The 288358-nt window shown below is 42.2% G+C and overlaps 1 long non-coding RNA gene across 1 annotated transcript; it reads right to left on the bottom strand.

The window, feature by feature from the left end:
- Positions 1-106365: 106365 nt before the first annotated feature.
- On the bottom strand, positions 106366-244996 carry LOC137448386 (uncharacterized). The gene is made up of 4 exons (XR_010989064.1): positions 244744-244996; positions 213608-213728; positions 210978-211022; positions 106366-106436 (listed from the first exon to the last, which is right to left on the bottom strand). It is a non-coding gene; the product is annotated as an uncharacterized lncRNA (long non-coding RNA).
- Between the last annotated feature and the right edge of the window lie 43362 nt (positions 244997-288358).

Here is a 288358-nt window from a genome sequence, read left to right as displayed (position 1 = left end):
ACTCAGTGTGCTGTGGGCCACCTGCAGTGCAAGGTAATTGGAGGCATCTGAAGTGCAACTCTCCTGAGACTCTGGGCATTCAAGCAGTTGTGAAGATAAATGTGTGGCTAAGTAGAGGTTAACATTTTGAAAATTTGAATTACAACAAAATCTCATACAGAACATTACTGCTATATGGGATTTGGTGGGTTTATGTTGGGGGGGGAGGTTTCTTGCTTGTTTGTTGTTTTTTTGTTATGGTGGGTTTTTTTGGTTGGTTTGATTGGTTTGTGGGGTATTTTTGCTGTTGTGTTTTTGGTTTTGTTGTTTTTGTTTTGTTTGCTTGTTTGCTTGTTTTCTGATTCTTGATGAAAATACATGTGGAGCTGTTGCAAAACCAGAGAGGACAGGAAGTCCTGTCTTCTGTCAGTTCTCTTTGAAGATTGTCTAAAGGTTGGACTGTCTTGTCTGGCACCAGGCTCTTAGTAAACAACAAGCATCACCAGTTTCTTTCACTTATCAAAGAAAAGCTCTTATAATTACAAAGTTCAAGTCACTTAAGATATTGCTTTAAGAAAGAAAGGATGTATCAGCTAAATTTAAATCAGTCCCCCTAAGTTTGAGTTGGATAAAATCATAGGAAATAAACAGCTGTGGAGGCAGAAGGCCAAAATAAAATTTAAAAGGCTTTTGAACTCTATCCAGACAAGATCAGGGGAAATTAAAGTGATTTTCTAAGAGCTGGCTTCTGACAGGTATATTTTAAAGCAGTCTCTCCTGAAACCTTCCCTTCTGTGCCACCATCACTAGCAGCCTAACTGTGAATATGGTTAATTAGAGTCTGGAAAAAAACTTAAGGAATATAACCTACCTTCTTTCCTTATATAATATTCCTATCATCTTGTACCTGAGCTCTTCACAGACACTGATAAGTTTATCCTGTCTGACTCCCTTCCTTTGCTCTCTGAGCTGAGGAAGTTGGCTTTCCCACTTTTCTAGCAGGAGCTGTGAAATCTCACTCTGGCAAAGATTATGTGTCTGTCTATTGACTGCCACTGCCTTTCACTTACAGAGGATTCTCATTCTCTCTCTTTCCCTTCCCGGCTTTTGCTGTGGTAGAAAAGTTGGGCTTCCCTTCAAAGCCCATTCTCCTTCCCTCTCCTATTCTTTATCCTCCATGCAACACTGTAGGAGATACTTCCTTTTCCCCCTATCAATGTTGCCATCTGTAATGGTTTAGCACAAGGGCTAAACTATCTGCACCCCTAAAATAAAAGTGAGGGGAAGAGTATCACGCAACTCAGGGCTCAGATAAAGAGGTAAGAGTTTAATGTAGCATAAGATATCATAAGCACAATGTGTAATTACCTTAGCTAATAATCTAGTTAATCTAATAGTGCAATACATGATTACATTATTTGCCTGTTCTGCCTATTTGCAGAAGCAGCACAGTGAAATACAGGGCAGGGGAAAAGCCAGCGTAAAAAAGAAAACAAAAAACAGCAGCTACCTGAATCCCACTCTTTCCACCACCATGTCTGCAGAAAAGAGCCAACAACCAAGAATTAAGAATCTGGACACAGCAACCAGAACAGGAAGCCTCCATGTTTCAATCTGAACTTCAAGCCCCATAATACTTTGCTTCAGTTAGCACTTTAATTTTTGAAGCTAGCATGACTGTGGCATGGTATGAATAACAGCAGCAGGATCAATTCAATCCATGACACCATCTCTTATCCTTCTCACTTTCCTTCAACAGCATTCCTCTCTAATTTTAGCTCTGGATTCTCTTGGTTCTTTTCATCTAATTTTTCATCCAAGACTACAGCTTCAATATTAATGACCTTCCTACATTGTTCCCTTCTGTTTTCACTGCACTTGTTCCTTCATGACTTCTCCTGCCCATTAAAGGATCACATATTGTGGTAAACGGCATACTGCAACCACAAGAAACAAGAGACAGAGGGGATTCTGGCCATTTTTCTTCCTTTACTTTCCCAGACTTCATTTCTACCTGCAACCATAACCTTGCCAATTCCTCTCTTGAGAAAATTATCAATGTATGTGTTGAATTTTTAATTCCTTTTATTTGATCTGTCTTCCATCTTCCTCATCCAAAATCTTTTATCTCATTTAATCTGCAAACTTCTCTTGTCTGCTCTTTTGTCTGAGCACACCACCTGCCCCAGATGCTTCATTTCATGAGACGAACTCTTGGATGATTTCCTTACAGCACTTTAGTCTCTTCTGTTTCTTCTCTCACAGTAAGTCTTATCTTAGAGTCAAGATTGGTTTTTTTTTTTTTATTTTATTTTCCTATTTCTCCAACCCTCCTAACCTCCCATTCTCCTTTTCAGTTCAGCCTTACTGAATATGCTTATTGTCAGTCAACACCTGAAGTCCTTTCCCCCATTTTTCTCAACAGAAAAAATATGGAGTATCTTAGTGATCTCATCATTGTCGAATATTTCACCCTTCTCAATCTCATCATAGCTGTGACTTTAACATAGCTATAATCTTCTTCTCATAGCTATAATCTTCTTCTCCCTTGACTTGTAGGTTTCTTGTTTCCTCATTCTTCCCTTTTTCCTCTAGCAACTTCGCACTTTTGAGAGACTACAAATCTCTGAGATTTTGCCTTAAATCACCTTCTTTCCTGCCTCTTCAAAGCATAGTTGGATAATCCCAGACACATTTATTTTTATGACATTTTATGCTGTTTCTCAAAAACAACCCAAGATGCAGATTTTTCAGTGTTACCACCATTGATGTTGCTGTGTTGTTGCTTAACTGTGAGTTGATCTCTTTTGATAATTCAGATTGCTTCTCGGTGGTCATGCAAGAATGATAGAACTATGATTGCACTAATATTTCTGATTTCTCTTTATCTCTTCTTGTTCTTCCTCTTCTGGTTCCTTCATTAACTTAAAAATCTAGTTTATGGCTCTCTGCTTTCAGTATGTCTATTTAACTTTGTATATGTCTTGCTCTCTGGAAACACCTTACTCCATGTACAAATATATCACTACCAGGTTAAAGTCTTGTTCCTCTTTGATCTTTCCATGGCAGCCCTGAAACGCTTGGCAGCTAATATCAGATCATTGATTTAAGTGGGAAGTGAGAAACCTGAATATTTTATCGGATCTGGGCCATGGTCCCCCCTTAGGGAGCTTTTATCCACATAAACTCAGAGCATCTGCCTAGCATGCTAAAGGTATCTGGGTCTGCTTGAGAGATCTACAATGCTAGTACTGACAAACACTATGTAGTTTCATATTATATGAATAGACAGGGAGAAGTCAGCTCAATTCTTGTATTTCAAAAGTTTATCTTTGGAGTAGAGCAAACACCAGACTTCCTCCCTTTCCCCAGTGTATCACAGAGAGATGCAGCAGTCGGCACTGTTACTCCATGTAGCAGTCTCCCACAGCCCCTACTTTGGAGGTCCCACTCATGTCCAGCACAGGGTGTGCAGACAGGAGCAACTAGGGACCTACTTCTCAAGTGCACTGAACCTGGGTAATAAGATGTTTCCACTGTGTCTTTTAGGAACCCTGGCAATACTAAATTCATCTGGAAATGCAACATCTCCAGCAGCAAAACCTACAAATTTTCACCTTGTGTGAGAGGCTGGAAGATACAATTTCACTCTACACTTGCTGGACAATGCCCTGACCACCAGGCTTTAGCCTAGCTTCAATTGTATGGGTAAAAGAGGATCACTACTCATCTTTGCCCGATCTCAAATTCTGCCACTGTGCAGAAAGTAACTTAAGTTACTGAAAACTTAAAGCCTTATCACAAATAAAAATCATAGAATCAGCTAATTATATGGGTTGGAAAAGATCTCTAAGATTATGGAGTCCAACCATCAACCACCATGGCTATTAAAGCATTTCCTGAAGTGCTGTGTCCACATGTTTCTTGTACACCTCAGGCATGGTGACTCCACCACTTCCCTGGGAAACCTATTCCAATCCCTGACCACTCTTTCCGTAAACAAATTTTTCCTAATATCCCACCCAAACTTCCCCTGGCACAATTTTGGGGCATTTCCTCTCCTTCTATTACCTGATACTAGAGAGAAGAGACAGACACCCCCCCTCATTACAACCTCCTTTCAGGCAGCTGTAGAAATCAATGAGGTCTCCCTTCAGCCCCCTCTTCTCCAGACTAAACAAGCCCAGTTCTGTCATCTACTCCTAACAAGACATGTTCTCTAGGTCCCTCATCAGCATCATTGCCTTTCTCTGGACATGCTCCAGTATCCCAGTGTCTTTCTTTCAGTGAAGGCCCCAAAACTGAACACCATATTCAAGGTGCAGCCTCAATTGAGAGTGCCAAGTACAGAGGCACGATCACTTTTGTACTCCTGCTGATCACACTATTCCTGATACAGGCCAGGATGCTATTGGACTTTAGGGCCACATGAGCACACTGCAGGCTCATTTTCAGATGGTTGTTAATCAACACCCCTAGTTTCTTTTCTGCTGGGCAACTTTCCAGCCACTCTGCCCCAAGCCTGTATCATTGCATGGGGTTGATGTGACCAAAGTGCAGGATCCAGCACTTGGCTCTGTTAAATCTGACTTCAAGACGTTGATCCAGCCTGTTCAGATCCCTTTGCAGAACTTTCCTACCCTCAAGCAGATCAACATTCCCATTCATTTTAGTGTCATTTGCAAATTTACTGAGGATGCACTCAGTTCCCCTGTCTAGATGGGAAAGAAGGATCTTGATAATCCACCACAAATGTGGGTATTAAGGGAAAGGAAATTCATGTTTATCATCTCATGGTCTAAGGAAAAAAAGTGCAAGCTGGACCACAGCAGGTTTTCCAGTCCTTCATGAAGGTATGGAAACCTCAAAGTATGTGTCCAACAGCTACTTTCAGTTGGGAGAGTCAGGTTTCAAGGGCTTTTCTGCCTGCAGAAGCTGTATTCAGAAGGCAATTTACAGCACCCAGAGGATCCAGTGCTCACTTTCCTTGTCAGCACTCATCCTAAGCTAAAAAAAAAATTGAGAAGGGCACCTTACTCTAATTTGATGTTCAAGCAAGCTACCAAGCATTTGGTGCAGTCTCTATGCAGGTCTGTGCTATACAATGGAATGCAGGTGGAAGGACACACAAGACAGTAACAGGACTGGATTGATCAATATGAAGCCATTAAAAAAAAAAACAACACAAACTTTCAGTATACAGACTCTAAAGGTGGAAACCACATGGACAAAATCTCATGAAGAACAAGTTAATTTAAGGTAATTTGAGTCAAGCCACAGTATTCAGCTGCTGGCAGCTTCTGTTATTTCTCTGGGTTTGTTTTTACTTCACATCTTTCCCAAAATCCAGACTTCTATCCTCCTCTGTTCTGGCAGGATGTCAACAGGATTCTAAAGGTAATAATTTCACATAAAAACATAAAGAGTGATCCCATGTGTTAAGTTAACATTTGTGCTACTCTTTGAGATTAGCATAACATTTCACAAAATCTAGTTTTATATTTGTCATGGTTTCTCTTTTTTTTTTTTTTTAAAAAAAAAAAATCTTTTATATTGGATAGTTATTTTGACAGTTTTATCACTGCTTTATTGTATAATAGAAATGGTCTATATTTCAATTTGTACCAGCATTCAACATTATTTATTTGTCATATTCCTTTGTGGTGTTTTTGGTTTTTTTGTTTTTTTTTTTATGACAGTAATAAAAAGTTTACATATGGAAGAATATCAGGCAAACCCTTTTGTAACAGATTCACACAAGGGCTAACCTACCTGCTCCCCCAACACAAAAGTGAGGGGGAAAGTAACACACAGAACTCAGGGTTAAGATAAAGAGATAAGAGTTTATTATAACATAAGATATCATAATCACAATGCACCTTAGATAATAATCTAAAAATACAATGCATGATTACCTTAGCTTAGCCTATTTGCAGAAGCAATACAGTTGAAACACAGGGTAGAAACCAGCGTAAACCAGAAAACCAAACCCAGGAACTACCGGACTGCCACCCATCTCGCTGCCACACCTGCAGAAAAAAACAAGACCCAAACCCCAAAAGTAGCAACTGGAACAGGAGCCCTCTCATGTTACAATCTGAACTTCAAGCTCCAAAACACTTTGCTCCAGTTTGCGCTTTCATTTCTGAAGCTGGCATGACAGCAGCATGGTATGAATAACAGCAGATTCACCTTCACCCATGACACATGTCTACATGTCTTTTGAACACCTCTGTGGATGGTGACTCCACCACTTCACTGGGCAATGTTCTTGTTCCAATGGCTGACCACTTTTTTTCTTAATATCCAATCTAAGCCTCCCTTGGTGCAATTTGATGTCATTTCCTCTTGTCCTATCACTAGAAGAGAAGAGACTGATGCCCACTTCACTACCTCCTTTCAGGTAGTTGTAGAGTGCCATAAGGTCTCTCCTCTGCCTTCTCTTCTCCAGACTACATAATCTCAGTTCCGTAAAGTTAGTCTCCAGACCTCTCACCAGCTTTGTTGCTTGGAACAACTCCAGCACTTCAATCTCTCTGTTATACTGAAGTGCCCAAAACTGAGCACCGTGTTCAAGATGCAGCCTCACCAGTGCCAATTACAGAGGCACAATCACTTTCCTGCTTCTGCTGGACATACTATTTTTTATACAGGCCAAGATGTTGTTGGTCTTTTGGGCCACCTGAGCTCACTACTGGCTCCTGTTCAGATGGTTCGTGTTCAGCACCCCCATGTCTTTTCTTGATGGGCAGCTTTCCAGCCACTCTGCCCCCAGCCACTCTGCCCCAAGCCAAGTAGAGTTGCGTGGGGTTGGTGCAGCCCAAATGCAGGACCCTGTACTTGGCCTTGTTAAATCTCATACAACAGACATCAGCCCATACATCCAGCCTGTCCAGATCCCTCTGTAGAGCTTTCCTACCATTGAAAAGATTAACATTCCTGCTTAATTTAATGTCATCTGCAAATTTACTGAGGGTACACTTGATCCCCTCATCCTGATCACTGAAGACATTAAACAAGACTGGCCCCAAAACTTAAGCCCTGAGGAACACTATTTGTGACCAGCCTTCAACTGGCTTTAATTCCATTCCCTACAACTCTCTGGGCTCAGACATCCAGCCATTTTTTTATCCAGAGAAGACTACACCTCTCTAAGCCGTAAATCACCAACTTCTCTATCAGAATGCTGTGGGAGACAATGTCAAAGACACTACTGAAATCCAGGTAGACAATGTCCACAGCCTTTCCCTCATCCACTAGGAGGATCATCTGATGAAAGAAGTTCAGGTTGGTCAAACAGGATCTGCTGTTCATGAACCCATGCTGGTTGTGCCCCATCCCCTGGTTGCCCTGCCATGCGCATACACTCAAGATGAACCATTCCATTCTCTAGCACAAAGGTCAGGCTGACAGGCCTGTAGTTCCCTGGATCCTCCTTCTGGTTCTACTTGTAGATGGGTGTCACACCAGCAATCCTCCAGTTGTCCAGGACCCCCCCTGTTAACCAGGACTACTGATCGGTCATGCAAAGTGGCTAAGCAAACTCCTCAGCCATCTCAGCACTCTTGGATAGATCCCGTGTGGTCCATAGACTTGTGTGTGTTCAGGAGGCATAGCAGGTTGCTAGTTTCTTCCTTCTGGATTATAGGGGGTTTATTCTGCTCTCTGTCTTCCAGCTCAGAGAACTGAATACCTTGAGGATAACTGGTCTGACTATTAAAGACTGAGACAAAGAAGACATAAAGTACATCAGCCTTCTAATCATCCTTGGTGGCAATGTTCACCACTTCATCCAATAAAGAGTCATGATTCTCCTTGGTTCTCTCTTTGTTGTTAATGTGTTACTAAAAACTTTTAAAATTATCTCTTACAGCAGTGGTCATTTCTAAATCAAAAAAAGGGACATAAGGACTATTACAGTGTCATTTTTTAAAATCACTGCTCCATCATTCCAGAATAACTTTGCTGTATTTAGCTGCAATTACCCCCATATAAAATGAAAGTAATCTGGTGGTAAATCAAGTCTTTCAGGAATAAAACCCAAAACCAAGGATGTAGGAGACACGGCACATGCAGTTTACATGAATTGACCAGGGAGGGTAATAAACACAGCCCTTGCAGTTTTTTAGGTGAAAGCACTGTGATAACCATTAGATTGTTTGTCCTGATATGTTCCTAGAATTTTTGGAAGTAAGTTCTATTTATAACCCTTATTAGACATCAGACTTCTTAAGGTGTTTCAAACAAGGTTTGAAGTAGGTAGACTGGTTTTGGTCCTTTCCCTTCTCAGGCCTCAGCACTTCCTTTTTTTTTGCAGCATCTTTTTATTTTCTTGCAGCATTCAAGTAATGCTACTTACAAAAACATACCAGAAATTACCATGCCTATGTATATTTCAAAGAAACTAAACTTATTGTATAGTGTTTTCCTTACCCTAGGGCTGTCTTTCTTTGTCACCTGAGTTGTGCCCTGGGTACCTACAAGTAGTCAGAGGTACATTTCTCCTGCAGTCCTACACTGCATTCAAAATAATTTTGTCTCTCCCATTCCCTGGATTTCTTTATGATGTTTTAAGTCAATCTTAACACTGTAGCCATGAGGTCTCAATGAGAAGGTGTGTAATGCAATAGAAATGAGTTACGACCATGGCAGTGAGATCTGCAGCTTCGGCACATCAGCAGTACTTCAGTAGCCAAATGCAGGCTGCAGGGAAAGAAAATTTAGAAAGGCTATCATGTAAGAGCTTCACTTTTAATATGATCAGCCATGTAGCACAGCCATGGTGAGTGGGCTTCTCCTAAGGGTCCTAAGAGCTGGTTTACAAACCCAGATCCTGTCTCTAGCAGGGTCATTTTTGCCTCTCTTCACTAAAAGGGTTTCCTTCAGCTTCCTTTACACAAGCTGAGCATTACCACTGAATATCTTGAGTCAAGGGAAAATTAAAGCTCATGGCCTGCATCAGTTCCTTAGCTCAAAGTTTAACCAAATCTTGATGCCTTTCTACCCCTCAGCAACTACTACTTCCCCTATTCCCACTCTTTCTTTGCAACCATTTGGCATATTAATGAAATAGACTAGCAACATTGAAGACAGAAGTTATTCAGGCAAAGATAAACTTGCTTTAAACCAGACAGCTCATATACTCATAATGGGTGAAGCTAATGCTGCACAGATTGGACTGTACTTCAGCACCTCCAGACCAAAGTGCAATCCATGCCTTGCTGTGTCTTGCTGCAGGTGCACTGAGTGGCACCTGAGCTTGGTTGTATAAATCAAGTTTATCTATATTACTGAGGAATGCTCTGTACACTAAACCACGGTTTAGTAGTAGACTTGGCAGTGTTAGGTTTACATTTGGACTTCATGATCTCAAGGGTGTCTTCCAAACTAAATGATTCTATTCAGTGATTCTATGTCGCACAGAAGTCACTGAGGCATAAAACAATATTCACATTTCTCTAGACGTCCTTTTTCACCACCCTGAACAAACCTATTACTCACTGTCTTCTGGTACTGAAGTAACCTAGCTACCCCAGATGGTGTAACATTTGAATGCAATGGCAAGCAGACTCCAAGTAGAGACTAATGGTCTGGGTTCAGCAACACGATCTTCAAAATGAAGAAAGCAGGTACTGAAATAATGGCTTGGGATTTTGAGGGAGGCCCCAAGCAACTCATGATGGCTAAATTTCATTGTATCCTGTTAGAAAAGCACCAGAAGAGAAAGAATTTGGCAAAATGTCAAGCTTGAGTAGAGAGACCTGATAAGATTCCTTCTATAAAATCAATGTGAAATAACTTTGAGTTTCATTTCAGTGCTTAGAGAAGGTTAAGGTCATTTTTTTTCTTCCTCCAAAGTGACGCCCCAATTCCTTCTTACATTTCTATAATGAGCTTCTATGAACTCAGATAAAATAATCACCTACAGGATTTAGTTTTATTGCCCTAGAAAAATGCATCTTTACTCCACTTTAGAAAAACTGTAACACTCATTTAATTTTACAGCAAGGATTTTCTCCAGTCAAAAGACTAGAGAAATCACCATTACCCAGGTTTTTCTTAATTACAGCATGTGGCAGGGAAAAATTATATAAATAATCATGCTTGAACTGTAGTTTGAAAATTGCCATCTCCTACTGGTTGTGAGTGCCTCAACCAAAGAATCTATTACAAACTCTGGAAAAGGCATTAAAATATTTTTCCGACTCAGGCATACTTCCTTCCTATCATCTTAGGATGGTTACCCAGGAAACAGGATCCAGTATGAAATACTCTCCACCTAAAAGAGTTCAACCTTATAGCTCCCATTTAGAAAAGCAAATTAGCCATGTTATCTAATACTAAGTTTATGAGAAGTCTTGTGTTATGAAGGCCACCAGGTTGTCACTCAGTCATAAAGGACATTTGGAGCAGAAACTAGTCATGGACTCCAACATTAACACTGTCATGGCCATAATATGTATCCTCCTCATGAAGTGAGTACAGAAAACACCAGGGAGGTTTAATTTTTATCCATGCTGAACAGCATTTCTCTGGATCATGAGTCACACACATCAAGAAGGTTTTCAAGAAAGAAACACAAGGTAATGTTTTGCATTGCCATGGAAAGATAAAAGTCTGTAAGTGATAGTTTGAGGAGTTTGCATCAGCATGAAGTCACCTTGCTTCTGTTTCTCAGCCTCAAGTCCACAGTGGCAAATATTTGCCATCTTGTGACATGCTCAGTATGAAGGTCCCAAATACCTATAAGTCCAACTGACAAGGCCAGTGTCTGCAGTGCCACTTTTTGCATACCAGAAAATCATACTGCAACATCTATGCATTGATCAAGTGGCTTCTTCACTCTGGTACACAGAAATAATTATTCTGTGAGAATGTCAGCATAGACCCCATATATATTTAGCTGCACCAGATCATATAAACCAAACAGCTGATCCCCTTCAGCTCTATTCTGCTTGAAATGTGGTTGTTTATGCCCTCTAATACAATAAAGTGTGTTTAGACCATGATCATTCACTCGATTCACACATCTCATGTGATAGCCTAATGCACTGAGAACAGAGAAGTCTGATCCAGCAACCTCCTTTTCATGTTGTAGAATAAGAAACTTAGTACTTTCATATACTGAAATCTGAACTGCTTCTGGAGCACTGAGGACAAAGCATCAGATGTCATCAAGAGGAACATAGGATGCTGTACTTTATAGCGTTCCATGACTTTACTAAATCTGCCAGTAAAGATGCCAGCTCCTGTATTTCTAGGACCTGAGATATGGGCATCACCAGTGTATATATCATTCAGTTCAAACCTTCATGAGACTGTTCTTTTCATACTGCTCCCATTCAGAATGAGTTTGATGCTTTCAAAGGTATGCATTAATTGTTCCTTAATAAGATATCATCATAAAACATGTAATTCAGTGCTTCATTTCTTCCTATTTCCATATAGGAACATGACTGTGCTGAATTAGAGCTTTAATCCCCCTGGCCCTTTTTGTAACTGGGGCTATAGACTATGAAGGGTTACCGATCCATAACAAATAAATTAATAAGCTTGTGTAATTATATTTCAGTCATTTTATCTCAAGCTATGAAATCAAAGCTCTGTTCACATTAGTGCAGGAATTGCTGTAACTGGCCATTGGGACTCCCTTGATACACCATCTGTGAATGCAGCAAACTGGAACATGTTGGACGCAGAGAATCCATGCTCGTAGCTAGTGTGCATGATTTCTTCCATTACCTTTGCTGAACATAGGCCTCAAATCCTATTTCTGTCCATTCTCTGTCTCAAAAGTATAGTTCTGCCTTACACCATTATCTTTGTCTTTTTCAGTCAACAGTTACTGAAAAGTCCTCACATCACTACCAATTGGTAGATCAGATTATCTGCTCTTTAGATGTCTGGGGTGGAGTGTAGAAAATATGGGCACAGGCACAAAGGGAACTTCTGGCATACCTAGAAAGCAGGGCTGTGTTTTCTGTATTGTAGAGGTGTTGCTTATCCCATTCTTCTTGGCCTCTTATACATATGGTAGAAGGACATGCTATTTCTGAACAGCTTCAGTGGTTGGGGGTTCTTACTTAGCTCATATCACTATGCACAACTCCTCTTCTTACTTGCATGCGTCTCTCATCCTCGTTGTTTTGTCTTTGGACTTTTTGCTTTTGGCTCCACTTTACAGTAGGGCTACATATGAATATGAATTAGTACCACAGAAACTTTTAGATAATGAGTAAGTCCATCTCTGGCGATAAATGTGACAACCCTTGTGCAATCTCTGTAGAAGTCATCTCAAGAATGGTGGATCCTGGGTGGTAAGAAGATGCACCAAAGGAGAGATCATGCTGTAATGTACCCCATGATTATATATATTTCCCTAAGCATCTGCTGGTAGCCCTGTTAGCCTAGTATATTGAGCTAGATGGCCTTCTAGTCTAGAAGAGTTCTTACGTCCTCCTAAGACGGATCTATGGGGAGACAAGTTACAATGGCAGAAAAAAATCATATCTTTACAAGCTGCTTTATAGAAGAAATGCCTCAATTCTGCCCTCAGTAAGCTACTTGGAGTTCCCTCCTGATATTGTGAAACTTTTACTTGAATAACTGAGGGCAGGCCACCTGGCATTCATACCTCCCTGTGCTTAACCTAAAATGAGAGTAGTTTACCTACCTGCTTCTTACAAGGGTGTTTTTCAGAAATGTATCCATTTTATGTGTACAAAGTTAAAAAACATTTTTGTGCAGGATGTTTTGTGTACCAGAAAGCCACTGAAAGAAAATATGAACCCGAAACAAAAGTAAATTGAAACAGAAATAAAAGTAGCTACCATATTCCAGCACAGCATCCCAGAAGCTCTACTATGTTGCCATCATCCTTGTAAACTTAAATCATACAGAGTTTGAAAACAAACAAGAAACCCCAACACTTTGTGTCACATTAAGGAAGACACAAAAGGATGATTTTGTCATTTAGTGGTGACTTTTTCCATTGTGTCCAGCCTTTGTAAGTAGTTATACATGGGGGATGCCAGGTCCATCACAAACTTGGTGGATCAGCCAACAGGGGGCAGCCAGAGGACAGGAATTAGCATCAGAGACCGACAGCCCTCACTTCAAAGAAGAGGAAAACAACATTGAATCAGCCTACCAAGAGCCTGATAGCTGGTCTAGACTGATTCATTAGACAGACACCTCCCTCCTTGGCTCATCATTTCATTATGACACAGGAAGATGTCAGCCTTTCATGGGACAAAAGGACATTCTTAGGAATGCAAAGGACTGAAATATCATCTATATCCTGGCATGCGTCCAGGGCACCAAGGATGTGCAGTCTCCTTAATCACAAGTCCTTTTTTGGTCCTGCTGCATTTTAAGAGACTAGTCTGACTCAAATACGATATCAAGTTCATCTAAAATAGTCTAGAGGATTTGCATTTGAAAATCATCCAGCCCGGCTTAACCAAACCATGGTTCCTTAATTTAAAAACAAAAAGAAGGTTCTTGCTTTACAGTATTCTCTTTTGCTTCCCAGCTTTGCCCTTGGGAGAGCACACTGCTGTCTGCCTCCAAAATAATATTTTTGGAAAGTACATTCCTTTCTTTTGGGGACACTAAGCAGACCACCAAAAGGACATACACAAGCTGTTTTGGAAAGCTGTGTTTTTGCTCTATGGATGTAGTCACACAAGTGTGCCTCTGCTTCATAGCACTGTGCCTACACTGAAAGCTGGTGTTTGGGAAAAACCAAATTAAACTGGGCAGCTTAGCATTGCAAGTGGGCCAGTCACTGGGTCCCAGGGGAGATTAGATAGCCACAAAATAATGTTGTCAGAGTATAATATTAGAGACCTGACAAGCAAAAGATTTTTCATAAGACCCTATATCTCTCATGGATGCTGGAGTCAAACATGACCAGCTCTTATTTTCATAGTTACATTTTAAATATAAAGAAATGATAGATTATGCTCCTCCCTATGAAACAAAAAGAGAGAGAAAAGGAATATTACCTAATGAAATCACTGGAGCCTAATCTTTTCAAAACAGTGATGCTGAGCTTATTCTAGGGTCGTTTCTTCCTAGCTACCACAACTTTCTAGAACCCTTTTTCAATTATTTCCTATCCTTGAATTTTAAACTCAAGTCTTCTACATCTGTTTATGAGGTGTAAAACATTTTTTCTGCGATCCTTTCCTCAGCTGTTGCATCTACCTCCACTGCTCCTTCCAATGGACTTTATCTATTTGCCTATTCTCATTGTCTTCTCTAGTCACCCACAATTTTCATATTCTTTTCTATTCTTAGGTAAAAAGATACTTTAATTTCTCTCCTACCATTACTTTTCTCAGACTCAATGTCTTGTCCTACCCCGTAACACTCTTCAATGCTGAACTCCATGTTTCTTGGTGTCTTCTAGCTCTGTTATTTGCCAACGGACAAGTCAAAGAGTGGGAGACAAGTACATTCAGAAATGCAGTAAGTGAAAATGAAAATTTTAAGACAGTGCCACATCAGCATGGACATCACTTTAGTTCTGTCCCAATCATCAACTCTAAACCAGTCTTTCATCTCTGCATTGTTGTGTTCAAACTCTATAAAGGAAGTTTCTCAAAATGCTGAAGGGGATTCAGAGCACATATCCTAGTAACAAAGCAATTGTTTATCTTAAAAATATGCTAATGGACAAAGAATATTTGGAGGGTAGTTTCCTCTATTCACTGCTCAAACTGCTAGATGCTAGCTGAGCCATGAAGAGATGTCAACTTCTTAGAAAGCCACTTTATAAACAAGTCCAGTTGCCTGCCTGAAAGCTGTTCAGTCAGCCAAAAGCATTTATTCTACTTCCGTTCTATTCTCTAAGGGACACATGTTCCTATGCTCCCTTAAACACCTCAGATTTGTGTCTAGTTAGAAAGAGACATGCTCACTAGATTCTAGAGGCATTTCTTAACAATGTTTAAAAGAGTGATTCTCAAGATCTATCAACATATGTAAATGACTGAGATGCCTCTATCCCTTGAAGAGTGAATTACATGTTTCTTTACAACTTACTGCTTCAAGTAGGTCCCATCAAAGTCCATCAAAGTAAATGGTTGTCCATCCACCTCAGTAGGCACTACACTGGGCCCCATATCAAAAACATATTTCAGAAACTCTCCTGAGAAGGGACAGGAGCATTAATGAAGCAGCACATGAATCAAAGAAGGCTTGATAAGCTTTAATGTGCACTTTGAGCCTAGGGCCCACTAAGAACCTTCTGATCACATAATCTGCCTATCTGGAGGATCTGTATATATACAATGAGATAATCCTGGTAATCAAGAGTGTAGATAATAGCATTATTATTTTATTCCCATAAATATTTGAAAATTTATGTTTTCCAGCGCAATATGATATATAAAATTCCCACACTAATTGAAAAAAGAAAGACCTTCCAGAAAACTGCAGAAATGTAATAGGAATAAAAGCAAGGACAAAAGTCTCAGAAAGCAAAACACACAAAAGTAAAAACATTTTGGCTGCATGCATGTTTTTAAGTCTGCAGGTGTAATTGAAAATTACTGAGAAACAACATACAACTGATACTGTCTCATGAGAAGCACCAGAAAAGGATAATCATATTCTCACACTGCAGTTGTGTATCAGGAAACCTTGGACCATGGCAGGTAGAGGCAAAAGGCAAAACTAAGGCATAGCCATAACAGAAGCTGACAACTCCTTTTGTCCAAGAGGAGGGGAGCTGGGAATAGTGGTGCAGCAGGATACAGGAGCGAAAGCATGTAGACAGAGAAGGGCAGTCCAGGTCTGGCATGCTGGTGAGTGATCACAACAGTTGCAAACCTATTTTGGTGTCCCTGTAGAAATGCGGTATCTGCTTGAGCCCTACTTAGCCCATTATGTCACTACTAAAGCCAAAGAAAAATGTTGACAACTCAAAGACAGGACTGAAGGATGGACTGTTAGCAATATAGTTCAGCTGGTAAGAGCTGAAAGTCTAATCCTCTCACAGGGCAGTAGCAACGCCAGAGCAGGAGCTCTGTTAATTAACTTATGTTAAGTGTTAAACTGTCTTTCCTAGGTGTTGCTCCTCTGAAGATATGAGCCTCCTTCCTAGGAGGAAGTAGGGAATTTCTTTCTGATCCTAAGGCAATTGCAGCAAGGACAAGAGGTCACTGGTACAACAAAACAACTGGAGTTTGGGAATAGTAGTTATTGACAAACATCTATCCAGTAAGCACCAGAATAATCACCTAAGCCATTGAGGGAAACTCAGGTCACCTTCCATTCCACACATCTCTAGCTGTGGCTTATTAATGACAGGAATATGCTTGTTATGCCTACATAAGGGTAGTATGTTCTAGTGAATTAATTTGGGTTTTTTTTTTGGTTGGTTGGATTTTTGTGGTTTGGGGATTTTTTTTGTTTGGTTGGTTGGTTTATTGTTTTGTTGTTGTTATATTTTGTTTGTTAGGTTTGGTTGGTTCATTTTGTTGTTGCTTTTATCATAAGATAAAATTGTACTTATTTTGTCAAAAAAACCAAAACTCTGCGGTGTAATCAGTTTCACAAACTCCTTTGACCTTGGCCCACAGAGTCTAGAAGGGGCTTGGAAGGGAAGAACTTCCTCTACAGTCAAGCACTCCTTTTCCTTGTTTTAAAATTGTAAATGAATAGTGAGAGAGATACCTATGAAGCAACTGGATTTATTTGAAAATTAACACTTGAAACTGTCCTGTCAGGGTTCCTGCCACCAGGCAACAGCAAAACAGTTTGTGATAACCCACAACACTACAGCTTGACACTGGACTTAAAGAATGAGCTACATCATATACCATCTGCAGAGCAGGAATTACTCACCAGGAGCTCATAAGCCACAACAAAATAAATGTATACATTTCTGCCAGAAGGATTGTGCCAAAAAGAGAAGACTGGCCAAGGAATACTTTTTGTTGCATTGTATTTACACAGCTCTTATTGCTATAGTCCCTCAGGTGACTCAGTTTTGCATATCTTGATTTCTTTATTTTGATTTCAGTAAAGCATTTGACACCATCTCCCACAGCATCCTTGCAGCTAAGCTGACACTGTGGTCTGGATGATGGGTAGTGAGGTGGATTTGGAACTAGATGAATGAAAGAAGTCAGAGAGTTGCAGTCAATGGGATGGAGTCTAGTTGGAGGCCTGTATCTAGCCGAGTCCCTCAGGGGTCAGCGCTGCGACCAGTAGTATTCAATATATTCATCAATGCCCTGGATGAGAGCAGAGAGTGCACTGTCAGCAAGTTTGCTGATGACGCAAAGCTGGGTGGAGGGGCTGACAACACCAGAGGGTTGTGCTGCCATTCAGTGAGACTTAGGCTGGAGAGCTGGGCAGGGAGAAATTCAATGAAATTCCACAAGGCCAAGTGTAGAGTCTTGCACCTGGGAAAGAACAAGCCCATATACCAGTATAGGTTGGGGACTGACCTGTTGGAGAGCAGTGAAGGGGAAAAGTACCTGGGGTCCTAGTGGATGGAAGTCTGACCATAAGCCAGCAATGTGCTCTTGTGGCCAAGAAAGCCAATGCCATTCTGAGGTGTATTAGAAGGGATATGGTTAGCAGGTCAAAAGAAGTTCTTCTCCCTCTCTACTCTGCCCTAGTGCGGCCTCATCTGGAATGTTGTGTCCAGTTCTGGGCCCCTCAGTTGAAGAAGGACAGGGAACTGCTTGAAATAGTCCAGCACAGAGCCACAAAAATGGTTAAGGGAGTGGAACTTCTCCCTTATGAGGAGAGACTGAGGGAGGTGGGGCTCTTTAGCTTGCAGAAGAGGAGACTGAGGGGTGACCTCATTGATGTTTATAAATATGTGAAGGATGAGTGCCAAGAGGTTGGAACCAGGCTCACTCTCGGCTATGCCCAATGACAGAACAAGAGCAATGGGTGGAAGCTGAGGCATAGGAAGTTCCATTTAAACACGAGGAAAACATTTTTTACTGGAACAGGCTGCTCTGGGGGGTTGTGGAGTCTTCCTCTCTAGAGAAATTCAAAACCTGCCTGGATGCATTCCTTTATGATCTGCTCTAGGTGATCCTGCTCTAGCAGGGGGTTTGGTCTAGACAATCTCTCAAGGTCTCTTCCAGTCCCTAAAATTCTGTGATATCTTCTGGGAAAGTATTCAGGACACACAATACAAATCCTTGTTATTTGATTCACTATAAAGGATTTTTGTATCTTTTTTGGTAATGGTTTTGGTATGACCCACAATAAAGACAAGGGATTGTTTACACAATCTGGATTCATTTTGCTTGTCAAATTCACATGACATTCAGTGAAAGCTTAATCCAGCTCTATTGAAGTCTGTGGAAATTTTGCCAATGACTTCAATGGAGGTAAGAGTTTAATAATGCACCGCTCAGTACTGTCAGCACTTGATTCTGGTACTTGTAATCATAGGATATGGGCCTAAACAGATTACAGTTGGTCCTCAAATGACAGTACCACAGGTTAAGCCCAATTTGAGGGTCTTCTATTCCAAAGAATATTTGTGTCTAGAATCCAAATCTCAGAAGACTTGCCTTCTGTTTCCAAAGTATTCTCTTGATCTGCAGGAGATTAATATCTCTGCTCCTTCCTCTGTAAGGGCATTTTTCAGCAATAAACTCTTTTATTCTGGGCCTAACTCACTGACATCACAGGTCAAATTGTTCTTCTTTTATCTGATTCCTCCAGTTTGGCTTCCCAAGACTGCAGTCCCCTCCCTTCCAGTATCGTAGGAAAGATTGCTTTTATGAGTCCTCTTTCTTCTCCAAGGAGTCCCCATATGTACTTTTCAGATACTTTAGGCTTCCTTTAGTATTTAATTTCATTAGGAGATCTTTCATAAATGTCAAGAGATTCTCTGTCTTTATGATTGTTGTTTTTGTTCAAGACAGGCTGGTTACATTCCCATCTTTCACCTAGTCTTCCAGGTTATCAAGGACTCTGTCACTATATTACTTTATTTTACTCTCTGCTCTCCACACAATTATCTGAAGTGCTTTGTGTTTTCCCACAATGGGCCCACTTCTGATCTCCTTCACACAGGTTTTAATATGCCTGCTCTAACAGAGTTACTTCTGATTTAGTTCACTTTGGCAAGAAAGCATGCCTTGAGCCTCTGCAGAGCTGTAATGGGCTTCAGCTCTTTAACTGGGCTGTGAAATAATTTTAACTTCCTTTAAGGTTGTCCCAGACCCAAATTCTTCATCTCAGTGCAAGTCCCATCATCAGTCTGTTCTCTTGCCATGGCCTGAAGGGAAGGAGCACCAGGATCATGGGAAGAGAATGCATCATGAGGTGTTAACTTCTACTACATTTTTTATTGGTTGTTTTCCCCTGCTGTGTGAATAAGAAGACACAAGAATTTTACCCCAGATCCATTTGTGCTGGTGCTTATGCTGAGTTGAGAGATTTACATCTTTCCTGTCCACATTTACTCTGCACGTCCTATCTGTATCTTTCATTGAAAGAATAATCTCATCTGGTCAATAGGTATTTGTTGGTTTGTTAGGGAAAAATCCAGTCTGGTAAAGATTGAAGAGGCAGTACCAGGAACAGATGAGATACATGAAACAGTTTCTTCTGGATGCATCAGTCTTGCATCTAATTACAGTCAATCAGCACCACAATGATCTCAGTCCGTTTCATGAAGACATGGACTGAGAGCGCATTTATAAAGCCAAGAGGGGTTTATTCCCAAAAGTTAACACTATGCAAAAGGTAAAGCAAATTAAAGATACTAGGCAGAAAGTCAAATGTGTGTATTCTGGTTTAAAGAAGTTTTCAATAATGTCATTTTGTAGGCCATAAATTAGAATAGTCCATCTGTCAGAGAAGGGAAAGGACATATTTGGTCAGAGGCTTGCCAAGGTGGTGAAGAAAGCTTTAAACTAAAGTTGTTGGGGGAGGGGAACCTCAATCCACCCCTCTGCTACCAGTTTGATGCCAGCGCCAGCATGAGATGCAGGGAGAGGGGATCACAGATTAGCAGGAAAGCACAGGAAGAACAGCTCAAAGGAATTTGTCAGTACGTCAGCTTCATTTGGGCTCAACTTAAATACACCTAAGCAAACTCACATTGTATGTGCAATAAAAAAGAGTTTGAGATACACGTTTCTGCAGGGCTCATGCCAATGATCTTATTGGCATCACAGACACGTGGTGGGATATCTCATGTCTGGAGTATTGGAATGAAAGGACACAAGGTGTTTAAGAAGGACAGGTAGAGGAGATGAAGGGAGTGTCAGCCTCTATGTTGATGACCAGCTAGAGTACATAGACCTCTGATTGGGGTCAGATGCAGATCCAGCTGAGAGTTTATAGGTCAGGATTAAAAAAAGGAAGATGGAGTGGGTGAGGCCCTCTACAAACAGATAGGAACAGCCTCATGTTCACAAGTGCTAGTCCTTACGGGGGACTTCAACCACCCTAATATTCATCTGTTGGAGAGACAACACAGCAGGACGTAAGAAATCCAGTAAGTTCCTGGAATGTATTGATGATAACTTTTTTCTGCAAGTGCCAGAGGAACTAGTGAGGAGAGGTGCTATGCTGGGCCTTGTTCTGACCAGTGCAACGGGACTGGTGGGGACTGTGAAGCTCAAGGGCAGTCTTGGCTGGAGTAACCATGAAATAGGGAAGTTCAAGACCCATAGAGCATTGAGAAGAGCACAAACAAGATCATTACCCTCAACTGCAGAAGAGCAGTCTTTGGCTATACTCAGCTCACCAAAAGTACAGCAGTCACTCTAAATGGCAAAGCAATCCTCACAATCAGGAGAAGGAAAAAAAAAAATCAAACTCACGTAAACTCCAGAAGGCTTCTACAAACTTCCCATTTTACTGAGTGTGACTTTTGTGTTATGGGATACACTTGTGAACCAACTTGAGTCAGTTGTCCTGGCTGACTCAATAGTGCTAGTTGCCTGCACCCTTCTCTATGATTCTGTCCCAGCAAAACCAGGACACATGAGATAAAGCCCTAGAGGGACGAGAGGCCCACGCAAGCTGGTAATATTCAAGGATCCCCTCCTTCAAGCTCAGGAGCGATGCTTCACAACAAAGAGGAGTCAGGCATAAATTCCAGGAAGCTTGCATTGAACTCCTGGACAAACTCAAACAGGAAAAAAAAAAAAAAAAAAAGCAGCCTACAGAAGGTGGAAGCAAGAGCAGGTATTTTATGAGAAATAAAAAGAAATTGTCCAAGCAACCAGGGATCAAGTTAGGAAGGCCAAAGCCTTGATAGAATTAAATCTGTCCAGGGACAGCCTCTATACATCATATTTGAGAAGCCATGGCAGTCCGGTGAAGTTCTTGTTGATTGTAAAAGGGAAAACATAATGCCCATTTTCAGAATGGGAGAAAAAGAAGACCTAGGGAAGTACATGCCAATCTGTCTTGCCTCTGTGCCTGACAAGATCGTGGAGCAGATACTCCAGGAAACTATGCTAGGACATATGGAAAATCAGGAGGTGATTGTTGACAGTCAACATGGCTTCATTAATGGCCAACTGGTTTGACAAATTTGGTATCCTTCTGTGATGGGGTTGGTGGATAAGGGAAGAAAACTGGTGTCATCTTCCTGGACTTGTGCAAATAATTCAACACTGTCCCACATAACACACTTGTCTAAATTGCAGAGGCCTGCATTTGATGGATGAAACACTCAGTGGATAAAAAAAATTGGCTGGATGGTAAGTCTCAAAGAGTTGCAGTCAATGGCTTAGTGTCTAAGAGGGTAGAAATAACAAGTGGCATTCCTCAGGGTTTGTATTGAGGAATGTATTGAGACCCATGGTGTTTAACATGTGACAGACAGACTGCGTGTGCCCTCAGCGATTTTGCCAACAACACTGAGCTGTATGGTGCTGTCAAGATGGCAGAGGGAAGGGATGGTATCCAGAGGGACCTTGACAGTCTTGAGAGGTGGACTTGTATGAACCTCATGAAGTTCAACAAGGCCAAGTGCAAGGTCCTGCACATAAGTCAGGGCAATCTCAAGCACTAATACAGGCTGGGCAGATAATTAATTGAGAGTTGGCCTGATGAGAAGGACTTGGGAGTGTTGGATGAAAAGCTTAACATGAGCCGAAATATGTTCTTGCCAGAAGGCTAGCTGTATCCTGAACTGTGTTAAGTCTGGCCAGCAGGTCAAGGAAGTTGATTCTCCCCCTCTACTTCGCTCTCCTGAGATGCCTTCTGGTGCATAGCATTCAGCTCTGAGGCCCTAAATATAAGGACATGGACCCATTGGAAAGAGTCCAGAAGAGGGCTGCAAAGATGATCAGAAGGCTGGAGCACCTCTCTTGTGAGGACAGGCTGAGACAGTTTGGGCTGTTCAGCCTGGAAAACAGAAGGCTCTGAGGAGATCTTGTATCAACCTTCCAGTACCTAAGTGGGGGCCTGCAGGATAGTTGGAGAGGGCCTTTTCACAAGGACATTGATAGGGAAAGGAGTAATGGCTTTAAACTGAAAAAGAGTAGATTTAGATTAGATGTAAGGAGGATGTTGTTCACTGTTAGAGTAGTGAGGCAGTGTAACAGGTTGTAAAGAGAGGTTGTGGATACCCCACCCCTGGAAAAGCTGAAGGCTAGGTTGGATGGGACTTTGAGCACCTTGGTGTACTGGAAGGTATCCCTGCTCATGGCAGTGGGGGTGGAACTAGAGTATTTTTAAGGTTCAATCCAGCCCAAACCATTCCATGATGTTGTGGTCATATAATTTAAAAAATAACTAACATGAACACCCTGTTATTAAAATCTGTATCTTAATATCTGGATCACCACTAAGGCTTCTCTCTGTTGATTTACAAGATATAATGGTTAGTTTTACAATCCAGGAACATTCTCTAAAACAATGCACAATTTTACTAGTAGCATAAAATGTTCCTGATATTAGTATAATAAAATATTTTACTTGCAAATAAGCTTATAAATGTTTTCTGAAATCAAGCAGTAAAATGTGGCTGCAAATGTATTTCAACTTCAACTAGAATTTCTCCACATAACCATTCCTAGTTCAATCTAGCACCCAATGATTATGTCTTACATATTTTGCAAAATAACAGTGGATGTTTCAAAGGAGGAATAACAGGATAATCTGCCTGAATACCCATTCAGATAATATATAAAAAATAATATTCCAGAGCTACCTTTAAAAATGTCTTGGCTAAGAAGTGTTGTTGAAACTTCTTAATGAGAAACTACTAATGAAGAGCACTACCAGGTAACTGAGAGAGCATTACTAGAAATGTTTTCTGGAGGCAGGGTGATTACCTTTGAAGCAAACTTCTGCTTTCTAAAAGAAAAAGTTAGAGCAGTATGCCTTTTTTTGGTTCATAGGCCCTCAATATCTGTCTCTGTATCCAACATAAACATCTTCATTCACTGTAGCCAGATGAAAATGCAAGTTAACTTTCCTACTCTGCCAAAACTGTATGATTCTTTTAGTGCAGTGGAGGTTTTGAATCAGTATCATACATTATTGACTTTGTAGTTAACTAATGGCTTTGCACATTATTAACATTATTACTATGAATACAGCTAGTGGATATTAATATGATATGAAAAAGTGCTCATTAAAACACTGTAAAATGCATTTGGGTAGTAATTAGCACTTTTGAAAGCCTAACTTCTTAACCAACACATTTATTTCACATATTTATAATTGCAAAATTATATGTACTCATTTTTGTAGATTAGAGTTTCAAAAGGAACGTGCTCAGTATAATTCCAATATCCTTTTTCATTCCTCCTTTCTTTCTCTTTTGCAAGTTTACTTTCTGTACAAAGGGAGAAAATTTCAGCAGTAACTCAGTGAGGGAAAGCTAGCAGTTGAAGGTTGTGCAAGAAAGGGCAGGATGAAACAGCATAAAATGCCATGTGGGAATGTAGTGCTCCTGAGTGGACTCCAAGGTATCTGGTCCTCTCTGTCCCAACTGCTCTTGCTTGGAGCAGCCACTTGATTCACTGTTACACTCAGGATCTGCTGGATAAGCACCATGCATCAATAATGAGCTTCACTCTAAGTATAGCTTAAAAACAAAGGCTTTTGCTTGAAAGGAAAAATGGTCCCCAATTCCCAAACACCTTCATGGTGAAGATCCAGTTTCCCAATACAGGGAATCTGCAAGGAAGTAGTTGAATTTATCATCTCCTGGAGGGGAAAAAAACCTCAACCAAACAAAAAGCACCAAACCCACAAACAAAACCAAAACCAACCAAAGAAACAACCAAAACTTCCAAGAAAAATCTAGTTGAGCTAGGCAGGAAATACACAGCTGAAGGAGTGTTGGAGGGGAGCTAAGAGATTACATCCCTTTATCAAAGCCTTTACTGGGGAAAAAGGAAGAAAATTACAACAAAAAGGTCCTACACCTTCATAAAGAATTTTGAATTTTAGTAAACTAGAAATAGAGTTAAATTGGTTTGTGAGACCAGTGAGATCACTCTGTTGTCTGCAGTGGCACTCCTGAGGGTGATGAGTAGCAGAGGTTTTGCAGCACCCTGTAGGGTCTCTGTTGAACTTATGTGAGCCCTTGGTAAGGGGTGGTCTGCTCAGGCAGAAGGAAGCCTTACAGTTGTGGCTCTTTAACTCAACCTATCTATGAGCAGAGGATTCAGCAGGAACACTTGACTCTTCTAATTGTCCATCTCTTAGATGCTGTGGTTTCTGAAACCACCTCTGCCTCCAGCAGAGAGGGATTGCTGCCATGCTGTCTGGGGTAGAGCAGGCTCCTAAGTTGCTTTGCTGCAGGCCAAAGCCACTTTTGTATATCATTAGCATAGGGCCACTTAGGCAAGAAGCTTTTCCTTGTTTTTCACAATATCCTTTAAACAATTTCAGAGGTTCATAGGGAAAAAAATCTCCTCAATGCCTGATTCAGTTAATTTGAAATTCCAAAACTAATGAGGCTTTTGTCTCCCTCTTAACCTAAGAACTATTGTTACCTCTAAGTATAAAAGAGAGAATCTGCTAAAGAGCTAAAAATACTAAAATGTGACAGCCATTTCAGACCTCTGAAGAGATGATTGACATACTTGCACCTTTAGTCTTCACAATGGAAATACTGACAGGAGCTTCTATGCTCACCTCACAGCAGCTCTTTCACCATCTGTTTGCTGATCTCCCACTGTTAGGAGATGTTGTTGGTCTGAGTTTAGCCAGCTGACAACAAAACACCACACAGCTTCTGGCTCACTCCTACCCCACTCTGGTGAGGAGAAAATACAACTAAAGACTTGAGGGACAAGACAAAGGACGGGAGGGGCTCACTCACCAGCTACAGTCATGGGCAAAAGGCAGACTCAACTTGGGAAAAAGAAATTAAAATCGATTCAAACAAAATACCCCCAACCCTCCCTTCTTCCTGGGCCCATCTCTGCCACCTTCTGCCTGCCAGCAGCACAATGGAGCAGGGAATGGGGGTTGCAGTCAGTCCCAGTCCATCCCATGTTTCTGCCACTATTTCCTTGGCATGACGTCTTCCATGGACTGCAGATGGGATTCTTCCCCACTATCGACTCCAATGGCTCAGCCTGCCATCTCATCATGGGTCAGAGGAGAATGGCTGCTCTGGCATGCATCCTCCCTTTCCTCCTCACTGATCTGAGTATCTGTATAACTGTCTTTTTCCTGTCCCATTCCTCCCAAGAGGAAGTACTGGAAAAAGGTATTTCACACCCTTTACAGACATAAACCCCCAGATGATTATGTAGAAAATACCAGTTCTAGCCTTTACTGGTTACTTGGATGAAGAGGAGGTGACATCACCCTCTCTGAAGCTCCTGTCTTTCTGTCTTCTAGATGGTAACTGGAGAATGGACCACTGAAGATTCTCCAAGAGTGACACCTTATGAAGGATCTTTTTAGTTCTAACAATGTCCTGTTATCCTGTTTACTACAAGTTGTGTTCTTTCCATGTAAGATGTAAACCTTTTTCCAAGTCTTGATTTAATTTCATTTCAGTTCACCTAGACATCTGAAAGTAGAGTTTCCTAGATCCAAATACAATAGTCCCTTCTTCAGAAGAGGAATCCTAAACCCTCTTTCTATGGCCAGCTGCATTGAGTTATTTTTAGTCTAAAATCTTTCAAATGTGAGCCTATCTGTTTCCTGAGTCCTGGGTCCTCTTATGACATATGATATGTTCTCCAAAGCTTGAAGTACACAGAGGGGTGTCCTTCACCCTCTCTCACCTCTTTGCCAATAACAAGCCTACAATGGGGAAGAGAAAGACTTCTTTGAGAAAGATTTCTTCAAGAAAGATCTCTTCAAGGAAGATCTTCAAGAAAGATTCCTTCCCTGAAATCCTAATTCTGAGGAGTGAGAAGAGCCTAAGAGAGAATGCTTCTCCTGTCCAGCAGATTACTCATGCTTCAGAACTATTCACCAGACCTGTACAAGGTGCCATGAAGTAATCTCTAAGTCTGTACCCATTCCATCTGTTTAGGTTATCAAGGGATTGATTTGATATGCTTCTAACATGTCATTAAAGCAGGGATGAAATATTTTAAAGGACTTTATCTGTTAAACTCTTCAAAGAACTTTAACTGTACAGTGTAAATTTATGGAGACCATATGAAAGATGTCAAGCTCATGATAGAAGTCAATAATAATCCAGAAAAAAAAAATCTGAGTACAAATTACTCTTCAATGTTCCCAGCTGTAGAAATATCTACAGCATGCCTCCAAGTCAAATCTCCTGACAGAAGTCAGGCAACCTACCTCAGACATCTGCATACATTGTATTATATTTGGCTGAGCTGGAGTTAACTCTCCTCAGAGCATATTTCTAGTGATGTGCTTTGCAGTCCTGTAGCTGCGTGTTACTAACACACCAGTGTTTTGACTACTGCTGAACAACTATCCAGGCTGTGTTCTTCCAATGTTTCCCCATGCCAAGAGTATACTGAGGGGTGGGCAAGACCTTGAGAGAGGACACAGCTGCGCCAGCTGACCCAAACTGGCCAAAGGGATGTATCATGTCAGCTCAGATATAAGAGCTTAGTGGAAGAAGGAAGTGGAGGGATATTCTTCCATGGCATCTGTCTTTCAGAGCAACCATTACACATAGAACCCTGCTTCCAGGGAGTTACCAAGCACCATGTGCTGATGGGAAGTAGAGAATAACACATCTCTTTGCTTTAGCTTCCATACACAACCTTTGCTCTTTGCCTGTGCTTTGCACTGGAACAGGCTGCCCAGGGAGGTTGAGGATACTCCTTCTCTGGAGATACTGAAAACTCACCTGGATGCATTCCTGTGTAATCTGGTGTAGGTGATCCTGTTCTGGCAGGAGGGTTGGACTAGATGATCTTTTGAGGTCCCTTCCAGCCCCTGAAATTTTGTGATTCTGTGATTATTAAATTGTTTCTACCTTATCACTGGCTTTTGTTATATTTTCCCCTCTCCCCTGTCCATCTAAGAAGGGGAGTGATAGAGTGGCTTTGGTGGGCATATGGCCCCCAGACAGGGCCAAACCACCACAGTCCTTTTTGGTGCATTGGCTGGGAAACATAACACACCTTTGCTTTAAACCTGCTTTAGTTAAGATACAAGCTCCTGTGCTGGTCACGGAGCTTGCTAGCAGCATTACTTTATTTTGGAGTATTTCCTTTGGGAACATGTTGAGAGAGATAATGACTATGTGTTTTTTCCTGCTGTTGGTAGCCCTGCTGTTTTGTGGGAACTATGTTGGGGGGATTATCATCTCCTGCTCCCTGCCTGAGTTGAATATGGAGTTGTATTATGTACGCTCCCAAGGTTCTGGTTCATCCCTATGTGAGCTCTTTAATAACACTGATCAATATCACTGCCATGTTATGGTCTTTGTGGAACCTGGTGCCATCATGGCAGGAAAGGAAACAGCCCTTGAGCAAGAAAATACTGAAATATGCCCTGAAGTGCCTGGTCCCTGGGTGGCAGGGAGTGTGGAAGGATTTAGGTAGATTCTTAGGATAGTCATCACTTCCCATAGCCTGGGACTTAACCCCAGAAGAGGTGAATAATCCTGGTAAACTGACTCCCCACCTGATAGAAGGGTGCCTCACATACCCCAGTGAAAGCCAGCAACTTCTAGCACTCTACTGGGGCCTTACCTGTGCTTTCCGAGCCACGGTTCAGTACTCCAAGAGGACTGTGGCTGAAGCAGGTACCCAAACATCACCTGAAGATACCATAGTTGAGATGGGGACTCAAACAGCAGCCAGAGTAATTGCCCCAGTAGTGAAAAACAAGGAATGGACAAGAAGGTCAACAGGTCCCTCTCACTGATTGGGAAGGGATGAGGAAGATTATGACAAAGAGCTTGGTCCCTCAGCTGGGAGATAGAGGGAGTGAGTGAAATCAAGCAGGAAGCAGATACTACCCGGTCCCTAACCTAGCAGAGCTAAGAGATATGTGCAATGATTACAGCCACTAGCCAGGAGAGTGGATTGCTGTTTGGCTGCTCCAGTGCTGGGATAACAGGCCTGACAGCCACCTGTTAGAAGGGAAAGAAGCCCAACAGTTAAGACCAAGGGATTGAGAAAGGAATTGGAAAAGAAACAGGCATAGGCAGTCTCTGGAGACAACTCCTTGTAAGTGTGAGGTCTTCCCATTCAAGGAAGACCTTGTGAGCTTTCCAGGGAAGTGGAACACTGCAGATGAAAGCATCCAGTGTCTGAGAGAATTAGCAGTATTGGAAGTTATCTACAGTGACCTAGATGATGAGAGTGTCTTTACAGATCCAGAGGACGTCCCATGCACGTGGGCCATGTGGAGAAAGGTGACACAAGGTGCGCCAGCATCATACTCAAGTAATTTAGCAATGATGTATTATATGGATGAGGATACATGGCTTGTGGAGAGAGTGTCAGTCTGGCTCCAGAATTTTGAGGATAACCTCTGTACCACCCCATTCCCAGGAGGCAGTGCCTCATCAACCAGGAATACCCCAAGAAATCAGTCCTCTCCTGCCCCAGTCAGTGAGAAGGGGAATGCCAGACCATGCCACATGGGCCACTCTGTTTTTTTTCCAGTGTGACCAGCGGAAGGACATGAAGAAGTGGGTTGATGAACTTTCTTCTATCCTGGACACTTACGTATGTGAACTGAGAGGGAAGACAGTGATTAGGAAGGGATCATCTAAGAAGGCAGTAAAGGTAGCTGCTGTAGAGACAAGAAGGTCTGATCTTCCAGGCAGAGAAGAACTTAGGTTATATCCCTTAATCCTGATGAGGGGACTTATGGTCAGGCAACACCAAGGTCAGACAGTGAATACTCTGATGAAGACCAGGAGCAGAGGGTCTGTGCCTTCAACCAGGAGGAGGAAACAGATGAGAGGGTATACTGGACTGTGTGGATTTGATGGCCTGGCACATCAAAGCCACAGAAGTTTAAGGCATTAGTAGACAAAGGTGCACAGTGTACATTGATGCCATTAGGGCATAAAGACACTGAATCCATCTGGATTTCTAGAGTGACAGGAGACTGCCAAGAGTTGTCTGTACTAGAAGCTTACATTAGCCTAACAGGCGACAAGTGGGAAAAGCATCCTATTGTGACTGCCCAGAGGCCCCTTGAGGTATAGAATACCTCAAGAAAGGGTATTTCAAGGACCTAGAAGGCTATCAATGGGCTTTTGGTGTGGCCACAGTGAATGTAGAGATGATCAGACAGCTCTCTACCCTGCCTGGCCTTTCAGAAGATCCCTTCATTGTGGAATTGCTGCAGGTTGAGGAACAACAGGTACCAGTTGCTACCAGGCTGGTGCTCCAGTGGCAATATCACACAAACTGAGACTCCCTGGCTCCCATCCATGAGCTGATTCATCAGCTAGAGATCCGGGGAGTCATCAGCACGACACAATCACCTTCTAATAGTCCAATCTGGCCAGTGCAGAAATCACAGAATCACAAAAAGAAATCACAGAGACATTCAGGTTGGAAAAGACCCTCAGGATCACCAAGTCCAATCAATAACCCTACTCTACAAAGTTCACCCCTAAACCATATTCCCAAGCACCACATCTAAACACATCCACGGTGGGTGACTCAACCACCTCCCTCCCATTCCAATACCTGACCAACCTTTCTGTGAAAATTTCTTTCCTAATGTCCAGTCCAGAGCACCTGGGCTCTGTTGGAGTCTCCTCCCACCCCAGGTGTGGCCACTTTGCCCTCCCCACCCACTCCCCTTTTTAATCCCCACCAGGAAGAGCAGAAGCCCCAAACTGAGCCCATCTGGGCTGGTGGATCCCCCTCTCATCACTGGTGAGTCCCCATGGTGCACACTGGATGATGGTGGTGGTGACAACAAAGGCCAGGGGGCCTAATGGCCCCCTGGTTAGGTAGGAAGAGCATTGATGACCAGTGCAATACCATCCATGGGTGGTGGCTGGGGCTGAGCTCCTCTGTGTGGTGTCTTGTCTGGTTGAGGGTCTTGTCCTAGACTCTGGGATGGGTGCAAAAATGGTGGTGGTGGAGCAGAAGCTCTTTGGGCATGGTGGAGGATGGTGAGAGAAGAGCAGGAGCTACTTGGGGTGGGTGAAGGGTGGTGGCAAAAATCCAGGCTGGGTGCAGAGTGGGCTGAGAGAAGCCCTGAAGAGAGAGACCTGGGAGCCAGCAGTACCCTCACACAGCCCAGAAGGTAGCTATGTGCTGGGCTGCATCCAGAGAAGTGTGGACAGCAGGGCAAGAGAGGGGAGTGAAATCCTGCCTCGGTGTTCCCGTCATAAGAAGGACACAGAGCTGTTGGAGCAAGTCCAGAGGAGGGCCTCAAAAATGATCCAAGGGCTACAGCACCTCTGCTGTGAGGACAGGTTGAGGGAGTAGGGTTTTTCAGTCTGAAGAAGAGAATACAGAATTAACCAGACTGGAAAAGACCTTTGAGATCAAGTCCAACCTATCACCCAACACCATCTAATCCACTAAGCCATGGCTCTAAGTGCCTCATCCAGTCTCTTTTTAAACACTTTCAGTGATGGTGACTCCACCACATCCCCAGGCAGTCCATTCCAATGGCCAATCACTTTCTGTGAAGAATTTCTTCCTAACCTCCAGCCTAAACCTCCCCTGGTGCAGTTTGAGACTGTGTCCTCTTGTTCTGTGTCACAGTTTTGCCTGGGAGAAGAGACTGACCCCCACCTGGCTACAGCCACCTTTCAAGCAGTTTTAGACAGCAGTAAGGTCTCCCCTGAGCCTCCTCTTCTCCAGGCCAAACAATGCCAGCTCCCTCAGCTGCTCCTCACAGGGCTTGTGCTCCAAACCCTTCACCAGCTTTACTGCTCTTCTCTGCTACACATAACAGATACTAAAAGTGTGTTCAGCAGGCCAAGGGAGGTTCTCCTCTCCCTTTACTCTGCCCTGGTGAGACCTCACCTGGAATATTGCATCCAGTTTTGGGCTACTCAGTTCAAGAGGGACAAGGATCTGCTGGAGACAGTCCAACAGAGAGCTACCAGATGATTAAAGGGCTGGAGCATGTGCCCTGTGAAGAGAAGCTGAGAGCCTTGGGGCTTTATAGTCTGGAGAAGAGAAGACAGAGGGGGGGACTAGAGTAATGAATGAAGTGATGCCACCATTGAGTGCTGCTGTACCATACATGCTGGAGCTCCAATATGAGCTACAGTTGAAGGCAGCCGAGTGATGTGCTGCGACCGACATTGCCAATGTCCTTGATTCCATTGACAGGTGGAATCATAGCTCCACCATTTGTCATGGACTAATCCAGACTGTACAGGAGAAAGGTGATGCCCTTGAACATCTACAGTGCATCAATGACATCATTGTCAATGGCAAATATTGTTTGAGCCCGGCCACCAGCTCTCTGTTTTTTTGCAAGAGAAGTTAAAATCATGTCTTTGTTTTTCACAGTTGACAGAGATGTCATGCATGAGTTGTTTCATATTGTATATGACCTGTTTAAATCATACTTCAGGTTGCTGTACTTTGGTCCTTTATACTCCTTACCATCTCAAATCAATAAAATCAAGAGTACCTCTGCAGCATGGGAATCCAAGAACATTTAATCTTGTGGCCACATTAAACAGAATGCAGTCTTTCAGGGCAGGAGTCTGTTCTCCAGTTGAATGGTTACTAATCCTTCCATGAGCCTGTCCTTTAATCCCAGGGCCATTCTACACGAATTGGCATGTATCCTGTAGTGTCATCCTTCACAGCTCTCTTGAGCCTTCTAGAACTTTCTCTGCTGGTCTTCAAGTTCTCTTTAGACCAATTTAAAGGCTGGCATCAGAAGAACGCTGTTCTTTCTCTCCTACTCTCCAACTAATGAGTTTTAAAGCCATCCATTTAATTTTGCATTTGATATGAAGGCAAGGAAATACATTTTTTAAATCAACTATTGGGTAAGTAATAAAAGCTTTGAGCCATTAAATTCATACATATTTTTCCTTAGCCATTGCCAAGTTGTGTAATAAAACAATTTGATTGTCCTTGGCCACACTTGATTGTTGACTATCAGAGTAGCGTAAGATATCCTTCAGACAGTCTGATTACATTATATATAGTGAGATTATATTAAATGTGTCCTACATTTTTGACTGGGACAGTGGCTAACTGTGAAGATAGTGAAACTTTTGTGAGATATTTACTTTCTCCATTGTATTTAAGCCTAAGAGCTCATGCGAGTTCTTCATAAAGTCTCCTGACAGTTCATATTGATTGTTTTCTTTAGCCTACATTTGTGTGCTGCATATGTAGGCAAGCCTGCCCCATGGTGACCCATGTTCTCACATGAACTCTTGTTTAAACATCACCCTGCTGGCTGTGTGAAACAGTGATTTTAATAAGCTTGCTCAGTGACAAAAATCCATTTCACATCTCTGGCCCAACCCTTTTTCATTTAATCACTCAATAGAGAGCAAAAGGACTTATATGATGCATATGTCAGAGAGGAATGCATACTTATACCCTGGTGCTGCGAGTTTTTTCCCTCAAATGCTTTTACAAAACTAAACTAACCCATCTATAACAAAAAGATCTTTCATTTGACATTCATAATTCACATTCATTTGTCATTAACTCACTGATATTGAGAACAATCACTGACTCACAAAATAGAACAAAATTCACTTAAATAACCTCTGTAGGAAAAATGTATCCTTGCTGTAATACCGAACTTTCTCTTCAACAATCAGACTCAAACCATACTCCTGATATTTAAAGACAGAAAAATTAAGTCATCTCCTTTGATTAAGTATTTTTTTTTTTTTTTTTAAGCTATAACCTTCAAGGAATCTTTGTTTGTAACCAGCAGAAGACAGATTATGGTAATACCGAAGATGCACAAAGAAATCTGTAAAGGCTGACCTAGGTTCACCCTGGGGTTTTCTGAAGTAGCCCTTGTCACACACACCTATCTCAAGTCCCTCAATATTAAAGACATATAAAAGGACTGGGACATTCTGGAAAGCGGGCAATATCTGCTGCAAAAAAAGAATGCCAAAGGAGGAACAGTCTATAGAGCATATCAATTCAGCAAATTCCTCAAGCAGCCTCTACCCATGAAAGCTGCAAAGTCATTGCTGCTTAGAAGACATGATAGAATAGAATAAACCAGGTTGGAAGAGACCTTCAAGATCATTGTGTCCAACCCATCATCCAACACCACCTAATCAACTAAACCATGCAACCAAGCACCCTGTCAAATCTCCTCCTGAACACCTCCAGTGATGGTGACTCCACCACCTCCCTGGGCAGTCCATTCCAATGGGCAATCACTCTCTCTGTGTAAAACTTCCTCCTAACCTCCAGCCTAAACCTCCCCTGGTGCAGCCTGAGACTGTGTCCTCTTGTTCTGGTACTGGTTGCCTGGGAGAAGAGACCAACCTCTGCCTGTCTACAACCTCCCTTCAGGTAGTTGTAGACAGCAATAAGGTCACCCCTGAGTCTCCTCTTCTCCAGGCTAAGCAACCCCAGCTCCCTCAGCTTCTCCTCATAGGGCTTGTCTTCCAAGCCCCTCACCTTTGTTGCCCTTCTCTGGACACGCTCCAGCAAGTCAACATCCTTCCTAAACTGAGGGGCCCAGAACTGGACACAGGACTCGAGGTGTGGCCTAACCAGTGCAGTGTACAGGGGCAGAATGACCTCCCTGCTCCTGCTGGCCATACTGTTCCTGATGCAGGCCAGGATGCCACTGGCCCTCCTGGCTGCTTGGGCACACTGCAGGCTCATGTTCAGCCTACCATCAACCAGCACCCCCAGGTCCCTCTCTGCCTGGCTGCTCTCCAGCCACTCTGACCCCAGCCTGTAGCACTGCATGGGGTTGTTGTGGCCAATGTGCAGAACCCGGCACTTGGATGCGTTCAATCTCATGCTGTTGGATTCTGCCTATCTGTCCAGCCTGTCAAGGTCCCTCTGCAGAGCCTCTCTACCCTCCAGCAGATCATAGCCCAGTCATCTCTTTGCCTTCCCACAAAATCTCCCATATAATCCGCCAGGCTGTTTTTGAAAAAGAAACTTATTTGATACCTTCCCACACAGAGTTGTGCCCTCTATTGAGGCACCAAAGTGTCTCCTCATTGAAACATCCCTGTTAATGAATTTTGTGTTATTTTTCATTTCACCAAAGAAATTAATGTTAAGTTGAAGGACCTTGGGCCAAGGTTTTGGAGAGTTTCCTTGCCTGAGCTGGATTTTAGAAGCTAGTAATTCTTCATCACATCCTCATGTAGCAAGCTGCAGCTGTTTTCTCATCAAACATTAAAAGCAAAAAGTAGCAGACAGTATCTGCATGGTGACAGCATCCACTTCAGCTATGGGTGTATTGCTAACTTCATTATTAAAAAAAAACAAAATATAAATCCTTCTAGATCCATTCATCTCTAAGTTGTCTTGCTTGCTTTCTTGCCTGTAACTCAACCACCATTGTAAGTTTCGTTGTACTGTCAAGTAATGTCGAGGGTTGGGGGAAAGGCCGGGCCTTCTCCCCCCCGTAAGTAAAGGGAAGAAAATTGAAAGGAAAAAAAAATGCACAGCCGGATTAGCAAAGGAATGTGCTGTATTCACAAAGCAGTTTAGGGAACGCAGGGAAATAGATACAGAATTTACAGTATTTACAATATATACAGAAATATACAACTAAGTGACACAGAAATGAGATTTCCCTGCTCTGCTGAGGAGGGTTCCCCACCCCTGTATCCCCCTTCCCCAGAGAGGGTTAGAAAGGGAGAAAGAGAGCAAATGTTAATTAAAAGCAGTTAGGCAGTTATGTGTTAGAAAAGGCCTTATCTCTTCGGTCAGTCTGGCCGAAAGCCCAGAAAGCTGCGAGCTGCTGCAAGGAAGAAAAGAAGTACAGGACTGCCCAGAGTACTCTGCTGTACTACAAGTTCAAAGGTGCTTTCTACCAATCTACCAATGAAAATAGTTTAGATCTGTCTTTCGTTTATAAACATTCAGCCACAATGTCCCCTTTCTTAAAGGGACAGCCTCAAATGGTCACAAGTAAGTTTAACAAATCCAGCACAAATTGTTGCTTGGCTATTCGCGTTGTTTGTCTGGATATCATTAGTCGTTTAATCTATAAAGACCTCATTCTGAGAATCACTTGCAAAGATGGGGAGGACTTTTTGCCCACCAGCATGTGATCTCAAAGTTTTGAGCTGCTGAGTAGGAGCTGAAATATGATTGTTCAGGTTTCAACCAACAAATTATATATTGGAGAGTGGAGTTCACAGTCAGATTTGAGTAGAGACAGGCAAATGTTAAGTGCAAGGCACTACACTGAAAGGGCATGCACCTTACAAAATAACAGTCTGTTGTCAGGCTGGCAGACAACATTTTGTGTGTTTGTTCTATTTTTAACTTGTGCATTTTAAATGAGACTGTACTAGTTTGGGTACTTTTTTTCTTTCTAAGACTCATTATTACCATAATTTGTTCCACAGTAAAATCAAATATTCACTAATGTTTTTTCCTGTAAGAATGACAGGTGGGAATACTGTTTTAGCACCACAGCAAATTCTATTAAATGCAAGAAGAGTTTAAAGTCATGTTGTGCCATCTCATGCTCCGGTTTTTAATTAGATCTCTCATATCCTTAGTTTCCACTGGGTTTGGGAATCCTTCAGAGCCAAACCCATCTGACAAAAGCACGAAATTTACTCACAGCCCATGGCTTTATTCAATTAATATGAAGTTGTTACATATCATTACAGACATAATGCAGCATCTGGATTGTTTTTCCCTCTCTTTTGCTGTTCTTTCTCCAATTAGCATTTAGAAATAGTGCTTTCCCTTTTACCTCTTCATCTAAAGTTTTGTTTACATCTGTACACCAGCTTCTCCCTCTCTCGAGCTCCCCAAAACAAGGCTGCTTTTAAACAGCAGGCCCAGCACACAGAAGACTGCAGAGATAATGTCTAATTTTATTTCTGTTCCACTGCTGATGGGGCTGCATTTATCAAAGCCAAAACATGCAAGAAACTCCTTTCAGAGATGATAGGATATCACTTCTAATTACAAAATAAAAATAGAGTATTATTTTGCCTTGAAGAATGAGAGCAATAAGGCAGGGTGTAGTAACTACTGAGAGATTGCAGTGCTGCAGAAACAGTGAAAGTTCTCGCTTTTATGTAGTGGTCTGAATCAGTAATGGCTTTTGTGGCAAAGGCCAAAGCACTTAGCATGTCTTTACATTTAACCAATACACTACCCAGCATGTCTGCTTTTGAAATGATGTTCTGAAGAGAGACTTGAGTTTAATTAATTGTGCACAGCAATTTAAAATGAAAAATAAACACAAAGTCTAACCAACAAATAATCTAAAAAAAAAAAAAAATCCAAACAAAAAAAAACCTAAATGAAAGAAGAAATTACTTTCACCTGATCTTTAATTCCAGTGGTCATGTGGAGAAGATAGTGTTAATAATAGAGTGGCTGGTTCTTGCACAGCACGGTGGTAATACTTCACTGACCTCTGTATCCAAGCTAGGACAACACAGCATCATGCTGTGTCAAGAGAAGGATTACAGTACCTCAGGAATCAATGCATCACTTTTAGTGCATGTAGCAGGTACAGTCCTTGACATGGAGAAGAACAGAAATTGTAGAGATGAGTCACAAGCTAAGCATGCAGTAGTACAGGTTAGCAGGCATCCAGAAACAGCAAAGTAGTCATGAGCCCTGCTTAATGTGAGTAGAAGGGAAGGCCAAAATATTTACAATGGCAACTACTACTGTGTTGGCTGGGCAAGAAGGATCAACACTTTTCTTCTGCTTCCCTCAGTAGCTGTAGCAGCATCACCAAAGCAGTTTCAGGAAGGCTCTCTGGCTCCCTGTCCTTCTTCAATGTCTCCTTAGAACAGAAGAAGCTGGCTGAGGCCACAGGCCACAGGCCACAGTCCCTATTAGAGAGAGACAATAGTTGAGGCTTCGCCAGTCAGGAAACCTTGAGTAGTACACAGCTAGCCAGCTCACTCTGTCACTTTTCAAGCAATAACTGCTTGGCTGAGGTCAACATTTGCTGCTTGACTAAAGCATTTATATTATTTCTTTCCCATTCAGGAAGACATACCCAGGGCTGATCTAGATTACAAGATGAGGTCTGTGGTGACAGGTTGGACTTGGTGATCTTTGAGATCTCTTCCAACCTTGGTGATTGTGTGATTCATATTTGGTGCAGTGGTTCATTAGTTATTATCACTGTTAAATAATAAAATTGCATCTGGTCCCTTATTTGATTTCCCCCTCCCCCCCACCCTGGATTGAAGCTTCTTGACTTTGTTCTGGAAAATAACCCTTTTTTTAAAAAAGTTGTCTAATGGTAACTTCTCAGTCTAAGAGGCAGTGATTTTTTTCCAGTTGGATTTTAGCCACATGATCACTTTTCCTCTGATCCACCTTATACTTCCTACACACAAATTGTGCTCACAGCCCTAGTGAATTCTGTGTCTGAAATGGTATCAGATGTTTTAAAGGCCTGATGGATTCAGAATTGTGCTGTGTAGTGGACAGTGCAGCACTGCTGTATCTGAACAAATTGGTCTTGACTCAATATGCTAGCTACAGGCTTGGGCTCACATTAAAAAAAAATAGCTTAGGTGCCAAACACAACAGCATGCACTCCAGGATTCTGGTTGGAGCTCAAGATGTACAGAACTGAAATACCAGACTGCTTTAGCTGGTCACAGTTCACCACACTTCACAGAAAGGACATGGTTCTGCTTCTACCACTGGAATTATTAGTTTTCAGGGCATCTGCGAACTTGCCTCAGACGTTGGTGAATTTGTGTCTGTGTGAACTGCAACATGATAGACATGTACTTTGTAGACATTAGCTTGATTGAAACAGAATGAGAAAAAATGTAGAGGAAGACATAAAATTTCATATTTATGAAACTTCCAAATAAGTAGGTTCAAGTCTAAGGGTGTAAAAGAAGCAGAATCATAACTGGAAGACTCCTAGCTGTAAGGGGCTGCAATCTAGACATCCTCTCTTGTCACTGGACACATAATCATAGAGTCATAGAATGCTAGGGGTTGAATGGGACCTTCAGAGATCATCAGGTCCAACATCCCTGCAAAGCAGGACCACTTAGGGCAGGTCACCCAGGAACACATCCAGACAGATTTTTAAGTTCTCTAGAAGAAGAGACTCTACAACCTCCCTGGGCAACCTGCTCCAGTGTTCCATCACCCTTGCAGTAAAAGAGTTTTTTATCATGTTGGGATAGAATTTTCTTTGAGTTTATATCCATTGCCCCTCGTCCTGTCTCTTTGTATCACTGAAAAGAGACTGGCTTCATCCTCCAAACAGCCACCCTTCATATATTTGTAGACATTGATAATATCTCTTCTCAGCCTTCTCTTCTCCAGGCTAAACAGCCTCAGGTCTCTCAGTCTGCCCTTGTGAGATATTCCAGCCCTTTAATCGTTTTTGTAGCCCTCCACTGAATTCTCTCCATTAGTTCTCTGTCCCTCTTGAACTGTACATTTAGATGTGATCTAATAAAGGATGAATAGATGGGGAGAAGAACCTCCCCTGACCTGCTGGGGACACTCTTTTTAATGCACCTAAGTTTAGCTTTGGCCTTCTTGGCTACCAGGGCATATTGCTGTCCTATGGATAACTTACTATCAACCAGGACTCCAAGGTCCTTCTCTGTGGAGCTACTCTCCAGCGGGTCAGCCCCTAACCTGTCCTGGTGCATGGTGTTATTCCTCCCCACGTGCAGGACTCATCCTTTTTGAACTTCATTAGTTTCATCTTTGCCCAGCTGTCCAGGTCTCACTGAATAGCATCATAGCCTCTGGTGCATCAGCCACTCCTCCCAGTTTTGTATCATCAGCAAGCTTGCTGAGGGTACACTCCACCTCTTCATCTAGGTTATTGATGAATGTGTTGAATAAGACTGGTCCCAGAACTGATCCCTAGGGAATACCATTAGCTACAGGTCTCCAACTGGACTCTGCACCACTTATCACAACCCCATGGGCTCTATCATTTAGCCGGTAATCAAACCATTTCGCCATCCACTCTTCTAAGCCATACTTCCTGAGCTTTCCCACAAGGATGTTATGGGAGAAGGTGTCAATAGCCTTACTAAACTCAAGGAAAACATTATCCACTGCTCTCCCTGCATCTACCCATTCAATCCCACCATCATGGAAGGCTATCAGGTCAGTCAAACATGACTTCCCTTTGATAAATGCATATTGGCTGCTTCTGATAACTTTATTTTCCCCCATGTGCTCAGAGATGATGTTGAGATTGTTGCAGTACTGCAACCACTTGACTCTGTCTGTGCTGTATCACCAAATCACAGAATTTCAGGGACTGGAAGGGACCTCAAAAGATCTTCTAATCCAACCCCCCTGTCAGAGCAGGATCACCTACACTGGATCAGACAGGAATGCATTCAGGTGAGTTTTGAATATCTCCAGAGAGGCAGACTCCACAACCCCCCTGGGCATCCTGTTCCAGTGTTCTGTCACCCTCACAGTGAAAAAATTTCTCCTCATATTTATGTGAAACTTCCTATGCCACAACTTCCACCCATTGCCCCTGTATATAGTTACACATCCATTTGATCTTTCCTTAGTTTATTATATAGATTGGCTAAGCACTACTGTGTATCATTCAGGGAACCAGTGATCAAACTCAGCCTATGCAGCCATTTGTACTTATGCTAAAAGCCTAATCACCTCAGTTCACCATATATGAACTTAAATTAAAAAAAAAAAAAAAAAAATCAGCCTTCAGCTCAAACTCCTCCAAATTACAATTTACTTTGCATTATCAAGAAACATGCTGGGGGTCATGTGGAAAGAATAATAACTACCTCGCTTTACGCAGTGATCTCAGAGTTCTCACTATGAGCTTATTTTGCCTTATTCAGTATATATCATTTTGATCTAACATAATTTCTAAAAATATAGCCATTGCCTTTGGCTTTCATTCTGCTCAAACTATCACACAATGGTGCACACACACTGTTTTCTTTCATTATCCCAGGCCACCCTGAGTTAGATGCATGCATTAACATTGCACCTCCTATAGCATAACACATCTAAGTCAGGGGCTATAACACAGGACCCAATGTGCCAGCATGGGAACCACATTTGCATTTATGTGCTTAGCCACAGTGATGCTAGAGGATGGAAAAGCAAAAGCTGTCACTTGACTCAATCTCTCTAAATAAGAGAGCAAAAAGTCTTGATAAATGTATGATAATCAGCATAACTGTACAGTGAAAGAATTGTGGCAAGGAAAGTGAAGAGGAAACAGACATATCAATTTGTAAAATGCCATCCTAACAAGGAGAGAGCAAGAGTTATAAGATCACTCACCTAAATACCTCCCAGGATGTCTTCTCTGATTAAGTATTTGTGAGAGTTATTGAGTTTTGAATTAGATGCACTTTAATAAAACAGTAGAATGTTCTTATCTGATTGCACCTGTATTGATTGTGTTAAAGAGGTCTATCCTCAGATCAAGGTCAATGATTTTACATAAACTGACTAGCTGGATGGAATTGCAAGAGGTATTTAGGACTCCCATAGTCTGTCCAGTGGGTGATTCTTAGCTGTGAAACCTAGAGTGAAGAACTCAGCGTTCATTCTGTATTTGCTCTGTCTCCTAGCAGTGCAGTATTTACTGTTGTTAAAGTATAATATTAATTTGGAAAGACTACACATGCTAATAAACTTTCTAACAACTCTCTTATCAGCTACAAAAGGAAATATTGCATCAAGTATACTTAAAGGGTAATGTTTCACAGACTTGAAAGAAACTTTGAGCATTTTGAAGTTCTGTCCTTTGTGTAAATATCCTTTACCTGAATTAAATGGGACATTTAATCTGACTTATTGTTCCATTGGCTTCAGTAGAGCTGATCCAGCTTTCTACTATGATATTGTAATTTGGATGGTCTCCGAGTGATGCACTCAGTTCTCCTCAGTAACTATACATATATATCAACTATTGTACATATAAGTTTGTATAAAACTTTGAATTGCGCATGCCAACCTACCCCCTTTTAGTCTATTAGCTTGCCCTGCTTGAGACTTTGGGTACAGATATTAGCAGTCCAAGAATTAAAGGCTGCCAGCCAACCCACAGCTTTATTTAGGAGTGGCTAACAAGCCCTTCAGAGCTTTGCTAGACCACAGGGCTACAAAGAACATAGGCCCTAGCAGGCTACTGAGACTAGCAGTAGTATACAAGTGTGTAGATGTACATTGTGGCATGACCTCAGCTCTACTATCAGCCATGAGAAGAGATCAATTTTGCACTTTCAGAGCTGGCTGACAAACCTCCTCCTAGCTATCCTTACTTCTCCTGACCCCATGGAGAATAAAGCAGAGGAGGAGGGGCTGTTCAACAGGCTCTTTGCTGTTGATGAAGAAACACAGGAAGACAAAGGTGACACTAAAGCTGTGGGTAAGAGAATTTTTCATGGGCACAGTAAGCCTGCTGAGAAGGGAAGGAGGCAACCCTAAACTGCTCCTTCAAACTCAGGCTGAAGTAGCACTTGGGTTGTGAGTTTTGCAGGTAAGTGATGACTGCAGGAGGGGGGGATGTCCAGCAAATCTATGCTTCCTCAAATGCTGCAGAAGCATTCTTCACTTCATGGAAAGTGATGGAAACTGATCTTTGACTACAAGTGGAGAAAGTTCCCATAACATTTACGTGCTGAGAAAAAGAGTTGCCCAGGATCCACTAGCTGGTTGCTTTTGCAGAAGCTGCTCACAGGCTCAGGAAGAGAGTCTAAAAGTGACAGCTGGAGGGGAAAAGATGGGATCACTGTTGAGAGGTGAAGGAGCATCACTGATGGAGGTATTTAACCTAATGGAGGTCCTGATGGCAAGAGATTTCCTAATTTTTCCAAATGTTACAAATGAGACATATAAAGGAAAGAGGGATCTCAATACCCATTAAAAGCAAGCTTCTTTCATGACAACATGAAGTCTCTCAGCAAGGCAAGGAAAACTTGCTATCACAACTCTAGATGGAAATGCATTCTGTCCATGTAAAATACAGTTCAAGAGCTTGATAGTCTTAGTGGGCAAAATTCAACCTCAGATGCAGCCACAGCAGGAAAGTAGGATTTAGAGGAAACAAAAGTTTGCCAAAGGCATCTGGAGCTTTCTCTGGAAAGTCTCACACTTCTGCACATCCCAAACTGTGAAGACCAGCTGGCTAAGATGACAAGCACCCGAAGGAGATAAAGTAGCAGAGCACTTGATAACTACCTTTGAGCCAAAAAAAGGCATTGCTCTTTATGGCAAGGGACACCAGTAAGAATCCTGTCCCCACTTCAGCTGGAACTTTTTCTCAAAGAGTGGAATTTCATTTGGATGATACATTGTCTACCATCTGTTTGCCTCATTTTCCTGGTGCTGCTAAGTGCTGGGGAGGAGTGAATGTGTTCAGCTGAGTTTCCCATTTGTTCTATCCTTTCTTTGGAGTGAGTGTAGAAGGCAATCAGAAGGTGGTGCTTCTCAGCCAGAAGTGAGTGGTTCAGACAGGACTATGACCTTAGGAAGGTCTGTGTTCTGAGGCTTGGAGAGAGGAAAACTAAACGAGCTTCATAGGGATGTAAGCCATCTGATCAATTCCCTAAATGAAACAGTAAGCACATTACTTCCAAGAGGTTTGTACCCTGGCAACTACAGATTTTTCAGGCTTGAGGCATGATGTTTGACATTTCTCCCAGCCTTATTTTCACTTCTAGGAGCAGTAGGAAGACCTTGCAGATGCTCAGGCAACTTGCAACAGCAAGGACAGGTAAAGTCCTGGGTTACAAACTTGTGCTGTGTCCTGCTATGAGATTGCTCTGCTGCACCCATATGAGCTGCCTTTATTTTCAGAGCAGTCAGATCTTGCAGTGCCTTAAAGTAAAGCAGCAGCCCAAGTATGTCAGACAAGAAAAAGCACTGCTGAAGAACTGAATCAGTCTTTGATTCAGTTTTGGTAATGACAAAGACAAGAATGTTGGTGTCAGCAGATAGATTTACCCTTTCCTCTTCATTACTTGCACAACGGAATGTGGTCAGGGCCATTCTCTGCTAGGAACAACATTTGGACTGCTAGCAAAACTCTCTGGGACTCTGGTGCTCTAGGGATGCAAATATAAACCAATCCTCCCATTCATTTCCTCTCTGGATAAGGCTCAAGGGAACTATCCCAAACCTGCTAAACCCAGGGCTCAGGTGGAGCTTATCTGGCTGAACACAAGCAAAAGAATGGAAGTTACAGGGGTGACAGACAATTTTGCTTTGGAACTGGCAAGGATTTGAATTCAGATTGGTTATCCCTCATGATTTCACTCCAGTCTCACTTTTCTCTCTAGTGTAACCCAAGCGATGTCAAGTGCTTATTTTTCACAGTCTTCCCAGCACAGCTCTGCATGCTGGTGCTGTGGGTTGCCAAGGGCACCTCAGAGAAGACAGGGTGAATAAATGATAACTTTTTAGAGCTCACAGTGACATACTCTCAATCTCACCAAAAAGTCTGCATTGCATATTCGTGTCTGTCTTCACAACCAGCAGGCCTGGAGATGTGCCTTTTTTTTGCTTTTTCTTTTTTTTTTTTTTAAATGAAAGGGAAGGCAGCGTTATCCCTCAGGATGTCTGTCTGCAATCAACAGAGATACAGCAGCAGGGATACTGTGGCTGCAATAAGCCAGAACTAGAAACAACAAGCCAACTGAAATCAAATATCTGTCAATTCTTTGTTTTCTCCTAACCTAGGAATGTAAATGTCTCCAGTTTCTACAAGCACAGCCTGGAAACAACCACTATATGGGTTAAAAAAAATCCCCCAAAGATCTGAAGCCAGGCAAAGAAAGATCAGCTTATGTGCATAAAAGGAAATATATCAGATCTCTCTGTTAAAAGCTTTCAGGTGTGAAAACATATGGCATGCTTTCACATCCAATGCACTAAATCCAAAGCATTCCAAAAACCAGCATTGTCCCTGACACACTCTCAGCCACCCAGCTGAAGGAGCAAATGAACATGGACACCAAAGAGACACTGCCTGCTCAAGTGATGTCTTGGCTGGCCTCCGACACTGCCATCCATTCTACACCTGCCATCTGCATCCACTGAGCACTTATCTCCAGGCAGCTGTTAAATAGGCTGGCACCTTTTGTCATCAGTGGCTTCAGTAGGAAAAAATCAAAACACACTAGTGTTTTGTAGAAGAAAGTGGAAAGCATGTTAAACCCCAACTGGAACAACACAACATAAAGGTGGGGTAGAGGAGGAAGAAAGAGAGATAAGGAGATTTATAGTAGCTGTTGCCAATGCTGCTCACTGCAAACAGCAAATGCTTCCAGGACCACGTGCTTTATGTTATGAGATGTCTGCTTCTGCTGTGGCAGGCTTGCTCGGGCTCAGTTAGCAAATCCAGCACAGGCTTATAGAGAGGTGTTATGCACAAAGATGCATAGCTCACTATGCCTCTTTATTGATAGTATGTTTAAACTTTCCCTCTTCTATTTTAGAAGCTTGTGTGTTCTTCCAGACAAAGAGAAACAGTCACAACTGGAGTTATCAAAGGCAGGCAGGGAGGAATCCTCCTGACCCAAGGGTTTGGGTAGACTGTGACACATTGTCCCAAGTGTTCTACATCTCCACAATACCTGAACATAACTTTATATATAATGAGCAACCTCTCCTTCCCTCCCACTTCATTCTCAGGTGAATTAGGAGAGAAGAAAGCGAAGTACTTCCAAAGGTTAACTTAAGCCGGGTAAAGATAATCTTACCAGGGCTTTCTATAGCTACAAGGGAGAGACAGTCATCATGTAAAGTAAGATTTGAAACAGGAGCCCAACTTGGCTGATTTAAATAACTTCTCCATGATTTAAACCTGACTCCTCTGCCTGATGCATAGGCTGTGAGGAGAACATGAAATGAGAATGAGACCCCAGCCAGGAGGGAAAGTTACAGACCTATCAGCGCTGGAAGCCTCCAGCTGCTTCTGAAGCTTTTTATACAGTTTTGACTGGGTTGTCAATCTGTGCTGGTGGGCTGCTTCCTTCATCCTCCTGCACGGTTTTCTTTTGAGCATACATCTTTCCCAGCTTCTCTTTCTCACTTCACTTTTTCTCCTTTTCCACCTCAGCTTCACTTCTCCTCAGGAAACCTCCCACGTTCAGCTCTCCCCAAGACTCAGTGCCAGCACATTGGCTGCTGTAATCATGCTGTCACCTCCCGCTGTGCACTTCATGTTGCCTTTCTGCCATGCCTGGCCAGGGCAGTTGCACAGCACCAGCTGCGATGCAGTGGGCAGGACCTGTCTGCTGCCTTGATTGCGTAGTCCATGGATGGTTGAGCCTATTCTTGGCAGCTTGTAAAGGATGACTCTAGCAAACAGAATCCTCTGAGAGCAGCATATGCACAAACCCAAGCAACTGTCCACTCTTAACCATGATTGTTCCAGGCATCAGTCTTAAGAAGATGCCGTGGGAGTCCAAGGAAGGAGACGTGAGCACTGAACTGAATACTTGTTCAGCTCTGCTTTATATGTGTTAACTTTATGAAGGTCCACATGAATACACACACCACACATCACCAATTGTTTATTTTTTTCATAAAACTCAGATAAACAGAAGGCAATGCTGCTTTGAGTCAGCAAGAGTGAGTAAAAGCGATAACAAAGGTGACAGGATAAGGAAGCCCACATCAATAAGATGAAAGCATCTTTTTTTTTTTTTTCCTATTTTCCAGAGATTTCCTACTTTAAATGTCTTGCTTTCTTTTTTCATGTGTATTAATAATGATAAACCAAGAAGTTCATGCCTAATACACCCAGTTTTGCACCAGCGTGCCTCTTTAAGGGTGCTTAGACAAACAAACAAAGTTATGGTATTGATACAGATAGGGAGATACTATGACCTCTTCTGCATTTGTGAGATCCAGCAAGATAGGCATAAACATTCTGATATAATAACAAAAACTGCATTTTACTAGGGTCTATATACTGCTTTCAATATACTAATTCCAAGCCTATATTTACAGCAGTACAAAAACTGCATGTAGGCAAACCCTTGGGAATGTGTTTCTACTCTTCAAACAATTGTAATCAAAGGAATAATACTGACCCCACAGCTGTCAGTGAGACTTTTACTGCACGTTGTTTTCAGAAGTTCTTTCAGCTCTGGGTGAAATTTCTGTTAAGTCAACAGGCTCTCATGGTGCAAACAACTTTTAGAGTTTTTTTTAAAAAGGGGGGGGAGAGAAAAAAATAAAAGGAAATAACACAGCTGATCAAAGGCAAATCTATTGCCTACATACACGTTAACACCTCATTAACACTACTTGTACCAACAGAAGAAATCAAGCTTGGGAACAGCTCTGGCACAAAGTAAACAAGTCCCACATAGAAATCCTCTTTTTTATTTCTGATAGTACCAGAAGTAGCAGGTCTTTGATTGCAATAGCTTTGTTCTTATGATTTATGAGGACAGAAATTAAAGATTTCAACATTCTGTTATAGGGTTCCCATAAGAGACCTCATAACAGTCACGACAAAACCCACAGCAGCAAATTGAAGATGACAAGATGTGGGGCTTTTTTAAACATAGTAGCAAATTTACAGTATGGTTAAAATATGAGAATAATCTTCTGGAGAGAAAAAGCATCAAAAGAATAATATAACCCTGTAAATGTTTCAGTCCTGAAGGTGAGACAGCACATCTCAAAATTCTCCATTGATAATTCTTAATTTTCTTGGCAATTAAATTTTCGCAATACGGTGCCTCACCTCTGCCAAGAAGAGGAGCTCCTGATTCCTCCTTCTACCTCCACCTGCTCCCAGCCAAACTACCCAGTTGCTTTCCTTGCCATACCTCCAGCCATATCTGCAAACATCTTTAAAACAGTAACCTGTCAGAAAACAAGTGCATTAAAAATGCATGAAGCAATACCAAGATGGCTGCCACAGTACCCTGAGGAGATGCAGTGTGGTCAGAGCAGAGCTAGCAGTCTCTTAGCTTGGACCTTGCTTGCTGCTCCTAAACCTCCTCCAATGACCACTGAAGTCAGGGAACATTTGTGCTTGTGCATACATGCACAAGTTGGGGAGAGTCTTTTATTCAAGTAATCCCTCATGATTCCCTTACTGTACATTTCATTTTGCCAGGGCTTAAGATTGGGATAGGATCTGCTGTGGCTGTGCAGGATCAGGGATGTTACTAAGACATCCTCTACCTGATCATTAGCAGGCAAAAAGAGAAAGCCTTCCTTGGGTCCATGCTGTATCTACACCCACTTCACTCCTCTAAAACAAATTTTGTTAAACCAGATCAGCTCTTCTTATACCAGCTTAGCGAAAATCAATTCCTAATTGATTAAAGCTAACTTGAAAAACAATGGCCTAGGCTATAATAAAGGGTGTCTGCAGCAATTTAACTGACTGGATTTAAAATAACCCCATCAATTAAGGAGCTACAACTGCCAAGCATTTCATGACTGGGTTTGCTTTCTCCTCTGTACTCAGGAAGCATTAAGTGCAATGGGGACCTAGTCCAAATTAAAGCAGAGTGCTGCTGTGGGAAAAGCGTAAGCAACCCAGAATGGAGATCATCACACAATGTACTGGGCTGGAGATAGGGTTTCTGCTCTCAGCTTTCTCATTGCTTTGCCTCGGGTACAATATCCTCCCTTTGTGCAGGTTATGAACAGAGAAGGCAAATTTCTGTGGGTAGGAGCTGTCTCAAGTCTTGTATTTGCAGGGCACATTGCACTAGGGGGATGCAGTCTTGTGTGGGTCTTTGCAATGCTGGCATTAGCCAAATACCTGCTGTTTTTAAACAGTGAACACTATGCTTTGCACTTCCTCAGTAACACAATAAATGGTATTTTTAAACTTTCATATGTCCACGGTAAGAGTGAAAATGAAGATGAAGATTGTTTTTCTCCATTTTAAAGGCTTATATCCTGCTCTAAAATCACATCCAGGTGAAAACAAAACCAAAAACCAGCAACAAAAAACACCCCAACCAAAACAAAAACCCAAACCAAAAACCTACAGCCACAAACCTGCTGCTGAAAGTCAGCTTGTGTGATTTGGGGCGTTAACTATACATTTGGCTACTCTCACAGGGAGAGTCTGAAGCGCAGCAGAGGTTTAGCAGAAGCTTACGGATGAGGGTTTGGGGAGGTATATAACACTTGGCTGCCTTCCTTGGTTTTCCTGCGTCAGCTGGAGCCCCCTCGCCAAGCTGGAGCCCGGCACCAATTTCAGAGCATCTGAGTTTTCAGGACACAGCTCTAATACGCTCCTGTGTTATTTAAAACCTTTGTAAATATGTGTTTGAAGCGCTTGTGTGCAGAGCTGAACATCTTCATTCTGTGAAAGCAGCACTTTCTACCTGGTACACTGGTCAGTACTGGGAATGAAGGTGGCTGAGCATTGCTACGTAACTTCAGGAAGGTGCATCCATACAGGCTAGCAGAAGTTAAACCAATCATCTCCTTCAGTTCTTTATGCTGCATGTCTTTTCCCTGCCAAACCACAGGGAACTGAAAAATACCCCGTCTGCTTAACTGCTTGTTGAGTACAGACATGAGCCAAAGTTGGAAGTGGTTATGCAAACAATCCTGAGTGCTGGATTTGCTGGTAAAACAGGATCCAAATCCAGGGTACCCTCTCTTTGTGTCTGCGTAACCACAAGTCAAACAGTGATTTTCTTCAAAACAACTGGAATGTTTCTACATTTCCTTCATTTCCACATTTAGATTCCCTGTTTTACCATCTATCCCATACAACATCATTTTTCTCCTTATGCCAAGCAATGTTGCATACTTCCGACATTTAAATTATTTACCTTGCACTAGCCACATCAAAAGGGTCCTTTTGTTTGTTTTTTTTTAATGATGATTCGATGATTCTTCTCAAACCAAAGTCTTATATTGGTATCACTACAGAACATGGAACTAATGAGCATTAGCTCATGGATAGTGAGAGCTATTTGAAAACAAAACAAAACAAATCAATTGATTCCTTTGATGTTTTTTTCTTTTCATCACTAACGTCTTTGGCCACTCAAGAAATTATTTTAAACCTTTTAAAACTACAGTTAGTTTTTAGAGAAATAGTCAACAAGGATGGAATTCCAAGGGAAGATAAACAAATCACTTCTTATTTCCAAGTTCAATATTGAAGCAATACACAGACATTTGTGTGGGTTTATATCATATCCATGTGTTGTATCTATGTGTGTACACACAGGCATGTGCTTGTGCATGTACACTACACATTGAATTATCTATATATTAGAAATTGATTTAAGTTAGCACTGCACAATTCAGTGTAGATCCAAGTTCAAACAGTTCCCAGGTTTTAGAGGTGTTTGAACCTTATCCTGGTTTTTAACCTGTGAAAAGAATTGGTCCTATTAAAAATTAAGAATCCATTTAAAGCTTGGAGTTTTCTCTCCAGTAACCTTTCCCAAAGTGGCAATGACATTTGAGCTTTGCAGCTGAGACAACGTCACATGAAAAACACAAGAACATTATGTTTTTACCAAGATAACATAGCAAGATGACATTCAAATAAGCAACTAGTACTTCTGCTAGTGTAAATCAACATATTCCCACTGAGATTCCTGCCATATGGAAACCAAAATACCATGCAAAGGAACACAATCTTAAAATCACATTTTATCCTTTGCTATGAAAGAGAACAAGGCTAAGTCAATAAAGATGACAGCTCTTTTGAGTCTATTTCTTTAATCATTTGACAGAATTTTCACTTCTTCCTCTGTGTAACCGATGAACCTCATTTGTGTAGGTTTTTCACACAGTAATGAATGACTGCATAAATTATCAGAAATAGAAGTGGAAAAGTCAGGAATAAGAAGAAGAGCACTTAGAAACAAGTGAATAAGAAACGTATTTTGAAACTGAACACATTCAAAGTTGTTATCAGCCTTAATATAGTTTTCTCCTAGGTGCAGTACTGACACTTAAACACAATAAATTGTTAGGGTAACATGCTAAAACACAAATGTATGAAATAGCCTGGTGAAGGCAATTAAATCACAGAATCACAGAATGTGTGAAGGCATGCAGAACAAGATTCCCAGAGAAAGCTATTAAAATGCAATCCTAATAAATAATTGTAATCAGCAAAAAGTTTGGAGCCCAAATTTTGAATGTGTGGCAACAAGAAGAATATGAATCTAAACCTTTTTGGGGGAACAATGACTTGTATTTCAATGAAAGAGCACGACTATGGTCACCATAGGCAGTATCCATCGTGCATCCGGCTTGGGGAGCCATGGTTTCCCTCCATGCCATTTAGTACAGGATGTATACCCTGTATACCCCTCAAGTCTTCCTCAGGTTGTCAAGTGCTGGGAACTGCTGCCTCTTGATCCCTCCTCAGCCACAGAGGGTCACCATCAAGGGATGCACCAGAAGACTTGTTTGTACCACTGCTGCTGGGGGGCAAGAAATGAATAAATGACACAGTGGCTCTGCCCTCACACACACCACCTTGCCTTTAACGACTAGATAAATGAACATCATATTTTGAGTATGTGAGGGAGTTAGCCATAAATATAGGACTATTTCTGTCAATTATACATTATCAACACTGAAGAAAGAAGGTAACACATGTACAGGCAACGGTGGAAACTCCTCCACCACCACAACTAGGCATTTATAGCAGAAAATTTGCTTAACTTAAGGATGATGACTTCATTTCTCTACCAACTCTATCTAACATGCTGGAGTGTGTCCAGAGAAGAGCCATGAGGATGATCACAGGGCTGGAGCACCTCTCCTATGAGGATAGACTGAGGGACTTGGGGCTGTTCAGTCTGGAGAAGAGAAGGCTTCAAGGAAACCTTATTGTGGCCTTCCAGTGTCTTAAAGTGGCCTACAAGAAAGCTGGGGAGGGACTATTTAGGGTGTCAGGTAATGATAGGTCTAGGAGGAATGGAAAAAAATAGAAATGGATTGGATGTTAAGAAGAAGTTCTTCACCATGAGAGAGGTAAGACACTAGCACAGGTTGCCTGGGGAGGTGGTGGAAGCCCCATCCCTGAAGGTTTCTAAGGCCAGGCTGGATATGGTTCTGAGCAAGCTGATCTAGTGTGAGGTGTCCCTGCCCATGGCAGGGGGCTTGGAACTAGATGATACTTGAGGTTCCCCCCAACCCTAACAATTTTAAGGCCTGAGTGGTCTTGAACATTAAGCAGACTGAATTGTTCCTCACACCCCCTCACTTAGAGGTAACAGCAGCCAAGATGACTGCATTTGGCTCTACAGCACTTGGTGTGACAGTCAGCCCTCTGCCTGTTATCAGTTTGATTTGCAGTTTACTACAAGGAACTTCAATAGTTGTCACTTGAATAATAAATACATAAATAAACTGCCATGAATAACACTCTTGGGAAATCAGCAGTGAATTGCCAGGTGTATTTCTTACTGGGGGAAAAAATTAAAAAAAGGAGAAAGGGCAAAGATGAATTACTGGACGAAAATTATGCTCCAAATCTCCCCTGGTCATGCAGTATTGACAGAATGAGAAGTGCTGAACTGTGGGCTATCTGGAGATGCATTTGTGAGTTGGTGCACAGCTTCCCCAAAGTATGGGTTTTATATTTGGTTAATGCTATTAGAGTTAGGAAAGACTATTAGGAAAATGAGACATGGAAATTATATCTGAAATTAGTATTTCTGACTGTTTTTTCCTTCCTCCTGGTTATTTCTAAAAATCAGATGCTGTGAATTCTTATCTTGTTCCCAAATCAAATAAATACAGTGAGCGGCAGCATTTGAAAAACAAATCTCCTGTGGTCTGTGCCTCAGAGCTGCAGTTTATTCTCTCCCTCCTCAACTTTGAGGCAGCTTCATTAACTTGGACTTTAATTCCAGCCTCAGGTCCTGTTATGGAAAAAAAAAAAAAAAAAAAAAAAAAACCCAACCAAAAAAAGGATGAAAGAAATCCTCAACATGATCCAGCCAGACCTTGAAAATGTAAACCCATGGAAGAAAAGAATACAATCATGACTTACAAAGACTTTTTTTTTTTTTTTATTATTGGCCTTGTAATTTCCTCACTAAATGTGCTTTTAGCAGCCTACCCATCTCAGAATCTTAATTATCTAGCAGCCCCTCATAATGGCCCCATTCATGGCTTTGCAGAGCTAAAGCACTCTGATATCGCAAACACAGGAACTCAGAAGATACAGCATGTTCCCGAGGAAGGGCTGCACACCCACGGATAGTTGGCAGAAGGAATTTGCTACTTGGACGACATAATATAATACATATATATGCAGGTTCTTCTTTCCTTTCTTTCTCTCTTTTACTTCTTTCTTTCTTTCTTTCTTTCTTTCTTTCTTTCTTTCTTTCTTTCTTTCTTTCTTTCTTTCTTTCTTTCTTTCTTTCTTTCTTTCTTTCTTTCTTTCTTTCTTTCTTTCTTTCTTTCTTTCTTTCTTTCTTTCTTTCTTTCTTTCTTTCTTTCTTTCTTTCTTTCTTTCTTTCTTTCTTTCTTTCTTTCTTTCTTTCTTTCTTTCTTTCTTTCTTTCTTTCTTTCTTTCTTTCTCTTTCTTTCTTTCTTTCTTTCTTTCTTTCTTTCTTTCTTTCTTTCTTTCTTTCTTTCTTTCTTTCTTTCTTTCTTTCTTTCTTTCTTTCTTTCTTTCTTTCTTTCTTTCTTTCTTTCTTTCTTTCTTTCTTTCTTTCTCTCCTTCTTTCTTTCTTTCTCTCCTTCTTTCTTTCTTTCTTCCTTCCTTTCCTTCTTTCTCTTTTTCATTTTTTTCCCTGACAAAAGGAAGAGGAGATGCTGTGCCTGAGTTGTTTGCAATTAAAAAAAGAAAACTATGCAGCCCTCTGATACACAGCTCTGAATAAAGCAGAATGTTATAGGCTCTCTATATCTCTCCTTCACTATTTCTGACTGTTCATTGACTAGAATAAATTAAAATGATGCAATACATTATACAGTCTGGAGACATTTTATGTGCTTTTAATTTTTTTTTTCCAAGAGGAAATGTGAGGCATCACTGTTTGTTTGGGAATGAACCACAGGCTGGAAATATTTCACCTGAATCAACAAAGAATAGTGAGTTGATCAGCATCCTTGAGAGATGGACATTTTTAATGACTCCAATACATAGTTCTACAGACCATTTGTATGATAAAATAAAAAAGGAAAGTACCATTATATCAGGAGGAATATAACTGCAAAGTCTTCACAGGCAATTAGCTCCAAGAATCTTTTACTTATCAAGCCCCCACTGATTTATGCTTTCAAGGTACTTTTTGCAATCAATTTTGGTTCTTAAGTTCACAGTCTGAAAAAACAAACAAACAAAAACCCCCAAACAAACAAAGCAAAAATAATCCCCACCAAACCACCAAATAACCAACCAACCAACCAACCAGCCAACCTAAAAAACCCCTTACCCAATAACCCAAAACACCAAAACCCCCACAGAAACTATATTGTATGCAAAATACAGCCCAGAAAATTATAATTAATAATTTATATTACATAAAAATCTTGACCCAAAAAAAAACCAAACCCATAACTACTGCAATAAGCAATATAAGAATTTAACCAAAGAAATCACTGTTCAGAGAACACATCGACTTTGTATGTCCATATTTGTCTTTGGATGACAGTTTAATATACTTTATATTCCAGAAGAAGTGATCTCATTAACCTCAGGATCTGTGGTCCCAGGCCTACTCATTAAATATTCACCTTTATAGACTTAGTAATTTTTATTTCAGCAAATGTGCTCCCTCCTGTGAGTGTCTAGCAAATGTACTCCTGTGGTGGGCTAGCCAAACACCATGAGCCCTAGTCCTACCAGCAGTGGCAAAGTAGAAGTGACCCTATAACAATGGTAAGAATTATGGAAAAATGGGAAACCCCCATTTATCTAGGACCCTTGGAAAGTCAAGGCAAAGTTTACTTCTGGTCCACTGGAAGGATTGAAGTTTCTCCCCCCAGCATTAACTTTGCCAGACCAACTCAATTAGAAGCAAATGAAGCTGTATTTACAAGCAAAATCTACACTCTACAATGGAATGCAATGAATATGTAGAAAATATACAGTATTTACAATATTATACAGATATTTACGATTAGCAAGCAACACAACCCCCCTGCCCCGGTCAGAGAGACCAGAGAAGCCATGCCACTGCCTCCCACTACCTCCTTGTCCCAAGAGAGAAAGGAGCAAAGAGAGAAGTAGTGGGTTAGACTTAGCCAAGGCCCGCCAAAGCACACAGATTATCTCTCTGGAACAAAGCAAAACCAGCTGAGATCAGAAGAGTAAAAAAAAAAGAATTGTTATGCTACAGCTCCTCTGATTCCAGATTTTTACCTAATGAATTTGTTTAGAATAATATTTTGTTTTCCTTTTTACACCCAATAGTGATTTATTTATATTTTTCTACTTTTCTGCTTGAAATCTGTAACTGAATTTTAAAGGCATAGCCTAAAACCACCACAAACTTCATCCAGCCTAAGAACTGTATTTTTAGTAGTAACCCTATTGTACCTGGAATGTGCAGGTGTGATCTAGGTCAATTTACATACTGGAACTGTCAATATTAAAATAAAATAAAACCCAAATAAATCTACTGAAAAAAAAACAAAACAAAAAACAAACCAACAACTACTGTATTGGTTATAGTGAGTCATTTGAACCTGGGAGGGTGAGGATTTCTGGATAACACCTCCTTGATGACTTACAGATGAATCCATTCTTCAAGAAGTGAGGCTAGTAAAAAACCTTACGAAGTTTTCTCTGGGGACAGCACTCCTTCCCAGAGTCCTGCTTTTAACCACAAGAGACAACCTCAGAGAGGACTAAAAGCTGAAAGCATCCCAGTAGCCTGTTCATGAGCTGCATGAGGCTCTTCACTTTCAGGCTGGTTGCACTCCAGGAACCTTATTGCAATTGCATGAGTTCATTCCAACCCACTGCTAGGTTGGCACCTTGTAAGAAAGACAAAGGAATATAAAAAAGAAACATCTTTCACTTGAAAAATATCTCCTCATGAAGAAGGTGAACAGAGGACTGTGTGCATGACAGACTACCCAACTGCACATGCCCTAGACTGATACAGTAGCATCAGTCTCCACATTTCATGAATAATAAATGACTATGTTAAAGGAAGAGATCACTAGAGAGGATAGGTTGAAGGAAAGCATAAGTTAAATAGCGAGAAATGCATCTAATACTTGCATTTGCCAACTGAATTCCAGAGTTTTGCATCTCTAGGCAGAAAGAACAAATTGACCTCTTCACAGAAGTGGTACACTCACTGAAGATATTTAATGAATTGCTTCAGAAGCAAAATCAGTTCTGAACTGAACACAGGTATCTCAGGGAGGAAAAAGACACATAAAAGCACTGCACAAACTGCTGACAGCACTAGCTGTGTGAGAGACAATCAAGGTACTTAACATTTTAAAACACATGCCCTGCATAATAACCAATATTGCAGAAGCTTCAGTTGCTTTTTCAAGCACTGAATAAAGAAGAGTGCTGCTGTACTAGGATCATAAAACATTTCCTTTAAACCTCTTGCATAAATGCATGTGTTCTGAGTTGGAGAAATGTTAACTTATATTCCTCATGTATCCAGGGTCATTATGAAGAGTGACTGAAGGGGGACTAAACAGGTCCTGGACTAAACAGACTGAAGGACTAAAGAGCTGGAGCTGTTTAGTTTGGAAAAGAGGCTGAGGGGAGACCTTATTGCTGTCTACAACTACCTGAAAGGATGTTGTGGAGAGGCTGGTGATGGTCTCTTGTCACAGGTAATTAGTGATAAAACAAGAGGGAATGACCTTAAGCTGCAACTGGATAGGTTTAGTTTGGACATCAGAAAAAAAAAAAAAAATTCACAAAAAGAGTGGTCAGGCATTGGAATGTGCTGCCCAGGGAGGTGGTTGAGTCACCAGCCCTGGATGTGTTTAAAGGTTGCTTGGATATGGTGCTTGGGGATATGGTTTAGGGGTGAGCCTTGTAGAGTATCATAGTATCATGGTATCATAGTATCAGTCAGGGTTGGAAGGGACCACAAGGATTATCTAGTTCCAACCCCCCTGCCATGGGCAGGGACACCCCACACTAGATCAGGCTGGCCAGAGCCTCATCCAGCCTGCTCTTAAACACCTCCAGGGATGGGGCAACAACCACCTCCCTGGACAACCCATTCCAGGGCTTCACCACTCTCATGGTGAAGAACCTCCTCCTCACATCCAGCATGAATCTCCCCACCTCCAGCTCCATTCCATTCCCCCTAGTCCTATCACTCCCTGAGATCCTGAGAAGTCCCTCCCCAGCCTTCCTGTAGGCCCCCTTCAGATACTGGAAGGCCACAATTAGGTCACCTCGGAGCCTTCTCTTCTCCAGACTGAACAGCCCCAACTCCTTCAGTCTGTCCTCATAGGAGAGGTGCTCCAGCCCTCTGATCATCCTCGTGGCCCTTCTCTGGACATGCTCCAGCACGTCCATATCCCTCTTGTAATAGGGGCTCCAGAACTGGATGCAGTACTCCAGGTGGGGTCTCACCAGAGCTGAGTAGAGGGGGGAGGATAACCTCCCTTGACCTGCTGGCCACACTTCTCCTGATGCAGCCCAGGATCTGATTGGCTTTGCGGGCTGCAAGTGCACATTGAGAGCTCATGTTGAGCTTTTTGTCCACCAGCACCCCCAAGTCTCTCTCCTCAGGGCTGCTTTCCAGCCAGTCACTGTCAAGCCTGTATTTGTGCCTGGGATTGCCTCGACCCAGATGCAGGACCCTGCACTTGCTCTTATTGAACTTCATGAGGTTGGCTTGTGCCCACCTCTCCAGTCTGTCAAGGTCCCTCTGGATGGCCTCCCTTCCCTCCAGCCTGTCTGCTGCACCACACAGTTTGGTGTCATCAGCAAACTTGCTGAGGGTGCACTCAATGCCACTGTCCATGTCACCCACAAAGATGTTGAACAAGACAGGTCCCAGGACTGATCCCTGAGAAGGGATATTGGTTGGACTTGGTGATGCTGAGGGTATTTTCCAACCTGAATGTTTCTATGATTCTGTGATTTTCCCCCTCAGAAGCCAAAGGGAGAGGGATAACAGGGCATCTTGCTATGGATTTTCTACAAACATGCTTATCCACTAGTAGCTGCTGTCAGCATTTCCAGTGTTCATACCAGGAGAGAACAAAGTAACTGAAGGAGTGCAGAGAGCTTGATTCAAATGCAAAACTTTGGAAATCAGTTTCCTCTCCCATCTCAGGCTTAACTGTTGTTATGACTGTACCCAAAAGGGTGTGAGCACAGGAAAGAAAGAGGGAGAGGAGTGTGTCTCCACAAGTTCAAGGCAGTGTTTCCTGCAAAAGTAACATGAAACCTTCCGTAACTCCCCTGAGCCATAGGATCTGAGTCACAGAATCACAGAATGTTAGAGGTTGGAAGTGACCTCAAAAGATCTTCTAGTGCAATCCCACTACCAGAGCAGGATCATATAGACTAGGTCACACAAGAACACATCCAGGCAGGTTTTGAAGGTCCCCAGAGAAGGACAATCCACAACCTGTCTGGGCAACCTGTTCCAGTGTTCTGTCACCCCCACAGTGAAAAACCATTTCCTTAGATTTATGTGGAACCTCCTACACTACAGCATGCACCCATTGCTCCTTGTACCATCCCTGGATGTCACTGAGAAGAGCCTGGTTCATCCTCCCAATACTCACCCTTAATTCATGTTCATAGAACATGAGAACATATTCATAGAACATGAATGAGGTCATCCTTCAGTCTCCTCTTTTCCAAGCTAAAGACTTCCTGTTCCTTCAGCCTTTCCTCATAAGGAAGATGTTCCACCCCCTTAATCATCTTTGTGGCTCTGTGATGGACTCTTTGAAGCAGTTCCCTGTCCTTCTTCAACTGAGGGGCCCAGAACTAGACACAATATTCCACATGCAGCCTCCCGAGTCAACTAATAATGCTCACCGCATAGAATGTAGACAGTTTTTCTAATGAACATATAATTTAATAAATGTATCACAGAAAAGGTGTTCAGGCAATAAGGGAGCAACTGCTGCCCAGCTTCCAGACCATGCAAAGGCTTTTGGAATGGGAATTATTTTGCAAGAGAAGATAGCTGAAAAGACCGGTAGTAAGTTGTGTAACCCTTTGTTTCTGGGTAACTTGGTCAAGTACAGGAGCATGTGAAAATCAGCTTCATCTTTCTAGCAGTCACCTGGTGCCTATATGAAGTGAGACAGTTGTTTTAGCTGAGCCTCTTCCAAGCAGCTATTTGCTCTCACCGCAAACCCAGGCTGGCTCCTTCTGGGACAGTCTCTGTGGAAAAGCATGACAACAAATCAACATATGGCTTGAACTGCTTCCCAGGACCTGCAAAGCCTGAGTTATGTCAGGCAGGTGATGTGTTCTCCTTACAGTAAATTACAGTTGTCTTGAACTTTTGGGGGTTTGAAGCACAAGCTCTATGAGGAGAGGCTGAGTGAGCTGGGGTTGCTTAGCCTGGAGAAGAGGAGGCTCAAGGGAGATCTTATTGCTCTCTAGAACTACCTGAAGGGAGGTTGTAGCCAGGTGGGGGTTGGTCTCTTCTCCTAGGCAACCAGCACCAGAACAAGAGGACATAGTCTCATGCTGCACCAGGGGAAGTTTAGGCTGGATGTTAGGAAGAAGAGAAAGAGTTATTGGCCATTGGAATGTGATGCCCAGGGAGGTGCTGGAGTCACCGTCACTGGAGGTGTTTAGGAAGAGACTTGATGGGGCACTTGGTGCCATGGTTTATTTGATTAGATAGTGTTAGATGATAGGTTGGACTTGATGATCTCAAAGGTCTCTTCCAACCTGGTTTATTCTATTCTATTTTGTCCAGCTTACCTACACTATGCCTACTAATTTATGTCCACTGAGCATACTTCACATGCCCTGCTGTTGCAGCTGCTATCTAAACAAAACCATGTGAGCAAAAGCACAAAGTTTCTCCTTGTCCCAAACATAAACAGATCCACACATGCACATTTCACAGCAAAGAAGATCAGTGTTTAGTCCTGAACGACCACAGGGCTCCACTGCCACAACTTACAGTTGAGCTCCTCCAGAAGTGCACAGGAGCTGGCATGTCACCCCACCGTGGAACTCACCTCCCATTTACTTGCCAGTAGGTATAAGCCTTGGTATTGTGGAGTTATGACTGAATTTTCTAAAATGTACTAGTTGCAATTTTTTGTTGTTATTGCCTCCTCCAACACAGTTTGGGCTTGCAATATTAAGTCAGCTTGGGTTTACATACAGAGGGAATACAAATAGCTTTCTTGCAAAATAAGTGGTGAAAACACACTATTTGACAGTGCTGCATGGCTGACAGGATTTATGGTCTCCCATTTGGGATGAACAGTGTAATTCTCTTGTGGTGTTGCCATTATGAATAATGCAGCCACGCTAAACTCACACTAATAAAACCTGAATGTATCACTGCATTGTTCGGCACTCTGTATAGAAGAAACCCATCCATTAGCGAAGCAGGCACTGAAAACTCTTTGTGACAGGAGCAGCGCAGAGACAGCTTCACAGCAGCTATTCAGAACCACTTTACAGCTTCCTGAGCACAGCCCAGGCTGGGCTACATGCCAGCCCTGTGGGAAACGGCTGGCAAAGGAGGCTCTGGCCACTGATTTGTAGATTACATGAATCCCCCAGGGAAAAAACAACAGGTACTCAGAGTACCTGTTAGAGGGTGCTTGTAACATGTCCACAGCTCATCTTTAACATTTATTTCAACCTACTTGTGTCTTTAATGAATCCTCTGACAAAATAAAATTGCTAGAACTCCATGCAAATTGGACAATCAGCCCACTGCTTTAGCTGCTACGTAGCTTTTGGTTCAAGCCAAAGCAAAGTAGGCTGCCATGCCAACGACAGAGACAATGTGGTCTCCTGAGGCAGCATGCTCAGAGGGCTGCTCCCCACTCCTGGGTAGGAGTGGAAGCACTGTAGGCTTCTCTTTGCTACCAACCCAGTTGCAGGGACAGAGCTGATGATCACAAAATGCATGACTACCTACTCAGAGGAAAGGCAACCCCAAAAGCAGTGAGAGCCTATACTGGCAACACCATCTGCTTCTTAGCCAAAATACTCCAGCTTTCTTTGATAACGGCTGACAGAAGCTGCTTTCTGCATGTCCCATGACTAAGCTGTCTGGTTTCCATTTGTCCTGCTCCAAATCAGTTCCATTTGATTAATGCTTTAACCCTGTAGAGGTAACCAAGAATATACTAACACCGGGCTTTACATATCTTCTGCATGAAACCCCTAACAAATATCTAAGTTGAACTGCTCTCTGTTAAAGCAACCCACGTATTTGCTTCTGGATTTGTCTTTCCTCCAAAAAGTGGTATTTAGCCATGCAAAACACCCCTGTAAATTCATCCAACTGCTGTGGCACAAAGAGAGCCCTCATGAGAAACTTTAAATTGAACATCTTCCAGTGGATGTCAAATCTTGGCCTGTCTGAAGCCTTTGAAAGCCCAAATGCAATGCAAATTAAAGTTCAAGGAGCCTAGAAGAAAACTATTTTAGCTTTGGGCTTTCAACCAAGCAAAAAAGAGTTAAAAATTGTATTTTAAACAGCAGTTTAATCATTTGCTTTCCCAGTATTAATGAACATCTTCTACATGCTTCCCCAGATAAAGTTGTGATTCACATAGCAAACATACCCCTGAAACTCAAAAGGTCAAAAAGATGGCATTATTTTGTTAATATTACCTAGAATCCACTCTGTTCCCTTGGCTATTTTAATATCAGAAAATAACTCTATGTTTTCTGACCTAAGCAGTTCCATTTGAGAAGCTTCCCAGCCTCGATGTTTCTAAAATGTTACCAAATGATTAAACACAAATCCTCAAATGAAGAGTGCAGGTTTTATTAAATATCCCAGAGCAGTGCTGTCTGCCCACATTTATGCCCATGTCTGGCTGCTGGCTGATAAATGCCTTGGCTTTAAGATATTACTTATTAGCATGCCTGTATATTTCTACCTCACACAGTCACCCAAGGGTGATTGCTATCTGTTAATTGAATTCCGTGCCAGCAACTGTGTCTTTGTGTGCCTGCCATTATAATTTTGAGGATTGTGACTTCATTTCCTATTTACAAGTTGCAGTGATAAAAAAGTGTGTTTATTTACACATAAATAAACACAACATTTTTGTAGTTATGTGGCTGGGGGTGGGATGAAGTCCTATATGAAATGCGCAAGTGAGTCTGTTCTTTTGCCTTCCTTTTTCTCTCTTCTTTAAATGTCATTTTTCTTCCCACCTCAAACCAAGCTTTTGTGATGGGAAAGGGGGTCAAGGGAACAGAATGAGAGTCTTAAATTTAGAGCGGACCAAGCTGAGGCTGTAGAAATACTTGGGTTGATGCCTTCCAAGTGCTAGACTCTGTGGTGCAGAGTTACCTGAATAATGATTTGCATGTCTACCACACTTCATTCGAGCATCTCAGATCTGCTTCCCTTCACTGCCTTCATAACAGTAGTTCATGGAATGCTTTCCACATTGTTTCAGATGATAAAATGTGATGTGTACATAGCTTGACTCTCCCAAGACCACAAGGTGAGACTGAGGTATGAGTAGGAAAAGAGCCCACATGCTGTAATGTAAGCACTCAGGAAGTTATAAAATGTTTGTGAACTGGAAATAGAAGCTTTGAGATCAGCTTCCTTTTAGCACCCTGGTAATGTTTTATGCAAAGTTATAACTGTATTCTACCTTGTCCTCAATTTAAGAGCACTTATCTTTAGTCTGTTTTTTATTAAAAGGTAGAAAGCATATTGCTGTAAACTTGCTTAATAAATTTTTTTTTTTTTTTTTTTGCCATTAGACAATTCTATACTTCATATTCATTACTTATTCTGCTAAAAATATTTTTAAACACCCCCCCGCCAAAAAAAAGTAAATATATTCTCTATGTTACAAAATCTCTATAAATCATATTATTAGAATTTAAATACAGTTAGTGTTTCCAGAGTAACTTCCAAGGACAAATTGTTTGCAACACAATAGATGGAATTAAGGATGCCATCTATTACTGAGGTTACTCAGTTTAACCTGTAAATTTATTTTGGCTGCTTATAACTTGGAAAACTTTATTCAGTTGAACTGATTTGGGTGGGTTTTTTTTGTTGTTGTTGTTGTTGGGTTTTGTTTTGTTTTTAAATCAGTTATAGCAGTTATAAATTTGGTTGAAATTAAGTTTCTGGAATTTACCTGTTTTTCTAAAGTACACATGCACAAAGGCCATTAAAGACCACTCTTGTTAAAAATCAAACCTATTGAAGTCTTCTAATAATCAAATTGGTTGGTGTCAGAACTAACAGTGTTGAAACATTCCATGGTCATTGTTCAGGTAATGTGATGATATTTAGCCCTTGAATAGTAAATATAAATAATAAATGCTCTGAAACTGAAGGAAAAGAAATCAGGTTTACAGTGAAGCAACTGGCAGTGAGAAATACCTTCTTCAGATTTTGCATTGCTCACATTATTTTCTGTCAAAAAATATCATCACAAAATGTTCCTAAAAACATTTCAGCCCTGACAAAGCAGAATTTCCTGGTGGAAGATATTCCGGTCAAAAACCCTTTCAACAAAATGTACTTCAGGCTCAGTCTTTGATTATACAAGAACACTGTTCTCTTTCAAATGTCTCAAATGCAAAATTAGTCCTGCTCGGTGTATAGCTGTAGTCTGAGAGGTGAATTAATGCAGCACATTCTCTTACTGCAGGCTCTTGCTGTTGGGGTGGGAAAATCAGAAACATGTTCACTGAGCCAGGTCAGTTGCTTAGGTGACCAAAGACAGGGACAAGTTCTTGCCTGGGAAACATTGCAAATTTGGCCTTGGTTTGATCCCAAGGCTTGGCTGGAGCCTGGATCATTGGCCTGCAATACAGTCACGCACCCATTACAGCCGAAGGCAGTGGGGGGCAATCAGAGTGTGGCTAGTAACAGCCATGATATAAAACACATAAATGACAGTTGAATTAGGATTTCACCTTACCTCTGAGTGCTTTGCTTTTCAACATTAATATTTTTTGAATCTGTATTTTTTTTTTGTTGTGTAATTTTATATAGTACATAATTACTCATAACTCATTACTGCACATGCAACTCTGCAGACAATGTTTAGACATTAAATCTCAGTTCAGTGATTGAATAGAGGGTACAGTAAAAATAAATATACATGTATTTTGTAAGTATTTGCATAATGAGCTATTTAAATGCAAAAGAATCTAACATATGTAAACAGTTGGAAATACTGTATATATGTAAGTCTAAAGTGAATGCAAAAATATACACAACCTCTTGTAAAATCGTATGATTTAGGAGTCAAGCATAGCATAGTTTTTAAAGTTTATGTATTCCAGTATTACAGACTGTAAATACACATTGTATTAAAAACACATTACCCAGTACAATTAGTCAGTAAACTGTTTGACTGAAAGCTTTGTGTGACAAAAGTGATATAATAAGTGGACATCAGTGACTGCCAAGTTACAGTGAAAAGTCTTTGCAGTCTGCAGGCTTAAGACACTAAAACAGTTATAGGATTCAGTTAGCATAATCAATCCCAGTTCAACAACAAGTATCAGCGGAAATAATGTTCCTGTTATTAGAAAGGTGCAATGATGGGGAGCTTCTCCTGCAAAACTTTTTCCCATCTTAATGTGCAGCCACACATGGAATGGGAACTGGGAGGCTAGCTCCACTAAAGCACTCCATTTACCTCTTCTGGTCTTAGTCCAGTCAGAATCTTCTGGACCAGTGCATCAAATGGCACCTAAAGAGAATCTGCAACTTCAGTCACAAAATAATGTTCTTCAGTCTGGTTTCTGCAAAGGAGATGTAGTAGTAGAGGATGAAGGGAACAAAAAGACTATCAAAGTGAAAGATTGTTGTTTTTTTTAAACATTAATAACCAGGCTGAGCTAGCTGCTGAGAAATAATGACCATTGCACTTAGTAGCATTAGTGATGCTCCCATTCATCAAGCGGCTCTGCATTTCTAAAACCTCAGTTTTGAACTACTATACTACATTTCAGCCATGTTGTGTCCAACTCATGGCAAGCCCTGCACCAAAACAGTATTTTCTGTATAGGTATTCCCCATGCTCAGAGGCATCAAAGAGGATTTTCTTACATATTACATGTAAGAAAACCATCTGGATTGTGGGTTAGAGTCACTCACCATGTAAACTACTGTCACAGTCATATTTCTTGCACTTTCCAACAACCAACCCAGAAAGTTAACACTCCTCAGAAATCTTTCTAAGAGATTTTCTTCTCACCTGGAATAAAAATAACAATTACACTGCTGTTCTTTGTTGAGCAGCTGTTCCTAAAGCCAGCATATGTTTTTGACTAATCTATTTCCAAAGTAATATTGAACAGGTAAAATCCTTGCCCTCTGGAGATCAAGGGGAAAAGCCATTCAATTAGTACTCCATCCATTTAAAATGTCTTATCATGTAAAATGCAATTATTTTTAAAATGGTTATTAAAATAATCTTTAATTATTACAGGGTAATTTTACACACACACACACAAACAACAAACAAACAAACAAACAAACAAAAACCCAACTAAACAAAAGCAAACCAAAACCAAACCCAACACCTTCCTTTTGTTTTCTCCACCTCAAAAAAAAACCCAAACCAAAACAAAAAAAGCTATGAAATTAAGTTATTGGGGTAGCAGAAAATATCTCCAAATCTTCACCACAGAAAAATAGATGGGAAGAAAGCACATTTGATAAAACTTATATAACAAAAAAAATTCTCCATTCCATATATCAGACTCTTCCAGACTTCTTTCATTGCCCTTACTTGAATGCATTGAATCCAGTTCAATGCTCTTTTAAGAGCAAAAATGTGTGCTCAGTGTATGCCTAAACATCTGGATATACTATAAAATGTACATGTCATGACAAAGAGTGGTTGGAGCCCAAGGGCTTTCAGATAGCTCTATCATCCATGTTGTTTTCCTGTATTTCACCAGAGTACAGCATTTACAGGACCTATATTCATGGTACGTTGCATAGGAGAGTTTAAAATTCTGAGCAAAGTCTCTCTCATCCCACAGGCTCCTTCCAAATTATAACTACCCAGAAATATATGTGAGAAATTAGGCACCAGACCATTACCTCCCAACACTCTCTTTAGAAGCAAACAGCAAAAGAACAAGGGAGGACACAGGGCCTGTGGGTGCATGGATGGTGCACATCCACAGACAGCATATGCATGGACAAAAATCTTCTATACAATTGAAAAGGTGCAAGCAACACAAGAAGATGCCTTACAGAAACCAGCTTCTTCATAACAAAGACACATCCACCCCTGCCTGCTGCTTTCTTCTCTCACTTCCTTTTCTCACCTCCTTAGGACCTAAGACCAGGCCATTGGCTCCTTCTCTGTACCAGGCTTTGCTTTTCAGCAGTGGCAAACAGCAGGTGGTGCAGGAAGCAGCAACTGTGTTGTCACCAGCTCACAGAGGTGATCTGGGTTTCTGTCAAAGGTCTCCCATTCATCTTCTTGCATTACATGCCTTTGGACAGCTGTGCATTGGGGCCAAAGTTACCTTTTAATTGTAAATTATTTTAAGCAGACATTTTGTTGGCAGTGCACCCAAAACCCCTTCCCTGCACCCCACCCCATGAAGATGGGATGGGGGAAAACAGAGGCAGAGATGAAGGGAGCCAGAGGAGAGAGACCACCCCCACCCAGGCCTGTGGATCGGTGGATTTCCCCAAGCCATGTCTCCCGCCAGGCACAGAGCCCGTGCAGGGTGATATCTGGGCACGTTTAAGCAGTCAGCTGACTGTTATCAGTTCTAGCCTTTGTCTGGTGAAAATTCTGACAAAAATTAGCTGCCTGGATAGAACAGGTGAGCTGCAGAGAGCACAGGCTCTTTTTCTTTGGGTTCTTGCCCACCACAGAAAAGTTCAAGAGGATTTTCCAATAAAAAGAGACCAAAGAGGAATTCCCACAGTCTGCAAGCAGCATTGTGAGTAATTGATATATTCCTAAAGTCTCCAGGAAATTCCTGCCTTTTGTTAGTGGGGTAATTTGCTGCATTTGGATCTATCTTTTCCAAATACTGTTTCTCAAAATATTTGCAACCATTCCTATATTGTGAAGATATTCTCAACCAAATACCCAACTTTTATAATGTTTAATAATTTTTGTACATGGTTATGTGGGAGGCAGAGCCAAATTAATAAATAATTTATATTTTTACTACTTTTTTTGCCTTATCACCTTTATTCATAACACATTTAAAAAGCAATCCACCTACCTTGGCCTCCTTTTGTTGTCTCTTTGCACCTTTCACCATTTCAAGTGGGACTTAAAATCATTCCACAGAAGTTGTCTCTAGGTGGACTGGCATTCATTTCCACAAGATGGGCATGGCAAAAAAAAAAACATCAGGTCTGAGTTTTGAGGATGCTAACTTCAAGCATGTATGTGTCCTTATATTTTTGAGAGCAAGAGTAAGACAAGCTGAAAGTACAGACAGGTTTTTGTTCAGCAGGTAGATACAGACAGCCTGCTTGTGAACAATAAAGAAGGAAAGGTAGTGCTTTACAGAGCCAAATGGTCTGGATCTGCACTAGAAAATCTTTATACTCCAGCAATGGAAGGCCTAACTGAGGCTGTATAATTATCTCTTCACTATATAAAATGAAATGTGCACTTCCTTGGCATCATTGATCATTATCATTGATAAAAAGCCAATGGCTGAAATGCACTGCAGGATCACTTTTATTTGTAATCTTTTTTAACATTTTATCTATACATTTAACTGGCTGAAGCAGGTGGAAATAAATATCATGTTAGCAACTGTGTCACACAATGAGGCTTTGCTTAAAACAAAAAAGGGAAAGCGACCACTTCCATTCTATGGTTATATTTTTCACATGCATTCTTTTCCATATTAAGGTGTATCAAGATATTTAATATGCAAATAAAAGAGGCTACAAACTTCTAGATAGATCTTCAGAGCACCTGGACAAAGTCTGAATAATGTGGGTTTGTTCTGTGTTAATTGTCTTGCAATACTCACCTGAGTCTATATAAAAAGACTGGTACATAGTGATCATGAGATGGTGGAGTTCAGGACTGTGTGCAGTATGAACAGAATATCAAGCAGGATCACGACTTTGGACTTCAACAGGGCCAATTTTGGCCTTTGCAAGTGTGGCAGTTTAGGCTGGGTGCCTCCTGTTGCAGCCACACAAGCTATACCTCCTGTGGCCTGAGGGTTCAGCCCAGCAGGTGGACACAGGAAACAGTGTATTTCATACCCATAATATCCTGCACCCTATAAATTCATCTGCAAAGTCTCTCACTTCCTCTTTATACCCTCACTGTTCCCATGGGAGATGCTCCTTATCTGGTAATGGAAGGGGAGTTATCTCAAGGCCACATGGGCCTGGCTAGGCTTAATGCCAAGAGGAGAAGGGGGAAGGACAACCTCAGATCTGGCCAGCTGAGATTAGCCTAACAGTGGAGGGGGGGAAGAAAGAGCCCTGGGGGTTTTGGGTATACACTCAGGTAGGGAGAAGGGAAGTGCTAGGAGGCTTCTGGGTATGCTATAAAGGTCTCTGTATGCTTCGGGTTTCCTTTGTCAATGTGCTTGTAGCTCTCTGTAAAACACTCACTGCTTTTCCATTTAAACTTTCCATCACTTCTGCAATCCATTTGTGTGAGTCTCATTTTTCTGCCCAGATGGGACGCAAGGGAGGATCTGCCTGGCCTCCAACTGTGGACAGCAAGTAATTGCTAGGAGAAATCTCATGGGACAGGGTACTAGAAGGCAAAGGAGTCCAAGATAGTTGGTTAATATGAAGGACCACTTCTTCCAAGCTCAAGATCGGAGTATTCCTACAAGTAGGAAACTGAGAAAGGTTGCAGGAAACCCACATGGTAAGAAGGGAACTGCTAAGCAAACTCAAGTGAAAGAAGAGAGTCTACAGATCATGAAGGAGGGAATGGCCACTTGGGAGGAGTGTAAGACTGTTGCCAGAGGATGTGTGGAGTCAGGGAGCAGTATAGTTCCCCTGTAATCCAGGAGGAGTAGTTAGAGGCCTGCTTAGCCACTTGGATTCCCACAAGTCCATGGGACCAGATGGGATCCATCCTAGGGTACTGAGAGAGCTGGCAGATGAGATGGCCAAGCTGCTCTCCATCATTTTTCAACAGTCCTGGCTCACTGGAGAGGTCCCAGAAGACTGGAAGCTGGCCAACATGATGCCCATCCACAAGAAGGGCTGGTTGGACTAGCCAGGGAATTACAGACCTGTCAGCCTGACCTCAGTGCCGGGCAAGATCATGGAACAGGTCATCTTGAGTGCAATCATACGGCAGCTACAGGATGGCCAAGGGATCAGGCCCAGCCAGCATGGATTTAGGAAGGGCAGGTCCTGCCTGGCCAACCTGATCTCCTTCTATGATCAGGTGACTGCCTGGTGGATGTGGGGAAGGCTGTGGATGTAGTCCACCTGGACTTCAGCAAGGCCTTTGACACACCACCCCTCACAGCAAACTCCTGGCCAAGCTGTCAGCCCATGGCTTGAACAGCAGCACTCTGAGCTGGGTTAGGAACTGGCTGGAGGGCCAAGTCCAGAGAGTGGTGGTGAATAGTGCCACATCCAGCTGGCAGCCAGTCACTAGTGCCCCCAGGGGATCAATGCTTGGGCCCATCCTGTTCAATATCTTTATTGATGATCTGAACAAGGGGATTGAGTCCATCATCAGTAAATTTGCAGATGATACCATTCTGGGGGCAGGACTTGATCTGTTAGAGGGTAGAAGGGCTCTGCAGAGGGACCTAGACAGGCTGGACAGATGGGCAGAGTTCAAGGGCATGAGATTTAACACATCTAAGTGCCGGGTTCTACACATTGGCCACAACAACCCCATGCAGTGCTACAGGCTGGGGTCAGAGTGGCTGGAGAGCAGCCAGGCAGAAAGGGTCCTGGGGGTACTGGTTGACAGAAGGCTGAACGTGAACCAGCAGTGTACCCAGGTGGCCAAGAGGGCAAATGGCATCCTGGCCTGCATCAGGAACAGTGTGGCAAACAGGAGCAGGGAAGTCATTGTGTCCCTGTACTCAGCACTGGTTAGGCCACATCTTGAGCACTGTGTCCAGTTCTGGGACCCTCAGATTAGGAAAGATGTTGAGTTTCTGGAATGTGTCCAGAGAAGGGCAACAAAGCTGGTGAGGGGTTTGGAACACAAGCCCTATGAGGAGAGGCTGAGGGAATTGGGGTTGCTTAGCCTGCAGAAGAGGAGGCTCAGGGGAGACTTTATTGCTCTCTACAACTACTTGAAGGGAGGTTGTAGCCAGGTGGGGGTTGGTCTCTTCTCCCAGGCAACCAGCACCAGAACAAGAGGACACAGTCTCAAGCTGCACCAGGGGAGGTTTAGGCTGGATGTTAGGAAGAAGTTCTTCATAGAAAGAGTTATTGGCCATTGGAATGTGCTGCTCAGGGAGGTGGTGGAATCACCATCACTGGAGATGTTCAGGAGGAGACTTGATGGGGTGCTTCATGCCCTGGTTTAGTTGATTAGATGGTGTTAGATGATAGGTTGGACACAATGATCTTGAAGGTCTCTTCCAACCTGGTTTATTCCATTCTATTCTATTCTATTCTATTCTATTCTATTCTATTCTATTCTATTCTATTCTATTCTATTCTATTCTATTCTAGTGGATGGAATGCTGACCATGAGCCAGTAATGTGTTCTTTTGGCCAAGAGGCCAATGCCATTCTGGGATGTATTACAAGGGGTGCAGTCAGTAGGTCAAAAGAGGTTCTCCTCCCCTCTACTCTGCACATCTGGAATATTCTGTCCAGTTCTGGGCCCCTCAGTTGAAGGACAGGGAACTACTTGAAAGACTCCAGCGCAGAGCCACAAAAAATGATTATGGGAGTGGAACATCTTCCTCATGAGGGAGCTGGGTCTCTTTAGCTTGCAAACCAAGGGGTGACCTCATTAATGTTTATAAATATGTAAAGAGTGAGTGCCAAGAAGATTTAGTGAAGCTCCTCTCAGTGATGCCCAATGACAGGACAAGGGGCAATGGGTGGAAATTGAAGCATAGGAAGTTCCATCTAAACATGAGGAAAATTTTTTACTGTGAGGTTGATGGAGCACTGGAACAGGCTGCTCAGGGTGGGTTGTGGAATCACCCTTTCTAGAGATATTCAAAACCCACCTGGATGTGTTCCTGTGTGATCTGCTCTAGGTGATCCTGCTCTACCTAGCAGGATGCCCTAGCATTCCAACCCCTAGCATTCTCTGATTCTGTGATACATAGAGTTATACATGCAACTATCTTTTTACCTATGCACCACTTCCAAATAGCAATAATGTACTGCAAGTATTGATCACAAACCTTATTATGCATTGCTCTGTTTCTTTTTTATTGATACTAACAATATATGCCTCTACATAGTCTGTTTTGCTGATATTATTGCCACATGGTGCAAATTGAAATTACAAATCAAGATATAAATTCAGGTTCCGACAGCAGTCCTAAATTGTCCCACTGCAGAGCAGTTCAGAGTTCATATCTAAAGCATAATTAATGGTTTGGGTTTTTCTGTTTGGTTGTTTGTTATTTTTACATTTTAATATATGGAATGTAAGCATCAAACTAGAGGCAAGAGAACATAATATTTTATATTGTATCATATAACTTGATTTATTAAATATCAGACATGCATCATGTCTATGAGCCTTGGTTTTATTTTGAACCCATAAAGCAGGGTTAGGATCAAGTTTTTTCCGCTGAAGTTTTTACCCAGTGGGTGTTTATTTTTCTGCAATGTAATTTGATGCTGCTGTTGGTTTCGACATTAATACGTTAAAAGTTAAATTTATGTCAGCACCAACGGATCAACTATCAGATGTGGCTATTAACTTTGGCATCAAAATCATTAAGAAATTGCCATTATGTAAATTAATTATCAGAATTGTATTGGCATGAATACTTAATGATATTACTCATGCAAATAATTAAAGAAAATGCACAGTGAAAAACACATTAGAATAATAACATAAAATGCCATTATTCTGGCTTCTTGACAATGAGATGCTATTAGTTTTCACCACAGTGAACTTTAAGGTTAACAGAAAGACAGGGAAGTCCAGCCCAGAGCTCAATCTACTCTTACTTCTGCCCTCCTTCATTCAGTGTATGAGACTGTAGGAATGAAAAACTAACATTTATAAACTTGGCAAAGAAAGCTTTCTTTACATCACTTGGGGGGAGATAAAAAACAAACAAACAAAACTAACCCCAACACCCTCAAAACCAACAAAATCCTAAAGCAGCAGAATTACTTATATCACTGTAGTCCAAAGAATTGCTCTTTTCTTGTTGCCAGTTTCAGGTCTCAAGAGACCTCAGGCACTGAAAGGTTTTTAACATTCTAGGATTTTCCTGAGCACAGGAGAGTAATAATTAACTTGAAAGTATTTGGGTTATCTCCTTCCACCCCCTACCCAAAAGGTAATTATTACTCATCAGTGCTCAGGGGGAGAGAGTTGTGATTACGTTGCATGTGTGTGTTCTCTTAATTTAATGTGTAATGGACCGAGTTAGCTTTTTCATCAACAGCAAAAGACTGTCCACTCTAATAGAATAAACATTGCTAACGACTCAGTGGTGCGTGCTAGCTTATTCACTAGCTGGACACATTTCTCTTAAATGTCTCTCTCCATTCTCTCCCAAGTCAGTAGAAGAGGTCTCTCTCAGTCATGGATTTATACTTAATCTACAAAACATGTTATAGAAATAATGAAAAAAGGCAGACATTTCTGGGCTCTGTGCCTTCTGGCTTTACTAGACTAAGGAAACTTCATGACCACCTCAAAACAGAAAGTTCACATCTCAAAAATAAAATTCAATATTTCAACCAGTTAAAGCATGGGGAGAAAAAGTCTTATTTATCTTCTTATATAAGGCTACTCCCAATGACACTTAGAAGAAAATCACAGAATCACAGACATATTCAAGTTGGAAAAGACCCTCAGGATCATCAAGTCCAACCAATAACCCTGCTCTACAAAGTTCATCCCTAAACCATATCTCCAAGCACCACATCTAAATGACCTTTAAACACATCCAGGGGTGGTGACTCAACCACCTCCCTGGGCAGCACATTCCTATGCCTTTTCTGTGAAATATTTTTTCCTAATGTCCAGTCTAAACATATTCAGTCACAGCCTGAGGCCATTTTCTCCTGTTCTATCATTAATTACCTGTGGGAAGAGACCAGCACCAACCTCTTCACAACATCCTTTCAGGTAGTTGTTGAGAGCAATGATGTTTCCCATGAGCCTCCTCTTTTTCAAACTGAACAGCCCCAGCTCCTTGAGTTGCTCTTGTTAAGATTTATTCTCCAGGCCCTTCACCAGCTTTGTTGCCCTCCTCTGCACTTGATGCAGCACCTCAACATCTCTCCTGTATTGAGGTGCCCAAAACTGAACACAATGCTTGAGGTGTGGCCTCACCAGAGCTGAGTACTAGGGGACAGTCACCTCCCTACTCCTACAGGACACATGATTTTTGATACAAGCCAGGATGCCATTGGCCTTCTTGGCCACACTGCTTTCTCACATTCAGTTGCTTGTTGATTAGACCTGCTGCAGAGCATCCCTATCCTTGAGCAGATCAACACTCTCACCTAACTTGGTGTCATCTGTAAACTTACTGATGACACACTCTATGGCTTCATCAAGGTCGGCAATACATTTGTTGTCCCAACATTGAATCCTGAGGAACACCACTTGTGACTAGCTACCAGATGGATTTAATTCCTTTGACTACCACTCTTTGGGCCTGTTTGCCCAGCCAGTGCTTCATCCAGCAGAGTGTGTGCTCATCCAAGTCACGAGCAGCCAGTTTGCCCATGAGAATTCAGTGGGAAACAGTGTCAAAGGCTTTTTGAAGTCCAGGTAGACAACATGCACAGCCTTTCCCTCATCCAACAGTTGGGTCATCCTGTCATAGAAGGAGATCAGGTTGGTCAGGCAGGACCTGCCCTTCATAAACCCATGCTGCCTGGGCCTGATTGTCTGAATATTTCCAGGATAAAATGGAGAACTACGAAGCAGGACATCTTTTGTGGGCTGTTCTTGGCCTTATTCTTGCTCTTTTGTATCACTTCAGGCAAGCCACTCAAATAACTTACTTTAAATTTTTCCCTTTTGCCAAAATGAGAACAGAAGTGACAAAGCAAAGAGAGCAGCACAAAGAAATGTGGCAAAGGATCCAAAAAAAAAAAAAAAAAAAAAAGAAGAAAAAAAAGGAAGCCACTCCATAAATTAAAAACAGTCAAGCTACCTAAACATTCACAGACATCCTAGAAATTTCTCAGATGATCTATAAAAGACTCATTTGTGACCTAACATCCAAATGCTGTGGCTTCATCTGCCAGCACAGACTCCTGCATGTCTTTGGAGTCACTTCTAAATCTCTGTTCAGACCCTTCTCATCCCTGCACTCCCTAGTCTCGATGTAATGAATCTCAGCTCTGAAATGGGATGCAACGAGCAGACAATCTACACATCACTGGTACCAAAGGATTGGTTGCTCTCTAGATCTGGCAATTTAGAGCTTATTTTCTCTGGTTTGCATTGGGGGATGGGGAGAGGCACAGAGCAAACTATTTTAGAGCAGTCAAGGTCTCTGGGAACAATTTTGTGATAATTAGTGTCAGGGCAATTATAAATCCAATAAAAAAATATATGGAAAAATAAAAAATACTTGAAAGCTCTTTATGATTTTCTTTCTTTTTTTTCAAGTTTCCTTGGGGACAGCTAACTTTTCTAGTATGTTGTGAGGTTTTATGGTGAAATACATTTTACTTGAAATGGTTTGTTGAATGATGATCCAAACCTTTTACTTCTGTTTAACAGTCTAAGTTTCGTTTCTAATCCATCAACAGCTAGGTCAAACTTGTACCCATAATTTAAAGTTGCGTTAAGAAGCTCTAGGGCATGTCTTGGAACATTTATTGGTAATATGTAATATATTGTAAGTATCATGAGCTTGCAGAGCTGCTGTCACTCAGGGATTTTGTGCATAAGGTATTACATCTCAAAAGCATGCTGCTGTAGTGAGAAAAGGACTTTAAATAAATAGGTTGGCACAACTCTGCCTTCAAAGGGACAGTCTATAAATTCACAGACAAGATTTACCGTGTAATTCAAGCTTGAATCAACACAGTACTTACACTGTGTAACTGAGAAGGGGCATACCACGTGGTAGGATGTTTATAGTGCAATACAGAGGTTGTTTTGCAGGCACATCTTTTCCTTTTCTAATTACACTGATTGCTACCTCCCATTTACAATCATATGCCTGCACTGAGTTTGACTGCAGTAACTGCTACGTGATAAATTTATATAAGGAAAACATTGAGCGTCTGTTTAGTGTGTTATAATGTAATTTACCAGCTGAGGGGGAAAAAAGATGGTGGCAACTGCATCTCGTGATTTCATCAATTCTCCACGTGACATAGCAAAGCAGCCTCTGTACTATATCTGTGAGACCTCCGAAGTACAGTAACAGCATCTGGATTAGAATGAACATCTGTAAATGCACTAGCTAACTTGTAGTTTATGGCTACATTTATTCATATGAGTTTGCCATGTACTGAAGATAATATTTTTCACTCTCCTGATGCTTGTTGTTCCTAGGAAAGGGCAGACTGCACATTACTTAGGGAGCAATAAAACTCTGAAGTCATGGGCCTTGTGATATCATCTAAAAGATGTAATTCATTCAAAGGAGTTGATGCTTCTCCACCAAAAAATTTAGCATTGCAACCTACTAACAATCAGATGCTTATTAACCTATTAAAACAAAAAAAAAAAAAAAAAAGGAAATTTAAAAATGCAGACAATACAGGACACCCTTATCCAGTTAATTGTAGCTTTACAAGGGTTAGGACCCCATGCAGTTTAGTATCAACTGGGAAAACACATCCCTCTTCGAGTTGTTAATCCATGTCTGTGTTATAGCACCAGCATAGGTGTTGTTACATGATCAGCAGAAGTCCTGGCTCAAGTCACTCACCCTCTGTCCCAGACATTCAGAGGTCAGGATCATGTTACTCTCATCTCCTACATGAGCAAAGGCAACATGTTCTCTCTGGCTACTTTCACCTTTGTCTATAGATCTGTTGCTTGACAAGAGTGTATTAAGGGTGTGATCTGCTAACACCTAGCAAGCTGAACTGGAGTTTCGACTCTTCAGTCCTGTTTAAAACCAGAACAGAAACACACACCCCAGTGTTTAGGTGAGAGAAAAAGATACATAGTGTGTTGGTCCTTCAGAAAATATTTTCTGGACTTTTAGCTAGTTTTAACTGGAAGATTTCACTCCTAGGTTGCTTTGGAGAGCAATACTGCACTCACTTTTCTAAGATGCAATGTTATAAATGACCATTTTCTGCTAACCGAAAAGGAGGGATTACGGACAAGTGCTTGAAGCAACATATTAAGAGCTGCAATGCCTCAGCTCTGCTGCCTGCTCAGCTCCACATGTTAAGTCTTTGGGCAAATGACTTTGACCTTTGCACACCTCAGACTACAAAGTCTGTGAAACAGTCACTCCCACATGAGTGCTGAGTTAAAATATATATTTTTATAAACCTTTCAGATTCACAGGCACACCTTGCTCCAAAATGTCAGATATCTTGACGAGGGATTCACAGGCTGTGAAATATCAAGGTGAAAAGTAAATGCTGAAGACCCAGAAAACAAGTATCTATAGCCTGAACATGCTGGGTACTCCTACAATTACAGTTTGTTCTTTCAATTAACCTCTTCAAATACACAGAAGGTGTCATGCATCCTTACAGCTGTTTCTGTACTCATGCTCTCCCAAAATGACCACTGATCTCAGGGAGAGCCTGACTGCCTCGGTGTGATCCAGACAGGCCCATGCTAAGGGCCAGAACCCTTAGGATTCCTTTTTTCAAGCTCTCATGCTTGCTACTTATTGTGAAATAGGACTGGATGCAGCCTATAGGCTCTTAGAAGAGGTTGTTTGGGACCTGGAGCTAATTTGGATTCTCACTTCTTTGCCAAGAATGGTCTTTTCCTACCCAAAACTATTCTTTTTTCTATCTTTTTGTGCTATCCTTTGCAGTATTCAAGCTGCTTTTGAAGAAGTGTGTTGAAGATGATGAGACTGTATTGCAAAGCAGGCAGGGCAGAGTGCTTCATCTGTTGACATCTTTCTGCTTGTACCACAGTACAAAAGTGGGTAACAGGTTCCCTAAAAATAATGGCATCACCCATCTCACAGCTCCTTATGCTGAAACCACAATGTTTGCCTTGCCCTTTGCCTCAGACATCCTCTGCATGTTTTCAGTGTTGGAATGACAATCCCCACGCAAATCTGGTCATGTTGGATGACTGGGATGGGATGGGATGTGCTGCAGGATGCCCAGGTCTCACTTGTTTTAGACAGAAGAATACTGTTTTAAACAAGCAGAGACAAAAGCATAGTCAACCCTGCTCTGATTAATAGCAGTGGAAATGTTAAGGAGCTATAAATGCAGCAGCCAAGAGAGGTTAACACTACATATAACCTGCAGGAAGGGAAAAGAGTATGAGTTTTTGAAAACTATTTTCTGGAAAGAAAGAGGAACCTAGGGAAAGTTTTCCTCTCCTCTCCCTACTCTCCCAGACTGTTCAGCGAAACAGGAGTTTCTGTCTTTCCTTTACAGATAAAACTGCCACTCACCTCCCTGGGATGAACAGCTGGGACCATCCTGCTATCACCTCCCTGATCTTCCTCACCACTTTAAAATTAGAATTGCTGTGATCAGGTGGCAGTGGAAGAAATGCTCACCCACCACTTGCCACGGTGTTTAGAGATGGTCACTAAAGCAGCACCTGCCTGTAGGAGCTAGGGAGCTTACAACACCCTGTATCCCCAGCAACCCAGGGCTGGGGCTTGCCATGAAAGGCAGAATGCTCTCAGCCACCCAGAAAGCACTCCCCACTGCTGGCATCACAGCATGTCTGCCCAGGCTGGCTCTGACTCTTGGTGTGAAGCAGCCAGGGAGGCAGAAGTGACTCTATAGACATAAATAGCAGAGGGAGCTGAGGAAGATGATTCAGTGAGATATTTTGGTACCATCTTTATGAAGGCAGCATGACTCCAGAGAAGGTATTTTTAGTGGGCTGAGACCCATGTTACTGATCAGTAGGCACAGAAATTGCCAGTGCAGGAAACTTGTAGAGTAAAACCACCCCGTGGGTGTATCCAGACAAGGTGGTAAGTGAAAGTCAAAGAAGACCTTCTTGTAAATTCGAAGCTCCAGCAACTTCCTGGAACAAGTTTCACAAAGAGTCCTCAGCAACATGAAATGTCCATTCAGCCCTTCCCAGCATACCTGATAAATACTTACTCTTCAGTTTAACAGCAAACTGAAATTGATTGAGCCAGCAACAGTATTGTCCTACAAGTTACAGAGAAACTAAATTAATTTTGGATAAATCCAAAAAAAGTGCAACACATGCACACATACACACGGAACATTTAAAGCAGGTTCATCTGGGATGCACAAAACCTGAAAAGTGTTCACTAGAACTGAAAAAGAAACCAATCAGCTCTAGGCTTCTTATTACTTGGTGGAAGAAAACTTCAGTCAGGTAATTATTTTAAGCACACATAACCCCCCAAAAATTCTCCTTGGAAGAAGTAGCCAGCTATGTTGTCATAAATATGAAGAAGGGAGGGTGGGGGCAGAAAGGGCAAATTAAAGGATTTGGGGGCAGGATTATTATTTTTTTTTTTTTTAATTTGTGTTCAACAGGAGAAAGATTTATGCATGAGATGCAAATTGCTATGCGTTATTTACACATCTGAAGAAAAACAAATCTTGAATGTAAATGCTTAGAGGGCATATTTTTAAATATGAAAGTGGTAAAATTATTATAATGTTTATAGCTCCCACACTGTTAAAGAAAGATTAAATTGGGGAAAAAAACGAGCCCTTTTATTTAAATTATAGAGTCCTCACCAAATATTAGGGCAGAAATCAAATACAAACATCTGTGTGTTTCCATTTTTGAGAGTCTTTTAGAGTAATTTGTTCACCTTGCAGTTTGGTCTACTGACAGCATCCCAGGGGGTTTGCAACTGCAGAGGGCAAACAGCCTGTTGCAGCATTTCTGTTTCCATCATGAAATACTACGTATGTCCTCAGATTATAAACAAAGAGAAATACCTTAATAAAAACAAGTTCACTCCATAAGCAGTCCAGCTTGAGTGCTAGAATATTTACAACTTGCAGCTGACCACTGCTGGGAACAAGGCGAATAGCACTGAAGCCTGCACAGAAGGTGGAAGCCATTATGCATCAGGGAAACTATGATATAGTGGCCGACCATCACAGAAATGTGGTGGGATGTGTCATGCGACTGGAGTAATGCATTTGATGGCTACAAACTCCTCAGAAGGAAAAGGAAAGGAAGGAGAGGCAGTAGGGTGGCCATGTATGTCAGGGAGCATTTTTATTGCCTTGAGCTTAATGATGGTGACAATAGGGTTGAGTGTTTTTGATGAGAATAAGAGGGAAGGCAAACATCATGGTGGGAGCCTGTTACAGACCATCCAGCCAGGACAAAGAGACAGATAAAATATTGTTTAAGCATCTGGGAGAAGTGTCACAATAACAATGTCCCTTGGGGGAATTCAACTTGCCTTATGTATGCTTGAAATAAAATACAGCAGAGAGGGAGCAGTCCCAGAGATTCCTAGAGTGTGTGGAGAATAGTTTCCTAACAGAGCTGGGGAGGAACTAAACTAGGGAAGGCACTCTGCTGGACCTGCTGTTCACAAAGAGAGAAAGACTTGTAGGTGATGTAAAGAGGCTCTCTTGGGTACAGCAATCATGAAATGGCAGATTTCTTGATTGTTGCAGAAGATGGGTGTCATTAGAACTGTCACCTTGGACATCCAGAGAGCATATTTTGGCCTGTTTCAGGCACTGGTCAACAGAGTCCCTTAGCCTAAGGAGTCCTGAAAGGATGGACTTTTTCAATAAAGAAGTCCTAAAGGTGCAGGAAGAGGCTGTCCCCATGTGCTGAAAGACACATGGTGGGGAAGACTGCTGGCTTGACTGAAAAGAGAGATTTTATTGCAACTCAGGGGAAAAAAGAGAATTTATGGTTGTCACAAGAAGGGGCAGGACACTCAGAAGGACTAGAAAGTTGTGAGGATATGAAGAGAGAAAATTAGAATGGCCAAACCCAATTGGAAATTAATTTAACTTCATCTGTTAAAGAGAACACTGAATGCTTCTACAAATATATTAGCAACAAAAGGAGGACTAAGGAAAGTCTCTGTCCTTTGTTGCATTCAGGGGGGGAACATATTGGTAAAGGATGAGGAAAAGTATGAGGTACTCAGTACCTTCTTTGCACCAGTCTTTAGTATTAGGACCAGTTGTTCTCTGAGCTGGAATATCTTCCAGCTCAGATGGGGATGGGGAGTGGAATAAAGCCTCCATTATCCAAGAGGAGATGGTTAGCCTGCTACGCCACATATACATACACAATGAGCCAGATGACATCCACCTAAGGGTACTGGGGGAGCTGGCAGAAGTGCCCACAAAGCCACTTCATCATTTATCATCAGTCCTGACTAAGTGAGGAGGTCCCAGCTGACTGGAGATTGGCAAATTTGATGCCTGTCTACCAGAGGTGCTGAAAAAAGGATCCAGGGAATTACAAACCTGTCAGATTCCCCTAGGTTCTGGGGAAGGCCATAGAGCAGATCATGTTGAATGACATTATGCAGCACATGCAAGGCAACCAGGTGATCAGGTACAGCAACCTGAAGATCAAGTGCTGCTTGACAAACCTGATCTCCTCCTACAGCAAGGTAGTCTGTTTACTGGATGAGAGAAAAGCTGTAGAGTTTGTTTACCTTGACTTCAGTAGAGCATTTGATGCTGTCTCCCACAGCATCCTCCTGAAGAAAGTGGCTGCTCATGGCTTTGATGGGTGGGTGCTTCACTGGGTGAAAAATAGATGAATGGCTGGGCCCAAAGAGTAGTGGTGAACAAAGTTAAATCCATTTGAAGGCCGGTCACAAGTGGTGTTACCCAGAGTTCAGTGTTCAGACCAGTTCTCTTGATCTGGCCAAGAGGATTGAGTGCCCTTTCAGTTAAGTCTGCAGATGACACTGAATTGGGTAGGAATGTTGACCTGCTTGAAGGTAGGCAAGCTCTACAGATTATCCTGGACAGGATGGATTGATAGTTCAAGGACAAGTGCTGGGTTCTGCACTTGGGTCACAACAACCCCACTCACTGCTACAGTCTTGGGGAAGAGTGGCTGGAAAGCTGCCCATCAGAGAAACACTTAGGGGTGTTGATTATTCTCAGATAGCTTTGTCTATAGCACCACATTTCCACAGTAAGAATTTAGTAGGAGTCCAGGCTATCTCCAGCATGGGAATGAGCTGTGCAAACAAATGTTTCACTAGCAGAAACTAAACTTTCACATAGAACATCAACATTTTGGCACAGGCCTTAGAGAGACAGTGAGAGATATTTCTTACCCATTCAGTCAGGCAAGAGAATTTCTAGTTTGATCAAGAGTGGTCAAAAGGAAAGAAAACCCAACAGTTAATCTCAACTTCTCACTTTTTGAATGTGGGCTCATAAACACGTGAAAACCAAGTGAGAAGGCATCCAGTTTTGCAGCCAAAACTTGGAGCAGTTTTTTGTGGTTGCGGTTTCTACGGCTGTCCACATAGCTAATTCACATTGGGGTTTTGTCGATCTTTTAATATTTATATCCAGATGCCACTGTAAGCCTCCAGATGTTTTTGCACAGACATCAAAAATATTTGCATAGCAATTACCAAAAGAAAGTTTTGTGGAAGTTTCAAAGAGCTGAGAATGAGAAAAGACAAAGCAGCTTTGGTTGCTGAAAGATTTCAATTTTTCCAATTTTTTTTTAAATGTCTTTGCAGACCATTTGTTAGCCTACTAGCCAAAAGTGGAACCCAGGCTTTCTACTCTGAAAGGGGAAAGGTGCTGCCCCCCCCAAAAAATATGTATCTGATGCCAAATGATGCCTAAATTTTTTTAGCAAGGGCAAATAAGTAGATACCTTTTGCAGATCTCCAGAAAGAGATCTATCCATTAAATTAATCACTGCTTCAGTCTCCACTGACCATATAAGACTTTATACATGCCTCAGGTTTAAGCCACAAATATCCCTCTGGGGCAGAGAAGAGACTGAAGGTGTAGACACTGTTATATGCCTGCTGTCCTTGGATCAATCCTGAAACGCAGTCCCTCAGGAAATTTCACAGACACCCCTGGGGAAGGAGGTGGACATAAGCAGCCTGTCCATCTCTGCTCGCACTTCATCAGAGCCCTGGCTCAGAGAAAAGCATCCATTGCACCAGTGCAGCTGCTTCCAAGCAAGGACCTGCAACTACAACACAGTCTTCAGAGTTCATTCAGGCTATTTAGGAAATTACATAATGCTTGCAAGTGTCTTCAGGGAAAGGACTCCTGGGAAGTCAATGGGCTGGACTGCAGACAAAGTTTCTAGGTAAGGTGGGGCCAGTCTGGTTGGAGTTAGGTGAATTTAAGCCCTTCACGAGTTACCTGTGTACTGGCAATTATAAGACAAATTCATGCTTCCCTGTGTTTCTGTACTTTTTTTGGGAAACCACACCTAAAAGCAAACATAATGTCAAGTGAGGAAAGAAAACCGTTCTTAGTGTTGATAATTATATTGTATGCTCAGAACAGCACAGTGTCAAAAGAGCTATGTTAGGCAAGAGTAAGATGATGACAGAAAGAGATAATTGTTTAGCACTAGCACTCAAAGTGACAGTGTGACTGCCAAGTCTAGCTGTTTCTGGGACAGAAGACATGCAGTGTCATTCTTTGTGCATTCTGAACATTTAATGCAATACATATTTTGGTCCCACAAATAATAAATAAGAGTTTTGTCAGTGAGTGCAATGGGGCTAAGTTTTCCTTTGGCTAGGAAAGGGTGGCTGGGACAGCAGCAGCATCTTCAGCTGACCACTCTGCTCTTGCAAACTGCAGTGCCCCTGGTTTCACCCATAGAGCTCTGCAGAAATAGAAGTGGATGGCAAACATGATTGCTTGAGTTATATTTGTATTTAGTCAGCTAGAAGTGAGATTACACCATAATGTTCTTAAGGAACAATTTTTCACTGAGAAACAAATATTTAAGTGTAAGAGTGTTTGCCAGTATTTTCTGTTAATTGACCATGGGTCAGAAACATATATCTGCATCCCAGACATCAGAGGGAACTAGAGATGGCCAACTGCTTTAAACTGACTGAGATACCAGAAGAAATATACCTGCAACAGTGTAATTTCAAACTACCACTCAGTTAAAACTAGCTCAGGCATCGCCTTCAGTTACCTTGCAGCCTGCTGTGTATTCTGATGCTATGACTCAAAGAGAAATCACAGAGGAAACAACTGACAAAATATTAAATTTTGAATTCTTTTTCAGAAAAAAATCAGAGCTTGTTAAAGAAAATATTTCCTAGGCTCAACTCTTTAATGTAAAACTTATGTAAAAAGGAAAAAAAAATCACCCCAAAATCATAAAATCCATGCAGTCATCATTCAGCACTGCTACTGTCAAATGTCTTCTTGAGTACATAAAACCAAACACAAAGTCCTCTAAATGCAATCTTCAGCCTTTAAAAGGCAAAACAAAACTCTAAAGAATGTCTGAAAACTCTGCATCAAGTCTTCAGCTTCTGAGAATCACTATGGTTTTCATGCCTCCAGTGGTGCAATGTTCATAACACAGCAGCTCAGGAAAAGCTGTACTGGGTTGCACCAGTCAGCATGTCAACTGAAATAACAGGAACTCCTCAGACCAGACAGCATGCCTTCCAGGCATGTCAGGGGTTTTACCTATATGATCTGGCCCCCAAATTTATGGGCTGCATCTTGCAAACACCTTGTGGAAGATGTAGTTACTGTAGTCACTGCCAGGACTGACCATGAAACTCTGTGTTACAGTTTCCAGCAGTAGCCACATAACTATGCTGTTCACATTTTGTTGTTTGGCATTTACAATGATTGGTCCATGCTCAAGATAAGTTTTTCCCATAACACTATAACAGGGCAAGGTGCAATTTTGTCTCTGTTTGTTAACATTTATTTTTATATCTTCCCTTGAAACATCAGACTTGATCACTGCCAGAGACCAGCTAATGAGCAAAATGGACTATTGATATCCTCTAGGAAGGCAATTCTTATGATTCTTTTTCAATGGTGGCATCTGTTTGAATCATACTTCAAAGGGTCTATTTCATCATACAGTAATGACCAAGAGACATGGTCCTGGAAATCTTTATTTGTCATACCGGAAGCAAGACAAAGCTTTACTTAGATATGACTGCTCTGCCTGCTTTGGTCTTGCCCAGTGCTTGTCATGGCAAGCAGTGTTCGACAAAGGCTTGAAATGAAGGCCATGTGCAACATGCAGGAAGCCTACAAAAGGATGAAATGGTTCATTTGGTAAAGTTCTCCTGTTTGTGAACAGGTTTTAGCAATGAAACCTAAGTTGCATTATAATACCAGCAACCACAGTATTAAAGTGACTGGAGATCCTTTAAATAAAGGACACTGAGGAGATATGGGCTCATCTGCACTTGTGCATCAGGATTACCTCAACTTTTCCTCACCTTTGCCACTTCTAATCAGGTAGGTGATGATAAGAGAGGCTGACTTGTACATGGTCTGGTATGATAAAGCTGCCTGGAGAGTCACATAAAAGAGGGGAGTCACTTCTTTAGGCTGCAGCCGAGAATCAGGTTTCCTTTGAACAGAAATATATTCTGGATGTGTCACAGCATTGGTGTCTCTCTTCTGTGTCATGACCTTCTGGAGTGATTCAGCTGTGTCTACTGTTTGGTGTCATGGTGCAGGTGAGGGACCACAGTGCTGTCCTGTGCAAGGGTCTGAGGTACAGCCCCAGGGCACAGTGGGTTGAAAGGAAACAGATGTATGGCTCTCTTTTACAGCCCAGTGTGGTCTCATTTACTTACAGGTCCATAAAAAAGGCATTTAAAAACTTTCAGACGGGGGGGGGGGGGGGAGATAAAAAATAACTTTAATTGCAAATAGTGGCATAAAACCTGTGGCATTCTTTGTACCAGGTAGTAACTTAAGTAACTGGCTGTTTTTAAAAAACTACTGCCTGCCTACTGTTAAACTCAATACCTGTCACATGATTAATGTGCTGGTATCTTATTAACTGCTGTGTTAGAGGAGATGCTGTACTCACACCTTCACTCGCCCCTTTTGTAAAAACCTCATTGCAATCCTGCTACTCTGACTGCAGGGTACTGCACCTTCCAACAAAACATCATAAAGAGCAAAGATTTACCATTTACCAGTAATCTAGCCCATAAATCATCCTTCATGTTATTTTCTGAGGACAGTGAGAAACTTGGCAAGTTCTCCCTGTGCTCACATTCATAAGACAGGCTGTGTCTTCAAAGAGAAGGGAGAAAAAAAGGAAGAAAAATATCAGGCATGGCTAAATCATTCCAAAGTCTGGTTGATCTTATCTGGACCTCCCCTGCTGCAACAATAATTGGAGACTCTTGAAATTTGCCACCTTATCTGATTGGTGGTCTTACCAGCTGCTATTTTATCAGGGCCCAGCTGGATGAGGAAATCAGGACATGGCATGACCTTGTTGTCTCAGTGCCTGACCTCAATATCTAATCAGTCAGATGTCTCACTGAGGCTGCTCTGCATGTCCCCTCTGGCATCAACTCATTCAAAAGACATTTGCTTCATGCTGGTGTTAGCTCACCAGTACACATGCCAGTGTCACCTTCCTTCCTGCTACTGCTGCAGCACCCAAGGCTTATGATGCTTTTCTGTAAAGCTTCAGCAGCCTTTCTCTTGAAAAGATTGGTTTGCAGGACTGCCACACAGGTGGCATTTCAGCATCCTGCTGGTTTTGCAGGCAAGGCAAGACTCGCTTCATTGGTTTTATGCAACCAATACCATGTACATCCATCAGCGCAATGAATGTTACCTAGGGTGCTGTATCACTGGCACAGCCTCATAGCCTGTACTAGGAAGAACTTGCGTTATTTTGCTTCAGACTTCAAATTGAAGGAGAAGGTTTTTACCTCAGCTTTAGTGGAAAGTAACTAAGTGGTTGAGGAAAATCATTCTACCTCTGTCTATTCAGATACACTTACAAGATTGCCATCATGTCAGGGTTACAGGAGACATTTGTTAGCTGCAGGGCTTTCACCCAGTGCTGAAGGGGAGAAAGCCTCCTTCTGATTCAATGGAAGAGACTTGTGCTTTTATAGCACCTTTGATCCTCTGCCCAAGGGCATGGTAAGTGGATCCATGTCCTGATCTTCACCAGCTTTGTTTTTCCTTTTTTCCATCATTCTGTGGCCAAAGGAGTGCCTCTACCCATTCAGGCATTCTCCTGCTAGGAAGCTTTTGGGGCAGGTCCCTGGGACACTGCTGTCCCCTCCTCTCCTGTCTGCTCGATCCACAGTGGTGGATGTTGCTTGAGGATCAATCTCAAAATACAAGTGTAATTTCTGTAGCTCAGGGCTGCCCTTTTGGAAAGGTAATGGTGCAAACAGCACACAGCAGACCAGCAAGAAAAAAGGCTGCAAGAAGTGAAACCCAAAGCACAGAGAAATTAGCCATTCAAGGAAGAACAGAGTTCTCTAGTGTGTCATTTGTGGAAAAGATTTAGCTGTCCAGAGAAGGGCCATGAGGATGGTCAGAAGGCTGGAACTCCTCTCCTATGGAGACAGACTGAGAGAGTTGGGGTTATTTAGTCTGGAGAAGAGAAGGCTGCAAGGAGACTTTATTGTGGCCTTCCAGTATCTTAAGGGGGCCTACAAGAAAGCTGGTGAGGGACTCTTTAGGGTGTTGGGTAGTGATAGGTCTAGGGGGAATGGAACAAAACAGGAAGTGGGTAGCTACAGATTGGATGCTAGGAAGAAATTTTTCACCACAGGGGTGGTGAGACACTGGAACAGGTTGCCCAGGGAGGTGGGAGAAGCCCCATTCCTGGAAGTTTTCAAGTCCAGGCTGGATGTGGCTCTGAGCAACCTGATCTGGTGTGAGGTGTTCCTGCCTGTGGCAGGGGGATTGGAACTAGATGGTCCTTCCAACTAGAAGTCCAACTAGATGATCCTTCCAACTAGAGTGTAGACGACGGAGATAGGAATCAATACGGCTGACCAATGGGATCGAGTATTGTTCCTTTATCGTTCCAGTGTTGCAGGCCGATGCTGCAGGCCTGAGGTGCAGGCCTATGGAGCAGGCCTGTAGTGCAAGTATAGCACAGTAAAGTGTAGAAGAAACAGGAGACAGGAAAGGCAGAAGAAGAAGTGCGTAGCAAGGCAACTGCTACAACTTATATAAGCTCGGAGAGCCTCGTTGGCATAGCTCCATTGGTTCCCTATGAGTGACCACACATTGCACTATTACAGATTATTGGTCCAACTACTAATGACACAACGAGGTTGTTGATGCAGGTGCATGTCCTGTTGTCCCAAGATAACTGTCCATGTTTATAGCTACCAGTGTCTTGTTTTAGTTACATGCTGCAGGCACAGCACTGTTTTGCTACACTGCTAGCTGATTCTGCATTTATGGCCTACCACCATATCATGCTCTAGGCCTGCACTGCCAGATTGCTCACACTGCTCGTCGCTGGCATTGCCACACTAGAGGTCCTTTCCAACCCTGACAATTCTATGGTTCTGTGACACTATGGCTTTTAATTCCTTTTTATGCCTTAATTTAGGGGCTGTTGCAGGGGAGTTCACTGGCTGGCAATTGTCAGGCAAAATGATCTAAAAGTACATTCTTTGTCCAAGTCTTGGTTTGCTGATGGTGTTCCAAAGTGCCAAAACATTGGTTTGCAAAATATCTGTGACACCTCTAGTATTAAATATTTGGAGACCTACATAAGTCTGGAGTTTTGGTCTTTGTATAAGTTGCAAAATTTGTTTCAATACTGATCTGGCTTGCCCCCCTACCCCTTAAGGAACAATAGTAATAATAATAATGATAAGAAGAAGAATTTCCTATTTTGCTCCATTTGGGCTTTGCTTCCATTAAACTGTGCCGGAGCAGAGTCCTAGGGTTTGCTGTCTCCAAAAACTAAATCTAAGCATGCAGATGCAAGAGAATCATTACTGTATTTATTTGACGAATAGAATAGAATAGAATAGAATAGAATAGACCAGACCAGGTTGGAAGAGACCTTCAAGATCATCGTGTCCAACCTATCATCCAACACCACCCAACCAACTAAACCATTCAACCAAGCACCCTGTCAAGTCTCCTCCTGAACACCTCCAGTGATGGTGACTCCACCACCTCCTTGGGCAGCCCATTCCAATGGGCAATCACTCTCTCTGTGTAAAAACTTCCTCCTAACCTCCAGCCTAAACCTCCCCTGGCGCAGCCTGAGACTGTGTCCTCTTGTTCTGGTACTGGCTGCCTGGGAGAAGAGACCAACCTCTGCCTGCCTACAACTTCCCTTCAGGTAATCCTAGACAGCAATATGGTCACCCCTGAGTCTCCTCTTCTCCTGGCTAAATAACCCCAGCTCCCTCAGCCTCTCCTCATAAGGCTTGTGTTCCAAGCCCCTCACCAACTTTGTTGCCCTTAATGTTTAATAGTTTGTAGCCTGCTTGTTTACCAAAGGGAAAAAAAAAAAAAAAAAAAAAAAAAAAAAGAAAAAGAAAATAAAATAAAAGAATGAAGTGTGACAATACTTGTGGCTTGGAATAGTGAACATATTGAAGAAGGTTTCCTACTGCCCACAGAGCACACCCCTGGACAGCATACTCGTAGTCCTGGGGACACTGCAGCAAATTCCATCCCAAATAAAGCCACAGAAGAGCAGATAAGCAATTGCACCTCCAACACACACAGATGTGCACACACAAAAATATCCTCTTATCAGGACATAGATAATAAACCTGAGAATGCAGCCAAGTGCATCTTAGTTGATTGACAATATGGAACAGATTGCCTTAGCATATTCTTTGGGAGAAGAAGAACATACAATTAAATAAAACTTGTTACTAAAAGCAAACACAGACAGAGAAAATAGATGTCAAACTCTGACTAGAAAAATGTGGCATTTCAGGTGGAAAATTGAATGGACTTAACAGGAGTAATATGAACAGTTGGTCATGGAAGAGCTTATAAACTATAAATATTGCTCACTGCCAATGCTAACACAATGATGAATGTATCAAAATATTAGTATTAGAAGAGGGCTGGAATGTATTTAACAAAGTTGTGGAAAGCGAGAAGGGAGGTAGCTGTCCTTTCCATGGCTTTATGTTAATCTCTGCATACTGGCTGATAGCAGGGGCCACAAGCACTATAATTAGATTTTGGAACTGTATATAGGGAGGAGGAAATGGAATAATTAAGGTAAGCTATCAGATGCCTCATCCTTTTTAAACACGCCAGAAATATACCCTGCACTCGTTCAGCATACAACCTTCAAGGGGAAAGGTGTCAGACACTGTAATTGGTAGAACTTGAATGCTGCTATACTGGTGTCCCTTTTTTAAGGAAACCTATTTTCCACACTAAAATTGATCTGACAAGGTTGTTATCTCATAATGCACACCTAGAATGTGTACCCTCATTCCAAGGCATGAAGGTAAGGAATAGCAGGGCATTTCATACCCTCAGCTGTGCAGCTTGCAACACTACCCTCTCTAGGAGAACTCACTGCTGAGGCACAGGCTACATGTTAATATGTATATGTATGTCAAGAGTCTGGGGTTTGTTTTAAAAAGCATGGGTGATGCAGTTAAAATGTACTAATATATGGCATCTGGCCAAGTCTGACAGCCAAACTGGGTGAGCATTTGCTTCTCCTTCTGGGGGTGTTTGTAGGTGGGAAAGCCTCTGCCTTCCTAATTATATGGCACCTCTGAAGGGTATAACAGCTTTTATTTAATTATCCTGCCCTCCTTAAACAACAAAGAGCCAGAGTCCCTCAACAAACATGAAAAAAAGCATATTTTTGGTGTGGAAAATTACTTCACATTATTCTTAAATATTTAAAGGACAGTGTCTGCTGGTTTGGAAATCCAGTGAATAATTTAATACTGTTTGACAGAATCTCTTTGGGTCAATTATTCAGTAAGTGGATTAATACATTCTGAGTAAAACAAAGCACATTGCATTTTGGCGGGCGTACCTTGTTACATCACATATTCCATGTCACATCGCATTGCAGAGGATGCCAGCATAATCAAATCAGGCAACTGGACTCAGACAATGCAATCAGAATAATTTCCAAACATTTTTCAAAAGCATCTTGTTCCTGACTGTTTCTCTACCTGGTCTGTCTATATATGCCTAAAAAGGAAATAACACATCAAGAAATCTGATCAGTTTAAAACAAAAAAAAATCTAGTTGCAAACTGCCAGTAACTCTTGACCTCACTGTAACCCGAAGCATCTTATCTGCACCAAACACTTTAATTTTAGAATAGCATCTTTAAAGCCCCAGGGGAAGAGAGAGAGCATCTCTTGGTGCTTGACAGCAATTCTCTAACACTGACACGGTTCAAAATAGATATTCTTATCAAATCCTTTTGAGGAAAGCAGCTGTGATATAGGATCTCAAGGGCAATGAGGTTACAATACAGGTTAAAATAAAGAAGGATCCTCAGGATTTAAAAAGAGATGTAGAAGGATTCAGAGGCAGAAACTGTCATGCTGTAGAAAGGGTTCTTTGTACAAAACTGGAATGGAGGGTCTTGCTTATGTTTCAAATCACCAGCAGACATACTTCCCTCTCCTGTCCTTCTAGCTTCCATTCTTCCCCAACATACTGTGAAGAAACAGGTGGGACTTCTTTTCCAAAATCTTTCGATGCAGGGTGGGGAAGATAGGTATTTGTGTAAAACTAATCAAAATTTGGAATTTCGCTTTTGTGGGGAATTCTCAGATTCTTCAATTTTCCTTCAAGTAGAACAGAGATAAAAAAGTGAATAATCTCATAACTTTAGTGTGAAGGAAAATATTCCAAAAGCAATTCTATGTTTATGCATTTTTTATAATTGTTGTATGAATACTGCAATACAGTGTAAAACCCAAAATCATGCTGAGGAGGACAAATACTCAATTTCATGGGACTGATCTGAGTATAACATGATATTTACCTCATTAAAGTGAGATATATCAGTGAAAAGTTTCCATTTCCTGACCACCTATATGCAAAAATGTGTCTTAAAGTCTGAGTAAAATCAGAATAAACATCATTAGTAAAATAAAAGGTAGTTGTACTTCCAGTCTCCTAGCATTGATGCTGAAGCCTTTCTCATATCATGTAAATGCAATTAAGAGAGCTGTGCCCTTGTATGCCCATGGCAAGCCAGAAAAGCCTCTTGCTCTCCCTTTGCATGTATCAAAACCCTTTCCATAGCTTCGCTAGGGTGACACTTGCCTTTGTCCAGCAGCTGCTTTAGCAGAGCCAAATGCACATCTAGGAATAAAATATTTTCTAAGAGTGATTCAACAGACATTTTTCTTACTATATGTGTGAATGGGATCTGGGTTAAAGTCAGGATGAAGTCCTAGAGGAGCTTATAAGATTAATTGTGAGGAGTCTTCAGAAATTTAGTTCAGATGAGCACTTAAAAGTTCCAGTGCTCTTGGGCATCTTTTCCAGATTTATCTGAACAATTTTCCCCCCAGATCCATATGAGACCCTGTCTTCTTCAGGTGTCCAGTGAAAGGCTAGCAGTTCTTCCTGTAGTCCCTTTGCTCAGAACAACAAAGACCACATGCAAATTGTCCTTCTCATACTCTTCAGGGATAGAAAAAGGAAGGTCAAAGATAACTGAAGAGAAAAAAAAAATAAATCTGCAAATCCCAAACAAGCTGTGATGTAGAAATGGGCAGGCTTTAAGTCTTAGCCATTTTTTTGGGTGGTTTATGTTAGAGATCTTAGTACAAACCATGGTCTTGCTTGGTGCTGGTCATTTTAGACACCATTTTAGACACACAAAGTGGTTTTCCCCATTCTATCAACTGGAAAATAGAGGCAAAGAAAAAGTCATTGACCTAAGAGCTTAGTGATTACTGGCATGAACCCACACAGATCCAGCAGTTTTAGCTGTTAACAAGGTTTGAGATTGGAGTAGCTGACATGGAGCGCTCAGATTTGCACTGACAGATTGCAGCATTTCCACAAACAAAATTCCACATCCCAGACCCTCCCAAAGAGCTCTTTTGCAGCAAGGCAAGAAGTAGCAACCACTGATGAAAAGTGCAGCTTTAGTTGTCCTTTAAACTGCTCTGTAATAAACATTAAAATTGAAGGCTCTGTAACCACCTAAAAATGCATAACATCAAGGCCTCCTATTCTTGACTTTTTATGCACATAACTTTACTCTGAGTCAGCTTCATTAAACCTAGCTGAATAATCTGAATTCTTAAGTGTTTGGAGGGCTGAGGATTGAATAAACATAGCAGAAACCTCACAAATCCCCCTTATATTTAAGCAATTTATTTCCAAAGAGATATTACAAGGCATAGATGACAAAATATATGCCACCAAAAACCTCCATTTTGTGTTGCCCAACCACCACCATTGGGAAGGCAGTGGAACCAATGAGCCTGAAATTTTACAAATTAGAACCTAAGAATTATAGAAAAATTTACATTGGAAAATACCTTCAAGATCATCAACTACAACCATTAACCCAGCACTGCCAACTCCACCACTAAACCACGTTCTTCAGCACCACATCTAAACACCAAATACCATCAGGGATAATGAGTCTACCACTTCCTTGGGCAGCCTATTCCAATGCTTGACAATCCTTCTGTTGAAGTAATTTTCCTAAATACCCAATCTAAACCTCTACTAGCACAACCTGAGGCCATGTCCTCTTGTCCTATTGCTGCTATGTGGGAGAAATGACTGACATTCACCTCACTACAACCTTCTTTCAGGTAGTTGTAGAGGGAGAGGAAGTCTTCCTTCAGCTTCCTTTTCTCCAAACTAAACAATTTCTCTTTACTCAGCTGCTCCTCACTGAATTTGTTCTTTGGACTCTTCACCAGCTTTGTTGCTCTTCTCTGGACATGTTCCAGAACCTCAATGTCTTTCTTGCAGTGAGGGGCTCAAGACTGAACCCAGTAACCAAGGTGAGACCTCACCAGTGCTGAGTACAAGGAGACAATTGTTTCTGTGGTCCTGCTGGTCATAGTTTCTGATGCAACACCTGATGTTATTTGCCTTCTTGGCTACCTGGGCACACTGGTGGCTCACATTCAGCCAGTTGAAATGTCATACTGAAAGGGTTTAGGAATTAATATCATAGAGGGTTAAAATACAGACATATATGTATACATGCACATATATATTTGTGTGTGTGTGTGTGTGTGTATATATATATATATATATACGCATATACCTTGGGAGGCTGTCCTCAGCAAAGGCTGGTGAAAGCTGCACAGGCCCCCACTGGTGGCTGCTGGGTCATGGACCTGTCACCTATCATGCCACATGTCACTGCTCCACAGCGCTGTGTTTTGCCTCAGCCCTGGCAGAAGGGAGGATTATAGGCTGGTGGAGTGGAGGGAAAATGGAGGCTGAGGGGAGCCCAGAGCATTTCTGCTGGGTCTGTGGTATGGTTTGGAGCATTTTCAGGAGGCCAGGGAGTGAAAGAAATTGCTGGCTGCAGCAAAATAAAGCAAAAAAAAAAAACAAACAATGGTCCAGGCCCTGCCCCAAAGTGAATGCATCAGCATAGAAATAAAGAGAAAGTGTTGCTAAGAAGAAAAAGAAAGGTACATACAGAAATGGTTTTATGGGTTTTGAAAACCTCACAGGTAGTGATTGATTTTGTAAACATAGACAGTCTCCTGTTGCAAGTACAGGAGAACCAGAGGCAGAAAGAAAGATCAGAATCAAAAAATGAAAGTGGTCAGGTTGAGGCCAAACTCAAGCTATGCAGAATGCCTGTCAGCTAATAGCACTAGTTTTTAAAGTGTGCTTTTAAGGATTTATTAGTAGTAAAGTGTCTGAAGGCAGGAACTCACAGGGATAAGCCCAACTGTTTGCATTGCAGTGATGCAGGGAGAGCTAGCAGCAACTATGATCAACCTCTTGAACAGCACTAGGAAATGACCTCTTCTATAATTTGTACTTCATTCTTTCATCTTGTGTTTCAGCTACAGAGCATCAGCTGGAAAGCAATCCAGTTCTTTCAAAGGCTATATCTCTTCCACAGAAAATAGGTAAGGATCTATTTTTCTTTTTCTATATCTGTTTGTTTTTTGTTCTTTTTAATCATGGAATTGTCCTGTTAAAAAAAATGTATTAATGATTCAGTAAAGTATTTGAGTGCTTTCTCAAGTAAGGGGTTGATTTGAAGCACACATTGAAGGGTTACTCACAAACAGGGATCTCATTTCTCAACAAGACGACAGGGAGACCAGAACACTTTGTGCAAATGAAGTTTAACACAGTGCGATCTGCTGACATCAGGAGAATCACTTCCATTTTTCACTGGTTCACATGCAGAATTGGGGCTCCAGGCTTACCAAAAGCAAAACAAATGCTGCTCTATTTGAAAGTAAATTTACACAGGAAAAACACTTAGGAAGAACCATTCCAACACAAAAATAGCTAGGAAAGATCAAAGAAACAGTCTTGGATTAAGTGACACCTGCAACTTTATCTCTTTCTCTAGTTTCAGGGGAAGATTTGCATGAACAGAGTCTAGCTCCCAGAGAGAGGAAATGTAGCATTTGACAGGTGCAAGAAGTCAATAAATTATGGGATATGTAGAACAGATGAACTATCTATTTCTCTACAAAATTGTCAAGGTTCAGTCAGCAGAAGACCAGAAAGAGATGCTTAAGATAGAAGTAAAATATGCAAATGCCCTTTTTCTTTTTTTCCCATTATTTTTATTCCTCCTCAGGAGAAGGGTAAAGGGAGGGGAAATATCAGTAAGAAAAGGAAATTAGTTGAAACTGCAAATCAAAATTTGCATTCCAATGCTATAAAAGTATGGTGGGACATTCTGACTTCATTTTAACCATGTAAATGAGTTCAGGGTTGAATTCTGATCTTACCAGCAGGAACTTCTGTAATACAGTATCATACATGTTCTGAATACTGTGGGCTGTCTAGTCTGCTGGAATTTGGCTAAAGAGACCAACTTTCTTATTTGTCCTTAAATTCTGTTATTTCTTCCACAGATGAGGAAGAAATAGCTATCAAGCCTGTAAATATGCAGAAGACTGATACTGATAAAAACATTTGAGGCTCTAACATGATGCCTAAGTGTCTAACAATATTTAGTGTTTCTGGGAGCAGTATTGAATTCTCTCCAGTCTGGAGACTGCACTCTGTTCACCTGTGCTCTTGGTTTGAATCTGTTCTCTACTTCTGGTGCTGCTGTGCAAGTGAGGACTTTTGACTCTATAAGCAGAAATACTTCATCACCTCTTCTGCGGTAGGCAAGTGCAGTTGAGTGCAAGTGTATTCCTATTGAGTCATGTGAATTAACTATGTGCTACTAGTAGAGAAATAGGAAAATACTACACAGCCTCCAAAGTGTTTTATCTTTCTTTCCAACCTCTTCTTACTAGGAATGGATTAAAAGTGCAATCTTTTTTTCTTTTTCCATGCTAAAAGGGTAATGAAGTGGCAGCTTGAAGCTGATATCCATATAACATATTAAACAACCTGTGTTAGTGCTGCATCAGGTATTCTAATGAAGCATACAGCTCTCCAGTGTGCACAATATTGTGGGCCTCTAGAAAAAAAAATAATTAAAAACCAATTGTAATGCCATTGTCTATCATTATGTGGCTCTAAGAATGAGGACAAAAGTAGTACAGTATCATTCATATCAGTGTCAACAGAATCAGAATATGGCCTGCAGAGAACATTTCATAATGTTACATCCTTTCATAACTCAAACAAAATTTCATTCCTGGATAAGAACCCTGGTTTATGATAGGAAATAAGTGCTCTGTCACACCCCAATAATTAGTACATCACAGTCAGAATGTAAAAATAGGCAGTAAAATGACACTAAGTTTCTGGCAGAACTTTGAGTCACATATAAACCATAAACAAGATGATACATACAAGACATGATTGTACTCCTTTTCAGAGAGGCTGATAATGGAAAGGTCAATGTCTCAGGATGAAACAAAACACTGAAGATAAGCTCACACTGGAAAGCAGTTACAATGCCACTGACCTCCTTAGTAAAACTCTCAGGACAAGCAGCTTTGGCCATATGCCTTTCTTAGTATATAAAAAACTTGTTAAAACACACTGGGAGTTAAATAGGTCCAGTGAGGCAACTATAACTGACCATAGGTGATGAAGAAGGAAAAGTCTGCTTTGAAATGTGGGGGTTAATTTTTCATTTTTAAGCAGAGATGAGCATTTCAGTTTTCTACCAAGATAAATGCAATTTCTTAAGCACTGTTCTAAGAAAGGGGAAGGAGGAAAAGGAGGAAACATATGATGAATGATCCTGCAGATACGAATGCAGACCCTAGGTAGCAATGGTTATCCAGGTTTCCATCCACTGCAACAGAAAATACATTTCTCACACATCCATACATCCATAAATCACTACACAGAAAAAAAAACCATTAAAAAAAACCAACCTTTAAAAAAATTTCAAAACCACTTTCAGGACTGCAGATACATAGGTTAAACTAAATTGACACTCATTTGGAGGAGGATTTTAAATATTTTTATTAATATTTTAATTGCTTTGGAAATTAATTAGTGACAAGCAATGAAATCCAATGCAAGCTGCTAATCTGAGTGCAGGTCCAAACTGATCAGAAGGCCAAGGAATATATGTGGTCTCCATCACTTCCTGGTGAGCAGAGACACACACCAAAAATAACCACTAGTGGGCAAGCTAAGAAGTAAAAAAGCTCTTACTCCCCACTGCTGAGGACATTGTTATGACCGTTCACCCACAAAGCAGCTGGAGAAAGATTTGTTTGCTGACAGAGTCCAGGAGAAAGTTTACAGTGAAAATACAATGGGAGCAACACATCAAACTCTGCTTTGGCATACACACGTTTGGTGCCACACTGCATTTCCCTCAGTGGTAGCACCAATCCAGGAGTTATTGCTAGTATTAACTTTTTTGTCTAGTTTCCTAAGGAAATGAGGCTTAGGCAATCATTTTGTCTGGCTGGTTTCCCTAATAATTTTGAGCCTACTGACTGATGTCAGCCAAGTGGAATAGCGGGAAAGAGCTCTCAAAGACTATTATGTACCTCCAAGTTTTGTAAAAACAGATGTCTGGAGAAAGGAAAGGCAGGCCACCAAAATTTATTCCCTGCTAAAGGAAAAGCTGCAGCATGAGATCATCATTTAGGTATCAGAGGATCCACATAGAAGAGATCTTCCTTTGAATGGAAAAGGTCTTCTATTTATGCTTGTTACACCGTAAGTTCAGCTGACACCAAAGTTACTTGGCCCCATAAGCAAGCCTTCAGGACACCTGACACATTAGTTTGAAAGTCTGAAGCAGCACTCTTGCCCCATCTAAATATAGTTTCATGCTGACTCACACTGGAAATTTCTCATATGATGCTATTCCCTCTGACATTTCCTATTCTCAAAAACTCTCCTCACAAGAAGCCAAAGGTAAAGGATTTCTTTCAGACTACTAAAACTGATAATTCTCTTGGTTTTCAGCCTACCTTTGTCTGTCTCTTTTTATGTCAATCAATGGTTGCAACACATTAATAACACATTATAACACTGATAGTATCATCAACATCTTTGTAACTTTCCCTTTCAATTCATTATCTACTTAGAACAGGAATGATGACACATATCTGCTAAATCAAATGGACAGCTCATATTCGTCTGTTTCCTCTTTGTGCAACCCAATGCTGTGCATATGTACATCGGCACCTAAAACTCAAAATTAAAAACAAAACAAGCAGACCTGAGGATCTGTACCTGGGTGGTGTCACAATACCTCTACTGGTTTCCACTGACCTCACTTACACATTTTTTCCTGAAGAGTTAAAATCCAACACGTGAGGGCAGACTTACAACATCCCTTTAGCAGCCCCCTTTTCCAGGAAGTGTACGCACATTTAAACAAAACCAAAAAAAAAAGCCAATATCAAAACAAACAAACAAAGAAACAAAATCTCATCAACATCTTGATTAGCTCCTGTGGAAAACCACTTCTTTGAGAAATTCAGGACATTCCTCTTTGCATTAATTGCCAGCTTATTAGTGGAATGAATGTTGCCAGTCTTTTCTCAAGCTGCTTAGAGGTGAACAGGCTCTTTATTTCCCTTTACCAAAAACAACAAAACATCCAAAGAGAGAAGAAAAGAGAAAAAAGGAAAGGGAGCTGCTGAGAGCCAGGCTCTCAAACATTGGTCATTCATCTTCAAACATTGGTTTCCATGGAATAAGTTTGGTTCTTTGTGGAGGCTGAACAGCCCTGTGCAGTCTAATGCTTCCAACACTACATTTGTGTGGTCAGCTTTCCTTTGGCCTTCCCTTGTCTGCTTCCTCCTCATTCCTCCTCAGCAACAAGACTGGTGTCACAAAAATGAAGAAATCATTCAATAAATTGGTTGAATTATGCTTGCATCATAGCCCATTGAAGCTTTTCTACTGCCACCAGAGAAATTTGGATGAAGTATAAAGCACAGTGGCTTCCAGTCAGTTTGTCAAAATGGTTACCCAGGCTTTGTCTGCCTCCACTTTTTTAGTGTTTTTTGTCTCACTTTTGTACTTTATCTTTTAGTTAGGTTTTGTGTTGGGTTGGGTTTTTTCTTGGTTGGTTGGTTGTTTTTTGTGGTTTTTTTTTTTCCTGCATCTCTTTCTTGTTTCTTAGTTTTGATAGCTTTTGCAGAACATACAACTCTGATCATATTAGTGTTTAAAAGTGAGTCATTACCTGTACACGATGAAGGTTCACCAGGACTTCCAATAAAAGGATGAAATAGACTGAAAAACAGATCTTGGATGAAACCTAACTTAAATCAAGAAGCATTTTTCCCACATTAAACTCTTCAGTGGCTCACCTGCTTTATTCTTTGCTTTAAACCACAAAGTGAACCAAAGTAACATGACATTCCTGTTGAGAGACAGAGCTAGGTGAAGACTCAGTGATCTCAGACAGGATGCAGCAGATGTTTCAGAAAAGCTCATGGACTGTGTATTTGATCTGACTACAATAATTTGTCAGTCTTCTTGTAATCTATTCTGGCTTTTTTTTAAGAAACTGTTTATAGCTCCATTATTCAGAAGATGCCATGCAGTATGTTTTCTCACATTAATTGTAATTTTTTGCTAGCTGTCATGATTTTTTTTTCTATTAAAGGAATAAAGCAAAGGCATGTTTTCCTAAATCACCAGTAAAATATTTATCGCTTCCTATTGCTCCACTTTCAAAACGCCTCCTTCTCAAAAGCTTCTGGGGTCCACAGTTTTTTGAAAAAAAAAGAACAAGAGAGAAATATATTAGAAATTCATGAAAGGCATTCTCAGGCAGGCTGTCAGGACTACGGGACTTTTCTTTTGTGAGGACACTTGTTCCATTCAGATATTGAAATGCATTCTCTTTGCAAGACATAGACACTGATGTATTGTCAATTTTTAAACATAAGATTAGGTCTAATTACCTAATTTACTTAACCTATTGCTCAGAAATGCAGTAACTGAGGATGTATGGCTTACAAGAATCTATAGAAGCACAGAAAAATTGATCAATGATTTGATTGTCAATTCACACATCAGTGAATGACAGGTAGAGTCATTTTAATGTTACCATTTCCATAAGAATGTTGGCAATTCAGGCCAGTGAAGATCTGTTGTGATAATGGAAGTAATAATGAAAGCTGGAGCTGAGATCATTCATTAGCATACATGGTAGTACATCATCTCCCCTTACTCACAATAAGATGAAATAAGGAGCTTACTGGAAACACACAAACGGTAAAACTAGCATGAAAACCGCTTTCTGTGCATCCAGGTTTCTGTGGTGCAAGTGTGTGTGTTTCTTCCTTTCTCTCGAATTTCAGCTGAGCTGAGGCCTTTCCCCATCTTTCCACTGCATTTCAATCTAAGGCAGAGGCAAAGCAACCAGCAAGATGTTTTCTTAATGTTTTATTTATGTGTCTCAGGAAATCAAATTTTACTGGATTATTTCACCAAGCAGAGGGGAAACACAAAGCTAACATTCAGAATTTGCCAGGTCTAACCAAAACAGTTTCAGATACCTAATAATAAAATGAGAGTGAACAGCATTACTCAAGCTAACTATCAAATTCCAGGAGGGTCAGTTTAGTCCAAACAAGTTTAAGCAAAACATGAAAGGGTAGTCCAGCTTCTTGCTCTGAAGGCTTCCTGGAATGGAAATGTTTCTTGCTATGTGTTCCACAAACCAGGGAGAAGACAGTATGAGAAAGCTACCACAGCTAAAGCAACCCAGAACGTTCAGAACATGAATTTTAAAGTCATCACTGAAGGCTAAAACAAAGCTAGGAGTCTAATAGAGAGCATTTATTGATATTTAACTGTTTTGGATATGAAGTTATCTGGGAAATGTATGCACAATATACATCACATCTTACTGTACTTCATGCCAGCACAGCTAACCACAGCTGTTTTGATCAGAATTTCACCTACTTGCCAGCTTCTTTCAATGAAAAAAAAAAAAAAAAAAAAAAAAAAAGAGGTGCCACTGGGGTCAGAAGACAAGGTGTGCTTCTACCCTGCTTCAAGAGCTGCCCCTCACCTCCTCAGCACAGAAGCTCTCTCAGAAGGCCTTGTGGGAATGGTAAATTCCGCTGATGAGGGTTAAAAGGAGATGGAGCACTAACCTCCTAAAAGAACCTGGATGAAAGAAGGAGCAGGTGAGTGTCCCTGGTTTCAGACACAGGTTCCCTTTCCAAAAACATCAAAAAGGAGTAGAATGTGGTGACATTTGCTCCTCAACTGCCTACTTTTCAGTATGAGGGCTGGGACTCTCTCCTGGAAGGGGAGACCACCATGCATCCCCATGTTCTGTTTTACAAAAACCAATGGAGATTAGAAACACATGATCATGCCTGCACTTCTATGGACTTGTGAGCAGGGTCTTTACCTGAAAAGTTGCATATCTGGGGTCTAGTTCATGGACAAACCACAACTCAGGGTAAATCCTGCCATTGTTTCATCATAGCAAAAATGTTGATTCACAGTGAATAAATATAACTATCCACCAATGAGCTTGCTAAGCCTTATGAATTTTCTCATTTTATAAATAATTCTGGTTTCTGATATGTCATGTACCATTCATAAATTGGAGAGGATAGAATCTCACACTTATTTTACAAAAGCACAAACATTATTTCCAAGGAAGAAATTCTGTAATTGGAAGTTTCTACTGTCCATGTAAATTTATGTCACAAATGAAAAGATTTGGACTCTCTATTAGAGTTGAAATTTTAATACCTAGTGTTTTCATTTTGATGATTGTGTCTTGATTCATCATATTTTCCCTCTGTAAATAGCTTTTAAGCTAGAAATTTCTGCAAGCCTGACAACTTTCTCAAATAAGCCTTTTTTTTCTTTAAACCGTATTGATTTGTTTTCCAGAAGTATTTTCATTTCTTGGTAATGTTTTATTTATCTAACACTTTTCACATTTTTATCCCTGAAAACCTTTCCATTTCTTTTTTGTTACTGTTTATTTGGGGTTTTTTCCTTTTGTGTTTGGCTGTAGAAAAAAAACAACTCTCATTTCAATACCAATACTTTATACAGCTGAACATCCCAAAATGCTTTACATTTAATTACACGCACACAGCAAAGTGACTATATGACAAATGCGGCCTTTGGGATCTCCAGAAAAGGGAAGGAAGGGAAGTCTTTCACAATAAGACCATCATGCACACACACATGTGACACTTTTCTTGCAAATGAGCAGCACTGCAGAGTCAATATGTGATACACAGGAGATAGCTGTGAGGAAATGAAAATAAGAACAAAAAAGAAAGATACTCTTGTTTTTCTGAATGAAAAAAAAAAAAAAGGGTACTAGGCAGCTTCTGGAATTCAGAGTCTTCTCCTAATTCATATGAAGAAGCACAGGATACTTTTCATCCAGAGCAAGAAAAGAAAAAACTTGTAATAAAAGGCTTGCATAGATACCTTTTATTTATGTTGCTTAGTTCATAGATTGTGCTGGGTTTATTCATTTCCCCACCCTCTCATGTGTGTTATTTTCCTCTGTGACAGTTTGCAGAATAGTTTGCTGCTCATTAAATGATGAACAAACCATAAAATCCATGTTGCCACAGAACAAATCAAAAAGGTATTTGGAAATCAAATTATAGTTTTAATAATAAAATTGTCTCATTTTACCCTCATATGTCTTACTTAATGCACAAAATTAATGAAGAATGTAACTCAGATGCATCATTTTTTATGGCTGCTGCAGAAATCTTCAGTCATTATGAAGTCACTAAGAGCTGTCTTTGGTCATATGATACTTTTAGCAATTAGTTGCTCCATAATTTAAATACATTATTTTAATTTTCCATCCTCAGACACTCAACGGTCTAACATGTGTCAGCCAATTCATATTAGATGTGTAATATAACATATTTAATTTCTCTAGTTAGGTTTTCTTCATAGCTGTATTCTGAAATAACTGGACAAGAGAAAACTTTAATCTGGAACTGCTTAGTAACTACAAGTAATGTTCATGATATATTTGTCACAGACTGGTATTGTGGGACTATCATTCTCATTTCACAGATAAGAAAGCCCTGGCCAATGGAACTGGTTAGTTTTCTCAGAAAAAAAAAAAAAAATATGTAGAAAGTCTATAGCTATGCCTAGAATAAAATCCCAGTTCAGTGCTTTATCCATCGCACTACTGTTTCTCAATGGCGGATTGCAAATGTTCTTGCAATGCATAACGCTGAAATTGTTACATCAGACTAAATTAAATAAAATCTAGTTTCCCCATTCCATTATGTTTAAAGGTCACATATTCACTAATAACTATTCAAAACACACAATCACCAAAACTCTGTAGCTCTGTGCTAATATACTTAGCAGTGGGGTTTGGTTTGGGTTTTGTTATGGCTTTAAAGTTGAGGAGGCAGAATCATAGCATTCCTTTGCCTGAGACTGAATACCACTATATTGAGCAAAACAACAAAACACTACACTAGAACCTAGTGTTCCTTCCCAGATGTTTTTGCCCACCTGAAAAGGCTGAGGACCACAAGCTCCCTTCACAGATACTCCAGATTGCAAATGAACCCAAACCATGCAACCCAGAACACCCCGTAGTAGCACCACCAATGTACAAAAACCCAGAGTTACCACAGGCAGTGGGGTGGTTGTTCCAGCAATAGAGACCTGTTCAGCGCTTCCTCAGGTGTAATTCTGAGTATGTGCTGTGGAACCTCTGCCATGTGCAATCCAGAGGCTGGCTCCACTGCACATACGACATCACAGCACATGGTGCTGTGGTGCCTGTCACCATCATGTCCATGGCATCATCCATCTGCTTTCTGTGTGTTACTACCTTGTGATAGTGCTGAGGTAAGGCCGTTTGAAACAGTAAGCATGCTTGATCCTACATACTGTAGAACCCCAGCTGTATTGGATGCTGATCATGAACAGCTTCTATAATTTTCTAGACTTATATATCAATACTTCTTACGAATAGGTCTTCAGCCTCTGAAAGATGAGAAAATAAAACAGAGAAAGCAAATTGTTACAAAACCAGAAAAGGCTGTTTTTAAGCTGAAAAAGCAACAGAAAAATGTCTTTTTTAGTTCACAGAATCACAAAATGTTAAGGGTTGGAAAAGACTTCCATAGATCACCTAGTCCAACCCCTCTGCCAAAGTAGGATAACCTAAGGCAAGCTGTACAGAAACACATCCAGGCAGGTTTTGAAAGTCTCCAGGGAAGGAGTGTCACCAATTTCTCTGAGTAGCCTGGTCCAGTGCTCTGACACCCTCACTGTAAAGAAGTGTCTCCTCATGTTGAGGTGCAACCTCCTATCTTCCAGCTTGTACCCATTGTTCCTTGGCCTATCAATGGGCACCACCAAAAAGAGACTGGTACCTCCAACTTGACACCCACCCCTCAGATATTTATAGGTATTGTAAAGAACCCCTCTCAGCCTTCTCCTCTCAAGACTAAACAGCCCCAGGTCTCAGTCTTTCTTTACTGGACAGATGTTCAAGTCCCCCAGTCATCCTTGTAGCTCTCTGTTGGACTCTCTCCAGCAGATTGCTTCTCTCTTGAATTGGGGAGCCCAAAACTGAATACAGTATTCCAGGTGTGATCTCACCAGGGCAGAGTAGAGGGAGAGGAAAACCTCCCTAGACCTGCTGGACACACTTTTCTTAATGCACCCCAGGATGTCATTGGCCCTCTTGACCATAAAGACACATTGCTGTCCCATGGATAACTTGCTGTCCACTAGGATTCCAAGGTTTTCCTCCATGGATCTATTTTCCTGCAGGGCACCCCCTAACCTGTACTGGTGACTGGTGTTATTCCTCCCCAGGCGCAGTACCCTGAACTTGTCCTCATTGAATGTCATGAGGTTTGCCTGCACCCAGCTCTGCAGCCTGTCCAGATCTCATTGGATGGCAGCACAGCCTGACGGGGTGTCAACCACCCCCCTCAAGTTTTGCATCATCAGTAAAATTGTGGAGGGTATGCTCGATCCCCTCCTCCAGGTTGTTGACACAGATATTGAATAAAACTAGACCCAGTACTGATCCCTGGGGAACACCACTGGCCACAGGCATCCAACTGGACTCTGCACCACTTATCACAGCTCTCTGAAGTCTGTTGTTGAGACAGTTGCCAATCTACCTCATGGTCCAGTCATCCAACCCTCTTTTCTTGAGTTTGCCTATGAGGATGTTAGGGGAGACAGTATCAGAAGCCTTGTTGAAGTCAAGATAGATGATATTCACTGCTTTCCCTTCATCTATCCACTTAGTCATGCCTTTGTAAAAGGTTATCAGATTAGGCAAGCAAGATTTCCCCTTAGTAAATCCATGCTGGCTACTATTGATAACCCTCCCCAGCTGATCGCAAGTGTGTTTACTGTTTTTAATACCATTCTCTGTCATTGTTTTGTGGTGTTGCTGTTGGTGGTTCTTTTTGGAGTTTTTTTTTTTTTTTTAATTTGGTTGCTTGATTTTGGTTCTTTTTTTTTTTTTTTTTTTTAACATGACAGTCTTTTCTTCCACAATCCATCCTCAAGCCCAATATTTGATGCTGTGTGAAACAGCCTTGCAGATGGCCTTCCCTCTGGTTGACAAAGTTACTTTTTGGACACAAAATACTGCTTGACAACTCAAACATTGCTTTTATGAGATAACATATTTCTAAATACAGCTGACAGTGTAATACCAAGGCAGCTGTAAGCCAAGATACTCACCGGTGATGGGTCCTTTGAAAGCATCTAGTTCCTCTCAGTGAGTATCTGTTAATAGAAACACAGAACAAATTTGCACAAAACAAGATGAAGTGGTTATGGGACTCAGATTTATAATTTATATAAACATAACTGCCACCAGTTTTAGAGCTGAACTTGGGCTTACATTTGCATTCAGTGAGAATGATATCACACCACTGAGGACACTCTTAATGATATTTTGCAATTGTCAGATAATCTGGACAATTATTTCCAATTTTCTAAACCAAAACTAAGCCTCTCCTTCACTTGTATCTTATAACCACCAGGTTCCGGTGCACTGGGAGCCCAAAGCAAATGCCTAGCATTGGGAGCAAGGAATTTTTGAGCAGCAACTGGGAGCCAACTCTGAGCGGCGAAGGCCAGTTACAAACTTGCAATTTGCCATCGGGAGCTAGTCAGTGGGCAACCAGAGGTTTACCAGGTACTTTGGTCTCATCATACAAATGAAGAGACATTCTTCCTTTTCCTCTCCCACTCTCCCTATGGGACCTCTCTGCCTGTCTCTTTCATGCTAGCATATCTTCTCCTCTGGCCTAGAGCCCCTATATATGGATTCATGTTCTGTGTTTCTGCAGGTTAAGATTAATTTGACCCCACTGTTTGCTCTTCAGATAACAGTAATTCCCTCCTTTCTTTCAACATAAATGAAAATTTGTGCTTCATTTCATGCCCAGTTTATAGCTGTTCTTTTCTTCTTGCTATTTTTCCTGTCTACTCTCCCGTGATGAGTCTTACTGTCCTATTTGCCTCCCATGTATACTCTTCACAAAAAGTCATCCAATTTATTTTATCCTTATTTTTTTTTTATGACCAAGGCACAAAGCCAAAATATTACATTTAACAGACAGAGTAATATTTTTGCAAGCTTTTACTTAGGTACTGGAAGTCAATGCTGCACAAAATTGCCCTGCTAAATGAATGCAAGACAGTTTGCCTGGCTTACTCTAGTGTAAGGAAGCTGCAGCAGAAAGAAGAAAGATTATATATTCCAAATCATCTCAGCTATCCTCTTTATCATTATTATTGCCTCCATTTTCTACTGCATTTTAGAGTATATTCTAAATGGAATATTAATATTAATTTCTTTCTTCTTCATGAAGGTTCAGATAATTTGGGATAATTAAGGGAGAGAGGATAGAAGAATGCATCTTGGGGTTATAAATCTCCGGGGAATATGTTAGTTTTGCATTTTAGTGCTGCTGAAAAATGTAAATGCTTCAATTAGTGTAAAAATCAGAGGGTGCCTCTCTCATTAACAATGAGGCCTCTAACCTCTCACCTTGCCCATATCTGAATCAGAGGATTCTCAAATGGAGAAGTTGGCCCATTTTCCTAAATACAGAAATCACTCTAAAAAAAAAAAAAAAAGTAATCAGAAAATATCTCACTACCTCTTTTTTTTTTTTTTTTTTCCCCCATAAATAGCTAATTAGTTTCCAGAAAAGACTTATACAGAGAAGTTAGTGCCCTCTTGTATGTGATGGGTAAGCTGGTGTGCTTGTGGGTAGCATTACAATAGAGATAAGAGGTCTGGGTGTCTGCAGTACTGGGATGAATCTCTTCAATCTAAATATTCCATGTTTCATAACAAACTTGTCAATAATGGAGAAGAAGGCACTTTTGCTGCTATCCTACAGCTAACACAGCCTGAAACCTCCTAAAGGCTGATTGAAATCGATTCATACACAGGTGGAATGCTACAGATCTCTCTTCTCAGCCTTTATAAAGGGAGATTTAGTAGGAGATTTTTTATTTATTGAGAGATTCTTATTATACCAAGTTCAATACTCCTTCAGTCCACAGTTACCCAGAAAGGCACATTTAAACAAATGCCTGATGTATTCAGCGTGTGTGAGACCAGATAAATCAGAGGAAAAGAATATAGCTACTACCACACACATCTATTCTGGACACATTCATTTCTAAGCCAGAGGCTGGGAGGCAAGGAGAAAAGCACTGCCTGGACTGATGATTACATTTCCTCAGTGAATAAAACCCAAGTGCAAAACAGTAATGCAAAATTACCTGCTCCCTTTGCATAAAGAAGGTTCATCTGCAATGATTTCATTAATTGAACGATTAGCCTTCTGCTACCATTTTTGACCTGAGGTTTTTCCACTAATTTTCCTTTTACTGGAGGATCAGTTCTGGTCCTCCAGTGATATTAGCCTCAGTCAGTTCATCTCCACACTACACTCTTTCCTGGTCTGTGATGAATTCCCTAACACTTGAATACTTCCAAAGCAGAGTTTCAGTGCATACTATCTGTCAGGAAAAACTTAAGAAACAATAAAAAATCCCAGGCTTAGTGGAGCAGTGAGCTAAAGACCTGGGAAGTAAAAGAGTTTATTAGAATTGAGAAGTCATCATTCAAAAAGCAGAAGCTGTGTCCAAATGAAAGTAAAAGGGATCATAAACTCTGCCAGATTAAATGCAGAAATATAATTAGGCGGGGGGGGGGGGGGGGGGGGTGGGGAGGGAAAAAATAGAGAGGAAAAAAAAAAAAAAAAAAAAGGAGTGACAAAAAAAAAGGAGTAAGGAACAGTTAGCTGGAGCAATCAAAAGTAATACTGAATTCCTCTTCAAGCACAAAGGACCAAAAAGCCTGCCAGACAGTCTGTGGCACCCATGGACACTTTGATTGAGTGCTCAGTGAAGGCAAAGCTGTTGCAGAAGAGCACCACTGGTAGCTGTAGAAACTGAACATATTTCCTCACTAGAAATCTTTCTTGGAAGGCAATACTGAAGAGGAGCCCTCTGAAACATAACTGACTGTGAAGAGGCTATCATAACATTAGCATAAGAACTAACAAATTGGACTGGGAAAACCCAAGCAAGTAATAGTTGAATCCCTTACTTTTTGCATACCATGAATATTGAGATTATCAAATGTGATGTCAGGGAGGATCCAGAGAGCTACAGGACTGCAAGGTAATAACTCTAGTACACAAATTTGTAAAGGCAGTAATAAAGGACAGACATTACCTAAGATATAGAGTTTATAGTTTATAGTCTATGTGGAAGAGCCAATGTCAGTCCTGTAATGGGAAATTCTGCCTTATAAAATCCTTTACAGTTTTCTGAAGTTGACAAGCATATGGGTCAAGTGAGCCAGTCAAGCTCACTGGTGCAAAAGCTGACTGGTGCACCCTCACTGTAGACTGGGTGATACCTGGAACCATCAGACAATTTTCACTACATTTACACAGAAGCAAATCAGACCAAGATTAGGTGACAATTCCAGGCAGAAACCTATCAGGTCCATTAAAGAAAAACATATTTGGCTTTTGCAGTCTTTCTGGTGTGATGGTGAGAAATAGCACAACCAGGCCTCATATCTCTAAGATATTATAAAGAAGAAATTTCCCAACACTCACCAATGAGTGTCTCACCAGTTCAGTGTCTACTGGTTCAATTAAAAAGTTACTTTTTTTTTACACTAATTAGATTTAAAATGGTATGTAACACATTCCTCCTTCCCTAATCGTTTAGGAATCCAAGTAAGATCAAAAGCTGTAGTCTGACTGAAATGACCATACCATTTGTTTCTGTCAAATTTCCTGTAAAATATTAGTGAAGATGAATAACTTCTAATTGTATGAATGGAGAAATGTTTTACATCTCTTCTAAATTTCCTTAGTATCTGAGCTCCATATGAGCACATGATTTTATTAGGTTATGTCAGTTCACCATAGCAACTCTACTAAAGAAAGAGAGCTCCATCATAAAAGTTCCCAGTTTACAAAGAAAAATAAAATATCAGGTGTTAACACTGTAAAAATAAAATTGGGACAGAGAATTAGGGAATTAGGGAAGCTGTGATTTATAAAAGGGCCAACAGGGAGTGATTTCTGAAATCACAGTTTAGCAGCAGAGAAAATAAAGAAGACTGTGACTGAAGTCATCAAACAAGAAAATTTTCCAGTAAAGCAATAAAATACAAGGCTCCAAATGAAGCCTGGTTACCTAAGCTCTGTGTTTTTTCCCATTTGGCTCATGATGTACAGCCAGTTTCAATGCCTCGCAGGGGCAGACATAACTGTAACAGAATAAGAGTTGCTCCAGATGTCTTCAGATTCTGGGACTGGATTGTGGTTTGGACACAAAAACCTGTCTATCTATCAGGACATCATTGTGTGAGCTGTGAAGTGACACTGGGACCTGTTCATGAGTTTTTCCCTCACCTGTGGGTGCAGTAGCTGACATGTCAGTAACATGACCCACATTTTATATGTAGACCTGTTCAGTGCCAGGGCAGACATGCCTGCCTGCAAAACTGGGAAAGGAGACACCCTTGCCTTCACCTTCTTCACTGCTGCCTGCCATATTTGTTCTCAGCCTGTGACCTTGCATGCTGCCTGCTTGTCTTCTGTTTGAGTTTGCAAAGGTACAGCAGGAGAGATAACTGGGGCTAGCATTAATACAGTCCTCTGTGCTTTGTGTCCAGAGCAAGGGGAAGAAAGCCGAATTATTGTAGAAGGGGGTGTTGTGCTGCTGATGAATTGTAAATATATGTAAATAAATTTTGTATATGTTTATTTCATTTTATACTTTTATAATGTCTACTTTTGTAAATAAAATTTCATTTAAATTCCAAATTCTGAGTAAGTGTGGTAATTTTACTCCTTGGGGTCAACTTCAAAATTGTTGGGCGGTCCAATCCAACCCACAACACTGATGTTCCAAATATTTAAAACAAAATGAAAACTAAAGCATCTTGTACGAACACAGTATGTAAGATGAACCTTTCTGAGTAGCATATATAGTGAGCATCAAGAACAGTCAAATGTCAGCTTTTCACCAAAAAATCCCAACCTGTGTTACATCATCTAGACTGTAAGCCTGCCCCGCTGAAGCAAAGTGACATAGATTTTAAGCAAGAACTGCTCCAATAATCATGTAGTGTGATCTGTGCAACACAAGCCATAGGATTTTGTGCAGGAGTCCCTGCAGTGGTAATGACTACCTTTCCCTGCTGCAGCGGAGGCTCCTTACTACCCCTTTCAAATGACCTCTCCACAGGAGTCTGAGGGGAACAGACAGATATTAGACAAAAATATCTTTGCTTTTCCAAAAGGAGCAGCCATGAAGAAGTTATTAGTGGCTAGACTGCATCGCTAATACCCATTTGGGCACCAGGCAGTCAGGCTCCAGCTGAGCAGTGATACCAGGGTAGCAGTCCACTGTTCTGTGTCAGGACCTGTTGCAGGGTGCTCCAAAGCCCCCTTCCCCCACTTCCATCTGCAGAGGTTTGAATGGGGGAAGACAAAGGCACAAAATTCCTATCCCCTCCCCATGGGGGCTTGAGTGGGGAAAGGTAAAAAGGCGCTTTTCTTCCCGCCGGTGGTTGAAGTCCCTTAAGTGTATTCGCACGTGTATTCACCCGCACTGGAAGATGGAATTGTGACTGGCTGGGTTCTTCACACCCAGGATATATTGGCACTGGACACATTGTCAAGTGAAGATCTTAAATAGAGTGACCAGAAAGCGGTCTCGAGCTCATTTTTTGGACTCGCTGTGGACTCGGTTTCCTGGGATTCATGCTGGGACTCATTAGATTCACAGTGACATTAGACAGTAGCACTCAGACCTGTCTTGTCCTCGGACCTGCCTACCCTGGGGTCCTGGTCCCCACCTGTGCTGGAGAGATTCTCTTCCGTAAACTGGGGCTGCTGGTTGGAAACACGCCACCAGTGCAGCTTCTCTTGCACTGCTCAGACAGCACTGCTCCACGAGATTTGCCTTGTGGGAGCCTTGTCTAAGGACACTTTAACTTTGGCGGGTCCCTCTTCCTTTGGATTTGTGCCACGTGATCCACGAATTAGATTGTAAAGCTTGCCATTCTGGAGGCTGCCATGGAGGAGAGATCCAGGTCCTCGTGGGTAAAATCCAACTCATCGGCTTTCCCTAGGGTCCTGGCTTGCCTCTGATTTTAAGTGGGGTAAAGCTATTTTGCGGCTTAGCCTTTTCCATTTTCTGAATTCTCTAAATTGTGCTAAAGTTGCCCATAAGCATCCTGGTAGAATTCATGACTGAATAGAATCTGTAAATAAAATTTAACCAGTTTTGTATGTAATTTTGGGGCAAGATTTTTGGGAAAATAAAGAAAACTCTATTTTATAACTCCCACCTCATTAATATATTCCAAATTAAAACAGGACCATAGCTTTTTCCTGTTTCGCTGACATTCATGCTGCCTTTCACCCACTGAATATTATCATCACAGAAGCTTGAGTTTGTTAATGCGTTCTTAGCCACAGATCATTAGTAACCAGTTCTACTTTCCAGTAAGTTCCAATTGTTTTTATATGACACAGGACTCTTTTTTTTTTTTTTTTTCTTTCTCCCCTCCCCACTTCTTTCTTCCTCCTCTTTCCAATTTTCTTGTTGTAAAACAATCCTGCCTGAAAGCAATGAACGCCTTTCAGAACTTAAAACCCTAATGGCATGCATTTGTAAAAGAAGTTCTAAAGGCACCGTTATTCCTCACTTTGGCTTCACTGCTGGCTCACTGTCCACACGCATAATGCCAAGCTTTTTCCCACCAAAGTAGCAGTCCTCAGCCACAACTTCACCTTGACTGCTGAGTTTTATTTATTGCCTGAAAAAGCTAGCAACGGGATAACCCTCAGGACATTTGGGAGGACACCATGATGTCAGTGACCACTCAGCTAGGTATGGGAAGGATATAAATGAACCAATGGCTTAGGTAATTGTACCCACCAGGACCAGCTCTTGGTGTGTTTTTTTGGATATTCCCACTCCATCCATGATGTCTTCTCCCTCTCTACCAAAGCTTTTCTGATTCACAAACACACTTTCCATAGCTCTACATCTCAGTATTCACATTAGGCATGAAACAAGATTGCAGCTTGTCATTGCTTTCCATATTTCTGTTGGAGTGTCTTGTCCAAAGCAGGAAAAGAGATCTACTTCCATGGCTGCTATTTGCTCTCTATGCAAGCTGCTCATTAGCTACTGACTAGCAGCTGTAAGAAAGTGGTCTGCACCCCTGGTGGGCTACCGGCTGGCCTAGGTAGCATCTCTATGATTCTCAATAAATTGCTGGAGAACAGCAGGACATCACTGCTGAGGGGGAACCTACTCCTGCTCAGGGCCTGCCAAATCAATGTCATCAGCTTTTGCCTGCAGGATCCATGTTTGGATATCTCCACATAGAAATGGAGATTTGACCTGGACCTCTCTCTATGGATGCAACAAGCAGCAGGAGACTCAGGGTCAAAGAAACCAAGGTCATTACTCAGACAGCGAGCCTCACTTTCACCACTGTCCTAAAAAGAGTAAAGGAAGAGCAAAGAACAAATGACAGGGATCATACACCTCTGGAGGGACATTGTTAAGTACTTTACCCCAGGTAAAGTTCTCAGGTTGTCAGCACCAGGCAGAATCAGTATTCCACTACACCTCACCATGTCAATCCAGCAGGTGCTTTAGGGTACGTGGAGCCCTTTCTGATGACAGCAACATTCTTCCACTGGATTTGCATGGGCAGGGTAAGGAGATATTGTCTCCTTTGCAGACAGTATGCCAGAATATGAGTCAGCGCCAGTCTAGCCTCCTATAGTGTCATGCCCTGCCACCAGTGAGGGACCACCACACATTTACTGCTGTTAGCCCTCAGTAGGGGTAGCACTCCAAAGATCATAGAGAAAAGGGGGGAGGGGGGAGAATAAAAAAGAAAAAGGAAAAAAAGAAAAAGAGATAAAGTCTCTAACCCCTCCACAACTAAACATCATTACCCATCCTCATGCTTTCTGCAGAAGGAACCTTCTGCAAATCTGTGGGTCCCATTGCAGTCCCAAGTCTGCAACCCAGAGCTTCTCATGCCTTAGGTTCTGGTTCCCACCAGTAAACAGATGACAGACCATTGTAATAAGGCATTAGTAGCTATTTGACATGCAATCCATCCTCGAAAGAAACTGTGAAAACGAGTAAATATGTCCATGCCCTCACAATCAGAAAAGTAGGGCATATTGTGCCTAAGGGAAGGCTCAACTGCTTGTCTTGCTAGAGTGCCATGGGCACACTTCCAGATCCCAGAAGCACCCTGGCACACAGCTATTGTCCATCCCTGGACCACTGGTCTCTACCTTTCCTATAAACAGAGACTGTGCTTGGGAAGGAGTGGGGTTCTTTGGAGCCCTTGTAGAGCTACCAGACATGGCTCAGAGAGGAGAGCTACAGGGCAGTGGCAGAGCCAATGGGGCAGGCCCCTCCAGCTGCTGGAAGGATGGAGTGAGGGGCTGGCAGGAGCAGAAGGGTCTGACAGAGGTACATGGCCCAAATCCTGAGCAGCTTCTGTGGTGTGACACTAGCTGCAGCCCAAGAAGGGTCCTATCAATCCTGCCTGTGAAGTGGGTTTCCCTGCTCCATACCTGGATGGAGGATATATCACTGAGAAATTTTCATCCACTGTTTGCTAAGGGTTTCTCCCCAAAGAATCATGACTTAATTGCTGTTATTATCTTCATAAAGCTGTCCAGAGTGTTTTTCCAGTGGTTATTTAAAGCTTATCTAAAAGATACTGATAGCAGGAGAATGCCTGGTTAAAACTACAACCCAAATATGCCCATAGAAGTGTGGGGAAAATAATAGGTGTCCTAAAGCAATCATCATGTTTCTATAATTGATTGTATTGTTGTATTTTTTGATCCATGTGTGGCATGCACAGCACATCATTACAAAAGAAATGCAGCTAGAAGCTATATAAACAGACAATTGCAGACCAAGTTACTGTCAGGCTTCTGCAGGAAAAAAGATACCTTGGCAGAAAGTAATAATCATGCATCATAATTATTGAAAATTCTGCTTATGAGGCTCTCCAAAACATATCCCTAAAACTTTGTACACATTGCTGATGAAAAGTTGTTTAAAAATGCCTTGATCAGCTTTAAAAAAAATCAGTGTGAATAGTATGAATGTTTAGGGGAAACAAACACAGGATATCATTAGCTGTGTAGTATATATATTCTTTTTCCTATCTGATCTGTTGTAGGGAGAAAAGCTGGAAGCACAGAAGAAGTGATGAAGGGTTTTTTTTTTTAAATAGGGTGGATTTTTTTTTCCATGCAAATTCTTTGTTTCACCATATCACTACTCATAAGTCATAAAGTCTTAGAAATCTGAAGGATTTATCTCAGAACTAGATATGATCAAATAATTCACAACAGGATAGTTGTTTTTAAATCAACTCTCTTTTTAACATAAATCATTTACAAACAAGTCATTCTCACTAGGAATTTATTCCTATGTTTTTAATTGCCTTAAGGATTTATTTTTTTTTTTGGGGGGGGGGGCGGAATGTAGACAATGGATTTGCAAATTGATCATTCAAAATAGTTAGCTACTGTGAGTTGCCAGACAAAATCACATGTATTATTTCTACTGTGTGATTCAATCCTGGATTTGAAATGTCAACAAATTATCTAACAGGTATGAATCATTCAGGATCATCTCAGATAAAAATAAGGCATAAGAAAAGTTGATGAATTAGATGTCACTTCACATCTTTTTATGTCCTCTTTCCATACAATCGCCACAGTCCCCTGCCACTCAGCACATTACCTGCAGTCTGATCCCCAAGCATTGCATTCTTTCTTAACTCATCCAGGGAGAAGACGAACATCACATCACATTTATGAATAATGGGATTTTACATCTTTTCTCTTCATGTTCTTCCCAAGCCACTTGTGTTGGTGTCAAGGGTTAGGGCTGGGCCAGCCCCTAAATAGGCAACAGATATCTGCCCCAGTCCTTCTCCTTCCCAAAGGGAAGAGAAAGGAAGTAAAGGAGAGTGACTTATGAACTGGAAAAGTTAAACTACTATAATGAAAATAATAATAATTAAAAAAAAAATAAAAATAATAAAATGTACACAAACCAAATATTAAACTCAACACCCTTAATGGTAATTAGTCACCATCACTGCTGATGCTGTGGCATAAGGCCCAGACTGGGCTCAGCAGCAGACAGGAACTGAATTTAGGAGTTGGATTCTGAAACTGTAATTCAGAAACACTTGGATCAGGAACAAAAACAGAGCAGGCAGAATTTTCCTTGGACATTGGTCATTGAAAAAGAGGAAGAAAAGAGTAAGAGCAGAGCTTGACCGTCACATGATTCCTCAGCTTTCTAACAATTATAACATACATGGAAGGGAATACCTTGTTGGTCAGTATACAGCAATATGGACTGTCAGCCCCTCCTGCAGGTGCAGCCTTTTACTCTGCACGCATAACACAGTATACAGGATTTAGCAGTGACTTTGGTCTGCATACCAATCCTTAGTGTTGACCAGAAATATTGAGCATTGTCACTGCTAGAAGCAGATACTATCTTCCAAATTTCATGTTAACTTCAGAAAGTGCAGTTACTTAGAGGAGACTGAGCTGAAAAGTAAGATCACAGGATAGAATAGAATAGAATAGAATAGAATAGAATAGAATAGAATAGAATAGAATAGAATAGAATAGAATAGAATAGAATAGAATAGAATAGAATAGAATAGACAAGGTTGGAAGAGACCTTCAAGATCATCACGTCCAACCTATCATCCAACACCACCTAATCAACTAACCCATGTAACCAAGCACCCTGTCAAGTCTCCTCCTGAACCCTTCGAGTGACGGCGACTCCACCACCTCCCCGGGCAGTCCATTCCAATGGACAATCACTCTCTCTGTGTAAAACTTCCTCCTGACCTCCAGCCTGAACCTCCCGTGGCGCAGCCTGAGACTGTGTCCTCTTGTTCTGGTGCTGGCTGCCTGGGAGAAGAGACCAACCTCTGCCTGTTTACAACCCCCCTTCAGGTAGTTGTAGAGAGCAATAAGGTCACCCCTGAGTCTCCTCCTCTCCAGGCTAAGCAGCCCTAGCTCCTTCAGTCTCTCCTTATAGGGCTCGTGTTCCAAGCCCCTCACCAACTTCGTTGCCCTTCTCTGGACTCGTTCCAGCAAGTCAACGTCCTTCCTAAACTGAGGGGCCCAGAACTGGACACAGTACTTGAGGTGTGGCCTAATGAGGAGCACCTGTCTGTCAGGATCCAATCTAACTCTTCTCTCCTGTGTTTAATTAACCCAGTTACTGTGCTGGAACTTTGGAAGGACTTTGGGAGACCTCCCTCTGCCTGTCCTGCATTGTGCAGCACTACAGACCTCTTTACACATCTTTGAACAGCATGAACTGCCCTTGATGGACTCCCTCCTCCATCATCTACCATGTCCAGAAATCCCCCTTAGTAATTGGTTTTGAGAGTGCTTGAGTTCCCTTTAACTCTTAAATTACAGAATCACAGAATTGGTTAGGTTGGGAATGACCTCTAAGATCACAGAATTCAACCATTAACCTAACATCACGATGGACATTAAGCCATGTCCTGAAGTGTCATTTCCACCTTGAACACCTCCAGGGACGGTGTCTCCACCGCCTCCCTGAGCAACCTACTCAAAATTAGATTGGGAGAGGACCTGATGAATATAAAAAACACAGAAAGCTACTCCAAAGATGGGCAACTCTATGGGAGTCAGTATTGGCAAGAGTGGGTCATGGTCTCTTTCCCTGCTTTTTCTGTATAGAAGCCAAGGAAAGTCAGGCTTCCTGTTACGGCTGCTACTGAGAAGGATGTGGCATTATGTCAAGATTCAGCTGCAGCTGATGTTTCTACTTTTGTGATCCATTGCGCCATTTTTAGGATCCATCATTGCACCTCTTTAATGGCTTCTAGAGCTGTAGACCCAGGCTTTATGAGACTTTTCCTCTAGTTTCCTGAGCCAGCCATACCCAGCTTAGCTCTGTCCTTTTTCTTTAACCCTGGGCTTTTGCTGACCTTAGCATGACTTGTCTCTATGCCTTCCTCTTTAGCAATTTGATGTTACCTTTAGTTCTAGGAACTCTGCAAAAGAACTGGTGAAGGGTGACTCAGGTGCCTGAGATTAAATACTTGGATATAGTTACTGTGGGGAGAGATGTTGCTGTAATATTTAGTATATAGAAGCAAAGATCACAGAATTTTTTTCTCCTGTGAAGTAATTCATTACTGTGGCAAATCCTGTGAAGCCAGGAAAATACCTATGCAAAAAACATAAGAAAGACCTATGTTATAAAAGCATCAGATCCCACTACACCCCAGGGTCACTCTTCATGCTGGTGCCCAGGCTTTGTTCTTGCAGTGGAGTATACTGAGCAAGTGAACTGGGATGCAAGAAAAGGAGAGAGATTAACTGTCACAAGACTTGTCCTTTTCAAAGGAAGGCAAATGTACCTCACAATAACATCAGAAAGTGAATGTAACATTCACTAATCCCAGACAGATTCATGGCATTTCTCCTTGAAAGACTTGGAATTTAATACCACCATTACATCCAGAAAAGATTTCTCCCCACTAAAAAAGAAGTTCCTCTTCCAGTGTGTTGAAACAATTAGGTAATTTCCTTCTCCTTCCATACAAATTGAATCTCTCAAAGCTCATTTCTGCAAGTGCCATTGTTTTCTCAGGTGCATCAAAAGTCATTTTGCTGATCCACCATACTCTCTGAGTTCCTAAGCATCTCCAGCACCAGAGCGTTCCATGCTACAGCTATTTCTTGAGTAATGCTTGGACACGTTTCATGTTGCGTAACGCCTGGCACAGCAATCTGAAGATGTCTCCTCCCATTGTATTAGGGAGTGACCCACTGTTGCAAAGTCTGTTACTTCTTTTGAGAGTATCGAGTCTGTGGTGCCTCATCAAATTATACAGATTCCAAGGAGAGAAAAAGTAACTGCTCCAAGCTCTGAACTTTTCAGTAGAACACATCTGGAGAGCCTTCATCTACATATACAGCAATAGTGCCACTTCTTCCTGGTGAACACTGCATGCATTGAATCCTGCTAACATAGGATGACAGACAAGTAACAATAGGAGCTATGTTGACCTGGTGCTTGTCCTATCCTAAAATGAAATACTGTATGATGGACCAGCCACAGCTGCATGATTACAAAGAGCAATCTGTGGCTTCTAAGCAAAGCAGCTGAGAAGTTTAAAAAAAGAAAATTAAAATTTCAGCTTACCCTTCCCCATTCATTTCTGCACACACACACTGGATCTGAGGCCACAATCCATTGACTAAAATAGGCATGTAACTGAGAGTGACCTGATTTTTGTGATGTACTGAGCACTTGTATTGCTCTGGGACTTTACTACTGTCTTTCTTGCGGAATACAGGAGGCTCTGTTCCTCTGAAAATTTGGTACATTTGAGCAGGTACCTTAACATTAGGGGCTTTAACAGTTCAGTCTCTTAATTTATTATTCTGGAAACAGGTTCATTTGAGATTGTAGATAAATTAATACTGAATTAAAAAAAAACAAAAATCAGACAATTAATGTCTGGTTTCTGTAACATTAACCACACTGAATACCAGTGGAGAAGCAGGGATTACACATTGCAGTATGGAGGAGAGAGCAGCAGGAAGGGCAGTGGCAGGACTGACTGCTTTCTTATCAATGTGACACAGACCATGTGCTACAACAGGCAGTACTTATAGGAAGGGCAAGGGATGATTGATCCCATTCGACTCTCAGAAATCCTTTATGAGAAATACCCTCCGTTCTCCAGATAGCTCACTGACATTAAAGACAGCAGATTTTCATGTCAGGACTGATTATCCAGAAGCCCAGAGATGCAATTGTGCAAATCTCCGGTGGGATTCAGATCCAGGCAGAAAGAGGGTTATGATGGACCCAAAAGATGAACTGCAATCATCTGCCTTTTCCCCCTGCCTTGGTCTGCATCCTGCTTGCATCTAAGGTGGCAGGAACAGACTAATGCTTGCTTTCAAAGGATCTGAAGAGTCTCCTTAACTGTTTAAAGAAAGCTTTAAAAGTTATAATTCTTAAGTGACTTTCCTAGGCTGTTTGCTGAAGGTTACACAGGGCTAGATGTGAAGTTGTATAATCCTGTTTTGTTTTTTTCAAATGTCAGTAGGATAAAAGTAAAATTCTCCTTTTGGCTTTCTCCAGGCCCAGAGTAATCTGATGCAGCACAAATCAATATGTTCTTGAGACATCATTCCATGGAAAATGTAAATCACAATGTTATCTGATATCTGAGTTGTACAAACTCAAGCAAATTGCAGAAACTATAATCCTAAACTGTGAATCACTGCTGTGGTCTTAATCACTACCACTTTTTTTCCTGTCCATCAGCTCCACCATTAGCAAAGCAGTGGAAGCACGGATTAGACAACATGTACTTTTTAATGTTAACATGCCCTGGCGGTAAGAAACTGTAATGTGACAAAACAGTTTATCAGAAGCAAACTTTGAAACTACTTTCTCTCTCCTGTGTGCAAATATCCTCAAGCATTCACAGCCAGCACACATCCACCTCTACTTCCTAATGCAGAATCCCTAACAGAAGGGCATACTGCTAAGGAATTGTGGTTAGAAGGAGGCTCACTAATGCAACAAATGGTTGAGCAGAAAATGCAAACCAACAGATGCCAAACTATTTGAAGCCTGATACAGAACAAAAGGCCTGCCTCCTCAAACGAGGGCCAGTGATACAGAGCCCAGACAGAAACACATACCAGCTGGCTAGTCATGCAGAATGAAATCCCTCAAAGACTGTTTTCATCATAAGCAGCAGCTGACCTATCATGACTGACAGGACAGCTGACAAGAAGGCTTATGCCTTGGGTTAATAGTCTCAGTCGATATGAGCTACCACTTGCATCATGAGAACCTGTGGTACACATCTGTGTGGTACAACCTCATGTTCACGGGGAAATGGACCTACTTTTTGGCAGTCTGGCATGAGGCAAGAATCTATTCCCGTTCAAACTGGCATTAAGAACAGTGTGGCCAGCATGAGCAGGGAGGTCATTCTGCCCCTGTACACTACACTGGTTAGGCCACACCTCGAGTACTGTGTCCAGTTCTGGGCCCCTCAGTTTAGGAAGGATGTTGACTTGCTGGAACGAGTCCAGAGAAGGGCAACGAAGTTGGTGAGGGGCTTGGAACACAAGCCCTATGAGGAGAGGCTGAGGGAGCTGGGGCTGCTTAGCCTGGAGAGGAGGAGACTCAGGGGTGACCTTATTGCTCTCTACATCTACCTGAAGGGAGGTTGTAAACAGGCAGAGGTTGGTCTCTTCTCCCAGGCAGCCAGCACCAGAACAAGAGGACACAGTCTCAGGCTGCGCCACGGGAGGTTCAGGCTGGAGGTCAGGAGGAAGTTTTACACAGAGAGAGTGATTGCCCATTGGAATGGACTGCCCGGGGAGGTGGTGGAGTCGCCGTCACTGGAGGTGTTCAGGAGGAGACTTGGCAGGGTGCTTGGTTACATGGGTTAGTTGATTAGGTGGTGTTGGATGATAGGTTGGACGCGATGATCTTGAAGGTCTCTTCCAACCTGGTTTATTCTATTCTATTCTATTCTATTCTATTCTATTCTATTCTATTCTAAACCAATTAAGTCAAAAATCTCCACATCCCCAAATGTGCTCTGAGCAAGTCTTTGGCTCCTTAGGGGACATGTAGAGGTCTTCCCCAGTTCTGCTGGGATCAAATGGTGCTTTGACACATGGCCATTACCTCACAGTGATGGAGTGGGTCTGACATCCTGTCTAAATTACCATCTCCATCACTGCTGCTACAATTTTAGGTCCCACATTTCTCATCAGAGGTGCAGACCTGGATGGCTGGGCCTACACTTCGATTAGTCACTTTGTAATCCTTTCTAAGCAGACTGCAGACTTTTTAGTGGTTCATAGTGGGCAGTCTCACAGCCAATGCAAGACAGGAATGCAGAAAGTCCTGGGAAGAAAGGAAGGACACTGAGCAAGAGAGGACCTTTTTGTAAAGTGAAGACTTTGAACAGGAACGCAAGAACCTGGAAACTACAGGCCTGTCAGCCTGACCTCAGTGCCAAGGAAGATTATGGAGCAAATCATCTTGGGGGCAATCACTCTGCACTTGAAGGATGGTCAAGGGCTCAGGTCCAGCCAACATGGATTCAGGAAGGGCAGGTCCTGCTTCACCAACCTGATCTCCTTCTATGATCAGGTGACTGCCTGGTGGATGTGGGGAAGGCTGTGGATGTAGTCTACCTGGACTTCAGCAAGGCCTTTGACACCATCCCCCATAGCAAACTCTGAACAGCACTCTGTGCTGGGTTGGGAGCTGGCTGGAGGGCTGAGCCCAGAGAGTGGTGATGAATGGTGCCACATCCAACTGGCAGCCAGTCACTAGTAGTGTGCCCCAGGGATCCCTGCTGGGCCCCATCCTGTTCAATATTTTTATTGATGATCTGGATGAGGGGGTTGAGTCCATCATCAGTAAATTTGCAGATGACACCAAGATGGGAACAGTTGTTGATCGGTTAGAGGGTAAAAGGTCACTCCAGAGGTACCTTGACTATCTGGACAGATGGGCAGAGTCCAACATGTTGGCATTTAACAAGTCCAAGTGCTGGGTTCTGGCTACAACAATCCCATGCAGCACTACAGGCTCTTCCAACCTTATTGATTCTATGATTCTATGAAAATCCTCTGATGTGAATTCTTCAGAAGGCTAGCAGGCTACTAATATGAATAGAGCCCCTGCAAACTCCTTGTGAAGCAAGTGACAAGTGAAACCAGCTTGCAAGAAGGTAGATACAAAAGGGGAGGATATCTGAAAGAGACACACAGCAAGGGAGAGACTGTCAGCTGGAAAGTTCAGTTCTGCATAACAGCTCTAATAAAATTAGGAGACCTCCCAGAAAACAGAAATTTCAGCATCTCCATGCTTTTTGGTTTGCCTACATGCTGTGTGCAGCTCCATGTTTACATACAACTCATCTACTCTTCTCCTCAGAAGACCCACTCATTTTAAATGGTTCTGCAATTATATTTCTTCATAGCAGCAGACAGTTTTAAAAATAATATCAGACAAGCCAAGGGAACAAAGTCTTCTTGGACTGTTTCCCATCCCTGTTATTTTCATTAAAAAACAGGGAGAGCATTGGTGCACTGAGGCTATGGCTGTTCACACTATGTGCCTGACTCAGGAAACAAGTATTTTGTTGTTATGGTTATTTCTGGCAATTCAGACCATTACTACTCTGAAACATAAAGTAACTCCTATTTCATCTCAAGTACTACTATACAGATTCAAAATGTGTGCGCTAAGTCTTAATCTACAGGGTGTCCCACCTGGCTGACTAGGAAATAAATCTGTACAGTGCACAGCAAAAAATTACAGTAAGTTGCCTGCAACACGTCAGGCCATATTCATCAAGGGATGGCTTGTGAGTGCTGTATGCTGAAAATACACAGAAGCTGAGTATTGTGAATTCAAAGCCACTGCCCATCATTTCCCTTTACCTCAAGTTCCTTAATAAAAAAGGCCAGTTCCTTGGCTCCTGTCAATTAGTACAGTCTCAGTCAAGGTGATGCTGAATTAAACAGGCTGAAGATACGTGCCCTGACTGAAGAAGAACAATCTCTCTCCCATAATTACAATGAAGAAGCTCATCTTTGTTTAAACATGCAGTTTTACAAAGGCTTTAAAATCCATACACTCACAAAGATTGGAAGTTTTGTGGGCATCAGTCTAGATTATGTGCATCAGATTTGGGGACATTCGCATAAATGGCTCCTAAGAAGAGTGTTCAACACATGGAGGGGTGGAGTGGGGCAGTTGTTGCTGTGGTTGTCGTCTCTCCACCCACACTTGTACCTTCATCACTTAGCACACTCACAAGGTACCAAGGGGAATTGGCACAAGAGAAGGACAGGGCCAGCCCAGCTGAAGTGCTTCTATGTGAATGTGCACAGCTTGGGCAACAAACAGGATGAGTTAAGGGCCACTGTGATGCTGGGATGCCATGACATAGTGGCTATTACTGAAACTTGGTGGGATGATTCCCATGACTGGAATGTAGAGATAGATGGGTATAAACTCTCTAGGAAGGATAGGCAGGGAAGGAGAGGAGGAGGTGTTGCCCTCTATGTCTATAACAAGCTGGAATCAGTGGAGCTCCACCAGGGGAGGGATGATGAGCTGGTTGAGAGTGTATGGGTTAAAATTAAAGGCAAGACAGGGGAAGGAGATATTACTGTGGGGGTCTCCTACAGGCCACCTGACCAGAAGAACCAAGCAGATGAGGCCCTCCACAGGCAAATAGAAGCGGCTTCCAGGTCACAAGCCCTGGTCCTCATGGGTGATTTCAACCACCCTGACATCTGCTGGAGGGACAACACAGCAAAGCACCAGAATTCCAGGATGTTCCTGGACTGCATAGAAGACAACTTCCTCCTCCAAATGGTAGAGGAACCAACAAGAAAAGGTGCTATGCTGGACCTTGTTCTCACCAACAGGGAAGGGCTGGTAAGCAATGTGAGGCTCAGAGACGGCCTTGGCTGCAGTGACCAGGAAGCAGCTGAATTTAATATCCTTAGGGCAATCAGGAGGAAGTATTCTAAGCTTACAACCCTAGACTTTAGGCGTGCAGATTTTGATCGCTTCAGGGATCTGCTAGCCAAAGTGTCTGGGACAAAGCCCTGGAGGGAAGAGGGACCCAGGACAGCTGGTCAGTATTCAAGGACCACCTCCTCTGTGCGCAGGAGCTCTGTATACCAACAAAGAGAAAAGCAGGTAAGAATGCTAGGAGGCCTGCCTGGATGGGCAAGGAGCTACTGGACACACTATTACTTAAAAAGAAACTCTGCAGGAAGTGGAGAGAAGGACAGGTAGAACAGGGGGAATATAAGGAAGCTGCCCGAGCAGCAAGAGTCCTGGTTAGGAAAGCCAAAGCAGAGTTTGAATTGAATCTAGCCAGGGATGTTAAAGGGAACACTAAGAACTACTACAGGTATATTAATGGGAAGAAGAAGACTAGGGAAGGTGTGGGCCCCCTCAGAAAGGAAAATGGTGACATGGTCACAAGTGATGAGGAAAAGGCTGAGGTGCTTAATAACTTCTTTACCTCAGTCTTCACTGCAAGGGCCTCTAGCCACACTCCTGATGTTATGGAAGACAATGCCAGGGATGGGGAGGAAGAACTGCCCATTGTAAGTGAAGATCAGGTTCGTGATCATCTGAAGAACCTGAAAGTGTTCAAGTCCATGGGACCCAATGGGTTACACCCACGGGTACTGAGAGAACTGGCAGATGAGGTTGCTAAACCCCTCTCTATTATATTTCAAAAGTCATGGCAATCTGGTGAAGTCCCCACAGACTGGAAAAGGAGAAACATTGCCCCCATCTTCAAAAAGGGTAAGAAGGAGGAACCAGGGAACTACAGGCCAGTCAGTCTCACCTCTGTGCCCGGAAAGATCACGGAGCAGATCCTCCTGGAGTCACTACTGGCTCAGAAGAATAGTGAAGAGGTGATTGGGAACAGTCAGCATGGATTCACCAAGGGCAAATCCTGCCTGACCAACCTGGTGGCCTTCTATGAGCAGGTGACAAAATTAATAGATGAGGGGCGAGCAACTGATGTCATTTACCTGGACCTGAGCAAAGCCTTCAACACTGTCCCGCACCACATCCTGGTCTCCAAACTGGTGACACATGGGTTTGATGGGTGGACCACTAGATGGATAAGGAACTGGTTGGATGGCCGCACCCAAAGAGTGGCTGTCAATGGCTCCATGTCCCAGTGGAGGCCAGTGACAAGCGGAGTCCCTCAGGGATCAGTCCTGGGATCGGTCTTGTTCAACATCTTTGTGGGTGACATGGACAGTGGCATTGAGTGCACCCTCAGCAAGTTTGCTGATGACACCAAGCTGTGTGGTGCAGCAGACACGCAGGAGGGAAGGGAGGCCATCCAGAGGGACCTTGACAGGCTGGAGAGGTGGGCACAAACCAACCTCATGAGGTTCAATAAGACCAAGTGCAGGGTCCTGCATCTGGGTCGAGGCAATCCCAGGCACAAATACAGGCTGGGCAGTGACTGGCTGGAAAGCAGCCCTGAGGAGAGAGACTTGGGGGTGCTGGTGGACAAAAAGCTCAACATGAGCTCTCAATGTGCACTTGCAGCCCACAAAGCCAATCAGATCCTGGGCTGCATCAGAAGTGTGGCCAGGAGGTCAAGGGAGGTTATCCTCCCCCTCTACTCAGCTCTGGTGAGACCCCACCTGGAGTACTGCATCCAGTTCTGGAGCCCCTATTACAAGAGGGATATAGACATGCTGGAATGTGTCCAGAGAAGGGCCATGAGGATGATCAGAGGGCTGGAGCACCTCTCCTATGAGGACAAACTGAAGGAGTTGGGGATATTCACTCTGGAGAAGAGAAGGCTCCAAGGTGACCTAATTGTGGCCTTCCAGTATCTGAAGGGGGCCTACAGGAAGGCTGGGGAGGGACTTCTCAGGATCTCAGGTAGTGATAGGACTAGGGGGAATGGAATGAAGCTGGAGGTGGGGAGATTCAGGCTGGAGGTGAGGAGGAAGTTCTTCACCATGAGAGCGGTGAAGCCCTGGAATGGGTTGTCCAGGGAGGTGGTTGGTGCCCCATCCCTGGGGGTGTTTAAGCCCAGGCTGGATGAGGCTGTGTCCAGCCTGATCTAGTGTGGGGTGTCCCTGCCCACGGCAGGGGGGTTGGAACTGGATGATCTTTGTGGTCCCTTCCAACCCTGACTGATTCTATGATACTATGAATGGCATCCATTATTTTTTGAGAAACAAAACGGGAAGCAGCATCCTTAAAATCAGCACCTTTAAATATGGGATATTCTCACTCCCCTGCTGCAGCACTTCTCTGTGAAGCTTCCCATTTATCATTCATGTACCCACTCTTTCCTGTTGCCACCTTAGAACCATCTCTGCTTGCAGGTCAAGGTAACAGCTCTAAGGCAATCAAGGAATCTGTGAAGAAAAGGGTAAGGTGAGACAATTTGCCATATTTCAGGCCAAAGATCTACATTATTTATTGAAAATACACCAGGGGAGTTAGTAAGCCTGTCCTTTACCACAGGAGACAGGATTGCAAGTTAAAATACGGGAAATCCCATATTAAATGAGAAGTCTGCTAACCCTGGGAGCTCACCCATAAAGTGGATTACTGTGTGCATTCACAGAGGTTTTCTAGACTACTCATTTTCACATGAGCTGATAGCTTCAGGGGATGTTCAGACAGTGCCTGATGCCTTTGAACCTGACCTACAACCAGCCAATGTCAATTCAAACCTGACCAATGGCAGAAAACAAAGGGAAAAAAAGGAAAGAAGACCGAGGCACGCTGTCATAGCCTGCCTCTGTCAAAGGAGTTTGTAGTTTTAGAGACATCAAACCAGCAGAGCAGAAAGCTCAGATGATACTGAAACTGAATGAACAGCACATATACCAGAGAGCAAATTAAAACTCGGAGCTGTGCAGGGGTACAGAGTAGGTCTGGGTAAATGCCATTGAGGTGGCAGAGGAGGACAAGAGGGACAGAATTTGGAGCTGCACAGCCACACTGCCAACTCTAACAAGGTCTAAGACAACAAAATTAACACATCACTCTCCTCCCTGTCTCTTTCTCATCCTCAGTGAGACCTGGGCAACCCTTGCCCTGAGTCACATCTAGTGAGGGTGATGACTCAGTAGGACAGCCCTTTCCATCTTCCCTGTAGCTTCTGCAAAGCACAGAGTGCAAGACTGAAAATGCACTGGGTCACTGTTTTGTAGAGTGTCCCTATCACTGGCAAAGGTTGGCAAGGGTGACACTGCTGACTGAGATGAATGCAGGAGTTTACACCACTCATATCTCCTGTGTCTTTGCAGAGGGCATTTTCATTCAGCAGAGTACATCTTGTGAAGATGAACAGGTTACTTTACACCTCTTAAAAAAACTCATTCCATTTAAAGGTCAAGAGTCTCAAACCCACATGCTTAATTGTTTTCCTTGAAACTAATAGTACAACATGAATTTTCCCTTCAACTACATAGACTTGCCATCACCTGAGTGACTTTTAACAATGCATTTATATTTTTAAATTAAAAAAAAAAAGTCTCCCTGAAGGTTGAAAAATTTTTTTCTGGGAGCATTTCTTTGGAATCAAACTGGCTTCAGCCAAAACACATAGGAACTCAGTCCCATAACATCCATCATGGATGGTATGTAGTGCCAGTCCTCTCCTTTATTTAGAATAAACCTTTATTTAAACAAACCAAACCAGGTTGGAAGAGACCTTCAAGATCATCGTGTCCAACCCATCAACCTTCACTAGGTAATCTGGAGCAGGGAGATTGGCAAAGGCTTCAGATCTACAAAGAGGATCAAATCTGACATTAGAATGGAGTGGTACTAGCAGGGTGCCCACTTGGCTGCTCTGATTGCTTGCACTTGTCAGCTAGAAACTGAGGTCTTGCTCCTATAAGCAGACCTGGCTTACTATCAGTCTCAGAATTTGGGGGTGGGTAGTGTGTAGGAGCCATTCTTCACGATACCCTGTGCACACATTGGGGTCCAAAAGGGTCATGATACCACTTTTTGCTGTAGTCAGAGATGGTGTGAGGGACAGCAAGAGAAATCAAGCTGAAAAAATAAGAAGCCAGGCAACACACATGCAAGACATAGTTCCCCTCCATCCCCAGTGAGACAGGGAGCAGACTGAAGCAGATTGCTAGGCTGGCAAGGAGGAAATGTGATAAAGCAAGCCTGGCTGAAACTGGTGCAGGGGATTTCACAAATGGATGACATACACGGAACGCAAGAACTACTCATATGTGCAGTTAAATAACCCCAGAAGCACGCAGAACTCTAGCAGGCGGCTGCCTTTGATGAATATATAGCAATAGGTGCCAGCTGACAAGGACAGGCTCCTAAAATACTCACAGATTAAGACAGGAAAGGAGGTGGATCTGGAAGTCATAGCCAGCAGATACACATGACAGCGGGTTGGAGAAGGAAGAATATTCACATGTAGAATGTGGGGGTTTTTGTTACATGACTGTCACATTAGGATTTGTGGGGGACAAGACTTACCACAGTGAGACCAAGCACCCATGAGCGGGGAAGAAACACACAACAGCTACACAGCCTCTCTTTTGCAGACATTCCAATGTTTCTACTGCTATTCTAGCTAAAGAGGCACAAAAGAGACTCACTTCCAGTTACAATATTTCTCTTCTGTTGAAAGACAAAGAAACTGGATAAAGGCTGCTCACACATTGTAAAGTTCTTTACAGTCAAGATGACCTTCTTACTTTGTTTAGTTTGGGGTCAATTTGGAATACAATCTAGAAGGGAAATTTTCCATAACCTATTGCCAGTTACTTGAATCAGTGATTTCCAAATTGTAGGCCACAGACAGCTGGTTAGTCACATGTGGCTGGCACTCCTCCTTTCTCATTGCTACTTCAGCCGAAGCACCACTAAAAATATACCATGGTTTCCTGATATTGCTTTCTCACGTGATCACTAGCTAGTGTTGAAATGGAGATGTAAGAAAACTGAAGATATGAGAGGTAGAAAAGTGATGCTCCATGGGCCAGAAGTTGGTAAAGAGAGGCGTGGATAACTTAAGGGGAATGAGCTCATTTAGGTGAGCTGCAAAGCCAAACTCCCACATAAGGAAGAAAACAGATACTCAAAACAATTTGATGTACTGGGAAATTACATCATGTCAGCTGAGGCAGTTGAGATGTGCTTTTATGGTTTGATAGTATTTTTTATATTCTTCTGTCTGTAACTATAACCTGACCTTATCCTGTGACTACTTACACTGTAGCAAGGAGTGTGACTCTGCTCACCTAACATCGTGAGGCCCTGGGGTGTGCTGTCAGACACACAGTGGTAGAGATATAACTTCAGGGTATGCAGTGCTTGACAGACTAGTTAATAAACATCTGTCCCATTGGAGCAACACACCATTTTGCCATTTGGGCATGTGAGGTTGTGCCAAGCAGCTGCAGAGCAAGCTGCATTTTGCTTGAGGGCAAAATTGTCCACCCACCTGCCAATACCTCAGATCTGCAGCCCATTGCATGACCCAAATGTTTCTGACGCCTGACCAGAGGCTGCATGCCCACTGTGTTGTGTGTGGGATGCAAGGCAGTGCAGCCATCTCAAGAAGCATCTGCATCAAGACAGATTTCTAAATCTTTCCTATCAACAAAAAAATGGGAAAACAGACCTGAGCATTTTTCCTGACAGCATAAGGCATTCTGAGGCAGAAACAGGAAGGACATTGGGGAGCATGTGGGTCTGTAAATTTTAAAATAAATTTGGAAAAAGAGCCAGTCAAGCCTCAGCTCATGTTCCTCATCACTTTATGTTACCTGTCACATTTGTTCTCCTTGACAAACGCGGGTAGAACCGCTCTGCAGCTCCAGGTTGTCCAGAACCTTACTGGGGCAGTTTATTTAAAGCAATGCACTGAACTGCATGCTGTAATGTCCCGTGGATTCTAGACAGGCCACGATAGTTGGAAAGGCTGCAGAGTAATATCACCCACCTCCACACCAGGAGGCATCCAGGAGCCAGTTCCAAGATCTGGGGCTGCAGGCAGCCAGCTCTTAGAAGCTTTTCATCCAGGCAGCTGCATGCAGTTCAGCAGGAAACTCTTACATTCTACGTGACTAGGTCACAGACATAAACAAAAGGGTACTGAGAGACTGAGTCAACAGCTGGGTTCTCATGCCTGTCTGTGTCATATTCATGTCACTAAAAATCAAATGCCCACAAGAGGAACTTTACATCAGATGTGCATACTGGAGTATTTACTATGAAGGGAAGAGTAAAACATTTAAAAAAAAAAAAAAAAAAGGTCATACAGTTGCAAAAGTTTTCCTTCTACTGAAATGATAGATGAAGAGCAAGTTTTCAGGAAGAAGTAGACAGGAATTTAACCATTCTGCCTACACTAATCCCCCTGAAATGTCTCTTTTAAGAGTCCAGGAATGGAAGGCTGAACTGACCTATTCCTTTTAAGAGAAATAAACCAGAGCAAAAGAGCAGCAAAAGTTGACCAGTCTCTTGAGGGAAGTGAGGGGAAACACATTAGCATCCTCCTGGGCCACTTCTGGAAGAGACTTTACCAACTATACCAGATTTAGCCATTCAACTTCTGCTGAGAAATGTGAGTTATTGAATCCCCATACAGAGTCTTATGAAACTGGAAAACAAGAAAATGCACTGTAAAATGACAGCAGTGTGTTGTGGGGAGAAGTGGGATCAGTCTTTCAGAAACTGTGACACCCAGCATTACTGTTCGCTTGCCTCCACAGCACAGCAGTCTACGAAAAGAAATAGACTGGAAGGACACAGATTGGAAGAACCTGTTAAATACATTATAAAATGCACTACTCTAAGACTAGTTTAATTTATCCATGTTTATGTTTCATTCTTGCAGAAATACTCTTTCCTCCACCAGTGAATGCATAAATATGAGAAATTTTGTTTACTCTGGTAACAGCACCCTTTAAATACATGATGAGGATTTTCTCCCTTAACAGAGGACAGGAAATGGGCTATGTCCCTGCTCCTCTCCTGATTTCAATGACAGACAGAGCAGCAGGCAACAGCTTCCTCTGTACAATATGCAGGATTTTCCAGGAAGAAGAGTTCTCTTCCTACTCCTTCCTCTTGCCACTGTAGGTCTGCATAACTTAAAGAAGAGAGGAAGGACATAACAGCAAACTGGGCTGAGGCAGCAGTGACCTGTGTTTAAACAAACCCACACAGTGCTTCAGAATGGAGGTGGGAGAATTTCTTTCTACCGTGTCCCTCTGGGGAGTGAAGTGCAGAGAGCACTGTCTCACAGATGGAATTATAGTCCATCTACGGGATTGAAGAATAGGGTTCAAAGATCACACAAACTCTGGTTCCATGGAAAAGGACCTAAGTCTGTCAGCTAGAGTAAGCATCTGGTTGTAGTCTTACTGCTGGAATCAGACCTAGCCTCAGAAATAAAAGAAGTGAGGTGTTGCTTTCAGCAGGAGACAGCTGAGAAAAGGAAGCAGTCTAGGCATCATGAAAAACAAAAGCACAATGCTTGTGCCTAACACGGGAGTAAAGAAACTGCTCAAATGACTGCCTTCCATCTTCCCCTAAGGTCAGATTCAAACCAAGTTGGTTGCTTCTCCAGGGAAGAAAATTGCAGTATGTTGCTGCTTCTGTGAAGAAACTAAGCAGCCAGTGTCTTGTAAATTACTTTGTACTTACCCTCGATGGGGAGCACCCATGATTTTCTGTGTATGAAATGGCCTGCTGTATCATGTTATGGCAGCTGTCAATCCCAAGACAGCTACAGACAAGTTCCTCATCAACAGAGGTTCTGAAATTTAGGAAAAACTTCAAGCAACCCACTGAAGGTTACTAGCTGCCTTCATGTCAGTACTAAGACTAGAATACCAAACTAGCTGGCCTCCAGTCAAAGGTTTGGCCTCATCTATCCTATATATAGATTATTGTATCATATGCTTCCCCTTATTGCTATGCAACTGGGTGTCAGAACAAAAACACAACTAAACACTGAACTCCAGGCCACTGAAACAGATGTTGGGGATGCTTTTCTCCATTGCACTTATCTAAGAGGTGGCCAAGCTCAGTAATCAATACTCAAGCTGATTTTGCTAAAAAGGATTTTGACCCTGACTTCTTAGGAAGGGAACTTGTTGCAGTTTGCTCTTTGAAAAAATCTTGAACAATTTGATTACAGCAAAAGCTGATTAAGCCTTCTTGTATCTAAGTTAAATACTGCCTCAAGATGAGGAGTAGTCCCATAAACACATTTGTTTCACAGCCAGTTGTAGCCTTGCTTGAGAAGAGATGCCAGTTCTTACTAGCAAAGCCTGGCCTAGTATGTTTCTACTGACATCACCTACATGTCAGCAGTCTTTAAGGAGTGCTCAAGGGCTTTTCTTAAGGCTGAGGATTATGGCACCATTTTTATACCTGATCTAATTCTGCCTTATATTTCCTCAAAGCAGTGGTCAAGATGTCAGTTCCACAGACATTACCTTTGTATGTGTGAAATTATTCTGTGTCACCGCATCATGAAGGTACTGAGAGACACTCATTTATTTCTGATGCGCCTTAAGGTAACATCCCAGCTGTAGTAAATCAATAGAAATTTGCCATTGACTCTGCTCAGGAGTTTTTGGTTTTGTCTTAGGGGCCTCAATCATCTTAATGACAAATCAGGGGAAAATTTGCTCCAGGTTGGAAACTTTTTTCCTACAGTGTCGCTCTCTTTTCTTATTATCACCAGTAAGTAAAATCGAGATATAAATCCACTCACTGAAGGGTTCTTCTTTCTTATGTTTTATGCTTTTGATCCATACAGGTACCTAAAGAATTTGGTTTCCAGCTATTGGTTTAGCTCAGCTTCTTCAGAAGCACAGAGGGCACTGCCACCACAAACATATGTGGACTCAGGGCCTGATGATCATATACCGCTTTCCTGGTAATATATTTTCATCTCTCTAATTTTTATATGTGCACCTATTTTAACTCCATGTACACAAGTACAAAATTTGTCTGTTTGGGACTTTATGTTTTTTCATTACAAAACTGCATAAAAAAGACAGCAAATCAATTTCATAGTCAGTGCTCACCCAGCAGGAGACAATTCATACTGACATCTGATACCTGCTAGCTGCTGCATCCAATTATGCCAGATGTGAGAGAGTGGGGCTGTCGAAATAACAGTGTCAACAGTGCAATCAAACTATTTAAGATTCTGGAAATGTGTTGTGCTTAGTTCAGTACGTTGTCAAATTCCTACCATAAGCAAAATAATGACACCTACTCCTTTTTTGTTAACTTCTTAACTAGCAAAAAGATACACATTAGTTCAATGTAAAGTTGCATCTTTGGGTATATAGCTGAATCTGCCCCAAGGCTAAATATCAAAAGTTTGGATAGAATGTGAATGGAAAGTGAAATAAACATGATAAGAATTTGTAATAATATATCTTTACTAGATCCTGCTACAAGATTGTATTACAGTCCTCACGGCAAGACCATGTGTACTGCCTGCCCATTGTCTTACAGTGTGCTAGGGAATGCTGCTGTCATCAGATCATATTTGGTGCTTTCCTGACATTGGCTAGCAGCTTGTTGAGCAGGAGCAGTATGAGAATAATCGGACAGGGTGCTGCTGAGGCATTAACTGATCAGCAGAGCCAGAAGGGTACTCTGTGCAAGGCAGAAAGCACAGGGTAAGTTTGGATGGAGGCACAAAGCAGTATAGACATATATTTTAAAAGTTAAAAGAAAAGCAGAAGACTATAGCACTGTCAAATCACATCCTCCCTCACACTGACTGCCATCTCACAAAAGCAACAGACCAACTAAATAATTGTGCATACACATACAGAAGGAAAACATTGCCTCACATCTTCCAGTTCCTGTAGCATTCCCTAATCTTCCATGAAAAGATCTCCTGGAGGAGATGTAGCCTTTCCTTTCCCATTAATGCTTTTCATGTATTTACAGTAATTGTAAATGCCAGTTGACAGTTTAAAATGTTTTCATCAAAGACTTCCAAATCTACTACATTTGTGTTAATCCTCAATTAATATGTTCTTAATATGCAATGAGGCTTTTATTAGTAGAACAAATAACTGTCATTTAAATGTAAATTAAATGGATAGTTTGGATTCTAATTTAAAACATTACTCTTAAATCTTTCAGACAACAAGACTTATGGCTAAACTAATCTCAAATACTATGTCATTGGCAAAAATTTTATAATGTGCTCATACTTCAGTCTTAATTACATGTCAGGGCACTTTAACTCAGAAATGGAAGAAGTTCAACAAAACTTTATCCCCTTCATCCACAGACAGTATCACAGTATCACAGTATCACGTAGGTTGGAAAGGACCTCGAGGATCATCAAGTCCAACCTATCAACACAGACCCCATGACTAGACCATGGCACCAAGTGCCACATCCAATCTCCCCTTGAACGCCTCCAGGGTCGATGACTCAACCACCTCCCTGGGCAACCCGTTCCAATGACGAATGACTCACTCAGTGAAGAACTTCCTCCTCACCTGAGTCTAAACCTCCCCTGGCGCAGCTTGAGACTGTGTCCCCTTGTTCTGGTGCTGGTTGCCTGGGAGAAGAGACCAACCCCTTCCTGGCTACAACCGCCTTTCAGGTAGTTGTAGAGAGCAATAAGGTCACCCCTGAGCTATCGGAGGAAATAAAATATAAATTTGCATAGTGGTCTGAAGCTCCACATGAAAAAAAATAGTGAAAATCTATGTCTATCCAGATCCCAGTTATGTCAAAGTCTCATTTTTCAATCATAATTTTTGACCATTTTTAACAGATGTTGAAAGTATTAAAGGCTTTTACAACATGTTTATATCAGACTTACACTACACCAACTTCCTCGCCTAGCATCTAGACACTACTGTTCATGTTTTATAAACATCAAAACAAACAAACAAACAAACCACACAAAAAAGCCACACACAAAATCCAAATACAAAGCAACACAAGCATTTACTTCAACAAGATTATATTATGTCTAAAATTAAATTATAAAGAACAAGAGTAACTACCTATACGTGGATGTGTGGAAAAAGGCACAAGGGCTGCAGTAATAAGATCACACAGCTAATTTCAGGCTCCAGTGCCTTGCAGCTTCTGGGAGGCAGGACATAGCTTGCAGATGGAGAGACCCGGGAAGAAAGATCCAAGATTTGGTTCAAAAATTTTTTAAGAAACTTTTTTTTCAGTGTGTTTTGCCATTTATATTCAGACTTGCTCAGAGTTACACAGTACAGCAAAGTGAAGGAGAGGAAACACAAGACAACTTCAAAAATTCATTACCAGTTTCTGAACCTTCAGAGACAGAATTTATTCAGTTCCTGGGACAGTGTTCACTTCATGCTTCCCTCAGCATGCTCAGAAATCCCTAGCTTTTATGTACACCATTTCAGATTTCTAAAGCTCCACTGAACCCAGAGTAATTCTGATTAATTGTCCAAAGTCTAAATCAATAATAAATGAGCTACTTGCAACCAGTTGTCCCTGTGGGACTGTCACAAAGCTGATAAAAATCTGACAGTTGCAAGAGCAAGCCACCACAGATACTTACTCTTCCCTAAAGAACAATTCACGCTTACACAAAACCTCAAATTGCCACTGATGGATAACATGCTATATGTACATACCTTATTCTCTACAAGAATGAGAAAATGTTTGGCTCCACAATATTGGCCAGAGGAACAGACAGAGAGTCACAGCAGAGCCATGGCTTTGCCCTTTTCTCTACCCCATGAATCACGCAGAGTACAAGAAATAGGATACTAGAGGTGCTGCACTGCCTTCAATCTGCTTCAATCTATGGAAGGCAGTGTATCCTTCTGGGAAAATAAATAAATAAATACGTAAATAAAGTATGATAAATGTATAGGGAAAAAATAATTTTGAAATGTCACATCCCAGTGTTCAGATAGTGATATGATGATAGATGTATAGATTTTCATGTCATGCACATTGTATTGCTAGTATAAATCATGACAGCAGTGAATTAAGACATAAAGTAGAAAGAAAGAGAGAAAGAGAGACCAGGAAAAGAGAAGATGCTCTCATGAGCCAGGGACTCTGGAACAAATTCCTGCTGCAAGAACAAAACTATTGAAGATAGCAAGTGTTTCTTTCAAAGCAGCTTTATCCACCTGCAGCATGACATGATGCAGCTTGGTCCATTGACTCTTTCCAACTTTCAAGCTGGAACTGAACTGCCAGTGTACTCTCTGTGTCTAGGAAAAATAAGAAGCATCATTATGAACAGCTTTCTGACGCTTCTGATACATGTCAAGGTCACACATAGCTGTAGTACTGTTTGAGGTAAGGTATTGTTACTAACTAGCATTTTTCCTTTACATAAACGTTCAAGCGATCCTGAGTTTTTAATGATGTGTTTGGACTGTGCTTCTCCACAGATGAAAAGGGGGAAAAGTAAACTGAAAGAAATCCTTCAGCACTGAGAGCTGAAGGATCAGCTCAGTCGTGGAACAGGTGCATTACCTGGAGAATACCTGCAGAGCCTGTAATGCACCTCTAGCCCTGGATATGCACAGAAAGATTTGGAAACCTTTCCTTCCACATTTTCTTTAGGCATCTGTTCTCCTTTGAGCTCTTCCAGATGAGGAACTATTTTCCAGTGTTAAGAGTTAGAGTCTGAAGGCTATTCTGACTTACACAACATTAAAGAATAAAAATTAAAACAAGCAGTGATGTTCTTGGGCCTGAGGTTTCTCAGCAAAGATTTCATAACAATTGTTATAAAAATACCTGCAAAATTTCAAAAGTGTGCACACTTCCGTGCTTTTCATGACACATTCTAAATTTTAGGGATGTCTATAAGAGTAGACTTCAGACAAGAATTATTTATTAAGAGGTTATAATGAATATTAGTTTATAGCTAACACTAATTGAAAAATAAAAATGTAAGATAAATACTACTAAGCAGTGATTAGTTAAAATAAGTTCCTAATCACAGTGAGTACTTATGTATCTGATTGGCATGATCAGTACGCATGAGTATCAATAATTGCTCAGTAATAATTCTTTACAAGAACCACCAAGAAAGTGGAAGAAATACTGGACTGGAGTCATAGAATCATAGAATCAACCAGGTTGGAAAAGACCTCGGAGATCATCAAGTCCAACCTATTACCTAATAGCTAATACCTCATGACTAATTAAGTCATGGCTTCAAGTGCCACATCCAGTCCTTTTTTTAACACCTCCAAAGACAGTGACTCCACCACCTCCCCGGGCAGCCCATTCCAATGGGCAATCACTCTCTGTAGAACTTCTTCCTAACCTCCACCCTAAACCTCCCCTGGTGCAGCTTGAGATTGTGTCCTCTTATTCTGGTGCTGGTTGCCTGGGAGAAAAGACCAACCCCCACCTGTCTACAACCCCTTTTTAACCTCCTACAAGCTTCTTTCAGTTCTCACAAGAAAGAAAACCTACTTACTTTGTAAATGCTTCAAGATCCTCAACTGTCAGGTGCAACCATGATGCAAAACATTACTGTGATTCACATGTTCTAATGGCACATGTGCGGTAAGAAGTAAGTGTTTTGCAACAAAGGTTTCCAAGTCACTATAAAGGCTGTATTCCTGTATTCGTTTGACTCATAACCAAACTTGTTCTCAGACTTCATAGTAGCAAATTTGGTATAAAAGTTCAGACAGCTCATTAAAAGCAAGAATAGGAACGTTTACCTATATTGTGCCAAGTCATAGCAGTTATGCTCATTCTTGGAGAGTAGAGTGACTAGCATCTGGTGCTGCTGTGCAATTGGGTCAAACATTAGATATCAGGATCCCTCATTTTTTTCACTAGAAAGGGAAGAAACAAGATCCTGGAAGATTAATTCATTTTTTCAAACAGAGGCATCCTTACAGGCTTTTCTGAAAAAGTACATCAAGCAGATAAAAATCCCTCCTCTCAATCAGGGCCCACTGGGCCCTTTTCCACAGTGAGTGCCCTTTCTGCAGGTAGAACATCCATTGATGTCCCATGTGTGGCTCCTCTACTGACAAGTGCAAAGCAAGCTGTGAGGAGTTTCCACTGAGAAGTGCAGAATAGAGGGAATGATTTTTTTTCAGCTTGTTTAAGGATTTGAAGACTTTTCCCCAGAGCCTAGTTATCGAGAAAAATAGCAAGAAACAAGAGATGCCACAAACACTTTGTCAACTTCAGATCTCTCTGGCTTAAAGATGTTTGAAAGAGCTGTTTTCAGCTATGTCAGTGGTTTTACTGATAGACTGAGGAGGAACAATCTGTTCTAATTCAAATGTATCATGTTCCATAGAAAGCTGGGTTTTGCCCAGAAGAAATCCTACACATGAATGTTTTAACAGCATTAAATAGCATCTAGAAGGTCAAAGTTAAGAGCATACAGTCTATTTCCACAGAAGCAGAGACATGCAACAGTTTGACTTGTTTATATGGATGTGCTTAGAAAGCATAGAAAAATCTGTCTGCAAACACAGCTTTCAAAAAAACACAGCTACTGTGGTGCAGACACAGGTAAATAGCTCTGTCACGTATCAAGAAATCAAGGTGCAGTTTGTGAATTCTCTTTGAGATCACAGACTTTTTCATTAATATTTGCTCTGTATTTCCTCCATGTACGTCCTTGCCCTCTTGTTTTGGGTTTGGTTTTGGTTTTTTTGAACCATGGCTACATCTCTGTCTCAGAATAGATTGCTCAGTCAGGATTATCAGCACCAGCATTGATCTTGACTAGGAAGAACAAAATTATCAAGAAATACTTTTCTCCAAGGGCTTTGAAGAATGGACCAGGGAGAGGGAAAGCAGGAGATGTAATAAATTTCATGCAGGACAGGAAAATCAGAAGGCAGTTGCCTGTACTGCAAGGCATCCTTTTTTCCTGCAGGAAAGCTAACGGAGTTGATCATGGGGGGACGTAGGAAAAGAACAACTTATGTTTGTTTGGCTTCTAGGATCTCAGCTTGGAAAGCAGTCCTAGAAAGAGCCCATGCCATAAGCATTCCTCAAAACCTACATCAGAGACAATCCCTGGACTCTACACAGTTTAAGACAGGTTGAAGACACATGCCTCCAGTTTGGGAGATACAGACAGAATGGGCCTGTGTGTATCGAAGAAGGAGAGGTTGAGCCTTAGGCTGTTACAGTGTATTATTAATAGCTGCTGCCTTGCAGCAACTGGCAAGTGCTTTAGAGATGCTAGAGACTGAACAGTGTGAAGAAAGTCTGCCCCTCTGCCTTGGTATTTTACTCACAAAACAATCTAGCTTTTCCTAGGTAAAAATCCCCCTGTCTTTGTGGTACATGTCAGAAAGCACCCAAGTAAGAAAAAGCAATACTCTTGGAAAACTCTCATAACAAAATATTCAAGCCTCATTTACTTTCTCATACTTTCACAATGTAAATGAATAGTAGCCATGCATCATACAGAAAATGTCATAGTTGTGAAGGTATTTTCACCGATGTGTATTTTTGCCCATCTAAGACAGAGTTGCTCTCAACATTTTCATTATGTATCATTTAGGGCAGTTTATGACACCTTATTTTCAGTGGGTCAACAAAATTCTTATTTAATGGCAAACAAACCCAAACCCCAACAAACCTCATCTAATGAGAATGCATATGGATGGCTTTATGCTACAGAACCTCAGTTTTCTGTTTTGTTCACATTTTTGGCAAACCATTTGGAAGAAAGATTTCTGTTTGCTAGTATCACATTAAAGAACACTGAAGAAGCTGCAGCAGTGAAACTGTCTGGGAAGAAAAGAAAAAAAATCTGATGTAGCATCAAAAAAACCTAAACAGCTAAAAATTGAAACAGGGACAGATACCAGATTATGGTTATGTCTGCAGAAACACTGTAGTGCTATAAAGCATTCCCTGGAGGTTTGTAAGGCCAGGGTGGATGTGGCTCTGAACAACCTGATGTAGTGTGAGGTGTCCCTGTTGGAACTAGATGATCCTTGAGGTCCCTTCTAACCCTAACAATTCTATGATTCTATGATTAAGCACTAGAGCCTTTTGGTACTATGTCCAGCTGGCCTTGAACATACTGCTTGTAGATATTCAGGAAACATCAATTCTGTAAACACTGTCACATCATGTAGTTGCACGTAGTTGCTCTCTACAACTACCTGAATGGAGGTTGTAGACAGGCAGAGGTTGGTCTCTTCTCCCAGGCAACCAGCACCAGAACAAGAGGACACAGTCTCAAGCTGTGCCAGGGGAAGTTTAGGAAGGAGGTTAGGAAGAAGTTCTACACAGAGAGAGTGATTGCTCATTGGGATGGGCTGCCCGGGGAGGTGGTGGAGTCACCATCACTGGAGGTGTTCAGGAGGAGACTTGATAGGGTGCTTGGTGCCATGGTTTAGTTGATTAGGTGGTGTTGGATGATAGGTTGGATGCGATGATCTTGAAGGTCTCTTCCAACCTGGTCTATTCTATTCTATTCTATTCAGGTTAAAAGCATATTTCAACAATAATTTGATTTCTAATCCTCATAATAGTAATTATCTTGGATTTCAATCATAATACATTCCATTATTTTCAACACAGTGCAGTTTTAGATGTGTATGCATTGCAGTCAAAGTGAGAGTGCATGAAATAAAGGGAAAGTTTCCCATACAATCTGTCACATGGAATTGAAGGAGAATTTACATGTCCCCATGTTTTCCTGTTCTAGTTTGCATGGAACTCACAAGCAGCAATGCTCACGGTGCTTCAACTGCAGAACCTAATATTCCCACAGGCAAAAGCAGCATTTATCAATGTTTGTTGCAAATTGAAATGTATTGCCTGAGACATCACATGAGATCATAAAACCCCACAGCTATTAACTTATACACAATAATCACTGAATCTGACCTGCACACAAAGTTGTAGGACTGCAAATAATCAAATCAGACTTTTCTGTGAATACAGAAGGCAGATAGTTCCAAAAACAATCCAAGGGTCAGGCTCAGAGCACATGGGAGTTATGTAAAATGAGATTAACGGAAACCAAAGAAAAAGACAGACCACTCCCATTCTCCATTTAATTCAGATTGTTTTTCCAGATGTGAGAGCAGATTCAGAGAGCTACTCCAAGCTGTGCCTGCTCACTCCAGCCTGGGGACTACAGGCTTTGGTCTGAGGGTTCAAGAGTAGCCCACTGTGGGAACTTCCTTCTTGGCTTGGCTGCTATGGCAAACGTTAGTGCTGGCTCAGACTTTATGCTCTGGAACTCAGAGAAGTGTTGAAGGTTTTGACACAGGCTTTTGGAAGAAAACTAGGCTTCAAAATTCAAAACACTACAAACTGCTGCTAGAACTTAAGTGGCCTTTTTTTTTGCCTCAAGAATGGCAGAAAATCACAGCATGTTATCTATTGGCCTTGGTGCAGTAATAACATATTGTGGACTGCTTTTTACTGGCCCTGGATAAAACAGACACCAGTGATGTAAACATATTTCCCCCTGAAAGCACTGAAGATTTTTCCATTAAAAAGTTAAAAATGAAATTGCCTTGGAAAAATATTTATGAAGAGTAACACACATATCCAGAGCATGGGGCGGGGGGGGGGGGGGGGGGACGACGAAAGTGTAGCATCTCTGCTATACAAAGATTCTTTCCAACAGAAATAAGGAAAAAAATAAATTCAAAACCCACTTCCCATTTCACATCCACTTTGAGAAATTATTTCCCTCCTGACCTTCTGAATTATACCTGGATGTGATTATCTCTTCAAGGACTCTGAAGAAACAATATACTGTGGATGCAGCACCTGAATGTCTAGCTTTCACCTGGCCTATCCCACTCAGTTTCACCTTTGCTATTGGTAAAATATCATTACCAAAAAGGTCAAAATAACAAATTGTTAAAATATTGGAAGACGACATTTCCTAGCCAAGAGATTCATTTTCCCTGCGACATAAGCACTAACATATGCTACAACATACCCACAACAAGAAAGCTAAATGTTAGCTTCTACATAATAAAAACACAAATTTGCCAGAAGTCTGTGCACACTTACATAAACTAACAACACGTGAGCCAGGGAGTCTCACACAAGTACTAAAGCATATGGTAAATTACAGTGGGAAGCAAGGAAGGCCATTAGACCTTCAGATTAATTGTGATTATTTACATACTTGCCTCCTATTCTTTTTATCATGTTCTAGAACACTGTCCTGTACAGCAAAACAGTATCAAAGGAAGCATTTTCTGAGTGCTGGAGATGTGCTCTGCCAAAAATGACCCTGAAGATATGACTGTGGATTCGCACACCAAAGCCACACCAGGTCCTTTTTCCCTCTGCAAAGATGACACACCACTGCAGCACATTTATCACCATGAAGGAAGACAAGATTCAGTAGATCCTGCTGCCTCCATTTGGTGCTGGTCTATGGCCTCTCACCAATGCAGACACCACAGCCCCCACAGGCCACAGCTGGAGAGCTGGGAGAAGGGGCAGCAGATGGGTGGGAACAGCCCCAGCACAGGTGCCAGAACACAGGCCCAACCCCAGTTGTCACATGTGTGGCAATCAGCCTCTCCCCTCCCAACAAAAATGTTATCAGCATCACCCTGTGCAAGGTAGGGGAATCACAACAAAGTTGGCCAAAAAGAAGTTTGCTATTCAAAATACACTGAGAGCATATCTGCAATGCAGCTCTAGCAAGCCGATGTATTTCATGAAGCAGTGGCACAGTGGTTTCAGTGTCCTTTGTGATTTCTGCTAGCAAAATCTTCCGTCCTTTCCCCACCTTTTATTTTTCTTTTTAATCCCTCAAGAGGTTTGAGTACAAGAGAGAAGTCCATGGCACTCCCAGCTGAGTGGGGACTCAGCTGGCTGCAGCCAGGTAACATTGCACTGTGGTCCCTGCTGCCTGCCTTTCATGGAAAGGGGAAAATTCACAACAGCTAACAACCCCAAAACAGCATTCAGATCTAAGCAGCCCAGGCTTGACAGAAATGTTTCACAGCCCCCCTGACTGCCCTCCTCCAGGAAATGGGGCATCTAGAGCCTGCTTAGAGATGTGCTGAGCACCTAGGAGGCTGAACAGCCAAGCCTGGTGTTCTGTTCACAGAGTTTGCCCAGTTGTATAAATGTGGACAGCCCCTTTCCCACATCCTGCCAGTCTTCCAGAGGCAGCTCCAAAAGGCCAGCCAGCCATGACACCTGTCATCTCACATTAAAATTGGGGGCATACGAGGGATGGAATGAAATCAGAGTTGCAACCCAAGCAGGGCTGAACTATCCCTGATGGGCACTGTTGAACAGTGCCTACTCTGTATGGGACAGCTTGGGCTGCTGTGAGCATAACATCACGATTCCACATGTGCTTGCATCACACCTCTGCAGACCCAGTGGCTGGAAAGCACTGGTATTATGGCTACTACCAGAAGATTCAGCTCTGGCTCCTTTCACCCAAACAGCCCCTCTGAGAGGGTATCAACTCCAATTTAATCTCAGAGAGCTCAGACATCCCTAGCTTTTCAAATTCTTTTTTCCTTTCTTCCTTCATACATATCTATTTTCTAAAAGGCCACTAATTTAGATGAGCATAGCAATAAAATCAATTCCTGACCCTATGGTCTAGCCACACCTTTCTATGGCTTATAATGGAAAAGTCAGTAGTAAAATCAAAAGTGTTCTTAACTTCCAAACAGCATTTTCTCTTGTTTTATGTTTGGCATAACTTACCAAATGGGACATGTTCACTTTTAATGGTGGTTTTATTTATTTTTTCTACAGTATTTCTTTAGAACTTTTTTCTTTTATATGACATATTAATACATAATTCAGTGGTTTTATGTCTCCCTGCACAGTCTGCATGATTTCTTGTGCTATTGAACAGTGCTATTTATGACCAAATGGCCAAAATGTCCCTTTCTTATTAAGATTTTCTGGTCATGGGTTTGCTTTTTTTGTTCCTTTGTTTTCTTGCCATTTTCTGAGTCTGCCAGAGGGCTCAATTCCTCAGTTTCCTTGTCTGGAACACCTCACCCTAAAGAGGCAGAATTTGCATGTTTACAAGGAAAAGTCAGTCAGCTGTCAGGTTTTAAACACAACAGAACAGAGACACCAATGTGTGCAGAGCTGTTACCAGGAATGGCCCTCTTCCATTACTGTGACACATGAAGGGACACACATGAGCATCTGAGCCAGATGTCCCCTTTTACTCCAAGACCAGCAGAAAGAGTTCCTGCTCCTCTGCCAGCCACCTCCAAGGCACCAGACCCCTTCAGTCTTGCTGTACCACCTTGCTGCGGCACTGAAACCAATGGAGCACTGTGGGCTGCAAGCCCAGCTCAGCAGACAGGTGACCAGACTGCATGCAGTGGTCCCAGTGCAAAGAAACCAAACTCCACCACCTTTGTAAATGTTTGATTCAAGCATCCCCTACTTGGCTATCAGCATCCAGTATGCACTTTTTTTTTTTTTTTTTCTTTGAGTAATTACTTTATGCATGGATAAAAACTTACCAAATGCAATCATTATATATCATCACACAGTCAGTATATGATGTATATCATTAAATGCCATTTCTGAAGTATTTTCCATCAGTACATCTACCTCAGACAATAGCAGAGGACATAGAGACCTTCACTAGCCCTTTGATGGACTACAGACATCCTGCTTGTTAGTCTATTATCTAAATGCTTATCAGTCACATTCTCAAGCTCTCATTATTTTACTTTCACACTGCTGTAATTAGCCTCTGCATTTTTCAGGCACTCACAGTCTCACTTCAGCCTACACACAGCCTGTACAGAAAGGAGGTTCAAATTCTGATGCCATAAATGCAAACCTTTTAAAGGTGACCTGTAAAGGACTGCTGATAAAAGAAGCTGTGAAGTTTCTTTTGTATTTGTTTTCATTTCCTTTGAGTATAGGCTGCTTCTCCTCTGAGCCCTCTGAATGTTGCCAGGGAACAAATCCTGCTTACCTAGCTGGTACAAATAATTTCACTGATAGCTGCTAACAAAGGGTAAGCAGAATTCAGTCAGACCAAGGTAAGGAAGATGTTTCCTTCCTTTTTCCATTCCTTTCAGGTATCTTGTTTCTCTTTTTCTCATATTTGTAAGGCATGGTCTTAAATGTTGTTCTTCAGAACATATCTTCCAACACAGAGATAACAAGGGGAATTGTTTAGAAACAGTAGGGAGAAATCTATCCACTGCTTTCTCCAAAGTCTAAGATACCCTTTTCATAACCAAGCTTTTATGATAATAGATATGGTGCTGGACCGTCCATTGCACCTTGAAAGGCCTGCAATGCCAACAGCTGATGTGAACAAAAGAGCTGGACTTCAATTATTGTCAGCGCAGAACTAGCTGCTGCCTTGAGATCTGACTCTCACCACCAGCAATTTGTCTCAGTTTTCTTGTGGAACGGTAGGAAAACTAAGCAAAATATGCTGCTGCTAAGGAGCAGACTCATTGACAGTACTGTGAATTCACAGTAAAGAAAAAACCTAGCAAATTAAGAGCAGCCATTTCCTCACAAGTGTTGCTCCTCTAAGGAGGTAGGATCCTTGTGAGTCCTTACTGTTGTCTCAGTATCTTATGTCTTTCTTTTGGCTGTATTGGATTCTTTTTAAATAATTTCTGAGTTTTCACAGGGTCTCACCAGATATCACCAGTTCCCAGGCACCAATTCTTAGCATAGTTTTCTTGTCTCAGTCCAAACCACCTAATCTTTCAGTGTGTTGTACCTCCTGTTCTCCCCACACTGGAGGTCACCCTAGCTTACACAACACTAGGAACAAGTATTTCTCTCCTTGTGAAATTGAAGCAACCTGAATCTCATTCAATCAGCTGTTTCACTTTATTCAGAAATAAGCATCTACCAGCACACATATGGAATATAGAGAACAAGGTATGGAATATAGATAAAACCATGAAACAAATTTGGTTTTACCTCTATGTATTTTAAGAACACAAATAATATTTTTTTACTTCATTTACATAATGCATCCTCCCTACCACGCTCTTTGCTGTCTTTCTATTGTTAATACTAGAAAAAGTAGTGACCTCTGTCTGGGCATTCCAGCTCCACATTGCTCAGATTTTAAATGCTTTTTCAGAAAACTTCTTACACAGCTGTAATTTTGGTCTGCCAGGAAGGTCTTGATTAAAAACATCACTTCCAGGTCTATCATCACTCTGCCATAAAAATTTGCCCCAGGCTGCACACAGCTAAAACGTTATTTCTTTTCCGACACCAGTACAAGGCAGAAGCAGAGCACTGGACTCCGTTTATCACCCCTTCACCTTCAGTATACTGCTACAGAACATTAGAAGTAGAGCAGGTGGCATGCCCGGCACTAGGGTGCTAACCACCAGCCTAAGATATGGGTTTAGTCCAACATAATTTTGCCCAATTTTACTACTGAGGATTTTAATTTTTTTCCATTTTGAAGATGAGTTGCTGTATCTTAGAAACTAAAAATACATTTAAAATTTTTCCCAAAGGTGAATTCAGCTGTAGTCACGAATGAGATAAAAGAAAACAGCAGTGTTTTGCTAGTAGGGACCACGGTCTCCTCCTCTTGCATCCTCCACAAGGTGCTAGGCCTGCTAGGACTGCTCTACTGGGAGACCCTAGCGGCGCTCTGTTTTACTGCAAGGATCAGTTGGCTTGACTGAGAGAAAAGCGTCACCCAGGAGTGAGAGTGGTGCCTTTTGCTATTACCATGGAAATCCACACACATTTGGACAAGTTGTAAACCACAGGTGGTCACTAACTGTGTGTTCCTCATTTTCTGGATGCCTGACTTGAAACCCTGGGGTCTGATTTGCAAAGTGCTGAGTGCTAGAAGCTGTAATTGAAGTCCCTGGGAGCTGTGCTTAGAACATACACTGAGCTATAAAAACACTTAGGTAGTCAGAAACATCAAACTGAGGGCCCAAAATCAGAGGGACTTCTGACCTTAATCTCCCTGTGACTCAGCTCTCTATCTGTAAAATGGGAATACTATCACCTGCTTGTCTCTCAGGGGTGTTATGAATTCGAATCCACATGTGTCTATAAAGTACTCAAATGCTCTGCTGAGAGCACAGCTGAAACACCCAAGAGCAAATCAATAATTTTATATTCAGTACTCTGTTGGTGTGAAGTAAATAAGGCCTGTGCCACACTTGGAATTGTATGGCCAAATGTCTTCAAGCATCATGCAGCAGAGAAGGGAAAAAAACCCATGTCTTGTAATATGTTTACACAGGGGACCAGAGTTGTGGTTATGTGGGCAACTTTAGCTTTGACATTTCCAGGGCAAAAAAAAATAACATTGCTACTGAGGGATGGTGTACAGTGAATTGCTGACACTCAACACTGTGCAGGAGGTAGGTGAAAAGTGCAATGACAAATATATCTTACAAAAGATGTAAATTAAAGATCATTATTCAGGTGGCAAAGCAGAGCTAAGACATGCTGGAATGAAGGATTCCTGCAGAGCCTTTACTCACTACCTCTGCATTAGGATACCACTCTTAATTACATAATCATATATTTCGCCTGGGGAACCCTTGCCTCAGCATAGACCACATTTCTTCAGTATTTTGTTTGTATTCTTCTGTGCACTTGCCTAGCTCTTACTCTACAACACATTATTCAGTTTCTGGCATATGAAGACAGAACTATTAACTTCTGTGTGAGTTCCTTATGGCTCTGGCACTAATTCACGGTTAATTTACTTTCACAGTACACAGAAGCAAGTCATGGGAATATTAAGCCAAAAGAAACCACTAATGTGGGACTCAGTTTGATTTTTCAGAGGGGGTATAAGGCTTTGCCAATTGATGCAATGGCTATTTGCTGGTAGCAGACAAACCTTGAAACTCAAAAACATGACATGCTATTCCAGGTACTCTGGAACAGGGAGGGAGGCATTTGCTGCAATGGACACAAGTAACTCTGTATTTACTGATGTAAAATATTAACTTCTTGTTCATTTATGCTCTAATTTGTCCAGCCTCTCACTCACAGCCCCCTTCCCTTTCACTGAGGTGCTTCCTTCCTCCATTTCTCAGGCAATTAAACACAAGCAATTAATTCCTGTCTGGCAAGCCAGGTCCCCAGCTCTCTCCCCTGTGTATTCTTCAAAACCTAACCAATCACACACATGCTGTCCCAGCCTCCTCCCCTCAGCATTTTAGCTCCTTTTTCTGAGTTTCTCCAGGTTTATTTCTCCTCTTAAGCTTTCTGTCACCTGTGAAATGTTTACTGAGTTTATATATGCTACAGATTTTTAAAAAATTAAGAATTTGGCTGAATTTGTCAAATCATTAGAGAGAGATAAATGGTGCAAAGTGAGCCCTCATTCAAAATATTGTCTTTCAGTCCCAGCTGGTGATGGTAGAACTTTTCAAAGACAAAACCACCAGAATTTAGCATGCATTTTTCTCTTAACCCTTATTTATGCAGTAAGAACTTTTGTAGTCTCAACTGTGCTGTAAAAAGCCAGTTTTTATGAGAGTCATATCACAGAATCATAGAACCATTAAGATTGGAAAAGACCTTTAAGATCATCAAGTTCAACCATAATTCAACTACCATGACCACTAAACTGTACACTGAATTGCCACATCTACATGCTTTTTTGAACATCTGCAGGGATGTTGACTCCATCACCTCCCTGGCCAGCCTGTTCCAATGCCTCGCCAATCTCTCAGCAAAGATTTTTTTCCCTAATGTCCAATCTAAGCCTGGCACAACTTAAACCCATCTCCTCTCATCCAACTGCTAGTTAGTTGGGCATTTCATGTATCATAAGTGTATTATGTTTCAGAAACATTGCATTGCACCTTATGAACAGCTCCAGTTGCCTAGAACATTCTGAATCACAGAAACATTCAGGATCACAGGATGTTAGGGGTTGGAAGGGACCTCTGGAGATCTTTAAGTCCAACCCCCCCTGCCAGAGTAGGACCATAGAATCCAGCACAGGTCACACAGGAACACATTCAGATGGGTCTTGAAAGTCTCCAGAGAAGGAGACTCCACAACCTCCCTGGGCAGCCTGTTCCAGTGTTCTGTGAGCCTCACAGTGAAGAAGTTCCTCCTCATGTTGAGGTGGAACCTCCTGTGCTGTAGTTTATATCCACTACCCCCTGTCCTGTCGCATGGTACAACTGAGCAGAGCCTGTCCCTTCCCTCATGACTCCCAGCCCTCAGATATTTATAAACATTTATTAAATGCCCTCTCAGTCTTCTCTTTAAAATCCCCTTCTTTCACCACCACCACCTCCCCTTTCCCACCATATCTGCCCCTTTTCCACCCCCTTTTTCCCCTCAAACCCCAGAGCACCTGGGCTCTGTTGGAGTCTCCTCCCAGCCCAGGTGTGGCCACTTTGCCCTCCCCACCCACTCCCCTTTATAATCCCCCCAAGGAAGGGCAGAAGCCCCAGGCTGAGCCCATTTGGGCTGAGGATCCTCCTCTCATCACTGGTGAGTCCCCATGGTGCACACTGGGTGGTGGTGACAACAGAGGCTGGGGGGCCTGGTGGCACCTTGGATAGGTAGGAAGAATGTTTATGTCCCCTCTAATATCATCCATGGGTGCTGGCTGGGCTTCCTTACTGGGGTTGAGGTCCTCTGTGTTGTGTCCTGGCCGGTTGAGGGTTTTGCCCCAGGCTCTGGGATAAGTGCAAAAATGGTGGTGGAGCAGGAGCTGTTTAGGGTGGATGGTGTAGAGGGAGCAGGAGCTGCCTTGGGAAGATGAAGGGGGGTGGGGGGAACAGGAGATCACGTTGCTCAGTTTTGGCTGGAAAAGACCTCTAAGTTCATTGAGACCAACTGCTGACCTAACACTACCATGGCCATTAAACCACATCCTGAAGTGCTAGGTTCACATCTTTCTTGAACACCCCCAGCAATGGTGATTCCTCTACATCCCTGGGCAGCCTCTTCTAATGCCTGACCATCCTTTCAGTAAAAACACTTTTCCTAATATCCAATCTAAACCTCCCCTGGCATAGTTCCAGGCCATTTCCTCTCATTCTATCACCTGTACTAGAGAGAAGAGACCAACCCCCCACCTTCCTCCAACCTCCTTTCAGGCAGCTGCAGAGAGCAATGAAGTCTCTCCTCAGCCTCCTCTTCTTCAGACTAAAGTAATTCTGAGTTAACTAAGCTTTAAGGAATCCTAAGTTGGCTGTGAGCATCAGGAATGGCTCCTACATTTGTGAAGAAAGGTGCCCATAGTCTGTTGGTTTAGGAACAGACTCTTCTTGGTAAAGCCAATCTGTGAGTGTTGTGAAATATTAAATATTCTTCTCTGGTTTAATCTTATCTTAACAGGATTGTTCTACCCAGGCTACTTGAAAGGACCAGGATTGCTGTCCCAGCCAGATGCAGGGAACATCCTCACCTACAGTGACATCAGGTGTTCATTTTATGCATGATGGACAGTGTAACATGGCTTGGTGGCTTCTCTCAAAGGGAAAATGATTGCTTTCAGGGGAAGAGGAGGCAAGAATGGTTCTGTCACATGTACCAGGCAGGCATGGGCTAGCAGTAGAGCAAGCAGTGCTCACAGCCAGCCAAACAGCCTGAACATCAGCAGCAAGGTTGTGTTGGAAAGACTTCTGGGGAATCTCCAGAGGCGGGCAGGATTTTTGTGGGCAGAGGTTGTCCTGGCCTCAGATCCAGCTGCACATCTGTACCAGTCTCTGTCTCACAGCCCTGGGGAGCCAGAGCTCCCAGCTGCCTGGGTGTTCTCTCAGCACTTTCCTTCCACTGAGGCTTTTGAGGTTGATGGTGCCTCCTTGTGCTTTTGATTGTATGAAGTTCTGGGGTGTATATATGGCTTGCAGGGTCAGGATAGCTGTCCACTTTGGCACTAGAATCCTGAAGTGGGAAGTACTCTCTGTGGCACTGCAATTTTGATGAAGAGGGGATATCATCTAGAAAATGAAGAAGTGGAACAAGGAGAGATTCACAAATGTTATCTTGCCCAACACCACTGCAGTCAGCAGAGACACCTTCAAATACATTAGGCCACCTAGGACCACATCAAGTCTGATCTTGAAGGTCTCTAGGGACAGGGCCTCAATCACATCCCTGGGCAACCTCTTCCAGTGTTCTGCCTAACTGTAGGTAGCAAGTAATGTCTGAGCCCAGAACAACTTGGTAGCCTTGCAGAAAACTAGCCAACTAGTTGGCTTACTTATTGGTTTGCCTGTTGTTGTTTTTTTTTGTTTTTTTTTTTCCCTTTCCATGTGTGTAAGTCTGTGTTTCCCCTCTGCTCACTGTATGAAAAAGTCACTAGGAAAGCTAAACAAAACAGCTAGGTCTGTTTTGCTCTTAAGCAGTTTTTTGCTGTGCCTTCTTCCTGCAATTTGATTCTCATTTCATTCCTCCTTGGTTATAAAGCTCAGGTTGAGCACCGGTGCTGTTTTGCAGATCGGAACAAGAATGCAGCCCAAAATGTAACATGCACAATGCTGCCAAGGGGTAAGATGTACTGAAGTAATCAGTGTCACCTCCCATGAACTGGAACACACCATGTTTTAAGGTGAGAAAAGATCGCTCTGGACTCAACAGTGAACATAGCCAGGCCCTGGAGTGCTAGGAGACTGCACAGACCTCCTTGCGGTGCAGCAGCAGCATGTTCAGCGTACAGGAGATGGATCCCAGTGACTTACCTGACATTTCTCTTCTCCCTCCTGCAGAGCTCACAGTGATGTGGCAGGATTCTAGGACAGGATGCAGTGGAACCAGAATGCTGATATATGAACGTTGCTTAGCATGAGAGAAGCTAGCTGAAGGAATTAATAGTTCAGGTTGGAAAAGACCCTCAGGATCACCAAGTCCAACTGATAACCCTACTCTACAAGGCTCACCCCTAAACCATATCCCCAAGTACCACATCCAAACAATCTTTAAACACATCCCGGGGTGGTGATTCAACCACCACCCTGGGCAGCACATTCCAATGCCTGACTGCTCTTTCTGTGAAAACATTTTTCCTAATGTCCATTCTAAACCTACCCAGTCACAGCTTGTAGGCCATTCTCTCATGTTCTGTCACTAATTACCTATGCGAAGAGACCAGCACCAGCCTCTCCATGACATCCTTTCAGGTAGTTGCTTGCAGCAATGAGGTCTCCCATCAGCCTCCTCTCTTTCAAACTAAACAGCCCCAGCTCCTTGAGTTGTTCTAAATAAGATTTATTCTCTAGGCCCTTCAGCAGCTTTGTTGCCTTCCTCTGCACTTGCTCCAGCACCTCCACATCTCTCCTTGTATTGAGGTGCCCAAAACTGAACACAATACTCAAGGTGTGGCCTCACCAGAGATGAGTGCAAGGGGAGCTGGACATTGTCTCATCCTTGTTTAAATTTCTCTTTTAACTTAATGTTTTATGTGGGAAAGCTGGTCTTCAGGTCACAAAGGGAAAGTACATCCAACCACAGTTCCCTAAGGCAGCCAGCCCTGCATGGCCTTTGCACAAGGGCTTGGACCCAGCCAGTCTCCAGCCTCAGAAAAACTGGCCATGAGCAGCTCTGTTTGGCACACTAAAGGGGTAGGAAAATCCTTAGATATGATCAGGTCTTGATGCTTCCAGCCACATCAGAAATATTTAATATGATGTCTGTCTAAATACTGAGCAGTTACACCAAGTCAAGAAGCTGATGGCTGCACAGCTGAGCCAGATGTCTGTCAAACCTAGCCCTGGCTTCCCCTTACCCAAGTTCTGTAATCAGTGGTCATGGCCATATCTGGGGGTAGATTTAGGTCCTTGGCAAAAGCCTGGCTGCCAGTGGCTTATTTGGAATGGCTGTTCATGAGCAAGAAATGATTCAGGTGTTCAGAGGGGGGACAAAAAGGTGAGAGGCAGAAGGGGAATGTCTTGGCACTTCTCTATGGTGTGATGTGAAGGCAGAGAAAGAAATAGTTAACTGCACAGTAGATCAGTAAATCAAATTTTCTGTCTTTAAGTTGGCTACTTACCCCTGTAATTGCTGCTTGCACATTCCTATGGTTCTACTTAAGCGACATCTTATCAGCCACCTTCTACTTACTCAAGTTACACAAGTCCAACTGCTCCGGGGTTTGTTAGATAAGGACAGAAAGGGAAGGAGCCTAAAGGCAAGCACAATGCAAAATGAGTGGATGCTTTGAGTAATTGTTTCCTTGCCTTGTGGAAAATAGTCACTCCTCTACCCTCCAGCACCATGTCAAAATTGAACCTTAGAAATATGGATTTCACAGAAAGAAAAGCACTTAACCAACTGTTTTGATGCTTTACTTCTCCAGAAATTAGCTGTTGGTTGTGATATACTTATTGTGCCCACATCTGTCTTCTAAATCACAGAGCAATGTTAATATCCAGCTTTTGCCAGAAATTGTGAACTTCTAAGTAATTTTCCTGAATTTCACAAGTGAAAATTTTACCATCTCTTAATATCTGTCCCTAACACACATAGTGATGCTGGTATTTTTTATTTTTTCTCTCCAGGGGAGAGAAGAAGAAGAAAAAAAAAAAAAAAAAAAAGAAAAAAAAAAAAGAGGCAGCTCATCTTCAGACAGTTTTGAGTGCTATTAACATTACTTTCAGACTAATGAGAAGTTTGTGGTACTATATGACATTCCCTTTACTCCATCCCCCCTCATACTGCACAGAGGTGATACTCTGTCATGCAACAAAAACACACACGCACAAAAAAAGGAGGAAAGAAAACACCACATAGTTATGACAAATTTTACAGCATTCTGAATGATATGTGTGCTTTTTATGTTTATAAAACCACCATCTAGGAAAAAAATAGCAGTCTAATATTTTGACGCGAAGGTCATTTGAAAGTTTTACTGCCTGAAAGCCTGATCCATTTTGTTGACAAAAGGCTCTCTCAGGGCTTTTTAAGGTGCCCCGGCCTGCTCGACTTTCTCTGTCTAGCATTTCTATTTCCCCTCCTCACCCCCTCCCGCCAGACTAATTACCAGCTCATTGAGGCTGTCTTAATGAATTATGTTACAGCATTGAGAAAGGGCTTGGAATAAACGCTCATTTAGGTTCGGGAGGAGGGACAGAGAAATTACTACTTTTCTCATCCTTGCCAGTTGAAGCTAACCTGATCTGACCACATTCAGCACCCAGACCTCCTGCCTCCTCCCCACTCCCTCCTCCCCAAATCATAAATATTTCATCTGAAATGAATTTTAGATTGATATAAACGTGCTCTTGGGAGGAATTATCTTCCTAATGCCACAGAAAGAGAAATGTTCAGGAAGGTTATACTATGTGCATGTCTGAGTTTGTGCTCTGTGAGCTGTACTGCCTGTGCCTGGGAAGGGCTGAGAGGTAAAGGGGGATGTGGGATGTTCTCTTGTTCAGCATAGTCAGGCATCGAGGCAAATGAGCTCGGTGCTGGTCAGCATTTATTAATTTAAAGTGCCTCTGTCATATTTAAGATGACTTATGAAGCAAGGCAGAATGGTCTCCATTTAATGTCACTCCACACTGCATAGTGAAATCATTCTTGCTTCACATACAGAAGAGTAGCACTGGCTCCACAAAGAATTCTGTGACCTAGTCAAAACCAGGAGCTGCAGAGAGGAGTGAGGGAATACAATTGACAGGTCATGGCTGGACTCTCAACATGCTAATTTCTCATGCAACATGTAAACCAATATTGGCTTGAACAGCTGAGGCACTAACATATTGTCTCATTTGTAAAGGCAAATCTTATTAATATCTCACTATTCCTCTGTTAAACAGGTGTGTATTAGTACCTAATCTTTGTCTGTGCCCTTCCAGAGAGATATTTTACTGTCTTCAGTGCTGCTCTCACATAGAATTGTTTCAATTGGAAATTAACTTTAATATCAAGTCCAACCATAGAGTGATTGCCCATTGGAATGTGCTGCCTGGGGAGGTGGTGGAGTTGCCATCACTGGAGGTGTTTAGGAGGAGACTTGATGGGGTGCTTGGTGCCATGGTTTAGTTGATTAGATAGTGTTGGATGATGGATTGGATTTGATGATCTTGAAGGTGTCTTCCAACCTGGTCTGGTCTGTTCTATTCTCTAACTACCAAGTCTGGTGCTAAATGGTGTCCCTTAGCACCGTGACTATGCATCTTTTCAGGGCCTCCAGCAATATGTTTACTTTTCTCCTCACTGAGTCTTTTGATATAAGTAGTTGTAACCCACTGCAGAAGAAATTCAAGAACAATGATGACAGAAGCTTTTTCTTGAGACATTGATGATTGGAAAAAAAAAAAAAAAAAGACAAAGAAGAAAGGTGGTATTTTAAATAGGCCTGAATCTCCTCAAAATGTACTACCATGTGAGACTTTCAATTATGGTCAAGGTAGCAATCTACATACACTTTAAAATTGAGTCTATAACTGATAAATGTGTACTAAATATACAAATTAACATAAGACAGCTGAATGAGAGACAGATGATTCCAGGAGCACATTATAAATTACTATTTTTGAGAGGTCTAATTACTTTCAGATTTTAGCAAAGAATCATTAAAAGTAGATCAGTTAATAGAGTAGCCTCTGTATTATGGTGCTTATATATTGCTTTATTCCCAAATGCTTCGTAAGAAGTCACAGACAGCAGAAAATGCTCATTTTTAGGGAAATCTTTCAGCTGAAGCATGTTGCCTTTTTAATGGCTTCATTGCCAGTAGGCAAGAGTAAATATAACTGTGAGCGTATGAGCTGAAATTTTCATTCAGACCTCAAAACTTTTTTTAGCAGGAAAAGTAATAATCAAACTCTTGAAGTAAGGGGGCACACTAATCCACGACTTTTGTACTTTTAAGCCTGTCGACAACTGGCTACTTTTTAGTGAAAATTAAACTACCTTTAAGCAACTTGCATGTATAAGAACAGACACTTTCTGGCTGCTACTGAACCATAACACACTCCACTCTTTTAATTAAAAAGAAAGAAAGAAACAAAACAAGCAAAGAACTAACAAACAAAACCCACAAACCCCACACACCCTCCAGCATTTAGGAGATGCTACAAGCTAACCGTTCTATACCCATCATCAACTTCTAGTCACACAATTCGATAGTAATTGCTCCTTGCATTACATAGACAGAGGTATATATGTTGTATAAACAAATAAGAAACATTGGTGAGGCATTTTCTACACTAAGAGACAACCTAGCAGTCATGCAGTAGATTACTCTTATCACTCTTTTGCAGTAAAGCAGGAGAGAGAAGGCAAGAGCACATAAGGCAATTTCTGTTAAGGCAGCAGTTAACGAAGCTGTTGCAGGACAAATAAAAAATAAATTCTCCTTTCCTCAAGACATCCCTCCCTCATCCCAAGTTTCCTGACTTTTTTCCTTTTCTGTTTTCTTTAAAATTGTCCCTTTTTCATCTTCCCCCCGCCTTCCTTCTCCTTTAAAAAGACAAATAAGTGCCCGATAGGGAAAACGAGTCCTCATAGGAGAAAACGTCCTCTCCCTCTCCCCGTTTGGGGGTAGATACAAACACACCAGCAGTGGAGTGACAGAAGTCGGACAGCCCCTGACAGCAAGACAGGAGGGTGAATTGGGTGGTCACAGTATCAGCTGGGGCCATCGGCACGTCTCGCTGCCTATCAGCGCTGTGCCTGGCAGCTGGGGAGATACATTTAGATAAAGCAGCCAGCAATTGTTGATAACAAGTCCCTCAAATGTCAGGCAGCACAAAGGGCAGCATTGATTGCTGCTGTACAACCCGCCTTTCCTTTTCTTTGGTGCTCTATTTTCCCCCCTCTTTTTAATACAGCAAAGTCTCTGGCTGGGATAATCTGCCTGCTGAAAAGGCCATTGTGCTGCTACATGCATTGTGTTATTCACTAAACAGAATTTATCAATGTTTCTCTGATTCCCTTTCCTTTCTCCTCCTCTTCCCCTTCAGCTTCCCAGCTGCTCCCCATCCTCCTCTTCATGGAGGTGGGCCTGATCCAGCAAAAGGACAGACAGTGAGTCCTAGATCAAACATATGGGCTCTATGAAATCTATGGTATAGATTTCCTCCTCTCTCCCTCACAGCTTTGGAAGGATGCCCAATGCTAACACTCATCACAGTTTTCATTTATTTTTGACACAGAACAGACATAGCTGACATTTTGGGGCCATTTCATCCCAAAAGTTGAGCTGATCTGAAAATGTAAAGTATTTTCAGTCTCAGGCATTCAAGATATTCTCTCATTTGAGCTACCCAGCCTAGCCCTGGCAACCTACAAAGCTCAAAGCCAACTCCTTGAGTTATATAATCGCATTTGGCAGAGGCTGCTGCCCTGGCCAGGGACACCTCATCTCCTGCCCTGAGATAGAGCTGGGATTTCATGACAAGAAGCAGCTCCAGCACAAATCATAAAATATAAAGGGATGCACTGAAAGTGCATTTGACATTATAGGGACTCCTGTGCTCTAATTAATTGCTGATGCCTCTAATGGTTTTCTTCAATTTTTCATCCTCAGCTTCTCTTTCCAGAAAATGAGAGTAATCTATTGTCCAGTCTCACATCCCTGCAATGGGCTGCAGCAGCCATCCAGTTGATGTTTACAAAGCATCAGAAATTACCAGAAGGACCCGAGAAAGTCAAGCAGTGACACATATCCAGCCCATAGTCGAGGCCTGTCCCTTCACCACAAGTGTGTTCTTCTCCATGCCTGATGTGAATCCAGTCTGCAACATAAGAAAGGGCCTCAACACTCCTGTATGCTCACTCCATTTATATAAACATGCTCTCCCACTCACTGTTTTTTAAACTGATGTGAACTTAAAGGTAAATCTCTGCATCAATAATGAACAGGCTGTTGCTAACAAAGAAACCCAAAAACCCCACAAACAACAACAATAAAAACCCAACACCAATCCCTGACACTTTATAATAATAATTATTACAAATTTAGAACTTCATCAATGATAGGGCTCAAATAAAAGTGTCCCTAGAGAGACAAATGACAACATGTATTGTCTAATATGTCTGCTAGAATTACAACTGTTTGATCTGAAACAGTCTCACGCTGTTATATTTTCACCATTGTAGCTTTGAATGTAAACCTCCTTGAAAGTCCTTGTGAGACCCAAAGGATTACATCTGGCTCCCTGTGCAGAAGTGCTTCCAATACTCTCTGTGTTCACACAGGGATGAGATGTTTGAAAACATCCACTTTTAGTGGCCACAGAGGTTGTGGCCATAGCCATGAAGAGAATACATAGAATAAACCAAGTTGGAAGAGACCTGTAAGATCATCGCGTCCAGCCCATCAACCAATCCAACCCACCTAAACAACTAAACCATGGCACCAAGCACCCCATCAAGTCTCCTCCTGGACACCTCCAGCAATGGTGACTCCACCACCTCCCTGGGCAGCCCATTCCAATGGGCAAGCACTCTCTCTGTATAGAACTTCTTCCTAACATCCAACCTAAACCTCTCCTGGCGCAGCCTGAGACTGTGTCCTCTTGTTCTGGTACTGGCTGCCTGGGAGAAGAGACCAACCTCCCTTCAGGTAGTTGTAGAGTGCAATAAGGTCACCCTTGAGTCTCCTCTTCTCCAGGCTAAGCAATCCCAGCTCCCTCAGTCTCTCCACATAGGGCCTGTGTTCCAAACCCCTCACCAGCTTTGTTGCCCTTTCTCTGGACTTGTTCCAGCAAGTCAAAGTCCTTCCTGAACTGAGGGGTCCAGAACTGGACACAGTACTCAAGGTGTGGCCTAACTAGTGCAGTGTACAGGGGGAGAATGACCTCCCTGCTCTTGCTGGCCACACTGTTCCTGATGCAGCCTCTTGGCTGCCTGGGCACACTGCAAGCTCATGTTCAGCCTACCATTGACCAGTACCCCCAGGTTCCTCCCCACTTGGCCGCTCTCCAGCCACTCTGACCCCAGCCTGTAGCACTGCATGGGGTTGTTGTGGCCAATGTGCAGAACCTGGTACTTGGATGTGTTCAGTCTCATGCCATTGGATTCTGCCCATCTGTCCAGCCTGTCAAGGTCCCTCTGCAGAGCCTCTCTACCCTCTAGCAGATCATCTCCTGCCCCCAGCTTGGTGTCATCAGCAAATTTACTGATGATCTTGCAGAGAGAGCAGGATGCTCTTAGGGAAGGTGTTCAGCATCAGCAGCTTTATCAGCTCCCAGAAGTTGTGTGCAAGGTGAGTCTTCAGCTGACAGATTACATGGGCAGGATGGTGTCATTGTGGATCTATCCCATCTTTGCATCAGCGAGCAACATGTATATTCACCAGCGTAAGGAAACACAATGTCTGCCCTCTGACAAACCAAAGGTCTGCCTTGCCAGAGTCTGACACCAGCGGCAGCAGAAGCTGCCTCAGGTCAAGTGCAGGCATTACCACGTGGTTAGAAGCAGAGGGGCAGCAACAGAGTTGCGCTCTATTCTATAATCCATCTGGAGATTGCGCTGGTAGCTCTGTTTAGAGCTGCTTAGCAGAATCTGATGGATTTTTTTTACCTTGAATTTGTCCTCCCAGAAGCCAGTTTTACAATACAAGTAAATTTAGGTGTCCTTTTTGAAAATAAAAACTAGCATTCGGATACAGGAAAGGAAGTCTGAAGACAAAACAAAACAAACAAACAACCACACCCAAAACCAAACAGGATATTTCCCTGCACAAATGGGAGTGGGCTGTTGCTGTAGCACACACTTTCACACATTTTTGTACAAGTGTGGAAGTGAAGGAGACAGAAGAGAGTTTGTCTTTTCAGATGTAGCTTCTTTGATCAGCGTCATTCACTCTGGAGGAATGGAATATTGAATTCCTTTTGCAGTCAGGCTGTGCTTAAACACTTTTGACTCTGGCTGCAGTTCATGGACTTTGTGAAACATGAGAATCCCTCCAACCTCCTCTTTGCCTTTCTTCTCTGACACAGGGATTTTCAAAGGACATCATACTGCCTGTCCCGACAAATGAGATGTTCTAAAGTGTCCCCAGCCATTGATCACATACACATGGGTATCCAGAGAAACTGGGCAGAAGTACTGCAGTTCTTAAATTAAAAGGCTATGTTCTCACCCCAAGTTCATGGGTGAGAACATACAGATGAGGATTCTGCATAGACAAATATGGCCCAGGTATAAATATAGGAACAATTTTTGTTGTTAAAATGGAAGGACATGAAACAATAAATAAATAAATCTATTAAACTCTTGTAATTTAATCTTTGGCAAGGACCAGTACTTTCTGTTATCCTGGATGCATTTTAATGCTGATATAACAAAGCCTGACAGATTTTTCCATCAAAAGCTATGGATTTCAAGAGTGTATAAAATTCTGCAAATGCAAATGCATGGCCTGCAGTGAGACAGGACAGATAAAGTTTCAGCCAGATAAAGGTTTTATAATAATCTTTGTTTTAAACAAAGTTAATTAAATTTGGATTTAAGCAGAGCTTCAACCATTTTTAAGTTACAGAATAATGCCAGGACTTAATTACATCTTTTATCCAAAGATCCTTAAGTACTGAGGCGTCACATGAGACACAGCACAGCTGGGAGGTTTGTTTGCTTTTATGTTCACTTCAGAGCAGGAACATGGAGGAGCTGGCCTGGGTCTCCCTCACACAGGCTTCTTGCAGCTCTTTGTGCTGTTTTGCAATATCCAGCTGTTCCAGTTGCCCCATAGACAGACAGTGTGAAGCACAGAATCATGACTTTGTGGGTCTTTATGACTAGTCCCTTTCTTGCCACCTGTGCCCAACCCAGAGCACACCCTTCCATCAAGAAGAGTTGCTACACAGTCACTGTATGCTGAACCCCTTCTCTGTGCAGGTCTATTTTGCCCATGTGGTAGAAAAAGCATGATAAATCAAGGAGTTTAAATGCCTCAGTGAAATTGCGCAGTAAATTAAAGACCGTTGTGAGTTCCAGTCAGCTTCTGTACTAGGAAGGGAGATATCACTCCAGAGGCTCTCATTTTAAAATGTATCTGTTCCCCAAGCTGAAAATCTAATCAATTCATCCATACTGTGGACTAATTACTTTTGCTATTTTGTATTGCAGTGAGGACAGGGAAGGAAGAAAATATACTTGGTTTACTCCAGAGTGTCTACTGTACTACATACAACATAGAAAAATAAGTATGTTTTAGCAAGGCGTGAAATTGCTTTAAGAAACAGAAATAAGAAAAAATCATTTAGTACCAAGAGTGGAAAAAAATACTGCCACGACAAGATACTTTGTTGCAGTACTTACTTAGCACCAAGTTTGTAAGAACAAATCCCATCTTCTCCCTGTTTCACAGCTAAGAAAACTTGTAAGCTTGAAATGGTTTTGACGTATTCTAATTCAGGGACTTTAAAAGTACAAATTTCAGTTCAAGCTGACCCCAGTCTCATCTCCTCTTGGTGGCCTTGGTGGTTATCTGACAGTGGTACAAACAGTCTGTTGGACATTTTGCTCTGTACATGAGACTACAGCCATGAGACAACCATAAAGATACAGGAATGTTTCAAATACCTATGTTTGCTTATGAGCAAAGAGAAAATAAATACAACATAGAAATTCTATTTTCCAGGCAAGATATCAGCGTCCTCCCTGATACCACAAGACTACTCAGAAACCTTGCCAGGGCTGCAAGCCTCTCAAAGGTACACCACCCAACACAGCAATTGCAAGCACCACTCAGTAAATATTGGATTATCTTGATTTTGTTTGACTCCTTGCTTGTATACCCATTATTCAGGTTCCCCCACTGACAAAGGGTGAAACAGGTCATTGTGCCCAAGTTTCTTTCCTGACATAAGCCTGAGCAAATTTAGGTAGGGCAGCTTTCGAGTGCAGTCATTTCATCCCTTCAGGAAAGCTGTCTGGTGATGTTTGATAGGCATGAACAACAACGGTGCCTCCACAGGGACCTGGCCTGTAAGGAGCTCAGACTTCTTCAGACAGAGCTGTACATATACTTTAGTTAGCCCTATGTGATTACAGAAGGAGGAATTCTCAGAAAAATCTTTTTGTATGAATAAAGCCAGGGCAGAACATATTCCTTCATGTATGTGTGTGGTGCAGTGTGATCTGAAAGTGCTGATTCTGGCTTGAATGTTGATGCACTGTCTCCTGACCAGGACCTTCAGGCATCACTATAATATAGCAGGGAAACTCTGTCGCAAACACAGCAGCCTTTGGTTAGGCACCTGAAGATGCTGGTGTGATTTGGGAACTTGGGCTCATTCCTCTCTGACAACTTTTGCAGGTATCTCAAAATTCCCATTTTATTTAATGAATAGAATAGAATAGAATAGAATAGGATAGAATAGACCAGACCAGACCAGACCAGACCAGACCAGGTTGGAAGAGACCTTCAAGATCATCGTGTCCAACCTATCATCCAACACCACCTAATCAACTAAACCATGCAATCAAGCACCCCATCCAGTCTCCTCCTGAACACCTCCAATGATGGTGACTCCACCATCTCCCCGGGCAGCCCATTCCAATGGGCAATCACTCTCTCTGTGTAGAATTTCCTCCTAATATCCACTCTGAACCTCCCCTGGTACAGCTTGAGACTGTGTCCTCTTGTCCTGGTACTGGTTGCCCTTTAACCATTTCCACATGTTGCCACAGAGCATGGAGGAAGGCCTGCTGAAGAACATGGTCTTGACAACATGGTATGAACAGGGTCCTAGGTTACTGAGTTACTACTGGCAGGAGGAATGGAAGTTGTGAAAGACTGCAGTTCTAGTGGCATCACTGATAATATGCAGCAACAGCTAGAGGAGTTCACAACATTTTCTTGAGTCCCTGTGGACTCTTACTGCCAAATTCCGTCAGTTGCATCAGCAACAGGGATGGTACAGCCCTGAAATACTGCCACAGCCAGTGCCAGCAGCAAAGCTCCAGGGGAGGTGGTAAATGGCTTTCCCAAAATCCATTTGCCACTCACTCCTGCTGTAGGGTGCTCCTATCCAAGACTCAGCATGAGGAAGTGCCCAGCCACCTCTGGCTTCTATTACTTTTTGTCTGATAAAAACATTCTGGACATTTCTTACCCTCAGGAGTGAAATTCACCTTTTTGCCTTGTGCCATCCAGAACTGGGCAGGAGTAGCACAGGGGACACTGATTGTTGAGTGAAGCTGTACATGGTCTGGTTGAAACTACAAAAGCAGTTTTAAGACATGTCTCGTCACAGATTACCTTACACAAAACAAACCCTGAAGCCATCCAGCACAACTTCTGCAGCTCAAAGACATGAGCTTCAGAAGGTCCTTCTATTTGTGAGCATTTGAAAAAACATCCGTAAGCTGTGAGGACATTTGCAGACTTAAAATGTACTGACATGTTCAAAATGCTAACACAAAATGACAGGGAGGTACTCAGAACCATCTCATTTTCTCTTTGAGCAGGGGCTATAGAAAACATCCATGTGAAAGGAGGCAGTGAAGCAATCTTGAGTATAGTTCTGAGAAGTTGTACAGAAATATTATTTACAGTGTAAAATTATGTTGGTTCTCAGAAGTAAAAAACTAGATTAAATCTGTACTTCTGTGGGTTATTAAAGGAGGCAATTTGACAAGAATAAATTATGTAATTACTGAAGATTTAACTGGTCAGTGGAGGTAGAGTGTGGTAAACTTGAAAGGAAGCAAATCTTTTTTGCTTTCCTAGGTAAGCAAGGAAGGAGAAGGAAATAGCAAAGGGAGGAAGCAGGGCAGCAAGCTAGTTAATTGAGGAGACTCAGAGTCACAAGGAACCTGAAATCAGACTGTGTATTCATCAGGATCCACATGCTTATACAGGTTTTTAGCTTGAGTGGAGGAAATGCTTGAAGTTTTGACCCATTTTCTAGTCCTTTATGCTGCTCTGGTGCATAAGATTTTTACCATCACATGGTTGTTGTAATGACAGCCAGCCTGAGTTTTCCATCACATGTCTGCTTGTCACCCTTTTCATCACTGCAAGGGAACAAATACCTTCCCAACCAAGCAGGGATCTGATGTTCTATTTCTGTCTCTCCTCTGCAGAGCAAGCACAAGTATCGGAAACAAGGCGGTAAGATCAATTGTATCAAGTAAAAAGACGAAACAAAACAAACAAAACCCCAAAATCAACCAAACAAGGAAACAACAGCAAAAATACAACCAAAGGACAGAAAATAAACATTCATAAATTTTAAAAACAAAACCAAAACCAAACAAGCCACAAAAACAAACAAACAAAACCCCACCCTGACTTATTTTAAGTTGGTAAAAATACTAACGTTTGCTGAGCTACATTGATTTCATAAATATATATTATACATAAGAGAAAGGAGTTTTCCATCTCTAATCAGGGGTGATTTAGAAAGCAATCAGCATACTTCTGTGTTTTACAGCCTCCTCTTGAATCTGATACCTAGAGTCTCAAATGCAGAAAGGTAGAATGCAAATGATCCTGGTAGAAATGTAAAAAGCAGCAGCTACTCTTGCCTGTGGCACTGTAAAAGTCAAACCACTGTAGCAGATTCTACCACTTAATGAGCAGGAAGAAAGGGAGCTCTCACCTCTGAGATACAGGGCTCCTTAAAAGATTTGGCATCAAGGCTGCAGCTGGAAGGCAAGAATTCACTCTCCACTCCCCTCAAGCAACTGGATGAAGCCACGCTTTGAATGCCAGGCCCTGTCATTGTAGGCACAGCACAAATGCCCTGCAGTAATGCCACCACCAAGGCAGCACTCAGTTGTCAGAGCACCAGCAGCACAATTCCTAAGAAAACCAGCAAATATGACAGCACATGAATATGAATCTGAAGAAAAAGCAGAAACTGTATTTGACTGAGAACACACAACTCAGGACTGAGAAAATAACTGTGCTGAGAACTTTTTTGTGTTGTTGCAGTAATTTCTTGATGAATGCCGTGAAAATGAAGGACTATGCCCAGGCTGCAGCAGGCCTGGCAAGGTTAGGCTTTCCAACAGTTCCACAGGCAGCATCATAGCCAGCAATGATCTCTGATTAGTCCAGCCCAGATGGTCTCCTAAATACAGACTTCTTGGTCACTTTAGGACAAGATTCCTCTAACTCCAGCTATATAAAGGGTAAGCACACAAGAACAAAGTAATCTAAAGCTTTCTCTGTAACAAAGAATTAGCAAATCACCTTTCAATGACATAGCATCCTGCCTATTTCAAAAGGCCTTCTAAAAAGAGTGGAATTCTCCTCAAGAGATATGCCTCTTTTAACTACAATGCCTAGACAGTTGCTTAGACCTGCTGACTGTATTTTAGATAGAAAAGAAAGTAACTTTAGCGGAATCCAAGGCTAATTGTGTCTATATTCTGATTGGGTCCTTTCATCGAAATCCAACTTACATACTATTTTCCTTTATGTAAACATTTAGGGGGGAAAAACTATAATACTACTATAAAAGCAAATAGAAATTAATGTTTCTGCTTTTAGTGCTCTTTCACACTGTTAAAATGGGAGATCGGGCTTCTATGTTGAACACAGATTTTAGCGCTCTGTGTGGAGCAAACCATTTCCACACATCAGACATCTAACATATGTTGTTTACGTAACACTTTCAGATGTGTTGCTACTCTCTCTGAACTCAATAGTTCCCAAAAAATTGGGATTTTGTGAATTTTTTTATCAGAAAGCTTTTGGCAGTGGAGCACGGTATCTGTTTTAGAAACCCTACACTTTGACAAGGAACACTGAGTCCTGTGTGCCGGGTGTCACACAACAGGAGTTCTTTGGCATCTTACTATTAGCACAGAATCTAAAAACACTCCCAGCCTTTTCAGGGTTGCACAACTTTTGCTCTGTGCCATTTGCCCTTGGTGTTTCCAAGGGTTCTTCTGCGCTATGGATACCAGCAGGGTCTAGGGTGTTCTTGTGACCTGGACGCTGACATGCATATAAACCACAATCTGAAGAGCATCTCAACACACCAAAGAGTTTAACCAGTTCTGCTGTTTGAAGAGGTGGACTGCAGCTGTCCCTGAACTCAAAGCCGAGGTACCATTGGGTCATACTATAATGCAAGGCCAGTGGTAACAGAAACATTTTTAATAGCTGCATATATGTGGTCATAAATTGGGCCAAGATAAATTAGGACCTTCTGATCACTTCAACTAACAACATTAGCACGGCCTTTCCAATTTCCTCTGTTAATTACAAAGCATATTCCCAAAAGAGACTTCAGAGTGCCATAGAATATTTTAGATCTTATTTAAATTATATACTTTTTGGATTCATGTTCTGTCACCTTTGGTATCCAGACATGCAATGAGAAAACCATGTACACTTACATCTCCAGTTTCCTGTCACCAGCACAGCATACTCACATAGTTCCTCATGTAATTGCTACAAAGTCCTTAAAACCATATGGTACATAGGGGCAGCCTGCTTCTATTTCTTGTACTGGCTTGATGTCATGGGGAGAGTGCCATCCTTTCCTAAGTGGAGTCATGCTCCCACAGAAACTATGCTGTTATCTTGGATTTACCCTCTCCAAGTAGCAAGTCACCAGAAGCCACTTATAGACTCCTTAAAGGTGCATTTTGTAAGAGCCTGCCTTGGCGAAACAGGCCTTTGTTCTGGGAGTTGGAGCTCTGAAACAAAAACAAAGACTGGTGTCCTAGACAAGCAAGTTCAAAGAGATAGAGCAAGTTGTGCTGCCTCTGCTTGAACCACTCACACCCAGCACATGCTCTTCTGAAAAGTACATCTAGAAGAGACTTTCACTGTAGTCAAAGCAAGAGTGTTTCTTATCTGCAAAACGGACTAAAGCAAAAATGCAAATAAGAGGAGAATGGGAAACAGAGAGTAAAGAAGATCCTCTTTATGTTTCAAAACAAAACAGGAGTCTTATTAACATTTAAATGAATAGACTATGTCGATTGTGGCAACCTTATGAACTGGACAGAAATTACTCTTGACCCTCATTACCAAAAGCCACCCTGCTTGTGACAGGGTGTTTGTGAAGCCAGAAAAGCAGGTGCTCTCTGGACCAATATCTCTCGTCTGGCTGCCTGCAGTCAGGAGGAACTAGACTTGGTGAGCCAGATGATTTTTGGTGCTTTTTTTTTTCCTTAATAAAGAACATTAACATTAATATATTGACAACAACAACATTAAAAAAAAACCCTGGAGCAAGCCACCAGCACAGCAGTTAGTTGCACAAGTCAGCACCCTGCAGTGAGCAATAATCTGCCTGTTTTCTATGAGGAGATAAGAAATACTCATTCCAGCCTGAACAGCTACCAAGAGCCTTCACTGCCAAGCAGAGGGCTGTCATGTATGGGAGCAACCTTGCCAGCAGCAGCACAACTGAATCCTCTGCTTAATGGTCACATCCCTGTTCTCCTGACCACAGTGCAGCAAAACTCAGCCCTGCACTCCAGCACCTCTACAGCTTGGCAGCTATACCAGCAGGGAGTAAGGCTCTGGAGTGAAGGCAAATGAAGACATGACTCCTCCTGACTTCAATATGAAACTGTACCAATCAAGAGAAGCAGTGGCACTAGTGCCTTCAGGGAGAGGAAAATAGAGACACAGTCTTGGGAGAGCTGGAATGTGGGTGAAGAGCAGCAACTGTGGCTTCCTAAAGTTCTTGAAACACAGGAGAACATCCTACTCCCTGATATTTCACTATCCTCTCTGTCCAGAAGTCCCATTATCCCTCTCCAAAGTTTCATCACTTTAGAAACTGTCTGTTGAAATGGAAATTATTCCCACTGTGGGCTGCATTACACATATGAGCACAGAGATTCAGCAGTGGACCTCAAGTCTTTGGACAGACATCTCCCTTCACAGCACAAGCTGTTGACCAGTAGATACAACTTCAGAGTCATTCTCTATCAGTACAGTGACTTGAGACATTCTCAATGGTACTATCCCCACACTTTCTTCTAATCCCCTGACTAGGCTTGTTGAAAAGCTGCAGCCATACTTCTGTGGCATTATCGTCTTAAAATTGTACCATTAATCTATTGCTCTAATCACAGCCATTATGGAGGTATCACCCAAACTTCTTTCATGTGATTATTTCTTTTCTAGCAAGTCTTTTAATAAGAGCTGAAAATGTGAAATGAATACACATCAAACAATGAAGCACAGACAAAAAATCCCTGCAAGAAGTCATGACTTCTCAGCTCAGCATGTATGTGGAGGAGACAGCTGAGGTTGCAACCCAAAAGCTCTTAGTTGCTGACATATGCCCAAAGTGTAGAAAAAAATTTTTTGTGCACGTGACTGCAAAGGAACTGTAATAGTCACAGGCAACCACAACAAAACTACTGAGAACAACATCAAAACTCACAAGTCTGAATAAGCTTAAAAGAGAAAAAAAGAAAAAAAAGAAAGCATCTATGATGAGAGAGAATGTGGTTGTTCATTCAAACACAAGCTTGAGACAAGCTGAACCTTGTTTTTGAAGATGAGTTTCAGGTGTCTGTGTTAATGCTCCTGCCCAGCACAATGGCAGATGTCGTCTGTGTCTTTCTAAGCAAGTTCTGTTGATCAACGTGCCAGTGAGGACCTACATGAGGACTCAGCTGTACTGGAAAAAAAAAATAATCAAAAATCCCTCAGTTTGTTGTAGCAGTTTTAACTTATAAAGTCCAGCTCAAACAGTACAACTAAGCCATTTACATGATCACACATCAGAGAGGAAGGAAATGTGTATCACTGCAAAGCCACCAGCTCCTTCCTCCCTTAACCCTCCAGCAGAATCAAAGAGAGAAGATACCACAGAAAAGCTCAGCTCATTAACAAGAAGTCTCAGTCTCAGTCTCATACATACATGAATGAGCACAGCAGTGGCACGGATGTAGCTACCCAAGTGTAATTTCAATTCATCCTCAATCTCTTGAGCTGTATTGATTTAAAATAAAGATCTATTACCTCAACTTTGCAATCAAGGCACACCTTCAGCATTTATCTTCTGCTTCTTTTCCACAACATTTACTGATTTCACACAGTATAAATTCAGAGACTGTAACATAATCTTAACTGTCATCATATCAGTTGTTACTAGAGAGAAGAGACTAATGCCCACCTCACTACAAACTCTTTTTGGGTACTTGTAGAGAGTGATATGGTCTCCCCTCAGCCTTCTTTTCTCCAGGCTAAACAACCTCAGCTTCCTCAGCTGCTCCTTATATAACCTGTTCTCCAGACCCTTCACCAACTTTGTCCATTTCTGGACCTACCTCAGCACCTACTGCTTTTCTTGTAGTGAGGGCCCCAAAACTGAACACCTTGCTCAAGATATGGCCTCACCAGTTCCTGATTGTTCCTGATACAAGCCAGGATGTTGTTGGCTGCTTTGGCCACTTGAGCACATTGCTGGCTCATATTCTTCTGGCTGTCAATCACCATCCCCAGGTCTTTCTCTGCTGGGCAGCTTTCCAGGCACTCTTCCCCCAAGCCTGTTGTGTTGCCCAGGGTTGTCGTGACCCAAATACAGGACCCAGCACTTATATTATCATAAATTCATAGAATAGTTTTGGTTTGAAAAGATCTGTAAGATGGTCAAGTCCAATGATCGACCTAACACCACCATAGCCATTAAACCACATCTCAGTGCCACATCCACACATTTCTTGAACACCTCCAGGGATGGTGACTCCTTCAACTTTCTTGGGCAGCCTGTTCCAATTCCTAAACACTCTTTCAGTAAAGAAATTTTTCTGAATATCCAATCTAAACCATCCATGGCACAATTTCAGGATTTTTGCTCTTTTTCTGTCACCTGATACTAGGGAGACGAGATCGACCACCACCTCATTACAGCCTTCTGTCAGGAAGTTGTAGAGAGCAATGAGGTCTCCCCTCAGCCTCTTCTTCTCCAAAGTAAACAATCCTAGTTCCCCTAGCCACTCCTTGTAAGAGCCTTCACCAGCTTTCTTGCCCTTCCCTGGATGCAACTCAATGTCCTTCTTGTAGTGAGGGGCCCCAAACTGAACACAGTATTCAAGGTGCCATCTCACGAGGGCTGAGTACTGGGAGACAACAGCTTCTCTGCTTTTGCTGGCCACATTATTCCTGATACAGGCTGGATGTTGTTGGCCTTTTTGGCCACCTGGATACATTGCTGGTTCATGTTCAGGCTGCTGTAAACCAATATCCCCAGGTTCTTTTCCACCAGGCAACTTTCCAGCCACTCTGCTCCAAGCTTGTAGCATTGCATGGTGTTGGTGTGATGCAAGTGCAGTTGGCCTTGTTGAATCTTATACAACTGGCCTCAGCCCATCAAATCAGCCTGTTCAAGTCTCTCTATAGAGCCTTCCTACCTCAAGCAGATCAACACTCCTTCCCAGCTTACTGTCATCTGCAAACTTACTGAGGATACACTCAATCTCCTTGTCCAGATCATTGATAAAGATATTAAAGAGAACTGGCCCTGATACTGAGCCCTTGGGAACACCACTTGTGACCATCCACCACCTGAATTTTACTCCATTCACCACAGACAGTTTTTTACCCACTTCATTATCCACCCATCCAGGCCATGCACACAGTTTCTCCAGGAGAACACTGTGGGACACAATATCAGTTCGAGTCATTTTGTGGTTACCAGTGATAACCCACCCACCCCTCTTGCCCCCACCCCCAATTTTCATTAATAAAAAAAAAATAAATATTTTCCCTAATCTTATCTACAAATGTTTATTATCAGTATGCCAGGAATCTCATAGGAATTCTCAACATCATAACACATAATACTGTATATCTCAAGTCACCAGCTGAAAGGTCTTATAGACACACACAAAAAAAAAAAAAAATTACAAAACGTAAAATTACACAAAATGACAAAGGATACATTTTAAGAACTCACTAGCCAATAGAAGATACTCCTTCACTTTCAGTCTCCTAATAGAAGAGATAGCCAGATGATTTTTTCCAACTTGTATCTACAGAAATCAGCTCTGCCTGGTCCTTATGAGATGCTTTCATGAAAGGCCTGATACTGCAAAGTCATCCAGTAGGTGATAACAGCAATCACATATTTGGAGGACTATAAATATTGCAACTTTCACAGCCTACCAAAAACTTGAACTTTCTCTTCTGAAGGAAAGGAGAAGAACTGAGAGGAAGCAGTAGCTGCTGAGCATCCCCAGTCATTAGAGGACAAACATGGGGAACATAAAACAATACAGGCAACATATTGAAGCTTCTAGAAGGACAAAATGGAGCAATAAAGGATAAGAAACAAACAACCCAGAATTTGATTACCAAGTACAGTCTTACTAGATTTGTGCTCTATACCCTACTTTACATTGTACTTCACCAGAGAACAGAATTTAGAATAAACTGGGGAATGAGGCTATATATGTAGGTGCTTGTGTTGGTGGGTGGGGGATGTTAAGTAAGAGCGCAAAAGTGAGAGTTAATTACAAACATTTCTTGAATTGCTGTGTCTTATTTTAATCTCAGAAATATATGTACTAGATGAAGCTTTTTTAAAGCATGGAGAAATATTTTCCTTTCAGCTGTTTTGCAGGAAGCAGGAAATAGGCATAGACTGTGATAATAGAATAGAATTATCTATCTTCAGAGGACTTCAACACTGCTTTGAAGCTGCTGAGACAGATTCAGACATACCTATTAGGAACTCTTTTGGTGATAAAGATGAGACCAGAAGTTTCCTCACTCCAAAGTCTGCCCACATATACAGTCTGCAATTCTGAATGAAGGAGAAACCATTCTTCTCTCCCTTTACAGGTAGGGACAGCCTTGGGTTATTCCTGTCTCTTCCTGCCTCTTGCCAGCTCACATGGATCACATTATTAAAACAAGATCTTCTCACTGCACTCTTTTACAGCACAGTACTATCAGAGCAAGGGACAAAATGCCCAGGGCTGAGAAGTCTCACCTCAGTCTACTACTAGGAGAAGTTGTAAAGTCACAGTCCAGTTCAGTGATGCCAAGCATTACAAGCCAATTAAATTGTTTGAAGGACTAGACTGAGGTCCTGATATTTCAGCCAGACACATTCAAAGAAAATCTCACCATCACATGCCACATCTGGCCCAACCTCAAAAATGTGACTGCAGCATGAGATCCTGTTAGCCAATCATCAGCTACTCAATTGATGAGGAATTAAAATGATTAACTGCTCCTTTATGCAGACTGAGCACATGCTGTCTCCACTTGCACATGAAGCGAGAAATCAAGCAACTTGCCTACCAAGGGGGAGACTTTCTTACCCTGCACTATCTCCTTTCTGTTTCCAAGTCCTCATACAATTTTTTTCAGATTCTTCTTTCCGCAAATACTTCCAAAACTCTGCTTCAATCCAGAAGAGATTTTTTTACTCTCCCGAAGTATGGGGAAGTGCAGATTTCATTTTGGCTCAAAACATAATGCAATCTTTTTCATTACTAATGATGCACTATTTCATTAGTCATCCTTAAGTGGCTTGCTGTATAGGACTGTTGCCAGAGTAGAATCCTACATCATATTACAAGCACTCATAGGATCTTCATGATAATGCTGGACAGTAAAAATCTAGTGGCAAAGGGATATAAGATAAAAGCAGTATTTCCTTCTTTATGAGTGACTTTTGGCTTACTTGAGTACTGGCATCCTGCTCTTCTGACATGGAGGCAGCTGTTTGGTAGTTTTTCCTGAGGGAATGATGTAAAGAGGAGAAAGACGGACATAGGACAAATTGAATCATGACATTTAGGCCTTGAGCTGTAGAACATGATTGTAAAGTGAAAGTACTACTTCCCATTAGGCACTGCTGCCAAAAGAAGGAAGTGGGAAGTGGGAAGAGAAAGAAGGCCAGGACTTTTCTGGCTTGCTTACTGCAGGGGAAAGGGTAACCAAAGTTACATGGAGGCCCCTGAAAGCGATTAATCTTATTTACACTTTAGACTTGTCTGGCAGATCAAGACTGAGAACAAAAGACATGACTACACTGTGAAACCACCAAAGCAAAACCCTAAAGTAGGAGAAACACAGTTATTTCAGGGTTTATTGTTACACAGACCACACTTGCAAAGCTAAGAACTCAGGCCAGATAGTATGTAAACTCAAATAAAAGTTCCTGATGAATCTGAAGAGGAGGCTCAGGGGTGACCTCATTGCCGTCTACAACTACCTGAAAGGTGGTTGTAGACAGGAAGGCATTGGTCTCTTCTCCCAGGCAACCAGCACCAGAACAAGGGGACACAGTCTCAAGCTGCACCAGGGGAAGTTTAGACTCGAGGTGAGGAGAAAGTTCTTCCCCGAGAGAGTCATTCGTCATTGGAATGGGCTGCCCAGGGAGGTGGTGGAGTCACCATCCCTAGAGCTGTTCAAGAGGGAATTGGACGTGGCACTTGGTGCCATGGTCTAGTCATGAGGTCTGTGGTGACAGGTTGGACTTGATGATCCTCGAGGTCTCTTCCAACCTTAGTGATACTGTGATACTGTAATATTGCTATTTTATACCTGCTCTGATATCACTACTTAGCCCCAGCTGAATAACCTCCCAATTCAGCTAGTAAGCAGCCATGCCATTGCTCCTGCTTTTGTACCATGAAATTGGAGGCAGAGACCACCTAGCAGACTTCCAAAGAGCAACTAGTACAATCAGCACTTCCTTAAGAGTTTCCTATAAGGTGCTAGAGCTTTTTTCCCACCAAAATTATTTTGAAAGAGTAAAATGGAAGCAGCAATGGATCTCCAGCAGCCACACCTGTCAACAGAGAAACCCTTGTTCTGGCTACCCCCAGATAATTGTTCCTTGCTTGAACTGATCTGTTACCATAAAAGTTTATGATTACCATGACAGGGAAAAAACTCTTGATGAGATCTAACAGAGTATAACCAACTTGCTCATTAATTGTCCAGCTCAGAGGTAAGATCAAGTGCTGGTATCTATTTGTGCTGCAGCAGAGAACCAGTGTGTAAAAACAGGAAACAGTCCCACAAAGCTTGAGGAAACTAAACCTCTGCTTTATGTTTCATTATGAGTAAAGGTAATGGAAGATGATCTCTTAGGCATTTGTCCATCCCCTCCTATACATTATTAAATCTGATGCATTATATGGGACAATACATTCAAGGTATTGTGGATATAGTCTCATATTTCAATCCTATCACGTTTATCCACATACAAGTGACAAAAATTATTCTTTCTGCTAAGATAGCTATGTTAGATGATACAAAAGGAAGCTGTGCAACAGATCTCATGGTTTTACCTCTCCTATCCTGTCTGTGTAGGAACTTATACAAAATGAGCTTGTGTCTTTTCAGAAAGACAGTTATTAGGCATTTATAGATATACAGCAGAGAAAGCGAGGAGTATAATAGTTACACACAATACTCATCTGGTGCCTAGCATGGGTATATGAAGGGGATTTGACGGGCAGATTTACAGGCAAGGAAGCAGCAATTCAGAAAGCTTCTTCAAATGCACTGTATAGCACACATAATTAAAGTGAAGTTTTCAGAAGCTTTTGTTTCTGTCCCCAGTTCAATGCCAGAGTTTTCAGAAAGCAGCTTCATAAACCAAGCACAATGATTTTAAATGAAGGTCAAAGCAGCTTACAGTGTGTAAACACATGGTAGGTAGCAAGTACACCTAAAAGCTGCTTAGTATCTATTCCTCAGAATTCTGTAAGGAAAAAGTCAAAGTCCTACTTCCACTGAAATAATAAAAAGCCCAGAAGACAGACATAAAACTAAACTATTAATTCAGACATAATACACAAGATTTTGGTGGGAACCCCCCAACAATATTTTTCAATTCTACAATCTCCACATATACACACAAAGGACACTAAAACACTCATATTTCCAGTTAACCTGTGGTGGGTTGAAAATTCCTCCCAACATTAAATTGCTAGACCAGCCCAGCTGGAAGCAAATGAAAGCTGCATTTAGAAGCAAAACTACAATCTACAATGAAATGCAATAAATATATACAAAAAATAATGTTTACAATATGTACAGGTATTTACAATTTATAAACAGCACAACACCTACCCACCCCCACCTTGGCCAAAATCCAGGGGTGCTGCTAATAGCTTCCCACTCCCCAGCCCCACTCTTTACCCCCCTGGACACAAAGGGACAAGTGAAAGAGCAGAGAGTTGTTAGAACTTAGCCAAAACAACACAGCCAAGGTCAGCAGAAGCCAGCACAGCACAAAGTTAGCATCTCCCAGAACTAGGAAGCCAAAAGAGTGACAGAAAGTTTACCAAATTAATTCTTATATCTCTTCAGTGGGATTGTTTAGAACTATCATTATTTTCTTTTTTACACCCAATAGTGATTTATTTACATTCTACCACTTTCTGTTCAAGATCTATGGAAAATTTTAAAGGTACAGCCTAAAACTACCATGTAACCCCACTTTCTGCCAGAAGTTTTCCCCTCTGTAGCAGTGTGTTTATAGGACCATGTACACCTGATCCCAAATTAACACTGGGGTGGGGGGGGTGGGGGAGTGTGTGTTCCATATGGTTTGCACAAGACAAGCTGAGGCAAGGGTAAGTCCTCCCACATTGAAGGTGTGGGATGGGCAGCGGGCGACAATAACATTCACAGACAGTAAGAACCACCTTCTTGGTTCTGATTGAATGTCTGGCTCAAGTAGTTCACTCATACATCTCTGAAAATCCTAATCCCCATGGCAGTTCTGGCCTTTCTCACACACAGTGCCAACCTGAGGACAACTTTATCAATATTTTTCATTGTTACTTTTCACTGAGATGCTTTTGCAACCCCAGGCTCTTCTTCTGGAACAGAAGAAAACCTACTCAGGAAAGGAGGGAATCGCAGTAAGTCAAGCGGGTATCCAGCTTCACAGTACACAGGGAGGAAAAAAAGCTAGACTGAAATCCACTGGACTGTCCTCTCAACTCTGCCTCAGATGCATTAGGGAATGCTAAGGAAATCACACTGTGCCTCAGTTTCCCGTGAGATGAGGCTTAGTTCAGTATACATAAGATGGTCTGGATTTTAAGATGGAAAGCTATATAAATGCAAACTATTAGAGTATTACTAAAGCTGAACACAAACAGCAAGGGAATATAATAGTGGAAAAGAAATGAAAATAATTTCTCTCTGTTCTCTAGATTCCCAGATATGAGCAACACTGTCAAATACCTCCAGAAAATAGCGCTCAGTGAAGAAATAAAGGCTCCCTTTTGTGAAGCCATTCATTATATATTCATTTTATTCAAACTCAGAAGACGTACAAGTCTTTCCTGGATTTTGTTTGCATGTTCTTAGAATAGTTTCCCTTGTTGTTATATTGCTTCTTGCCAACACAGTAAGAACAGAAATCCTAACACACTGCATTATAAACTACCCATCTTTATTAGGTTGCATAGATATTACCACAGATTTAATCTATTAAAGCCATTAGTATTTGAAAAATATGGAGCAGTTATAATTTTATGGAGCTAAAAACCATTCAGAAATCAGTGTTTAGATGTATAAATAAGACAAAGTAGAAATTAGGATACTTCAGGGCTTTCCAGGGTGATTTTACATTAATCAGGCTTCCTGTATCTCTCCTCTCTTCCGCTCCTTAGTACAACCCCTCTCATTGCAATCTCATGTAGTTCTTCACTCACTTCTGTCCCAGAGACAAGATTCAATAACAGAGAATATAAAGGTCTCTCAGGACTGAGGGTACAGTCTTCTCCACCACAAAAGTATTGAGTGGGAAGACGATGTTTGCATTTTTTATTTAAACTGATATAAATTCAGGGTGGTTATCTTGCTGTAAAAAACAACGGGGTCACAGCTGCTTGAAGGTTTTTTAACAGATAGGCAAGATGAGCACTATTCTAGACCCTGAGGTTTCAACCTCAGCTAATCCACCTCCTAGTAAAACCAAAATACCTTGGTGCAGCCACTGCCTGTTCATTATATAACAGCCATTGTATGACTTGCCCTATGTTAAAAACTGCTTTCTTGTCACTAAAGACAAAGTAAATTGTTCTGCCTATTAAAAACATTAAAGAGTTTCTGTCTAACCAAGCTCTGTAAGCACAGGGTTTGCCTACAGCCTGCAGATTGTCCTGACGATGGTCTCTGGCACTACCTCAGCAGAAATATTTAGGTGAGTTGTTTAGCCTGGAGAAGAGGGGGCTCAGGGGAGACCTTGTTGCTGTCTACAACTACCTGAAGGGAGGTTGTAGCCAGGTGGGGATTGGTCTTTTCTCCCAGGCAACCAGCAACAAAGCAAGAGGACACAGTCTCAAGCTGTCTAGGGGGAAGTTTAGGCTTGATCTTAGAAAAAAGTTCTTCACAAAAAGAGCATTTGCCCTTTGGAATGTGCTGCCCAGGGAGGTGGTGGGGTCAGCATCCCTGGAGGTGTTTAAGGAAAGACTGGATGAGGCACTTAGTGTCATAGTCTAGTCGATTAGTTAGGGTTGGGTGATCAGTTGGACTTGATGATCTTGGAGGTCTCTTCCAACCTGGTTGATTCTGTGATTCTGTGGGTTGTCACTCAAGCATCTTCAGGGTGAACATCTAACCATGGCAATTCTCCCATTTTGGTTTTTCATCCTTTTTTAGTATTAAAAACAAAACAAAACAAGTTTCCACCAAAAAGCAGGATAGATATGCTTCATATTTAGTGACAGAAAAATCTCAGCTAGTTCAGATAAGCACATAATGGAATCACATGAGCACATAGGCCACCCATAGGGAGTTCCTCAGGTAATGGACCCTCTCAGAAACACTGACCTTACTGAAACAAAAGTCGGAGCTCATATTTACTTTAAGAGAGCAGCAATTTTATCTTCCCTAAATTGCCAAAAATTGCAAAATTGCAGTGAATATCCTCAAGAATAAACAGTCCAGAGATTCAGGTATGTTTTAGTCAAGCTATCAGTATCTCATAAAGAGGTTTGGACACAGCCTCTAAGTACTTTAGCATTAAGTAAAAAGAAATAAAAAAAAAAATAGAAAGAGACATATAGTCAGTAACTTTATTCTAAACCAAAAATGTTTTGCTCAGAATTTAAACAGTGCTGAAGTAACTAACTCTGGTTGTGGTCATCCTCCTCTGATTTTTAGGTGCTGCCTCTGCTGACAAATACATTTTTCTTCATCTGCTTTCTCCTTTTTCTCTCCTCTAGCAAACTTTTGGATAAATTTGAAGTGTGACTTGTTCTAGGCCACTGCTAAGAAAACTGAACTGTAAAACTCACTACTGTACAAGATCACATTAAAAGCTATCTTTAAAAGATTTTGTTCTACAGCTACCTCTGATTTTTCAAGGGGAGGAGTAAGTATGAAGTCACACCTGCAGGGAGGAGCAGACAAGGGACCCTAAACTGACCAACAAGGGATTCCATTTCATATGGGGTTATCTTCAATGGCAAGTGTCCTGAGGAGGACTTTGTCACTATTCTGCTTTTGTTCCTGGTCTTTGTATTTCTGAAACCAGTTCCCAAATCAAGCTTCTGAATCCAGTTCCCATTTGCCATGATGTCCAGTCTTGGTCTTCCCTACTCTCTGCCCACAGCATCAGCAGTGACAGTGATGCAGTTGCCATCGGGAAGTTGGGTTAGTTATGGGGGGGTTTACATATTTGTATACATTTCATATTATTGCTATTACTTTCATTAAAGCAGGTTTACTTTTCCAGTCTGAAAGTTTCTCTCTTTTATTCCCTTTCTCTTCTCCTTTGGGAGGGAGTGGTGTTAATAGATAACATCTGTCATTTGTCTAGGTGCAGGCCCCGCATTCTCATTTCTATGGTTTATTCTTATGGATTACTCTTTCTATGAGCCGAGTTGATGCAGACTGTAATTTTATTATTATTATTATTTTCACTCTAAGAAGGAGTAAGAAGAACATCCATATCCTAGAATTTATAGTTCACTGACATTTCCTCAGGTGAGGAAAACCTTTAACTACCAATGACCTCACTAGCAGCTGTTGGCAGTTACTAATGGATGACAGAAGTAACAAATACAATAGATTTAAAAATAATAAATGGATTTTTAACACAAAGGGAATTTTCATTATACATTCAGTTCCTTTTGAAATTACAAGTGACTTGACCAGTTTTCAGGATTAATGAGCATTCACTTGTCAGGTTCAGTATGTCTATATATATTGGCCAGTTTACTGAGATGATGCAATCAAGGCTTCCTCCCTTGAGTTTCAAATGACCCTTTAAAGACTTAAAAGAAGTTTTAGAGATAGAATTAAATTCACAGGTGTGCCTATAAAATTAAGCTGCTTTTTGATAGTCCCGTAATTTTTCCGAGACATTGAATTTTTTCACCCAAAACAAAGCAGTGACAGTAAAAATTGGAAAGCTAACACACAACAGAAAAGCAATCTTATCAAAAATTGTATACTATTACTTGTATCTAATTGTAGACACAGACAGAAAATGTTAATGGAACATTACACTCAGGAATACACATGCATGAGAAAACGCAGGCTTTCTCCCCCTGGATATCTAAACACCAAAACATCTAGTAGACTGTGGTTGTAACCTGAGTACTTATGTTTTCTTATGTTAATATTATTTTCTGAAATACCATGTATAGAAGGGTAGAAATAGTACTCAGGTGTTGAGGCTGCTTGCCTGCAGGTCTACAGTGATGTACTCTGTGCCTGAGGGACCAGCCTTCAGGACACCAAACCATGCTGTCCTCTAGTCCTGGTGCTCACCAAGCAACTTCATGGTCTTCTGCAGCTTACAGCTATGCATATCATCAAACAGCATCAGCAGAAGGCTCAGGTGCCTGGTCTAACTGGAGCCAAGCAAGCTGCAGGTATTGTTGTTCTGGGTAATAGAGAGCTGGGGGCAATAATATCTTCTGCTGGCTCAGAAGGGCTCAGATATTTCTTTACAACATTCTCTCTCCTATACTGTTAATCCAGCTGTCAATTCTGGGTGCACAACAGGGCTGTGAGGCCTCTGCCTCATCAGTGACCCTGATGTCAGTACTACCTGTCACCCACCCTCAAGGGATACCAACAACACAAGGCATATATCCTTTACCAGGCTGTCCAAGCTTATAGTCTAATCTGACAGAGTTAACAGAAACTAGTACAGGTATATGTTACCCTTGCCCTGGGCTGAAAACTATGGTGGTAGAGAAAGAACCAAGCACTGTGCCTGCTCCTGAGCACAAGCCAACAAGTTCAAATATTATAGGACTCCAGGCACTGGAAAATCTAACACAGGGTTAAATATCAACATGGGTGCATTCAGAAAAAAATGAAATAATGCATTAATCAAATTCTTTCATTTCTTAGCTTGTGGTCACTTATTGCAGAAAGAGCTGTACAAGTTTAAACATTACATTTATTGTGCCCTTGTTGAAGATACTAACTATCACAATAGAGCTGGAAAAATAGGCTACAAGGGAAATTGTCATCCCATCCCAGTCTGGTTAGCTACACTCATACAGAAAAGCAACCAAAACAGGATCATCAAGGGGCTTTTTCAGGCTCCTCCAACCGTTCAGCTGCAGGCTGGACAGCTCTCTGCTGAGGAATAGTAACAAATAACCCAAGGACGGAAAGACCACAAATAGACACAGCTGTTTCCATCGTTAAAAACAGAGTTACCTCAGATGAGAGACCTATTGCCACCTGGTGCCACTTCTGCCTATACAGAAGGCAATCAGCAGTCTTTCAGTTGAAGAGGCACAACACATGCAGATTCAGGGGGAGCAGGCAGTGCCTACATATAGCATCTTTATATTGACAGAAAATTATATGTGGAATGTTTTTTGGGCATTATGAAGACTGATGAAAAGAACACTTTTGTTCAAAACCTCTAGGCTGGTACAAACACTGTGGGTGACAGGCCTGTATCTGAAGCCAGAATGGAAACATGGCTCCTTCTTCCTTCTGTCACTACTGTGAAACTTCCTATGAAGCAGTTTTCAGAGAGGAAAAGTTGAGTAAATGCCATAGACTGAGGTAGATACTCATCCTTCACTGAAAAACAACTTCACAGAGAGCAACACTGCAAAACCCAAAGGTGACTGATGTTTTGATGCAACAGCAGTTCAGACAGCTCCAAGCCTGTTTCAAGCTGGCTTGTTTCAGTGGTTGTGCAGGCTGGTGACTGCCTCCTCTCCTTTTCAAAGCAAAGTGACCTAGCCCCAGCACTGCCACCAGCCCACGTCACAGTCCTCCAGTGCAATCCCCAGTGCCAGTGCAGGTCAGCTTTTCCCCAGGAGACCTCTGCTCATCCTGCATGCATCTGTCATCCATGACCTGATCATCACTGTTCCTGGCAGGGCTCTGCCCAGTTGCCTCTTTCCACTAACCAGGGAAAGGAAGGAGCTTCCCCAGATTCTTATTACTCTGTGAGATTAATGGTCAGTATGGGACAGATGCTGTGCTTTTTTGGCTGGCTGGGCTAATGACCCTTTACTGTTGCATTCACTTGTCTCAGCTGCTTTTCCTCCCACCTTTGGAGATGTCCATGCTGTCTGAGCTTTTCCTGGACAAGGCTGGTACCTGGTTAAAACAGCTTTGAGCTGTCTTACACAGGTGAAGAAATGTCCTTTTACAAAGTGAATGTGTGTTTGTTTACTCGTGAGAAGCCCACTGCACAGGTCATTAAGCTATTCCTGCCAGAAGTGGTGCCAGGGTAGGCTGTTCTGGGACTGCTGCCTTCTGTCATCCCCAGGTAAGCATTAGTACCAGTGGTTACTCTCCTGCTGCAGCTAAGCAAAGCCTAGGCAAGCTTCTATTCCTCTTTACTTATTTCAATGCCTGTTCGAGCCTTTAGAGGTATTTCCCTGAAAGCACAGCCTTCAGGCTGCCACAACTTTCTCATGCAGATCTCCTGCAAGGTGATTTGGGAAGGGTCTCATGGGTCTTTGGGATGTAGCATCAGCACCACAGCAAGGTTACCAGCGTGCTGATACCTCTCACCAAGTACTGCGCCTCATCTGTGTGTGGTTTTTAAGCAGCAAGGAATGGTTGGGGATTTGTGTCTACTGGTTTGTTTCTGAAAAAAAAAAAAAAAATTCTGGGGAAAAAAATGCATGATGTAGGAGTTCAAATCTGGGACTGAATCCAGAGCTGGCTTTAGAGGACAGAAGTCATGAGGGATGTGTCATGTTAGTAGCTTGCAGCTAATGGGCTGGCAGAGACTGGAAACTGTGCTGGCTCACTGCCTGAGGCCCATGGAACTGCTCAGGTAACAGCCTCCAATGTCTTAGTCAGTGGACCTTGACGATTTCTTCATCCAGAGATAATTAGCTAAGATTTCCACAGTGCACCAGCTTCTTTCATAGGTACAATCATCCCCCCTCCCACCTCAACTGTTTAATGTCTATCTTGGATCACAAAAGCACCTGGGTCAGTGCCCTAGGTTAAGCCTATTGCAAATAAAACAAAGCAAAACAAAAGCCAACCAGAGAAAGTCTGACTATCCTTTGGGCAAAAGGATGCCAAAGAACCCACTCACAAGAAAAGATATGACTGACAAGTGACAGCTTGTCCCATCAACTTATGTCAGAACCATATCCAACAGGAAAGCTGCAAGACATTGTAAAACATGCATTCATAACGTAAACATTACCAAGCAGGAAATGCTGCTACCCCCATCCAGTTCAAGCCAGCAGGGATAATGAAAATGTTAAAAATTATGAAGGACAAAGGGAAAGTAACAGAATTATTGAAGGAGATTCTGTTTGCATTGCTCTGAATAGAAAGAGTAGCTCAGAAAATTAAGAAAAGCAGTATTTAATCTCATTAGGAGAGCCTCCTGCAGCAGACAAGACAACAATACTGTTTGATGAAGCTGAGGGCAAAGGTGCAGCCAAGCCAGGCTGCACTGCACAGCAGTTGATAGACAGGAAGTATGATGGCCTCTGACTTTCTGAAGCCATAGCTCCCACAGCCAGGTACCATTTATAGCTGAGTCATCAGCTCAGTATCCACAGTGTCTAACGGAGTGCAAGAAACCATAGCACCTCTCATCACAACCCGACGTTATTTCTTGAAAAACAGCATACTTTAGGTGTGGGAAAGAGGCAGCTGTAAGCATAAAACTCTTTACTCTTAAATATGATCCTGATCATTGTGTTGTTTCTATGGCCTAAAAGAGATGCAGGTACAAGATATAACTATTCAAATGAGGAGAAATTCATAAGTCCTATAACAGCGGTGGCTTGTAGGATAGAGGTCCATAGCCTCTCTTTCCCTGCAGAGTTTACCTGGTTTGGATGTAACACTATATATTTTCTTTATTAGCTTGTGTTTCACTGCCTCTAGTGCCAAATATTTTGTACACCTAAGTTAGCTGCAATTCTCCTGAATCAACAATCCTAAATGTTTATTGATAATTTCTTCATTAAAGTGCTTGGCAAAATATGACAGCCATTCTTGGTACACAATCAAACATTCAGTTCCTAATTTTCCCATTCTTCTGTTCTCAAAACTATTTCAGTTTGCAGAGTTTGTCTGCATTTTCCATTCCAAGCTCAATGAAAACAAACTACTGTCTTGTACAGAAAATGTTTGTTAGTTCTTCCAGCAGGGACAACCTGTAGTTCACTTATTAAGAGGAGATGATTTGCTGCATTTATCTTCTTAGCCACAAGAAGCATTTGGCAATAATGTGGATAGCTTTTAAAGTTTAACAAGAGTGAAGAAGGCCAGAAAAGCAGCATGGGTCACAAGATGCCTCACAAATTAATCATGCCCATGCTTTTAATGGCTCGACTTGAACAAATACAATATAGCAGGAGAAAAACAAAATTCTTTTTTTCCAAAATGTTCAAAATTGACAGAACTATCCAAAAGTCCAGCAAGGATTTCCCATGTATTCTCACTGAGGCCTCCTGGCTCTGCTTGTCTCCTCTCTCTGTTTCTTCCACAGCTGCTGACTTGCCTGCAAAGGGGAAACTTCAATACTTCAGCATCAAAAGCATGATGCAGAAGCTTCTGCTCTCTCTTCTTAACTTCTGGGAGCTGGTTAAGCACTGAAGGGGCAAAAAAAAACCCACCTCCACATAAGAATCCACTGATTTGAATTGTCTAGGAAAAATAGGGTCCATCCACATCATCCAGACATGAGACATGGAAATCTTAAAACATCCATAGAATAATGAGACCTTCAGACTATGAATTTTTCTCGGGAATCATTTCTAATAGGCAGAAAACTGCATATTAGAGGTTTGCTGGGTTTTGTTTAAATTTTGCTGGGTTTTGTTTAAATCAGCTTCCTGTCATAGGTTTTCCTATTTTTTATTAGTAGTTTTAAACTACTAAGTGTGGAACTGCCAAATTCTAGTTTGTAATTATTTTCTGGAGCTAAGTTTTTTGCTGTCAGCTGACAGCTGACTTAGTGACGTTGCCTTCATATATGTCACCTGGGTTAATAAACCAAAAGAAAAGATTCTTTACCACAGGAATTGAATTTCTGCCTAGCACCAACAGCTTTCCTTTTCCTTGAGATTTTGGATATGACTTCTTGTGACTGCAAGCCTAATGCTGGCTTTGGGACCCTTATGGATTGCATCAAATGTCGCCCACTCAAATCAATCAACAGTGTTGTTATCTTTCAGCATTTCTTGCTTGTTTAAGCAGATAAATGAAAACAGACAAAATTAAGCCAATACATCAGTACTTCAGTTAAACAAACCACTAAAAGATAATCTCAGGTATTTGGGATCCCTAAGTAACTTATTTGGAAAGAGAAGTGACACTATGGGGTCTAAATATCTTAGAAGTTGCAAAGTACATGCCAAATCAATGGAATTTATGGATCCCATTGTTTGGTGCCTGCAACAATAAATGAAGAAATGCAGGAATAGCTTTTAAAAAATGTGAAGTCAATTCCTCAGACCCAAGATTATGGAAAAAGTGAATCATGAATATGCAGCCTGATTATTTTTCTGTTTTTAAAGAACACACTCTAAATGAGGAAAAGAACTCAAGGAAGGTAGCATTGCAAGCTGGGGGATGTTACTGTGGGTGGTGTGCTTTCAAGTGCACTGAATGTTATGCATAAACTGATTTAGACCAGATGTAGTCTGTGCTTTCGATATGGTGTTACTGATTTGTTTTTGTATACTGGCTTTAAATTAAATTCAGTGTTGATTTCCTAGAGCTAAGTGTAAGATATCAGGCCTTCTACATAAGCAGCTTCTAGCAGTTACAAAGAATAGTGGGCTTGCGTTAGCATGAGAAAGACATTGACATACCTTGTTATTTTTGTATTATTTAGGGTGAGAGATTTCCTGGAAACTAATTTCAAGGCAGCTCCAACATTCCTTTTATAAACTCTCACCTTATTAAAGAAAAAAAATAATTGTTTCTTACATCTAAGGCTTTTTACTTTTAACAAAATTGTGATTCTCTGTTAAATGCTGGTTGAGGTACAAGCCTCAGAACAACTCAAACAGAATTCAGCTTCCTGCTAATGAGTTAATATTGAGCTGACTATGAACTGGCAATGTATCAGCCACTCATCATTAAATCACTCCCAGCATGAACATTAATGAACTTCACCTACTCCAGCAATGCAAAGTAGCTCATACTTCTGATTTCCAGTTCAGTGAAAGTAACCTGAATTCAGACTACACTGCTGACTTCATTGCATTGCTGCATAACAAGCTGCCATAAAAACAATGAGGTTTTGCGTACACATATTGGACATTCTCATCCATACCAATTTGGTCACACAATGTATTACAGCTACTCTGGTGAACTTCTGTGTGGAAACACACAGTCCCAACACATTGCTTTAAACTGATAGCTTCTCATTTGAATAAAGTTTTAAAAAAACCCCAAAGACTTCAAATACAAATGTGTTTTCAGTGCTAAAGGTTTATATTCTGTCAACATTTTCCACAAGAGTAGTGAAAAACAAAGTGGGGGGGGGGGGGGAACGTAATTCAAATTACTGTACTTTTGTAACTTGTTTCTTAGAGGTATTTAAGTGGGGGGTTAAAATAAGAAAGTTTCCTTATCCTGGAAAAGTTTGGCATCAGGTTAGGATTGGAAACTCATTTGGAAACAAGCCTCTGTGTGATGAACTTGTATTTTTTCACTAAAAAGAGGTCTATGTAGATTAACACCAACTTGCAGAATGATTGCCCAGGGGGAATTATCCAAGTTTCAAGTCCACATGTTGAAATACAGATCAGAAAAGAGTTACAAAATTACTTAAGATCTCAAATGCACATTTTACAGTGAAAGATTCAGAGGTCAGTCTATTCAAAGAAAAGGTTATGAAGATATTTGATCATAAGTGCATCTGTGGAGATAAGAAGTACCTCAGTCTAGCAAATTAAAATACTGATATGCATGCAGCAGTAGATCAAACCATGTAACTTCAGCAAGAACCAGTTTGGTCTTCATTTCTTGAAAGTTGCAGCCCAGGACCAGTTTATCATTGTGAACTGTGTCATTTCAGGAAATATTTAGCCATTCATTAAAGAGAACAAGAAATGCTTCTACAAATGCATTAGCTACAAAAAGGGGACTAAGGAGAATCTTTGTTCTTTGTTGGATGCAGGGGGGAACATAGTGGTGAGTGATGAGGAAAAGACTGAGGTACTAAGGTAAAGGCCTCAGTCTTTAGTAGTAGGACCAGATAGAGATGGGGAGCAGAATGAAGCCCTCATATTCCAAGAGGAGATTATTAGTGACCTGCTGCACCACTTACACATACATAAGTCTATAGGGCTAGATGGCACAGAGCCAAGGGTACTGAAGGAGCTGGAGAAAGTGCTCAGCAAGCCTCCTTCCATCATTTACTAGCAGTCCTGGCTAAATGGGGAGGTCCCAGATGACTGGACATTAGCAAACGTGACACCCATTTACAAGAAGGCCTTGAGAGAGGACCCACAGAACTACAGACCTGCCAGTCTGACCTCAGTGCCAAGGAATCACAGAATGTTAAGGGTTGGAAGGGACCTCTAGAGGTCACCTAATCCAACTGTCTTGTCAAAGTGGGATCACCCAGGGCAGGCTGTACAGAAACACATGCAGGCAGGTTTTGAAAGGCTCCAGAGAAAAAGACTCTACAACCTTCCCGGGCAGCCTGTTCCAGTGCTGTCACCCACACCATAGAGAAATGTCTCCTCATGTTGAGGTGGAACCTCCTATCTTCAAGATAGTACCTATTGTTCATTGTCATATGACTGAGTACCACTGAAAAGAGACCATCACCTTTATCCTGACACCCACCGCTCAGATATTTATAGTTGTTAATAAGATTCCCTCTCAGCCTTCTCCTCTCAAGACTAAACAGCCCCAGGTCTCTCAGTCTTTATCCATAGGAGAGATGTTCAAGTCCCTCAATCATCCTCGTAGCTCTCCATTGGACTCTCTCCAGCAGATCCCCTGTCTGTGAGGGGCCCAAAACTGGACACAGTATTCCAGGTGTGGTCTCACCAGGGCAGAGTAGAGGGAGAGGAGAACCTCCCTAGTCCTTCTGGATACATTTTTCTTGATAAACCCCAGGATGTCATTGGCCCTCTTGGCCATAAAGGCATATTGCTGACCCATGGATAACTTGCTGTCCACTAGGACTCCAAGGTCTTCCTCCATGGATTTGCTTTCCAGCAGGATGACCCCTAACCTGTACTAGTGCCTGGTATTATTCCTCCCCAGACACAAGACTCTATACTTATCCCAACTGAACTTCATTAAGGTTAACCTTTGCCCAGCTCTCCAGCCTTCTGGTGTGTCAGCCACCCCTGCTGTTTGGTATCACCAGCAAATTTGCTGAGGGCACACCATCCCTTCATCCAGAAAATTGATGAAGATATTGATCAAAACTGGGTTTTGTACTGATCTCTGGGGAGCACCACTGGCCACAGGCATTCAACAGGACTATGCACCACTGATCACAACTCTCTGAACTCTCTTGTGAAGCCAGTTACCAATCCATCTTACAGTCCAGTCATCTATCCCACTTTTCATGGAGTGGCTCATCTTGAGCGTCATTGTGAAGCACATGAAGGGCAACCAGGTAAGCTGGAACATAGGTTCCACCCTAACATGTGGAGACACTTCTTTATAGTGAGGGTGACAGAGCACAGGAACACGTTGCACAAGGAGTTTGTAGAGTCTCCTTCTCTGGAGACTTTCAAAACCTGCCTGGATGCGTTTCTGTACAGCCTGCCCTAAGTGATCCTGCTTTGGCAGGAGAGTTGTACTACATAATCTCTTTGAGATGCCTTCCAACACCTAACGTGCTGTGATCCTGTGATCAGGACCAACCAGCACAGGTTCATGATGGGCAGGTCCTGCTTAAAGAACTTGACCTCCTTCTACTACAAGGTGACCTGCTTAGTGGATGAAGGAAAGGCTGTGGATATTGTTCACCTGGACTGTAGCAAAGCCTTTGACACCATTTCCCACATCATCTTCCTGGAGAAACGGATTGCTTATGGCTTAGATGGGTGGATGATTCACTGGGTTAAGAATTGGATGGATGGAAAGGCTCAGAGTGGTGGTGAATGGAGTTAAATCCAGGTGGCAGCTGGTCACAAGTGGTGTTCCTCAGGGCTCACTACTGGGGCCAGCTCTCATTAATATCTTGATCAGTGATCTGGACAAGAGAGTCAAGTGCACCCTCAGTAAGTTTGCACGTGACACTAAGTTGGGTGGGAATATCGATATGCTTGAGGATAAGAAGGCTCTGCTAAGAGATCTGAACAGGCTGAATCACTGGGTGGGGCCAATTGTATGAGGTTCAGCAAAGCCAAATATTGGGTCCTGCACTTACGTCATACCAACACCATGCAATGCTACAGGATTGCAGCAGAGTGGCCTTAAAGTTGCCTGGGGGAAACGGACAGGAAGGTGTCAGTTTGCAGCAGCCCAAACATGAGCCAGCAGTGTGTCCAGGTGGCCAAGAAGGCCAACAGCATCTGACCTGCATCAGGAATAGTATGACCAGCAAAAAACAGGGAAGCTCTTTTCTCCCAGTACTCAACACTGGTGAGATGACACCTTGAATACTGTGTTCAATTTTGGGCCCCTCACTACAAGAAGGACATTGAGTTGCTGGAGGGTGTCCAGGGAAGATCAAGAAAGCTGGTGAAGGGTCTGGAGAGCAAGTCTTATAAGGAACTAGGGGAGCTAGGGAAACTAGGATTGTTTACTCTGGAGAAGAGGAGATTGAGAGGAGACCTCAATGCTCTCCTTAGCTCCCTGACAGGAGGCTGTAGTGAGGTGGTGGTCAGTCTCTTCTCTCCAGTAGCAGGTGATAGGATGAGAGGAAGCGGCCTGAAACTGTGCTAAGGGAGGTTTAGACTGCATATTCACAAAAATTTATTTACTGAAAGAGTGGTTAGGCATTGGAGTAGGCTGCCCAGGGAGGTGGTGGAATCACCATTCCTAGAGTTGTTCAGGAAATGTGTGGACTTGGCACTTCAGGATGTGGTTTAAAGTCCATAGTGGTCTTAGGTAGATGGCTGTACTTGATGATCCTACAAGTCTTTTCCAATCAAAACAATTCTGTGATTCCACAATCCCTGCTCCAGTAGGCAGCAACCTCTGGTAGGAGATGGGTGAGCAGCTGAGGCAACAGTTGCTCTAGTGATCTTGTGTATGCCTAATGTTCAGTACCTGTTAACATCTTTGGATAATGAAATACAGAACACCAGGGAACCAAAATTAGACATGATCAAACATAACATGAAATTCAAGCTTTTGAGAGAGAAGGGATAACTATTTAAACAGCTTCCTGTGGGATGCAATATATTTCTCATTTTCTGGTGTGTGTAAAACTGAACTGGATGTCTGCTAAAATCTATGCTCAAAAAGAAGTTAGGGACTTTATGTAGACATCAATGGACTGAATTCCATTACTTACTTTATTTAGAAGGTCACCATAGGCTTTTCTGGCCTTTTAACACTAGAACTTGGAAAGGCTTTCACAGAAGAGCTGGATGGAGTTGGTTGAAACTCAAACTATAAATTTCCTCCACTAGGACAAGGAAAAGCTCAAACCATTGCCTTTCCAGAGCAGCTTTTAAGAAGAACCATGAGGCAAAAATGCCTTCTATTTGCTCATGCCAAAGAAGTTGTCATAGTCCTTTCCAAAAAGCATTTACACCTTCACAGATCACTCTTTCTTCTCTCACATTTGGTAAATATTAACTCAAACTAACTTTTCTCTCCTCTATGTTGCAAGCATTTTTTCTTTCTTCAGGCATCCACTGAGAGAGCAATAGAGCTGGGAACGTGATACAGCTGAGATACATTCCTGTAACAGAAGGATTTTTCTCCATATTCTAATTTCTGATAAAATTTCTGGATTTGCTTTTGTTGCTGCAGTTGTCAAATGACATTTGACACTCAAGCTTTAATTTGGGGAATTTATGATGCTTAAAAGAAGAAAGTTTCTTAAAAAAAAAAAAAAGTGTCATAACAGATTTAAAAGACACCCTCTACTCTTTGAAGAAGCAACAAAGTCAGCCAGATGGGTTCTGGAAATTGCTAAATGTACATCGATGCCCACAGACACACTCACGTACAGAGTTTCCTTCATGACTGAGGACAATTAAGCACACTGTAACATTCAAATGCAGAAGGTGGTACACCATTCAAATACCATTTCCATTTACTGTGTTTCCTAATTTCAGGACACATAACTATTTAAATAGTTTTACACATGACTGTACAATTAATTATAAAACAACACCAAAGCTGCCGTTCAGTACCCATGTACTGCAGGAATTTCTTAGAGATATTTGCACTGCCCACCCACCTAACTCAGCCATTTGTGTAGCTGGTTACTCTGTGTTACAAGTATGCTCTTTGTAATGCTTTTTCACTGGTTTGGAATAAAGTGTCTCCAGTCCTGACAAAAAGATCCTAGAGAAATTGTGTGGTTAATTCACCAACCAACTTGTGTATGTAAATAAAAGAAATACTGATTCTGCTTCTCAAAAGCCTATAGCCTAGCTTTTTGTGAAAGTGTGGCACATTCACAGACAGCATCTTCTGAGATGTCCTTAACCATTCAGTTTCCAAAACCTGTTCTGTACTTCTGTTCTGAAAATTAGATCTCTCTAAAATGTTTTCAAGAAATGTCTCCTAGGATCTTTCTGCACTTAAAATTGAGATTAGAACAGATAGCAAAAGCCCTGTCTAGTCAGGAGGGATCCACATCTATTTCTCCAGAGAGGTGAATCTGTTCTATTGTATGACATCAGAAAATGTTCTATCAGCATTAAAAACAAAGTTGTAAATATGGACACTAAGATTTTAGGCAACACGATGATCAAGAAAGGGCTTGAACAAGAGAAACAGGGGTTGTTGTGGGGGGGGTTGTGTGTAGATGCAAAATGGCAAAGCCACCAAAAAAATTATTTCCAGGACTCTCTACAGAAGCCAGAGAAGTCTAAGAGGCTGAACAAGGAGCCCTAAAAAGGAAACAAGCTGTGCTTACAAAGGTCCATATCTGGTCTTGCATTTACAAACAATGTACTTTAATCATCCCACTTCTTTGCACAACTCTGCAACCTCTGTTGTCAGGGCCGTATTCTCTTTCTCAAGAAGAGGTGCCTGAATTGTGATCTGATTCTCCTTTAATTGCCAAGTATCACAGAAAAGCTGTACTGTCACTTTGTCATTTGTCATTCTTTCACCTTGTCCAATATTTAGCACTGACCCCAGAAGTCAGTAATGGGCCAAGTCTTGTTCAACACATTCATCAATACCCAGATGAAGGAGCAGAGTGTACCCTCAGCATGTTTGCTGGAGACACAAATCTGGGAGGGTGACACTCCAGAAGGCTCTGCTGCCATGCAAGAGAGAACTGGCTAGGCTGGAAATTTGGGCGGAGGTGAACCTCCTGAAGTTCAACAATGGAAAATGTAGAGGCCTGTACCTGGGGAGGAAAACCCCATGCATCAGTACCGGTGAGGGGGTGACCTGCTGGGAAGCAGGCCTGTGAAAAAGGACTTGGGAGTGCTGGTGTTCACCTGATCTAGGTATAACTCCATTAGCAATGAGGTTGGCCTAGATGGTTTCCAGAGCTCCTTTCCAATCCTTACCACTCTATGACTCATTTCAGCATCAAAATATTCTAGTTACCTTTCGTGACCTTGAATTAAAACTACCACAAATAAAGCTATCTTGCCAGTTCAAACCAGGAGAAATCCTTTTATTTAGCCCCACTCCTGACACTACTTATACACCCAAGCAGAAACCCTATTTATAAAATGTTCCTCTACAACCAAATTTCATTTTAATTTGCTTTTCACAGAACCTCTTAGCACCAAGGAATTGCTAGAAACTCAGTTCATGAAGTGGTGAGGCACTGCAATAGCCTTTGTGCAAACCTTGTCTCATAGTGGTTTAGTATGGAGTAAAACCAGAGATGGCAAACTCCTAGGACACAGGATGAACCCAAATACACATAACAGGGTTCACTGCACACTACTAAGCTTGTCCAACTGCTAACACTTGTTGTTACGGCTCTCTGGATGCTGATCTTGGCATGGACTGTAGCTTAGGAGGTGGGTACATGTTAGCACTTTGATCCTCAGAGGCTAACATGTCCATGCAGCATCTATGTGATATAAGGCTGAAGCAGAAGACAAAAAGATAAGTGGAGACATACACAGCTGCATTGCAGAATACAGTGTTATTTGTGGCAGTCAAGAGCACTAGCAGCAGAAGAAAGGAGTGCTAGAGGACTATCATCTCCTTTCTTTCTTCCTCACATATTCAGTATAGTTAGAGTAATTCTGTAACTCTTCTAAGGTTTGTGACCACACCAGACATTCTTGCATCAACAGCAGCTGATGTCAGCAGTTCCTTCCTAAGCAGGATTTTTTTCCTTATTTAACCCAGCTAGTTTGTCATGCCTCCAAAGAAAAAAATATATGCAAAAATCTTCCTACGAAGAACATTTGCAAAGTTCCTTGCCATTTTCAAAAATCTTGGGAACCTTGTCTAAGCCTCCATCTATTCCAGCAGTTTTAAAAACTAGGCCCTTCTGCTGGTAGCCATGTTTAAACATCTGAAGGTTCTGTTTATACTTCAGAATTAAACAAGCAGAAGCTATAGTTGCTCTGAACTTCAAGGGGAAAGCCTCAGACAATGCACTTTTCCCTCAGACTTGGAGCAATCCCAGTTTAGAGGTGTGTGTTCCCCTCCATGTCACAGAGTCAGGTTCTCGTGAAGATGATCTTCCCCTAATAGCAAACTGGGACAGTAGAAACAATCTGTAATACTGCCACCAAAGGTCAGTAACCATAGAATAACCTAAAAATTGGAAGTTTTAGAGCTAAATGATTCACACAAGAGGCAAGTGCTCTGAAAGAAAAATGCTACTTCTTTCTCATTTTCCTGGGACATAGTCTTGGATCAATGTTTATATTTATAGAGTGAAGCATTAAGTGTATCTTTCTTGTCAGCCTGCAGTGGGTCTTTTAAAACAAATTTAATGTTTATGATACCTCAAGTTTTGTGTTTACTGCAGTATTTTTTTCTCACTATTGAAGAGAATACAAATACCAGAGTAAAGCTCAAATGTCAGGGGGCACTAATGTGCCAGGGTTTTAATGGCAATCTCTAAACATGGAGCTCAGAAAACTGCAGTTATCTTAGTACTAGTGAAAGACAATAAGTTATTCATGTTCCAGCAGTAAATCTACCAAACTCAGTGGGGTAAGAGCTGGAATTATGTTGCCCTTTGGAGAAATATGTAAGTGTGAGTCCTGGATGGGAATTCAGGACAGGGATTTATAATGAAACAAGAAAACCTGGGGAAGTGAAGGAGTGGTGGACTTCTCAAAGGGCTCCTTGAAGATACTGTTGGAGATATTGCAAAAGCTGTGCATAGCAAATGGTTTGCTAGCATTTCCTGTGGAGCCACGGGAAGGAGGAAGATTAGATCTAGGCAGGTTGCCAAGATAAGTGGAAATCATAGCTCAACTGGCATAAGTAAATGGCAAGAGGACAAAAACTTTGAGATGGGGACCTGGATGTCCCTTCCACTCACAGGAAAAAGCCAAAAACAGGTAAGACATGTCTTCAAAAAGTTGTAAGACTTCAAAGAAAAAAGTCCCAGAGGAATAACTAATGCAATTGAGAGCTTATGTGGTAGTTTTAGGTTATGCTATGCCTTTAAAATATTTTCATAAATCTTGGACAGAAAGTTTATGGAGGGCAGCTGTTAAGTGAGCCTACCAGAGGTCAGGCCCTTCTTGACCTGCTGTTCTCAAATAGAGAAGGAATGGCAGGAGATGTGATGGTGGGAGGCTGTCTAGGCTGCAGCAACCATAAGATAGTGGAGTTTTCAATATGCAAGGACATAAGGAGGAGCAATAACAGAACCCTCATTTTGGACTTCTGGAGGGCAGACTTCAGCTTATTTAAGCAGCTAATTCGGAGAGTACCCTGGGTAGTAGCCCTTAAGAACAAAGGGGTCCAGAATGGTTGGACCTACTTCAAACAGGAACTCTTGAAGACAGAGGAACAGGCTGTGCCCATGTGCCAAAAGATGAGCGATCGGGGAAGGTGACCGGCCTGGATGGGCAAGCAGCTCTTGAAGGAACTAAGGGAAAAAAAGAGGCTGTATCACCTTTGGAAAGGGGGGTGGGGGTGTGTGTGCAACTCATGATGTGTTTAAGGATGTTGTTAGATCATGTAGGAGAAAAATTAGAGAGTAAAAAGTCCAGTTAGAGCTTAAACTGGCCACTTCTGTGAAAGACAATAAAAAGCATTTTTATAAATATATGAATGCTATAAACAGGGGTAAGAAGAACCTCCACTCATTATTGGACCTTCAGGGAAACATTGTAACTAAAGATGAGGCAAAGGCTGAGGTACTAAATACCTTCTTTGCCTCCATTTTCAACAGTAAGGCAGGAAGACTCCAGTATAACTGGCCTCCTGAACTGGTAGATGGGGTCAGGAAGCAGTACAATCCCCCTGAAATCCATGATGAAGTAGTTAGGGAAAAAGTGATTGGCCATTGGAATGTGCTGCCCAGGGAGGTGGTGGAGTCACTGTCCCTGGAGGCGTCAACAAGGGATTGGACGTGGCACTTGAAGCTATGGTTTGGCTAGTTATGGGGTGTTGGGTGATAGGTTGGACTTGATGATCTTTGAGGTCTTTTCCAACCTTATTGATTCTATGATTCTATGAAAATGAATCGCTATTGGGTGTCAAAAGGAAAATAATGATAATTCTAAACAATCCCACTGGAAAGATAATGGACTTAAACTGGTTGTACAAAACGATCTCTCTCTCTTCTCACTTCCTTGGGCTGGGAGATACTAACTGGCTTCTGCTTGACCTTGGCTGCATTGTTTTGTCGTGACTGGTATTAACTTCTCTGCTTCTGTCTCTTGTCCCTTTGTGTCTAGGGGGCTAAGGGGGAGGCAGGGAGGGTGAAGCTGTTGCAGCTCCCCGTTCTTTGATCACAGGGATCCTTGTGCTGTTTATCAATTGTAAATACCTGTAAATATTGTAAATACTGTATATTTTGTACATAGTCATTGCATTCCATTGTAGATTGTAGTTTTGCTTGTAAATACAGATTAATTTGCTTCAAAGTGGGCTGGTCTGGGAATTTAATGTTAGGGTGAATTTTCAACCCTCCACATTAGAGTTTATCAGCATAAACTCCAACTTACCTGGTTTGTCTTCAATTTTACTAGCCTGTAAACTCATCAAAACTACTCACAATATATTAATTTTTGGACTGCTGATCTGGAGACATCAGGAAATGAAGAGGAATGGAGCTGAGCCAACAGTCTGCCTACTAGACCCTGGTCACATCGACTGAAGAATTGAAGAAAAATGTATAGAAATCACATTTCAACCAGTAACAGAGGGAGTTCAGCTCCCATCCTGATGATTTATAGATGCATCTTCCTGAACATCAATCTTCATGAAGCAATGATGGCATCCCAGCTGCCCTTTCATATTTATAAATGATTTCCAGTTTGGGAAAAAGGCTCTATCTAGCACTGCTCATCATTGGTTTTGGTATGAGACTGTAAAAACTAGCAACTAATAAGATGCTAGGACAATTCAGATTGGAAGAGACCCAAAAGGTTTCTGGCCCAATCTCCTGCTCAAAACAGGATCAGCTATGAGATCAGCTCATGAAATTCAACAAGGGAAAATGTAGAGTGCTACACCTGGGGATGAGAAACCCCATGAATTATTACAGGTTAGGGGCTGACCTGCTGGAAAATAGCACTGTGGAAAAGAACCTGGAGGTGCTGGCATTCACCGTGAGCCAGCAATATGCTCTCATGGCCAAGATGGCTGATGGTATTCTGGGATGCATTAGGACAAGCATGGTCAGGCAGTCAAGGGAGGTTCTCCACCCCGTCTACTCTGCTCTGGTGAGGTGGCACCTGGAGTATTGTGTCCAGCTCCGGCCTCCCCAGCTCAAGAGGGACAGGAAGCTACTAGAAAGAATCCAGTTGAGCACCACTAGGGTGATTAGGGAACTGGAGTCTCTTTCCTACATGGAGAGGCTGAGAGACATGGGGCTCTTTACCATGAAAAAGAGAAGATTAAGAGAGGATTATACCAATACATAGCAATATCTATAAAGTGGAAGCCATGAGGATGGGGCTGGGCTCTTCTCAGTGGTGTCTAGTGACAGGACAAGGGGCAATGGGTACAGACTTGAATGCAGGAAGTTTCGCTTGAGCTTAAGGAGTAATCTTTTTACTTTGAGGATGACAAACACTGGAACACACTGTCCAGAAAGGTTGTGGAGTTTCTTTCTCTGGAGACTTTCAAAACCCTCCTTGATGTGTACCTGTGAAACCTGATCCAGGCATACCTCATTTAGCAGGGGGGTTGGTCTAGATGATCTCCAGAGGTCCCTTCCAACCCCTACCATTCTATGATCAGTTCTCTCCAGCTGAGTCTTGAAAACTTTCAAGGATGGAGACTGCATAGCCTGTCTGGTCAGCCTACTCTATTGCTTGACTATATACCATCTGAACCTCTCAACTGATGCCTGCTGTCCCTTATCCACCCAGCATACAGTGGTCTGAGGAGATTATCTCCTTTTTATTGATAATCTTTCAGTGGTTACTGGAAAATGAATCGTAAAAGGTATGTTTAGAATATAGAATAGAATAGACCAGGTTAGAAGAGACCTTCAAGATCATCGTGTCCAACCTATCACCCAACCCACCTAATCAACTAAACCATGCAACCAAGCACCCTTTCAAGTCTCCTCCTAAACACCTCCAATGACAGTGACTCCACCACCTCCCCGGGCAGCCCATTCCAATGGGCAATCACTCTCTGTGTAGAACTGTTTGCATCTGTTTACATCTACAAAGCACTACAGATCTAAAATGCCTTGTGCTGCAACTTGTGTCATCAAGAATGAGGTATAAAATTCAATCCCACCTGGCTTGGCTTGTGTAATTAAGAACTTAATATAAAACTATGGTTTCCACAAGAAAAGTCTTTGATTTCATATGCAAAGCATCTCATTCACATGAGAGTAAACCAGGAGCAGTCCTATTTAAAACTTGCCAAATCACACAATTTTAGACTAAACTGGCACACCAGCTGATGGCAAAGTCTCAAAACAGAGCACTAAAACACCTCTCCAAGAGAAAAAAATAAAATAAAATCAAACACCTGAAAAAACATACTTCTTTCTGAAGGTTTAGTTTGTTTATTTTCTCTGGAATCCTCTACCCCTTCTCTTATCCATGTTCCTCTAATCAGTCTATATGGTGCTACTTTTCTACTGGCAAAGCAGCAAGGCAGCTGTGATACCAATATGCCTGAAGCTTGCCTCAGGCATATCTCTGCCAGTTTTAAACCTTTACTGCCTTCATGAGTTAGACTAGCTCTGCAAAGAAGTAGTAATCCAAAAATCACAACTCATGGACTTGTGCCCTTGAAAGAGAGAACTGTTTCAAAAGCCTGAAGTCCTCAACTCTTCAAGATATATATATATATATATATCATAGAATCAATAAGGTTTGAAAAGACCTCAAAGATCATCAAGTCCAACCTGTCACCCAACACCTCATGACTACTCAACCATGGCTTAAGTGCCAAATGCAATCCCTTTTTGAACACCTCCAGGGATGGTCACTCCACCAGCTCCCTGGGCAGCACATTCCAACAGCTAACAACTCTCTCTGTGAAGAACTTTCTCCTTACCTCGAGTCTAAAGTTCCCCTGGTGCACCTTGAGACTGTTTCCTCTCCTTCTGGTGCTGGTTGCCTGGGAGAAGAGACCAACCCCCACCTGGCTACAACATCCTTTCAGATAGTTGCAGAGACCAGTAAGTTCTCCCCTGAGCCTCCTCTTCTCCAGGCTAAACAATGCAAGCTCCCTCAGCCTCTCCTCGTAGGGCTTGTGCTCTCATCAGCCCCACTGCCATTCTCTGGACATGTTCAAGTGTCTCAATGTCCTTCTTAAATTGAGGGGCCCAGAACTGGACACAGTATTCAAGGTGTGGAGTACAGGGGCACAATGACTTCCCTGCTCCTGCTGGCTACACTATTTCTGATGCAGGCCAGGATGCCTTTGGCCTTCTTGGCCACCTGGGCACACTGCTGGCTCTTCTTCAGCCAGCTGTCAACCAGTACCCCCAGGTCCTTTTCTGTTTGGCTCCTCTCCAGCCACTCTGACCCCAGCCTGCAGTGCTGCATTGGGTTGTTGTGGCCAAAGTGCAGCACCCGGCACTTGGACTTGTTGAATGCCATCGTGTTGGACTCTGCCCATCTGTCCAGCCTGTCAAGGTCCCTCTGCAGAGCCTTTCTACCCTCTAACCTATCAACACCTGCTCCCAACTTGGTGTTGTCTGCAAATTTACTGATATATGTATGTGTGTGTGTATACATACATATATATATATATATATACACATACATACATATGTATATATTTATGTGTATATATACTTCTTGAATATACATATAAATCTTGAAGATGTATATAAAAGGCCTTAAATGAAAATTGTTATATACTTTAGTCAGGAATTTAAAGCCTTCCATACAAAATAGCCTCCCCTTGTTATTCTTTTCAAACTAGGTTCCAAATAAATGTTTCAAACTATTTGTCCTCTAAAATCCAATTTTCTTCACTTATGGAGTTATTCAATGTCACCAGGAGGTTTGCCCAACAAAGACATGCTGAATCAGACTGTGGGGCAGCATTTAATAATCAAACCATATTTAATATATTCAGAATAGATCAGAGTCCAAGAATCATGAAAGGCTTTCAGCAATATAATTTGTGCTGCAGCAGCACAGAAGCAGAAGAAAATCAGATGGGTGATTGTGGCACTCTGACATCTTGTCAAGTGCATCTTAGTCATGGCTAAGTGAATTCAATGGCACACGCACCTTGTTTGATGGGTTCTCCACCAATGAAAAGACAAACCACTCCATTAAATGCCACTCTTACAACTGAGAGGCAAAGTCTGATGCTCCTTATGTCTGTGAGAATGGAGGGAAGAAATTGAGTCCTGACTTGGGAGACCCAGGAAAAGAACAGTTCTGATCTTCATGTTGAAAGAAGGTCACAAATATCTCACTCCCCTGTGGGTATGTGGCATCCCACACAGCAATCAAGAGCAAGTGGACCACAACTAGTCTTCCTGGATCTGAAAAGATGCTACAGAGGATGCATTATACTATATGTAGAGAATCCCCACGTACATCTCCTGCGCTGCTTGGTGGATGTCCTGCAAGCTCTGCAAGGGTAACATTACCCCATACCTGTCACATTGTGAAGCCACCTGTTTTTTTCACTGTTTGTTCCAGCAGTTGCCTCTCCATAGATTTGGGACTGAGGCTGGAGGAAGCAGGAGGACGGCTTTCCATTTCATTCCAGTGCCCTCTATTTTTCAAGTTTCCCAACCTTGGTGTTACAAGAGATATTGCAGATGAATGTGCATATAGCCAAATGCAGCTGTCTCGCTCACTGGCTCAAAGAATAGGGGAACCCACTCAAAATTAACAGATAGTACTTGATTTACATCATGAAGGGCTGGGAGTGCCAAATGACTGCAAATGAGTCTCTTGCAGACAGGGCAAATTTACTGCACTTTTTATTTAAGGCTCAACCACCCTGGGGAACATATATTTAGAAGGGTCACATTTAAGCCAAAACAACATGGAAAACTCAAAAGAAATAGGACATTACACTACCTCAAACCACTGTAACATGGCACCTTTGAGGTATTGGTAGGCAAGATATTCCTCTAGAAATTTACTGTATACCCACTCCAACCACCCCATTTCCTACTCTCCTAGAAGTTTTCACATTGAAAACAGAGGCGAGAGGACATAACATATACTGATATCTAAGATGTTAAGTAACTCATGCTTTAAGTAACTCAAGCCAACAGTTTAAATCAAAACTTTGTCCTGTCTCTGAACATTTCAAGGGTCTATGGAAGATGTTATAGGGTTTTCATTTCTACTACAATGTGACAAATTTTACTGAAGTTACAGGCACCATTTGCTGCAGCTTCAAACGCACTGGCCTTTCCTGTCCGGGCCTTCTAAACTCTTTCCTCAGAGAAAACATGCTCTAAATAAAGGAAGCTTTTACTGGTCTTCCCCTGCCCTGAAAGTCTGCCTCAGTGCAGTCAGAGCACAAGTAGCTGCCACTTTTTAGCTTGAGTGGTTTGAGCAAAACCTGAAAATTGCTTGCTGCGACTTCAGTGCTGTTGACACCTGAGCCACTTCAATGGAAGACAACTCAGACAGACTCCTTCTACTTCAGTCACCTCTGCAACTTTGCCATTGTGCAGGCATACCCTAAGGTCACTGAAACCTTGCACAGGCATTAAAATTCCTTAAAATCAATTTTACTTCCTGTCCAGAGGCTTCCAGCTGAGAAACACATGTCCACCCTCCAGATCAATAATTTCAGTGTCTTCCAGAGTCCTTCTCTTACAAGGCATTTTCCTCTGCCCCATAGCAAGCAGGGTCTCGTCAGTGCACAGTCAAGAGGTCCTTGAAAGGGTGGAAACAGAATTCAATTAATTAGAGGAATCTTACTACAAAAATAAGCACAGCATCATATTGCATCTTGTGTGTGAGACTTTTCTAAGGGTGGCTATGGCTTCCTCATTTTCTATAGGATGATAGTGAGCACATATAATATATGACGCCCAAGGACTAGTGTCATGTTTTGCTCAGTAGTATCCTGTCACTGCTCTGCCAGCCTTCTCTGGTCCTTTTTGTAATAACTAACAATCCACAATATTTATTCATCTCTTCTTTTCATCGTTAGTAAAGTTGTTTTATTTGTGCTTATCATCATCTGGAAGCAGTTTAAGAACCACTCCGTGTTCCTAACACTCAGAATAAGAGAAGAGCCAGTAGTCTTGGCACATCCCGACCTGCATCAAGAACAGTATGGCCAGCAGGAGCAGGGAGGTCATTCTGCCCCTGCACACTGCACTGGTTAGGCCACACCTCGAGTACTGTGTCCAGTTCTGGGCCCCTCGGTTTAGGAAGGATGTTGAGTTGCTGGAACGAGTCCAGAGAAGGGCAACAAAGCTGGTGAGGGGTTTGGAACACAAGCCCTATGAGGAGAAGCTGAGGCAGCTGGGGTTGCTTAGCCTGGAGAGAAGGAGACTCAGGGGTGACCTTATTGCTCTCTACAACTACCTGAAGGGAGGTTGTAGACAGGTGGATGTTGGTCTCTTTTCCCCGGCAGCCAGTACCAGAACAAGAGGACACAGTCTCAGGCTGCACCAGGGGAGGTTTAGGCTGGAGGTTAGGAAGAAATTCTATACAGAGAGAGTGATTGCCCATTGGAATGGGCTGCCCAGGGAGGTGGTGGAGTCACCATCATTGGAGGTGTTCAGGAGGAGACTTGATGGGGTGCTTGGTGCCATGGATTAGTTGTTTAGGTGGGTTGGATTGGTTGATGGGTTGGATGTGATGATCTTGAAGGTCTCTTCCAACCTATTCTATTCTATTCTATTCTATTCTATTCTATTCTATTCTATTCCATTCCATTCCATTCCATTCCATTCCATTCCATTCCATTCCATAAGAATACAGTGTCTGAAAGGAATAAAACACAGATCCACATGTGAACCTAGGAAATAAATTTCCTATCAGGCAGAATATATCTCCACTTTTAGTTGGGCTACACTAAATTATATCACAGTGCCCAGCAAGTGATAAAGTGATTAGTCCATCCTCTGCTACACCTTTCCATTAAGTCCCTGTGGAACATAATCAATGTGCAGTTTACACTCCTCTTGCAAAACATTAATAAACACAGTAAACAAAATCTAATGTCACACTGCCCAGCAATACCTCACTTTGGCACTTCTCAGTATTCAATATTTTTCTGCAAATCACCACCATTTATTTAGACTCTTTCCATGCATGAGACAATACTTATACTCAAGTTACTAAGAAATAATTGTTTAAAGTTGCAGGTTTATAAAATCCTTTAATAATATTGAGAAATAGCTGCATTTCAGTCGTGCAATCATTACTATTGGCTATAAATTCAGTAATTTAAAAGATATGGATCAGTTTGATATGTCAGAGATTATTTTATATATCTATATCTATATGATGTTATTGATCATGAGCTGTCATCTGTTAACATTTGCTTCATTATTAATGAAAAATGGACTTAGCAGATGCAGTTCCAATTGCAGCTTGCTCGGCTCTCCCATTTTTACTGCTCATAATTTTCCAAAATTACAAAATATCACATCTTCTTTTCAGTCTCCACCTCAGATTTCTATAGTCATAACAGTTATTTTCAGCTATTTGAAAGAAGTTTATTAATTTATGGGCTAATTTCAGGAACATTACAGAAAAATCTATTAGGTCAACTTGTCATGTACTGCATTTACAAACACTGATGATTCAACATTCAACACTGATAGCCAAAACACTAAGAATCAAATCATGCATTTAGTTCCTATGTGAAATCCAATTTGTATAAAAAAAATTATTAGTTAAAACAAAAAAACAAAACAAACAAAAAAAAAAAAAAAAAAAAAAAAAAAAACCACACCCAAAACCTACAAAAATAAAGTATGTCTTAAAGTATAGCCCTGAAAGTGTAAAAATATATTTAACGTTTCAGGTTCAGCTTTCCATTTCATTACTGTTTCATTTTGGTTTCTCAGACCTAGAATTCCATTAAAACTTAAAAGTCAGATACAGAAGCAGTCTGTTTGGATTTTTATTTGAGAAGTGAGGAGCTGAGAAGCATGGTGTTGAGGATAGTTCTTTTGAGAAGTGTGGTGTTATGGCTGTTGTTTTTTTCTTTCTTAACCCGAGATTAGGGACACTTACGGAGTGAAATGAGGTTCTTTCAGCACAGAAAAATATGGATGCTGAAATTATTTGTTTCAATCTATCCACAAGAGTCTAGTCTTCTTGAGAAAATATTCATCTTTAAATATATTGATAAATTCTGAAAAGAAAAAAAAAATGTTTATTCATTTATTAAACTATGAACTTTGATAGTGTAGCCTTTAAGTTCTGTTTGGATCCTTCATATTTCAGCATTTAGGTGACCCATATACTTAATAGTCTTTAACAACTGCTGTTCTTTCCTCCTAGCAAAAATCATGATTGTTAACAAGACATCATTGTTAACAATCCTTTTTCTGTAAGTTTTCCCTGCTTATTTGATAATGTGCTTACATTATACCTTCTGTCCTGAAAAGCACTTATAAAATAATTGTGTGAGGTCTTGTGCTTACAGTTTTGTGCTCTCAAACGAACTCAGTCTACAAAGAAAAATATTCTAATCCCTGGTCTTTCAAGGTCTGCTTGGACTTTGACTAAGGAATTCTGCCCTTTCCAGATATCATGAGAAATCAAACTACAATTTGTCAGATAAATTAGGCCTTTGGCTATACCTTCCAATGTCTACTGTTTTCATTTGGCTTGTATAGATGCAATGGGAATTATTACCCCCTCATCATAAGTAGCAATCAATAGCCTGCTGAAGTCCCCAACTGCAGAGGCTTCAGTGCTTACTGCTGAAAAATCTGGGTCATTAGCTCCTAGCTCTATTTGATGGTTAGCTATACAGTCTCTGCTGGGCTAACAGGAGTAAAAAGTAATCCAGACCTATTTCTCCCATAAACTGAAGATCTGACTGAATGTACACAACTAGTGGTCATGCTAAGGAAGAGGACACCATCATTAACCAGCTGTTTTTCTGAGTAGAGCCACACTATGATATACATCTATCCACCCATCAACGTTCATGTCTAGTAGTTTAGTGAAATGGCTGAACTTGGTTTTGCTTGTCTTTTGTTAAGAAAACAAACAGCAAATGCTTAACAATTGATGTTTGTAAATAAACCAGAAAAAAAATAGCCAAAAAAAAAAAAAAAAAGATATTCCATTTTCCCCAAGCACAAATGAGCATAGCTTCCCAATTTAGGTTAAATATCAAGCAGCTTGAAAGAAATAACTACAACTATTATTTTTTTTTACTACTTTAACAATTATGCCTCTATGTACTCAAAGCACCTGAGAAGGCCATCACAGCACTGCCTGAAGAGGTTCAACTAGAGCAGGTTGCACAGGATAGCATCCAGGCAAGTTTTGAATGACTCCAGAGATGGGGACTCCACCACCTCTCTAGGCAGCCTATTCCAGTACTCCACCACCCTCAAAGTAAAAAAGTTCCTCCCCTTTTCTAGATGGAATTTTCTATTTTTAAGTGTGTGCCAGTTACCTCAAATACTATCACTCGGCACTATTGGAAAAAGTCTGGCCTCATCCTCCTGACACCCATCCTTTAAGTGTTTATAAACAATGACAGGACACCCTCTCAGTCTTCTGTTTTCCAGGCTAAAGAGCCATAAATCTCCTAGCCCCTCCTCTTAAGAGAGATGCTCCTGCCCCTTAATCATCTTTGTGGACTTTTGCTCTATCTTTTCAAGCAGTTCCCTGTCCTTCCTGAACTGAGGAGCCCAAAACTGGGCACAGTACTCCAGATGAGGCCTCACCAGAGCAGAGTAGAGGGAGAGAACCTCCCCCAAACTGCTGGACACACTCTTCGTTATGCATTTCAGGATACCATTGGCCTTCTTGTCCACAAGGGCAAACTGCTGACTCGTGGTCACCCTGTTGCCCACTAGGGCTCCCAGGTCTTTTTCCAAAGAGCTGCTTTCCAGCAGGTCAGCCCCTATCCTGTACTGATACATGGGGTTACTTCTCTCTAGGTGCAGTACCTTACACTTACCCTTATTGAATTTCATAAGGTTATTCTCTGTCCAACCCTCCAGCCTGTCCAGGTCACACAGGATGGCAGCACAGCCTTCTGGTGTGTCAGCCACCCCTCCCAGTTTTGTGCAGTAGACAGGAACCAGATTGGAAAGTGACAATGGCTGTTTTTAAATTTCAGTGGTGCTTTATTTGCTGTGATCATGAAAATTGTTTCATGTCCAATGAATGGAGAACAATGAGTGTGCTCTCCCTAATAGTGAGAGCACAGTTTGATTTGAGGTGGCTTACAGGCACAGAGCAGCACCACTCATTGTTTTGTCTTGCTGCCTCTTCCAGTCTTACCTTCTGCAGAGGGAAAGCTAGGGAGAGAAGACTGCAGGAGACACTTTTCAGTATGAAGTGATTGAAAGCTCCAACACTTTAGAACAGTAAATATTTTTTCTCCCACTTTTCTTAGTGGCAGAAATCAATACAGTTGATTAATAACAAGTCTGTCCTTCTTCCAAATGTTCTAATGCAGGAGTTTCAGGGAATTAAAATAACCTTCAAAATGCTTCTTCTTTGCATTTATTATGTTTTATTTATCTTTACAAGAACTTAAAACAGTATGTCACTGTTCTTATTTTTTTAAGGGATTAGTAGCCTCCCTTTTCTGCCTGCAGGCCTTGGGAAAAAAATGTAATCTGCAGGCCTTGTAAAACTATTAGTAAAGGTTTGTGTATTAAAAGAGCAGCTCCCAAAAGAAATGCAGATATGCATCTACAAAAACAAGAGTCTTAAAAGGCCACAGGTTCACACAAAGCAACTCAAAGTAACTTAACATGGGCAAGTCTCAAAAGAGGTTTTGACTTTTGAACCTTCCTCATACAAATTGCAGACCAAATATAAAGCTTTTGTTTCTTGTTTTTTGTTTTGTTTTGTTTTGTTTTCAAGTGTTATTTTCTAAACAGGCAGAGAGCCTAGCTTTTGCTGCTTGCATTCTGGAATTCCTGTCTGTGTATAAGATGTTGGTGGTATACATTATCCTTTTTGCTAAAATGAGAAGAAAACTTTCCTTCATTGGTAGCCAGAGTTAATGGGAATTGATAAATTACTTTCCATCCCAGTGGACATGAAATCTCCAAAGTTTTAGATTTCAATTGAATGAGAAATTACTTCTGCAACTCAGTCAGCAGGATCAAATATAACTGTGTTGTTTTAATCTTATCAGAGTATGACAAAAAATCAGAAATTCCATAGCTTTGTGACTGCAATATGCGAGAGCACAGGTTGCAAGCTCCCTGCTTAGAGAATTGTAATTTATGAATGCCACCTTTGCATTCACAACAGCCATTTAAATTTAGGAATTCTCAGGATGCTGAGAGGCATCTCCCCAAGTCTTGCCAGTATTATAATCTGGAATGTCTGGAGAAAGGGATCATGCTGAAAGGGTTACTTCTTCAGCCAGTCAAGCCCTGCTTTCACACTTCCCCAGGCACACCTCATTCTCAAAAGCACTCAGAGCTCAGACTCAACATTCAGTAAAAATACCATACTAAGAACGGATCCACTGACTAGAGATGGGACTTTTCTCCTTTTTATGTCTCTCTATTTAGCAACTTCATTAATAAACACTTCCAAACAGTCCTTTAGGGAAACTCATTGCTGATGTATTTGTCCTGCCCTGGGAGGTGTGGCAGAGGACTATTGGGGCTGGTGTTTGCTCTTGCAGCTCTGCGCTGTCACACAAGCCCCAGTTTTAGCAAACAAGCTCTCATTAGAAAAGACAGTTTCCAAGTGACACCTGAAAGAGCTAAGTGAGAAACTGCCTTTTCCACTGGAAGCATTTGCTCTTTAGATAGGGTGAGCAGTATGGAGACTGCGTGATCTGTCAAATTCCATCTCCCCCAGATATAAACAGCAGTCTCAGTGAGACGTGCCCTCAGATGGCCAAGAGATTGTGCCCATCCCCCCCACCTGGGGCTGGAGCTCAGATTCTCTAGTCTTTTCTCATTTCCAGGCTGCACACCACTGGTGAGTGATGTGACATGCAGCAAATCTTGAACAATACAGTAAAGAGCGTACATTCAAACAGTGCTCTGCCCCCTCCCAGGCTGTGAGGTGCTCATCACACATCCTGCTTTGCCCCACAACCAAAGTCTTTGCCCCACAGGAGCCTCCCACATCACAGCCCAGCAGTACAGCCCAGTGGTTTTTCTCCTAGAGCAAGGTTTGCACTAGGAATGGTCTAATTTAGGAATTAGATTTTAGATAATTATCCAGAGCTGAAAAAGCAGATGAACTTTTAATTCTGCAAGATCTGGCTACATCTTGCAGTCCTTATTCAGGTAAAACCATAGAGAGCTTTAATGGCAATTTTGGCTGAAGAGATGATGAGAAGAAACCAACAAAACATCATAACCCTTAGTTGCAAAATTTAACTTTTCCCCAAAACTCTCACGAGATTCCTAGAGAGTTTTGCTCAGACAAGAACAATTTCAAGCCACATTTACCTCTGAGAATTCAGGTTATGACTGGAAGTATCAAACTAAATGCCAATTAAAAGTATCTGAGAAAAACTGAAGAGAAAGAGAAAACAGAAAAATGTCAAGCACTGGACAGACATTACAAAACCAAGAATAAGATGAGGGCTTGTAAGGAGCAACAAAAGCATATCCTCATCCTTCAGTAACGGATGTGTATTTTAACCACGTCTGTTATGTAAACATGAAAAGTATGTGCAATATACATGCACAAGAAGCTCTCTCTTATGACTGTGTAGAGACTGGTCTGAAATATGTACAGCCAGCAAAGGCTGCCAGTGATGTACATACGTGTATGCAGAGGGAATGCTGCTGAGTGTACACGGACTTTGTTATTTGTGGAGTCTCTGTATGAGAAATCTGGCCATTTCCTCTTGGACAATAACAAGCTTGATAGCCATCTAATCGTGTATGGTAGGAGTTTAACTGCCTACTTCCCACTATAGCCATGAGATAACATTTTATTTCTGTCTCATCTAGCTGTTCAGTCTGTTGTGTCCCTGAGGATAATTAGTCCTGAGCTCAGGGAAGCTATTTGTCTTACACAGGGGATATTCTATCAAATACCTCTTCACACAAAAACTCATTTAAAAGGATAAAAAACACTCCCTGAGGAACTGAATACATTTTCAGTCTTCTAGTCATTTCCAGCAGGTGACATAGCTGAAATCACAGGGGCTCCCTTTGTAGACTAGGTGGGAGCCAATTAGCATAATTCTGAACTTGGGAGGATGCATCATGACAGCTTTCAGGAGCAAGTCCTATTTGTTGTAAACAAATCTGGTTTGTTCAGTTTTGCCTCCCCACATATAATACAAAATAATCATAGAGAAAAGTCATTTTACAGGGCAAGACCCCATCATCATTGAAAACAGGCTTTTTTTTTTTGCTTTTTTTTTTGGGGGGGGGGGATTGGTGGGGTTTTTTGCCTTTTTAAAATTTTCTCCTCAGGAAAGGAAAAATAAGCATTACAGTTTGCATCTACCACAGGTAGTAGCTGCAAAATAAACTCTCTCACCAGAGGTTTCCCTCAAGGCTCCTTTAAATATTCCATGACTAGCTACATCCAAACACATCTCCCAAAGGATCAAAGTGCATTTTTCTCTCACTTGGCAGAAGGCACTGAGCAGTTGCTATCAGTTTACTCTTACAGCCATTTTGCATCACCTGCTTGCAGAAAGAAAAAATTGAGGCTTTTTTGTGAAGCAGTATCTGTTCATGCCACGAGGGCTTTATTCCAGCCAGAGGTGCCCACAATCCTATTCTGTGAGGACAAGCATCTTATTCACACTCCATTAAAAGGGAACTCATCTCTTACAGCAGTTTGGCAAGTTTCTGACTCTGCAACTAGAGATTTGCTGGTCTGGCAAAAAGTAAGAAATCCCAATTAATAGAACTAGATATATAAAGCAAATTAATCCATCTAGAGAAGTTCTGCCTATGTAATACAACTCTATTAGCAATGCTGGCATGCTCTGATTTCTATACATAGAGAAATAAAGTACCTCAAACAAATTTAAAAGCAAAGTTATTAAAGGACTAACGCAGCTACCTCTGCCTGGGTCTTCTACTGCATGCTGGCAGCCCTTGTGCACTAATGTCTACTGGATCTGAGAAATCTGAACAAAGCCCTTCACAGGTCTTAATAAAAGACTGTTTCCTCAGGAGTGGAAATATTAGGAGGAAATGCTCCCTTATTAAGGACTGAATAATGCAATGAAGCTGAGACATTCTTAACAATTCATCAGGCTAACTGGCCATGATACACTGTCTGGGTAATAAATACTATTCATCCCTCATTAGCATGTTCTTTTGTAAAGCCTATATGTAGAGGGTAGAAAAAGATTACAAGAAAAAGTGCATGAAGATGGTACCACACATGAACCCTATGGTGTAGGAAATAGGATATGCAGGCTCCTTGGAAAGTTCACCCTTGTTTTCTTGGAGGAACTGATATTTCTATCCTTAAGCAGCAAGTCAAGTGCAGAACCCCTATCCCAACCTGCTAAGCAGTTAGCAGAGAGCTGTGATCAGCTGGAGAACAAATTTTTATTAGTACTCATGTTGATCTAACATGTACAGATCTGTACACACATTACCTAGGTTGGAAAACCTCCATTTTTTCTATACTAAGTTCATATTAATGTCCACAAATTATTACAAAAATAAAATGTTTATTAGCAAAGCTAGTTAACAAAGTTCTTAACCTCCCTCCAACCTCAGGCACTAATTCCTACTCCTCCCTGTCCTGTTTGTGAAGTCATGGCTTAAGGAGGCCACTGAGCATATGTTTATTTTTTTAAAACAGACAAACCCAAAACAAAATAAGAAAACAAAAGGCAACACACAGAAATTTGGAAAGGCCTGCTTGTATTGTTTTATCCTTACAAAACATTTCTTCACCTTAGGTACAGAGTTTGTCTTCCTCTGTGCATGTACATCAAGGAATACATGATTCTGAAAATATAATTTTGAAAGTAATCGTCATCATAAGCAAAATCTGAAGTCCTGTTTGGTTTTGCTTCCATCTTTAGCAAGCAAAAAGTACCTTTGGTATCAGCCCTCATGAAGAGCTGAAGGAAGAGGTAGGGCCAGGAAGTCCAGAGGGCCCTACAAACAACACAACTGAGATGGCTGAGAGGAAGGACAAATTGCATGTAGAGCTAGAGCTAGCTGAGGGGTGGGGGTGGGGCAGACATAAAAATTGTACAATGGCCTAGGGAGTACCTTGGAAAATCTAAGCTTAGTCTCTGTCCCTCAGTTTCACCATTTTCCCTGTATTATAAAAGGTCTTTCCTACCTAAACCCCATATTGACAAGGTTTTGTTAACTTAGACATGTGAAGCACTTTAACAAGGCAAACATTGTGTTGTCAAGTATTATATTTACACACATGTTAAGCTATGAACAACAAAGACAGGGAGCTAGGGAAATCTGGCAGAAACATACTGAACTTATGCTGTGGTGGACCAAAGTGAAGTAGACACATTCTATGGGCATGTGTCCATATCAGCAAGAACAGGATTGTATTAAATGTCATATTTATGTAGACTTCACTATGACAAGGGGAAAATAAACCTACAAGGAAACAGCAAAGTCTTGAATAATTATGATATGTTCAACCCGTTAATATTGAAACCTTTGATGCTAAACCTTTTCCTCATCAGGAAAACAAAAGAATAAAGCATCTGTCTTTTGCAGCCTACATGTGAATACAAGGACAAGTATTGTCAGATGAAAGCTTGACAGCTATAAAAGAAGCAATTCTCTTCAGCCAGTTCCCAGATAAGGAAAAGGAATCAGTTGTCCCTGGGTCAGACCAGGAAGAAACGATGCTACTAGAAAATCTTCCAAGATGAGTTTTGGCAAGTACCTCTTCCATAATGGAGGCGAGTTTTTGCAGTTTGCAATGGAAATTGAGGACATGGGAAAAAAAATGAATAGGACTTCTTAAAACAAGTGTGTGGGCACATGCATAAGCATCCTGCTGGTGAAATAGAACAGATGAGGTGCAGGGCCAGAGGCAAGGGCTGAGATTGGGTTTTGCAGAACTTAGTGTGTTTGGAGGCTACAAGAGGTAGGAGAGAGGCATGTCTCAGATAAGTGTCAAGGAGTGAGTGGAAACTGGCAAATTTTATGTTTGTTTTAAAAACAGTGCATAATGTTTGCCTGAGGCCCTGCATCATCTAAAGCTATCCCTTTGTGGAAGACAGGTCATATGTAGTTATGTAAACAAAAAAAAAACACAGCACACTAAATACCTGAGGAGTTACTTTAAAATATGTATATTATAGTCCTCTTTACTGGTAAAATCCTTATATTGACCTATCCTGGCCTGTGTACACACTGGTTTTGAAATGCATCACTATTTTTAGATCACAGCAGTTTTAAAAATTCTTACCACAAATTCCTCCAGGCTCATATATCATTACCAGCAATGAAGACTCTGCAAAAATGAACAAAGTGAAAGCTCTGCTGATTGCACACAGGGATAAAGAATTTGTAACATATTTAATAATAGTTTTAAAAAGCAAACAAATGCACTACTGTATCCTTGAGATCATGTGCCTAAAGCAAAGTACATCCAAGGAAAAGACTTAGAATATGAAAATTATGCTTTTCAGTATTTTTTTCTGGCTTAATTAAAGCTTACTTTTTGCTTTCAGCTTTCTGTGAGTAGAATATAATTTTTAGTTACTGTATATGACTTTCTTATATTTTAGCCTGAATATGAAACATTCTGAGTATTAAATACCTGGATCAATAACAGGTAAGGAGACTGGGTGGGGTGCTTGGCTGCATGGTTTAGTTGATTAGGTGGTGTTGGATGATAGGTTGGATGCACTGATTTGAAGGTCTCTTCCAACCTGGTCTATTCTATGCTATGCTATGCTATGCTATGCTATGCTACGCTATGCTATGCTATGCTACGCTATGCTATGCTATTCTATTGCAACCTGAATAGATACATGCTTATCTGAAGGAGCAATAACATGAAACTTGCACTCAAATTACATCATTTCTGTATCCTGCCACCTCATGTGGATGGTCAAGAGTGTTCAGGAGACCTCAAGAGAGGACCTGCGCATGCGTGAAGAGCAGACTTCTATAACTGATGGTACAGAAGGTCACACACAGGCATTTTCCTGTGGAAATAGTAGTAACTACTCTTCTGTAGTTGTCCTTTGCTTTTCTTAAACAAAACTAGTGTGGTTTTGTAGCTCCATGGAGCCAAAGCCCAGTGCATGTGAGAATTCAAAGATCTGTGTACCAGAAGCCCTTCTCTGCTACAGGAATTTCTATTAGCTTTTGTGGGAGTTTTCCTTTTCCCTGTCTTTAGCTATACGCACTGAAATGAAAAATAAATAAGGAAGTTTATTCATCACTTAGTAAGGAGTGCTGTGAATTCGAGTGATGGGGATTCTGAGAGATGCTGCTGTGATAAGCAAGATTACATTAACAAAAGCAAGAGAAAAGACATTTGACAATTTCCAAATATCTTGGTTCAAGCAAGAGCACAAAGGCAGACTAGGTTATCAGGAGTGTACCTCATCCTCCAGCACATCCTTACCTATCCTTTCATTCTGTACTCAAGTGCAACCATCAGGTTAGGATTACTTGACCTTAGGTAATGCAAGTTTAAAATAAACAGCATAACCCTCCAGAGTAATAATGCAGAAGATTTTTTGATTGCTTAAAGAATGAGTCCTTTAAAAAATTCTTATAGCACCATAAGTTTTCATGGCATGATGCAACAGAAGGTGGGAAAGGATATGATGACACCAAGCCATGCAATCTTTATTTATTATGTATCACAGAATTTTTCAGAATTGACTTAAGCATATTAACGCTTTATAATCAAGATTGCACTGCGAATTTATGCCTTCTTTGCAGATTTAAAATTTAGTTGGAATTTTATTTTTAAAAATGGAAAATGTTTCTCTCTACGATACTCAACTCATTAGTCTTATCTAGGACTTCAGTTGGGATTTTCTATCCTATAAATGCTAGAGCCTGGGTCATACAAGCCGTATGGAAACATAAAGGTTACTTATAACTCAAATAAACAAAATAAAAAATACTAATTTCCAAGATCTTTCTAGAGGAATCTAATCAAGTATAGGATTACCTATTTTCCTCCTCTATCACAAACTTTAATTGGATGCAAACATGACTTCAGTTTTTGGTTTAATTGTGAAGTATTGTTGAAGGCAGGAGACATACTGGTTAAGCGGCAGATACACACATGTATATACACTTATAAGTGCATTTATATCAGATGATACAAAGGTATTATTTGATAGATATCAAAAATAAAAAATTGCTGACACACACTATGTTAGCTTACACAGCTCATGTGCCACAGCAGATTGGTTGATAATGATTAGTCTCCAGTGACTCCATCACTTAAATACTGAAACAAGACAGAAGGCAACCATTCTAAAGTACGTGTTCACCAGGTGCCAGAATGGGACATCCTTAATCATTCTTATGAGTATGGAAATGCTTTTCCCCCATTCTCTGTCACCCCTCACACTTTCCCCTGTTCCTTCCCTGACTCAGTGTTGCTTGACTGCCAATCCAACAGAAATAATTTTCATTGTGTGCTAGATTAAGAACAGTGGCTGGCACCTGCACAAAGGTAGGGGAGAGAAGTGCTTAACTTAACACTCATACTAAAATAGATGCTTGTGAAACTGTGTTGTTAGGCATACAAGTCTTCTAAGATTCTAGTAACCCATGGCTACACATGCAGGTGTGAGCAATTTTTGCATCCTGGCAGCTAGACACACAATGCCACAGTGTTTGCTCATAACTTTTCTCCGTTATCAATAAAAGAAGGTAAAAATAAAATCCTTAGGTTTCTATCACAAATTTTCAAACCACTTACAGTACACAAATACCTGGACTATCTATAACAAGATCTACTGGACTGACATGGTTTTAGCATGTAAAATGCATCTCCCAGAGAAGATGAACCCAGTAAAATATAATGTTCACTAAACCACTCTCCATCTCCAATTAACTTACCCACAGGGAATGGATTCTACTGCACTCTACACCAAGGACAGAAAGGATTATGATTCTGAAGAATCTTCCTCTTGACTGTGAAGGTCAGTATCTGGTAATACACCCCTTCTGTTTGCCACACCTATAAATAAAATGAGATTCTGATGAATTAAAACTTTGACAATCAACAAGTGGTCCATGCATGTGGATATGCAGTAAGTGCGGTATACTGGGAGGGGGAGGTATAAATAGGATGGAATATTTAGCATATGTCAATATTCACAATTACACTGAATGTAAAAAAACAATGTGATGGGTTTAAAGAAGCAGACATTATTTGTAGTGAATAAATCTTGGTCTTGGGATCCAGGTAATTGATTCCTAATCCTAGTTCAACCAATGCTTCTGAATGAGTTTAGACAAGGCACTTCTCTCATTCTATTTTGCACCGGAAATGACAATCTACTTTCAGCAGAACACTTCATAGAATAATGGAATCATTTAGGATAGAAAAGACCTTCAATAGTGTTGAGTCCAACCATTAGCCCTACTCTACCAAGTCCACCCCTAAGTCATATCCCCAAGCACCACATTTACATGGTTTTTAAACACATCCAGAGATGGTGAATCAATCCACAACTGGTTCCAATACCTGACAACCCTTTCAGTGAAAAACGTTTTTCTAATGTCCAGCCTAAGCCTCCTGTGGTACAGCTTGAGGCCATTCCCTTGTGTTCCATTACTAGTTACCCAGGAGAAGAGACGAACACCCACCATATAACAACCTCCTTTCAGGTAGTTGTAGAAAGCAATAAGGCCTGCCCTCAGACTTTCAACAGACACAACACCACCAGTTCCCTTGCCACTCCTGGTAAGACTTGTTCTCTAGGCCCTTTGCCAGCTTAGTTGCTCTTCCCTGGACCCACTCCAGCACCTCAATGTTTTGTATTGACATAGCCAAAACTGAACACAATACTTGAGGTGTGGCCTCACCAATGCAGAATAGAGGGATGCTCACTTCCCTCCTCCTGCTTGTTATACTAGTTCTAATACAATCTAGGATGTTATTGACCTTGCCCACCTGGGCTCACTGGTGGCTCATATTCAGCTACTTGTTGATCAGTATCTCTTGGTCCCTTTCCACTTGACAGCTTTCAGACCTCTCATATTGCACAGGGTTGTTGTGGCCCAAGTGCAGGACCCAGCACTTCGTCTTGTTGAACCTCATACAATAGGCCTCTGCCCATCAATCCAGTCTTTGCAGGCCCTTCTGTAGAGCCTCCCAACCCTCAAGCAGATCAACACTTCCACCACTTGTGATTGGTCACCAGTTGGACTTAACTCCATTCACCACCATTCTTTGGGCCTCGCCATGCAACCAGTGTTTCACTCAGTAAAGTGAATGGCCATCCAAGCTGCAAGCATCCATGACAATGTTATGAGAAACAGTACCAAAGGCTTTATGGAAGTCCAGGCAGACATCATCCACACCCTTTCCCTAATCCACAAGGCAAGTCATATTGTCATAGCAGGAAATGAGGTCTGTCACGCAGAACCTGCCTTTCATAAACCCGTGCTGACTGGGCCTGATCCTGGTTGTCCTGTATATGGTGCATAATAATACTCAAGATGATCTGCTTCACAACCTTGTCTGGCACAAAGGTCAGACTGACAAGTCTGCAATTACCCAGATGTTGCTTTCAGCCTTTCTTGTAAATGAAATTCACATTTGCTACCCTCCAGTCCACTGGGACCTCCCCACTTAGCCAGGACTGCTGATAAATGATAGAAAGAGGCTTGGTGAGCACTTCTGCTATCTCCTTCAGTACTCTCAGGTGTAACCCATCTGGCCCAATAGACTTGTGTATGTTCAAGTGGTGTACCAGGTCACTGACCATTCCCTCTTGGATTGTGAAGGTCTTATTCTGCCCCTTCCTGTCTCCCAGCTCAGGGAGCTGCACATGTAGGGAACAACTGTTCTACTGCTAGAGACTGAGAAAAAGAAGGTATTGAACACCTCAGCCTTTTACTCAGTCTGTCACTATGTTTCCCCCTGCATCCAATAAATTATGGAGATTCTCCCTAGTCCTCCTTTTTCTGTCAATGTATTTGTAGAAACATTTTTATTGTCTTCAGCAGCAGTAGCCAGATTGAGTTCCAGTTGGGCTTTGGCTCTCCTAATGATGTCAACAAGGAAACATACCAATACTTTTACTTACCTGTCTTATTTATGTGGTGTAGACTGTGATATAATGGAATACCAAAGGGATTTGCCAAAGCTGCCTTTATGTATCAAAAGGCAGTTCATTGAGAAGAGGGTAAATGATTCCAGAAAAGGTCTATTCTTGGTGGTCTCACAAGGGTATTAGTCATACAGATGACTCAGAAAAGGTAACTATGATAAAAGCTGTTGGCAGCCAAACAGAATGTGAGTAAGGCCAGTTTCTGAGCACTTTAGCACATGGCACTCCTAATGACTTACTTAAAATTAAAAGCTCAGTGGGAAGCAAGACATTGGAAGCAGCATCAGAAAGTTTTCTAGCAATTGGCAAACCAGGAACAATGTTATGTTATGTATAAATCATTTGATACAGTTTTAACCACTTTTTTCTAGTGACTGGGTTAGCTCTCAAGATAAAGCTAAGAAAAATAACATGCCATAATTTGACAAGCCTGAGCAATTAACAGGCTGGCAGAATATAACTGTCAATGAGATGTTTTTAGATCAGGGTAATAGAAGCTGCTGTTCCAGCCAACTCGGTCTCAGTCTCTGCAGAAAAACATGAAACTTGTAACCTGTTTACTCCAGGTAGTCTAATCTCAACCCAAATACCTCCTGCACTCTTGCTCTGCTTTGGTTTGTTACCTGTGCCAACACTCTTCCCAACAATAAACAAAACAAAAAAAATTAAAAATCATACAAAGAATCACATCTGACATTGATGGTCTCATAAACCTATCTTTCATGAAAGAAGTGTTAATCTGTTTAATTGGATAAAATTTATAGAATAGAATAGAATAGAATAGAATAGAATAGAATAGAATAGAATAGAATAGAATAGAATAGAATAGAATAGAATAGAATAGAATAGAATAGAATAGAATTAACCAGGTGGGGAAAGACCTTCGAGATCATCAGGTGCAACCTATCACCCAACACCATCTAATCAACTAAACCATGGCACCAAGTGCCTCATCCAGTCTCTTCTTAAACACCTCCAGTGATGGTGACTCCATCAGTCATGGGGCAGCCCATTCCAATGGCAAATCACTCTTTCTGTGAACAACTTCTTCCTAACATCCAGCCTAAACTTCCCCTGGCGCAGCTTGAGACTATGTCCTCTTGTTCTATTGGTGGTTGTCTGGGAGAAGAGACTAACCCCCACCTGGCTACAACCTCCCTTCAGGTAGTTGTAGACGGCAATAAGGTCTCCCCTGCATCAAAGAAGCATCAAATAAACATTTTGTCACCTCTACAGGGAGTAGGGTAGGAAATAGCAAGTTTAGGCTGCAGCAAGAGAGACTTTGTTTAGACATTAGGAAAACTTTCTCACAATAAGGCCAGTTAAGAACTGGAACCAGTTATAAAGCAAGGCTACAGTCTATGTCATAGGAGGATAGTTAAGGCCAGGCTGCACAAAGGACACAGGAATCCCATCTCAGAAAGGGGGATGTATCAGATAATATTAACAGGCCCCTTGCATACCTACTTTTTCTGCTGATTCCGTCCTTAACACAAAATCCAGCTGTGACTACAGAGTAGCCTATGTTAAGTGCAAGATGGTTTAAATATTTCCAGAATGAGTTTTCTGACAATAAAACATCTGAAAAAAATAAAAATCCTACTGCTGCAAGCTCTTATGGCTTTGTCTTCAATCTCACTGTACTTGACCCATTTCTTAAAATGCCATCACCCAGAGTCAAGCAATTTCATGAAAGCTAAGTTTAAACAGGCAAAAAGCTGTTTAAATTTATGGTGCAGGAAAATATAAAATAAAGCAGATTAAAAGCATGACAGAAGTGTTTCCAGCAGTTGTAAATCCAGAAGAGAAATTAATTAATACACTTAGCTTAAAAAAAAAAATAATCAAAAAGCAGTTGATTAAAAAAGTCTTATGATTAAGACTGTTTCCATTTTCTAGTGTTCATTAATATGTGATGGTTTTAATGGTTAACATCTAAGTCAAGCCTAGGCCTGAAGTCAACAAGAAAAGGAAACTGCTGTGGAAGGAAAGGTTCAGAAATCTTATGTAACTTCCAAGAAGTGGTATAGAGATAGGGATGTGGGTACCCCTTTTCCAGTCCAAAACTGGAGAGGACCCAGTGAAACCAGCAGGTGATAAGAAAACTCTCAAACAAAAAGTTCAAAAGCAAAAAACATTCTTGCTGTCACAGAAAACACAACTAAGAAAGCGGAAATTGTTGCCACAGGATGCTGTAGATCTTGCGTGTGCGTACATGGCAACACTGTGAGCATGCCTCCAGCATAGGAACTACTCTTTGACTGAGGGAAGTATCTGGGAGAAGGGATTGCCCTGCACTTCCTCATCTTTCACAGTACTTCACAGGCAACTCTTATAGGTCACTGTTGAAGGCAGGATACCAGGACAGACATTTAATCTAACCATGAAAAAATGCTCTTACGTTTTTACTCCTTTGTTGTGGTCTTGATGAGGTATACTGGTAGGACTCACAAAGAAATCATTTCCGCTCTCCAAAGAGCAGACTTCTTTTTTTCCGAGGCTGTCAGCCACACTCTGCCAATACATTCCCTAAGTAAAAACTTTTAAAATAAATAAACCCACAAATGAAACTGATAGTGAAGAATTTCTTAAGTGCATGAATATAATGATACTTATCAAAAATCAGCAGTTTTCATCTGACCTGTCATCGCTCTGCAATGTTTTTCATTATCATAAATCAAAAAGCATTGTTTGGTTTAAATAATTTACTCCTTAAAGATGAATCACCTTTGATTTCCTGAGCTTTGCTTGCAGCAATAGAAAAAAGCATTCAAAATTGTACAGCAGTGAAATATTCTAGTCTCACTTTGCATAAAAAAAAACCTCAGAGAGCTCTAAAATTTAATCTAGCAAGAAACATAAAATGAAACTGAACTACAATTTAGGGAAAGGGAAAAAAAAAATACATTTCTCCCTCTGTGGAGCTATTAATCTACAGTTTGGTCCAGAGAGTGCATATACAGCAGTCTGTGAAGAGGAACCCCAAGCTCTAACAGCCCAATGAAGATAGGCCCTCAAATATTTAACCACAGGTGCATATCTAAGCTTTCCTGTAACATCTCTCCCAGAAGAAATCACTAAGCATCCTGCACTGTATTGCACAGACACCAGCTATGTGGCTTAAAACATATCCTGCATACTGATCTGCAAATCACCCAAGACACCCCAATAGCCCAAGACATCCCAATGAGCTCTTCCCTTCTGAGAAGCAGAGTCCTCTTCTCCCTTCACCCTGCTGCCATGACATTATACCCCATGCCCAGAAGTGTAATTAAATTCCTGCCACTTTTTCCAAAGTCAGGAAAAATAGGGTCATTTTAAAAGTGAGTTGAATAAACTGATGAGCCCAATGGGCTGGAACAGCAAAACGGATCACAGCTTGGCATAAGTCATCCCCAGGGGGGAGACACAAAAGAAATATGCTGCATGAAACTGTATCTAGGTTTGTTTTACAAAGAAAACTCTCATAAGAAAAGAAACAAGAAAAACGAAATTAGGCTTCATTCTTTATGTCTCCCATTAACTAGACCCCTCATGGCATTTCCCATCAATTTAACTTTTGCATGACTGGATACTAGCCAGGGTACACTCAGCATCCATATGGTCAGCAAAGAGCTCAAGAGCAACAGTGCAACGCTGTTGTCAGGCAAAGCAGATAAATCCCTACACAATTCTTCAGAGGCCAAATTTTCTAAAACTTTTCTTCCAACTTAAGGAAACTGAAATTAGCAGAGTTTTTTGAGTCCTGGTTGTCCCACAAGCAAACTTAAATCTTAGAACCTGCAAGAGGGAGCCTTATTTTTTGACCTTCCTTTACACCAAAGAGGACACATGGAAATGGTTTCCTGTGCAGAGAATAGCTATCTGTAGGCCTTGGGAAGCATTACAATCTGAAAGAAAGAAAGGGGAATTGGGGGGGCAATGTCGGAGAAAGGAGGAGGGATGAAGCCAGATGCATGTGTTTGAAAGCCAGTTCTGCTGGCAATTGTCTTTGAGGAAGACAGTTCATCTCAGCCTTACTTTCCTCTCTCCTTGTATAACTGAGACATTATACACAGCTGTGATGAAAGTGTGAAATTTAGTAAATATATTAAGCAACAAAAGACCGGCCCGTCTTGCTAATTTAGCAGCCTGTAAGTTAGCATCTGGTCAAACTAGGTTACCTTTACAGCCCAGGGACAGACAGAGGTTGAATAGATCACCTTATTTTCCACCCATTGATTTTAGAAAACCAGACACTTGGATGCATTTAGGCAAAACTAATCCCATCTTCAATGTTTAATCATAGCAAAGGCCAGGAATCTTCTGTTGCTGGCGCATTAGAAAGTTGAAGGATGCGTTCATGGTGAGCAAGCTTGAATCTTCTGTTTGCACATTAGAAAGCTGAAGGATGTGCTCATGGTGAGCAGGCTTCTAATTTTTCTGTTCAGAAACTGTAAATTCAGAAGCTTTCTTTTTCCTTACTTAGCCCTTGATTATTTATTTGAGACATTAGGAAAACATCACACTCTGGCTTTGATCTATCAGTGCTGCTAGGTTACCAGCTTGCTGCTTTCTGGCAGCACATCAGCTAGTACATAGATAGGATTTTTTTGTGTGTGAGCATTACTTATCTCAAATTCAAATACGATTGTGGTAACATGCCCACATGCTTTAATGACTGTTCCTGACAATGTACAGATACAGACCTCAACTCCTCATGATCTTCAACCAGAAGTTAGGTGTACCTTTTGCAAAAGGAATGAAGGAGAGGGAAAGAGTGCAGCACACTGTATAAGCCCACCATCTCTCCTTAGGAGATGCCTCCAGATCTTTTGTGTCTACAGAGATATTGCAGAATGCTCTCAAATTTAGCATAAACCAGACAGAGGAAAAGCATAAGTGATTGCTACTGCTTGACACTGAATTCACATGCAAGTCACAAGGAGCTTGTACTGTTTTGAAGTATGACCATTGCAATCACAAGATTGAATTCTTTTCTTCATTCTTGGGCAGCTTCTTTCCCTTAAAGCTGAAATTCATCATCATCATCTTCTTCATTCCATCATATGGAATAATACTTGGCACTTTTAAAAACAGCTACTGGTGAATCTGTGGTGCCTTTTGTCCTCCAAGTCCCCTGGCTGAGCTAAACATTTCTAATATATCATATTACTTACATTAACAGTAATAAACATGCATTTCCATGGCAATTTCCATAATCAAAGCTCTCCACTCAAGAGCTTCTTCGGAACTATCAGGTGTCTTTGCAAAGAGGAAACCAAAGCGAAAGAATTATGCAAAATGCTCAAAGCCACAAAGTGAGTCAGACTCCAAGGGAGGGGAGGGGGGGCTGGGAGGTGTGGAAATCTCCTTCAATTCTCCTATCTATGCTTATGCCTCAAGGCAATCCCTGTCTTTCTCAGCTAGGGACCAATTCAAATACCATTTACACAAAGATAATTCCACTGACACTTTCAGAGTTAGCCCTGATTTATTGCACCATCTGTGAGATCAGCATGCAGCACAAGACACTCCTATGATGGGAAAATACTTTACTGACAAGAAATATATATAAATATTCTTTCCTGAACTCTGTTGCTAATCTTTAATAGCCACCTTTGTTCCAACATCTTTAGTCAAATTTTGACTGAACCAAGAATTTTTCAACTTTAAATAGCCTTGTTAATTTGTTTGAGCGTGATGCATCATACTGGCCACATAGCTTTTTTGGCATGCAGTTTGACTTTGTCCTAGTACTTCTCTTTTCCATTTGATTGAATTTTCTGCTTCTTGGTAATACAGCCATCATCTATATTTTGTCATTTGCATTATATCTCCCATCTTCTCAGCAGTAATAACAACCTGTCCATGGAAAAAGAATCCTGAACACAAAACCCTGTATTCTCTACCTTCTCATTTGATTACAGGAAAGTCCTCAGCTACGCTTGCAGAATTCTAACAAAGCACTGATGTTTCACCTAAATCATCAAGCACTGCTCCTCTCTGGAATGTATGAACAGCACCACCTGGCACCTGTGATCATCTAGATATAAATGCAGTGAGACTGAAATAAAATGTTTACTAACATAAAAATAAATGGTCTATAACTAGTGCATTTCATGTATTTCTCCACCTTCATCTGCCTTTCTTAACCTATATGTAAAAAGTCACTGAAGAAAAGACTAACCTATTAACAAACATGAGATCATATCACTCCAGTGCTTCAGTGAAAGAGTCAATTATGCTCACTAACAATTTAGATTCATTCCCTGTATCACTGGTTGACAAAGCTTCTGAGTCATTGCCACCTGGGACGTTACCATCTCTGACCCTTCTCATGTTGCAAATTCTAATGTAAATAGAGATAAAAAGTCCAAAGACAAAAATAAATTTAAAAAAAAAAAAAAAAGACACCAAACAAACAAAAAAATCCCACCTCCACACAGTTTTGTTGGAAGTAACAAGTTGTATTCTTTCTCCTACCTTCCAGAGAACAAAGCAAGTGAAATATTTGCAACTTCATTCATGCTTTCCCTTAGGCTTCTGAAGCAACTGCAACAGAGGAAAAACCTCTGCAGCCCACTCAGGCTGCTGCCCAGGCCTCTGCCACAGGAGAACCAGGCTTGCTTGCTCCTGAGGGCTTTGAAGCAACAGCAGGTTTTTAGGAGCTGCTAGTGCTGCCAACAGAGTCGGCATGGGTGTTGTCACAGCAACCAAAACATCTGGGTCTGAGACCCAAAGCATCTGTGTTCTCTTTCTGGTTACTGACATCAGTATCAAAGTTCAATTAAAAATACATGGCCATGAGTAGTTATCAGTATAACACATGCAACTTTTTCTCAGGAGCATGTATCATACAAAAAATACTAATTCTCGTTTCAGATCTTACCACCTGAAGGCCAGTGTTCAGAAATATTTAATTTGGAGAATAATTTTAGGGCAGTTGCTCAGATTTCGTTGCTGTTGAATTGCTAATGATAACCTGTTGTTTCTAAAAGGTGCAATACATTATGCTATACTAGGGCTGCCATTATCCAGAGAAGCTTCAGTTACAGTTTTGTGCTACATCTTTTCCCATTCTGAATGCAGCTTCTGTGGGACAAGGTTTAGGCAGCTTACTAGCTCTTGATTGTACCTGGATTTTTACTAAGTATGGAATTATCATCAGCCATATAGCTGGCATATAAGAAAATATTAAACAGTATAGTGCTCCTTAGGTTGAAAAAGAAGATGTGCAGCTGAACAAAAATCATGTAGAATAGCAAGAAAAATTACCTGAAGGGCTTTTAAAATCTTAGGAGAAAATATTGCCATTTTTGCAATGCAAAAGATAGCGGTTGTCACAGAAATCATCAGGCTGCAGGGTAAAGGAATGAAAGTACGTTCTCACACAACACCAGGTTAAACTGTGGAACCCATTGCCACTAGATAATGCAAAGACCAAAAGCACAAGCAAATTCAGATGCTAATTACAAAAGTGTTTAGGAAAGAGCCACAAATTGCAGCTGGAAAAAAAAAGTTGCAGGTTCTCCCAGATTATACTGGAAGAAGTATAAACACAGCCATCCTTATAAATCTGCTAAAATACATATCCTTCTCACTAGATGTGACTGGTATGAACTGTTTGAGCCCAGAAACAGATGGCAAAATAGGAGCAGAGCCCTGACTCCCATTTCAGCTCTGGGTATACTAATGCTCATTCAGGTAAGGAATTAGTAGCCCAAGCAAATCATCAGTAAATTTGCGGATGACACCAAGCTGGGGACAGGAGTTGATCTGCTGGAGGGTAGAGAGGCTCTGCAGAGAGACCTCGACAGGCTGGACAGATGGGCAGAATCCAACGGCATGAGATTGAACACATCCAAGTGCCAGGTTCTGCACATTGGCCACAGCAACCCCATGCAGTGCTACAGGCTGGGGTCAGAGTGGCTGGAGAGCAGCCAGGTGGAGAGGGACCTGGGGGTACTGGTCGATGGTAGGCTGAACATGAGCCTGCAGTGTGCCCAGGCAGCCAAGAGGGCCAACGGCATCCTGGCCTGCATCAAGAACAGTGTGGCCAGCAGGAGCAGGGAGGTCATTCTCCCCCTGTACGCTGCACTGGTTAGGCCACACCTCAAGTACTGTGTCCAGTTCTGGGCCCCTCAGTTTAGGAAAGATGTTGACTTGCTGGAACGAGTCCAGAGAAGAGCAATGAAGCTCGTGAGGGGTTTGGAACACAAGCCCTATGAGGAGAAGCTGAGGGAGCTGGGATTGCTTAGCCTGGAGAAGAGGAGACTCAGGGGTCACCTTTTTGCTCACTACAACTACCTGAGGGGAGGTTGTAGACCAGTGGATGTTGGTCTCTTCTCTCAGGCAGCCAGCACCAGACCAAGAGGACACAGTCTCAGGCTGTGCCAGGGGAGGTTTAGGCTGGATGTTAGGAAGAAGTTCTATACAGAGAGAGTGATTGCCCATTGGGATGGGCTGCCCGGAGAGGTGATGGAGTCACCATCATTGGAGGTGTTCAGGAGGAGACTTGATGGGGTGCTTGGTGCCATGGGTTAGTTGTTTAGGTGGGTTGGATTGCTTGATGGGTTGGACGCGATGATCTTGAAGGTCTCTTCCAACCTGGTTTATTTTATTCTGTTCTATTCTGTTCTATTATTTGGCATAGATACCCAAATTTAAACCCAAATTCTGTGTTAACAGTCCCTATCATGAGGAAAACAGGAGCTGTAAAAAACACTTTATTTTCAGATATGTTTTCAAGACTAATCTTATCAAGTCTCTCAAGTGTTTAAGTATTTCTTATTCTAGCAGCAATGTCACCCAGCCACTTAACATGTTCATATCACCTTTGGCCTATGCTTTCAGAGCAGAAGCTATTAGCAGTAACTTTATAGATGCCATTTTTGGCCAGAATCTCAAAACACCCTTTCCTCTTTATCAGCTCACAGATACAAGAGGTGGCAAGGGAGCTATTTCCATCAGCAATGCTCCATTTGTCTATGAATGGAGAAAGTGAAATTTTGTCTTGAAATAGGGAGGGAAGAACGGGGTGGGGGGGGGAAACAACAAAACAAAAGAACACAACACCAGAAAAAAACCCAAAACACAAAAAACACCCACAACTGTAGAAAATGACAAGAAATTGTTACGTGACAAAGCACCTATATTTAGCCTGTATCTGGGGCGAAAGTATAGCAGTTCACCTGATGATCCCTCTCCATCGGGGAAGTGGGATCAGGAAAAGGAGGGAAGATCCACAGGTTAAAATGAGAACAGATTTAATGAAATACTCAAATTAATACCAATATCAGTAGAGGATATATAAAGTTACTCTTTGCCCAACAAAACCAGGACACAGGGTACTCCAGGTGGAAAAACATAAAAAAGAATAAAAGAAAAAAAAGGAAAAGGAAAAGAAAAAAAAGGAAAAGGAAAAAAAAAAAAGGAAAAAAAGGAAAAAAAAAAGAAAAAGAAAAAATGTAACAAAAAAACACACACACACACAAAAAAAAAAAAAGGGGGAAAAAAGCACTCCCTGGGGTTAATTTTAAAGGTAATCTGGAACTCTTTCCAAAGTATTATTCCTAATTACTGCCATTAGTTGAATCAAGCTGTCTTCACAGGTAAAAATGCTAGAAAGATGCTCATCTCCTGCCTCTGCCATCTTCTCTTCTGCACACCACCATGCTGTGGTCACACACACTACTGAGATCATCCTCTAGCTCATGCAGCTCTGACGGCTCTCCTGCATCTCAGTCTGTTGGCATACCAGCTCTGGCAAATTCTCTGTGTGTCTATATATTCCTCCTTAGGTAGGTGTCACAGCTTCTGCAGAAGTCTGCAACGGATAACCCATTCACTATTTTTCTTAAGTGTACAAACCCCCACATGCTGCATTGGCTGTGTGATCCCCTATGCTCCAGGCATGGCATAGGTATCCTGGTCTTGGTGTTCACTATCACTGGAGCATAGGATGGGGAAGCAGCTCCAGGCTCCTCCAGGCCAGTCCCTTGCAATGAAGGCAATCATGTAACAGGTATTCAGTGCCTACAAACACCAACCTCTGCTGCTCACTCAGCAGTGCAAGTCCTGCCATGGGAGAAGAAAAGGAAAGCCAAAGGTCCAAGAACTTCAAAATCTCCTGTACATCCCAGGCATCATGCCAGTGCAGACAGAAAGAACAGCTGGAGGTGCCACTGCCTCCATCCACTACTAGCAGAACTGTGATACATCCTTTCCACTGTTGTTCAGCTGCTGTTTTGCATTTTGAGATAAGACTAATTCTTACTATTGACCTACATACAATGCAGTGTGGAAACTGAACATTGGTCCAAAAGATTCCTTCATATCAGTATCTGCAAAACCATGTCTACCATCAAAGCTGGCATGCAAACCAAGCTTCCCACTGGCCCAGCCTCTGATATTATGTCCTTTGCTGTACAAAGTTGGTGTCTTTTCCACTCTTCAGTATGAGGTAGGAGGGATGGAAAAACTGGCAACAGAACATGCATGGTTATCCCCGCAATACCCCAGGTGACATCTGGATGTTAACTAAACTGACAAGAACTACACAGCAGAGAGAGGAAAGAAGGAAAACACTTGTCTTTCCAGTTCAATTACTGCAAATAAAGTTTCTCTACTTCTAGGAGTGCTTCAAGTACAGCATATGGAAGGGTTTGAGAATCTGGAGGCTCCTGATTAAAGTGCTGTTATTTTCAGTGCCACAGTCAATCAGGGATTGTGTTTCGGTCTTTTGAGAACAGGGAGCTGGTTTACATATCTGCTTGTGCTGTACCTTAAGGCTCTCCAAGCAACTTCACTGTACAGAATCAGCGTGTATTTACAAAGAAGGAAAAGTAGGGCTGCTGCTTCCTGAAAAAATTCTTTCCATCATCTCCTGCACAATTCATCCAAGCTGTATTTGAAGTCCCAAAGAGCAGACATCCTATATTTTCCACAATAAATAAATATATTTTATTTAAACTGTAAAACCTCTTTGCTTAACACTGTGAAAAGAGGCATACAGCAGAAGCCTGCTGTTAACATGACATACAGTAATGAATCAGTTAGCAATGAGAGTTAGGTGGAAGGGTTGATCCATGACATGAAAACAGGAACTAGTTTTTTTATAGTACCTCCCTGACATACTGGCACGTCTGTCCCTTTCCAGCTCTCTTCAAAGCACAGCACTACTCTTCCAATTTGGGTTTCAGCAGTTGGTTGAACAAAGTATCACTTTGCAGATTTCAGGGGAGTGATGCCATACAAGTGACTTTAGGTGTTGGAAGTCCCATGAAATCAAAGGATTTGTGCTTAGGAAGAGTTTGTTCCACATTTATTCCTTTTCAGTGAAGGCTGAATGTGTAAATCTATCACATCCCCACTTGACTCTGCACTGTGGAGACACAAAGTGACACAGAGGGATTTTGGCAGTAGAAAGGAAAAAGCTTCAAAAACACTTCACTGAACCCTGAAAAATGCCAAAATATACCAGGTGCTAAGGATGAAAACCTGACAGGGAGAAGCATTTCTCTGTTAGAGGGAGGCTAAACTCCCTGAGAGAGAGCACAAGTGCTCTCCTACAACAATCTACACCTCTCAATAAAGTATGCCATGAACACATAGCAAATGCATCACAGTACAGAAGCAGGATTTGCTATCCCTCCTCCCTTCCACATCACCCCTCATTTCTCCAGGCACCCATTTCCTGCATGGAAGCAGAGGAATGGAGCTAGAGTGGCCTGTCATGGTTTACAGTACCTGAGAGTGCTTCTGGAGCTCCAGTTCTTAGTGGAGCTGAAGGACACCTAACAGTGTCTGTAGCAGAAGATAGTGGATGTTTTTCATTTCTGTGGTAATGCACAGTTGTGGCAAGTGCCCTATCACACTGCTGATCTCCAAAACTCGTTTGCATTACTCCTCCATGTGGTGTTCCATGTCTGTCCTCTTTCATTCACCTTGAGTCACAAGAGGCATTGAAGATTTCTACAGCATGCCTTACTTCATCTGTATGATTGCTTAGAAAGGCCCCTGGACTTTGTCTCAATTTACTTAATTTTCTTTTGCCTATTCCCCATGTCCTGACCAAGGCTTGTATTTTCTGTAACTGTATACTAACAGTCTCATTTTGTGCTGTGTCCTAGTTTCCTCAAAACCCCAGTCCAGGATTAAGACCTTTATCCACTCTTTCAAATGTGACCTCCTTCTTTAAAAAAAAATTGATAGATACCCCAGAAGGTGACAAAGCCAGACCCTGCTTCAGAGCTCAGGGATGGGGACCAGAGTCTTTGGAGCTGGCAGCAGCCTGTGGGTGGCTTGGCAAAGCAGATTTTGTAACTGCTGATCAGTGAGGGGACAAAGCCACCAGGGAGGACCTGGGAGGAGGTGGTAAGCAGGATGACAGCAGCTGCAGCTCCTTGGTTGGAAATTGCAGGGAGAAGGGAGAAAAGAGGCCCCAACCCAGCTTGAAGGGTCCGTGAGCATCAGCCACCCAGGTGCTCACTGCCATGATGGAGCCTTAGGTGCCATGGTGCTTAAAGCAACTGTTTTACTGACAAAACTTCCAACACTGCACCTTAGTCTGAGAGACAGAAGTGTAATTTAGATTAAGCAGGAAAGCCTTTATGAGTTAATTAAATACCAACTGCTAAGCCATACCCTACCAATCATTATCTGTGTTTTGATACGGGCGTATTACATAACTGTTAAACTTGGTATTTAGCAGATAACTTCCTTATTAGAAAGATTAAACATCTACTTGAGAGATTTCATTTATAAAATGTCACCATTCTGGTTTACTAGACTTCTTGCTGTGTTTAACACTAACAGTGGGTATTTAAAGAAATAACAAATGAGCTGTCAGCTGGGAGCGCTCAGCAACAAGCAGGACCTGCCCTGGGACAGACTTTGCCGGTGCTGCTGGGGAGCTCGTCCAGGGACTCGGCGCGGGGGCCCTCCCCCGGCACTGCAATTCTCACCTTTTTTCACATCTTCAGACTGATGGGAAAAACTTCAACACCTCTTTTGAAAAGACATTCCCCGGCTTCAGTGGGATCAGTCTAATTCTCTCCCAATCATCCCTGGCTACATCTTCTCCCAGGCAACATTTTTCTGAGAACATGGTGGAGTGAGGTCTGCTGATTGGTATTAGTGTGTGATGCATGCAGAACTACGTCATCATCTCAACTCCCAGCTGCCACTAGCAGCGGCCTCCATGGAATAAAATGCACACTTGGTGCTCTGTGCACAAAACCAAAGATAATCCTCATCTGCTCTTCTGTAAGGCATCTGAAAATTTTGCTGGGGGTGTGCTTCCAGAATTCTGGTGTTAGCAGGTCAGAAACAAGGAAGCAGAAATCCATCCAAAGAGTATTTTGGATGGGGGAGGACATTATGGCCAGAAGACCATCCCAGAGTCAGAGGACCCAATCTCAGTGGAAGTCAGATGCAGAGGATAGGGAGCACTGGTGGTGCAGCTGACCCCCCATTTTAACAGAGGTGGTGAAACAGCAGGACTTTGAAGAACGGCTGCAGGGCTGATGGTGGAGCCACAAAGCCCTAATCCTGGCTTTCCTCCAGATCTTGGAGGATGTGCCCCACCTATGTGGGGCTCAGTCCTGATACTGGGGTGTTACAGCCATGCAGCCTTACAACCGAACTGGATCTCTATTCAATTTTTGTATAAATGCTTTTATTACTGCTAGAAACAGGGATCTCTAGTTTCTCCAGTAAGCCCCAAGGAGGAGCAGAGGGCCCTGCGCTGGCCATCATCCTGGCAAACACTGGCTTACAACTTCAGCATGAACTGGCAGGGAAGAAGTTAAGAATTAGTGAGCTTAAAAAGGCTGCTTATTGAGGGGTGGGTTTGGAGCAACCTGAGTTAAGGAAGCAGCCTTAACAATATAAGAAAAGGAAGTGCTGGTCATTGGTTTGTTTGTTTATTGTTTCAGCAGTTTGTACTGTGTATGTCTCATGTCCTATCTTCATTCTTCAGTCTCCCAGCAAGTTAATTATCCAAGGGAAGCGGCACTTCCTGCCAGCGAACTCCTGGGTCCTCTCCCATTGTTCAGGGAGCTGACACACAGTGCTAGAGATGGCAGAAAGGACTGTTCATGTCTCAGCCGGCGAGAAACACCCCAGAGACTGCAGTTAGTTAATAAAACAGATGGGTTTATTGGCATCAGCAAATTTCAGTGCTAGTGATGCATTTAATAGGGTTTGTCTGAAGAAAACCCACATAAAAACTAAAACTAAGAGTTTAGGGGCAAGGTGATAAAAGTAGGAGAGAAAAGAAGATGATCCATACCTCTGGCAGCTGTGTAATGTCTCCATTGCCTTTGCTCAACAACCCTTTTCTGATAGGACTCATTAATCAGCAAGAGAAGAGATCTCTACCGCTAAAAGCCAAACTCAGCTGGCCTAAATCTCATCCAATCCCTGTGCTAACCAAAGTCTTTAAATTCCCTAACACAGGACATCTGAATACTCCTCAAAGGCCTGGTGCTTTCCCTTCACTTCATACAGAGGCTTACATGGACATGAGGGTGACTCCAAACCCATAATATAAAACCCCTTTTTTTCCCCGAAGCTCCTGCACCCTTCATCTCTTCAGAGTTACTTTTTGGTGTTTCTGTAACTGTCAGGAAACAGCACCTTACAGAAGGAGTGTGCTTCTCTCAAATGCTGTACAGACTCTTCAATATTTTTATTTTTATTAAACAACACTTTGTACAATCCCTAAGCATGGTCTGAAGCAATGCAAATAATAACAAACAGCAGCCAACTTTAGATGTGGAGCTGGGATACAGTTGTGCATCTCATCTTCGGGAATGATTGAGAATGCTTAAGACAGGTGTGTGTTAACCTCCCAGGAAAATAACAAATGAAGCGGGAGAAATTCTAAAAACATAAGCAGGACATAGATCATAAAACATAGAGGCACAAATCTGTATCTCTGTGTGCTTGCTAACTTCATTTGAAATATGTGACTCCACCCTCTAAGGAGTCAGGAGCTGGAGTTAGTCAAGAGCAAGAGGATTTTTGCTCACAGACATTGTTAAAGGTAAAGGAATTCAGAATAACTGCTTTAAAGCATGTGTTGCCATTTTGATTACAAAGTAGGGTTTGCTTCGTTGCTTAGTTGTGCTAATTTTCTCTGCATACCTTCACTTTTGCACAAGCTCTGTGCTATGTAACTCCAGTGCCCAAATGTGCCTTAGAAACTGTGCCACATTTATGCCACCCTGATGTCATTTGGAGGTCAAAATTCACTCATCTAAAATTTTAGAGAAAAAACAAAACACAGATCTTGGATTTTCTCTTCAGAAGGAGACGTTGTTTCTAGGGACAAGCTGAGTGCTCCTCTTTGGGACAAGATGTGGCCAGAGGGGCACTGTCATCATGGCAAGGTTTCTTCCATGAGGAAATATTATTTACACATGCTACATCCAAATAACAACAGTGACAAAGAGGACTAGTAATTGATCCTGCTTTAAATAGCTAATTTTCTACTGCAGGGAGGAGCATTTTTGTGGACATTTCCGTAGCAAGATGTTCTACTCACTTCTGGCCCAGCAGCAACAGATGTCCCCCCCTTCTCCTTCCCCCTCCCCCTTCTCCTTCCCCCTCCCCCTTCTCCTTCCCCCTCCCCCTTCTCCTTCCCCCTCCCCCTTCTCCTTCCCCCTCCCCCTTCTCCTTCCCCCTCCCCCTTCTCCTTCCCCCTCTTCCTTCTCCTTCCCCCTCCCCCTTCTCCTTCCCCCTCTTCCTTCTCCTTCCCCCTCCCCCTTCTCCTTCCCCCTCCCCCTTCTCCTTCCCCCTCCCCCTTCTCCTTCCCCCTCCCTTTCCCCTTCCCCCTCCCCCTCCTCTTCCTCCTCCCCTTCCCCTTCCCCTTTCCCCTCCCCCTCTTCCCTTCCCCTTTCCCCTCCCCCTCTTCCCTTCCCTTTTCTCCTCCCCCTCTTCCCTTCCCTTTTCCCCTCGCCCTGTTCCCTTCCCTTTTCTCCTCCCCCTCTTCCCTTCCCTTTTCCCCTCCCCCCTTCCCTTCCCCTTTTCCCTCCCCCTCTTCCCTTCCCTTCCCTTCCCTTCCCTTCCCTTCCCTTCCCTTCCCTTCCCTTCCCTTCCCTTCCCTTCCCTTCCCTTCCCTTCCCTTCCCTTCCCTTCCCTTCCCTTCCCTTCCCTTCCCTTCCCTTCCTTTCCCTTCCCTTCCCTTCCCTTCCCTTCCCTTCCCTTCCCTTCCCTTCCCTTCCCTTCCCTTCCCTTCCCTTCCCTTCCCTTCCCTTCCCTTCCCACCTTCTCTTGTCAGCAAACAAGTAAGGAAAGAATTTCACTATTTCAAGAATTTTAGGATTTTGAAATGGTGTTCACACACTTGATACTACCCAGTTTCAGGACAGAGCTCAGCTGTTGAACAGATGAAAGGTCAGTCATGATTTTCTACAGATGTTTTGGATCAAATAATAGTGCTTAAAAGGGAAAAAAAAAAAAAAAAGAAAAAAGAAAAAAAAAGTATCTGCAGACAGTTCAGAGCCATGATAAATAATTTACAAAGTGGTTAAACAAATCATGTGAAAGAGCTCTAAAACAGGATGTTTTGGCTTTCTAATGGGGATACGTTTAAATTACACAGCCAGTAAATAATGACCCAAAGGCCTTCATGTCACTGGATAAAGACAGAAGCTAAAGAGCTTAATTGAAATGATGAGTGGATGTTAAGTGCCTGTTGTCATTTTTGCCTCTTCTGCCTTTTGGTGGTGAGAAATAAAAGGGAAAATAGTAAAGAAAAAAAAAAAAAAAGAAAGAAAGAAAAAATAAAGAAAAAAAAAAAAGAAAAAATAAAGGAAAAAAAAAAAGGAAAAATGTGAAGGAGCTATTAGGATCTCAGGTAGTGATAGGACTAGGGGGAGTGGAATGAAGCTGGAGGTGGGGAGATTCAGGCTGGACGTGGGGAAGAAGTTCTTCATCATGAGAGTGGTGAAACCCTGGAATGGGTTGCCCAGGAGGTGTTTAAGCCAGACTGGATGAGGCTCTGTCCAGCCTGATCTAGTGTGGGGTGTCCCTGCCCATGGCAGGGGGGTTGGAACTAGATGATCCTTGTGGTCCCTTCCAACCCTGACCGATTCTATGATTCTATTAGAGACAAAGAAACAGAAGGAAAGCAGAAATTATTCATTCCACACCCAGTCCCTGACAGGAGAAAAAGGAAGTATATAATAATTATATATCCTATAAATATAGGATAAAAATCTCTGCCTTGGGGAATGCAAAGCTGATGTGGTGGAGTAAAATCTGCAAGAGCAATGGGCAGCAGATAAGCGCCGCCACCACCACCCATAAACTCTGTGTTTTGCCTTGTTTCTGTTATTCTGCATTATTTAATACTGTAAATAATTATCAAAAGCCCTGACAGTAATTCTTTCAAATGTATTCTGGCAAGCGAACAACTGAAGAGCTGTTTCTCCTGCAAAGTTCCTCTGGAGCAGGAATGAATGCCCTGTCACTTCTCAAATTTTACCAAATCCAGACTGGAGAGAGAAGCAGCTACTCATTTTCCAAAGAACTAAGGAAAGGGATGCACTAATTTATGCAGAATGACTTAAATGCTGAAAGCAACCTAGATTTAATGGATGGGAAGGCTGAGTAACAAACACTTTTGACTCAGTATTACCTATCTTGGCAAAATCCCCAGTGCTGCTATTTAAGTCTAAGGACTGCATATCATAGCCTGTATGATTTTGGTGACAAGCAGGCACACAGCCAGCACAAGAGTGGATTTCCCACTGTCTTTCAGAAAGAACAGAAGACACTCTACTTTTTAAGAGACACATTTCTACTAGGTACTGTGAAGCAAGCTTCCTGTTAAAATTAATGAGAACTGTGCATGAGTAAGGACACTGAATCAGGCTCTGCATACGAGAATCTTCCTCCTGCTGCTGCAAAGGCAAGGAGTAGATGATGCTCAATAACCAGGAAAAACTCAATAATTATATGAAGGCTACCAAGCAATGGCTGAACACAAGGTCTCATGCTTGGGACACCAGCTGCTTGCCAATGACTGCAGCTAATTTTGGCAACAGGGCAGGAGTGGAATGCTTATTGCAGTCTGAGGCAGGATATAGATTATAAACATTTTTTTCTCTGAGATCTTGCTGTACATTTCTCCAAATTGTTTTCAAAGGCAGCTCAAATTACCTCTCCACTGAGGTTAAATCCATTATGTTTAACTTAAAGACAACAAAGGCTTTGGAGTGGAAACCTGGGCCCAGACTCCTTCGCTCCCTTACTTCAAGACTGTTTCCTTTACAATGCAAGTACTGGGAAACTTTTCCCAAGCTGAAGTGCAATAACTATGCTTTTGTAATGCCCACTGGCAGTGTACCTGTGCCACCCAGGACAGAGTTTGGTTAATTAAGAAATTCTCTTGAACTGCCTGTTTTACCAAGTAAGCAGCCTGCAAATAAAGAAAAGCAATGTCCATTCAATCTCTTCCAGCTCATATGCTCACAGCCTTGATTGCTTGAGATTGTTTTGGGGCAAAAAAGAAAATACACCAGATTTTTGCCAATGGCAGGTCTAAGTTATTTGCAGCCAGAAAGATGCACTTTTTGTCCTTTGGAAACAAGTAGTAACACAAGCAATAGTAGAAACAGACAATGCTTGTTTACCATGAGCAATGTCCCAGGCTGAGCTCCCATGTGGGGTCTCTAGCAGAGAGTGAACTTGCAGCCCAGTCTTCATGGTGGAAGCAGGAGAAAGAGCTTGTACTGGTGATTTCCTCCGAGCTTATAGATTTTAAAGTCCATGAGTGCATTGCTATGCTGAAATTAGCTTATGAGCTTGGAAAGGGTCTGGCACATCTACCTGTAGATGCGTACAAAGGAATCACACCAGCCTTGCTTCATAGGAAACTGGGCCTGCATTGAGACAATCTTTGGGCCAAGATTAATTTCAAGGCTAGAGGATTCAAGCTGCTGACTTTGGCAAGAACTAGAGAGGCCAGAAACCCTCCACACCTTTTAGTGTTTCATTAGCAGCAGTCCTCCCAGTAGTGCTTTACTTCAGGAAATTACATTCAATTTATGCACAAAGAAACTTAGACACAGCCCTTCCAAGAGACTTGTCAAACATTGGTCACAACTCAAAACAAACCCACTTCAAGCATGCTCCTGCTCTGAGGTGTGAGGCACAGCTCACTGGCAGGGCAGAGGTCTCCCTTGCCAGTCATCAGACCGTGGTGTGGAGTTATGATGGTAGAGGGCACTGGTACATGAGGGTGATTGCTGGGAAGCCTTCTGCTTGCCTTCTCCTCCCAGATGAGCTGCATGGCCTGTGCAAGCACTGAAACAACTGTTTTTGCAGTGCCAGAGTTAGTTATGTCTGAAAAGGTACCCACAAGCACAGCAAGGAGTGTCATTAGGCTGCTGGCTGGGCACTGGAAGATGGATGTGTTGTTCACTTTCATGCAGGCAGTTAACAGCGCAGCTATTTGGTTACATGAATTTACAAGCTTAGCTGCTGAACAAAGGAGACCACAGGTTAACAGCAAGGGGTGAAGGTGCTTGTAAAGGTGCAAGCTGAGCCCTGAACCAAGGCGATTGCAGCTCCCTGGGAGCTCCTGAAGCCCATTAGTGCCATAGCATGAAGCTGTCAAGATTCACAGATGAGTGGTTAAGTTTGCAAGTTCTGAGGTGACCACGTGCAAGGAAGAGAATTTGCTTTGCTCACACATAGTCTATTTTCTCTCTCCCTCACCAAACAGCCAGCTGCAAACTAGTTTCAAGCTTCCCACAGCAGGGCTAAGGGATTCCCAGCCCATTCTTCCCTTGAAAACCACACTCCTACCTTTACACCTGCACCTCCACAGCTCCATAGGCAACATCCCCATACTCACCAGCACCTCTCAAGGAGACCTCCCACCAGAAAGTACGGCTGATCCCTGACTTATACCAAGCCCCCAAGCAAGCAGGACTGCTCTACACTTCAAAAAGGAACAGAAAATAGTTCTCCTTTATATTTCCTCACACCATCCTATCCCCCAAAATAAATAATGGCACTTCAAGGTGCCAGGCAAGCCTTTGCACTTTAATTTCTCCCTTTGGCAAGCCTAGCCACTAACTCAGTCTTGTTATGATTTTCCCACTAGGGACAAAATATATACTAAGCTTTGAAAACCCATTGTGTAGCAGCAATTGTTGCTGTAAGCCAGTGGCTGTTTTGCTTTGTTCAGCACTGTGTGCTGGTGTCTCCTGTGAGATATTGTTTTGTTAAGGCTTGCTATTGATTAACAGGGAGAGGAATTGAATTCCAAATGGAGTAGCTGAAACATTCCAAAGTGCTGCATAAAAAATTTGAACATTTAAAATCATCTTAAAGACAAATAGCTCTCCTAAGCCAGAACCATTTTTCCATCAAGCTGCACCTACCAACAGCATCTTACTTCAAGGCAGTCTTGCAGTTCAGGTGCAGAACAAAGGCCACATCCTTACCCACGTCTTTAAGACTAGTCATTGTTGCTGAGCAATCTAGGGTCTATGCCAGGGTGATGCCAAACTCTGGGGCACTCTACAGGAAGCAGATCTGGACATTTGTCCTGTCTCCTAATGTTCTTCAGAAGCACCACTGTCCTCAGTGTGGGTACAAAAATAAGTAAATAGGCTTGAAGATGTCCCAGGCTCCTACAGGTTAATCTTCTACCCTATACAAAAAGATTCATTACTCCCTGATTGAGCATCAAATAGATTTTCTTCATCTACAACAGAAGATTTTTGTCAGAATAATGTAATTTCTTAATTCCTCTGGGGACACCTGATAGCAGCCTTTCAGTAACTGAAGGGAGGCCTACAGGAAGGATGGAGAGAGACTTTACAAGGGCCTGCAGTGACTGGACAAGGGGCAATGGCTTCAAACTAGAGAAGGGCAGATTTAGATTGGGTATCAGGAAAAAGTTCTTTACTATGAGGGTGGTGGAACACTGGAAGGGGTTGCCTAGGGAGGTGGTTGAAGCCCCTTCCCTGGAGATATTCAAGGTAAGACTCAACAAGGCCCTGGGTAGCCTGGGCTAGTTGAGGATGTCCCTGCTGACTGTGGGGAGGTCAGACTGGATGACCTTTGGAGGTCCCTTCCAGCCTAGATCATTCTATGACAGAGGGTGCACCTGCAGAGCAGCCAGCACTGAGTGGTGGTGTTCCAGGGAAGGGGCTAACCCTACCTGGCTGCTGCCCTGCCACAAGCAGTGGACAGGGAGAGCAGGGGTCCTGTGGGGTGGCAAACAGCAGCCCTGCCATACAGTCAGATGTGCTTTCTTGCATTGCCAGCAGCACACAGCACAAGTCTCTACAAGTGCCCAAGCCACTGGCAATTGCCCCAAAATGCTTTGGGCCGTCTTGGTGGCACCATCTCTGAGCTCGCCACTGGCAGGCTCATGGAGTTTTCACAGTCTCCTTCTCCAGACACTTGCCCATGCATTGTTTGAACCCTGTTGTGCAGAAACTCACAGGAATGAGGAGACACTGTGACACTGTTTTTCATCTGTGAGAAAAATGTTATTTCACCAATCCTTGAGGTAGTGTGTGGGAGGGGACTGAAGAGAGAAAGCCCAGATTTCTAAATCCTCTTGAACCATTTTCAGCATTTTCACAACAATAATTGCATGGTTGCAACATCCTTTGTGCAACCTGCTAGGGGCTGTGCATCTAGCATTTAATTTAGGAATTAACCAGAGAAATTTTGATAGGGAATGATATAATTGCTCACAATTCTTCTGATCAGCCCATAGAAAGAATCCAGAAGAATGGAACTCATGTCAGGTTTGCTGTAGGATTTAATAGAAAACAGAGGTTTTCCTAAGAGCTGACAGGAGGCCTGTTACTGACAGTCTTCAATGTCTTGTGCCACTTGTGCCAAGCAGGTAGTCTTGGGGATGCGCTTCTTGAGGTGAGGTCCTGGCACTACTCTTGCATGAGCAGCACCTTCCCAAGGTAGCCATGCTCAGCAGTGCAGATGTCCCAAACAACCAATTCTAAAAGACACACACTGTGCACATTTTAGTTAAGTCTTTGATTTCAGCATTAAATAGACACATATCTGACAAAAAATAGACTAATGGTTAAAAATTACAGCCACTCGTGTTCCAAGTGTTATCGGAGAGATTTCTGGAAAAGAGCTGTGCTTGGCAGGGATAGTCCTTCGTTTTAACTGAAGGAGCACCAGCAGCAATGCACCCCATCGTGATGTGAGGCAGTGTTTGTGGAAATAAGGGTACAGGGTGGATCAAGAGCATACACAGATTACGGCAGCCTCCACCCATGTATACATCCCTGGCCCTGGCCCAGGCTGTCACGTAACCCTGCACTGGATAATGATCAAAGGGTTCAGCATGAGCTGAGAAAGTCACACAAGGAGGAGGGGGAGTTGCTGTCCCCAGCCCCCAGTCTGCTCTTTGTTCAGTTTGCTCACGAGTTTCCCAGTTGTGTTTGAACTCCTGTCTCACACTCGCTGACGCTCAGCCACTGCCGGTGGTTTCAGTGAGACGAGCAATCAACCTTGACTTCACATTAACTTCATCTGAATTACATTCAAGTCCTTTCCAGAAAAGCAGTTTAAAGTTTTTGTTCAAGAGAGGGTGTAGACAGAAGGGGGAGAAAAAGAAAAGGCTGCAAACATGGGGTAAGGAATTAAATTTAAAAGAGCCCCTTGGAGTTATTTCAATTAATCTGGGTACCAGAGACTTCAGGAGAAAGGCTCCTCTTAGAACTACTGAAGTAGAACAGAGCATTTCATGGCCTCACTTTCACATTGCATAGCAACAGCACAGCAAAAGTGCTTTTCCTCCTGATTCATTTATCTTCACAAATGCACAGGGCTGAACTTGATGCCACATAGCACTCAGCAGCAGCTTACCTCTGACAAGTTTTACAGAGGAGTGTGCCTGTGCTTTGGTAGAGGGGACACACACAGACACGCATGGAGTCATTTGGAACCCTCAGTCATGGCAGTTTGAGAAGCAGAAACAAACATTTAATCCTGGCGTTAGTGAAAAACAAGGGCCTGCTGGTCATCCCTCACCTCGCTGGCTGTTGAAGCTAGCTGGGTGGTCAAGGCTTTGAAGCATGGAGTATAAAACAGCACTTGATTTAGAGGATCCATTTACACTAGCAGAGACTTTGTAAAGTGCTTTCTTGATGAAGCAAGCCTTCTTACTCTGTCAGAAAAGCAATTTATTTGCTTTCAGTGATTCCAAACATTAAAAATCCAAAATCAACCAAAACAAATCCAAAATAACCTAAAAGGCTACAAAAGGGAAAATCTACGCCTAATGGTTTCACACTGCATCAGTGACAAGACTAAAAGAATCCAAAGGACGCTAGCTCCCAGCTATAAATTCCTAGGCTTTCAGCAATTCTTATAACACCACAAAGATCATTTAAGATTATCAGGCCAAGACTCAAAGAAACTCACTGCCTGATCTGCTTGAGAAGACTCTTGCCATTTCTGTCTCAGGTAGTTTAGTTGTTTTAGCATGAGATGCTGAGAGACTGTGCACATTGGCTTAAGTGTCTACAGCAAAATTTATTCATAGGAGCAACATGAAACAGCAAAGCTGGCTGGGCTGCACAGTGTATCATAGGGAAGATTGTAAAGGTAATGTGCCTGGGACTCTATTTTTGTTGCAAGCTAACAGGCCAGGTTTCTCAAGCGAAAACCCCTAACTGGCAAGAGTATGTCCTGAAGGTTAGAAACAGATTGATGGCTGACACTGAATAAAAGCCTATTTCCTTTTGGCTTGTGGGGGTTTGGCACTGTTGCTGATACCACAAATGTCTGAGCCCAGCTATCAGTGCGTATTTAGCAGAGTGAATATTTGTTGGAAACAGAGCCTAAATTATTCATGAAGGCTTTATAGTCTTGAATCCTTTAATTCCTCACTGTCTCTAGTACAAAAGAAAACACCAATGTTCCCTACTTATAGCTTTTGTAAAGCAAAATTGGCCAGCAGAGCTTGACAGGTGAAACAAAAAAAATTAATTGTTAAGCATCAGTTACTGTACCTCCCCTGCTGAAATTCATAGAGCCACTGCTTCAAACAAAACCTCAGACAGAGCTCTCAAGAACGCAGTGGACAAGTTTGCTCATAGGTCATTTGTAATCATCCATCCCAGCAATATGTGCATCTTCCTCCAAATACTCAGTGCAACTATAGACAGGATTCAAGGACAGATGAGCTACAGTTTGGGCCCAGGTACCTGGCAATTCCCACCAATGCACATTTGTTTTTCTGCTATTCCTTCCAGAAGAGGGAATATGAGTTAAATGCTTATTGCCCCTAGAAAAAGGAATGGAGAGTGGAGTTCTATAAACTGCTCTTCAGACTCTGAGTTCAATATCAAAGTACTTTATAATTACTAGTCAAGTGCAGGTCCCACTCCCATGACTTTTCAGCAGGAGCTCACAGATATCATTAAATGTTAGAATGAGCTTTTTCATAGGCAGGAAAATTTACTGATGGGCTGCTGGAGTCATCCCTCACCTGCTCAAAGGGTACTGTGAAGCTTCCGGCTGAACAATATCTCTCTACACAGAGCAAAGAAATCCTAGTTTGGACAGAAATGCTTTCCACCTGAAAATCTCCATCTCATCTTTCTTCAGAAGACAGCAGGAGGGAAGTAAGCCCTTTGTCAAAAGCAATGTCCAAGTCTTTCAACAAGGGTTGTAACTTACTGCCAGTTTTCCCTCTCTATGGAAGGTCCTCTCTCTGTTCCCAAAAGGAGACTGGCTGCCTGGTATGAGAGGGCCACCAAAATGCAATGCATGCAAAGTTGACAATTACACAGAGGAAAAAAAGGGAAGATGTTAAAATTTCTCCACTGACAAGTAATCTTACATGTTACTTGTAACAATGGGGAGTAAACAACATTTGGGCAGAAAGATGATTTTTCAAGCTGACAGAACTGCTTCCAAGTGTTGTGCCTAAGGGAGCCCCAGTCCAAGCACGCAGTGAGAATTTGCAAGGCCTTTTCACTTACAGCAGAATAGATGGGGCCAGACAGTCTGGCAGCCTCACAAAAGCACAATAAACAGGAGCACTCTCTCCCTGTACATGTATAAACACACACACTCTACAATATTTCACAGCAACATGCCAAAGCAAACACCAAATCGACTGTAGTATTTCAGGGAGATGGCCAAAGCTCACAGATATTTTCCATGCAATCCCCTGGAACAATCCAGTGCTTTCATTAGCACAAAGGTGAAAATATGCATAGTGGAGAAACGAGAGATTACTTTTAGAAAGGAACATAAACAGAAGTGGGTCTTGGTTTGGCTACAATTCACTTTGATCCTAGCAGCAGCAATGCCCCAAGGATGAGTAGAAGCAATGTCCCAATACTGCAGGATCGGGCCCACCACACCTCATGCTTAGTTTCCAGGTGAGGTTGGACAACAGTTACAACTCCTCAAAATCCTGTCCTCTGTGGCACAAACAGATGGTTTGGTTTGGTTTAGCTTTTTTTGAGTAATGCATTCTCATCCTTCTGCTTAGGTTGTAAACTCCAGTTATAAAATACCCGTGATGTTGAGGCAGTTTAATAGAGGATGACAGCCAGGCCAGCCAGTCTTAGTGCAGTCAACATAAAACAGCAGCAGGACTTAAAAATATGCAAGGTCCTGGACAGCTCAGGAGACACTGATCATCTTGTAGGCCTCCAATGATTCTTAGTGCCCAGTAGCAATATGTGATGGGGCCAGTTAAGAAATGGTTGTATTACAACCAAAAAAATTGCAAAACAGCATATGTGAAGTATTGTGTGCCAGTGTTTAGCTGAGTTTCATCATTCTCTCCAGTCTATTTTTGCCACAAACTTGGCTTGAAATATAATTTCACAAATGGTTATCTTCAACTGGTGACCTGTGGAGCCATGACATTAGGAACTATTTCCAGGGGGCTCTTAAAAACTGGCTATAAAGCCAGTCTCAAAACCGCTTCTTCAAAACCCCACACCAGCTGAAGTACTCCCTGTTGTTTGTTCCTACTGTTGTACTACACCTTGGTTGCACCAAGATGAATTTTTGTGGAACCACCGGAGGAATCAACTTAAAGACAGGTAAACCCAAACAAACAAAAAAGGATTACTTTTAACCTGAACTGGTTTCCCTGATGATCTGCCATGTAGCTGTAAAAGACCTTTACTGGCATGCAGTTAACAGAACAGGAATGTGAGGGAAATACTCCTCAAATCACATCCTGAGAAAAGTAAGGCTCTTGTCAGTGGACTGCTGTGGTCCACTTTCCAGTGGGAAGTATTTGTGAGCTGGGTCTGTAGATTCAACTGCTCAACCCATTCAGCACACAGAATCTAGTGATATTAAAGCTAAGTCAAGGGCTTGAGCTGCTGTTAGGTTTCTCTGAATATATCTCTTCTTCAGGCTGAGCAGGTCCAGTCTCCCCTCAAAGAGCAAGTGTTCCAGCTCTAGCCATCCATGGAGGAGCTCAGGATTTCCCAAATGGAGTTTTATCTACTGGTCTAAACTCTGGCTTAAAAACCTGCATTCACAAGACTTGCCTACCATTGTAAAATGAAACTCAGGATAAGTTTCCCACAAGACTTATGACTCTCTTAGGAAACCACTATAAAGAAGATTTAACGCTTGTAGCAATAGGAATCTTATGCAACAAACATGACTGCACCAGGCTCAGCCTCTAGCACACTAGGGCCATACACTAGTGTTTCACATGAAGGTCATGAGAAGCCTCAAATGTTTTAGTTTCAAAAGAGATATCATAATAAAGAAATAAAAGCAGGAATATACTGCAATTAACCTAAAGGAATCTGACATTGCAATTGAGTATCTTTGCAGGCCCCTCCACACAATATGGACCACAATGACGGCAAGAGTGAAAGCAAAGCAAACAGAAACAGAGGATGGCAAGAGAACTGCCTTTCCATCCTTGCTTCTCAAAAATCAGTTCAAAGATTTGACTTAAAGGAGTTCTTCCCACCAACATCTGGGAATTTCAGCTAATTAGCAAACTGCAGTTGACAAGAAGGATTCAGTGTAAGTCACATTCTCCCAAAGGGAAATAAAATAGAGAAAAGCAATGCTAATTTTAAATTAAAACAGGTAGAAAAGCACAACCTATCCCTTTTTAATGCCATCCTACTTTATCCATGCCTAATGCCCAATCTAATTTCTCACTGTGTAAGCTACATGTACTTTTGGTGTTTCTTCACAGTTAGAGGTTTTTCTTTTACTTTCTGATTTTGAAAGACAAAACAGAAGTTCATATTTCTCTATATTCAGTGGAGAAAGATTGAAGAAAGCACTGGGAGGGTTGATACAAGACACCCTCAGCAAATATTTGCAGCCTTTGCAAATGTTATCCTCTTCACACTTAAGTGCTGTAACTTCTTTGTTGAAAAAACAACAAACACAAGGTTTAAGTAACTTATATATTAATTTGTCTATTGTTTTACTAATCTTTGTTTATTAAAATTATCTGTTAATTTAGTGTCATATTACCCTGGTCAGAGGGTTCCATTTGTGCATTTTAAATGCAACATAAGAGAAATTTTAAACCCAGGATTATTTCACACAGTTCCTTGGTTTTCAGAAATCTTTCTTTCATCCATGTCTTTAAACTTATCAGCTATGCTATATCATATATCATATTATCAGCTATGCAGATAATAGAACATCTGAAAAAGGAAGGAATAATAAGATCAGAAAAGCCTACATCTTAAAATAATATATGAAATTCTGGTTACACCCTTTCAAACATGAAATTCTGGTTACACCCTTTAAAAGGCATGCAGCAAATTGAGGAAGGTGACAGATACAGAAATGACAAGAATGGTAAGAGGAATAGGTCACCTTGAGAAAAAAAGGAGACTAAGTAAGCCTTGGAAAAGGAGACAACAGAGAAGAATGAGGCAGCTCTCTCTGTGTGTACAAAATAGAAAAGGTACACAGCAAACTATTATCTGTTGATTTTCTTAGCACAAGAATAAGAAGGTACTAAAAGAAATCATCAAGCAGAAAGCTGAAGAATGAGAACAAAGCCATGTGACAGCACTGTGCTGCTCACCACTACTGAATATTGTAAAGCCTGAGATTGTCTAAAGGTTTAAGTGATTAAACAAAGTAATAGAAGGAAGGTCCCCTTCAGGGGTCTTAGAAAGGCACAAACGTATCCCACAGCTCTGAACATCCTGATCTGTGCAAGATGCAAGGATCAGAGAGGGTTATGTTGTGAACAGCATTATAGTACACTTGCTTTGTTTCTTCTACTTCCTCCCTGAGCACTTGCTGTCTGCCACAGTTAGGCATAAGGAAAGGAAAATTCTAGGGAGCTTAAAGCCACTGCTTTTGTATTTTCCCTTCGGGAATAGTCTGCTTGAGCTGACACGCTTTTACTTAGCTGAGGTGACACCATCAGCCAGGATGAGAAGAAGTACCGTAACTCCATTAAACGTTTCCAAGAAAAATGATTCCACTTTCTTTATTATGCTATAGCTTCTCATATAATAGCAATAATCACAATTGCTTTGTAATATGCCTGGAGCAGCTTTGGAGATTGATTAAATGCTTTGGCCTCCCCTCGTCTTTAGTCAAATCCAGCAGCTGTTTATCACTCAGAATACTTTAGATCAATAAAGCTCATGCCTTACTTATATGTTTAAGAGGGTATGCTCTATATGAGCTTCCTTGAAGCAATAAGCAGTAATTACAATAAGTGATCATACTCTGTAGAATTAAAAGTAAGTAGGTGTAATAAAATAGATATAATCACCAGTGTCACTAGCATAAAACACTTTTAAAAAGCTACCCTTCTCAGCTGAAAGTTTGTCCCAAGTTCTTTGTAAAGGGGTGTCTGGAAAAGCTGTGAGCAAAATTTTGCTCAGACCTTGCCATCAGCCTGAACACAGTGACCGGAAGATTGAACAGGACACTCACCCCATCAACTGCAGAGCTGTCGTCCAAGTGCCCAGCACAGGAGGAAAAACCAAAAATAAGGTTGTGGCCCAACTTAGATGGAAGCATAACAACTAAAAGCATCAGTTTTAATCATTCTGTGAGATATGTCTTCTGACTCCACTCAGCCAGCAATTTCAGAGGCATTACATCAATAAAACTGCAAATATATTTAGATTCCATAAAAATAAGTGAAACTACTGAAGACAGTATAAAAACTTCTGCTGAATTCCATGAGACTAGGACTTTATTCTCTGTGTTAATCATAGGACTTAAGTGAATGAAAGTTGAATACCAGGAATAAAATCATCAAATCCAAATGAAACATACTGAAAAAAGTCCACTTCGTTATGCTGCCAGACAAGATAAGACAAACTCTTGGCTGGTGCCTTGAAAAGACAAATATTTGGGTATGAAAAGAAAGAGTGCATAAAGTCATTGCTTCTGAAATTATGTGTTATGGAAAATCCTTGCATCACTTTCACTGGCAGTTCACAGCTACTCATTAATTTTGCAAAATTGCAAAAGCTGCTACTCTCTGAGGTCTTCTGAAGCAGCAGAGTGTCTTCCTGCTCGTAAGGGGACAAAAAAAACAAAAAAAAACAATGCCCAGTTGTACAGCTACATGAAAAACAGTGTTTATATGGAAGGTGACAAGATTTGGTTCATTCTATACATAGCTGGGATCCTGTTTGGAAGAGACAACATTAGGACTTTATTTTCCACCCACACATCCATAGTAATACAGATAGTTTTCCCCAGAAGGAAAGGCAATGTAAAGTGGCATTAATGTCATGTGTCAACAAACACATATTAACCCAGGATTTAGGAATCCTTTAGGTGGACTAGCCCTTCGAACCTCACCTGATCTCAAAAGCATTTCAAAATATCACAGTATCACAGTATCGCTAAGGTTGGAAGAGACCTCGAGAATCATCGAGTCCAACCTGTCACCACTGACCTCATGACTAGACCATGGCACCAAGTGCCACGCCCAATCTCCTCTTGATGTATGCCACATACTACATTTGCTTTGATACAGATTGAGTCATATTAAGTTAGTGAACATTAAAATCCAATTAAAAACCTGGAGGGGGTGGGGGGACTTTGGGTACTTAGGAAGCCGGAGCCTTCCAGTCAATCAGCAAGGGAAGGAGAAAGAGGACAAAACAAGATAAAGGCAGCTGGTTGTTTTCATTGCTGATCAGAAGAGGAAGAATACTGGACAATCTAGAGCTTTCCACTTTATTTTGTTTTGCTGTTTTTCTCAAACCTGTCTGGGATTTCAGCTGTTAAAAAGAGGAGGGAGACTGGGGAAGGCAGGCTTTTCAAGTTATTTTATGAACCCAGCAAATGCTTCACACGTTTCAATTTCTCCCACTCTGTGTTCCTTTTCACACTGCTAACCACTTGAAAGCATCTTGCAGGGGAGAAACTACCAGAGAAAATAATGTTGAATGCTTCTTGTTTATTATATGCAGATCAAGCCGTTCTTATTAACTCAGTTTCCATCCTTCTTTCACAGGTAGCAGTGCTGTGATATTATTTGCAAGCAGCCAAGGTAATTACCATCCAGCAGGGTCCAATTGTTTTCAATTAAAAGCTTGACTGAAGTCTTTAGTTTTTAATACCGTTGTGACCATCTGCTTTCACTGAAGTTCATCAGCAAAGGCACAGGCCTCATTCTAATGCTGCTTAATTATATAGAGGAACTTTTTTTTTTTTTTTGGTCAGAGATTCATTCTTCCCTGCTAAAGAAATGGGCAGCAAAGAGACTGCCTGGTTTTGCTAATAGCCTGCAGCAAGATGGAGTATTTGGGAAGATCATTATCTTCCTGGGAGATCCAGCTGTTACTGAACTGACAAGATGATCCAAGGGACCAACAGGAGAAAGCAGTTAACCTCAGCCGCCCTCCTTTCTGTTCAGTCACTTTTTCTTCCAGCAAACCTAAAAAGGCCACAAGGAAACTGAGCCAGGCAGTACAGTCTTCTTCTGCTGATTACACTTTCAGACTCTTTTCCAGGCCAGGAAGTCAGGCAGGCTTTCCTGCCAGGGCACTGACTCCTTCCTCCTTGCACGTGCAGTGAATCTTTTGCAGTCCTGTATCATCTCAGATCTGAGGATCTCCAAATCCCTTACAGGCATTCATTAAGCCCTATGCAATCCTCAGGAGAAGTGAGTAAATATAATTTTCCAGATGGGGAAATTAGGGCAGCAAGAGGTTAAGTGACTAGCCTGGAGCCAAACAATAAATATGTGGTAGAATCAGCATGAAGGTCTGCAAAGTCCCAGGTTTAACAAAAGTCTCTTGAGTGCTCAGCTCCAGAAAAGCAAAAGGAAAAACAACACCCCAGCCCTCAAATCCTCAGGACACATAACTCATTTACTGCAACTCTGCTTTGTCTGTGCCAGTTCTAAGAACCATGACTCTTTGCATTTCCAACTGTACTGTGAAGACTTAGTGAGGGAACTGCTATCTCAAGGCAGGGAAGCACCCTTGATATTGTACCATACCACTGGCCCAGATAGACACACACCAGACAGGCCTGCTGTCATTTCCGTTATACATGGCTGTTTCCAAGGATCGGCCCCCTGAGGGCTCATACTTTGCCAAGTACTTGTTAAAGAGGAAGAATACATAGTATGACAATGTCAAATCTGGGGAGATGCACTGCACTGCTCTAGTTGCAGTTCAAATCCCTGAAATAAGAAGCCAGAGGCCTTTCCATCCTCTTGGCCAGCCATATAGGTAGGTACACCTGTCTCTCAGGTAAATCCCTGCTCCTCACTGTGACCGTTTGAGGCTGTGCCTTTAAGAAGAGGGACATTGTGACTGTATGTTTTATAAACAAAGGACAGGTCTAAACTAATTTCATTGCTGGATAGGCAGAGTACTGCCTTAAGTTTTGATTCCCAGTGAGACTAGTCTCAGTCTTGCACTTTTTCCCTCTCCTTTCGCAGCTCACAGCTTCTGGGCTTTCGGCCAGACTGACCTTGGACAGATAAGGCCTCTACTAACATATTCTGCTTTAATTAACAATTGTTCTTTTTCTCTCTTTCTAACCCTCTTTGGGGAAAAAGGGGGAAACCCTCCTCAGCAGAGGAGGGAATCTCATTCCTGTGTTATTTTGTTGTATATTTCTGTGTATATATTGTAAATACTGTAAATTGTGTATATAAACCCTCATTTCCTAAACCGCTTGTAAATACAGCACATATTCCTTTTGCTAATCCAGCTGTGATTTTCTTTCATTCTTTTCCCCTTTCACTTACAGGGGGAGGCCTTCCCCTCAACCCTTGACATTTTTTTCTTGGCGCCCAACGTGGGGCAGATAATTAGCTTGATTTAGTTGTTTATTGTTTTACTGATTTATTGCTTTATAGCCGGATTAGCAAAACATGAAGGTGCTGTGGATATTGGAGCGCTTATTTTTTTCGATTTTTGGGGCTCTGGTTTACAGATATAGTTTGGGTTTGATTCTGGATTACCTGGGTAAATATTTGATGCGGACAATTTATTTGTGGTTTATGTATTGGGTCAGACTCTGGTATGGAAGATGTGTGGATTTTTTCTGGCCAGTGAGATACAGGAATCTGACCTCTAGCACTCTCCCAATTGAGATAAAAGAGTTTAAGATCCCAGTAGAAGAAAGAGTAACTTTAAGGGATGGCTGGGATCCAAAGGTGATTTATTTGGTGTGTGTAATCCTGCTGCTGGTGATAATTAACATGTATCTGCTAATTTCTTTGCACTGGGAGAGGAAGGTATCCAGAGCGTGTTTTGTTATTAAAACTAGATCAAAGAGAAAGAGGCGTTCCTCTGGGTCAGCACATTGCGGGATTCGAACCCATGATCTCAACACTCATAGTCTCATGCCCTTACCAAGTGAGCCACAGATGGAACTCCAGAAACCAAACATCGTCCACGTGTCTCACCTGGAGCTTTTTGCCACAAGCACCAGGTTGGACCATTGTCACTTGCAGCTGTGTACAAAATGTTCTTAATGTCTGGACCATCTCGGACAGGTCCCAGACCCATTGCTTGAACTACCTCTGTCAAGGGTTGAGGGGAAGGCCTCGGCCTTCTTCCCCCCCCCGTAAGTGAAAGGGAAAAAGAATGAAAGAAAACACAGCCACATTAGCAAAAGGAATATGTGCTGTATTTACAAGCGGTTTAGGAAATGCAGGTTTATATACACCATTTACAGTATTTACAATATATACACAGAAATATACAACAAAGTAACACAGGAATGAGATTCCCTCCTCTGCTGAGGAGGTTCCCCCCTCCGTACCCCCTTTTCTCCCCTTTTTCCCCAAAGAGGGTTAGAAAGAGAGAAAAAGAGCAATTGTTAATTAAAGCAGAATATGTTAGTAGAGGCCTTATCTGTCCAAGGTCAGTCTGGCCGAAAGCCCAGAAGCTGTGAGCTGCGAAAGGAGGGGGAAAAAGTGCAAGACTGACACTAGCCTCACTGGGAATCAAAACTTAAGGCAGTACTCTGCCTATCCAGCAATGAAATTAGTTTAGACCTGTCCTTTGTTTATAAAACATACAGTCACAATGTCCCTCTTCTTAAAGGCACAGCCTCAAATGGTCACACTCACCAATCTTTGGAGAGATAGAAAGTTGAGTTTCATTCTCTCACCATAAGGTGACTCCTTCCTTGGCACATGCCTTCACTCACAACACAGTGTGTTAGACCCAGGTGACACTCCTTCCCTGGCGCATCTTGCAGGCTGGCTGTTATACCAACTCTATGACTCCTGTGCAACTACAGGAAGAGAAGGTGGAATCTGAGGCTTGGGAGATGGTTACTTCAGAAAATGGTGTAAATTACTTCAGTATTTTAAAAGGCTTGAGGTGTTGCTATTCAACTACCTTCAGCTATTGCAAATGTAATGCAATTTGTTTCCATGCGGATTTAGTTTAAAGCTGTGTGTAGTATGTCTCCTAAATGAGTAATTACACACCAGAATATAATGGCTCATTTGGATTTATTTTGTAACCAATGTGCATTTAAGAAGCAAATTCTGGTGTAGTATGCAGCAACAAACAAGCAGGACACATTCTGAAAGATGGTTTTCATACACTTTCATTCCTAAGAAGCTCCCAAAGGCCAATTCCTGCCAGAGAAGCAGACAAGAAAAAGTGAGAAGAAATAAACCTTTTCTTTAAAAATTACTTTGAAGGAAACATAATGACCATGTTAAGAAAATCGTCCAGTAAACACATTTTTTTAATGAGTGTCCTGTGAATTGGATGGCCTAGGAAATTGGTAGTAAGATTTTGCATCTTTTCTTCCTGCATTTGAAACTAATCTGTGCTCATAAGCTAGTCAGCATAGCTATTCCAAAGAGTTTTTCAGTGACTTATGCAAAATGATTTGGCAGTGTCCATTTGGGCAGCTCTAATGGAACTGTGTGTGAACTGCAAGAACTACAGAGACACTTCTGTCCTTTTCCAAAGTGCTCTCTATAATTTTCCAAAAAGCTGGTTTCTGGTGAAAGGTCCTGAAATGACATGAGCCATAATGCATCAATACGTCCAAGTGAAAAGATTTAAACAGCACTCAGACTAATGGGAGGCACCTGGGGCTGATCTCTAAGAATATTTAAAACAACCACTCTCACTTAAGTTATTAGTAGTTCAAAATGCTACTTTATTCACTAGTTCTAGCCAAAGGTATTGGGACTCTTGCATTTTTTGTACCTCCATGCATTGCCATAAGACAAAAAAATTGCCTTCTGACAGGATTGCACGACCAGCAGTGCCTTTCCTTACATCTTCTCAGCAATCTCCCTGCATTATGAAGACTGCTAGGTCCATCCTACTTAACTGGAAGCATTGAAAACTGAGATACTGAAATCAGGTTCCATCTTCATCAGGCTCTTCCAAAGGGCACATATGATCTACATCTCCCATCAGAAGCATTTCTGTTTCTCCATCAGCTGCAGAGGCAAGTTAGCACAAACAGACCCCTAATTCTGGTACCTGAGTTAATTGCTTAAAGAAAAATAAAGATTAATCAATTCTGCCTCCTTGAAACCACTTGTTAGCTATGTCTGAACAGAGGTGTTACTGGATGTAAGAAGTTCCCTGTTTAAAAGATGAAAGAGAGAGAAATACCCTTGTTTTCTATCTTGAGGTCATTTTCTGTGTAAATAGATCAGGCAAATCAAGACCTGAGACATCATGAGATTGGACTCTAGTAGGCAAAGTCAGTGGTGTAGTCTATAAGACTCCACTTAGGAACAGGGGCATGGGGCTGTAGGTCAAGGCAAATATCAGAGTCTTTGAATTACAAGGACTGGTTTTGCTTGACTATCTGCCAATGACTCTACAGCATCCTTCACAGCAATAAGTAAATGAACCCATACTGTCATGCAGGTAGGTTATGCCCATCTTTGTAGAGGGGACTGAAACAAGCATAGAAGGCAGCCCAGCTTTAGCAAAGGCACAAGGAAGAGTTTGAATTGCTTTCTGGATTAATTTGAGACTGCACTATCAGGTTCAAAGTGCAAAGTATACAGCTCATCTCACTTACTCTCTCTTTATTGGTCCATAGCCTATGCATCTGTGCTGTACAGAAAGGTATTTTCCTGCCCATAATCAATTCAATAAAAATACTAGAGAATTTTTGAATAAAACTATATGGAAAGTTGCCTACAGCTCTGGGATCTGTCTGGAAGGTTTGTAGCACCTCCTTGCTGGAGCTCCAGAACAGGGAACCTTTATTCATTTGCCTTCTTCCAGGCAAACCTGATTTTTCACTATACATATTTGAAGTCAAAGAACTGCAGGATTAGCATTCTGTACTTTTTCAGGCCTGAGTGAAAAATAAGAATTCCAGGTGCATCTGCATCACAACACCTCTGTTGTATCTCACAGTCCATTCTCTTTAGATTTAATAATGTTACAGTTCAAGTCAGAGGCAGCTGAGCCTAATGAGATGGCTCAGTGAAAAGGACCCATTGGCTTCAAGATGAGAGAGGTATGCCGCACCACTCAGGGGGAGGCTGACTGCTCTTTTAGGTCTTGCTGTATAAACTCAGTGTTCTGTTTTTCTGATTTCTTTCCCCTCAAAGTCAGTTTCCCTTTCTCCTTGTTTTGTTAGAATGACGTATGGTGCAGAAAATGCTTCAGACTCATCTGAGAGTGAGAGAAAGACAAAGTAGTATTTCACACGTCATACATTTTCTTCTGTGAAATGTAAAACCTCCCCATTTTTTTCCAGTGTCCTTCTTAATTTCCCTTCTTAATGCACCCAGACAGCTTAAAGACATAGGATGTGGAGTCTGAGTACCAAGAATCTGTGTGGAAAACAGTATTATCAAAAGATCACTCTGAAAACCTGTATTTCAGTGAACTTTGTGGCATTTCCTGAATAGCACCCTCAGACCTCATGTACTGTCTTGTAATTACAAAAAATATAACTTGGTGTGCCATGCGCTGTGTCAGCTTTGATTATGCCAGCAGAGAAAGACATGGGATACAGGGAACAAATAAAGGAAGAATGATGGCTGTCTAGTGGCTTATCAATTTACATGTCTCTGCAGTAAATCTAAGTCCTTTGTGCTGTCAGTCATGCACTCCTACAGCAGTGATTGCTGGAATATGAAAATCACAGCTTTGAGATCCATTTGTACATTCTCACATTTGCAAAGTCTTTCTGGGTTTATTGCTTCAGTGACTGCAGCATCCTACATCAGACTCACGATTTGAAACTTGACATTCCCCCTACGATGCAGCTTATGTGCAACAGTTCATATGAACACTCTCTGGACCACCACCTCTCCAGTTTATATTACAAAGGAAAATGGAAAAAACACTCAGGAAACTGTAAAGGTAACAAATGATCCTATATTAGATGACGTATTTCAAGCCTATAAATCCCAATTATACATTGCAGTTGTGGCTGAAAATAACACACCTCCTCATCAAATATTTACTCTGACATAAATAGCTGCCTAGCCAACATCATGCATGAGCACATTAACTGCAACTGTATATTTTCAGCTGAAATGGCACACTGGAAATTAATGAAAACAGGAAGACATGAACAAAACCCATCCCAGGGCTGCCATTATCTGTGTAACAACTGTCAGCAGCAGAAAAAACAGCTTCCTGGAATTTTTAAAGGCATGGTGTTCAGAAAACAAAAATCATACTTGTTACAGGCACAACACATGGTCATGCACACACACACACTCTACAACTAAATTTCCTATGACCCTTCCCAAAATCTCTCTCATGAGGACCAAAAGCACCAGGAGTGTGTCAGAGAGGACTCTTGCGGTTGTGAAATATATGTAGTTGTAGAAAAGCATTTTTTATGCGCCCAATGAAGACAAACACCCCACCATGTAAGATTTTCTGCAGGACCACAGGTGATTAACAAGAAGGAAAAGAAGAATCAGAAACCATCCTGAGAAATTCCTTCAGCTATGACCCTAATTTGGAGTAAATATTACAATCTGTAGCAGAGTACAACCCTCATCTACTTAAATACGATTTCCCTTTAATGGATTAAAAATTGTGATGCAAGGAAAACAAAAGCCACTGCAAAATATGGCAGGATAATAAAATTATTGCAAATTTTTTTATTAAGAATAATAATAATAATAACAATAGTATTTTTTAAAAAAAAAAAAAACAGGTTGGAAGAGACCTTCAAGATCATCACATCCAACCCATCAACCAATCCAACCCACTTAAACAACTAAACCATGGCACCAAGCACCCCATCAAGTCTCCTCCTGAACACCTCCAATGATGGTGACTCCACCACCTCTCCGGGCAGCCCATTCCAGTGGGCAATCACTCTCCCTGTATAGAATTTCTTCCTGAGATCCAACCTAAACCTCCCCTGGCACAGCCTGAGACTGTGTCCTCTTGTTCTGGTACTGCCTGCCTGGGAGAAGAGACCAACATCCACCTGTCTACGACTTCCCTTCAGGTAGTTGTAGAGAGCAATAAGGTCACCCCTGAGTCTCCTCCTCTCCAGGCTAAGCAATCCCAGCTCCCTCAGTCTCTCCTCATAGGGCTTGTGTTCCAAACCCCTCACCAGCTTTGTTGCCCTTCTCTGGACACATTCCAGCAAGTCAACATCCTTCCTAAACTGAGGGGCCCAGAACTGGACACAGTACTTGAGGTGCAGCCTAACCAGTGCAGTGTACAGGGGCAGAATGACCTCCCTGCTCCTGCTGGCCACACTGTTCCTGATGCAGGCCAGGATGCCATTGGCCCTCTTGGCTGCCTGGGCACACTGCAGGCTCATGTTCAGCCTACCATCGACCATCGACATTTTCTGAACTTAAGTAAGTTGATCATCCCTCAAAAACTCCCCAAGTAATGTTACTGTCTTTAAATTCTCTGCATTAAAACCCAGAAAACTGTCATACTGATGCATTCAGCTTTTGAGCTGCATTCCGTAGGGCACGTACAATTCTTCCAGATCAGCAAATCTGTACAATATCGCAGTGTTTGGTTCCCCTATTGAATAAAATATATTGTGTCCTATCTGATCCATTTAGTAGACTTGGCACAATTTTCTCACATCCCTAACAGGTTTGGACCACTTTTGTCATGATGTAACAAGAAGAGCATGAAATCACTACAATCTTTAAAATAAACACATACATTATGTTTTGGGTTTTTTTTCTGATATTGAGTCTCCTAATGTTTGACATGCCATGGGGCTTCTACAAGTGTTTTTTTCCCTCCTTGACATCTCATAAAATCACAAAATACTTGTGTTTGGGAGTGAGGAACATTACAAGCAAGTAAACAACAACAGGAAAAGCAGAAGGCCAATGTTTTCATCATTTACTCCCATTTTTAACTGGAAAATATATTTCAGTCCTGAAGTCAGATTTGAATCATTAAGGATCCTTGTTTAGGGAACAGAACGTTACCATCAACAAACACCATTTTGCAGCACTTGTTATAATAAATAACCCAAAATACTATTTGCTTTTTTTGCCATCTCCTTATATATATCTCCCACTTGAAGCATCTGTTATTCCAAGACCATTCCTTTCTGCACCATCAGAAGGAAGAGAGCTGGGATAAGCCTAAAGTCCATTGAAGCTGGTAACCTGTTACTGACAGTGGCTGACTGAGGATGTCCAAGAAGCAGTAAAAGAGCAAAGAAAGCACACAGTGAGCCACAGTTATGGCCTTGCAATTCTCTTCTGTGCCTATGTGTCATGTGAACCAGCCTGAATTTTCATTTTAAGGTACTGCCTGATAAAATTGCTTTGGAGAATCAGAGACTAGAACATAATGCAAACTACCAAGCCTTGACAATCTTGCCAAAACCCTGAAGATGTATCTGTGCCTATAACATAGAAAATTGCTATTCGGTCTTTCACCTACTCCATGTTCTTTCACCTTTGAGGAACATTTTACATGAGAAGCACTTGAATGAATGACAGCCCTAGCAGCAGCCTATCACACTGGAATAATAAAGGATTAATTACCTCCATCATCAGCACTCTATTATTATTTGAAGCATCAAGCACCTGTTGTGAGGTAAAAATGCCTGGAAACACAGAAAAGAAGACACTGTGCATTAATTCAATACGTCTTCTAGCCTGCACCTGCGTTTAATTAGTTACTCTCAAATCAGACCTGCAGAGCCAGAAGCTGCAAGTGAGGGCACGGCTGACTGCTGGCCTGGCTGGGCTGACAGAGTAATTAATTGCGTTCTTACCACGACTCCATCTTCTGTGCAAACAAAAGTTAATCATTTACTGGGAAAGTCTGACCTGATGCTTCTTCACCATTTGAGACAGGGCATAGAGCATTCCAATAACAACATCCTCCACTTTATATTTACTGCTTGCATCCTAAAATGACATGCTGACCTCTGTGTAGTGCCACTGGAATGCTACACAGAGGCAGGGTGGAGAAGGTATAAAGCAAATAAAAAGAAGTGAAAATCTGAATTAGAGAAGTGCTGACCACAGAAAACCACCACTGGGCAGCTGTCCCAAAAAAAAAAAAAATAAAGAAAAAAAGAAGAAAAAAAAAAAAGCTGCTTGGGCAGAGGACTGGCAAAATGTCAGCTAATAACCTGCCTGTATTGGCATTCCTCTAGCCCTCAAAATGACAGTGTGCATGTAAGCTTCCAGCTATTCATACATATTAATGACTGTATTTTCAAAGCACTTTGGAAAGAGGGAAGCGTCATTACAGCTCTTTAGTACACGACAAAGAGAGTGGCTAGGGGTCTTCTCTTAAGAAGAAAAGCGAGGTGCATGGACACCTTAGAATAGCTTCTGGTTTCAGCACAAGGACATCTCTCCTTGCAGGAGCACAGGTGACCACAGGCTACCCCTCACCACAGAGCTGAGAAGAAAACAATGCAGAAACAGAGGTTAGGTATTGAGCTGTTATATCTGAACCAAGTGGTACCTGCAGAGCATGTCTGAATAGAAAGAATAGGGCACAAGTCTGAAGAGGAGCCTTGCACACTCATCGCTGCAAAAGAGTGAGTGGGTTATTTCTCACAGTGCCATGTCCTTTGCTCTTTCCGCCAGTATTTGTGGGGCTGGAGCAAGAACAGGAGGGAGAGGGATGGTGCAGCTAGGCAAGCCTGGGAATGAGGACATGTTTCCTTTCCCTGATAACTGGAGTAGCCCTCTGGGGTGATGTGAATTTTCTTCTGTGTGAGTGAAGAGTGAATGGACTGTTTGCTTGCTTTGTAAGCAAAGAGACACTTAACTAGCAACCACCTCTGAAGCTTTTGAAACATCAAGTTAAGAAATTATTTCCTCTCTTTTAAAATCTTTTTACTTTGCTTCTTGAGAGAAGCTTGGTACATTTCTTTTTAAAATTAATAGCATACACTTGACCAAAAATGCTAAGATGCTGGTTCCAGCAAATTACACAGATAATTAAGCCTAATTTCAATAATGCTCCAAAACACTATTAATAAATCTTTGGCCTCTTGAATTCTTTGAATATGCACAAGACACTTCACATACACCAAATTCCTCACTCACAGCTACATTTCTGTTGAGTTTTGGCCACCCTGATCTAAATTCTACTGTCAGTTAAATCCCTGTAAGTCTGGAGCAATTGCTTGTCCTTGGTGGCATAACTCAAGATTACAGCTGTGTAAATGCACACAGAATGTATCTTGAAATGTTGTAAATCTGACCTTCAGCTTGCTTTCATGAAAGGGGAAAACCCAGAAACTTATTTTCACATCTAGTAGGCTCCTTGAAAAACTACCCTGCATAAATATTATTATTCAAACATAGGTATAGCAGCATTAGAACAGAGTTGAAAGTGCCCATTTTCTAGGTCTACTGGGAGGGGGCAAGATGCCAAGTGTTATATTTATGAGCTACCACAAGCAACACTTTTAGTCACTCGTGTGCACTTTGGCTCCCTACTATGGCACATGAAGACCTTCAGCTTATTCTTGGTTAATAGGTCACTGTCTGACGTCAAGATACTGAAGCATTTCATTGTTGGCAGCAGTTGGGTGTTGATCACCCAACCTCCCAACTCACATGGCTGGCTCTATTGTTTTATGGTGCTTAGGGGGTGTGCAACTCCCAGACAGCCAGAGAGTGAGACCTCTACAGACCTGGGCATCACCATTGCTCCTGCTGAGCTGTTAGCTCACTGCCCACCCTAACTGAAAAATCATGAATAAAAGTACCTAGATGTAATTTTTTTCCGTACCCTGCTTTCCAATACCATATCACTTCAGACTTTGTCTTGAGTTAAATGTCACGGCAAACTGATGTGCTGAGTGCAGAATAATAAATTTCATCCCAGACTTTTTGAGTTACAGGTCATTTAATGCAGTAACTGTGGGCAAGTGGGGCCTTCATTGTCTTCCCACTAATGTCAATGAGTATTTCTTGCCCATTAGTTCAGAAATGGATATCATCCCTGGCTGTGACAGATTGCTTCTAATCTAAATTTGTTACAAACTGACACTGTCTGTACCTTAATTTCTGGGTGCCCATTTTAAGACACCCAAAGTCTAATTTGCAGAGCAGACAGATGCTAGTGGAAGCTATTGGAATAAAGACAATCTCTGGTTTGTGCACAGAAACTCTTGCCATTTGGAAGCAGTTGCTGTCCTTCATGCACGGCCCTTGCAAAGGACTCTCCCCTGCTGTTATCCTAAATGCAGATTAATAGATGCAGGTGCAAAGGGGAGAGATTAACTGGTTCTTGCTTTGTGTTTGCAGCAGAGTGGCAACATTAGAGGGAAGGAGGCAACATTAAAAAAGGAAACAGGAACTGGGAATTTATGTCCACAAGATACAGGGAAAAAAAGAAGGGAAAAAAAAAAAAAAAAGTGCTTTTGTAAAAAAGTCCACCCCGCGTTTTAAAACAAACAAACAAACACAAAACAACCAAACCCCACCACCAAACCAGTAAGAGCAAAAGAACTGCTCTCTTCTTTCAGTAAAAACTAACAATGGCCTCTTCTATCTGGATAAATTATCAGGCGGAAAAGATTAACATCATGAACTAACAATTCAGCAAAAGGCAATTTCAACAAAAGCAAGGTCCTTGGTTTCCCTACAGGGACCTGCCCAGTGAGCTGACCCTCTTTTGTGATTTTCCTCTCTATGACCAAGTTTTTCAGGAAACAAAAAGAGTAAGAGCAGTTCAGTGTACTCAGTCAGCTGTGAATACACACAGGATGAAGATGCTCGGCTGAGAATGCCACAGGGAGAAAATGACTGATCCTCCGCAGAGTCCAGAAAACCCCAAACCCCCTACTAAATAGTGAGAGTGAAAAAAAAAGTGATAAAATAAACCCAAGTCAACCACAAAAGACACTTATGCAGTCAGGAAACGGCATCCATCCATAGCCCAATGTTTCACTTCACAATTCCAATATGTTTTAATACATTTTATTTCTAGGCTACAAAATATACCATTCATTAAGTCCATACATACATACTAGTCCTAAAAATATGAACAGTTTTGCTTGCTAGCTTTTCCATATCAGATTTCCCTATGTTTATAATACGTTTCTCTGTTGCTGCAAGATAGACCTGCACAAATATAAATCAATCCCCTCTGACTGCACAGGAAAACACTGACCCTGAGTAACCACCACGTGCAAGGGATATGGACAGGCTAGATTTCAATCCTTTAACCTGGGTAAGTCTTGGAAGGTGGAAATCAGGTCAGGATTTTTGTAACAGGACTTTGATTTTTTTCAACAAAATTGTTCTCCTGAGGTCTCCAAATCACTGTTGGAGGACAGGAGTTGCCAGCTGCATGTGACAAGAGCCCCTGGCACACAGTAGGTCAGTAAAATGTGGACTCTGAAGCCCTTAGAAATGTGTGTAAACATACAAGTAGTATGTGAATCTCTTGCCCTAATGACAATCTGTGACAGTTTTGCTGTTAACATCAGTGGCTGCAAGATTTTACCCAGTAGAATCAATTTATGAAATTAATGTAAAGGGCCAGAGCCCAAATTGTTCTTTCCTCATCACAAATGAGTAACACTGAGCTTGAAGTAATGACAGCTAACCAAATTACACATGCAAATAAACACATTATGATGAACTGCAGCAGTGCAAGTGAAAAATACTATTCACCTTCCAGGAGAAAATAAATAGTTTTTAAATGAACCTTTAATTTAATCTGTCCTTTTAGAATATTAGCTTAAAAGAAAAACTTATTACCCTTTAGGAAATACACCCTTAATGGAGGCTTCCAGGTAGCTCTCATGAAAACATTCAAAATAGATGTGAACACACACTCTGGTTTTCCATAAATGTCAACATTTATTTCTGGCAAATATTGTCCCTTGCTTTCTCTCTGCCAGTGTTATCCTCCCAGACCAATAAATCTATGCAGGAGTCCATACCTACTTATTACTCTCATTGGATTAGCAATGATTAAAAGTGACTGCTGCATAGATGTAATGGATGGAGTCCAAACTCTTCCCCCATGGGATATTGGCTGCACACAGTTGCATGACCCCCAGAAGATATTTTTCTGCTTTCAAGCAGAACAGGTGTTTCTGGTGAACGAGGAAAGTATAAAGTTTGCTCCTGCTTTCAAAGTGACCACGAAGCATTTGTTAATGGTGAGTTGCCCCATAGCTAGAAGAGCCATCTCAACATTCTGCACTGCATTGCTACATGGGCCTATTGACTGACATGCAGTACACACATGTGCTAATCTTACAGACCAGAGGTTAGGATAATTTATCATACTTTCCCCAAAATGTCCCTAGGAGGGAAGAAAAACTCACCATGCCCATCTCTCAAATGTGCAATAATCCATATGTACCCATACAGGCCTGTAAGTTGGCCTTTCATTATGAGTATGGCAAATAGCAACCACAGCTAAGAGTGGGGTATTACAGAGGAAAGATTCTGCTAAAAGGGAAAGGACTCAATTCACCCTGGGACTGCACTGAGTATACAGGATTCTGAGGAGCAAATAGTCCAAGTGCTGGCAATTGGATAGTAATACAAAGCAATTCACTGGTTTCCCAAAGAAGGCAATACTGGCTGTGGAGTACTAACAGCCAACTCAAATAGAGATGTGCTGATTATACATCTACCCACAGGCTAATTTTGTTGAAGGGGAAAGAGAGCCTGGGAAACCTTGAGCTTTTTTCCATTGCAGGAAGCCCTTAGTGATGATGGGAATGCAAAACTGCTCATTTTTGCCCCAGGAGTGAATTGTCCCTGGGTTGCACCAGGTGTGAAGTCTTCTAGCACAAGGTCCCTTTGAACCAAGACCAAGGACCAAAGGGAGCAGGAGGGAAAAATGACAGCAAGATCAATTCCACGTGAACATGGAGAAGAACCTTCATGTTTTTGCTAAAGGCAGGAAAAGGACTAAAACTCTCTGCACATGAACTGCTGTGCTGCTGAGTGAAAGCCCACCCTTGCCTCAAGAGGATGAGAAATAGAGCTATGGAAAAGTAGCTGTGACAACACATAGAAATCAGACTCACTGTAAAGTTCTCTTTTATTGACCAAAAGCAAGGGGAAAAAGAAACAAACAAATAGAACAAAAAGCAACATAGTGCTACTGGTGAAAAATAAGTACTCGTTCTGTGGCAAAAGGAGAGGAAAAAAAAGAAGAAACACTGGCAAGAGAGACTGTGGTAAGTGACCCTAAATAGTAAGTACAGTGAATTTAAGTGATCCTAAATAGCAAATAGAATGAATTATCTGGGAATCCAGCCTCTGTACAAATAATAATATCTTCAGTTCTCCTGAAGCTTTCCTCAAAACATGCTCTAACAATGATGAATTTGCACTCTTTCAAATTTGTGCTGAAGATGGTTAATTCATGTAGATGAAGGCAGCCAGATGGATGACTTGATCTTGGAACTTGGCCTGGAAGGTATTCATAGCCACAGCAAGAAAAGTGCTCTTCATTTTGCTTAGCAAATCCTGAGGACGTGAGAAACCCCGGGCTGTGCTAATGACCTGCTTGGGGTTTCTGCTCACTTGAAGCCACCTCAAGCTTCAAATTGAGTCATTTCTCCATTTTCTACAAACATTCCCCAAACCACACAGGAACATAAAACCTGATCCAGTACTTTTCCTAGCATGTTGCTACACAGACCAAGAAATCAGAAATGATGGGACTGGAATAAGCTCCAGGTCCAACCTTCTTCCCAGGTTTGGGAGAGACTAAGGCCTGGCCTTGCAATGCGTATAGCCTTCCGCTGGAAACTGTCCCTCCTGCTCTAAGACCCTTTCACCTTCTGAAAAGGACAAATGCAGCAAGGAGAACTTGCCCTGGAAGCCAGGTAAACCTAATCATTCCGTTCCATAGAGTGGATGAAATACTTCCTGAAAAGCATATCCTGTGTCCACAATAGCTGCAGCTGAAATGCCTTCCGAGAGGTGAGAGGTGGCTATCACTTAAATTGCTGTTACTGCAGCTATCCTGACCATACCTATCCTTGGCATAGGTATGGAAGTTACCAATGGGCAAATGAGCAATGATACCTCTCACCTTTCAATCTCTGTGATGCTTTATTCTGTGGAGTAATATGCTTCAGTCCATGGACTGGCATCTGAACTGAGTCACTAACCAGTTTCACTGCAGTTAGGTACATTTAGATGCTGACTTGAATCCTTCTCAAGCCTATGTAAAGCCTTCGGACTTGAACTTTGTGCATGCTGCATTTCTAACTGTTACTTTAAATCCTGGACTCTGTTCCTTGTATTGACAGCCCATCTGTTTCTCAGCAAGAATTTAGGGAAAATCCCTGGTGCTGTCTACACCTGGATGCCATGACAGCCAGTCTCTCAAAAACAACATGAGGAAGAGCACAAGGTTCCCCAGTGTACTGCAACACAATTGCTGGCATAAGAAGCCTGAATAGACATCATGGTTGAGGATGCAATGCAGCACTGATGGCTATAATATGTCAGCTCTCATGAGACCTAGCCTAATCTATCTTTACTCCATATGGTCCTGCTACTAGGAGCCACCCTTTCCAAGAGTGGCACAGTCCTTCTCATCTAGTGGAGACCCACCTTGTCCCAGGGCTCCTTCTGTCATCCACTCTCCTCAGGGTACCACCAGCAGTGGACACCTGGGGTGACCCCTGAGAACACATAGAGAGAGAAAAAAAGAGAGTTTGTGGTTGTCAGAAAAAGGGGCAGGGCACATGGGAGGACAACATAGTTGTCATGAGGATATTAAATGAGAAAATTAGAAGGGCCAAAGGCCAACTAGAAATTAATTTGATTTCAGCTGCTTAAGACAACAAGAAATGCTTCTACAAATGTATTATCAACAAAAGAAGGACTGAGGATAATCTCTGTCCTTTTGTGGATGTAGGGGGGAACATTGTGGATGAAGACTAGGAAAAGGCTGAGGTACTCAATACCTTCTTTACCTTGGTCTTTAGCAGTAGGACCAGTTGTTTGCTAGAATACCCAGCCCTCTGTGCTGGAAGACAGGGATAGGGAGCAGAATGTAGTTTCCATAATGCAAGAGGAGGTAGTTAGAAACTTGCTGCACCATCTAGACATACACAAGTCTACAGAGCTAGATGTGGATACTGAGGCAAGTGGTGGAAGCACTCATCATGCTGTGGAACCTCCCATGTGCCAGCTCACACCCATTGCCCCTTGTCCTATCATTGGACACCACTGGACATCATTGGACAGCCTGGCTCTGTCCTCCTGGCACTCACCCTTCACTTATTTATAAACATTAATGAGATCATCTCCTGGTCTCCTCTTGTTCAAGCTAAAGAGACAGCTTCCTCAGCCTTTCCCCATAAAGGAGATGATCTGCTCCCTTGATCATCATTTATGGGCAGTCCCAGCTAAGAAGGGAAATCCCAGATGACTGGATTGGCAAATGTGATGCCTATCTACAAGAAATCCTGAAGGAAGGAGCTACAGACCTGTCAGTCTGACCTCAGTGCTACCAAAGGTCATGGAGCAGATCATGTTGAGTGCCATTATGCAGCGCATGCAAGACAACTGGGTGATCAGGTCTAGTCAGTATGGGTTTATGAGGGGTAGGTCTTGATGAACTGCTTGAAGGAGTCCAGTACAGAGCCACAAATATGATTAAAGGAGTGGAACAGCTCCCTTACAAGGACAGACTGAGGAAACTTGACCAAGAGGAGGCCAAGAGATGACCTCATTATTGTTTATAAATATGTAAAGGGTGGGACTCAGGAGCACAGAGCCAGGCTCTTCTCAGAGATGTCCAGTGACAGGACAAATGGCAACAGGTACAAGCTGGATCATAGGAGGTTCCATGTAAACAAAAGGAAAAGCTTTTTTCACTGTGAGGGTAACAGAACACTGGAACAGGCTGCCCAGAAATGTGGAGTCTCTTTTTCTGGAGGCATTCAAAACCTGCCTAGACACATTCCTGTGTGACCTACTCTGGGTGATCCTGCTCTGGCAGAGGGGTTGGACAAAATGATCTTTCAAGGTCACTTCCAACTATTAACAAGGTGGCCCACTTAGTTGATGAGGAAAAGGCTGTGGACTTCAATAAACATTTGGCACTGTCTCCCACAGCATCCTCCTGAAGAAATTGGCTGCTCATGACTAGTTAGCATTTCCTCTTTGCTCACTCACCTGTCCCTCTGCCCTTGTCCTCTCACCAGGATAGGAAACAGAGGCTCCAAAAGGCCCAGGGAGCTGTCCCTCAGGTTGTCCAGCCTGGTTGGAAGCAGAAGATCCTGATGCCAGTGGCACAAAACCTGGTCCTGTGAGATTTCATCCTGTAAGTGCAGGGAGCTCAAGACATGGTTTGAATTTGGCAGCTCTCCTCTAAGCTTCCCACTGTTTCCTTGGCACAAACATGAGTCTGGGACATGTCCCAGCTGAAGTCTGGGATCAACTGTCCTCTATGTGAGGTTCCAAAACCAAAGGGACAGAGCCTGTGAGCTGCCGAAGGCCTCCTCCTGAAGTCTCTAAGAGACATTGAAGCAAATCATTCCATTGAAAATGCAAAGCATGCTGCTTAGAATTTCCATACACAGTAATGTTCAATATATCTTCTGCAAGTGTAGTTTAACCATGTCTGTGTTGATCCTGCTTTGTGCCCACTCTGGCTTGTATTAACTTTTCACAACAGACCATACCCGGAGTTTGGCACAATAAACCAGAAAGGTTCTTCCTTTTTATTTGTGCATGTCATTAACATTAAACACATGATGCTGTGATGACAATGGAATTGATGGCTTAATGGGATGAATTTTAATTTAAGTAATACTTCCATTAATCTAAAAGCTCTCCCTTAAAAGTCTGTAGAATTTATTTACTGGAAAAATTCCAGCATAATTCTACTGAAAATTCTCCTCTGAATGATAATATGTCAGACTTTTAAGGCTCTATTCTGGCAGGTTTTCTTTCTGCCTTTGGATATTATTGACATAAGAACACATTTCTGAGAAGTAACAAAAAGGGAAGAAAAAAAAAAAAAAAAAAAAGGAGAGAGAAAGAAGAAAGAAAAAAGAGAAAGAAAGAGAGACCGCTTCAGAAATCACAGTAGGTGCAAAATGCCATAGCCCCAGATATGTCCCTTTGGCTGGAGAAGTGCATCCCTGATTTGTTACTGGTTTATTTTAGGTTATGGAAAATGCAGAGGATTAAAAAGGCAGGGGGAAGCAGATGCCATGTAGTCAGAGGCAGCTAAAAGCTGATCTCCATCTGAGAGCACAGAGCCACTGCACCCTGCACAAAAATGTGTTTTGAGGCAAAGCTAAGCTGCAGCAGCTGGGGCTGGGATAGAAAGGTGCAGCTGTGCTTGAGGAGGCTAACAAGCAGGCAGAATTCCTACTCTCAGAAAACAGCAAAATCCACCATGCAAACCAAATAACTGCAAGACTGTGCTGTGTATCTTCACACCCCCTGTTTTTGTGCTCACTTGCTGCAAAGCACAGGAGAATGGGATGGGGGCAGAGCTGCCTCCAAGCCTGATCTCAGCCTTCAGAGAGTAGTTGCTTCAGGCTTGCCCCATTCTAGCTCCATGCAAAGGCTGACGCTCTGCTTGTGCCTTCTCTAAGCATGTGCCACCAAGGGTGCACACACAAAACGTGTCTGTATGTGCCTTTCTGTGACACAATAAACTCAGGTACTCTTCCATACAGACTTCTTTCAGGGAGGAGAGAGAAGGCCAGAGACATGTGACAGTTGTCATATCACTTCATGCTCTGGTGGATGACACTCACAGTCCTCAGCAACTCCAATTAGGCTTGGGAAAGTGCCTAAATAGGACAGCATAGAGCAGCTCCCCTGGGAGCACAGTCCCAAACTCAGGATGCCACAGCTCCATCCAGGCACATTTGTCTAGCCTTTGCCTCCCCCAGCCTGAGGATGAGGTGGTTGTGCAAACACCAGGGAGGTACAGGCGCGTGAGGATGACTACCTCTCTCCTAAATGGCAACAGGCTCTCTGCCAGACATCCAGCATGAAGCCCTGTGAGTCAGCACAGGCTAGAGAGGCCCACTCAGGCAGACACACTGGGCTTTCCTCCTTCCCACACTACCCATCTGCCAAAACTGCCTAGCCCAAAGGCACAGCCGAGGCTGTGTGTGCATGAAAACAAGGTACAGCAGCCCAGCACCACCCCAGGGCCAGGCCAGCACAGCCAGATCTTCCATTCCACTGCAGCTGCATTAAAGAATTTAAATCCAAAATGACTGCTCTGGCCAGCATGGGTGAATGTCCTCATTCCATAGCAAGTCCTCTCCTGAGTTGTATAGGGGTAGGTACAGGGCAGCAGTGTACTGAGACCCTGAAGACATCCAGAGCAGCACTAGCGAACAGTACTGCTCTCCCCTCTCCCTGCTATTGACCAAGGTTAAGCAGCAGGAGTAAGGTCTAGGTCAGGGCAAGACACCTCTCTCCCTCTTCTCCAACCACCACCAACGCACCCTTTGTTGTACCAAGCAATCCCTGTGCTGCAGCCAGTGGCCTATTTGTTTTAATTTAGGGTAACTGTCAATACAAGCTCAGAAATTAATCACACAACATAGCAACACTTCAGCACAGCAGAATTTCCTTAGGTTTTGGAAGCTCAGCTCATGTCTCCACCCGTGGGTTGTACCTTCAAGATATGCTGGTTTGATGAGCAGATGGGGTGGAGCTGCTCCAGGAGCAGGTGTCCAGCAGCTGGAATACTTTCCGCCCAACTATTTAGCTCAGCAGTGGGAACACAGTACTCCCAGCATGAGGCCAAACAAACCCCATTCTGTTCCTTGCCAACAGGAAATTTCTTCTGGACAATGACACTGACCACACAGTTTCATAGTACTCTCACAGAGAAGAGTGTGCTCCTTTCTAAACATAGCACTGTTGAGGGCTGTCTTTCTTCATGGTTATGGAGGGTCAAGAAAGGCAGCCAGCCCTTCGGGTGTGGCCCAAACCTGGTCAGCATTTTTCACTCCTCATCACTCCCATCTGCAGAGGCTCTAGATGTCTCTCTCTCCTGTCCTCACCCCCCACTCCTCCTTCGCACAGATTGGGTTTGTGACACATTGGAAGGAAGATAGTTAAAAATACGTGAATCCCTGCCTGGACAATATAAAATACTTCCACTTTTTGCTATCCAAAGAGCTAAGTAAATCCATCTGCTTCCTTCTACATGCAGTATGCTGATGCTGACCATCTCCTTACAATCTTGTGTAGAAAAACACATCACTAAGACATAGCCATGCTAAATACCTGATACAGAATTCATTGAAGGAGGTTGCTCTTATTAGTAGCTATTTGGTTAGTTCATAAGACCTCTGGAGACAGATGAGGACTTTGCCTTCACATTCCTTGTTCTTCCCATTTGTGCACAACTCTCTTTTTCCTTTGTCTCCACCTCCGCTACTAACACCTCCTCATGTCTACTCCAGATTTCAACCATAGTCTAGTGGATTGGGCACAGAGATGACTCATAACTGAAGAGCCAATTCACACCTCTGCAGGTAGTTCAGCCCATATCACTGAAGCTTTTTCCCCACCTGGGAAGCAGTTATGCTTATCTATTTTAGGCAGTACATTATTTCCACTTAATATACCTAAGAATAGCATGGGCCATTGTTAAATTGGAAATCTAAGATGAGAGAGCTTGTGTACAGATTGTTTTCATGGCCACACACAGCTCCAGGAGAGCCATCTAGGATCTGCATCCCCTGGGGCTGAACTAAAAATAGCAACTTCAAGATGGCATCTGGACAAGCCAACCACCTCCCCCCCAGGAGGCCATTAAGCAACTACACTAAAAGCAGTTGACAGTGAGAAAGTTAATGGGTGTGTACATTAACCTACATAAGCATGTTTAAACTAGGAGGGCTATGCAGAAACCAAAAGTTGTAAGTTTCTGGGCTTCCTATTCCAGAGATCATGAAAATGGCTTCAAGGGCTCCAGCTCTATCTTGGAATGGCAGTAAAGTGACTTCTCATAATTCCCATGTTTTATCTCAGCCTCTTCAGTGCAAACCTGTATGTGTGTGCCTGTATATGGTGTTCAGACTGATTTTTTTATAACTTCTCATTAGTACCTCAAGAAATATAGATCTATTAAATGCATGATGCAGGAGGGATTTATTTCTTTAGTGTCAGAAATTTTCAAACATACTTCTACTGTGTACACTGATGCAGACCAGAGTCAGCATGCAACTCGCCATGACTTGACATGAGCCTGGCACCAACCACCTAATAGATCTGTGCCAAAAGGTCATGGTGAAATTTTATTTCCTTGGCATAAGCAAGAGACACTACTGTTGGGCTTAACAGCAGATGCAGAGCCTTGAAGTAAATATTTCATGATAAACAAGAAACCTGTGTAAACACTGCATATAAATATATAATTAATGACAGATGCACTTGAGACTAGAGCGAGGTCTAGAGCAGTTGGCTTTAGACACAATATCCAAAGGAGTTCCTTCTCTCTCCAGGTCTGACTTCTGACAGGACCTCCAGAGCAAACTTGTTCAGTTCAGCTGTATCTAATAGCTCAAACTGCCCTAGAAAGCTTGAGCCCCATGGACTGGGAAAAGGGAGAGAGACCAGGAACAAAGCCTGCTAAGTGGAAAATCCGTCCCATAAAAGCCTGCAAGACCTTGAAGGATCATCATAATAGCTTTTTTTGTTGTAGTTTCAGGGATTATTTTTTAAAACAAAGTGATAACATTTGGTTCATTTCTCTCATTTTGGAAAAGCACAGCTCCTAAGCCCTTATCATTAAGAAATAAGAGCAGTGTTACATGTTCAAACAATTTATGTGAGGATTCGGCCATTTGTTATGGGAACAGCAAGTACAACTGCAAGGCCATTATCATCCCTCCCCGCCTCTGCATGCACAGCATGAGCAAGTGGGGAAGACTGGGGGTAAGGGCAATGGAGCCTGCAAAGTCAATGACAAATATTCAGTACTTAAAACTCTTTCTGAAGCTTCTCACAATAAATTGAAGCTTTGATTTGATCAGCAACCAGACAAGGACCCACTGATATTTCTCCCATTTACTCCCAGTCTCAAAAAATAGCAAACTCTATTTGTGATCTGATGGATGAGAAACAAATGACCCAGCCCTGATGAGCAGTGCTGATGGGAGGTGAGTGGCAAAACTGATGGATAAGTTACTAGCATTGGAAGGAGCTTCTGGACACTTGCCCATGTTAAAACCTCCTATTTTTATCTGCCTTTTTACTTAAAAATAAAATAAAATTGTTTTCAAACCCATGCTTCCTCTGAACTCCACTCCCCATATCTTCACCCTCCCACTCACAATTAACCTCTCCCTGCCTCCCTTCACTTCTCTGTTGTTTCTGCAGACAACACATTTACGTTGCTGTGAGTACACAGCAGCCAACAGACCATTTCTCAAGTAAACTGCTGCAGGCTGCATAGCCAGGCTGGACACTGCCCTGTGAGCAGTCACAAGTTTATGGGTTTGGGAAAGAAGAAGCTTTGTACACAAGTTAAGAAAAAAACAAACCTCCTGTAACAAGAGCCCATGTGAGGGCAAGCACAGTGGGGTGGAGGAGGAGGAAAGCAGGCACCAGGAGGTTTTCATGCAGGCGTCTACGGCATCGCACACAGTAAATTCTCAGCAGCACCACCACAGGCAGGGAAAAGGAAACACAGTTGCCAACAGTCAGCAAAGAATGGTAAAGCACCTGCTGGATTTACTTAGTAAAAGCTTAGCTACCTTTAAACAAAGAGAAAGTTCTGAGGAGTGATAGAGATCCAAACAGCAATTTAAGCAGCTCTCCAAGAGCATGGTCTAGCTGTTCAGTCACATCCTTCTGCTCAGCACATCTGCCTGCAGACGTGATTAGGCACAAGTGCAAATGGAGGGCCCTGCTAAGAGGCTGTCTGTGGTGGCTGTTTAGACAGTGACCTGTGGTGCTTCGGTCCTGGTGACCTGTCAGGGCAGCAGCCAATGCTGGGTCAGGTTTTGGGGCAATTTCCAAGGGAAGGCGTCCATAGATGAAAGGTTGGTAGCTCGTATGCAGAAGGTGGCAGTGACAGGAGAGCCAACCCCGTGCCCAGCTGCCTCTGACACCCTGTGGATATGATGGTGTTCCTGGCATGGGATTGGGATCCAGCATACTCAAGTCTCTGGAGTGGGCAGTAGCTGGCTCTAGTAGGTGGCTCCAGTAGCTGGCAGGGCTGGGACTGGTCAGCAGCCATGCCCCCTGTGTCAGCTGACATTATTAATTTCACCAGAAATCTGAGAGGGAGTCACTCGTAAAAGTCTGCATAAAACAACAAAAGAAAAATGGAAGAACTGCATGGAGTATGCCAGACACTGAGAGGGAAAGGGAAAGGGAAAGGGAAAGGGAAAGGGAAAGGGAAAGGGAAAGGGAAAGGGAAAGGGAAAGGGAAAGGGAAAGGGAAAGGGAAAGGGAAAGGAAGAGAAAAGCCTATTTAAAGGACAAACAGGCCTACCTAGTCCTGGAGAAATCTGTGTCCCTACAGAATCACAGAATGGTAGGAGTTGGAATGGGCCTCTGGAAATTGAAACCAACTGCCCTGTCAAGGCAAGTTCACCTAAAGAAGTTTACACAGGAACATGTCTATGCGGGTTTTGAATGTCCCAAAAGATAGAGACTACACCACCTCTCTGAGAATCTGGTTCCAGTGCTCTGTCACCCTTAAAGTTTCTCCTCATAGTTAGATGGAACTTCTTATGTTCAAGTTTGTGCCTGTTACCCCTGAGCTACACCTGAGCTGATTGGCTTGCTGCAGGTCTCTACAGCTGACCCTGTACCAGGACAAAGCTGTCATGAGTGGCTAACACAACTACAGTGCCAAGCCTGAAATACAGCCTGGTATGCTTCTAAGAAATATTGAGATGTGATAGAAAGTACCAAAGCTGTAGGCACAGCAATTTTCTTCCCTTCTGGCTCTTCTGCCGGATCTTCAGATGCTTTGGACAGTGATCAATGAGGGGAAAACAACAGTATTTTCCATCTGCCCTTACTAAAGAGACACATTGGTATGAGCAGCTGCTGCAGCCAGGGCATCCCACTGGCATCTTCTGCCCATATATCCATGGCTGAAGCAAGATGACTCCTGTTACAAAGTCTTGAAAAATGCGCCGCCTTATAGAACAGGAAGTTTTGCACCAGTGAGAGAAGAATCAAAGCTATGATCTTAGGAAATGCTGCTTTAAATATCAAAACTCTGATGTCAAGGCACCAAGTGAAGGCTGTTGTAGGGCACAGACAAATATGCTAACAAGTGAGGGAGATGTGGGTGCTTGGCACATGTTACCTTCATTACTAAAATAATCCTATAAATACTCAGCTTCTCAACTGGAGTTTTCCTTTCCTGCAGAGTATATTATTTTCTTGCAGATGTCAATCACATCAAGGACAGGGAGTCCCTCCATGGCTCACTATCCTGACTCTCCACCAACCCAGACCTCTTCCTCTCTACTCCACAATCCCTTCAGACAGAGGGATCTCTGACCACAGGGACCTAAACCTATTAACTAATTCAGAGTCCTGGCAGTAGTGAACAGGAACCTCAGAAGTGTTAGAACTGTCCCTGTGGACACACCAGCTCTCTTTTATCTCCTAAGGCTTTTTGTTCCACGCAGAATTTAATTCCTGCAGTCTGACACGTGTCGGCAGGGATGTGCGTCAGAAATGCCATGAAGGTGCCTCTCTGAGAGCGCTCTGTAGATCCCCAGTTTCTCTAACTGAGTTCTGTAACTGAACAGATGGGAACATCGGCAGAATTTTCTATTGCATGTAGAGAACAAAAGACTTAAAACTTAACCTGAACGAACTCTGAGGGCTCAAAACCCTACACTCAATAAAATGCATGGCAGAGAAGAGCACCAGCACAACTGGTTGATATTTTCATTAACTTTTTTTTCAGGGACTCTTATAATTTACAAGTTGAGTAGCTCTGGCTCATGCTTTTGGAACATTTAGGGTTGCAGCAAAAGATGCCCCACACATGTTTGTACCTGGCTATCTCTGAAAAGATCAGCACCCTAAGCGCTTTGTCAGTGCTGTTGTGGAAAAAGCAGCCACAAAGCTGGACAAGAGATGTACAATGAAGTTGCAGTGTGTCATATATTTTATAGAGTAGGATGCTACTACACTGAGGTGCTGATCTGAATAGGCAGCTTGATGTCCTTCTGTCTTGGTTATTTCCTGAGATTCTGTGGTCTTAGACATCGTTTATGCAAGGAGAATGCTACAATATCCATCATATTCATGTATCCACCACAGAGTGGAGGTACGTGAGATTTATTTCTGCAAAATTCACCTTCACCTCTCTATTCTAGTCAGTAGCATCCTTTCACACAGCATAGGTGAATTTCCATACTGAGCTAGAGCGTTTACCAAATGAACATCTTTAGTTACCACTTACTTTTGGGATTAAAATCCCTATTTACTGTTCATCTGTTTACAAACAGTTATGGGACATGTAGATGGGTAAACTTGCAAAAGAAAAATGCAAGAAAAAAACTCATGTACATATATTAAAATATGAAAACCATCTGTAAAATGACAGCTTTCTCCTTGCTCTTCTTAGAAAAATTAAAAACAAACCAAATGCATTTTAAATCATTAGCACACAATGAAGGATTTGTTTCTATTGTCTTAGAAAGCAGGATGCAATACATAATACTGAGATGTTCACAACTATGCAGCTTTAAAGAGGTTTTTGTCAGAAACGCTAAAAAACTGAAATGGGGCTATACAAATTCAGGGTGGTTTGCTATGGCTCATTATTATCCAAGTTAATGATGCTGCAGTGTCACAGCCACACACCCATGCTGAGCAGGTCTCCAGCAGTGCTATTCTGCATCTGTGGGGTTGAGTCAGCCTTCAGAGGGGCTGGCCAAGGCTGCATGGCCAGTGTCTTTCCTCTCCTAGGGAGGTGGAAGTGGAACAAATACCAAGGGGTGGGGCGTAAGAGGGGGTCCTCTTTCACAGCTGTGGTGACTGGAAAGGTGGGAGAAGGGTGAAGACAATTATGTGCAAGGAGCACTGGAAAGGGCAGCTCCTCCTCCTCATCTCTTTACAGCAGCAGCCACTTCCTTGCATACTCCCTGCCCTCTCTTGACAGCTCTACCCAGCCTGTCTTCTCAGGGCTGTAGGATGGGCAAAGCAAATGATGAGGACAGCAGCTATTTTGTTCTTGCATTGCTCATGCCTGAAACCAGATCTGTGTGCTGTGCTTCATGCTTAGTTATAAGTTTATGATTTTTTTTTTTATAGCAGATAACCCACCTTGAGACTTGATGCTGACTGAAGTTCCTGGCTAGACCAGAGATAGCTAAGAAAACTAAGTATTAGTTAGGTAGTAACAACCTTTATTGGCTAGCAATTAATAAAATCTGTGCCCATTAACTTGCATTTGATGTCTGCACTGAATCATGCATCCAAAGCTTTTTTGTTAAAGGCAGAGACAACTGGGTCATTACTATGCTGGTTTAACTGAGTACAGTTTTTGGAAATCCTTTTTTTTCTTTTTTTTTAAATCTACATCATCTATTTTCTTGCCTCCTCCCTGGCTCCTATGCTCAACAGCAGAGCAGGAGAGGGAAGAGGGGCTGGCTCAGGACCCTGCTACAGCAGACAAGAGCTCAAGACTCACCTCACAGGACCTGGCTTTCAGTCTGTGTGCATGTGTTGCACCAATCCACAGTTGCAAGTTGAAGAAAATCAAAGCAGCATGAGGCTAGTGTCTTGCTGCACTGAATGAGGCCATTGACATCCAAGCAAAAATTTCAAAGCATAAAATACATATTTCTTCTATGAGGGTAGCAGCTAAGAAAGGCTCTTCTGCATGAGATTCAGCGAGGCTCCCTCCTCTAACTCCCTGAAGAAAATCCAAAAGCAGAAAGCGAGACCAGCATTGCATTGGTATATTGGCTGATGGGTACAAAATCTTCTGACAAGTCATTTGCTCGGCCCTGATTGGAAAATATCTTTAATTAAAACACCACATCAGAATCCTGAACCAATTTCATCCCAGCTCCACTAAGTGCTTTGTACAAAACATTAACTCTAAAATCTCATTACACATTAGCAATCCCTGTGTCAAACATAAATGATAATTTAGCTCTAATGCATTCTGGAGCAAGCCATTTTTAAGAGAGGCACAGGATATCAGCTTGCTAGGAGGAGAGGAAATGTTGAATTTATTTGCCTCTTTATTTTTTAAACAAACAGCCGTAGCTGGTTCAGCAATGGGCTGTACAAATCATTGCAGAGTGTAGATCTTACAGTACACAGCAGCTGTTTAAGCCAAATCTGGCACTTGGGCCCAGGCTGGGTTTTGAAATCCCACCAACAGCAGGAGTTCCAAGGTCTTTAAGCATTCAGAGTAGGGAAATGGGGATGGGGAAGGTGGAGATGTTTGTTGATTTTTACAGGACAGTGGGGAGGGAGACATATCTGAGTCTGCAGGTAATCTGAGCTTGTTCAAAACCATAGAGTCAGGGAAGAAGAACAAGAAGGTGGGGCCAGCTGCCTGCAATCCCTGCAACTGGCTTCAGAGACAAGAAGTGTGAATGTAAAGAAGGCAAGGTTTGCAGTGGTAGCATGGTCCCTAGCACCAGTGGAAATTTTGCACCACTAAACATTACACAACCCAGCCAGGACAGCAGATGACAATATAGTGGTTAATATTAAATACAAGAACTGTCTTAACAGCACTTCTAGCCCAGAGGAATGGCAGTGGAACTAACATTGTTCATTATCAGAAGGATGTCAAATATCCCTTCTTTGATCAACAGCAACACCCTTTCTAAACTCTACCAGCTGCATCTGGATCAATTTTCCTGTGTGCAAGTGCGCATTTGGGCATTTAACTTTGTGATATGGGAAAATTATGGCTATTTACTATGGGACTATGAAACATGTACATCATGAATATTATACAGACATTTCAAAACCAGTCAAAGCCCAAACAACTTGTCTTCCTTCACATTTCCTCCAAGTACCAGATTTGATCACTACCTTGAAATCATGAGATGGCAATCAGGTTTTTAACTGTATGACATAAAGTCACTGAACATTTCAGCAAAGGGAAGGCTTTCTTTCTATCACCTCCCACTTTCTGGCTGCACTAGTGTGGTGGGTTGAGTTTTCCCCAGCATTAACTTTAGCCAGAGTAACTCAGTTAGAAACAAATGAAGCTGTATTTACAAGAGAAAACTACACTCCACAATGGAATGCAATGAATATGTACAAAATATGCAGTATTCACAATATTATACTGACATTTACAATTAGCAAGTAACATGGAAACCCCTGTTATTTGCTGCAATGACAACTCGGAAAGGCACAAATAGTACAGGAGGTTCCTGAAGCACATTGATGATAACTTTTTGACACAGGTGGTGGCGGACCCTGTGAGAAGAGTTGCACTGCTGGGCCTGGTGTTAATGAAAAAAGAAGGTCTGGCTAGGGATGTAAAGGTTAGAGGCAGCCTTGTCTGTGGCCATGAGATGGTGAATGAAGGACCATGTGTGGAAATAGCAAGGTACTAAGTAAGACTGCAACCTTGGACTTCATGAAAGCCAACTTTGATGTTTCAGAGACCTGCTTGGAAGAATACCATGAGTTAGAGCTCTAGAAGATAGAGGGGTGAAATAGAGATTAAGATTCAAGCACCCCCTTCCTCCAAGGTCAAGATCAGTTCATTCCCATGAATAAAAATCAAGCATCAGAGGCAAAAGAACTGCATGTATGAGAATGGAGCTTCTAGAAAAACTCAAGTGGAAGAAGGAAGTCTACAATATGTGGAAAAAGGGACTAGCCACTTGGGAGGAATATAGGAACATTGCCAGAGTATGTAGGGATGCCACAAGGAAATCTAAGGCCCTCTTGAAATTACATCTGGCAAAGGATGTAAAAAATACCAAGAAGGGCTTCTTCAATTACATTAGTAAGAAAAGGAAGAGCAGGCAAAATGTGGACCCACTGCTGAATGAGGTGGGTGACCTGGTGACAAAGGATACATAGAAGGTGGAGTGACTGAACACCTTCTTTTCTTCAGTCTTTACAGCAAATCCCAGCCTTCAGTCCCTGGAGGTAAGAAAGTCTGGAGGAAGGAAAGCCAACCTTTGATTGAGTAGGATCAATTTATAGATCAGTTAAATAAACTAGAAAGCCACAAGTCCTGATGAGATTCACCCATGAGTGCTGAGGGAGCTGGCAGAAGTCATTGCAGGATCACTCTCCACCATCATTAATAGATGAAGGGTGAGCAACTGATGTAATTTACCTGGACCTGAGCAAAGCCTTCAACACTGTCCCACACCACATCCTGGTCTCCAAACTGGTGACACATGGGTTTGATGGGTGGACCACTAGATGGATAAGGAACTGGCTTGATGGCCGCACCCAAAGAGTGGCTGTCAATGGCTCCATGTCCCAGTGGAGGCCAGTGACAAGCGGAGTCCCTCAGGGATCAGTCCTGGGACTTGTCTTGTTCAACATCTTTGTGGGGGACATGGACAGTGGCATTGAGTGCACTCTCAGCAAGTTTGCTGATGACATCAAGCTGTGTGGTGCAGCAGACACGCTGGAGGGAAGGGAGGACATCCAGAGGGACCTTGACAGGCTGGAGAGGTGGGCACAAGCCAACCTCATGAGGTTCAACAAGAGCAAGTGCAGGGTCCTGCATCTGGGTCGAGGCAATCCCAGGCACAAATACAGGCTGGGCAGTGACTGGCTGGAAAGCAGCCCTGAGGAGAGAGACTTGGGGGTGCTGGTGGACAAGAAGCTCAACATGAGCTCTCAATATGCACTTGCAGCCCGCAAAGCCAATCAGATCCTGGGCTGCATCAGGAGAAGTGTGGCTAGCAGGTCGAGGGAGGTGATCCTCCCCACCTACTCAGCTCTGGTGAGACCCCACCTGGAGTACTGCCTCCAGTTCTCGAGCCCCTATTACAAGAGGGATGTGGAGGTGCTGGAGCGTATCCAGAGAAGGGCCACGAGGATGATCAGAGGGCTGGAGCACCTCTCCTATGAGGACAGACTGAAGGAGTTGGGGCTGTTCAGTCTGCAGAAGAGAAGGCTCCGAGGTGACCTAATTGTGGCCTTCCAGTATCTGAAGGGGGCCTACAGGAAGGCTGGGGAAGGACTTCTCAGGATCTCAGGTAGTGATAGGACTAGGGGGAATGGAATGAAGCTGGAGGTGGGGAGATTCAGGCTAGATGTGAGGAGGAGGTTCTTCACCATGAGAGTGGTGAAGCCCTGGAATGGGTTTTCCAGGGAGGTGGTTGAGGCCCCGTCCCTGGCGGTGTTTAAGAGCAGGCTGGATGAGGCTCTGGCCAGCCTGATCTAGTGTGGGGTGTCCCTGCCCATGGCAGGGGGGTTGGAAGTAGATGATCCTTGTGGTCCCTTCCAATCCTGACTGATACTATGATACTATGATCATTGAAAGGTCATGGAGAATAGGGAAGGTACTGGAGGGCTGGAGGAGAGCCAGTGTCACTCCAGTTTTCTAAAAGGGCAAGAAGGAAAACCCAGGAAACTATAGGCCACTTACATCCCTGGAAAGGTGATAGAACAGCTGGTTCTGGGCAACATCTCAAAACATGTGGAAGAAATTAAGATTATCAGAAGTAGTCAACAGGGATTCACTGAGGGGAAATCATATCTGACTAATCTGATAGTCTTCTACAAAGGCATGACTGAATAGACAGGTGAGGGGAGGGTGGTGGTCATTGTCTACCTTGACTTCAGCAAGGATTTTTTTACTGTCTCCCACAGCATCCTCATAGGCAGGTTTAGGAAGTGTGGGTTAGGTGAATGGACAGTGGGGTGGTTTGAAAACTGGTAGGAAGATAGAGCTCAGAGGGTTATAGTCAGTAAAATGGAGGCTAGTTGAAGGTCCATAACAAGTGATGATCTCCAGGGATTAGTACTAGGCCCGGTCCTGTTCAGTCCCTGGATGAAGGGATAGAGCAAGTTTGCTGATGGTACAAAAGTGGGAGGAGTGGCTGAAACACCAGAAGGCTGTGCTGCCATCCAGCTTGTCCTGGACAACCTGGAGAGTTGGGTGGAGAGTTGGGCAGAGAGTAACCTTATGAAATTCAGTAGGAGTAAGTATAGGTTACCGCACTTAGGGAGGAATAATTCCATGCATCAGTGCAGGTTAGGGGCTGACTACTGGAAAGCAGCTCTATGGAAAAAGGCTTTGGAATCCTGGTGGACAAAGGATGACCATGAGTCAGCAATGTGCCCTTGTGGCACTTAAAGGATCAATGCCAGGAAGATGAAGACAGTCTTTTTCAGTGGTGCCCAGTGACAGGATAAGAGGTAATGGGCACAAATTTGAACATAGAAAGTTCTATGCAAACATGAGGAGGAACTTCTCGAATTTGAGGGTGGTAGAGCACTGGAACAGGCTGCCCAGAGAGATGGCAAAGTCTCTGTCTCTGGAGTCTCTCAAAAACCCCCTGGATGCCATCCTGTGCAACCTGCTCTAAGTGAACCTGCTCTGGCAGTGGGGTTGGACTAGATGGTGTTCAGAGGTTCTTTCCACCCCCTACCTTTCTGTGATTCTGTGAATTACTTTCTTTGCTCTAAAGAACTTTTATTCCAATCTGCTCTCTTTTATTGCCAGATCTCAGCATGATTTATCTTCCTCTCTGTCACACTTGCCTCACATATTGAATGCTTTTATCATACCCTTTAAACATCTTATTTATTAAAACTTTCAGTAACAAGTAGCATGATGTGAAGGCAGCTCTACTGCTGCAACTACACAGGTAGCTGTACTGTTTCTGTCCTCTGCGTTGAGACCAGCGCCCCACGTTTCAAACAAAGTTCACACAAAATCCATTACATGCTGCCCATAGAAGGGTGAGGAGTAATTTGAGCTGTTACTCTTCTTTCCTCCTCTGCACAGCCTTTGGCTAATTGCTAAATCATGTCTGCTGGCTCTGCAGAAGCAGGCCCATTTTGGAGGGGACTAGCTTCATAAACACTGTAGGGTGGGAATGGGAGCTCTGTTTAAAATTATGTTTGGCAGTGACAATTAGCATTATCAGGTGATGGTTCATTAGTTATGTGAAGAACTGGACAATGCTGTTGCTTTATTTTACAGCCTTCTGCTTCAGTTACAAATTCATGCCCTGACTTTGGTCCATATAACGCCAGTCATAACATTGTCCTTCTGTGGTGTATCTAACAAAAAGTCATTAAGGTCTTTGTTAACTCTTGACATGCTTCACAGCTCTGCCTACATTCCCGTGTAGTTGTGTACCACACCTGCCCAGGGCCTCACCACTCTTATCCAAAGGTAGCAGCACAGCTTAAAAGCTGGAGAAAAAAAAAAAAAAATACAAGAGTTTGGTTTGCCCTACACCTCATTTTAGCTTATCCTAGCAGAAAGTCACTGTTGATGTGCTTTGTGTCAATCATGTGTTTAAAAACTACGTTTGGCTCACATCAAGGGGAATTTACTTCTCAACACCACCCCAGCATAAAGTGTAATCTTCACTTTCCTTAGAACACATTGCATCACTCCAAAAATAGTCTGATATTTCTTCAGCTTGTTTAAGAACAACCAGTTGGGGAGAAATGCTATAGCTACAGGCAGAAAGCATGCTGGAGCAAGGCAGAAGACAAACCAGCTCCTGGGGAGCAGTATGGTGCAAAGCAGAAGCAGGAGAGGGCAGAAGTACATTGGATGGGAAGCCTGTGGAGTTCAAGGAAAGGTTAAGGACAAAAGAGAAGTGTGGACAGCCCTTGTGTGTGTTCTCAAAACTGTAGATCAGCTATGTCTGGGTGTGAATCAGTTTGATGGGTGGGTCTAATGATGGGTAAATCTAAACTGCCAAAGACACTACAACAATTAGACAGCAACCATTTCAGACGTGCAGCTCTTCATGCTGCATACTGTGGTTCACCTACAGTCTGCTTGTGGTCACAAGAAGGCTCCTCAGTGCCTTCTCCCAGCAAGGGCCCTGACACAGTTTGCTAGGCTTTCATAGATGTTTTTCCCTGGGGGTTGCCCACACTATGGCCTGCACCATTAAGCTGTAGCTTCCCACTCAGCTTGGTGGAGCCTGGAGAAGGGAAGCACAAGGCACAGACTTGTGGACTGCTGGAGCAGACTGCTGGAGCAGGGGCTACCCTCTGTCTGGGTTCAGCCTGGCCATGGCCCTGCCCAGCCACCCCAGCAACTTCTTCTATTGAATGAAGAAGAGATAAAGAGAAAAATATATCAGTCTCCACAGGACAAGCATTGTCCAGGTGGAAAACATCTGCTTGGGACTTCTGTTCTTGGTTCTTCTCTCCACCCCTTTGATGACATAGTTTCTGGAAGAAGTTTGTGGTAGGACACCCACAATTGCTGCTGGAAGTGGTTGGGAAATGAGACTTGGGAAGTGAGAGAACTATCTACTCTCACACAGATCAGTGCTCCCCTTCAGGAGGGTCTGTGGGAATTTTTTCCAGCTCTGCAGACCTTGCAATTTCTATTGCATCCCCTGATTAGTTTCCTGCTGCTGGCTGTGCTGCAGAGAAGTTTCTCACACCATCAGACCAGCTGTACCCACACCGTACCTGTGCCAAGGAGCGGCTGCCCCAGCTCAGGGTGGTTGTGCTGTCCTTTCCAGTAACCTGCATTCAAAGAAATTTGTGGCTGCCTATAGATCTTCCATCTATGATTGGTGCTATCAGAGATCGTCTGGGAAAGCCTCTTGCCATGGCCTCTCAGCTTGATGGTGATCCTGTAAGGGAGGTTGGGATTAAAGCAAACTGTGCTATGTGCTTTGCTGCAGGCAAGGCATCCCAGAACATAGAACACTGAGTGCAGCCATTCCCAAAGTGCAGCTAGGCTGGCTTGCAGAAGAACATCTGGGACGGCTCACTGGCAATGCAGGCAAGTCCTGTAATGGGTTTTGTTCCAGCATCATCCTACACAGCACAGTAAGGGCACAGCCACAACCACCCAAACAAACACAGATAGAGTGCATTGGCAAAGGGGATGACAAAACACGAGGAGGAAGAACAGGGCATGCAGCAGCCTCTGGTGGGATCACAAGCAGTGCTGCTTTCACTCAGGTTTTTGCTTAGCATAAATGCTCCTCTGATGTTTCATGACTATCAAAGGCTTTGAAATTCACGAGAATTTCAAGGAAGGCAGAAGTTCATCCGAATGAAAGAAAGATTATATTTTACCTCCCACCATGTTTCCAGCTTCCTAAGAATTTTCCTTTGAAGATTCTACTGCTCCCAGAAATGTCTTTATAGTGTTTTTGAAGTAGTTTCCCATACAGGATCATCACTGCACACCACAGGCAGATGGTGGAGGTTCAAAAACCTCTGGTGCTAAGAAGCAAAGCTGTTGGTGAGCTTTGGTTTCTCAACAAAATCAAATCATCCCTCGATGCAGTAGTGTGGTTAGGAGGCAAGCACACAATACAGATTTAGGCAAAGGGAGAAATTGCACTTTTTCAAACTTTTGCTCAAGTCTGGGTATGGGCAGTTCCCATCTGGGAAGGAAAGCACCTGCAAGCTATCTGCAGCAAGGAGGAAGGGAGAACTCATGGTAAGCCATTTTGCTTTCCAGTCCCTGGAAGGGGACTCCTCTAAGTGGCAGAAACTATGAGATGAAACTGCTCATTTCCATCTGATAAGAGGAAGTTGGTGTTGAACCTACTACATTATGGAGGATATGAATTCTTTTCCCCTTGAGCAGCAGCTAGAGAGAGAGAACAGTTGGATTAAGTTTCACTTTCCTATGTAAAATGACTTAACTGGGTAGATAAAACTTAATGTATTTGTGAAGACTCATGTGTTTCCCTGAGCCTTGATCTCAATAATGTCTTATGAATGCATTGCTTTTTGTTTAATGGATTATTTTTCTCCCTCTCAGACTGTTAACAGTACATAAGTAAAAGGAGTGTACAGACTGCTCAAAATAATTCCTCTCATGCAAGTTCGGCTACAGAACTCACACTGGTTTAACTCTTGCTAGCTCTGAGAAAATGTTTTATTTTGGAGCAGAGGCACTCCCCCTCTTTTAGTGAGACAGGAAACACCCAGGGAACCGAAGGTCAGTGATTGAGCTACATCAGGGAAGGTCAGCTTCAAAAACACATGCAGCTTCAGCAGAAACCAGTTAGTTTTGTGTACACACTGTTGTATATCTCCCAGATGGACTTCCACTCTGCAAAGCAGGCAGAGGAGGGATGAAGAAATTTTGGAGCCAGAAGAGAGAGTCCTATTTCAATGCTATGGCACAGGACTAAGCTCTTGTTGTCTGCCTTGCCTGCCATGGGCTTGGAGAGAAGTTCAGTGCAAGTCACATTCACCTCTCATGGGTTTTGCTGTCTGAAGAGCTCATATTCAACCAAGTAACTACACTGGAGTCCTGGGCAGGTAACAGAAGAGGAGAATGATCCCCTCTATTTGTATTAGACTTTTCTCCTAAGGTAAAATGAACTTTCCTTAGAACTGCCCATGGCCTGCTGCAGACGAGGGAGAGAGCCTAAGTGAAAAGCCCAGAGCAGGACTAGAGTCAGGCATCCACTGCTGGTGCCAACACCACCCACCCACACAGGAGTGTTATGTGTATAAGATGGGGGGATATACAAGATGTGAGCTATAAGAGCTCAAAGTTCATAACCTTTGAAACTATTTTCAGTATAATCCACAGATTATGAAAGTCTGTCCTTAGTACAGTTCACCATGGAGGTTTCATGGATCATTTCACTTGCAGGGTTAAAATAACAGCTCACACTCTACCCTTAGGCATGTAAATGGATCAAACTCAGCTAGCCCAGTTACTTTCAGCAGCACAGTGCTCACTGGGGGAAAAACAACAGAGCATGAAAAAAATAAGAGTAAATGAAGGATGGTATGAAAGACTGGGAGTACTAGAATGTCAGCTGCATTTATAAACTTCCCTTATAAGTTTTCACCTTCATCCTTGCCTGTTCCAAATCAAAATGCTTTCACTTTAAATAGCATCATGCAAGCTGGGGAAGCTGCTCAAATCAGTCAGTGGTACAATTTTCTGCATGCTGCCAAACCAGCCCATGCCTTGCATTCAGACCAGAGGCAAACAGCTTTCATAATCCCTGACATGCCAGTACCAGAGGTGGAGCTTAAAGCTTAAAGCAGGACACTGAGGACATTCACACAGAGGATTGGAGACAAACAAGAAGGCCTTTGTAGTGGTAGGATGGGCACTGTCCTGCCCTGCAGTACATGTACAGTGGAAAGCAGGAAGGACAGAGGCGGTTGATGAACTTCATGTTGTTCCCAGGAACACAGGGCCAAGGACTTCCCCAGAGGCAATCCCATGTTTCTTGTCCCAGTTCCTGGACACCAGCCCAACCAATACTAGCTGGCAAGGTTTGTGAGTACAAGACAAGAATGAGTGATCTGCAACTGAAATCCTGAGAGGAAGGGGTAAAAATAAGGTTATTCAAGTGAAAAACAGTTCTGCAGCTTTAAAAGGAAATGACAAATACAGAAAAAACATGGAAAGTTAATTACTTACAGGCAGTGTTTGAGCATACATGCATACTACTAGAGGATTTTTCCCATTAATAATGTTTGCATTAAAACCACAGTCCCAAGATCTCCACTGCCCACAATGTGGCCCTGAGGCATACCAAGGCCTGGAGTCTCAAGTACACAAACATGAGACAGGTAGGTCATCACTTTTGGCACTGGTCATTAGAGTGAGCCACATAGATAAGGATTGCTCACTGCTCCTTTCAGCTGATCAGAGCCCATCTCTTTCCAAAACCAGTTAGCAATTTTCACCTTTGCAAGTTAAGGGCGGGCCACAGCTGCAGCTGGATTCATTACCATGCTTTAGAGGTTTATGAGGAAATACTTCTTTACTTTGAGGGTGACACAGAGCTGGAATAGGATGCCCAAAGAGGGTGTGGAGTCTCGTTCTCTGGAGACTCAAAACCTGCAAGGACACATGCCTATGCAACATGATCTAGGTATATCTGTGTTAGCAGGGAGGATCATACTAGATGACCTCCATTCCAACCCCTACCGTTCATAGAATCATAAAACTGTTGAGGTTGGAAGAGACCTTTGAGATCATCAAGGTACAACAGCTCACCTACAGTTCTCAATCCCACCATTACTGCTAAGCCATTACCATTAAACCGTATCCCTAAGCATCACATCCAGGTGTCTTTTAAATATCTCTAGGGATGGTGACTTGACCACTTCCCTGGGCAGCCTCTTCCAACACTTGCTTTCTGTGAAGAATTTTTCCCAATATCCAACTTGAACCTCCTCTGGCACAACTTGAGGCCATTTCCTCTTGTCTTGTCACTTGTTGCATGTGAGAAGAGACCAACCACCACCTTGCTACAACCTCCTTTCAGGTAGTTGTAGAGGGCAAGGAGGTCTCCCCTCAGCATCCTCTTCTCCAAATTAAATGACCCCAGTTCCCTCAGATATTCCTCGTAAGACTCGTGTTCAAGGCCCTTTGATATCTTAGTTGTCCTTCTCTGGCCACACTCCAGTGACTCAATGTCTTTCTTGTAGTGAGTGACTCAAAACTGCACACAGTCTGTGGTTCTATCATATATATTTAGAATAAACCTTTATTTAGAATAAACCAAACCAGGTTGGAAGAGACCTTCAAGATCATCACGTCCAACCCATCAACCAATCCAACCCACCTAGACAACTAACCCATGGCACCAAGCACCCCATCAAGTCTCCTCCTGAAAACCTCCAATGACGGCGACTCCACCACCTCCCTGGGCAGCCCATTCCAATGGGCAATCACTCTTTCTGTATAGAACTTCTTCCTAACAGCCAACCTGAACCTCCCCTGGTGCAGACTGAGACTGTGTCCTCTTGTTCTGGTACTGGCTGCCTGGGAGAAGAGACCATCATCAGCCTGTCTACAACCTCCCTTCAGGGAGTTGAGGAGAGCAATAAGGTCACCCCTGAGTCTCCTCTTCTCCAGGCTAAGCAGACCCAGCTCCCTCAGCCTCTCCTCATAGGGCTTGTGTTCCAAACCCCTCACCAACTTCGTTGCCCTTCTCTGGACACGCTCCAGCAAGTCAACATCCTTCCTAAACTGAGGGGCCCAGAACTGGACACAGTACTCGAGGTGTGGCCTAACCAGTGCAATGTACAGGGGCAGAATGACCTCCCCGCTCCTGCTGGCCACACTGTTCCTGATGCAGGCCAGGATGCCATTGGCCCTCTTGGCTGCCTGGGCACACCGCAGGCTCATGTTCAGCCTACCATCGACCAGTACCCCCAAGTCCCTCTCCACCTGGCCGCTCTCCAGCCACTCTGACCCCAGTCTGTAGCTCTGCATGGGCTTGCTGTGGCCAATGTGCAGAATCCGGCACTTGGATGTGTTAAATCTCATGCCGTTGGACTCTGCTCATCTGTCCAGACTGTCGAGGTCCCTCTGCAGAGCCTCTCTACCCTCCAGCAGATCAAATCCTGTCCCCAGCTTGGTGTAGTCTGCAAATTTACTGATGATGGACTCAATGTCCTCATCCAGATCATCAATAAAGATGTTAAAGAGCATGGGGCCCAGCACTGGTCCCTGGGGCACACCACCAGTGACTGGCTGCCAGCTGGATGTGGCACCATTCACCACCACTCTCGGGGCTCAGCCTTCCAGCCAGTTCCTAACCCATCGCAGTGTGCTCCCGTCCAAGCCATGGGCTGACAGCTTGGCCAGGAGTTTGCTATGGGGGACGGTGTCAAAGGCCTTGCTGAGGTCCAGGTAGACCACATCCACTAGGTGGGTCACCTGATCATAGAAGGAGATCAGGTTGGTCAGGCAGGACCTGCCCTTCCTAAATCCACACTGGCTGAGCCTGATCCCTTGGCCATCCTGTAAGTGCTGTGTGATTGTACTCAGGATGACCTGTTCCATGATCTTGCCTGGCACTGAGGTCAGGCTGACAGGCCTATAATTCCCTGGCTCATCCAACCGGCCCTTCTTGTGGATGGGCACAACGTTGGCCAGCTTCCAGTCCTCTGGGACCTCGCCAGTGAGCCAGGACTGCTGGAAAATGATGGATAGTGGCTTGGCCAGCTCATCTGCCAGCTCTCTCAGCAACCTAGGATGGATCCCATCTGGTCCCATGGATTTGTGGGGATCCAAGCTGCTGAGGAGAGTTCCAACCACCTCCTCATGGAACATAGGGAAACTGTGCAGCTCCCTGGCTCCTTCTGCCAGCTCTGCAGGCCAGCTGTCAGGAAGACCTTCTGTCCTTCTAGTAAAAATTGAGGCAAAGAAGGTGTTAAGTATCTCTGCCTTTTCCTCATCCTTTGATACAACATTTCCCTCCATGTCAACCAAGGAGTGGATGTTGTCCTTGCCCTTCCTCTTGCTATTAATATATTTATAGAAGGACTTTTTGTTGTCCTCCACAGTAGAGGCCAGTTTAAGTTCCAAATGTGCTATATATGTGATATATAATGTGATATATTCTGTGGTAAGACATTGCAGTACTGCAGAAGAGCTGGGAGGGACACTCTGGCTTCTCTGCTCCATCTGCTTACTCTGTGGTTCCCACAGCACTGATCAGCTGGTGGCATGGCAGCTTTCCACCACACAGGCAGAGGAGCTCCTGCTCTCTTGTGCAGGGCACAATCAAGTTTTGGGTGGTCCTCAGGTTGGAGGCTGACAGGTTTTAAGACCATGAATAACACTGCTTCATGACTATCATTTGTATGAATCAAGCTGTTGGCCTGCCTTTCCCATGGAACCCAGAAGTTCCTGAGGTCATTTCAGAGAAAAACAAAAGAAACAAACGAACAAAGAAAGAAAAAACAACACCAAAAAAATAAGTAAGAAAGAAAAATAATGAAGAACAACTTTGGGCAGCTAGAAAGCATAGGCAAGGGCTGGAAAAATAAAAACTACATCAGAAGTCTGAAAAGTGGTGGCTGGTAGACACCTATGTCCTTAAAGACTTGTAGGCACCTAACTGTTCACTGAAATCAAAGGTGAGGTAGATATCTATGCACTATAAAAACTAAAGGTGTGGATTCCTCTCAGGCTGGGACTTGATCCTCAGGAGTGGCATGGACTGAAGCCTGAATGGCAGGGTCCCAGAAAGGTGCTTCTGTTATGAAGTGGGATACTACAAACACTTGAGTTCCTCTTTCTCTGCTCTGATAATGAACGTTTTGACCTTAGCTACTCTCCCCTACCACCATGCCTATATGAAAACAACATTTTAAAAGCACTGAGTTTGGTGCTGCATTGCTGCCTCCTGCACTTGGGCAAAATTGCTGCAGAAATCAGAAACCACTTGTGGGTCAATATTTAATAATCTGGTATTAAACTCTCTGGGTCATTTTCACCCTTGTGTTATACTATGCTCTTGGCAGTCACTACAAGTACACTTGTAAAAATACCTACTCATGTCTATACTTTCATCATGCTGGCTTACTAAAATAGCTCCTGTATGGCAAACACTCCTCCACAATTAGTTCTCTGCAGTTGCATTGCTTGTGCAGCTGGTTTTCCTTTGGTTGTCAGATCCACTGCTGACCTCTACTACGTCTGGCATTCCCATATCTCCCTACAATGACAACATCATTATTTTTAGAATTTGGAATGTTAGAGAACAGGTAGAGAAAGGAAAGGAGATTTCTACCAAAAACGCATGCCCCAGTTCTATCAAAACTTCATGGTTAAGGTATTAATTCAGCCTTTAATTATAAAGGAAATAGGTAAGATAACCCTATAACTAACAAGTACTACAGCTGCTGGTTGAAAGACCTTTGGATCTTGTAACAAGCCACAATAAAATGCCTGGTGGTTGGACTTATAGCTTATTTATAAGGATGCCTTAAGCAAAATCAGTAGGAGAGGGGAATGGGAGTAAATATCTGACCAGAAATTGTATTTAATTCATGGAGGAGCAGGTAATGACTGAGGAGATCCAAGAATGCTGGGTTTATAGTCATGAAAATAACACCAAACACTGTAGGTTTGCATTGAGGGTACCAAAATAGAAATCTTGTGAAGCAAGCAGGTGGGGTTGATTTTAGTGCAAGAAGGAAGTGTCTCTGAAGTTATCTATTTTCTTTTCAAAAAGAAGCTCTTGCAGCAAGTAGGGATCAAATAATTACTTTGCCCCTATTTACAATGTGTCTCAGAATAGTAACAGACACAGAAGCAGACCACACACACAGGAGATGATTAGAGGAAGTCAGGGGTCTGAAACACAGAAAAGCTTGTGATACAGAAGAGAAGATTTGCATGGGCATTAATATTTCATAACCTTCCAGTCATGTGGTTCAAGACAAGAATCTGCATAATAAAGTAGAATTGTCTGCCATCAGGTTCCATATTTCAAGACATACTTGAGTCATAAAGATGTTATTTACATGCCTTTATCCATGAACAGAATGCAAAAAACCCTGCATTTCTGTACTTACAATAGGGGAACCTGGAAGGCCTGTCTGAGGGCTTAGCAGGATTTAAGTGGAGCCTCTGCCCTGGGCTAGACCTCTGCACAGACTCAATTTCAGCCTAAAAGCAAAGCATACATGGTGTTTTTTGTACTGCAGTCTTATTAAATCCAGTACAAAGGGAAAGAGCTACTGCACCGTTGGTACATCGCTTCTGCCATTTTTCTGACCTGTGAAATAAACTTGCTATTTATATGCAAGTGTATAGGTATC

This window comes from Melanerpes formicivorus, unplaced genomic scaffold, assembly GCF_026170545.1.
Source record: "Melanerpes formicivorus ecotype bairdi unplaced genomic scaffold, bMelFor1.0.p_v2 SCAF_2, whole genome shotgun sequence".
Lineage (NCBI taxonomy): Eukaryota > Metazoa > Chordata > Aves > Piciformes > Picidae > Melanerpes > Melanerpes formicivorus.
Note: the sequence above shows the minus strand (reverse complement) of the source record. Positions and strands in the feature narration are given on the sequence as shown.